Source organism: Siniperca chuatsi, linkage group LG2 (assembly GCF_020085105.1).
Source record: "Siniperca chuatsi isolate FFG_IHB_CAS linkage group LG2, ASM2008510v1, whole genome shotgun sequence".
Classification (NCBI taxonomy): domain Eukaryota; kingdom Metazoa; phylum Chordata; class Actinopteri; order Centrarchiformes; family Sinipercidae; genus Siniperca; species Siniperca chuatsi.
Window position 1 is genome coordinate 10,087,912 of NC_058043.1, and position 288,358 is coordinate 10,376,269.

General features: G+C 39.3%; 7 protein-coding genes and 2 long non-coding RNA genes across 21 annotated transcripts in view; 5 read left to right on the forward strand and 4 right to left on the reverse strand.

Moving 5' to 3' along the window:
* Positions 1–22,457: 22,457 nt before the first annotated feature.
* tafa3a (TAFA chemokine like family member 3a) lies at positions 22,458–121,228 on the reverse strand. Of its 2 annotated transcripts, XM_044215036.1 has the most exons (5): positions 120,754–121,228; positions 60,886–60,998; positions 32,407–32,556; positions 31,427–31,551; positions 22,458–23,222 (listed from the first exon to the last, which is right to left on the reverse strand). In XM_044215036.1, exons 2-5 carry the CDS (start codon positions 60,995–60,997, stop codon positions 23,211–23,213), a joined length of 399 nt encoding a protein of 132 aa, XP_044070971.1. In that variant the 5' UTR covers position 60,998; positions 120,754–121,228; the 3' UTR covers positions 22,458–23,210. The 2 variants fall into 2 exon arrangements, with proteins under 2 accessions (XP_044070971.1, XP_044070965.1); XM_044215030.1 differs by lacking the exons at positions 60,886–60,998; positions 120,754–121,228 and adding an exon at positions 54,007–54,230.
* On the forward strand, positions 58,968–74,619 carry LOC122884741. 2 transcript variants are annotated; one of them, XR_006379955.1, is made up of 3 exons: positions 58,968–59,787; positions 73,784–73,881; positions 74,558–74,619. It is a non-coding gene; the product is annotated as an uncharacterized LOC122884741 (long non-coding RNA). The 2 variants fall into 2 exon arrangements; XR_006379957.1 differs by having other exon boundaries at positions 73,787–73,881.
* Positions 121,229–128,881: 7,653 nt separating the features above from the next.
* On the forward strand, positions 128,882–145,898 carry ppm1j (protein phosphatase, Mg2+/Mn2+ dependent, 1J). The gene is made up of 10 exons (XM_044215057.1): positions 128,882–129,468; positions 136,686–136,800; positions 138,839–139,168; positions 139,683–139,795; positions 140,041–140,125; positions 140,636–140,754; positions 141,201–141,264; positions 141,711–141,818; positions 142,781–142,932; positions 144,435–145,898. Exons 1-10 carry the CDS (start codon positions 129,206–129,208, stop codon positions 144,580–144,582), a joined length of 1,497 nt encoding a protein of 498 aa, XP_044070992.1. The 5' UTR covers positions 128,882–129,205; the 3' UTR covers positions 144,583–145,898.
* Positions 145,899–149,981: 4,083 nt separating this feature from the next.
* LOC122884762 (rho-related GTP-binding protein RhoA-D-like) lies at positions 149,982–168,156 on the forward strand. 2 transcript variants are annotated; one of them, XM_044215092.1, is made up of 6 exons: positions 150,014–150,135; positions 152,403–152,553; positions 160,011–160,168; positions 162,351–162,471; positions 162,892–163,022; positions 164,983–168,156. In XM_044215092.1, exons 3-6 carry the CDS (start codon positions 160,013–160,015, stop codon positions 165,154–165,156), a joined length of 582 nt encoding a protein of 193 aa, XP_044071027.1. In that variant the 5' UTR covers positions 150,014–150,135; positions 152,403–152,553; positions 160,011–160,012; the 3' UTR covers positions 165,157–168,156. The 2 variants fall into 2 exon arrangements, with proteins under 2 accessions (XP_044071021.1, XP_044071027.1); XM_044215086.1 differs by lacking the exon at positions 152,403–152,553 and having other exon boundaries at positions 149,982–150,135.
* On the reverse strand, positions 167,424–180,497 carry mov10a (Mov10 RISC complex RNA helicase a). Of its 2 annotated transcripts, XM_044215064.1 has the most exons (22): positions 179,878–180,493; positions 179,685–179,790; positions 179,366–179,553; positions 177,113–177,354; positions 176,761–177,007; positions 175,874–176,014; positions 175,605–175,767; positions 175,273–175,424; positions 174,993–175,163; positions 174,228–174,375; positions 172,863–173,024; positions 172,219–172,322; positions 171,977–172,074; positions 171,589–171,687; positions 171,280–171,388; positions 171,047–171,164; positions 170,132–170,323; positions 169,975–170,046; positions 169,667–169,792; positions 169,480–169,568; positions 169,020–169,138; positions 167,424–168,840 (listed from the first exon to the last, which is right to left on the reverse strand). In XM_044215064.1, the coding sequence occupies exons 1-22, from the start codon at positions 179,994–179,996 to the stop codon at positions 168,776–168,778; spliced, it is 3,030 nt and encodes a 1,009-aa protein (XP_044070999.1). In that variant the 5' UTR covers positions 179,997–180,493; the 3' UTR covers positions 167,424–168,775. The 2 variants fall into 2 exon arrangements, with proteins under 2 accessions (XP_044070999.1, XP_044071008.1); XM_044215073.1 differs by lacking the exon at positions 167,424–168,840 and having other exon boundaries at positions 169,015–169,138; positions 179,878–180,497.
* Positions 180,498–183,794: 3,297 nt separating this feature from the next.
* On the reverse strand, positions 183,795–188,907 carry LOC122884806 (F-actin-capping protein subunit alpha-1). The gene is made up of 10 exons (XM_044215202.1): positions 188,767–188,907; positions 187,106–187,169; positions 186,951–187,002; positions 186,784–186,847; positions 186,470–186,676; positions 186,300–186,379; positions 186,064–186,142; positions 185,902–185,973; positions 185,604–185,666; positions 183,795–185,056 (listed from the first exon to the last, which is right to left on the reverse strand). Exons 1-10 carry the CDS (start codon positions 188,800–188,802, stop codon positions 184,916–184,918), a joined length of 858 nt encoding a protein of 285 aa, XP_044071137.1. The 5' UTR covers positions 188,803–188,907; the 3' UTR covers positions 183,795–184,915.
* A 2,289-nt stretch (positions 188,908–191,196) lies between these two features.
* ncoa5 (nuclear receptor coactivator 5) lies at positions 191,197–201,854 on the forward strand. Of its 6 annotated transcripts, none has more exons than XM_044215173.1 (12): positions 191,197–191,388; positions 192,595–192,655; positions 194,601–194,873; positions 195,159–195,266; positions 196,151–196,214; positions 198,387–198,635; positions 198,725–198,843; positions 198,980–199,136; positions 199,295–199,494; positions 199,623–199,827; positions 200,057–200,148; positions 200,797–201,854. In XM_044215173.1, the coding sequence occupies exons 3-12, from the start codon at positions 194,705–194,707 to the stop codon at positions 201,366–201,368; spliced, it is 1,935 nt and encodes a 644-aa protein (XP_044071108.1). In that variant the 5' UTR covers positions 191,197–191,388; positions 192,595–192,655; positions 194,601–194,704; the 3' UTR covers positions 201,369–201,854. The 6 variants fall into 6 exon arrangements, with proteins under 6 accessions (XP_044071108.1, XP_044071086.1, XP_044071097.1 ...); XM_044215151.1 differs by having other exon boundaries at positions 191,199–191,388; positions 198,722–198,843; XM_044215162.1 differs by having other exon boundaries at positions 191,199–191,388; positions 199,292–199,494.
* Positions 201,855–204,703: 2,849 nt separating this feature from the next.
* slc12a5a (solute carrier family 12 member 5a) overlaps positions 204,704–288,358 on the reverse strand; it is a 165,777-nt gene continuing 82,122 nt past the window's right edge. For 2 of the 4 annotated variants that reach the window (XM_044215104.1, XM_044215132.1), the window contains exons 2-26: positions 260,367–260,467; positions 259,637–259,774; positions 238,637–238,783; positions 229,495–229,549; positions 228,260–228,390; positions 224,336–224,583; positions 223,615–223,826; positions 221,920–222,087; positions 221,634–221,732; positions 220,077–220,134; positions 219,755–219,929; positions 219,518–219,636; positions 219,122–219,220; positions 218,871–218,990; positions 217,454–217,558; positions 216,813–216,981; positions 215,875–216,070; positions 215,468–215,637; positions 215,122–215,253; positions 214,137–214,244; positions 213,468–213,593; positions 211,725–211,957; positions 211,476–211,490; positions 211,110–211,243; positions 204,704–208,200 (exon numbers count right to left, since the gene is read on the reverse strand). In XM_044215104.1, the coding sequence (XP_044071039.1) occupies positions 208,109–208,200; positions 211,110–211,243; positions 211,476–211,490; positions 211,725–211,957; positions 213,468–213,593; positions 214,137–214,244; positions 215,122–215,253; positions 215,468–215,637; positions 215,875–216,070; positions 216,813–216,981; positions 217,454–217,558; positions 218,871–218,990; positions 219,122–219,220; positions 219,518–219,636; positions 219,755–219,929; positions 220,077–220,134; positions 221,634–221,732; positions 221,920–222,087; positions 223,615–223,826; positions 224,336–224,583; positions 228,260–228,390; positions 229,495–229,549; positions 238,637–238,783; positions 259,637–259,774; positions 260,367–260,467 (3,350 nt within the window). In that variant the 3' untranslated portion in view covers positions 204,704–208,108. The remainder of the gene's footprint in view (positions 208,201–211,109; positions 211,244–211,475; positions 211,491–211,724; positions 211,958–213,467; positions 213,594–214,136; positions 214,245–215,121; positions 215,254–215,467; positions 215,638–215,874; positions 216,071–216,812; positions 216,982–217,453; positions 217,559–218,870; positions 218,991–219,121; positions 219,221–219,517; positions 219,637–219,754; positions 219,930–220,076; positions 220,135–221,633; positions 221,733–221,919; positions 222,088–223,614; positions 223,827–224,335; positions 224,584–228,259; positions 228,391–229,494; positions 229,550–238,636; positions 238,784–259,636; positions 259,775–260,366; positions 260,468–288,358) is intronic. The other 2 variants (XM_044215123.1, XM_044215112.1) reach the window with 2 other exon arrangements.
* LOC122884812 lies at positions 213,642–216,008 on the forward strand. The gene is made up of 3 exons (XR_006379982.1): positions 213,642–213,947; positions 215,448–215,608; positions 215,867–216,008. It is a non-coding gene; the product is annotated as an uncharacterized LOC122884812 (long non-coding RNA).

Here is a 288,358-nt window from a genome sequence, read left to right on the forward strand (position 1 = left end):
TCACACAAGGGCATCTCAGACACCAGTGGTTTTGCATGCATAAAGTAGATACACTCTACATCATTGCACAAAAAAAATATGGTCCTTAGAAAATACTGGCAACACCCTCCAAAAATAGATAAACCAACGTTCATCTTTGTGTACCACCCATATAGTAAATAAGAATTTATTTATTTTGGTGTTGCTCTTTTGACCTGACCAAGTGATCCCAGCTATGCATTCAAAGACTGAAAAACAAAACTTACCAAAGTATATTCTCTAAATTCAGTCTAATGACGGATCTGACATACAATATTTTCTGTCTTTTTGTATCTGTGCCTTTTACCCAGCACCCACCATGAAAACTTGTCCATTACTGACATTAATTTGGACGTATGTATCCAAAGCAACTAATATTTTCATCCACATTGGGGGCATTTTGGGGTTCAGTGTCTTGCTCAAGGACACTTGGAATTGTAGATGAGACGCCCAACCCTACAATTAATGGATGACCCACTCTACCACTTCAGCTATAGTCGCCCCTTATCCTGTACCAGACTGCAAATCAGCCCCTGTAGCTTATTTAAAAGCAGCATGCAACTTCTGAGGGCATACAGCATATGCCTTTTGCAGTGGACATCACCAGAAATGAGCAACAATGGCAGGAAGCAATAAGAAACAGAAGCTTAATGACAAGCAGACAAAACATATTTGAACCTAATGGAGAATATCTTTTTCATTTGCAGATTATCTATGCTTGCCATTTGCTTAAATTGTACTGATAGTTACCTCTGGTTCTTGGTGTATGTCATTTCAAGATTGCAAAGTTTTGGGATGGGAAGTTACTTAATTGATGGGGAGGAGGATTGACAATACACTAACAATGTACTTTAATACGCCATAGCTTTAAGAGTTTCTTGCTAAATATCTTCTTTTTAAAAGTGACACATACAGTAATGTCACAGCAGTGAAATAATGATTCTTCTTCCATTACTTCTATTACTAAAAGGCCTCCTACCACTATTACCATTCTTACTGCTTAGGGCTGCAGCTACTGTAGACCTGTACACTTTACAGGTTTGATTACACCTACAACTTTGACATCTGCTACTCCAAGCAACCTCTGTGATAGAGCCTCTCAATGCAGAGCATGGACAAATCACGCAGTATATTTCCCAAAATGCTGGAACACACCAAGATTTTGGGAAATACACTTGTTTACCATCTTACCCAGAGTCAGACCAGAGGCTCAATGTCAACATCATCCATATTTAGCCTAGCTAACACAGACATATGGGGGGAAATTGCTAGCTTTCTTGGTCAAAAGTGAAAAAAAATATATGCTGTCATATATGCTGTCCCTTGAGGCAATGTGATTAGTGATATTGGGCTATATAAATAAAATTGACTTCACTATAGCTCATTAGCTCTTCAAGCATTAAAAATAGTACATAGATGTCTCTTCCCACACCACAAACCAGATCACCCTAAACTTCAACAATCCAAAGGAAATGTCTCCAAATGTATCTGCAAACCCAGTAGCAACAACTGAAAGGTTTATAGCTGTTGCAACTCACTTGGGGGGACAAAAAACAAACAAAAAAGGAAATATTCATACAGTTATGTGTTACAGTAATATGTCAAAGGCCTCAGCCAATCATTACTATCCAGTTCTCTCTGTCAAATAGCACCAAAGCAAATGGGTGTGAGTTGTAAAAACCCTTTACCTCTCTGCACAATTGTGAATGATAGTTAGGCTCAGTTAATGATAGTTAGGCTCAAAACAATCAAGGCCAAGGTAAAACCTGAGTAAAGCTGGAGAGGCGAGTGTTGATATCACCCATTCACGTTCACGCACACACTCACACATTAATAGCAGCGAGCTACCACGCAGGGCGCTGGCCAACCATCGGGAACAATTTAGGGTTCAGTGTCTTGTCCAAGGACACTTCGACATGTGGGCAGGAGGAGGTGGAGATCGAACCGCCAACCCTATGATTAGTGGACGACCCACTGTACCTCCTGAGCCACTACTGACTATTTCACCTGCCACCTGCATCAGTTGAATAAATGCTAATATAAAAAAAACTATTGCAGTCAAAAAACACATAGTAAAAGCTCTCCAACAACATTAAAAAAAAAATTGATTGAAGTGAGAGTGATATGAAGTGAGATTTTAATGATGGAGACATTCTAGACATACAGTACTGACCAACTTGTTTTTCTACACAAATACAGCCTCTTCACCATGTTGATGGTTTCATTAGGGCAGAGAATAAAGAGCACACTGATGTCCTTTCATTAATTCCTCTCTAAAGTAATGTTCCACAACTCATAAGGTTTTGTGCATTTCAAATGCTCCCTTTTATCCCTCCAACAAAGGCTGCTATCTTGAGTTCACAGCCTTTTTAGTCATCCAGGACTGTGTGTGGTGCAGCCTTGGCTGCAGCTGTTTCTTCTTGCTTTTTGATGATGTGCAGAAGGACTGATGCTTTTTTTGTGGCTGAATGGTCCTTGGGATCATTGAGATGTTGCAAACTCTTTGTACTGCAATGTACGCAACAGGCAGTGGAATGATCTCCCTAAAGGTTGCAACATGAGGCTTTTAATCAGACTAGATCTTCAATTCTTTTTCTGCATTTTTTTTGTGTTTGCCCTGTCTTTTGTTTGACTAGTATATATGTTTGTATCACACAGCTTTCATGAGATGTGAGAAACATGTCCCTGCAAGGTACAAGAGAGCAATGAAACATCTTGCCTGCAATTCTAAATCACCCCAAACATAATTTGCACTCCACAAAGCATATTCCACCCAAACAGATGCCTTGAACTTTGTAACTTGTTGTATTTATGAATTAATTATATCTGGGTTTATCTTTTTAAAACCCTGCCATTTGATTACCAATTTGTATGACTAAACTCAAGGCAATTTTGTGCTTCCAAAAACAAATAAAATCCAATGTACACCATAATTCTACTAGAGAGTAGATTAACTGATTAATAAAAACACACAATTACCATTGGAGCAATTTACTGTCATCAACATGTCAAAAAATAAAATGTGTGATTGTTACTCTTCAGTTTATTAAGAAAATCGTATTACATTTTTTGGTCTGTGTTTTTGTGCATCCATTTATATGTATATGCAGTCCCATATACACACGACTGCTTTTTACTAATGTTATTTATCATTTCTTCTCATTTCCACCTTGAAGTCAGGTTGAATGAGAGCTGCTGCCCCACCCTTCACCATCACTTTAAAGCTGCAATCTGTTATGGGGACACACAAAGGACAAACATCAAAGTTGCTGTACCAACTTGTCAGCAGTAGCTGCACTGTACCGGGTACTGTATCATTAAAAGCAAGGGGCATAGTGACAGGGACAGGAACAATAGGGCATACAGGTTACTGCAAAAACATATACAGTAACTCACTTCAATTCTAATTGAAGGTGAGTGTTTCTCCTTGAGTGATCAAAGATCTGCCTGACAACCAAGCAAAGCTAAATTTTTACATGATTATTGTCATGATTATTTTCATTATAGATTCAACTCGCAATTATTGAATAATTCCAAAAATCATTTGCTAGGTGTGGTACGGTAAGTGTATTCGTCCCAAATCGTTCGGTACAGGATGTTCTGTTTGGAATGCGACTTCCTCGGTTCAACACGCCAGGTATGTCTGTGGAAATACTTCAACAATATGCCAGTATTTGTGTGCCTTAACTTTTACAGTGTAAGAATTAAAGCCAATTAGCTGAACACCCCTATTATTTGTACTCCACAATAGATTAAGTATCCAACCTTTTCAGATCCCGTGAGCAAGTGATGAGTAATTAATCAATTACATTTTTTCCCATCAAATGTCAAAACATAGTGAAATATGCCCATTATAAATTTCCCAGGGTGGAGAAGGTGAAGCCTTCAAATTGCTTGTTTTGTTCCAACCAATAGTGGAAAATGATCATACATGACAAAGAAAAGCAGAAAATCTTTACATCAGAAAAGCATGAACTAGAGAATGTTCGGTAATTTTAGATATGAAAAAGTAAAAATATTTATACCACTTAATTCATTTACGTACCTAAGAATAACATGCCCCAAATAATTTCACCCTTTGATATGTCTCTGGGCTTAGCCATAATTCAGCTGCCCCATTCTCAGTGACTGAGCATGGGGCAGTGTCAAGCCAAACAACAACACCAACATCAACAGCTACAACCACTGACTGATGAATGACTGCTGAGATGGAGAAGGGGATCGAAGGGATTGATCCGCGCCCTGCTAACTCATCCCTGTTTTTACCCTCTGTCAAACAGGTGCAGAGGGGAGACGGATTCTGCCTGCCGAAGGAGTGGATTAATGGCAGAAGGAGAGGGGGTCTGGCTGCACCCTGGACCCAGCTGAGTGGTGCTCTCCTCTGGGCAGAATGGAGGTGGCAGAGGTGTTATTGACAAGGCTCCAGGAGAAGAGGAGTTGCCAATGCCTCAGGTAGAGGATTGAGAGAGGAGAAACTCTCTGCACGCTTACTCTCTCTCTCTCTCTCTCACACACACACACACACACACACTAAAACATGTGTGCACACATATAAACACACCACTGCAACCACCCTCCAAGAGTACCTCTAGCAGGCATAATGATGGATGGTTAGAGGGTTCAGCCTCTCATTCACCTTTGTTCAGACTTCTTGCTCTGTAAATTGAGTGGCCATGGTAATGAATATGCATGCATGCGTAGATGATGTTCACAAACTCAACACAGAGCATATAAATTGCCAATTGCACTGAGTTAATGACACAAACATAACCCTTTGTTCAATTCCCATTGACATATTGTGCGCTAAATTAATTGTCTGGTTTCCAATTACAATGGATATTTTTAGTGCATGGAGATGTATTCAGTAAACACAGATTACATTACTCTAATTGAGGGAAAAGAAAATATGCCTAAATTGCTGCTGATATAACATCAGCGCTAATGGCAAAACAAATGGAGCAAGCTCGTTCATCTTTGTCAACAATAACTCAATTAAGCCTAACTGTAAAGCGATACTTTTAACATTGAAGTGGTCACACTTGATCGGTATTCGTAGTAAACTTTGAAGGTCACAGTCCAGGAGCCCTACTTGTGTGGAAAAGTGTTATGGATTCACTTGCTGGCTAGGAGGCCCTGAGAGTTGCGAGGAGGGAGAGCAGAGAAGCTCAGTATGCTACAGGCGTCCATCTCTCCCTCTCTCAGCACATCTCTTCCATGAAACATCACTGACAATTTCTCAATGCAGCAGAAGTGCTAATGCTGTTTTTTTATAAAAGATGCTCGGCAAGACAACAGGGTGTGCCCTGTCTCAGATTAATGAGTACTCAAATGCAAGCAGACAGCAGTGGAATTAACAACCTCATCTCCCTCCATCTCTTCCTCCTTTCCTCTCCCCGCTTTGTTTTCTCAAGACTCTTTGGCGACTAATTAAAGAAACTGCATCATGAAATGTGTGCTTCCTTCTTATCACTCCTTAGTCCTTCATCACTGAGAGAACAAGAGAGTGACTGCTAGTCCCCCTCTCACTGCTCCACTTATGACAAGACCTTTGCAGGGTTTGTCACACATATGAAAATTAAAAAAGTGTGACAAACTATGATCATCCACTGTGATTCACAGGTGTAAATGGTGTAGAACAGCTGGAGATAGAAACATGGGTCATTACGTTTAATGTAAAGGGCAAGTTATCTTCTTTAGCCCTCAAACTAAATGAAGTCATGTTTGTCTACATTATTAAAACTGCTCTAATAAAGAAGCCATACACACCATTAAGAGGATGGGTGATATAGTATGTGTTAAATTACACAACAGTCTGATTCACAGATACAGAAATAGGCCAGAAACAGAGACTTCACAAGTACAAGACATGCAGGGAGCACAGAATCTGTGACTTTAACCTCAGGCTACTGTAACTGTAAGGTCTACAGTATGTAAATACATAATATACAGGGCGCATACAGGCTGGCATTATTCTATATTATTCTTACTGTCAACAAATACAATAAAAAGATCCTTGTCATTCGTGAAAAAAAGGGTCACAAACAGGTTAAAGTAAGCTGAAGTAATTTCCTAACACAGTTGGGCAATGTAGTTTTAGGCAAACAGTACTCAAACAGGAGAACATTTCAGGAGGTGCATTTGTTGGGGACTATTTTCAGCCGTAAATTAATACACATAAGGTGCACTTGTGAATAGTTAAAGCATCTGACTCAAAATTATCGTCTATAATCATTAGGGTTAGGTACTGAACTCGGTACTTTTAAGGGTACCGATCAAATTACATCTGTACTACTGAGTACCGATTCACGTTAAATCAATCGGTGCCAAATTTCGGTACCTGAGAGCGCATCTGGGTGAGAGAGTAAAGTATAGAGAGAAAGAGGGAGCGCGAGACTACGTCACCCCTGCTGCTTGTTCAAGTCACAGGGACACGTTTGTGTGCATAGTGTGTGGTTGAACAAGAGAGAGCGAGTGGCAGAGAGTGACTGTGAATGCGAGCGGTGCAGAGGAAAAGGTGAGCAGTGAAGCTGTCAATCTGGCAGTAAATGTACAGTGTAGGTTACAGTTTGTCAGTGAATAAAGGCTGCAGCTTCTTAAGACCAAAGTAAAGCTCCCGTGTGTTGTTTCCTAACTGCTGGAATAGCGTCGCTATGACGATCAGCTCTGCCTACATTGAGGGGGTACTTTCCGCTATCTAAATCACAAACTGTAAATGTGAATGGTACCCAACCCTAATAATCATGTCACTTAGTGTGGCTCATTTGGTTTTTGGACAGCAATGGAGGTAAATGGCACAGTAGAATAAGGTATATAGGCTTCTTGCATCATAGGCAATACTTGTTAATACAGTGGGATCAATCCATTGTTGATTTTGGTCTTTTCATGGGATTTGTGAACAATATCTTTTTTTGTTTGTTTCTGCCTCTTAAAAGGAAGTTTTTCCTTGCCACTGTTGCCAAGTGCTTGCTAATGGTGGGAATTGTGGGTCCTCTGTAAATAATATTATAGAGTACGGTCTAGACCTGCTCTACAGGACAAGTGCATTGAGATAACTTCTGTTAAAATTTAACTGAATATGCTAAACATAGCCTAGAATATTGTCAGCCTTATTCTATAAACTCATAAGTACTGTATCATCATGACATTTACAAGTATTGCTATAAAAGTAGGTTGTATTATATGAAATCAATTAATGTAAATTATATTTGTTAGCCATAAAAGAGGTCAGAGGTCTGTGTCCAAACTGCAGGTGCATCAACCCAAAACACTGCAAAATTATTTGGCTTTCTGTTTAGCAACATAATCTTGAAAATTGTGAAAACATATGCCATAACTAACCAGCAGGGATATAGGCCTAACAGTTTAGTGGTTAAGTGTTTTGGTTTGGTTAATTTTCTATTAAACACACACTACACCACACTAACCACATTGACAGAATGTGAACTACAGTATATCTATTTATCTTAAGAACTGAGTCATCTGGCAGGTTGTAGACGACGGGTGTAGCTACTGGTACCAGTTAGCCTCAGCTTATATTCAAGCTCCTCCTGTAGAAGGATTACACGTTTGTGTGCTTAAGATGTGCCATTCAGTCATGGGAGAAAGCAGCAATAAAGCTAGGATGGATGTGTGGGTGGAATTGGGATTTAAGCGATTTGCAGACAAGGCAGACGCACAAGCAAAGGGGTCGGCAAGAGCCTGACGGATCATTTTCTGTGAACAGCCGAGAGGAATTGGAGTACTTTTTCTACTGTCCCCATTGTCCCATTTGTCTGTGTCACAGTGAAATACAGATGTGTGAGTGTAAGAGAGGAGTTCATTTTGAAGACCATTTTGGAAGAACACACAACCATGTGATGATCACTTCGATCTGCTACTCTCAACCAGATATTCACTTACAAGTCCATGAGGAAAGCTCTAGTTATATGTTAAACATTTTACCTTTGATTAAGGTGCTACATGTAGCATTTTACCATCAATAAATTATTACTACATTAATCTTGAGACACCAATATAATGACTAGTGAAAGCCCTACGGAAAGATGATTTCCAACTCTCGGGTGAAGAAAAAGAGAAAAGAAACACATAGAGTGATGCCAGCAAGAGCAAACTTCTTCTACGTGACGTCACACTAAACAGTATGTGAGACAGGGGTGTTCAGGTGTCTTAACCATGTTCGTATTAATTTAACCAAAAACAGCAAGGTACAACCCCAGATGGCAAGAATCTTTTGGCCGCATCCATCTAAAATCCTTGTCATCCGGCTGTAGTCTACACACAGTTTAAGCTGACTTGCCAGATCACGGCCAAATGTGGGATATTGCCCACCAGGTTTGGGCCAAATTTGATACAGGCTTATAATTCATTTGGTCCAAATAGAACCAAATGGACTGGGGTCAAGATATTTATTAAAACTTTAATATTAATCAGTTTCAAGTATTTTTGCAACAAGGCCAGTAAGGTTTATGTTAATGTAGGTTAGAGTTAGTTATGTTGCACATAAAATTAATTCTGTCACCCTTTCTCACAAAAATGTTGTTTCTATTGGTTCCGCCCACATTGCTAGCTAAAAGTCTTCATCATGCTCATGCGAGACACCATGGCACCGGCCTCCGCAGATGGTATGTGAGCTATGAGCGTGAGGTGTTTATGCTTAACGTGTTATCTGTTGCAGTATTCTCTAAGGCACCAGGGGGCGTACAAACAAAATATTCTGTAAAGAAGCAAGAAATCAAGTCGAGCGTTACCGGAAGAAGGTCGCAGACCAAACATGGCTACACACTTTGCTACATGGATACATGCAAGCTTAACAGTCTTCACTGTTTCCATCATATAGGCTATAAAGATGGACGACATGCTGCCCAAAAGTGAAGCCAAAGTATCTTGATCGCCCCCTGGTGGCTGCCTGCAGTATAGGTTACAAACCCCACCCCCTCATCAAATACATTTTTTCCTAAAGGATGGTTTCTGACATTTTAGGTAGTTCTTATCATGAGGATGTATGTTCAAGGGTTAGTTTTTCGGATAAGTTTGGTTTTAATTAGTTATTTGATGCTATAAAAAGGGGGTTTCACGTCATGATTGACAGCTGAGCCCTGCTCGCAATTGGGTCGGCTGGGTGTATGGGCGGGACCTTGATACCGTAGGTCCAACCCTGATAGTTTGGCTTCATTTTTGGATAGTGGGTGGAAGTGGAGACGCGTCGTCCATCTTTATATACAGTCTATGGTCTCCATCAACCGCCGATGAATGGTGGTAAGGGCATAGTGGTCTTTTTAACATGTACTGCATGCATGTGGTGCTAGCTGGCTAGTTTGTTAGCTTCTGTGCATAAATTGAAAAATAAACAAATGCTTTGAATGATTTAAATGTAGAGCAAACAGTGACACAAATCAGTTGTTTTGAAATAAAATATTTATCTAATCCTTAGCTGAGGGTGAAGTGTGTGGAGAAAATGCGGCTGCGACTACCCCTCCTTTGTGACAGATGCCATGCTGTGTTATTATTATGTGAATTGGCTGTGAGCAAGACCACACTTCTGTTTACGTTCCCAATGCTAGTACACAATACTACCCTCTACTAGATACCCACTTTTTCAGTAAACCAGTAGGAAATCCCCAAAACAAAGTTAACTTGTTAGTTGACTAATAAACTAATTCAGCACAAAAGCATAATATTAAAAAATGAGTAATCATATGTGGGACAAAATATTTTACTAGCAGGCTAATTCTTTCTCATATATTTCACCACTACGCCAATCATCAGAATGAAAGTATCATAATGCCAAACAACAACCAAAAGAAAAATAAACTAAGTCACAAAAAGTTACTTGACAATTAATACCAATGCAATGCAAAATACTGCACACAGGTAGCTGGACAGCAGCTTGAGAGCAGAAATTTGCAACCAGCCAGCAGATGCCAAGACTTTAACCACAAATAGATCTGCAGGCGGGAAAACAATACTTATTTGATTTGCACACTAGCACCTAGCGTTAGCCCAAAGCTAACAAGCACCTACTTAACAGACATGTGTGTTCGAACAAGTAGCAAATACTTAGCTTGCTAAAGAGCAGTTTTCCTCAGTATTTCAGCAGAGTTGAGAAGATGCATCAAGGTCCCAGGCTGCCAACAGCAGGACAGGAAAACTCCTCTTCCAGCATGAAGTGGTGTTTTGAGGCTGTTAGTTTATTTGAAAAACTGATGGCAAGTCCTCAGTAGCACCACAGCAAAAAAAAAGTTATTCCATCGCAAAACCTTCCAGAAGTGACAAAGAATCAGACAGTTCATAGGTAAAATTAAATGTTACAGGTTTTATAAAGCTTAGCAGCAGAGAAAACAAGTGAGTGTAATTGGCAACTTCAATTAAGCCCCATATTGCACAACTTGCGTTTTTTTCCCTCCTCAAAACTTTATTTAACAAAGAAAGCATGCACACTGTCATGGCCAAAACAAATACACAACAGATCCAAGACTGCTAATAATGTACTATATTCAACTTAAAAGTATTTATAAAATGTAATGTATTAATTAATAAATTGTAAAATTTGTTAAACAACTGAAAACATTTAATAAAACATGTAGATAATAAACACAGACAGAAGAGGAAGGTAAGTAGTTCTGGAGGGTTTCTTCAAATATATTTCTATAATCTTGTACCTATTACTTTTTTTTACTGTTTGTAACAACAAGATAATTAAGAAATTAGTTCAATTTAATCACAATAAGAGAGAAAGAAGAACATGAACCAAAGAAAATTCAGTTTCTGAATAAAAATATTTCCCAATAAACAAATTAAAATTAACAACAACAACAAAAGATTTGACATTTCATCAGCATTTCCACAACAAGACCAGGCTTATCTGCATCTACATATCTGTACAGATTATGTAAACCGTCTTTGACCTTAGTGAGAACACAAAATATGAGGCAAAAGCCAAAATCTTTTCTAAATTGTAAATTTTGATTTTACTTCAAAGAGTGTGATGAATATATTTATTATTACATTTTTTATCATATACATTATAACATTCAAAAGCAATGAAGATGGTGCACCTGCTATGTCACCTTCTCCAAATAAGGTAACTATTGATAAGTTGGAATAGTTGAGGTGGAATGGCTTTGTTTAAAGTACTGTGTTTTTTGAAGGGAATAGGGAAGTTGTGTCTTTATAAAGTAAAATATCATGTTCATGTGCACTGGATACAGTATGTTGCAAAGAGCAGAATATGTCATTTGTGAGTGGAGTTGTGTGCCTGAGCTCAGTTTATTACAGCTATTTAATATACTCAGCTAATGTTAGAAGTTTGCCCTTGGAAGAAATGCTTAAGATATAATCATTGGTATTTACTGTTAACACTGTAGAAGATCATCAGAGAGGCTGACTATTAAAAAAATGCAAAGCACAAATACAAACAGTTGAAAGAAAAGAACATTTAGGGGCACATCCTAAAAGAGGCCGAGGTACAAAGTAATGACCTTTCTCTTCTCTGTCTTTCCAGCTGAAAACTCTCCTCTCCCTGATCTCTGGCACACATCAGCTGAGTTGTCCCTTGCAAGCCTCCTGTCACACAAAATAAATTGCCTTCACTGTGAATGGGTCAAAACAACACAGAGATGTCATTATTTCACTGCAATTGATCATACCTTGGGAAACACAAGTCAATAGTTTCTATAATTGCAATGTCTCCAACCCCTCAGAGGTTCTTCCATGAGGGCTCCTTTGCTTCTTTTCATCTTCCCACTGATTACTATTTTCATGTCTCATATTTTTGTCATCCTTGAGAAGGCTGCACATTACAAAAAGATGTATTTATATTTTGCTTTATAGAGGGTGTTTGTATAATAGATTTAAACCTAATACTTCACTTCAGTTCAGCATTTCAATTTTGCACTTCAACTTGCTGAACAATCAACCTTTGCCATTTGGAACCACCGACATCCAAGCTTTTACTCTTGACTGCAGCACTCAATAAAGGTATTTGGGTGATTTTCAGAATACCAATAGAAAAAAGAAATAGACAGAACAGCCAATGAATGTAAGCTGTAGTGTTAGACCATTACAATAGTTTGCACATATTGGCCTTTTAATTAAAATCAGCCAGTGTGGGCAGATATGGTGGATATAATGCATTTTCTATTAGCAAATGTATCTGTCTTACAATTGACGTACGTATTGATTTTTTAAAATGAGCTGTCTACGAGAAGCCCTTGACCTGAACTGATTTCAGTCTGATCATTATTATCGTTAATATTAATATTATGAGGTTTTTTCTTTTTTATCCTGTTGTCTAAATGCTAGCAGAGGCTTTTCCACACTGCCAAGGTTAAATTCTGGGGGGAAACAGACAGGCACAACATAGAATCAATCAATCAATCATCAATCAGTCACTCACTTGATCTATCTAGCTATGTATTTATTCATTGTATTAACATTCTTATTCAAAGGCTTGAATATCAGCCAATATGCTGTGCCATAGGTTCATTTTAAAAAAGTATTGATATATGCCCCTCAGTCTTCTGACTGATCACAGACCTCCATGAATCTGTATAAATCCACATAGAATTGAAACAATTAGTCAATTAATCAATTAGCCAATCGACAGACAATTAATCACATTTACATAAGTGATTAATCGTTTAAGTCATTTATAAATCAAAAACTCATCTTTGGGTTTTAGACTGTTAGGACAACACAAGCAATTTGAAGATGACATCTATAGCTCTGGATAATTTGATGGCCATTTTTCAAACATTTCTGGCTTAACAATTAATTTTAAAAAACAATTGACAGATTCATCAATAACAAAAATAATTGTTAGTTGCGGCCCATGCGACATAAGCAGTTTAAATTTATTATAGATAACATGAGCTAAAGTGATGAGGTCTGTTGCCTTTGTCCAATACTGTGAGACTATATCACATAATTAAATCCACCACAGAGCTAACTCACCTTACAGTACCTTTATAAAGCAGAGTCATGCGGTAGAACTCCAACTGTATACAGCAAAGTGAAAAATGGTGGTACTGTGCAGAGAACAGGCTGAACAAAGGCAAGCGTGCAGAGACTCACATGGAGTTTAATGAAAGCAAAGTCCTACAGTGTGGGGCCAACCAAGCCTTCTGTTAGGCCTCACTTGTTCTGAGACTGTAATGTGCCGTCTACATGAGCAAGCATTTCCCTTCTTTGTGGTCCAAACATTGCCAGATTTGATGCATCTCTCAGTGTTTGATTTTTGCTTTCATTCTCTACAGTTGTGCAAATTCATTCTTAACCTGAAGAGACAGTAGTGGATTGTTAACAACGTGTATTCACAAACATCAACCCAGGACTATACCATACACACATGCAGATACAGCAAATGCATGAAATATGGGATCTACACACATCATCACTCCCTGATATCCTAATATAATACACACACATAGTGTATGTAATTTATTCATATCCACACACAAACACAAAGACATATTCACACGTTACATTGTGTCAGTATCATCAGTCCCTAATGTAACCATCTGCTCCACTCTGTATTTCTTTTATGCATAAAATGCTAACCAACTCTTGGCAAGAGGCCCTCACTCACCATCTCATATGCATCACAGCAAATTAATGAGTTACCTGAGAGAAAACATGAATAGAGCTTTTGTGGGTCTAATGGGAAATTAAAAATGGCTAACAACTCTGAATCAGCCAAACTAATGGAGAGTGCTGCTGAGGCTTTTCTGGACCATGCCAGAACAGCACCTAATCTGCCAATGCACTGAGAAATTAACAGAAAGACCTGCATGACGGCTCTGTAACTGGCAGGTCTAATGAGTAATAAAGGAAAAAAACAAGCTGGGGTGAACCAGTGAGGAGCATGAAACATTACTCAGTTAAAAAGCATTCCCTTAAGCAACAAAGCATTGGTCTATAATCAGTCTAACTATAATGAATCTGCATGTTTTAAATTTATGATTTGACATGAAGATTTATGGTGAGCTGTTTCGAAATCTGATTCACAAGTCTGTTTGTTCTACAGAGTAGTTCCTTTAGTACAGCATGCACACAGATCTTGGGACGTTCTACCAATAACACTTTCAAATCAGTTTTCAAATTTTAGACAAGATGTCTCCTGGGATAGCAATGCTTGTAACAGGAGAGAAATGCATCCAAGATGAAATATTATGAAATCATATGAATATGATTTGGTTAAAGTACAAGGCTGGCCATATATTTCTTTTCTTGTTGTCAACAATTTCTATGAAAAGAGCTAAACCAACAATGAATTGATCCTATTAACAAGTATTCCCTGTGTAGCCAAAGCCTGAAATTGTGTATTTTTCTGTGCCATATAACTCCACTGTGGTAAAAAAAAACAGTGAGTCAATGAGTTACATTGTTGCACTGGGCGACATGTTCCCTCATTAGGATGATAACAATTATTCATACACCACATTACTGCTTTAAATACTCATTAGAGCATCAAATCTGTATTAATCCACGGCTGAAAATAGCCAATAGAATGTATGTATATAAATATATATGTGATGGTACAACTGATATGTATACCATAGGAATTAGTGAGTGTATTGTGTTATGAAAAACAGACTATACATAATGTATAAATAGTACAGCCCAGTTTTGTTGATGAAATGTTGTAAACCGTTACTAAGTTATGAATAGAATAACATGTCCCATCTAACTTTTAACATTTCAACATTTAACACCATGGGTCCGGATGTGAAACTCATGTAAGATTGGCAGGAAATGTAACTTATATCTTGTAACTTGTATCTTTCATCATGCATCTTCCATAAATTCTTATGTAAACTGATTTAGAGGCGGGGACTTCGAATTCAAAGGTGGCGGCATCAACACCCTTCAAGTCCCCCTTTTACACCTCCTTTGACTTCACCTCTTATATCAGCCAACATGGTTTAATCTGAAACACAAGCCTCGGGTTGCAAAAGTCACTCTACATCTTGTCAGGACAATATTTTCACTGCCTCCTTTCTCCAGCGGCGATGACCTTCCTGCGTCTCTCTGATCTGTGCCAGCCCACAGCCACAGCCCACATTGACAGGACTGCGAAAGGCAGCCAAGCATATCTTAATCCATTCGAGCTCTGCTTTGCTGTGGCCTGGGTTGTCTAAGGTTCTGCTGGAGTTCTCTCTGCGTACAGAAAGGCTTTTCTCAACCAGCTAGTCCATTAATCTGAGTGGAAGATGCTAGTAAAGGCTGGAGAGCTTTATACAGCTGACAGAACCAGACGTATTCTGTCGTTTCATGTTATGTAGCTAAACCTGCCATTTTTCTCTGACCGTATCTTACTGAAATATTCAGGCTGTGTTTGAGAAAGTGTGCACACTGTTTCAATTTTCTCTGCGTGTAAACGCTCTTTTGTTGAATTATTCATTGGGAATAAATGTGCCAACATGCTCATCATAGAGAATGGTCTTAAGAGCAGAAAACTCATTTTTGTCTCAGATGCTAAACTCTTTTCAAAAGGGATTCACATAGTATTAACTCTGCACAGTGCAATTCAAGTACCTTTGAATCAAGTCACATCCACTCGCATGGCTCACAAATGTTAGAATTCTGTCTTTCAGTTTTATGCTTTTTCACTCTCATTGAATATATTCTACTTGTTGAATTGGATGAATCTGAATGAATAGCTAGTATGGATTTGCTTTAAAGCCTAACTAGCAAACATGTTCAAAGGTCTATTTCCATAAATAACCACATGGCTTCATCAAAGCCCAGTGCACCACGCCACAGCTGCTTTTTGCAAAGCACACATAAACATAACAGCTGTAGAATGTTGCACTTTATATAACTCTTCTCCCGTTGAGCTTAAACAGCAGGATAGAGGGGTGTTTGCACTTGAAAATGACAGCACTGTATGATGCTGGTGGGCTAGTCTGTGTCTCTTTCCAGTTCCCTTCACAGATGGAGAGGAGTGCCCCAGGTAAGTGGAGACCAAGCCAAGGATATGAAACAGGGATGGGACCAGGCTCCCACCGGAAGACAACAGAGGAACTAAGGGATTGTGGGATCTGTGCTACAATAGATAATTAGTCAGGAACATCTGCTGGAGGAAGTTCCCCTGTACCTCATGGGCCACAGATCTTAAATCCCTCTTTGGCTCAGAGTGGAGACTGAGCAGCTCGAGCTATTTACTTTGATAAATCATTTGTATTAATCACCAAGGTCCACCTGCGCACTTCCATATGGCTGTAACGGGGTGGTATGTGAACTTCAGTCGCTCCCAGTGTGGTGAAAAACGAACCTAAATATCAAACGGGATACAACTGAATTAAACATTTTAAACAAGTCTGAACTTTTTTGGACCTCATCTTTTTCACTTTAAAATTTAATATCTCATCTCAGCCTTAAAAAGTTATCTACAAATGGCACAAACGCGAGGAATTCCCAATTCCAAATATTCCCACTTTTAGCTACAGCTTATACTGTATTAAAGGGATGTATTATGAGTTATTGTGAGATGTTATGAGTGCTTTGTCATGTGTTTTTCAAGGCGGAAGTGTAGCCTACTGCCAAATAGAATTCTTTGATATTCCACTGCCACCATTTCATAATCATCATTTCAGTTAAATGCTAACGTCAGTATGCTAACATTAGCTAATTAACACTAAACATAAAGTCATTAGTTTAGCAGGTATTTGGTCATAAACCAAAGTATTGGACAAATTAAAATGTTGACCTGATGATAGTGCTGCTGTTCATCCACATAGCTGTGTGTACCAAATGTTCTTGCAGTCCAATCAATAGTTGTCTATACATTTTTTTTTAAACAAAAAGTCAACCTCATGGTGGTGATGAATGTTAAAATTTCATGGTAAGCCATCAAATAATTGTTATGATAATGATATTTCTGGACCAAAGAGGTGGATGGATCGTGTGCCTCAAAAAACAAGCAATCCAGCTGCATCTAAAAGCAGTGACGGACATTTGCACACCACAAACATAGTGGAGGATACCTTTTAGCAGAAGTCCAATGACCCCATCTACCTCTAAAAGAAAAAAATACTTTAATTTCACTAACATCATCTACTAGTCCCCTCAATCATCACATGTTGCACTGGGGCTGACCCTGCTCCTGGTGTGACCATTAGCATGAAATGGATGCTATTTAGGGCTTCAAGAAATGACGCAAATAAATAAATAAATGCAGTTATGCACCACAAAATGGGGCCAAGGAGAAAAAAGGCTGTTAGAAATCCATCAGAATGTCATTTTGTGTGTCTCTGCCTCTCCCTCTCTGGCCATCCAGATAGATATCAGCTCATTGCAAGCCTCACTCCCATTAACCTGTTCACAGGTTGCCAAGAGAGGAAGTAGTATTTTTCACCTTTCTATCAACTCCCCCAACCTATAGACACCCACTCACCCCCGCCCTCTTCTTCTTCCCATACTTTAAGGTCTGTTTGAGTAAGTTCCACAAAAGATAATTTCCTTTTCAAATTACAGCAGGCCTTTTCACTGACCCGAGGGCATTGTGATAATGCAGTGTGGGAGCTGAGAGTGTCTCTGATGAGGGGTGAGAGCAAATGCACTGGCCAGCACTAATGTCTTGTCAACACCATACTTGGACACGGGTGCCTATTGGATACTGCACAGCCTCAGACTTGCTGAGCAGAGCAGCTCAGTCAGATTCCACTGCAGTATTTTGTGCTACAGAAAAACCTAGTATGATTAGCTGACACTCGCTTCACACAGAACTTGTTAGTGCATGTGAAGGTACAGTATGTGCTTTTGTAAATAGCCAGAAAAAAAGAAAGAAAAAAACAACTTTGGATAGGAAGCCTCCACAGGATGTGTGAATGACTTGCTGAAGCAGCTTGCAGGCTGTCGTGATTCATGAGCTAATCGCCTCCCAGTCCAGTCAAGCATGAGAAACACAGAGAGGAGGAGGTGTCAGGTACAGCGAGGAATACTTTGATATTAAAATTCAAGGCATCTACGTCTTGCCTTGAGCAGGATAATCCCATTATGCCTCAGGTCACAGCAGTGCACGCAGAGAGAGAGAGAGGCACAACTCACTTCAAAATAAACTGCTTACGGATGACGAGAATAACACAAACAGCCGTCAGAAATAACATCAAACTCCGACCCAAACTGAATTAGAACATCCAATTTAGGGATGAAAAATAACCCAGATATTGAAAAGAGAGAATAACACAATTGGATTAAAAAAAGCGAGAAAGTTTTTCCAGCTAGACTTTTACAGTTCATCTTGTGGTGTTTTTAAGATCGAGCGTTTTTTCATTACAGTCTGTCAGCTTTCATTATGAAATGAGAAAATCTAATTTTGCTTGGTGTATCTGACAGTTTTTCAGACTAATTCATCCTGTCAAGATGAAGCCCTGGCAAACCAGATGGTGTTTGTGTAACCGAGAGCTTTGCTTTCGGTATGCACATTTCGTAAAGTGCAAGACCCTCTTGATTTAGATCTAAATGTGCATTGTGTTTTGTTTCTTTTTTTCTTTGGGAGAAGCAAAATTGTCTCTACCAATCTCTGACTGCTATCTTGTTTCATTTAGATAAGCCCAAAAAAACAAATTGGTTTAGTGCTCTTCAATTTAAATTCAGTTGTTCTTATTCTTAATTAATTTTACATATTCCTCATTAAAAAATAGAGGAATACTACAAATAGAAAGCTGTAACTCTGAGATACTGAAATGTTGCTTTCATATTGGCCTTCCATTTAAAATTGGATTGGTGAGTCGTGTCATCCACTTTCAGTAAGATGTGTGCACCTCCCTGACCAGAGTTAGAAAATGCCATTTTACTAATATTTTCTATTTCAGATGGCTGACCAGGGAATTTATTCCAGGGAGGAGGTGTGGGAGGACTTTAATCAACAGCTTCAGAGGCATCAGTCTGTAAAACCTGCAATGAAACTGGCTGTAAGCTAATAATCTACATACTAACCCACCTCAAATGATTTCATTAGTGGGAGTTACACTGGAGAAGTTTAATGCGCAGGATGATTTAAATGTAGTTTTTGAGGTGTTTTTCTTACTGACGAGAGTAATATAATATAGTAATATTTTAAAAAATCCAGCACAGAAATAAAATGTTATTGGCCTTAAAGGACATTTTTGGAAATACATTTATTCACTTTCTTGCCGAGAGTTAGATGAGAAAATTGGAGCAAATGGAGCTACCACCGGTAGCCGATTAGCTTAGCTTAGCACAAAGACTTGGCAGGTAGCAGGGAGCTGGAGTCAGGGAACCAGCGGAGACTCAAAGAAGTCACTGCGCCCAGCCAAGAAGTAGTCTGGAACATAACCCCGTAAAAAGCAACATGTCATTTTTACACTTTGGTTTTTATTCTGATTAAACAAACAAGATATAATGTGTTAATTAGTGAGCTTTAGGAGTGCTGGTAGGCGGATTTTGCTACAGTTGGACAGAACCAGGCTGTTTCCCCCTATTTCCAGTTTTTGTGCTAAGCTAAGCTAACCGGCTGCTGGCTGCAGCATCATATTTACCGTACAGACATTAGAGTGGTATTAGAAATGTTCAGTACATGTATGAGCAAATCTAAGTAACACTTTATTTGGATAGTCCGCCTATAGATGTATAGATGTTGTATTTGCAACATTTCAACTGTTTCGCTCGTCTGTAGATGTTTAACAGATTAGCAATAAAGTATATGTGACAATTCATGAACATACCCTAACCACGATATTTTTTGTGCCTAAACCTAACCAAACCTAGAAAACGGTTTTATTTGTGAAAGAGTTGAATTGTTGATTTCAGCTAATCAGCTGTTGAAATGTTACAAATACTCTTTATAAACTGTAGGCGGACTATTCAAATAAAGTATAACCCGAATGGAATACAAAATCATCAAATTGAACTGACTATACTGAATCACCAACATAAATGAATCAGTAGCTTTTAGCAGTGGAGCTCCTCTTTGTCAGCTCTGCCGTGAGACATTAAAAGCTTATTAAAAGACCACAAAAGCCACAGAAAGAACCATGACACGATAACAGTTGGGTGTTGAGCTACTAACCTCATTATCAGTGCTTGTATAGGCCAGTTTTGTAGTGAAAGAATGTAGCAGCTTCAACCAGCATGTGACTGAACTTACTAATGAACTGAAGACAGTCTGAATCAGTGCCGAACGTTGTGGTGGCATGAGCGGTGATGTGATCTCTTAGCTTAGAAAAACAAATGACTACATAGTGTCTCTGAATCTTTGAAATGAACTGCACGAAACCATCCAACCCAGCAAAGTGATTCATAATTCTCACCATCAATGTTCTCCTCTATCTCAGCAAGAAAGTAAATAAGTTCCCAAAATGTTAAACTATTCCTTTAAACACTCATATCAGTGACACCTGAGCTTATAGTGACAGAGAACATGACTGGAGTGAAGATTGCAGTGGTTACAGGTAGTCTCTGCCTGCACAACAGGTGACTTATCTACAGTATGTGATCCGTGACCAGTGCCAAACTCATCCCGTGTGCATCCTGCCCAACTCATTGTACTGCAGTGAATGAAACACCGAAGTCAATAGCGGCACACAGAATTGTCAAACAGCCAGCCCTCAGATCCACACTGTGGTTTCCAAACACGCAGAATACATTTCCATTCAACTTTTGTGAAGGTCTTTTATCGCAGAGCAACAAAACCCAGAGGAGCTATGGTATGAAAAGATGTTTCATTATTAAGAGAATATTAGCCCACATAAAGGTGAATGACTGAAGGATTGTGTTTCAACACTGCAGGGGCTGTAAAGTGCACAGAGGTTAATTCTCTGATCCAAGGGTAGATTTGTATCATTGTTTGTAGATAGAAAGGGTTTTTCCATGGGATTGGATTCATGTCTTCACTCTCTGTTCCTCGGAGCACTGTGGTGGATTGCCTGGTCTGATTAATCTTAATGAATTATGCAAATAGCCTTTATCTCAAATGATTTAGCAATGTTTCTATATTGTTTTATTAATGCACTTTTGAATTACTCTGTATAATCACGTAGCCTTTCCTCAGCCGTTTGCTGTTTGTAATTCATCGCCAGCTCTTTATTAAATCCATGGTGGTCTCCGGGCGAATTGCATGCAGGAATGAGAAATCAGTCATTACTGTAATTTAATGATTTCTAACCAAACAAGAGGCAACCTGGATCGCTAACCATAGCAGCCCTCCACACTCCTCCCCTTCAGCGCCAGTCCCTTGGGTCTGATCTTTGGGAGCGAGCCATCTACATTTTTGCTTAATTAATTGAGTATAAGGAGCATTCTGCTGTGAATGCACTGTTTCAATTACAGACAGAAATTGACTTACAAAATATGAAATTCCCCATAAAGCGGTGGTTTGTTTGGAGTCTAGACACCCTTACAATTGACTAAAGCTTTCTCTGCTTCAGTGTGTGGATTTATGCAAGTTTAGTATGTCATTTTGTTACAACCAGACTTAACATTTCTGGAATTTCTTTGATTATTGTTCATACACAGATGGTATGCTGATGTTTGTCTTGGAGTCATAAACATGACAGCAATAGACATAATTGACATTTCAGAAATGTCTCATCACATCAGAGGAGGGGGCCCCTGTATTGCATACACAATGGTTTCCTGTCCCCAAGGTATAAGTGTCACATGCAGGTGAAATATAAATACATCTCTGACTATTTTCTGCCTCCTCAGAGCAGCCTGCCTCTAACCTGCTTGGCTTCCACAGAGAGGTGAATGGAGCTGCATGTTGATATCAGTAATGATAGTAACCACTGTATATATGTGTCAAAATGGATGGACATCTCCTTCGCCCTTAGATGACAGAGATTCAGATGGCTAGCATGGCCTCTAGGGCTAAATAATCCTGTTCTGCTGTGCTTTGGTTTCTGTCTTTGTCCAGCCTGAATCCCTCAGATGGTTTATTTTCTGTAACCTTTTGATGACATGCACTAACAATCCTTTTAGGATTTCTAACAGGCAACGCCTTACTGGAAATCATTCAGATCAAAAAAATTGAAATATGTCTTGGTTGGTGATGGGTAGCATTAATCAACACAATAAATGCAGGCTTGGATGACGACAACATTGAGCTTTGGAAATGAATCAAACAGGATTAGGGTTGTGTTAGAGTGAGAGCTAGTTATCAGTCTCTCCCTGGACCAGATTTCAGATGGCTTTTTGTAAAGTCTGTTCATTTTAAGAAACAGTGCAGTAAGATTATCCCTTTGTAATTTTGAACATGGCCTATTTTTGCATTTGCTGAATTTCACATTTCAGTTCCATCATGAACACAACATTGATTAACTGTGAGCTCTCCTCTTCCTCCTCCTTTCTTTGTCAAATGATTTGCTTGACCTGATAATTTAAAGTCTCAGCATCTCCTGCCTATGCAGAATTGTGGCCTGGTATACAAAGAGAATTAACACAGACTGTAAAAACCCAGATTTTTCTGAACAGTGATATCCTTTGAATTAGATTTATTGAGATAATACTGACATTTGTCACCAGGCTTTGAAAACAACAGATACCATTAAAACATTTTGGCAGAACTCAGCTGTGTTGACCCTTGGTAACTTTTAGTCAAACATCATTACATTTTTTCCGGGTTTTATTATTGTGGCATTGCCTGTTGTCTTTATAAAGAAGACTTGACATCCTAACAAACTTAAGAAAGCCAAACACTTGATAGTTTCAAATCAACAAAAAAGAAACAGAAGAGATATCTGCTGCATAAGGCTGAAAGGAATGAAAATGCTTATGATCTCACTAGATCTTCAACACAGATATGCATCAAGAGTCCTGGGGCTCTTTGTGGCAAGAAAATAACACAAAAGTTTCACATCACATGGTTTTGTTTTACGGGTGATTTTTTTTCTGGTGTAATCCACAGTCTTTTAGTCAATAAATATCTTCATGGTGGAGTCTTCTAGTCCATAGGAATAAAACTATAATACAAAGAGAGATTTGGGCAACAGAGTTCAGAGACAGCTACTGTTGATGCTGGATCTAAAGTCAGGAATCTATTTGTATATGTAGTCTTATATGATGCTCTCTGGTCCTTTTCTTCCATTCGTTCAGTGGATTGTCCGTGATTATTGTCCTTGTTGGTCCCTGGTTTCCACCGATCCTCAAAACACATGATATCCAAATGTCCTACAGTGTTGGTCAAAGAAACAATGTCTGGTTCCAAGCAAGGTTATCCTGGAAACAGATGACTATCGTGTGACCTAGAAAGAAAGAAGGAAAAAAAAATAGTCAGGAATCAGAAGAAAATTGTGTCAGTGACATGAATGGATGCTGTGGAAAAAAAGGGATTTGACTCATTAATGATGACAAATAGTAGCAGAAACACTCAGCATCAGTGCTATCTGACATATGACGTATACTACTGAGAGAGGAGTGGAATAATTAAACCCACTGTACTTATTATAGTTGAGCCATTTTTAGCTAAGCAGAAGTGTAGCCACACAAAAAAATCCAGTTTAAAAAAAGAATAATGTGCTTAGAAAATCCAGTCTACAAGTATTATGGTTTTGTCAACAAATATCTATATAGTACTATAAGTACTTCTCTGTACTATCAATCATTTCTAAGATTCTAAGATTTCTAAGATTCTATTATTTTCATCATCGATTAATCTGAAGATTATTTTCTCAATTAATTGCTAAATTGTTTGGTTTTGTCATAAAATAGTGAAAAATGTCCACCACAATATCCTTATTCTAAGCCCAAGTTGACACATTGGTCCAAACTGAAATAGCTCAATAACTATTGGATGGATTTCCATAATATTTTGTACAGACATTCATAGTTCCCAGGGGATGAATCCTCATGACTTTGTTGATCCCCTGACTGTTCCTCTATTGCCATGAGATTGTTGACGAGTGATTTTAATTGAGTTGTCTTAAAAAACTATTGGACGGATTATCATGAAATTTTATACTTTTCATTCATGTCCCCTTCAGGATGACTTGTAATTACTTTGGTGATCCCTTAACTTTTCGTCCAGCAACTCCATCAGGTCAAAATTTGTCCAATGATCTAGTTCATGACTAAATACCTTTCAAAACTTATTACCATTAGCCTCAGCTGTACTTTGTGCTAATTAGCAAATGTTAGTATGCTAACACGCCAAACTAAGATGGTGAACACAGTAAACAATACCTGCTAAACATCTGCAAGTTAACATAGTCTTTATGCGTATGATAATATGCTGAAGTTAGTATTTAGCTCAAATAACCTCTATGCCTATAGACTCATTCGTGTTTTTGTCTATCGATTGATTGATTGACTAATCATTTCAGCTGTACTTCAAATTGTGGGTCTATCTCATTAAAACAAACTCTTGTTTGGTGCTGCACATCAAGCAATAGCCTATTTGTCATAAGTGTGACAGGTTCAGGTGTGTGTATTCCCAGCTGGCATGTTTATAACTCAAATATCTGTAGAGTTATACAGAAAAAGGGAGGAGACAGTGAGCAGCTAGAAGTCAGACGTAATACAATGTACATCATGCGCAATGATTCCAATGCAAATAGGAGAAATATTATTATTCATGATGGCATACTGCTGGCATAAGTATTCTCAGAGGTTTTCATGAATATTAATCTATAAGATTGAAAGATGCAGTTTGTACTACTCTCACTTTAAGCATAACTAAAAATACTCTGGGAGGTGAATGTTGTTCCTTGTTGGTTTGCCCTTTAAAAGTAGAACACAAGTAACTTTTTGACTTGTCCTCTGATGTAGGACGCACTTTAAAACACACACACACACACACCCACACACACACAGACACACACACACACAGGTGTTCCTGTGTGAATATTTGCACATTACTGTCATTCAATTAGCAGTTTGCAAGGTCTCACTAGTTAACCACCGAGAGCTTTACCTCACACAAGCAGTCTTCCAAGCAATACAATTCGAATATTTTGTGGAAGTGTGATTTTTACGCTGCTTAGAGCTGCAGCTGAAGACACAGTGCTTGCTGTTTGGGGAGTCACAATTTAATTTTCGCCTCCATGTGACAATCCTCAGGAATCATGGGTGTGAGAGAGCATATGGAAATTATTTGGTCTTGCTACTGTTGCAGCAGCAGTCTGTAGACATACATTCACAGATTGAGTTAAGCCATGTTATTTGGTCACAACATTATCAGAGGTATTAACATTTTTAGAGATGGCCTCCAGCATTTTTCTGCAGGCAGCAACATTTTGGATATACTGCATTGGCACAATAATGAACCCATAAATGATTTTATAACTACAGTTGTGCTGATTATTGTTGTATTGATAATTGTTATAAACAATTTCTATTTTACAAATGTTCTAAGCTCAGTTTTCTTTCTCATCATAAAAGAAAAAATAGAACATAAGATAAACAAATAGGAACACATTTGTAATTGCAGGAGCAGCTTTGAAAGGGAATTTCACCTCATAAGGTAGAAGTGGAAGGGATAAAAGGGTTTAGACACACAAAATTAACAGAGTAAAACAAAACTAAAACTAAAAAATGTTTAAGGCAGCAGAAACAAAGTGTGAAGCAAAGTGAAACCTTATCAAAGCAATTAGCATGTCATGATGTTGTGGGTGTCATTGTGAGGGTTATCGCTGAGTAAACACACAAAGGGGAATCAGGAGAACAGAAGGCAGCTCCTCAGGGTTTTATGCTTAAGCTGCTTCAAGATGAAAGGCCACATTTGACTGGTCAGCTATTGGTTCAAAGACCCATTGACAAACAAAGACCCTACCTTTGATGGAGAGCTACTGATGCACACGTGTGTGTATATCCCATACTCATTTATTATCTAGATAAAGCAATAAAAAGAACTAAGCATCTCTGAATTTTCTCAGTTTTGAATGCAAAGGTCTTGTCTGATTCTTTTGGACTTTTATTAAAGTATATTATTTTAGGTTTTAACGTTGCTCTAAATTCGCAAATTGCATGGTTAGTGTCAGCCTCCAGCAATGGACTATAAAAAACAAATCAATCATCAATAGACTAATTTAGCTCCTCCAGGCTATCCATCAATTAAACGTTTCATGCCATCTTTTAGCCTTTTAACTCTAAACATCAATTTATTCACACATTGTTTTTTGACTGACAACATAGGGCTGAGAACTAGAATCTAACACACATATTGGTTCTATTTCAGTGACATTAGTTTGTAGTGAAAATATTAAACATATTTTGAAGCAGATTGAAAATCCAAGCTAATTGGTCTTGTTGCACTGTTCTGTCTTTTGATAAGACATTTTTTAGGGGATTCACCTCAGTATTCTAGTAAAACATCAGCTGCATCATCCCAATCTGCACCTCACCTGCTGCATCCACAACCCAGGTTCACCAACAGTTGCAGTGAGTAGTGAATATTTTGTGCCTTTTATCAGAATCAGCTATAAACCAAGTAGGTTTACACATACAAGGAATTTGCTTTGGTATTATGGTGCATACAATAAACATAGTAAGTAGAAAAATATAAAGAAAGATAGCTAGCAAGTAGTGCGAGTCAGCCTCAGTGTCCTGGAGGCGTACAGGTCCTGGAGGGAATCACCAGGACCTGTACGCCAATCACCTTCTCAGCAGAGCGAATGATATGCTGCAGTCTGCCCTTGTCTTTGGCAGTGGCAGCAGTGTACCAGATGGTGATGGAGGAGGTGAGGATGGACTTGATGATGGCAGTGTAGAATTGCACCAGCATTGTCTTTGGCAGGATGACAGGATGGCAGGAACTTCTTCAGCTGCCGCAAGAAGTGCATCCTCTGCTGGGCTTTCTGATGTTCAGCTCCCACTTGAGGTCCTGGGTGATGGTGGTGCCCACACAGGCTGATGGGGGTGGTTTCTTCCTGTAATCCACAACCATCTCCACTGTCTTGAGAGTGTTGAACTCCAGGTTGTTCTGACTGCACCAGGTGGTCAGTCTCCCACCTGTAGGCAGACTCTTCCCCATCAGAGTTGAGCCCAGTGAGGGTGGTGTCATCCGCAAACTTCAGGAGCTTGACGGACTGGTGACTGGCAGTGCAGCTGTTGGTGTACAGGGAGAAGAGCAGACGGGAAAGAACGCAGCCTTGGGAGAAAACAGTGCTGATGGTCCGGGAGTCAGAGACATGTTTCCCCAGCCTCACGTGCTGCCTCCTGTCAGACAGGAAGTCTGTGATCCACCTGCAGGTGAGAGTGTCAGGCACACTCAGCTGGGAGAGCTTGTCCTGCAGCAGAGGCGGGATGATGTTATTAAAAGCAGAGCTGAAGTCCACAAACAGGATCCTGACATAGGTTCCTGAGTAGTCCAGGTGGTGGAGGATGAAGTGAAGGGCCATGTTTGGCAGGAGTGGGTCTGTGATGGATTTGAGGTGGACAGCACAAGGCGTTCAAAAGACTTCTTTACCACAGAGCTCAGGGTGACGGGTCTGTAGTTGTTAAGTCCTGTGGTCCTTGTTTTTTGGGGGACGGGGATGATGGTGGAGGATTTGAAGCAGGCTGGCACATGGCATGTCTCCAGTGAGGTGTTAAAGATGTCCGTGAACACCAGAGACAGCTGATTGGCACAGTGCTTCAGGGTGGATGAAGAGACAGAGTTGGCCAGGCTGCTTTGCAGGGGTTCTGGTTTATTACATCTCTTCTTGTTAATGATATAACTAGTCCTTCATATTGTTATATTCTAATTTTATGAGTAAAAAACTTTTTTTTTGTCAATTTAACTGCAGTCATAGAAAATGTTGTGGAGTCAAGATCACAAAGTTATCATTTATTCTCTAAACTTAGTGATCTCATAGAAATTCCACTGCTCAACTGTACCTATGAGCTGTCCTTCACTTACAGAATGTCAGTCCCAGGCACAGTCCAGGAGATGACTGCATAATGAGCAACTGCCTTAGTAAATCAGGAGCTACATAAGTGAACATTGTGGCCCCAAATTTATTGATAATCGGGATGCACATTTGCACAAGTCTCTTTACGTCCTCCAATAGAAAAGACCCAAAAGGAAGAAACAAAAACACACAATGGTACAGTTAAAATACTACATTTTAAGCTGCAAGTCATTATACAGTATATTAAGGCCAGAATACATATCTCTTAAGTGTAGATTAGTAAATTTTAAGGCATATTTTCATTGTGTCTTGAAAAGAAATCTACCTCAGACAGCTATCCATCACCACCCCTCAACACATTATGAACAAACATCATAGCACCTGTCAAGTGGAAAGGCTCTCTGGTTCTTTTGCCTTCTGTCCTCTGATTGATAGGAAGTGAAAAGCGGGAGCAGCCGGGGTTATAATTCCTGATATTACCAGCAGGACTATAAAACTGGCTGCTCCTGGACATGCAGAGAAAGGGGAACAACTGGAGTTGTCCGAGAGGGGGCCTGCAGGGTGTCAAGACGTCTGATTTATTGATGAGACTTCATCATAAGGTGAAACGACACCATCATTTTTTTTATCAACAAAGCCACCACTGGACATCAAAGAATAAAGAATTTATAGAATATATGAGGCATGTAGTGCAACTTAGAGGTTAGTTTACACCTATATTATGTATCCATTTTGAGAACATATTATTTAAAAATTTAAACTTTTTTTTTTACCACAACTATAACTGAAATAAACAATATAACTATAGCATTTTGCAGAGCTGGAGCAAGGGAGCAATTAAAATCAACAAATTATAAAATCATTAGATTTTATTTTAAAACAGATAAAACCAATTCCAGTAATGTAAGATAAAAGGAATATATTCTGTTAAGAAATAAAAACAGAAATAAAAAGACAATTCAAACAAAGTAAAAAAGTAGTTTGAGGTGTGCTGTCTCCAATAGCTCCGGTGGGGGGGTCTGGCTTTTTAGCTGCTAAATGCTCACCAGCTAGTCGCTGACTTTGGCTGTTTGCTGTTTAGTGCTAGGCAGGTAGAGAACAGTGGGTTTTTCATGATTTTTTGCTTAAAAGCAGCTGCCTGCTGCTTCTGGAAAGGGTTTGATGAGAGCTGTGAGAGTGAAACAAACAGTTAGGTTGCAGGCCAAAAAAACTAAACTATGAGCTGAAAGATGCTAAAATGCATCATAGAGTCAGATGACATTTTTCCATGGGTTTGTCACTATAAGCTTTCACATAAATGTAGTTATTTGATTAATTTTAATTTAATTTAATTTTAAATATGTTTAATTATAAAAAATATTGATTAGTGCAGCTTTAAGCCACAAAAATGGGAACTTGAGACTTAAGTTGGACCGGACAACTGCTGTTGAGATTTTGACAGCTTACAACTTGACTGAGCTCTGGCATATTATATTAAAGAAAATGTACTTATTTCTATTATTCTAAGCTGGATACTATGCAGAATACGTTTGGATTTTTTGATGTATGAATTTTCAAGTAATTTTGAAAGAACTGGTGTCACTTTTCTCAAAAGAAAGTGTCACTTCAACAATGCAACACTAGCGAACCTGAGCTCTATCTTCAGCAGAGCCCTCCATTTATTCATCAGAATGATGTTAACTGACCAGGAAGCTCGGGTACAGAGCCCTCTAGCATATACAGGCTGTCCCTTGCTGGCTCTCTGTGGGAGGCAGCAGGGCCATGAGCATGGAACGACCCCCACTGACTCCCAAATCAAAAAAGAGTCGAGGTTCTGACGGGTTCTACTAGCCACCTGGACCCCTGCTTGTCTGTGCCTCTGTTTCTGCTTTCCTGTGGCTGTGTGAGAGGGCATGAATTATTAACCCGGCTAAAATAAAAAGCTCTGCTTCATCCAGGCCTCCTGTAGCCATGAATAATGGAAGAGGCAGCTCAACTACAGGCGTTTGGTGAGTCAAACACTAGGCCGTGATGGATGGCTAAGGGCCCACTGTGTCCCCCCTCCTCACCTACCATCCACTTCAGGTCTACCACACCCTGAAACCCAAAACACAACGTCCAGATAACCTCTATTAATCTCTGGAAGTGCTACAGCTTGCCTCAGCACATCCCACTCAACGATTTGGCTTTCTGGAGGGATTTTTGTTTGTTGTTTGTTTGTCTTTCTCCTGCCTTTGCTTGCCTTTGTTTTGCTTCTCACTGGCACTTTTGAAGTCATATGCAAGCCTGCTCGGACTTTTTAAAGGCAGGACCCGATTCAAGCCTGCTCTTTCTTACCCTTAATGCTAAGATCAAGAGGATGAGGTGGATACATCTAAACTGGATTTCTTCTCAGTTCCCCAGAGGCTGTTTTCCAATTTGTACCAATGGACTCACTGTTGTACAATGACACTGTTTATTACAGAAGTGATAACTGATTTTCCATTTGCAAAGTTGTCATGAGATGTATGCGTCCGCATCTCATTTCCCACCTAAAGCACCCACTGATATACCCATACTAATAAATATATATATATATATTTTTTATATACTTATACAGGCCTTCATATTTCTCTGTTCTCAACTGAAAGTTATTATTAACAATATATATATGTGTATGTATGTATATATAGATATATTATAAGTGAATCAATCAGACACATGTTCATTCAACCCTGTAATTCTGATTTGTGTGAATTATAAATAAATTATACAGTAGGTCCATGCAGAAACAAGACAAATGTCTTGTTGCATATATTAATGTGACACGTCATGTATATTCATGAATCACTAAGTGTGTCATTTTGACACTAAATATTCGGTTTTGTAGTTAGGCTCTGTCTTAAAACAAGCTTAGATCTCTTATTGACGAGAGAGCACTGGCATCATAGAATAGGCATCAAACTACTCTATATTCTTGAATGCTTATCACGTTTCAATCAAATATGTGAAATTACAATTTAATTGCCCTTGAAATGACATGGCTTTCTTTGGCTTTAACAGTGATGCATGGGAGTGGATGTCTTCTTTTTGGTTTGGGAGCAGCTTCATCAGAACATCCAGCTCTATCCCACAGAGTTGCCTGTTCTCTCCACAACTGTGCACAATTAGCTGATGGGCTCCTGGATTGCTGACTATCTGATCTACTTGGCTCTGGCAAATTAGTAACTTAAGTAGAAATACAATAAACTGACTGTAGACTTCCACAACAAAATGCGAGATGTAGCTAAATAAATATCTGAACTTAACTCACCCTTTTCTACTGTTGTAAGCCGATCGCTTCAAGAGACACTTCACTGACTCTCCCCTGTGAGTCACATCTTCCTCTCCTGCTGCCTCCTACTCTGCCTGCTCTGATATGCTCTCATCTGAAGTTGATAAAAAGAATCTTCTCTGGTGCTCTCTTTAGCTCTTGTTTCTTTCTTCTTCAAACACTTATCTAGCCCTCCTTCATTATTCCAGGGTCACACTTTGTTACAACTATTATCTGAGGCCATGAGTTTTGCTGTCCTTTTCGTTCGCTTTAATCTATGATTTTTAAGGATGCCAATATAAGAATATCTACTATCTGCTCACAAATAAAGTTTGTGAATTATACCCACCTTGGTTGTCTTAACTTTGTTTCCTGTACTGCAGCTCCATCCTTTGAGATCTGGCAGCACTTTACACTCTTCCCCATCCATGCAGGGATGCATCTGGCACCACCACTTCTGTGCAACTATGGATGCTGTGAGGAAAAGAAAACAAAAGAAAACACTAAAAAAAGAAAGAAACGGGTACTGGAGGCAATTAACAACATGCTATATGAAAGTGTAGCATGATTCTGCCCTGTCTGAAGCAACAACAAGTGCCTTTGGTTTCTACATACATCACAGTGATTGAAGAGAGCGTCTTTTGATCTCTGGCTGACAGAGGAGACCCGTCAGTCCTGCCAAGGTGTGCTGTCAGGTCTAGATTATATGGTGTAGGTCAATGTCAAGTCAGTGAGTGTTGTGAGCTGGTGCGTGCAGTGTAAGGAGGGTGGATGTTGGTATGTAAGGGGGGTAATAAAGCGTGCAGCAGAGGTTGGTGCGTCAAGGTCTTAAGTTGCTCCGAGGAGGCCTGCAAGGGGAGAAACAGCTTCCCCTGACATTTCTAAAGTGAAAACAAAACTGTCAAAATCGAGGAAGCCCGTGTAAGAGCCATTACAGTGAAAAGAGGAGATAGGGATCGATTCACCTGTAACTGAGGCCACTTTTGACATGATATTAAATGACCTGGCCTTCTGTCTACTCCGCTCAACACAAGGTCTGATATAGCCTCAACAACAGACAAGAGGGTGATTGAATGAACTGGTGGCGATTTAATTTTGAAGATTAAAAAACCTTTGGGACACAACAGCAGGATCATGAAAATCTCAACTTTGTATTTTTTTTCATCTTTTCATACCTACCATTCCATAAACCTCTCACACCCAAATCAGTGAAATAAGCACCAGAGGCACAGTGACAGGTGTGACAGTATTGCACCGTACCGAATTTCTACCCTAATCAGAAGTCAGTCTCAAATCATTACCAAAACTATAATGAGAAGTCTGGCATACCGTCTACACAAGATGGAGCCGCTCTTGTTGTTCCCGCCACCTGTCCAGGGAAGCAGGAGCATTTGACAGTCTGGGATCTCTCTTCGATCTTGTTTTTGTTGCAGCATCGGTGTGCAGCAATTACCTCACAGGTTCCCGCTTTCACATGAACTGAAAGCACAAACATACACAATGGTTAGAATGCATGTGCCAGCCCTCTGCAACAGTAATTCCACTTTCTGTGATGCTTTTCACCAAAGCACTATAGCAACAAATAATAGAACTCTATATGTATATGCTAGTAAACATTGTTTGTGTCTATTCTTTTATGTACAATTTTTTTGTTTGATAAGGCTTGTGTTATTGTTTGTTTTTTTGTATTTAAAAAAAAATCCACGAAAAGACCAAAACCAACAGCATCAGCATTAGCCTGTTCTCTCTCTGACTTCCCTGTCTGTGTCACTCAGCTGAAAGCACATTTGTTCCTACTGATCACAAATATATACATTTTTAAAAAAAGGCACTTTAACAGGAGTAAAAGGTGTATTTTTTGGAACTATGTTCATCTGAGCATTAATACACTTTTCAATTAATACACATTATTGGATAATTACAGCACCAGCATGGTGTATATGGCATTGTTTCAAAATAACACTTCATCATAATTAAGGAACATGTCACCAAGTGCAACTGTGTGGTTCGTGTGTTTTCAATCGTTTTTGGACAACAATGGAGGTCAATGGCAAAGTGGAATAAGATATATCAGGCTTTGGATACACATACAATACTTAGGAGGATTAATTTGTTATTGATTTTGGTCTTTTTATGGGATTTGTTGACATTCCACTGTAGCACTTTATATAATACTTCATGCATAAATCTTGAGCAAGTATTTTGTATGAAATCGTGACCTTAAAGGAATAAGAAATACACTTATTCACTTTCTTGCCAGGAGTTAGATGAGAAGCTCACTCTCATGTCTGCACGGTAAATATGAGGCTACTGCCAGAATCCTGTTAGCTTAGCTTAGCATAAAGACTGGACACAGGGGGAAATAGCAAGTCTGGCTGAGGACATTTGACTAATTTCTCTTGTTTCAAACACCCAAACACAATAGCTACTTGAAATCCAGGTCATCTCCCCGGTGGAGAAGCCCGGCTTTGAACCCCAGTGCAGCTCCACCTGTCCACGTATCCTTGAGCAACATACTTAATCCACTGACCCTGCACCAACCAGAGGACAAAAAGAGAATTTCTCCATTGGGATAAGACTAATGTAGTTACATAACATCAAAAACACACATACTTCCAGAAAATGACTTGATTAACATCACTAAACTGCTTATTTGCGCAAAAGAACATTACAATATCAATTACAAGGACACTGTTTTCTGTGCTATTAAGTTGGATCAAACATCAATACTGCTCTCTCATCACTATTCTGAGCATGTTTGTGTATTTACATGCAACAATCAGGATTGGACGGATGAAAAAAATTAAATAAAAAAAGCATTTGAAAAGTTTTGACATTCCTTTCAGATAAGCTTTAATTATGCCTGTAAAGATTTTCAATTTGGAACTTGACTTAAAAATAGATTGCAGTGAGCTTCCATCTTCCCATTAACTAGCAATCCAGAAATCTCATCTACAACATTAAAAACATTTTGCTTCCAATCAATAAGGTGCTATTCACATTCCCACAAAAGGCAAGACAACAATTGCCGATTGAGTGCTTTTCACCGAGCAGAAACTTACTGATGCAAAAACAGGTCAGGCTCCATGCCCTTGATGTGATTATCTTTAAGCCAGCAGCACGCCCACCGGTCAAAGTTAATTTCAAAAGTTGAAATAGCTTGGATAGAATATTCAAACTTTGTTTAAGAGATAGATGCGCGTGGACAAAAGGCAATCACAAAAGGTGCAACAAGCAAGGACACTCATTATAAATCATCTGATTATAAGGGAAAACAAATAACTTGTAATTTTAACTGGCCAGCATTACAAATCACAAATCAAGAATGCAATACAATAAGATAAAATTACAATATAATTGAATTAGCTGTCAAATAGAAAGTGTCAAGGGACAGATGTCAAACTCAAAGCCTTTTAAATGTTCTCAACCTTGTCTGCTAGTCTTGCACAATGATGTGCTTCATTGGATGTAGTTTTGCTGTACATACGCCCACTCTGCTGTGGTGTGAAAAGGAGGAAAGGAAGCTACAGTGCGAGTTGCCGCTAGGTCTGGCCTGGGACTCTCACTCATTAAGGTGCAGGAAGCGGCTGGTTGGGGCTGCCCATGTGGAGAGAACTGCTGATTAAAACTGGAGCTGCTGGCCAAGGTCGCTGACTCTAAGGCTGGACCCAAAACCACCATGCAGTGTGGACAGGATGAGAGGTCAGAGAGCAGGGCGCAGTGGTCAGCCCAAGCTGGTAACGAGCCATATGAAAAGAAACAACCATGAACTGTCTGACTACTGTTGTTACTATATACTGAGTATCGGGTCTGTGAGACAACAGAGCAGAGAAAGTGTATTAAAAAACTAAGGAAAGAACCTAAACTGAACTAATTACTTTACGATCATCACAGCATTGAAACATGTCACAAAAAATAGATAAAGACCACACCCTCAACTTAATGAGGTGGGGAAATACAATTGAGACATTAAACATGAAAGGAAGGGTTTGACATTTGGGAAAATACAATTATTAGTTTTTTATGCTGAGGGTTAGATGAGAAGATTGATACCACTCTCATATCTGTCCATTCAAGCTACAGCCAGGAGACAATTACTTAGCTTAGCAAAACCCACTGTAAAACCACAAGCGGGCGGTAGGTGGTAGGTGGATTTTGTTACCTTTGGACAGAAAGAATGTTAAATTATTTCTTTAAGGATATATTTGAAAAAAATGGTTAAGGGTTATGTAAAATTAGATATTGTAAGGATACAACATAGCATACTAGTTTCTTCCCTTTTTTAAAATGTAATTCTCCTCCTACTGTATTTTATTTTTGTTTTTTGTTGCATTTTATTGTATAGGTACAATGTTGGAGTGAGATACAGATGTTTATATTTTATTTTTTATTTTATTTTTTGTTCTGATTTTAAGCTGAACTCTAGTATATTATAGGTTAATGACTATGGCTACTAAAGGGTTCTAGATGGTCCTTTGTTTGGGAAAAAAGGAAAAAATGTAAGTGGCAAGAACAATTTTTATAAATCATTTAATATTCATTTATTATTACATGGAACCATCCATCCATCCATCCATTTTCTACCGCTTGGTCCCGTTAGGGGTCGCGGGTGACTGGAGCCTATCCCAGTGACTTTGGGCCTTAGGCAGGGTACACCCTGGACAGTGGCCAACTCGTCGCAGGGCTAACACAGACACAGACAAGGACAGACAACCATTCACATCTCACACATGGAACCTTTTGGGCATATTTCACACAACCAGAGGTGTGTATATTAGCGCTATTTTTTTTCTCACTTCCTTTCAGTCAAACATACATAAATGCATACATTTGAGAGCTGCAGCTCTGGACAGGTAAGAGGTCAATGTTTTGCTCAAGGACACTTGTTTTCTCCATGTGCTCTGTGTGTGTGCATCCAGGCAGCTGTGTAAATGGCTCACAACACCTGTGATCAATACATTTCTATTAAAGCACTTAGGACTGTCATCAGTTAGAATCACCAGCCACCCACATCAGCAGGAGGGTGAGATGAGAGACAAAGAAAGGTGAAAGGACAGAGACCACTAATGAGAACTGGCATACGGCCCAACCCTTCAGCCAATCAATACCACTCTGAAGCAAAGCACACTGCTCTATAATCATATTCATCGATCCCTGATTGATAAACGCCAATAAGCAACCAGAACCTGCACAGAGCTGAAGGGGAAAAAAGAGGGTAACTCACCTTGTTCTACCCTTCTCTTAAAACATCTGCTTTACAACCGGACATGACGTACTTATATCAGTTTCAATTTATTAGTACGGCAAATGTAAAGCATTATTTTAGAGGACTCTGGTTATCTCCTAGCATTAAATGAGTGGGATTAGGACTAGGACTTTTTTAAATTGGTGCACAAATATTACATTCTATATTTGTTTTATGGACATTAGTGGTAGTATCAGCTATATTATATTGGCTAAGAAGACACCAGTCCGGTAGCATGGACATAACCTAATACATTCATCACGTTCTATGACAAATACACAAAAATTACAAGCAACTGAGTGAAACTTGGAGGAATTAATTTAAACACAAAGAAGCTACACTGAAAAATCTTATATGGTCAACTGTCTTCTTTTTCATGCAAAGGGTAGGGTTGGAATTAGAAAAGATCTGTTTGATCCTATTGTTTAATTCCTTTACCATAACAGTGTGCAAGAAACACATGTGTGGCTCTTGTATGTGAAATGTAACAGCTGGAATATTAAAACCAAAAAGATTTAAAGATCTAAATTCAAACAGTGGTGATTGAATGAAACGAGCAGAATAAATTGCTTGCTTCTGACAAGCAGTCAGTTATCCCATTTATAAAACTACTGCATGTCAAACACTGTGAACTCCACAACACAGCAGAAAATATAAACCTGTCATTACTTTAATGAGGGTACAGGGCATTTATAAATAAGACTTTGCAATGTGTGTGTGTGCATGTGTGTGTGAATCCTCTGACACAAAACAAGAAGAGTCGACGGATGCACTCTCCTTTCAATTTGCTTATTTTAGCTGTCACATTTGCTACTGCACTCTTTTTGACTTGATATCATGCTTTTCATGCAGGAGTTAGCTAACGCGATGACAAAAGACACCATCTCCACATATAAGAGTAGGTTAAGACTTTCCTCTTTGATAAAGCTTATAGTTAGGGCTGGCTTGGGTGAGTCCTGAATCAGCCCTTAGTTATGCTGCTATAGGCCTAGACAGCCAGGAGACTTCCCATGATGCACCTCTTACCTCTCTCCTCCTCTCCCTCTCCATCTGTATGCATTTTTATCCCATTACTGCATGTTACTAACTTGACATCTTTTCCATCCTGTAGTTCTGTGCTTTCTCGTTTCTCTCCTCTCGCCTTCTGTCGCTTTCAGCAGGTATTTCTGCCTCCAGCGCTGCAGAGACTGGATCTCTGGTTGTGGCCCACTTCCTGCCCCTGTGTTCCTGCTCGACTACTGCTACTACAGTTGTTATTATTAGTCTTATTACTATTATTATCGTTATTATTCCTATTGCTATCATTCCTATTAGCATTATTACTTTATTAATATTACCACTACCGTTACATTATTATTATTTTAAAATCCTTGGTGGATCTCTGACTCTCTCTCTCTCTCTCTCTCTCTCTCTCTCTCTCTCTCTCTCTCTCTCTCTCTCTTAAGGAAGTTTTTTCTTGCCACTGGCGCCAAGTGCTTGCTCATGGTGGGATTCATTGGGTCTCTGTAAATAATATTATAAAGAGTACTGTCTAGACCTTCTCTATTGGAAAATTGCAATGAGATACTTTCTGTTATGAACTGGCGCTATATAAATAAAATTGAATTGAATTGAATTGAAAAGGCAGGCAGGAGATAGAGAACCATTTCCCTTGACTTTATTTATAAATGTGTTCATGGGTAAACTTGCATTCTTACATTTGGTTGCCATTTAGTTTTCACAAACATGTTTTTATGTTCCAAAACTGTTACATAAAAGCAAAAAAATCAAGCAACAAAACACATTTGTGAATTCAACAGGGATAAGGAAATTATCTGTTTAATTCAACAGCTGCCAGTCACTTTTACCCACAATAAAATAATAATAAAGAGACTTGAAGCGATAATATTAATAGCACTGAGTATACATGGATGAATTTTGTTTGTGAGTGAGGTTTTCGCAATTAGAAAAGAAAATACCACTGACTATAGATCCAAGGTCAATCTGGCACTAAATATGTATCTGCAAAAATTCACTTCTATGGGCCTCATATACATCAAAAGTACGATGTAATTTGTCCTATGACTCAAAATAAATCAGGTCTCAGCTCAGAAAGCCCTTGACAAATTCCACTGGAGACTGAACCTTATGGGGCAGCGCTGTACATTCATTTCTGTACTGAAACTTGTTGCTGGTCACTGGGTAAAGTGCTCTCCTGTTGTCCTTATCAAAGATCTAATCGTACAGGTTAGATCGAAGCCACAGGTTGCTTTCAGCTTCTACAGCAATCAAACAATTGATCTAACATGCAGGTATAGGCATCGAGAACAACACACTGTTCCAACTGTCACCTGCATGACTAGCTGTATCAGCGTCACCTGGCCAGTCAAGCACAAGATACAGTAATAGAAGCACAAAAGGGCATACATGAAAAACAGAAGCGCGTTCATTCTAATGCTGACAGGGAGACTTCACTGAACGCAACAATCAGAAATACTTCATGTGCTAAATATAATGCAGAGGATGTTTCATTTGTCATTGTGACACTGAGGCGGTCTATTATGTTAAAAATCTCAACCATCTCAATTATTAAGTCCTAAAAATAGTCTGTTGAAGGGGTGAAATTATGTATGAATTCCTGGAATACAGTAATTTTCTTTGTGCACCAGTTTTGGTAAGTGTCATTCCAAAATTGCTCATTTCTTGAACATTTCTGAAAAAAGGTCAAGTATACCTGGAGACATATCCAATGACACTGGCATGATTCTTTCTTGTTTTAAAATAATATGTTTGAAGTTTCAACTATATCTGAAATGGCAGATCATTTAGTGTTTACTTATGCAATCCTTATCCCCTTGGTGATGCTTGTACGCAGTGAGAACTTAATGTAAATCCAAATCAATTACAGTTGCATAAGTGATAAAGTTATACGGCGACAATAATTGTCAACTTAACAGGTACAACCATAGAAACCCAATACTTTTCAATAGCATAAGTACGTCTCCAACCACAGTAAATGTCCTCATCCACTACAAAGATGATTATGATCTGCATTGGCAGGCAGATATGAGCTTATCACACATATCTGATTACACTTTTGTCGATAATTAACCAAACATTGCAATACAGGAATCTCAAACACAATCCGTATTAATTACAAAAACTTAAGATGTGAAAAAGAAAAGTTTGTGATTCTATTTTTCAGCTGGGAGCAGTGACTTCGTGGAATCTTATCATCACTATGAAGTTGCCAGGCAACCAATGGAGACTCCAGGAAGTTACTGCACCCACCCAAGAACTAGCCCTGCACATAACCCCCCATAAAACTTGTTATTACATTACACCGTTTTTTTGTACAGATTAAAGAGACAAGATATAACCTGTTAATGAGTGAGCTTTAGAGGTGCTGGTTCGTGGATTTTGTTACCTTTGGACTGAGCAAGGCTAGCTGTTTCCCCCTGTTTCCAGTCTTTATGCTAAGCTAAGCTAACTGGCTGCTGGCTGTTACTTCATATTTAACATACAAATATGAGAGTCATATTGATTTTCTCATCAAACTCTCGGCAAGAAAGAGAATAAGCTTATATTTCCTAAAGCGTTAAACTATAGCTTTTATTGTGTTGTTGTGTTACTAGTCACCATTAGTAATCTGAGCACACCCCCAAAATATCATTATCATCACAAATTTAATGTATAATGTGCACTCTGTTATATCTCAGGATTGTTTAGACATAGACATTGTTTTTCTTCAAGGTGCTCAGTCGATATGCCAAATGACATAAATGACATAAATATCAATGAACTGTTACATAACCTCAGACAGGGAAATATTCAGATAAGCCTATTTCATGGTTAGCTACACCACTCTGATTCACCGACACCAGATCAACAAAAACACTGATAAGGTCAAAATATAAAGCACAATATGATATCTTTTTTAATGATTGTGTTTCGAAACACAGAGGAATCAACACACAGTTATCAGCTGCATACACTCCATGAGATCTTCACGCCTACTCAGGGAGCCGAGATTGTATGGAAGAAAAAAACACAATTACTGAAGTACATTACAGCTTAAACATTTTAATATTTAAACCAATTACACACATTTACAACTATTCAATTATTAAACACACACTAAACAAGAACATGGACATCTAAACACCGAGCGCAGAGATCAAGACAAGCACACTTGACAAACCTTGATGACTGATCATGGGAGGTTGAATCGAGTACCTAAAACTGTTCAGTCGAATTAACGTCAAATCAAATGCTATTTCTTGACCACCTTGGTGACATGAACAGAAGGATGGGCCTGACAAGAAACAACAAACTTCTTTATCCACTGAGGCATGAAGCAACAAGTCCTGCTTCAGTAGGATTTCCCCACAGAAGGACAGAGAGCAAAATATACAGTCTGCATTTTCTGTTTCAATCCGGCCTCATGCAGCGTGCCGCCAGCCGGCCTTTTTCAGTCGACAAATGCAGAGGCAGATCAAAACACTGAAAACAGAGTCACGTCCTGGCCACAGGCCCAGACCGCAGAAACAGCAGCAACCATAAAAACAGAGGTTGTAGGCCATACAATAGAGACACCCTATGAATTAGTAATGATTCAAATCATAGTGTTTGCTCCAGATGCTGATAAGACATTTTGGTCAACTCAAAAGCCTCTACATGCTGAACAAAACTAACTGCAGCATATTTTCCAGATAAAACTGAGCCTGTCATGCTAAATGACAACAGCTGCCAGTTTCACACAGCCAAAACACTCATTAAAAGGAAATGTGAGTGGGTATTAAAAATAGTTCTAGGTAAAACAATTCAAATGGCCACATTAGAAAGTCTGTTAATGTGGCAGCAAACCAGAGACATACTGAGGTATTTGTTTATGCAACAATTATTCATCTTGCCTGGTGAGAAACATGAAGAGGACTCTCACAAGACCAGTGTTTAATGGGATTACCATATTCAGAAAAGACTGACTCATTTCCACCCAGCTGTAAACCTGCTGAGCTGACAATCAGGCTGAGCAAGTCCCAAGAAATAAGCTCACATCTGAGAGAGGAGACTGAAGCGGGAGTTTAGCTTAAAGGGAAATTCCAGTATTTGTAAACCTGTGTGTTTTTTTTTTGTCCATTATGAATATTGGTCAAGATAGCATTTCACTCTCCTCCTAGATTGTAGCGATATGGCAAATGCAGACTCTGGCATGAGCAATGTTGACAACATTGGGAACAAGGAGCGCGAGGCTCCAACAGCTTTCCAAAAATAAAAAAACGCAATGTGAATGGTTGTGACAAACTGACAGAGAATTAATACCGACTCTGCAGTTAGCCTTGTATTAGCATCTTTCAGCTTATTATTTTGGTTTTCAGGGCCAGCAAGTTTACAGTTTTGATTCACCGCTCTCATTAGCATTGTTTCCAGCTGCAGCAGGCAGCTGTTTTCAGTGAAAAAGCTCCTATATACCCTCTGTACGCTACCTGACATCAAACCAAGCATCAAACAACAGACAGCCAAAGTTTACTTCAGGAGTTGGTGGAGACCGAAACTGAGCTAATAGTTGATTAAATACTGCACTTACATTTGCTATTTGACACAACTCCAAATGTACACTTATGTTGTTTCGCAGCTGCTGGATGTGTAAATAGGCAAATGTTTGCTAACACATTCACCATAACAATGGGTGGTAAGTTATGAAAAGGTGATAATCTGCCCCCAAGTGGCCAAAAGTGTTTGAAGGTTAAAATTGAATAAAAATCATCTTAAATCCCTGCAGCTAATAAATTGCATAGAAGCATAGAAGATCCAATAAGGGACAACTTGCCAACTGATCTAAGTAACTACCTGTCATAGTTAATCCAATATGCTATGCAGTTCACAACAGCAGCTGCAGGAATTTCCAGGGGACTACTTTCTGTGTTTACTTTTGCTCCACTCAAAGAAAAGTGTTTGAGATGATCTAAGACTGACTCACCAGAAAATCGAAAGCATTGGTCATTTGTTCAAATACTTAAAACTACCTATTCTAAAGTTTACCTGATGAGGACCTCTTGTGGCTGTGCAATTCTGACTGTTATCTGTCACAAGCTAAGACGGAAGTAGCATGACGTTGTTACAGCACCACAAAACCTCTTAGGGAAAACAGTTGGGGTGCATGGTTGAGTGGGTTGTCTGATTTTGATGTTGGGAACTTTGCATTCCCATCTCCTACTAAACATTAATGTTGCTTTGTTTTAACCATGACCACAATCTTTGTTGGCAGAGTCCTTGTTTCCCATATCTCTACAAAGGAGAAGGTAAGAAAATCTTATAATATATATATATATATATAAAAACTTCACCCTCCGCGGGTGGTCTCTCATCCTTCGAGCTCGGGTCCTCTACCAGAGGCCTGGGAGCTTGAGGGTTCTGTGCAGTATCTTTGCTGTTCCTAGTACTGCACTCTTCTGGACCGAGATGTCTGGTGTTCTTCCAGGGATCTGCTGTAGCCACTCCTCCAGTTTGGGGGTCACTGCCCCGAGTGCTCCGATGACCACGGGCACCACTGTTGCCTTAACCTTCCAGGCCTTCTCCAGCTCTTCTCTGAGCCCTTGGTACTTCTCTAATTTCTCATGTTCCTTTTTCCTGATGTTGCCATCACTTGGTATTGCCACGTCAACCACAACGGCTTTCCTCTGCTGTTTGTCAACCACCACGATGTCAGGCTGGTTTGCCATTACCATTCTGTCAGTCTGGATCTGGAAGTCCCACAGGATCTTGGCTCGTCATTCTCTACCACCTTTGGAGGTGTTTCCCACTTTGACCTCGGGGTTTCCAGTCCATACTCAGTGCAGATGTTCCTGTACACTATGCCAGCTACTTGGTTATGACGCTCCATGTATGCTTTTCCTGCCAGCATCTTACACCCTGCAGTTATGTGCTGGATTGTCTCAGGGGCCTCTTTGCACAGCCTACACCTTGGGTCTTGTCTGGTGTGGTAGATCTGGGCCTCTATTGCTCTGGTGCTCAGGGCCTGCTCCTGTGCAGCCATGATGAGTGCCTCTGTGCTGTCCTTCAATCCAGCCCGCTCTAGCCATTGGTAGGACTTCTTGATATCAGCCACTTCAGTTATGTTCCGGTGGTACATCCCGTGTAGGGGTTTGTCCTCCCATGATGGCCCTTCCTCCAGCACGTCTTCCTCTGCTCCCCATTGCCTGAGACATTCCCTGAGCACGTCATCTGTTGGGGCCTTATCTTGGATGTACTTGTGGATCTTGGATGTTTCATCCTGGATAGTGGCTCTCACACTCACTAGTCCACGGCCGCCTTCCTTACGGCTAGCGTACAGTCTCAGGGTGCTGGATTTGGGATGGAACCCTCCATGCATGGTGAGGAGGAGCGTCTTAGCGCCTGTGGTCTGTATCTCTTCCTTTGGCCACCTTATTATTCCCGCAAGGTATCTGATCACTGGTAGGGCGTAGCTGTTTATTGCCTGGGCCTTGTTCTTGCCATTGAGCTGACTTCTTAGGACTTGCCTTACTCGTTGGAGGTATTTGGCCATTGCCGTCTTCCTTGTTGCCTCTTCGAGGTTGCCATTTGCCTGTGGTATTCCAAGGTACTTGTAACCATCCTCAATGTCTGCTATTGTTCCTTCTGGGAGTGAGACCCCTTCTGTGTGGACTACCTTCCCTCTCTTTGTCACCATTCGACTGCACTTCTCAAGCCCGCATGACATCCCAATGTCAGAGCTGTAGATCCTGGTGGTGTGGATCAGTGAGTCAATGTCCCGCTCGCTCTTAGCGTATAGCTTGATGTCATCCATGTAGAGGAGGTGACTGATGGTGGCCCCGTTCCTGAGTCGGTATCCGTAGCCAGTCTTGTTGATTATTTGGCTGAGGGGGTTCAGTCCTATGCAGAACAGCAGTGGGGACAGAGCATCTCCTTGGTATATGCCACATTTGATGGATACTTGTGCAAGTGGCTTGCCATTGGCCTCAAGGGTGGTTTTCCACAGCCTCATCGAGTTTGCAATGAAGTGTCTCAGAGTCCTGTTGATGTTGTACATCTCTAAGCATTCAGTGATCCATGTGTGCGACATTGAGTCATATGCTTTCTTGTAATCAATCCAGGCAGTGCACAGGTTGGTGTGTCGGGCTCTGCAGTCTTGGGTGACTGTTCTGTCAACCAGGAGTTGGTGTTTGGCTCCTCTGGTTCCTCTGCCAATGCCCTTCTGTGCTTTGCTCATGTATTGATCCATGTGTCCACTTATCTTAGCCGCGATGATGCCTGACATGAGCTTCCATGTTGTGGAGAGACAGGTTATTGGCCGATAGTTGGATGGGACTGTACCCTTTGCGGGATCCTTCAGGATCAGGATTGTTCGCCCTTCAGTAAGCCATTCAGGGTGCGTCCCATCTCTTAGCAGCTGGTTCATTTGTGCTGCTAGGCGCTCGTGGAGTGCAGTGAGCTTCTTTAACCAGTAGGTGTGGATCCTGTCAGGGCCCGGTGCTGTCCAGTTCTTCATACCTGAGACTCTTTCTTGGATGTCTGCCACTGTGATGGTGACTGGATTCTGTTCAGGGAGGTCGCTGTGGTCCTTTCTCAGGGCGGCCAGCCACTGTGCATCGCTGTTGTGTGATGCCTCCCTTTCCCATATACTTTTCCAGTACTGTTCCGTTTCCAGCCTTGGTGGGTCTGCTCTGCTGTTATTACCCTGCCATTGAGCGTACACTTTCGCAGGTTGAGTTGCGAACAGCCGGTTTATTCTTCTGGCTTCATTATCTCTCGTGTATCTCTTTAGGCGGCTAGCCAAGGCTCGGAGTCTTTGTTTGGCAGTTTCGAGTGCTTCAGGTATGGGCATCTGGTTGTACTTCTTGGGTACTTGCTTTCTCATAGCACCTCTCTCAGCCTCTGTCAGTTGGCTCACTTCATATATATATATATATATATATATATATATATATATATATATATATATATATATATATATATATATATATATGTATGTGTGTGTGTGTGTCTCTGTGTGTGAAATAGTCATATTGGACAAAAATATAAGAATAACAACCAGGTTGACAAATACTGTAAATTACCGTTAAGGGATATTATAGTTGCATATTATATTCAGTGAGATCATACTACTTTCAATTACTAAAATAAAGTGTGAGTATTGCTTGCTGTTTTTATTGGTCAGTTTCCTGGTAGCAGCAGAATTTTTTAAATCTTTGACTCACAAAGGATGATTTTTAGAGAGAAAGAATATAGAAACAGATGAGTGGGCTTGCACATTCCCCAAGTGTATGCTTTAGTGGTTTAGATGAAGTCCATGTCAGTACCATTCATCTGGCTGCCAAGATGTTAGAGCCCACCACTGACTGATCAATTGGAGTCCCTCAAGGAATCATACAGCCTTATAAGTGAAAGGCTACTGAAGTTATTAAACCCAGGGACAGCAGTGGCAGCAGCAGAAAGGCAGAAAAAGACTTATACACAGACTCAAGGCCTTCTGCAAAGAAAGTGTTGTCTTGACACAGTTACTCATTCTCTAGACAGTAAATGAAAATGTAATAAGGGATGTTCAGACACACCATCAGAGAACCATTATAATCTTATTCTCATTTCATCACATGATTTTCTGCCACTTTTAGAGTATAACACTGTGTGTGCATTTCTCATCTTAACATTGCAAGACAGTACAATATAGAACATTTTTCTATGGTTTTCTCATGATCTACAGCAAGTACTTGAATGAAAACAGTCTGGCACATGTATCACATGATTGTCTATCACTACATACATTTTCATTTACATACAGATCTGGAAATATTCTCTAAATATAGAAGGGTACGCCACATGAAGAAAAGGGCTGCTAACTTTATATGAAGCTTTAATTACCACTTAATTTTATGAACCAACACTAGATGAAGTGTCTTGTTTTGGCTTATATGTTCTTGTTGTAATGTAACTACAGAGAACGTTAACTATTGGTCAAAAGTTTTATTCTGGAAAGAAAAACTCAGCAATTAGAGATCACTTCTAGTATCATTCTTGTTTGGTTTTACTAGCAGAAACTGCAACTCGTCTTATCTTGATTCTTTGCCTTGTCTGATTTGTTCAATAATATGAAAAGGACAAAAAGACAATTGCCTGAAAATGTCATTCTGACGCAGCTTAGCAAAAAAGTATTTTTTTTTATTGCATTTATATTTATTGAGTTGTTTTCTGTGCTACTGGGAATTTAATTGAAGCCAACGGGTCTGAAGATATGGCAACATTAATTTAAAATTCTTACAAATTACTGTGTAAATGAAGTTAATTTCTTCAGTGTATAGTAATCATAGGCATATGAGAACATCTACATTTAGAATATTTCTATTGGCAATATTACTTCATGACATAATATTAATCTTGCATGGAAACAACTAGAGATATAGTGCATTATTAGCCTGTGTCAGCACATATTGTGCAGACAACTATTTTTCCAAACTGTCCCTCTCTTTTCAGGACACACGTGGCTAAAGGTCATGGATGGCTGGGGGGAAAACTTTGTGACAGAGAGCAATGGTGCTCATAGCCAACCCTTTCTTCTACACATTTTGTTTATAATAAATTGATTTGCCAAATATGTTTCGGTGGAAGTATAATTGCTTCCTGGATTAGGTTTAGGTAACTGAATGTAAACATAATTGTGTTTACAAACTCCATAAGATACTTTTAAAGTCAGGGGAAGATTATGGTTTTGGTTAAATATTGAAAAAGCTAATGGGTCCCATCTTGTGGTTCAAGCTCTGATATTTAACCAAGATCAAAATCTTTCCCTTAACCAAATGCTTTGAGTTACCAAAAAACATAACCATAAAAAAGCTTTGGTTGACTTGAACAGATATTGTAGGGAACACAACCAAAATGTATTGGCTGTGTAGACTTTGCAGATTTGTTCAGTAAAGCGTTTCCTTGTTATTTGAAAACATGAAAGTGGATTTTCTATAAGTGTAACCACTAGCGCTCCATGCCCAGCTTCACCATGACTGTGTTGGTCTCCACAGAGGCAGACAAAAGAGAAGTCGGAGATCCTCTACTCATGTCTCAGGTCTCTCATCTGACATGCACACATGCTGGTTATCTGTCAAGCAGATGTCATGTCTGCTCTAAACAGCTGCCATCTCTACTCTCCAACTGGATTCCCATGTTTTTTCATCTTGAGAAGATTCCACTGATGCCTTTCAGAGCTGAGTGACAGGCACAGTGTCATAAAACATGGAGGATCGGTACAACTAAAAGGGGATGAGGGTCCCCAATTAAACTGTACATTTCTTTAACAATGACAGAACCACAATGATCTGAACCGCAGATGGATCCATCTTCATTAGACGGAGGAGAAGACAGACTGTGTTAGAAGTAGAGCAACGAGCACAGTCTGAAAATAAGAATAGTTTGCTTCAAATTACTCATAACTGAGGATCAGATTATTCTCCTCTAAATCAAACTGTCATGTAATTACATTAACCATTTTGCTAACTGAGAGGTATTTTTAACTAGTTGCTCTAAATCAAACCTTGCCCTGGAAAACAATATTTACTCATTAGTGGTGAGGCCACCGGCACTGATCCCCTGTTGAATTGCGGGCCGCCCGAGGACACTATTAAAGGAGCATCTGACCTGTCCACCCACTGACAGCTCAATATAAATGTTCCTCTTTTTAATAGACCATCTTGCTGAAAAATATGTCGACAAACCTTTTAAAAAAGCCATTTCAGGAGAACTCCAATGGTTCCACCCATTACATTTTATGCTCCAGTCCATTCACATAAACTTGATGCTCAGACTCGGTTGCTGTTTTTATGGTCCGATGTGGACACTCGGCACTGCATTTCATTCCTGGGGAGATGTGAGCCAGAAGGCGAAAAGTCATGGAGCGCAGCCGGAAGATGGAGGCAAGCAATTGATAGACTGCATTTTAGAAGCTTTTATTTTACTTTATTCAGTCAGTATCCAGCCTCGAGTGAATAACTACTAGGCCATAGAGTTAGCATTACTTTAAAATAAAAAAGGAAACTACCCAAGGCTGAACGGCTGACGAGTTCCTTCTCAACATCGCCTGACTACAGATGAGCACTCATAAATGTCTGTTAGGATTTATACTATCAAACTGCATGGAAAAGAGGTTTCAGGGGACAGTTGTTAAGGCAAATGTGTTATATTTACGATTGGGGGCTGCAAATCTGTAATAGTAAGTACAGGGAATTAGTGTTTAGAGAGGACATTAAACTTTCACGAACATGCTCTCACACATCTTGAAATAAGACTATATGCCAATTTAGAGACAGATGTCAAGCTGTTGGAAAGCCTTCAACGGTCTTAATGACGGCAGAGCTACAACAACCAGTGGTAAAAAGAAAAGGCATAAGATGAATTTCAATTGATCATGACGAACACGTTACATGTCTCAAAGCAAGCTGTAAGAATATTGTTCTTCTGCTTAGTTACAATAATGCGTTGGGGGATGTAAACAGGAAGCATAACGTTGCCATAGATACACTAGGCAACAACTTGAGCCCTGTTTGTTTAGCCTGTATTTACTTACATTTTGGTATGCCGAATTAGCTTTAAGCAGTTCCTATTTGCAATGTACCCATGAATTATCAGACGACTATCACTGGATAACTTTGATACTGAAGAAAACTAAAAAATGTGATGATTCTTTGGCAAGTTCTGGAGTTAGAAGGTGCGATTTTGTGAAGGGGGATGTTTAATCACGATGGACATAAGAGATAATAATATATCTAATACTAAGAGCAAGTGGTATGAATACATATAAAGCTATTCAAGTGCTCCGGCATGAACCTGTCCATTTCACCACACGCCGTATATTTGCCCCACAGCTCTCCCTCTGCCCCATTCACTCTCTTAGGGCAAAAAGGTACATTTAACCTCTCTGTAAAGCACGTATCAGTATTTTTAGTTATTAAATGTGCTCTCTAAATTAATTGAGACGACTTGACTCAACTACCAATCAGGCACTTTGAGTAAAGATGATTTGAGTACTGGTATTAAGGTTAACATTTAAGGCTTTTCAAGTGCAAAGGACTGATTCCTAATTAATCAACCACCATTTCTACTAACTAGGAGCATGCCGGAGAGATATACATTTCTTGAGTCTTTCTAACTTATATTTATTAATCTTCTGCCTGAACTCACTGTAAACTCAATGGGTATCTGTTGTTCTTTGAAGTCTGTAATCTCGATGCACCACAGGAACCATCCAGACATCAGGTTGTAAATATCAAATATGTTGGATAAGATAGGGGCAGCTCATATCAGTCTGTGGGTTAATCACTGTGGTTAAGAGTGAATTTGTAAACCCCTCAAACTACCAGACAATCTGCTCAGACCATTAGTTCAGACCAGTTCTGCTTTATGTGAAAAGTCTGTATGTTGAACTTGCACTAGTTTAAATGCCCTATAGTAGTGAGCTTGATGGTGTAAATGAAAATAGGTGTGCAGGTTACCCCTTTTCTTGAAAACCTTTCCTAAAAAGTTAAATGAGTGAAAATACAATGATCATTGCCTGGCTTTCTTTCTGTTCTCCATCTGACTGGTTCTGCACTAACACGTCTCAGGCTTCTGTAAGTATGGCTGCACCTGTCTGCTTCTGTTTCCATCACGACTCAGACATCCTGGCCTGCTTCTCCGAAGCTATTAAAACTGCTATGATACACTCTATAGACATATACTGTGTGTGTGCTACTTCAGAAAACACTCAGCTAGAAATAATTTGTAGAGCATTTAGCATAACACAAATCAACTTAAGCATTTACATGTACAATTCTTACAGCCTACAGTGGCTCATTCAATATGTTCATGCTCGAAATATTCTATGAAAGCAGACATCAGAGAAACAGATGTGTAATCTGTGATTCCATGCTGGTATGCTGCTACCACTTCACTGACATAAATTGGGAATTTTTTTGATTCATAAGCAAAACATGCTTAGGATGCATGGTGCTGGGAGCAGTCAGAACCACCAATCAAACCCCAAGTCATCACCTCAGCACCAAATTATTGTATAAACCTTTCTGTCTATCAATATTTTCAGAGTTTATGTCAGTTTTTTTCCTGTACATGCTACATTTTTTTCTTCTTTCGTCTTTCATTAACATACATTTAACTTTCTGCATCACCTGCCCTCCCCTCCACAGCCTCATGCCCTCTTCCACAGGGAATGGCACCAAATCCCTGCAGCCTCTCCTCTGGGGAACTCAATACCTTATGCCACTCCACCTGTTTTCCACCTAGTCCCCTTTAAACACACATCTGCCCAGCATCTGTCTGCTTCTATTAATCCATAATTTTTTTCTTCATACACCTCTCTCTTTTCTTTTTCCCCTTTTATTGATCTATTACATTTTTATTGTATACACATGCTTCCCTCTCTAAATAGAAATCTAGATCATAATAAATCACATATGCACCACACCCATTCATGAATTTCTCCACCATATCAACCCCCATCTTGCATGCTTGTCTCACTGTATGTATCTATGTATGTAATGTCATGCCTGTCAATGTTAAGTCACCTGTTATGTTTTGTCTTGCTTAACCAAACAAATACAAAAGTATCACATCACACATTCTACTGTAGCCATTTTAAGAACATTATGCTTGTTCAAATAGAAAATATGACCTTTTGTACAGTAACATTAATGTAAGACTCTTATATGACCCATATGAGAATGAGGGAAAGAGCAAAAGCATCCTTTATTTCTAGGCACTAGACAACAACTGAAGGAAAATGCATGCCTATTTTGCTGTTATTTAATTTGACCATTTTGGGGTTTGTATCCTGAAGAAGCATGCAAACCACAAAGTATCTGAGTGACATATAATGCATAAGACATGTGATTCATATTAATGAGCTCAAACGTCCTGCTCGACAACTGCTACTACAGTTGTTGTTATTGGCTCTGTTACTAATACTGTCATTATTATTCCTATAGCTGTCATTCCTAATATTATTAATTTATTAATATTAATGTTACCACTACCATTACATTATTACTATTTTAAAAATTCTAGGTGGTATTTGCACTGTGCTTACCTCTCCTCCACCACCCCTCCAAAACCGTTCTCCCCATCTCCCTCTCTCAAAACCTAACACGGCAGCAGCGGATGGCCGCCCACCATTGAGTCTGGTTCTGTCCAAGATTTCTGCCTGTTAAAAGGAAGTTTATTCTTGCCACTGTCACCAAGTGCTTGCTTATGGTGGGATTTGTTGGGTCTCTGTAAATAATATTAGAAAGAGTACGGTCTAGAACTGCTCAATAGGAAAAGTGCAGTAAGATAACTTCTGTTATGAATTGACGCTCTATACATAAAATTGACTTGAAATGTCAACTGACATGAACAGAGTCTTCAAAGACGTCATCCATAATCAGAATCAAAAATACTTTATTGATCCCCGAGGGGAAACTCTTTGAGGCATAGGCGATAGGTCTACAAAACACAAACACAAAACACTTGTGTACAACACTTATGGTCAAGTAAAGTAAGTGCAAAGATTAATTGTACATGAAGTAAAAATTATATATACAGTATACAAATAGAAAAATGGCAAAGAATTACCTTTCTATGGACTCACTGTGTATTGATTTCACTGTGAGCTCACTGATTTGAATCATATGTCTATACACCATTTAATTCAGTCAAATGATTTGTGATATTTATCCTACAGAAGGCAACATGTGCTGATAATTCATGGCATCAGAAAATAAAAAGAGACTGCATCAGAGTTACGGCATTCCCCTCCTCCTTTTAATATAAGCAACACTACCAGAGCATAGGAACAATATGTTTCAAAGCTGACCAATGGCACTATTTCTTCTTTATGATACATACATTGTAATAAGTTACTTATTCAAAAGTTAATGTTATGTAGCAACATACATCAAACAGCCTCTCATATAACACAGTCTGTAGAGCAGTGAATCACCATCACTAACAATTAATCACTTCAAGAATTCATCAACACATTAAAATTTCAACCAAGCACAGAAACCCTGTGACAAGGAATGGAGCCGTGGCCAATTTGAAAGGGGACTGTACCTCCTCGTGCTAAGCTTCAACCAAGCATAGACCATTAACAGCAATACAATTGACTAACTTTAAAGGAGGTTGCTCTAATTGCTGGGTAAGGGCAGGCTTTTAGTTTGTAAGACCCAATTACCACCATGCTGTTAGCACTTCTCCACTAATTGCATTCATCAGCTTAAATCGTTATCACCAGGCTCTCCTTCGATTTCTATCAGAATCCAAAAATCCTCATTTCTTTGAGTTTCGGAATAGCTAGAGGTAACTCATAATGTGGCGAGGGATAATGGGTTTACATTTGAGCAGTAATTAGAGAGGGAATGGAGATAGAAGACTGCTGGCGTATCTGATTCTGACACAGTATGGGTCCCATCTGCCACAATGAAACACAGAAACTTGACTTTACTCTGAGCTATTGTCCTGGTCAGCGTTTGCTTGAAAATACAGATCAGATGTGAATTGGCCTTAATGTAGGCAGAGCACAGATACAGAGGTTTAATAAAATTTTGGTTTATTACAAGTTGTGTCTTGGCCATAATTTCTATAATAATTCACAAAAGTAATTGCTAAGATCTAGAAACATGGCAACTGTACTTCTACAAATGATAGGCCCAGGATTACAAATTAGTGTGATTAACTATCATATACATATATTGTGACAATTACCAGTAACCTTCCAGCTACTGGCAAGCAGAGAAATCAAAATACATAGCTAAAAAAATAATGGCTAAATGGTTAATACATCCAGTTTCTGCCACTCCATGTGATAGTAGTATGAACGCAAACTTGACCAAACTACTGGAATTAAAAAAAGAAAAGAGACATAGCCTCAACATACAGCAGACAATTCCAGGATTGCTATGTATTTTGTGGATTCATATGTGCAGCCACAGAACCACCACAGCCTTTGTGTTTTCTCTGTGGTGAAACATTACATTTTTCCATGAAGCCATACTAAAAGGGGTATGATGAAGAGGGACTTGAGCCCATCTGACAGGACTGTGGGGTACATCAGACAAAAAAAAGATTGTGAACCACTGATCTAAACTACCACAACTGGAGGTAAAACTGAAGTTATTCCTTATTGCATAAGAAAACTATACATATACAATTATGCTAAAGACCTTTATAATACTCCAAAACAGACATGATCAACATGGCAGACACACACTTGGTTTTGTTTTTACTTCTTAGGTGCATCTGCATAGGCAAAGCTTATTAACACAGTCCGTGCACACAGTCCAGTCATTCTGGGTGGATAAGTGGACATGGGCAGTTAACACTGACCCTCGCAGCTATGTGGACACAATGTAGATACTTGAGCTTATGTACGGTAGATCAAAGTTGAATGATGGGTAATCATTTTACCAATCTTTGTTTTCTCTTTCAAATTTCTGATTGCTTGTGTTTCTTGCCCCATTGGACTTCTTTTTAGCAAAGTCACCATGTCACCCAAATCTTGGCAATTCATTTGCTGATAATAAAGATGGTCAAAACTACACTAAGGTTGTATGAAACCAGAATTTCCCTTTAAGTTCTGCATCGTAGCTGTTAAGAGTTGGCAAACAGGGAACAAGGAAAGGACCCAAATGCAGACAGTACAGGCGCAGTTCAATGATTTATTAGTCGCTTACTGGCAGGTACAGGTAGACAGGCAGGCAGGTACACAGGTTGGTTGGCAGGCAGGCAGGTAGAGAAGCAGCAAACAGATAACAGGCAAGAAGGCAGATACAGGTCCAAATGGCAGGAAACAATAACAAGAGCCAACATAGCAACTGGGATGAACTGATAAAGAACACAGGAATCATACAGACTAAATACACAAGTGAGGGAAGGATAACTAGACACAGGTGAAACTAATCAGGGCGGGGCAAACTGGAGGGAAAAACACAAAGACAGGAAGTGAAGCTACGCAACACATGAGGAGAGGGGGTGTATAAAATAAAAAGGAAAATGACTAAACTCAAAACCCTCAAACCATGACAGTAGCAGATCTATAAAAATATTTTGTATATTTTTATCACCATAACATTGTACACATGTTTAAAAGAACAAGCTCAGGAGTGAACTTTGATTTCCTCTAAGCATGTTAATAAAACTATTGACATTCTCTTGGCACATACACTATCCCCCTGCTCCCCTCCGCTGGCTACACAACCACACACAGAGAGGATACAACCCAGGCCACACGCAGCAACTCATGGCTCATCTATACAGCTGCCATTCAGATGCGTATAGCAGAAGACGTTTGATGGTTTTCTAATCTCGGTAGCTGCCACCGGGAGATGGGGCGAGCTGACCCCTGTCATCCCCACAGTGCATCTCAAACAGCCCCACATCTCCATCTCAATCTCCCTCTACTCGCTATCTCCGTCCACCATTGTGTCGTCCACCTGCTCTCCAAATGTCAGGACGAATGCTCTGCAGCCGCATCCCCACGCATCCCCAGGGTGGGGGTGACCTGCTCCGCCGCCGCTTGGTATAATGTCATGCTACCCCCGGGCAAGGGTTCCACACTGACCTGCTTTGAGGAGTGTGCAGCAAGCTGATATATGCTACCACACAACAACAGAAACCAAGATACAGTATCAGTGCATTGATATATATACATTGCATATATATATATATATATATATATATATATATATATATATATATATATACATATATGCTGCATTACAGGGTTCCTTACAGACCAGTTGACTGGAAGAAGATGTACTGAAACTCCTGATGAGAAATAATGAGGTATAAAATGCACAGAGGGTGTGAATGTGAGTGTGGGTCCAGTTGGCTGGGATCAAAATCTTTCCCCAAAATGTTTCCTCACTTGAATTCTTTTGCCTTAATTTGTATCAGTGAACTGGCAAATGAGGCACTAATTAACCAGTAGAAACAAAACAAGTGGCTTGTTTTGCAATCAGGCACAATTTATCTGATGGCTCTCCTATTGCTCACATTTGGTCCCTTTCTTCCTCTGGCAGTGACTATGTTTCCTGATTGACACTACTTTTTACAGAAGGAGCCCCAGAACTGATTAAATTTAGTAAAATGTCAGGCATACACAGTATGAACTGAATACATCAATAAATAAGATTTCTAGTTAAATAATGTAAAAAGAAATATTAACAGTGTAAAAATATATACTTCTTCTGTCTTTTAACGTTCGTTTGCTATTTAGCTATAGTAAACACAAGCAAAAAGTCTCAATGTTTCTTTGGTGACAATTTTCAAGAGCTCTGATGCTTAAGTAGTCAGTACGATGATGCAGGTTATTAAGTTATTAACATTATTTGCATTCTTCACAAACAATCAGTAACTAGGTGATTTTTACTTTGTTGGTCTGGAATCAGATTTATCGATATAAAGTAAAACACATATTTTAACCCAACTATGCAATGTAATATATATATATTTTTTTTTTTTGAAAATATGATTTGGAATAATTAGCTTGTTACACACAAAAAAGTCCATGTCATGGAAAACTGTGTAGTAGTGTAACTAACCAAATGAGTCTTCACCATGGCTTAACACACTGAGCACTAGCCTGTTCAGTTAGCCACCTAGCCAAGTAATGTTAATCATCCATGTACTGCACTGCATACTGCTGTAGCATAACTGAAAAACTCATTTTAGCCAGGAAGCTAACACTAACAAAATTAGCTAACTAACGCTAAGTTCACAGACACCATTCTTCTATTTGTTATTTTCATTCATCTACCTAAAATGGAAGAGTGCTTTATATTTCTTTTTACACTCCATTTGAATTATTCAACTAACAATATTATTTACTAATGTATTTAGTTATATTTTTGACTTGTCTGGTAATCCTTAACGACATTTTGTCAGTTTTAAGGCTCCATATAAATGTGAATAAGGAAGAAAACAGAAATTGATTAAGTATAAAATGAAAAGACTACCATGCAGTATAAAAACTAAACTTCATCTAGCAATTTTCCTATTAATATTTCTTTACTGGTACACTGTGAACAAAAAAAAAATATTTGCATTGTTCAAAACACAATGACTACATCTACCCCAGAGCTACTGGGGTCACAAATTATATTATTTTGAATTTCTAAAATAATCTAAGCCTTTAAACACAAAAAAGTACTGTGCTGTTGCCTCGTTCTCATCAAGACCCATCAAGCATGAAATGCTCTCTTCTCAGCCCTTTTCCCTCCAGGCTGACACAGGGAAACAATTCTAATTTATCTAGTAAGCATATTTTATATTAATATTTATTATTAATGTAACACATCCTAAAAATCTTCCAAAAATTAATCTGACAGGGACAGCTGGGAGAGGAAAAAAAAGTTAATGTCAGGCAAAATAAAATAAAAGTATATGTTGGATATGTTCTCCCATTAATTTGGGCTCCAGAGAATCAGTTTGTTCCTAAAATGAAACAATGAAAATGAAGAGGGAAAAAAGTTAAAGCTAATTTGCATAGAATACACAAAAAAATCCCTTGAAGCATGAAAATAAGCTTGAGAATGAGCCATTAGAGTCCGTCACACAGTTTTTAGAAAGTCTCTACCATAAGCAAATATGGAAATATTCCACTGAATTCAAATGAGAGCCAGTGCACAGTTTCATCTTCTTAATAAGGCAGCATGGCCCCTTGTGTGCGTATGAATATAGAACGGGACCTTGATTTAAACCCAGTGTAAACCTGAGCTCCATAGTCATTTTGATTCCAATTTGTGGAGCTATCCATGAGCAATGTGGCTTAATGCCTTATATTTAAAAATGTAACAGAGTTTATGACCTGTAAACGGCACTGCTTAGAGTGTTTTTATCTCAAGAAGAGGGAGCTACTGCCACGTTGCATCACACAGCCTCAGTGGGAAATGTGTTTTTCACGCCTGTTTTCCTCTCTACCACATTTCAGTGTTTGCCCTCGCAGACACTGACCAACAAACCACAGAGAGCTTGATCGCTGCTTTTTAAATGAGACAGAGTGAGTTACTGTTAAATAAATAATAATAGTATCCAAGTATCTAAATAGCTGTATAATGAGGTGACCTGGTCACATCATCAGTCTAACTCCTATCGGCAGGTCCAAAAAAAATTGTACAGCCGAAAGGTACTTGTTATCACTCTCGCTCTCTCTCCAGACCACTCTCCTCTCTCGCCCTTCCTCTTCCTCTCCACTCTTTCATGACTAGCTAATGAATGCAGATGGTGCTCTGGGGGATGCAGTGGTCTTATTACAGGGGTTATGTGTGTGCGCTGTAAACTCAGCGTGCTCCAGTCAGGCTATGGTGAAAGGTTCATATTGCTTTGGCAAAGACCCCCCCCCCCTATAAACAGAAGGGCTAAAGAGGTTTGTTTATTGGGCCCACCTTGACTTGACCTCCGTAGCTCAGGGACAGGCTGCGTGATTACCTAAGAGTCAGTGCAGCCCGAGGAGAACATGGCCCAGCTACTTGTATTGGCCCCCTCTCTCTCTCCTAATAAATCACAGGAATAAGCGCACAAACCACAAGAGCGGGACAAATGCAAAAGCACAGAGACAGCGATGTAAGCCCGAAGATTAAATGGTTTATCCAACATGTTTGCAGTCAAACAAGTGGGATTTACTACTCTACTGTCAGTCTACAATCATCAAATATATTCAGAAAATATTTAATGTATTGATTAGATTGTCACATGAGAAGGTGAAAAGTAAACATGTGATTTCCCATGAATGATGTTAAATGAGTTGCAATGGCCAAAACAAAAGTATATTACATGGTCAAAAGTATGTGGACACACTTGATCATTACACTTTGTGATTGGTGAACACCTCAAACCAAAACCATTCATATGCTACAGCCTCCACTCCTCTGAGTAGGCTTTCCACAAGATTTTGGATCCTGGCTGCAGGGAGTTTCTCCCATTCAGCCACAACAGCATTAGTGTGGCCGGCCACTGATGTTGGGTGATAAGTCCTGGCTCGCAGTCGGCGTTCCAGTTCATTTCAAAGGTGTTCAATGAGGCTGAGGTCAGGGATCTGTGCAGGCCAGTCAAGTTCTTCCACACCAAACTTAGAAAACCATTCTTTATAGACCTCACTTTGTGCATGGGGGCGTTGTCATGTTGAAACAGGAAAGAGCATTTCTAAAATTGTTACCACAACTTTAAAGCACACTGTTGTCTAAAATATCATTGTATGCTGTAGCATTTCCATTCATGTGAACTAAGGGATGGACAGGGGTGTCCACTTACTTTATAGTATATTTTATCTTGTGTTTCTTGTTTGTATTCATGAGGAAAAGAGTAGGAGAATGTGCTTTTCACTGCTTTTAAAGATGCTGAGCATAACATACACACTGCATCCCACATCCATATTACACACTTAATCTAACAGGGTTTTGACTATTGTGTGCTCACACTGAAAAAGGGACAGAATTATTGTATAAAGCATACTCAGAGATGTCAGTATGCATACATACTACATACTAATTGTATACAGTATGTACTATATTATTTGTCATAGTATACTGTTTTTACAATTAGTTTTAAAAATCAAACTAACTACTGTTTTGTACAAATCGAAAATAATCATAGATTTAAAACTTAAAGAGATATTTCATCACCATGCACAGTATGTAGTATGGACAGCTTGCAGACCTTTTCCAAAGCTGATATTTTAGCTCATCATAGCAAGAAACCCACAAGTGTAATTAATTACATTAACAATGACGATGTTCCATTTGTCCCAGTAATCCATGCAAGCATGTTCACTGTAAGCATGTTTCTGCCCTTGTGGGAATTAGGCTGGGGCAGTCGCAGGCACCCACTGCCTTGGCCCCCCTAAGTGCAGACTAAACATGAGCTTTTCCTGCCATGACATGCCAAAATATCTTCTGTGGATTTGGGACACAGCAACAGAAAATGAAATGTGGTGGTGCCCTCCTCAGGCCAATCAATGTTTTTAAAAAATGGAACAAAAACATTTTACTAACACATATACCCAAACTCATACAACATTCAATCGCCTCCCATGTCCCGTAGTCTCTCCAAGGGTTGATCTAAAATGAGGCTATTAAAATTATTCAGCAGCTGGTGAAGTCAAAAATTAGGCTGACAGAGAGTTAATTCTGCTGACACAGCTTTTTCCGCTTCTGTCTTCGAATTGATTTGAAACACACCTCACAGGGGAACGCGTTCTGATGCATTTTGTTTTATATTATGTGCATCCTCTCACTGTGCAGTCTATCCTTTTATAGCTCTGGATTTTGATGCCCTATAAAAGTCTTTTGCTGGTCATGTTTTTGTTTTCAGCTAACATGGAGCCGTTTCCCTCCAGCCATTGTGTGCTATTTGTCCTCCAGTGGAATAAGGCTCATTATTTCAATGTGTAGTCATAGTTTCTACAGATACACCCAGGGATCAGGCCATCTCTCCATTAAGGAAAATCTCTTTGAAAGGTATTGTTCCCTGCCACATACACACACACACACACACACACACACACACACACACACACAGATGAATGCACACTTACTGTACTGGTGTTACTTTTTCCATGTCACGCTTGACTTGCATGACTGCTAAACTGCTGAATTCCCATGTGCACAAAACACAACCTTACAGTACATATTTGCTTTGCTGTTGAGCAGAGAAACCAAGAAAGCTCCGCTAATTATATCTTCTTTTAAAAATGTCAGTGAGGTGACCTGTGGCCAGCACATGCGACTGACCTGGGCTGTAAAGAACTAGTTGTGATATACTGTGATTGCTGCTACAATTTATTCAGAATGCAGTCAGTGAGTGAACTCAACTTCAGTCCATTCAAATCACCCTACACATGATGTGTTATGATGTACTGATACAGTATAAGTTGTATCATATTTGTTATGATTCATCTTACTGTAATTTATTGAGATGATTTATTGTTCAGGGTAAAAAATATCTGTAAAAATGTACAATTCTATTTTTAGGAGCTTTAAATGCTGTATTTCCCTTCTCTAAAAGCAGTAAACAGGAACAGAGTCTGTTTAATGACTCCACATGCATGGCTGATGACTGAGGAGTTGTTGGTTTAAATCACCAGGAAAAGTAAGTCATGAATAAATGTATGTATGCAGGGACAATCAATGAGTCTGTCTTCCCTCAACAATGGGCATTAAAGTCTATTCAGCAAGACAGATCATGCCAGTATTAAATACATGTATTTCTTTGTTTGTTTTTCTTCCGAATGCCATAATGTCCATGAAATACCTATCCTGCCAGTGTATTTGCCACAGTCTGATAATGCTGCTGTCTGTTTTCTTGCCCTCCTGGAAGTCAAAAGCTCCCATTATTTTCCAAAATACATTAAAAACTGTTTTTTCAATCAGTCTTTTTAGACTTTTCATGGGCAATGACTGTAATAGGGAAAATACAAATTAATATAATTACAACAGTACTTTTCTTAAAACCTCAGCTTGTCCAGTGGAGCTGTTGAGTCAGTAGTAGCAGACTTTGGTTGTTCAGGGCAAGATAACCTGAAAGAATAACAATGAGGAGCACATGCAGTGTTGTACCTATGTGGCTTCTGTGTGATGATGCGCTGGTCAGTTGTCCCCAGAGAGACACCATACAGACAGTCAGCAGCAGAGCCTTTCTGCACATGCTCTGTAGCTCCCTCTCCCGCATTCTGGAAAAAAGAAGACAAAAAATCATCAATGGTCAGCCAAATTTGCATCACATGAACATTCAGATGTGCAGGCTGGCTCACTTGGGCTCATGCCAACAAGCTCCCAAAGCTTTGGCTTGGCAGTCAGAGGTGGTCAATTAGAGTAACTCCTGAAATCACAAAGCTTGGATCTACAGAGCTTTAACTGGATGCTTTTGCTGTGTTAAGGATAAGACTGCGGAGGGCCACACACAACAGGGTTCCTGAATGTAGCTACACACTGCCAGGAAATTTAAATAGGTACCATAACAACACATCAACAACAACGACAGCTTTCTATTAAGGCTCGGTCACACACAATCGCAGCAGTGGATTCGCTCACAGCGGTGAAGTAAATCTGCACTAATTGTTATACACTGAGTTCAACTTTGACATGCAAATCTGCATCGTTGAAGAAAGCAAGTCGTCTTGACAGTGCTGACCTTTGGGAACAGAGGGCAGAGTCCAAAATGGAGGAAGCTATCATAGTTTATTAGCTGTGCACGATCCAGCTTTATTTAACCTCCTCTGTTGGAGTATAAACTGTTCCAGAAAAGAGGAATGATTTGCAGACATTTATGAGACAGGATTGATGATACAAATACATCTTCTGAATTAACTGTGTGAACTTATTGTCAGTTAGCAAGCTCATTAGTTGGGAAAGCTTTTTTCCCTCCTTAATAACTCTTTATTGAATGTAATGATGACAGTCCTGAGAACAAAATGCTTGGGGGGAGTAAACATCACAGTATAGACAGAATGGAAAGAGTGTTGATTTGTCTCATGTTGATTCAACAAACATTCATGCATTCATGTGTAATGATATATATTGACATGTACTGTATGTGTTGTGCGACAAACTTGCAAACACATTCAGTGATCCTTTTATGAACTACAAACCAGGGTTGCCAACGTTCAACAACAACAAGATATGTTGAATTTTAAATGCTTTATTTAAATGCTCAAATTAAATTCCATTCTATTCCAAACCCCCCAAACTATCTTGATGGATGGAGGTATTTGTAGGATTATTTCTTCTGAGTTTTATCAAACAGCTGTAAGCACCAAACTAAATTTCATCTCCTATTAAAGTTTCGGCAAATCCCGGATTACATTCAGTACCATGCTAATACCATAAAAAAACTGGCATGGTAATTTGGTCACTATCATGATGGTAGCAATACACTGCATGGAAGGTATACCATGGTATTACTATGGAATTGTACCATCATGGTTGTGACCAAATTACCATGCCACTGTATTTCTTTGGCATAACAATACCATGATATTGTACCAAACTATTATAAAATATCAAAATTAGAATTAAATGAACATTTATCTAATTCAAACAGAAGAAAAAACAAATACACTTTAATTGTAATCCTGTTTTTTAACTTTAACAGAAAAATCCATTCAATATATAAGTGATTTATTATTTTCTCACAGGAATACCTCAGCACTCGAGATCTGATTTTGACTGTAACTGATTTTGTGCTTATTACTGAGTTTCTGTTGCATCGCCTTTCTCACTTCAGCCAGCCCACAAGCCAATTTTGAATTTGTGTAGCCTGGTAACAAAAAAAGAGAAAATGAAAAATATTGTTGTTATTATAGCAAAACGGTTCCAACATCAAATGTCAACGTGATAAACTGGCTATGGTCAGAAAGGGTAAAAATGTTGTCTAATCTAGTGGAGAAATTCAATTGGATTTTATTTTAAATGAATTTAAGCCCAATGCTACTGTTATGGTTTGAGGGTTTATGTATAGTATTTCCTGTTTTATTTTGAAATGCTCTTTTCCCTTCATGTGTCTGGTAGTTTTTTGCTTTTCCCGCGAGTTATGATTGTTTGCTCCGCCCTGATTAGTTTCACCTGTGTCTCGTTATCTCCCTTTACCTGAGTGTATTTAGTCTGTGTGCTTCTCTGGTCTATTTGTCAGAAGTCCGACTTCGGAGGATTTAGCGACTGAGTAGAGACGGAAGTGAGTGGGCTGGTGACACCACGAAATTAGTTTGGACGGAGGGATGGCGGACTGCAGTCAAACTATACCGCGAGTGTAGCAATGGGTTATAGTTCAGATGGTGATGGTGGACAGGTGGCATTCAGATATGGAGGTTAGAGCTAAACCTAGTGGGAACAGTTGGCCTGATGATGACAAGCAGGAAGAGTGGAAAATCACTATTACACTCACAAGAATGTAATAGTTAATGATAAAAGCCACTTTCATCCAGTTCAGGTGACTAAAGCAATTGAGAAGGAAATAGGGAAAATTAAATATGCTAAACTGCAGAGTAACAGAGGAATTCTAATTTCAGCAGTAAATAAAAAGCAGCAGGAAATGGTTTTGAAAATAAATAACCTTGATGGTGGAAAGATTAAAGTGCATGTATCAGGAATGGCAACAAAGTTTAGAGGAGTGATTTCAAATGTACCTCTGGAAATGTCCATGGAGGATGTGAAGAACAAGATACAAGGTGGAAAAGTACTAGAGGCCAAAAGGCTACAAACAAATAAAAGTGGTGTTAAATCAGATAGCTTGTCTGTACTACTTGTTTTTGAGAAGATAATGCTTACTGAAGTCCAAATGGGCTGGATCAAATACAAAGTGAGGGACTACACTCTACAACTGTTAAGGTGCTTCAAATGTCAGAGAATGAAACATACAACACAACAATGTAAATGGAGACAAGGGTGTGCGAAATGCGGAGGAGAAAATGTAATAATGATGTTAAGTTAAAATGCTGCAATTGTGGATGTGAGCATAGTGCTGCATATGCTGGATGGTTGGTCCAGAAACAAGCTAAAGAAGTACAGAGGTACAAGGCTGTGAATAAGGTGACATATGCAGAGGCATTAAAGAGAATTGGCACTTTACTTTACTTTACTTTTTTACACTCTATTGGTGTATTATGCTTGATTTTGTATCAGGAAAACCTGAGTGACAAAGTGAGGCATGTAGTACCCCAGAGTTAAGGCATAAGGATATCTCAGCCAGGAAGATAAACACCTCCACAGCAATCATAAGTGTAAAGTTGAGGAGAACACCTTGATTGTAGAAAAGGAGAGCTTTATAGCTTTTATGTGTTGTTAATGTTGCTACGCGACAAAGGAAAAGTGACAGAATCAAAACAGTGGTAGAAGCTGCAGCAGAGTTTCTAGGCATCAAAGATCTGAAAGCTGAATATATACATGGTATGTTGAGTGCTAATAATGATGAAGGGCCTCAGAATGTTAATCTTATAATGGTATTACCTTTAGATAGATTGATTGCAAAGACCAAGGTGGAGGTTGTGCAACATTTGTAAGGGAGGGGATATCATTTAGAAGAATAGCAACTTCAACAGAAATAGACTGATTATTGAAATGTATAAATCAGATGGGAATTTGGTAGTAATCAACTTATATAACCCTTGTAAATCAGTAAGCCTAGAAACCTTAGAGGAAATAATGAGACAAGGAAATAGGAAAGAAATATGGTGCAAAGACGTCAATGCACATAATAGTCTTTGGGGGAAGTAAGCATACTGACAATAATGGAGAAGTAGTGAAAGAGCTGATGGACGTTAGGCAGCTGGTTTGTTTAAATGATGGAAATGGCACAAGAATTGACATATTTTCCAACACATTGTCTTGTATTGACCTTACTTTAGTTTCTAATAATCTGGCAAGCTCTTGTGAATGGAATGTAAAAAGTATTGGGAGCGATTATTTTTCAATAATATGCTTCAAAACGTTGAAATAGATTTCCAAGAAAGGCCTAGTCATCCCACAAGAAGTGGGATTTTGCAAAAGCCGACTGGCAAAAATTTTAAGAAATATGTTGTAAATCAGCAGAGTCAATTTCAATGGAGGGTGATACTGAGGAATAGATGCAGATACTATACTAGATATAGCACTGAATAGCATACCATTCAAGTCAGTTGGGGGTGGGGGGCGGTTCAATGGTGGGGTGATAAATGTACAGAAGCTATTAAAGAACAAAACAGTGCACTGAGAATATTAAGGAATAACTTGAACCAAGATAATTTAATTAATTATCAGAGGAAAAATGCTCAAGCTCAAAGAGTAATTAAGGATAGTAAACGAAATGCATGGAGGAGTTATTGTTCTACTATAGGGAGGGACATTAAAATAGGAGAGGTGTGGTCAATGCTGTATAGTATAAGTATAAAAAAGTATATGCTAAAATACCAGTATTAGAGGATGACAGAACACTGGCAATAACAGATAAGGAAAAGGCAAATGTGTTAGGAAGGAAGTTTGCCAGTGTGCGTAGTGGTGATCATTTAGATGATATCCACAAACAACATAGAGAAGATTCTAAATGAAAATAGGGATGTGTGTATCATAAAAGATAATGAGGAAAGTACCATAATAATACTGGCAATTATAGACCCACCTAACATCCTATGCAAGTGGATGGAGAAGATATTAGTCAGAAGACTTAAATATTTCATTGAACAGAGGACTTTTTGCACCATACCAAAGCGGTTTCATAAAAGGGCGTTCTACAATGGATGCTGTTGTGAAAGTAAGCAATGAGATAGGGAAAACGTTTAAAAGGAAATAATTTATGAATATTGTGTTCTTTGATATTGAAAAGGCTTACAACTCCATGTGGAAGGAAGGGTTATTAATTAAATTGAATAAGATGGGAATGAGAGGTAGGTTCTATAACTGGGTATTGGATTTTCTATCAGAAAGAAGATTTAGAGTTAAAATGGGATCAGAAATGTCTGAGGAATTTGAAATTACCAATGGAATTCAACAGGGCAGTGTTCTTAGTCCAGTTTTATTTAATGTTATGATTAATGAGATTTTTATGAATCTGGACCAAAGAATTGGGCCAGCTCTGTATGCAGATGATGGGGGGCCATCTGGGCAAGAGGATGAGATTCCACAAGTGTGATAAGTAAAATCAAGGAAGCAATTGTCAATTGATGTATATTTATAGGGCTCTGATGAGGTCAACAATAGATTACAGATGCTTTGTGTATAGAGCAGCAGCTAAAACACATTTAATGAAAATGGACATGAGATGAGAAAATGCAATGAGATCAACACTGACTAAGGCAATCCAGGTTAGGAGAAGTGCCCTTAGACCTGAGAAGAGAAACTCATGCTTACATGCCGGAGTAGTCTATGTGGACGTGGTAATGAAAACCCTACCAAGTGTGTTATTCAGGAATGTTGGGAATATAATACTTATCAAGGTGAGGAGCATTACAAGAATACCCAAAGAACCAAGAAAAGCTTAATCTTTTACATTACCTCATAACATGTCATTCCTAATGCTGGAGCCCCATAATGTTCCAAATAGATGTGGTCCCAGTCCAATTCATATATTATATATAAACATACTCTAAATTATAACACATGCAATTTCAACATGGATTGACCGATTAACACAAGGTAAAGGTTATGGCTGGGTAATAAAGGATAAATCCAAGGAATATAGATTAGAGAATATCTAATATCTGGTTTAACTCCTCTACACCTATCAGTAAGATCCATATTTGGCTGTTTCCAAAAACTGAGGTATGGGAAAGGGAAGAGAGTGGGAAGGGACACCAGGCAAGTCAATACATAAAAAGCAAATATTGCAGTTATCTAGATATTTATACAGACGGGTCCAGAGATGTAGAAGATAGGGTAGGAATATACATACCAACAATGACTGTAAGTATTGGGAAAAGATTACCTAATCAGTTGTCAATTTACACTGCAGAGATGATGGCGATTATTGTAGGGTTGCAGTGGGTAGAGGAAGTAAAATCAGAGTGGTGTGTTGTGTTGATTCTATAGCAGCTCTTTTTTATAGTATTCAAAATATGAAATTGAATAGAGAAAATTTAATGCTAGAATTGTATCAAAGTTAATTGAGATTGCGGAGGCTTCAGATAGATGTGAGATTCTGCTGGGTACCTGCACATGTAGGTATAAAAGGGAATGAGAGAACAGCTAAAATAGCTAAAAAATCAACCAGGGCGAGCGTTGTTATAAATATACCCTTTGGTAAAGGAGAAGCTAAGGTGATGATCAAAAAAGAAATTAGGAAGAAATGGCAGGACAGGTGGGACATGGATAGTAGTGGAAGGAAATATTACAGTGTGCGGAAATCTCTGCAATGGGTATGATTAGAAGGAAGGAGACAGGTTTAACCAGACTGAGGTTTGAGCACACAGGGTTAAATAAAACATTTTTGTTAGGTAAAAGTCAATCAGATAAATGTTTTGAATGTAAAATCACAGAAAGTATAGAACATATACTGTTACACTGTAGAAAATATAGGGAAGGTAGGATAAGGCTAAATCAAAAGATAGGTCAGGCAGAAAGAAAATGGAACATTGAGGGTGTGTTGGGAACAACAGTAGAGGGAGTAAAGGACACACAGAAAGCTGTTGTGGAATACCTGAAGGATACATAGGATGGGGTTTTTTTTGGATGTAGTCATATCTAACCATAACTCATGCTACATACTCCGGTACAGTAAGTGGTGCTATGCACCTGCCATAAAACCAAGAAGGTCTCTTTGTCGGGTTGTCTTTGTCCCTTTGTCAAGCATACTGGCATTGGTTACCACTGTATTCCATTGGATTAATCTTCCTTGGACCTTGCCTGAATTTCTGGATTTCAGTTTGATGCCTGTTCCTGTGGACTTGTTTGCCTTGGTTGGACTGCTTCTCTGGTATTGACTACTGCCTTAAAACTCTTGTAAGCCTTTTGTATTTTATTAAATCATTGAACTGCACCTGCTCTGCCACCTGTGTCTGCGTTTGGGTCCAATCCTTTGTTTCCCCTGCTACCCTGCTTAACATGAATCACAACAGTTACAGTGCCAATTGATTCCGCCAGCACAAATACAGTTGCAAACTGTTTACAAACAAAGAAGAAATTGTTCAAAACAAATTCTCTAATTTATCCTGAGTTTCTCAAACAAATTTTTGGTGTAATCCTTGTTATTGTAAGGCCTAGTATGAGTTTCAGCCAAAGGTTCAGTGTAATCATAGATGTCTACACTGGATAATGTTTGTGTCCACTGGGGGGAAAAAAATGTATTGCCCAATGCTAAAAAGCACACAATCGTCCTTATGATTGATTAGCTTTTGCAAAAACAAAATTACTCTTGCTTCTGACAAGGCTTAGTTGTCAGTTGTTTTTTCCATTGCTAGCATCAATCTGTAAGCCACCTAATCACATTTGGTTTAGGCTAAATCAATGAATGTGATTCTGCACACCTGACATTTGGCATGAGTTTAGCCAGTAGTTGAAACTTGACTGGACTTGATACCTTGATGAAATATATATATTTTTTATTCCCATCTATCCATCCACGTTTAATACCAGCGTATACACTTTTAACAATTAGTAAGGTTGTAAATTGTTATACATGATAAATGTAAGTATAATCTGAAGTAGCGTCCACAAAAGTTTTACTGAACGCATTTTGAGACAGAACAACTTTTTAATTTCTGTTTGGAAACTGTGACTCACTCATCTGAACTGTCGCCTGAAAACACAAAGCACGTGTTATTGTCTGTCTCCTAATGAGGGTGGGGAAAATGTTAATCTTTATATAAAATCAAATATTTATTCTATGACCTAAGACAAACAAATACTATATTAGGTTTATAATATCCACCCTAGCCTTATAGTGTAAATGGTATTATTCTATCTATCTAGCTAATCATTCATTAACTTTATTCCTTTAATGACACTGTATGTGATAGCTAACATCATGAGCCCTGTAGGCTAGCAGTTAGTTACCTAGCATTAGCTAAGTTAATGTTTTTAGGCTGTACATTTATTTAGCTAACTATTCTCATTGAAGATAGATATAACATCATAACTAAGTACATATTTAAGTATCTATTCTATATAATTTAATCGTTATTCTAAAACATCCGATCATGATGTGCACACATGGATCTGATAGGATCCAGGATCCAGTGAATTTACCACATGATGTGGCCAATGCACAGTGGTTCTTGATTGGTTGGCAGGGAGATGCACTGACCAGTCAGGTTTCTTATGGGGAGAACTGCAAAATTAGGTGCAGTTGACCTACAGTGTATGCACTGAGCACAAGAAAAAGCTTAACAAATGTGATAAATTAAACCATTTTGTGCATTGAAGCAAAATAAATTTCAATTCAATTTCAACTTCAATTTTGATTGCTGACTTGAAAAAAATAATTAAATTTTTCAACAACAAAAAAATAATATATATGTATATAAAATGACTTATTTTTACTATCAATTAATCTGCAGATTATTTTCTTGTCATTTAATCTATAAAATGTCTGAATGTAGTGAGAAATTCCCATCACAATTCACAATTTCCTAGAGAGAAGGTGCTGTCATCAAATGACTTGTTTTATTTGAGAAACAGTCCAAATCTAAAGTTATGCAGTTTAATATCACATTAGACAAAGGCAAGCAGCAACGCCTAAAGCTGGAACTAGGAATTTTTTTGTTTTTTAAAAAAAAGTCTTCTGACAATTAATTGACTTATAAATATTATTGCCACTGGCCATTAATTCAGTATGACTAGAATTCATAATATCATTGGAGAGTATACTGTTTTGTACTGTATACTTATGGATGTTGCTGTATCTGGCACCATACCATTTTTTAACACAATAGACTACTTAAGTGCCATGTACCACTGTTACATTGCTGTACCATTGTACACTCTTTGTACCAATGCCAGAACCATTGTCAATACCATGGTGCAGTGCTGGGTGCATTGGCCAGAAGTACCATGGTAAAACTGAAAATACCATCTGTTACCATCATAATACCATGGTAATTTTATGTAAGGGATTATTGGTGAGCCTTAATCACATTAAAAGTTGTATTTTTATGGACATTTCAAATTGTAATTGGTGTGAAATTGTAGAGCAAAGTGTATGAGGCAAAACTCATTAACATAAATGAAAGGCTTTTGTGGTTTTGAGGTCTGTATGTGCATCTGGGTAAACTAAAGCCATGCAAAATGTGTCCTTTGCACTCGCTGTAATGTTTATGGACCAGTATTGGTGCTGAAATGTGAATAAAAGCCTGATGTTCAGACTTTGTCTTGTGTGCACAGCAATATTTTTTCACAAAGGAGTGGCTTTGTGGCTTCCTCGCGTGAGAGTTGTTTGAGCAGCGTGAGAGCAGGAGACAGAGCCTGAAAGCGGGCGTCTCATGCCAAAAGTGTGAGAGTTGGCAACCCTGTATAAACACATTGCAATTTATAATACCAATTTAGATCGGAGACAGCTAGAACAAATGAAGTCTGTTTACTCTCTCTGTCTCCCTCTCTCCCACTTGCTGTCATCCTGCTACCTGGGAGGTGAGTAATGCTGTTTGTGTGGTCTGTGTTAATGTGCTCAGCTCAGTAATCTTCATGTACTTTCAGAAGGCTGTTGTCCAGCAATACTCTCCATCTCCATCTGAGAGGCCTGTGGAGAGCGGAACAAGCAATGCAATCAGTGGCTCATGTTACTGCCAACAGAACTGGCCTCATCCCTCGTGAGAAAGCAGTCACAAATCACAGCTCCGCTTTGAACTCTGTTCCAGTGCAGCCACTCAAATTAGTAAAATGCTTGGTTTCATGCAAAGAGATCAACTCTTGCTTATCTGGCAGAGGCTTGCATATGAGGGAGATATTTTGCTGTGACTGCCTTTGTACTGACAGCCAGAGCTGGGTGAGATCTTAACAGGAGGCTCTAATTCTGTATAGTATCAGACAGCAGATGCAATCAGGATGTTATGAGCACACAGGCTGTAGACAAACATTGACAGTGTCTGCAGCATCACCAATAGATTTCTAAAGGGACTATTTGAAGCCTTGGGGTTTAGGTTTACACTAATTTCCATCTGGTCAGGTGTTGAAGCCCAGTGATCCAACTTTGGGCAAAAGGGTTGGCGCCTGGGTGGACCTGAGTTGAGGCAAACAAGCAACCATGAGAGCTGACTGTGACAGGCCGAGACACTTGTCAATCAAGACAAACTCAGCCTACAAATACGCATCTGTCTAAGCCTAAATATCCTCTGAAAAATCAAGTTTGACAACAACCGCCGAGGCACATTTTGATACATTTTGAAATTTTGAGACACAAATGTAAACATAATGTCAAATGTGTTGACTTTGTATTTCTTGAAAGAGGTTGGGTTTTTAATCATTGAAGTCAATACAAAAAACTGCGTTTTCTTTTGATAAAATGTACCCTTCGAAGTTTTGGACCACTGGTAGTGCTACGGAGGGAGTTCCGTTTTAGTTAATATGCAGTGCTCACACACAAGCAGGTGATGTGATAAAAAAGGTGGCAATAACTTTTCAAGAAATATAGCAATGTGTCAACAAAAGCAAGGAGGAAGAACTGCTAGCTAGCAAACATGGATTGAAACAATGTAGGTGTCAGATTCTTCCAATAATTTGATCTTTTTGTCTGTTAATTGTGGACTAACCAGTTAAATTAACTCCCACAGAACTGGAACTGGTCTTCCTGTAGTTTAGTTTAACACTAACACATACCGCCTCCAACACCAGTCCAGTGGTAACTTGATTAAACAAAAGATTTTTCACTTCGGTAGAACAAATTTGGAGCACTGTTTCATATACACATATACAGTACTTCTAATGTGAGTCCTGCTCTGGAGAACAGCCCGACAGTTTCACCTCACTTTCAGTTTATTACCTTTAACTTCTTCTGTTTACCTTTTTTTTTTTTTTTAAAAAAAAGAGGAGAATATTAGACCAATATTAAATATTTCTACTTATTTGCAGTTATTGATAGCAAGAAAGTGAGAAAAATAATAAATCTGCTCGGACAGCTGAACTCCAGAAATAATTTGAATTTGAGTGCATGCTGCCCTGCTTGATGAAAATGAAATGTCTGTGACTGTTTGTAGATTTTTGGGTTGGGCAGAAAAATGCCAGGTTTTATTCCAAACAAGATTTAAATCTACTCTAGCATCTAATACTACAATTTCCATCTTGTGTCTGGTAGTGTTCAGGTGGCCTGTTGGAGCTGGTTAACAGGAAAATTATTCCACCTTATGGATGTGACACTGAGACCAGGTGGCTCATCACAAAATGGCCTGATCAGGGTAAACCTATTTTGTGATAGGTTAAGGCTGATTTTTACATGCTGGAGGCACACATACACGTTTAGTGTGATGATCAGTTTGGTTGCAGTTTGGATAACTTGTTATGTTCCTAGGTTTGTCCACAGCAGGTCCACAGGCCTGATGTTTTGATGCCTGCTGACTCAACCCTGTCTCCTAAAAATTATGTTTATGCACTTCTAATTTATGACATCAAATATATTTTGAACAAAACATAATGCTTTCCAGATTACTTTTTTTATCAATATATTGAGAAAATGTTTTAATGAATGAATCTGCAAAGACTCAAACTGAACGTATATTTAATATATTAATTATATATTAATTAATTATATTATATGATTTAATATTTTCATGATTATGTTTAGGCAACTCAAAGCACTTGGATAAGGTTATGGAAAGATCATGCGTTGTGTCCCAATTCTATACTACATACTAATTCTACACAGTATGTACTATACTAATTGTCATAGTAAATTGTTTTAGCAGTTACAAAAAAATCAACATAAGTGCTTTGTACTTACAGGAAGGGATGTGCAACATCAAACTATGACTTGAATGTCACTGCCAATTAACAATTATCATGTCTTAAGACCGATTACTTTTTTTGTTCTTTCTGGAGCTGTTTTTTCCAGCTCTGAGCTGCTCCTCCATTTCCTTTGTGCACTGCATTGTGGGAGAATAGTATCCATCAACAGCGCACTCAAAAATCGGCTGTGTGAACACACTATATACTAAAACCTGTTTATGTAGTATGCAGTATGGATTTGGCACACACCAATGGTCTTTTACCAAAACAATGATCTTTCTCTAACCTAGTGTTTTTGTAGCATTTCTAACCACACAGGTTAGAGGAGAGAGGATGCAGGGTGAAAAACCCAGCCTACAGTTTCAAGCGTTCTGAACAAACAGGAGCTGACTAGATGTGGCTTTTACACAAGGAGACATCATCACCACATAGAACTAGCTAATCTTGTTTTGACGAGCAAGGAACCACTAACTTTCTCTTTCCTTTTTTAGCCATGCTAGCATGGAGCATGGCGCTATAGGGAAGGTAATGTCAGTCGGACTGACTGACAGACTGAAATATTAGCATCTGCTGAATGGATTACCATAAAATTTTGTACAGACATTCATGGTGCCCAGAAGATGAATCCCCTGACTTTTCCTATAGCGCCACCATGAGGTTCACATTTGTGGCTTTTAGTGAAATGTCTTAACAACTATTGGATTGCAGTGACATTAGCTAAACACACGTATGTCCCTCCTCAGGATAAATTGTAATAATTTTGGTGATCCCTTCACTTTTCATCTAGTGCCGTTATCAGGTGAAAATTTTAATTAGTCCAATACTTTAGGTAACAACGACCTAACGGATAGACATAAGTGACACGTAAATGTGCACACAGACTCACACAGTCTTTCACACCACAAACGTCCCCCAGAGCACTTATTGCCTTGTAGCAGCAGTGAGTAAATGGAACTACTAAGACAGAGGAGTCTGTTTACAGCTGATACATGACACAGAGTGGACGAGCTCGAGGTGGTTGCAGTGGTTGGAGGGCAAAACAAAACCAATGTTGCTGTTTATGTTAGGCGTTTTTGTTTACCTCTTCTCTAAATATGACACAGAGTTGGTTGTGTACCAGCAGGCATGCCCCGGGCCAAGCCTTCCCTCAGTTTCATAAACAGCTATTACACTGACATGGAAAACATGGAGTCTGCTGAAATGTAGTACATCAGTACAGTTAAGTAAAATCTTAAGTTAAGGTCCTGCTGTAACACTCAGACTTCATATTTTTTACATTATGTGACACTTGCTATCTATGTCAAGTCCTTAACATACAGTTTTCCCCTTTTTGTTTACCAGCTTTATAGTTGTAAAAATCATCTAATTTCACATTGTCCGACAGTATCATATACTGCATATTGTGTATGAGCTTGTTCCAGCTATTTTGTTGATGCACTGAGTGAAACATTCAAATCCAAGACATGTTTTTACGGCTGTATCATTCCATCAAATGGAAATATTCTAGATTAGTCTTGTGCATCATTTTATACACATTTCTAAAAAATTCTGCCTGATATATTTGGTATCTTTGGAAAATTTGGGATGTCCACTAGAATTTAAAATAAAGTTCTGTAGGTTTGAACAATGTTTGGCTGCACAACATGAGTTTATAATGACAGACCCACAAGCAATGAGGTTAATGAAGGAGGCTAGAGATCTAAAACCATGCTCCTCTGATGATTTACAGCAAAACTCTTTCACTGAGAGGTAATAGAATATATGAGGTTATAGGTAGGACTGCAACTAATGATTATTTTAATTATTAATTAATCTGCCCATTTTTGTCTTGTTTATACTCCCGTAGTTTTGTGCTTTCTCATCTCTCTCCTCTCTCCTTTTGTCGTTTTTGCAGGTATTCTTGCCTCCGGAGCTGTAGAGTCTGGATCTACAATGGCAAGCCTCCTACTGCCCCCATGTTCCTGCTTGACAACTGCTGCTATAATTGTCATTATTATTATTATTATTATTATTATTATTATTATTATTATTATTATTATTATATTAATATTAATATTATTACCACTACCATTACTGTTATCATTACTATTATTTTAAATCTCAGTGTGGACTTTGCATTGTTCTACTGTATGTTCTCTTTCCTCCTGCTATTTAATTAACAATGATATAAAACAGAGAAAAGCAGAAAATATTTACAATTGAGAGGCTATTACTAGGGAGTTTTTGGCATTTTTGCTTAAATACTGACTTAAATAATTATCAAAAAATAGTTCAGCTCTAGTTAAAGGTATGGCTAAATGTAAGCTTGATACAAGAATGAAATGTATTTGAATGAATGAAAAGAGTTCAATCTTTACAATTAACATAGTAAAACTTTTCTTTGTGATGACAGTTAAATCCATGTATGAAATAATATTTTAGTGACGGACACTGATTGCAGACTTTTCTAGTTTTACCATGCAATATATAAATAAAACAATATAACTACACTATACTGGAAGAAATCGGACTCGGAAAACTCTTATTAACACTTATTTTTGAGTGTTAGGACAATTAAGAGAAACTACTGAGCTTTTAATGTCTAAATTAAAGTAAAAGTAATGGGTGTTTGAGACAAAATGAAAACATCAACCTAATATTATGTAGATCAGTGAGAGTCTGTGATGAACTGCTGTTCTCTGGCTTCTGGATCTGAGAAACCTCATTTAATGGAGGGGTGAAATGAATGCTTACAGCAGTCTTTGCGGTGATAATTAGTTCTCCTGCCATCCTCTCCTGCGTGTGGGAAGATGTCTGACATGTATTTCTGTTCCTTGTTTTAAATTTTTTTCCTGATAATAATGAGGTGAAACGCAGAAGTGTCTTGGAAGCAAAAAAGTTGCCAATCCAAAATGCTATTTTGCAAAAGGATTGTAATGGGAAAGCGTGCTACTTAAATCCCTAGATGAATGGATCGAGGGAATGTCCATTTCCATAAAGTGATAGAATTTGCCACAAGCATGTTTTTGTACCCACAAATCCCTTGCAATCCTACAGATAACTTAAAACAAGACAAAGATTTGTGCATTACACAACTGACTGCCATCGGAAAATCACACAAGTGACAGATGAGCATCAGACAGCCTGCCAGCGACAGCTTTAACTCAGCAGGACTGATTACCTGACAAAATTATAACTTCTTAGGGAATAGTGCAATTAACACTGCAGCATATGGCTCAGTTGGCATGTACAAGATGTTGTAAGTATGTAAATACAACAGCATCATACGAGGAAGGCAGAAATAACATTAGCGAATTGAAAACCAAGGCATACTCCTACTCATTTATGTTTTTCTTTGCTCCAAAATCTAAAATAAATTTAATTAAAAATGTGTTCAACTTGCCGGTTCAGGCTTGGTATATACAGAAAGGTGAGATAATGATATTATATATTCATTCTCCCCTGCCAATCGGGTTATTAACTGAGCCTCATTACTTGTAGTCTTGAATGACCACACAGGCTGTTTTCATGCTTTAGCCCATTAACTACAAATCAAATATAATTCACATTACTGCCAATCATTTTCCTTATATTTCTGTATTGTACACAAGGGTGTAATTTCAACTGGGGGTGGGGGGACATGCTGCCCTCAATTTAAATTTGTTCCATTTTTACAGTTTTACTTTGATTTACTGACTGAAATCTCTCTGAATAGATTCCTCTCATTGTCCAGCCACAATAACCCAAGAAGTTCCGAGTTGATCAAGATGTTGATATAGGCTCAACTGAGTGTATATATATATATATATATATATATATATATATATATATATATATATATATATATATATATAAAAGTGTATATATATATATATATATTCGTGTGTGTATATATATGTGTGTATATATATATATATATAAAAAACATGAAGAAGGTGTGGCATTTTGGAAGGAAGTCCAAAATGCATTCATTCAGTCAATATTATGTAGCAAAAAGAGTGTGGCATACTCCCTCAGTTGTGTTTTTCAACCAATCAATTAAAGCTCGCCCCACTGTGCTCCTAGGGACAACAGCAACATTGTTGGAAGACCTATTAGTCTGCACTATTTAACAATGGCTCCTAGACATCTGGTGAACAAATTGCCTTCCATTCACACTATTTTTCTGACTGGTAATTTGTGGCTAAGACTGTGTGTTTAAGATAGTAAGATAGACAGAGAGAACAAGAGTGCAAGAGATTTTCAATTCTGCTGTGTTTTATAGTTATTTCTGGTTCAATAACTCGCCACAATCAAACTCTATGTGACTCGCAGACTCCCACCGTGTCTAATGCTGACAGAGAAAATTGGAGTTATGAAAAACAGCAGTAAATTTAGTGGGCAGGGGTGGAGGACTGCGGCCGTGTTCCAGCGTTTACTCCCCGCCGGGCTTGGTGTGGTGTTATTTTGGAAGCTGCAGATCAGAGGAGGCCGAGTACTTAGTTCCAGAAGCCAACATTAGGCTCAGACCTGTTGGAAAATATCCCCTCGGATGCAGAGGCAGAGGTCATCTCAGTGTAGCTGGAGTCCTCTGACACACTTGGCTAGTCCCTCTATCTCGTTCTGTTCCTCTCTATCTCTCTATCTCCCGCGCTATTGTGGTTCAGCGAGGTCTACTTGCTTCTGACTCATCCTGTGTCCTCACAGCATGTTCTGTGCCACCGGACACACGGTACAACGCAGCAGGGATCAGATAGCTGTCCTACTGCATCATCACACTGCACAGGCACGGGAGAACAGAGGAAGAGTCGGCCACTGTAGGTTTAAAAGACTGCTGCTAGCATAAGAGCACACTTTGTTTTTCCATTCAGTCATATTTTATGCAAATGAAACACTAAACTGCATTTGCACACTGTACATCTCCATTCAAGCATCACAATCCGGGTTGGATGAAAATTCAAAAGGCAAAAATGTATTCTTTTTCAGGTTGTAAACAAATAGTTTGTCAATAATGTAAAAATATTAAATGCTTGTTGCATGAGTCCAGAAGCAGTGTGATATTTAGCAGAACTTCTCCAATGATTAACCTGGTACGTATACCAGGCTATGGTTTTTGATTTTGGGGGGTTGAGTCTCTAATTTGAAGCTTTTTCACAAATACTGGCAAAACTGCAAAGAACAATAACATGCAAAACCTAAAACATAGTCAGAATTCAGAAACCAGATCATGGTCATGAATGCTGTCTTGGTTGCAACATTTCACTCACACAGAATTTATGATCTTGTGGACACTTTTGAGTACTTAGCATTTTAAACACAGAGACAGGTTTATAGAATTTTATTTTCTAAATTATTTTCCCCTCAGCAGTACTGTTGTCATGTCTGATATTGACTCAGTCACAAATATTGTTTTGGACTATGTGTGCTGCGTGCACAACCGACTTAAATGAATATTCAAAACCGTGAAAAGTATTTTGACATAAACTGAATGCATGAGCCAGACATAAGCTGTAATAAGATCAAAGTAATGCTAAGTGGATCTTCAAGCTTTATTTCCACATTTCAGCCAACAATGTGTCTGCTGAAGCAGAAAATTATTCTGCTGCTTTAAAGCAATATAAGTCACTCTAGAATAAACAGTGTTCAGGGTCCTTATACTCATACAATTAAGCTCCAACGACTGACTGAGCAGATAAGAACTATCAAGAAATGAAGCCCAAGTAAAATGACTAACGACTGCACTAAACCAGCAGACCAACAATCTCTGTATGTGGAATTAACGTTGCTACGCAACGATTTTCAGAAGCAAGTGAAGAGACATTTGTAACACTGTTCTATCATTTCCTCCTTCCACATAAATTTGAATTTTACCTCCACAAACAGCACAATGCAGGCCTGATTGCTCCCCGCAGCCTTCTTTAACCTCTGTCGAGATTGCTTTGGCTATAAAACCCCTAATGCACAACCTTGTGTATTATTTTTGAAAAATATTATGTATTTTATAGTTAGTCTACAATTTCATTTATGATTTCAGCAATTGCTGGCAACTGAAATCTGGGGCCAGTTTTATTTAAAATGACCTCCCCAAAAAGGGCTCATTTAGTTTACTGATAAGAATTTCAGAAACTATCAGAAAACGGCTCCACATGCTGTATGTGTAGATTTATGCTTGGATTGTATGGATAAGCCTTTTCCAACTTTCAGGGAAGCTAAAATATCTCTACTAATATTTTGGCTCATAATTACAAGACTGAAACTGATACTGTCATGTGCTATAGGCAAGCACACAGTCATGCGTAAACTCTGCGCATGAATGAGTCGTTTAACATCACCTAGTCATTCATTCTTGTTGTAACGTCAGTTTCACCTTTATTGGATAGTGGACAGTGCAGAGGCAGACAGAAAATGGGGCATGACATGCAACGAAGGCCTGCAGCTGGAATCTAACTATGTGGTAACTATGTGGTATGCGCTCCAACCATTCAGGTATCACGACCCCCTTCTGACGCCATGTTCTATTATATGTAGCTTTTGCAAATCTAACCAATTATCATGCACACAAATGATGGATTGAGAAAAAGTAAATTGGTTATACTTACAATTTTGTGCCGAATGTAGACTAGACTACACAATATGATTCTGATTCTGATATCAGCCCAACAACCGCTCGACCTGACTGACATGGGGCGTTGGGAACGAAAATAAGCATTGTGTGACAGTTGCTCACTTTATCCCATGTAATGTGTCATAGTGGCAGACAATCAGTGCAGCATGTCAGCATTATTTTGCAACTTCAACATCCATGACGTTGGCCCATGGAAGCGCAGAGCAGTCATCCACTCACAACTGTAAACATGGGAAAGATGGAATGATGTTTTATTCTGTTTGAGGGAAACCTGTAACAATTTGCCTATCATCCTTGGGTCAGGAGCATTATACCAAATGAATCACATTTCTGGGTGCAACATTACCCTCTGCACACAGTAACGATGGACTGCTCCAGTCTCATTTTCATTCATAAAACCGTGATTTAAATAGATAAACATTTGCTGTTGGTGTTGTCTGGTTAAACACTGAAGTCCGTCCCCTGCACCTTACCGATCACCAATGAGGCCTATGTCACGCAAGTTGAGTGGAAGACAGCAAACTATGATTGGTCGGGGTCCAACATGTAGCCAGCCATGTCCCTCCACCAAATCACTGCAACAATTTTCCCTTTTTCACCCTTGCTGGCAGCGTACAGTGAGAAGATGTTTACAAAATTAAGCATAACAAAACCTCTAATTTGCCTCCTTGGCATATTCCAATTTACCCCTTGCATAAACCACTGAAACCAAACCTATGCCAATGCAGCTCCATTAGGTTCAGATCCGGTGGAACCAAACATTTCCTGACTTACATTCTGCAGCAACATTAAAGTGACTGGTGTGTGTCTCTCAGAAGAGTGACAGTTTCATGATGTCACCCCTTTATACAGCCAGCTGCACACCACACTTAAGCAGTTACTGTACTGAGTCTGAAATAGGTCAATTTCAACTCTAGCGATGAGCTGTAAAACGAAATAAGTGAGAGCCTGGCAGAGTGAATGAGAGTGGGACAGTCCTCTGCATTAATGCAGACCAGGGGCGATGGCTCCTGAATCTGTTACAATTCAATCCGTTTTGGGTCATCGATAAGAGTCTTGATTGTTCTCTGTTGGGAGCAGAAAGTTTGTTTTGTTGTTCTCAGAGGCAAGATTTGGTTGTGCTGCTGTGTTCGTGGCCAGATTGTGGCACAGCAGAGCTTTTTAGGAAAACAAGCCACCCTTACCAGTCATAGTACCACTTTAATAATGAGTCCCCATGCTGCTACTGCTGCTGGACTCTGTTCTGCATCATAATAAGTGTAGGGTCAAAAAAAAATATCTTGGAACTACTGTACTGCACCTCATTAGCTGCCCTTTAGGAAAGCAGAGTATGTGCCAGAGACTCTAAAGGCCAACACTTTGGGACATGGGCCAGTATTCACAGGGCTCCAAGACACTGTGCTCTACCAAAAGTCCACCAATACCTTTGAAAGACTACAAGTTCATGCCAAATGCATTATTTACACTGGAGCAAGGCAGGGTTCCCGTTCCATTTGCTTCAGCAGAAGTAGCTTTGCATGCATTCATAAATAATAAATGTGCAGCACAACGCGTGGGAACGGGAAAGAGAAGCATAAAGAGGAGCACAGTCACACAGCATGAAAGACAACAAGGCTGCTTAATCTGGGCATGGTAAAACACAGTTCATGCAAGTGAGTCACCCATGAAGAATTAAACACCAGATGACAAATGCAGACAGAAAAAACAACAAGGGCGAGCAGAAAAACAAAATTTGCATCTCTGGCGGCATTTTGGGCACACAGCCACTGTGCTAAACTGATCTAATCACCGCCTGGCAGGAAGAAGAAACACAGAGAAGGGGTGGCTCCAGCTGAGATAACATACAATGAGAGGCTTTCACTGACACTTATGACAACTAAGCTGAGATGCACTGAGACATGGTCTATTGCATGTTTTCATGCAACTGCCACTTATCTAATTCTTCTTCTAAGCTGCTGGTGAGAGTTCCACACAGACTGTGGTGACTGGTGCCATAAAAAGGAACAAACCTTTCGAATGGGATTAGACGTCAACTCCCGACCCCCCACCAATCTAGCGAGGATTTGCAGAATGTTGGGATTCATTTTTCATAAGAGTAGTTAATAAAAGTTGTTACAGCCGATAGCCCTGGGAGAGCAGCAGCCGTAATTGGATGTCTAACTGAGTCCTCTGACATGTTTGGACAAGCTAATTCTCAGAGCAATTTAGAACTTTAGTTTTACTCCATACAAAGCTCCAACACTTCTCCTGTCACAGTCATACACAAATATTAGTTATGTGCTGTTTTGCACATTTCTGGGTCTGGTGGGGGTTGTCCAGTAAGCACAGATAAATAATCAAGGCCAGTAATGATTATTTAACAAAAAATAATGAAGATACAATCACAAAACAGGAGAAATCTTTTAACAAATATAGGATTCTTTTTGATATATGATCCTCTGATAGTATATTTGAGTATGTCTGCTACAAATCTTGCTCAACATCCATTTTTCCGAGTTCCTTGTTGGTTTGGGGAATAGTAAAATTTGTAGCTGAACCCACCTTCCACCAGTTGGGAGCGAAAACGTCATTTTTTCCCACAGTAAGATAATGCTATTAGCTGAGCTAGCATGCTATGCTTGTGTAAACATAGCACCGGTGGATCAGACTGCGGACAGAGCAGATTAAATTAGAATATTATATATATATATATATATATAATATAGTTTTCTACACGTTCACATGTTTCTGCTTATGTTTATGTTCAAGTATTTTTTTTATAAGTATTGTTTTTTACTCGCAAAGGTTTTATTGCACTTACTTACAGTAACGTGCATAGTTGTCGTCAACTCAAGTACTCTTCGCCTGCTCCGTGTGTGTGTTTGTGTGCGTGTGTGTGTGTGTGCTCAACCCTGACATAGAGCAGGTGAGAGGCTGCAGCCTGATAATAAATTACACCAAGTTTTTTGACAGAGAGGTTTCCTTAGTTTATTCATATGATTTCAACACGTATTTGTTGTTCACAGTTTATCATTGTCAGGGAAAAACTAGGGTGCGTTGATAGTGAGTTTACTGTGTCCTTTCGGATTTTAATGTGTAAGAGACGCAGGACGCGTACCTAGCAACATCACTGATCTGGTATACTATGTTTTAAGATATATGGATACAGGAATGTGTTTCTTTTTGTTTGCTATTGCCCATGTTTGTAATGTCTGGTCCACATGGGCTGGGCACCTTTGGGTGTATAACACTGTGTATAACAATGTGTGTTCTGCGTTTCTGTTAAATTCATTCAGTCAGTTTTTAGCGCCACAGCAAACCCTGGCCTCTCTTCTTATCATTCACCATTGTGATTATTTGCTCACATTATTTGCTCACAATTGTGGGAAATATAAAAAAGTAGTCCCAATACATCCAAACACATGGATGCTTCCTTTACCCTTGTCATTCCATCATATAGGTCTGATAAGTTATAGTAGACTACATGTGCCTTACACAGCCAACATAAACAGATGTCTTCTTTACTGTATGTGGAGTGATATGGTTATGTCATGTTACTATACCTCTGCTCTACTCTTGACCATCAAAAAGATTTTGCCTTATGACAGCAACAGAGAGCTACAGAGGACATGGCTAGAAATATCCGAATATTATTTAGATAATCTTTTCAGCATCCAGTCAACTCGTTTCACCAGAACCTGTCTGAAATATCGTCAGTCCAGTTGAAAATCAGGAATATGGTAACCCTAGCTCTGGCTAAACTTGTATAACTAAAACAATCCATGCAGACTATTAGAAAAAGGAAACTATTTATACAAACAAGATATTAATTGGTTTACCACAAGCTCAAGTCTTTAAATTCTGGATTTAAAAATATATATATATTTTCAAGTGTTTTCTAAGACAATAAGTGGTATTAACAGACTCTGTGTGAGGTTTTCCTCCATGGCAGAGAGATCTGCAGTGTGGACTGCAGTGTCTTGGCAGGGCCCCATGTATTCTGGGAGAAGGAATGGTGAGGCAGAAGAGAGGAGCTAAAAGAATCCCTTTTCAAACCAGAGCCAGTTTAATTTTTTGACAGGCCTGCTTAATTCCCTTTTAGAGTCCCTTCAAAAGATTTTGTTCTGTGCTGCTCCTTTGTGCTTTTCCAGCAGGGAGTCTTGTGTTTGTGTTTTCTGGGCACGCTTCAGCCTATTTATGCAAGCTAATTTAAAGCATAAATGAGGACGCATTTTTGGTGAGTGCACAGACAATTGCAAGTGGGAATAGAGTTTACTGTTCATTTGTTTCACCTATAGTCAGCTGAGCGAGGATGCTGTGTCTCCTTTGACTTCTTAAGAATGTGCTGCTGCATATAATTACAGATTTCAATGAAATCCATAAGTTGCATTATATTAAGTGGAATTTGCTGTAACTATATTATAGTAAACAATTGTGCGCCTCTATATTACAAAACCAACATTCCCCTCAACAGTTTCAGGTCACATGAAGTAAACAAATCCTAGCATCAAGCTGCTAACACACATCATCTATCAAACAACTTGTACAGTGCAATAAGAAACTTATAATAATCACTATAATTTTCTATTATAATCACTATAATTTTCTTTGCCAAATACATTTTGAAGGACGCCTAGATTACACTAGCAACAGTTTTCCAATCCAGGAAGTGTGATGTTCTTATACTGCACAGAAGTCATAGAGAGGAGGTCAGGTGGACAGTTGGGTGGATGGTTAGGTGTACAAACCACAAGACTTTAACACTGAGAGACTGCTTCCTGCTTTCCCACGTCTTGGTAAGGTCAGGGAAAGATGTCCATTCATCAAAGTCAACTCATCCTACCTCATGCTTCAAGTCAATGTTGCCTTAACATAGCCATGAAAACATTATTCATGCTTTAGTTGCCTCATGCGTATATCGCACAAAAAAATAATGAAATACTTCAACTATAAACATTTTGCAGATACATTCAGATATAAACGTTCCCATGGTATGTTATTAAAAACTGTAACATAAAATGATGTAAGCTGGTCAGTATTATGTTTCTTCCAAGATGTATTTGGTACAGCAAATTGGTTAAATAAGAACCACATTTTCAGGAGACTGGACTGGGATGTCTCAAAACAAAAACCAGAAGGAGTCCAGCTGTGTGTACTACAAGTAGTTTTGATGTGAAAAATCAAATTAAGTTTATTCTAGGGGTGCACCGATTGTGAAATTCTGGGTCGATACGATACAACGTTTAAAATATCAATTTGGTCTATAGCCAATGCAGATACCGATGTTTTTTGTTGTTGTTTATTTTGTTTTTGTTATTATTTATGCCAGGGAAACAAAGATCAAAGAAATCTTCATTATAAAAAAATAACTGAACTGTTTTAAAGTCATTCAGCCCTACATTACACTATCTTTGAATGAGCATAAATTCACTCATACAAAGTCATGAAACAACCTTAAATATAACCTTCTTTCACATGAAAAAGATTTTCTTTTTTAAATAGCCTTTTTAGCCTGCTATACAACAAACACAAAATTTCGCCAGCGTAGAACTGATGCGACACAACAGATAAACATCGGCCACTGCCATCGGTGAATGTCATCCTATTTGCTGATAGGCCGATAGCAGTCAACAAGGCAAATATCAGCCGATACCGATGTTCTGCTGATATATTATGCATCCCCAGTTTATTCTATAATACAAATGTTACAAATGCAGCACCAACCTGAGAAAACTACAAATTTGTCAAAGTATTGAAACAATGGTGATTTGCTACCAAAAAACAACACCTTTCTAAGTATCATCATAATTCAGAGGAACAGCAGAAACTGAGTGATGAGTTTGAGTCCTTCACTGGTAACCTGCAGCTCACATGCCACTCTTAAGTGATAATGACTTCATCCCCGAGCATGTCAGTGTGTTATCATGCCAATGGTGCGGGAAGAGCCTAGGGGCAACCATATGGTGCAGGATTTGAAGTATGAGGTTTACGTTTATGAGGCTGGTAGTGGGACATGGAGGCTTACAGTACTTTCTTGACATTTGTATATACCTACCTACCATACCACCTTTCATCTAGTTGAAAATGAATAAGATGTTTTTTTAATTAACCAACTGTTCACTGTGCCACTTAAATCTCTCAACAACAAGCAATAACAATGTACAGCCACTATGGTAGATGCATTTGAAACAAATACCATAAAATCTATTAAATTGGGTGCAGCATTTAAACAAAATACACCCATAACAACCTGCTGTGTGGAGTGTGTGCGCATGAGTTAAGTCTTTGCATAACAAATGTGTAGCGTGTTCTGCCTGTTTTTCCTGCTTTCTTTCTTCCCCCCACACTCCCCTCCCTTATTTTTTTTTTACTTTGCCTCGCCCTTTTCATTTAGCTGCAGCACCACTTGAATCACAGTCCCTGTCAATTTCCTCTCCAAAGTATCTAAATACTGCACATAACTTCTGCTCTCCGGTGTGAGAGAAACTGCTCTCAGCTTATCTTACAAACCCACTCGGGGGAATTGATTAATTCATCACTGCGAGCTGTTTTTAATTACAGTGTCAAATGATCTGTTAATGGACAAAGTGAAATCTATTACATCATTCTATATATAAGTGAGCTTCTGCATCCAAGCCAACAATCCTTGGTCTCCAGTGGCTGAGGTCATACAGGATTACTGATATATGAAACTGTATTCGGAGGCATAAGCAACACTTAATTAGCTCCTGCTTGCTCACTTATCACCGTCTCAGTCTAATCCTACAGCTCGGACAGGGTTTGACACCACTTTACAAAGGACATTTACTTTAATGCCTCAAGTGCCAATCAGACAGAGACATAAAATTATAATATTAAACATTAAAGTGATGAAAATGGCTATTAAATACAGTGTTGTTCAATTCTAGTAGCTTCATAAGCAGACATTAGCGCGTGGAGCAACTCAAAATGTAAAAAAGTATGCAACCTTGACATTGTGGTGAAATAATTAGTGGTGTTGTTGCCAGCCTGCAAGGCGAGCTCAAGGCCCCAAGGTTGAAAACTGCTTTCATTGCGTTTGGCCTGAAACGATAGCACAGCACATATTATAATGGCATTCTACCAAACGTCAGGTGAATGTTGATATGTGCTGTGTTATCAGTTTCACTGAGACTCTTTGAAAGCTTTTCCTCAGCTTTGTACTTTATTCCATAAATGAAAATTTAATCTCCAGATCAAGGACGGAGAGCCTCAATTATCTGTCTCTCCACAACATATGTCTAGACAATCTTCCTTTCGCTTCTCCTTTGGTTTTTGTTTATTTCTTACTTCTTCCTTCTTGAATCAGGAATCAGGTGAGGTGGGGCAGAAATGACATTTTCAATAAGAAAGATTTATGGATGCTATCTGACCCAGAAATTTGGAGTCCTACAGTAGCTTTGCCTCGAATACTCCCCTCACAGGAGTGAGTTCTATTTCATAAAATATGTCTTTGTGATCGCGGGTATGTCAAGCAGCCTTAAAAAGATTCAGGTAACCTGCCTGAGCTGTTGACATGAATTATGCTCTTAAACTATCAGGGGCACATGCATAGGTAATCCAGACATTAGTTTGTGGTCCCCAAACACCTCTGAAATATTGTTTTATCACAGCGTTGAGTCTTGTAGGTTCCATTAGCATCGAGGGTGAGCTGAGAAAATGCTTCTTCTAAACCATACGAGACACTAACTTCCACTGTAAACGGTTACGCTGCATTGATGTACAGTAATGACTGCACCAATCCACTGAGCCAGGCTGCAACATTTATGAAAATATATCAACAGAGAGTCAACACAGGGGTTAGTGAAATGGAAACATGTCATCTAAGCAACAGTAAGAGTGTTTTGTCAAACAACATGCTCTTTGAGCATTAAAAGCCACTCTGAGTGACAGCTCAGAGGCAGCATTTTTCTCTAACATCCCTCCTTTGACCTGAGAGCTGAATTGGCTCAGTGGGGGCTACGGTGATGATCTACTAACCGCCGCTCATTAAAATATTACCTTACACTGCACCACCACTCTGAACAACGCTGTCTGCGCTGCCAAAGCCAATTCCCACTCTTTTCCTGTTTCCTACCCCTCTATTCCTTTTAACCACACTTAACACTCTTTTCCACTTACTGTTGCCCATATTCAGCGGGCCCCCGGGGATGAGCCATGTACATATGTTGGGGGAGGGGGAGGGGAGGGGAGGAGAGAAAAAAAAATCTAATCAAAAAAGAATCAGGTTCCATTTTGCCTCCGATCTGTGCACTCTCACTAATTCCTATAACCACTACTCTCGAAACGCCTTCGATATTAGCACCTGTCCGGCCAGTGGTGGCGGCTGCAGTGAAGCGCCACTCTACGTGTGTTCTTTTTGATGTAAGCCACCGGATTAAACACAGCTCTGGGACATAGATTGGGTCATGCATTAGGAAAGGCCTGATTGGCCCAACAGATGGGTTTCAGTGATGAAGGTAGGTTTAATCAATCCAGTTTGCAGACTGTTTACAGAGAAGATTTTATAGCTGAGAGTAGGAAAGAGAGAGCAGAGGGGAAGGTTGGGTGATATTAAATAAATGTTCACATCCTCTAATTGATTTATTTGTTGTTGTGTCGGGCTTTTTATTGACCGGACTGCTTCAGAGCAAACACAGTTAGCCTTGTTTGAATTCATTCTGCAGTGAAAAACAACAGCTACTATAAAGTTACTATAAATACATACATATAGTAGCTTATGTGAGTTCAAAATGGCATCTGGACCGGCATTTCTCTGGTGGCCTGAAGCCAGTAGAGTGCAGTGCACATGTAGTAACAGCTGTGATCATTAAGTTACCAGTAACATGGAGTCCTCAGGTCAGTGAACACTTGTTTACATGCTGGGGGAAAAAGTTATTCATTACCAGTCCAATGCACATTTTATTTATTGGCTACAATATATGACAAATGACCATTTGCTAAACCTCTCCCCTGAACAGCAATTGTTCAATCATAGCAACCGTAAGTAGGCATGACAGGTTTGACAAGCTTCGGATTTCTCCACATGTTGAAGCGGTGCGCATGGGGCTGTAGAAAAAACAATTTAAAGAGTTTGGAGGGAGGTGTCTTTTCCATTGCACTAAAGCACACTAAAGCAAATAGTAAGGAATGGAATAAACAATGTGTTTATCTGCTTTAACTTAAGCTGCAATCATTATCATGCCCTGCTAACTACAGTAGCTTACTGACTAAAGTAACCTAACCTAGCATTGCTTCCAAGGCCAAGGAGCACATTATTCATTTTGTCAGGTTACAGGTTACATTCAAAAAGCCCCCTGCACAACTAGCACGTCCAGTGTGTAGTATTTCTCTTCTCCACTGTGTGAAAGCTGGTTGGATTCTATCAGAGCTTAGACTAACATTAGCCTGGGCTGTGTCTGAAATCACAATGTATTGTGGGATTGTTAGCAGAAACTTTCCATTGTGGAATTTTTGAGGGCACTACATAGTGGATACATTTACACACTCAGAATTCAGACACTCAAATAAAATGGCTGACAGTAAATGTAGTGCACTATACAGTAAATAGGGTGTGATTTTGGACACAGCCTTGCTTTTTATTGGATTTGGGGAAGTTTACACTCCAGCAACCCCCACTAAAGTTACCTGAGATAAAGCCTGTGCAATACAAGCATGAAGCTGTTTCTTTACATGGATTATCAACTAGTGAGGATGCTGAGTTAGTTACTCTGAGAAGCTCTGAGAAAAGAAAATCATGCAGCAGGAACAACAGAAGTTGTGTGTAAAGTCGTGTAACATGACAGAACAGCGATGACAGCTGATCTGAGCTGATAGGGAGTCAATGGAGGCTTATTTCTACATGTGTTTTTTTTAATCGCCTTAATGATTGACATTTCTCTCTGGGCGTGATTTCAGGGGGAGATGAAGATGACAAACATCATAGTCCTTGTCAGTGTGTTTTAATGAGATTCTTCAAGGAATGAAAATAGATCCTTCTATTTATACTGAAGCACCTGCACATTGTCCTGCATGACAATTCTCAAATTTCTCACTGAACACTGAGCAAAGGGATTCAAGCCAAAATGGTTACCTCACTCACAAAAAATTCAAAACAAGTTGATGTTTTATATTTGTACTTATATTTGTGTCATTAATTAAAGAAAAACTTAAGTCCCAGCTTTGTTTTTGCTTTCTCTTTGATCAACCTTACATTGTGTGACTAAAATAGATGTTGCAGTTTCACCACTTTTTTTATCCAGGATTTATTTGGCCTGTGACTGTGCATGTTAATACTTTATTACAGGGTGTATGCTAAGTGGATTGTATAAGCTTGCTTAGCATAATCTCAGAGGTGTAAGCATATGCACCACAACACACACACACACACACACACACACACACACACACACACTTAAAGCTAACAGATGCTAAATCTTCAGTTGATCCAGGAGCTTACTTACCAATTAGTTGGTGTATTTCTAATACATTTCTAATTTTTTTACTGAATGCATGTTAAAATCGGTCCAGAGGAGTGGGCATTACGTTACAGAGAGTATCCACAGAAATAACGTAAAGGAGGTGTTTTATTGTAGATAGCTACTTCTTGTGTGTGCAGAGTAATCTGGAAAGCAGTTTGACATGTTGCTGACTGCTGAATGTTGCCCCCCCCCCATCCTTTCCTTCTCCTTCTTTTCCTCTCCTTTTCCTCTCCTTCTCTACCTCCTACCTCTCTAGCAGCTGTCTGTTCTACCTGCGAGTACAGTATCACCTTGCAGACAGCGATGTGTACTGTACAGCTCAGAGAAATAAGCCTCTTTTCTGCACTTCTGTTTTGTAGCAGAGGTGCAGATAAGGAAGAGAGAGGTCTGCTGTGAGAATGACCTTTTTTTCATTTTGAGAAAAGTAAAAGCACGCCAAAGCATTAACATGGCTCAAGTGAATAATCTGCCGACATGAATGTAAATTATGCACACAAGATTTCTTCCCTCTAATGTAAAAAAAAAACAATGTACAAACCCAGTGCAGATTTGTTTTCTTTGAAAAATTACATATTCCAGGAATATCTGAAATGCATTCTAAATGCTTATTCTAAATGTGCATGTTTTTATTTGTGTTTTTTCTGTTCTTTCATCAGGTTTCACATTCAGTTCCTCTTGAATCTGATCAAAGCATCTCCACCTCTAGTATTTTCTCTCTTGTTGTCCCGTGCATTCAATTCTCATGTAAAACAACATACAATCACATTCTCTCAGGTGAGGCAGCCAGATAAACAATATGCACTTCTGCTAGAAAATCATCTGAATAATAAAGTCAGACTTCGCGTGACCCACAAAACATTTGTATTTATAAGCAAACTGAATTGAGACAGGTCACAACAATAGTAATCTGTAATAGGAAGGGAAGCAGAAAGACAAAACAAGAGAGAAATAAGAAAACCCGTTCCTCCATTTCAATCATTTAGTCTCAAATTGAGTCTCAACTTTATTATTATTTTAATCAAGTTAAAAGACTTGACATTGACCTCAAATGTAGCTTCACTCGTCGGATGTTTTATAGTTGCTCTTGATAGAAAAAAAACATATTGTTGACAAGTTGTTTTTTATTATAAACAAAGTTTTGGCTATTGTCTTGTCTGTATGATAAATATGAAGTTACCTTCAGCAGTGGGATAGCTTAGCTTAGCATAAAGACTGGAAGCAGGGGGGAACAGCTGTCGTGACTCTCTCAAAGGTTAAAAAATGCACCTACCAGCACCTCTAAATCTAAATAAAAAAATGTCATTTGTTAAATCCGTATAAAAAGCAAAAGCAAAAAGCAGAAAAAATGACACATTGCAGTTTAGCGGGGGTTAGGTAAAGGACTATTTCTTGACAGTAACTTCCTGGAGTCTCTGCTGGCTGCCTGGCAACAAGACTCCAGGAAGTCACTTCTCTCACTCAAGAAACAGTCCGCCACACAAAGATGTAACATGTTTAGAGGTGCTGGTAGGCAGATTTTGTTGCCTTTGGACAGAGCCGTGCTAACTCTTTTCCCCTGTTTCCAATTTATATCCTAAGCTAAGCTAACCATCTCCTGGCTGTAGCTTCATACCTTACAGTTATGAGAGTGGTATTGAGCTTCTCATCTAACTTTCTGAAAGGAAGCGAAAGAGCGTATTTCCCAAAACATAATTCAATGAGAGTCCATCTTTCCCTGGATGCAGTACTCGTGCTCTGCTGTTGGGTGAACGAACAGGTAAAATCCACAAGGCCTCAGTTGTTGCAGCCAAATTCGTGATTTTGGCTGATAATCTAAGGTTTTAAGACTCACAGAGATTAACAGACTAGTAAAGATAAACACCTCTGATAAGACAACCTTGTACAACAATCCCAGTCAGTCACAGATTCATGGCATGCTTACTGGTCCTCTCTCAGAAGCAGAGCTAAGTAGTGATCTGCTATTGACATCATCCTGCAACCTGAGAGGCTTGTCATATCGAGTCATGCTCAGCTCTGTTATGCTGCATTATAGAGGACAACTGAAATGTGTCACCGACACAGACAAGCACGATACAAACAGGACAGCAGCTCTGACCATGCTAATGCTCAGACCCAGGAGGAGAAACTGAGATTACAACTAAAATAGTCTGCATTCTTAATTTGGTAGAGTTGCTTTTTTTGTGGTATGTGATATGTGTATATATGAGTGATATGTGGACATATTTTTTTGTTTACTTGTTTTGTAATTCTCATGTTCACCCAGCTGTCACAGGGGAAAATGTTTCAAGCTTGTGTTTTATATTTGATATATTTAATATACTGTATATTACAGATATATTTGTTCTAATATAAATGTCAGCATGTCTATGTCTTCATAAAATTTATTCATAAAACCTATTTCCAAGTAGGCTACATTTTATGACAGAAGATACTCTATGAAACAACACAGATGAGCTGTGCTGGGCTCACATGTGCCATCTATCAGTGACTGTGGTGGTGATGTATAAATGTGTGTGAATGTGGTACAGCAGGTAGAGTTCAGTAGCACACTGGCAAACACACGCACACTTGATGTTCACTGTGATGGACTATGCAATTCAAGCAAAACTCAGGAGTCTGCTAATTGATTTTCATATCACTAGAGAACAATGGAACCCAGCGACTGCCTGAAACCAAAAATTTTAAAGTATGCATTTTTTGTTGATAAGGAGCAAACCTATCCCCAGACAAGAACGTTGATATTGGACAATTTTGCAAAACCCTGGAATACATTGATGACAACATTCTTTACATCCAGTGTCGTAGAAAAGGTTTCAGTCGTAGTCATCTGGACACTGTTTTCAGAATCAAGACGTTTCGGCTTCCATCCGGAAGTCATTCTCAATTGTGAAAAAATGGGACGAGAACTATTTAAGCTACTCTGTGTTACATAAGCCCTGCCCTCAGGAAGGAATCTACCTGAGTATCTGTTAATAGCTAGTTTCACCTGAAACTGACCTAATTGTTTCCAAGATGGCCCAGTAATCAGTAATCAGGCCTATTGTTTTCTGGCTGCACTTACCTCATCACTGTTAAGTACCTGATTAGCATGTGATTGGCGTGACCAAGGTGTTAATACACAGGGCTTATGTAACACAGAGTAGCTTAAATTTCGAGTTCCCGTCCCATTTTTTTACAATTGACTTCCGGATGGGAGCCGAAACGTCTTGATTCTGAAAACAGTGTCCAGATGACTACGACTGAAACCTTTTCTACGATAGAACACTCCTGGACGAATGAGGGACTACACCGTTTTACATCCAGTGCCAACGTTTTCAAAATTCTCGCTTTCTATAATATCTGTACATGGCAACTACAGTATTGTTACAGTACACCAACCTCCTTGAAGGCCACGCTACTTTCTGCATTTGCACTGAACATGAGCATTGGACATAAATCATGAGGTGCAGATTTTAGATACTAAGCTGCACACTGATATCATCCTTTAAGTCATTCACAACAACATTTGTGTTTCTAAGAATAAACGTGTAGGAGTGTTCTTTAAAAATTTCACATGCGTGTGATCGTCACCTGCAAACACTCTCACACACACACAAACAAGCACATCACTCAGACACAGGATGGAAATCTGCAGCTTCCAACAAACAGACATCTGGTGTGGACTCTTTCTCACACATCTACATCTGCCCCTTTCACTCTTATCACACCACAAACATAGAATAAACAGACACACGAAAAAACACAAACAGTAGAAACACACAAACACACAGGTATAAATTAACCAACATGCACGGCTGCAAGAAGTATCCAATTTGATTTGGGACACACCTGTACAGACACAAACATCTGTACAGGACTGAGTGAACACTGGGTTTGTTATCAGATCAAGTCGGCCATCTTTTGACCAGGGAGTCTGCTTTCGACATTCAAAATGGTGAATATTGATTTGTCTATTAGTGTCTGCATCTTTCTTTTCCCATCCATTTCACATTGAGCAACAACCCTCCTCCCCTTGTCAATGTGGCTGCAACTTATGCTGCATTTAAGTGAGGTGGGATCAATCTGTCGAACAACATGACAGCTCAAAGCAGCGGGTTGGAAGTGGCGATGTATTCAAACCCTTGGTGGTGGAAGTTTCCTGTTAATTTTTGGTTTTGTGTCTTACGACTGCATTTAAGGTCAAATTGGGATTCTATGCATTATATAAATAACAGATCAGACGGGGGGCAGAAAGAAAAAGGAAAACAGGTTTAGTCATTGGTTCTCTTCTGCCTTCACTTGTTTTCTTTGTCTTTTTTATTAATGATAAACTTTGATCTGCAACTTTTGTAAGTGCCATATAATGTAAATTAACTGGCTGAACTTTTTTCTGTTGATATTTCTCCACACAAATAAACATAAATAATGGTACATTATAAACGCCAGCCTTAAAATTTCTAAATTCATAGCAGAATTACATTAAGATCCAACTCATAAGGACACCATGATAATAACAATCATTATCTTTGCAGAAACATTATGCCATGAGTACATTTCTTTCAACATAATAAATGCAAACTATCAATACTAAACGTACCTGCAACACATTCACTGTCAACATAGTTTATTTGTTTTTCCTGCTATATCCACTCCTGTCAACTCAAGCATGATTAACAATTAATGTTTTTATGGTTATATGTAGGCAACTCAAAGCACTTAAGGTTAGGGAAAGATCATGTTCTTGGTTTCAAAAAGTAAATGCTGACTTGAGGTACATGACGAGACACACTGACTTTATTAATGTTTAACCAAAATCACAATGTTTCCGTAACTTTAAAGCTACATTACATTATTTTGTAACAATGACATGTTATCACCTTATAAAGAGAACTTATTAGCAAACTGTTTCTATTACCGCATCATGCAGACACAGAGCAACATTAGCATTTATTTGGAGTTGTGTTTCTGTCCACCTAACAAATGTAAGTCTCATAAGCCAGAAAACCAAAACAATGAGTTGAAAGATGGTAACATGCTTTTTTTTGCAACACCTTTCACCTTACACATAGTCATTTGATCCATTTTTAATATGAAAATATTAAATATTGCAGCTTTAACCAAATGTTTTAGTAGCCTAAACCTGACGAAACAAAAGACGCAGGATGCAAACCCCAGTCTCCAGTGTCAAAGTCATGTGCTTTGTAGGTCCAACCATCCACCCCCACTTCTACCCTGACACTGAACAAAACACTGTCAGAACAACTACAATTCCTTCTTAATGTACTGAGCGAAGCAAATTAGTAATATATAAATGTATTTTGTAGTAGACAGGGTTGATGAACGGTATTGCTGTTCATAGTTCTGAATTAAACTGGACCATATCCACTCATATCCCAGTCTCTTTCAGTCTCTGAGATTCAAACACAGATGTCTGTGCAAACATAGACATAATACACACACAAACACCCCATCATCACCCAAACATGCTCATGACTGACAAGATAAGTAGGCGGTGTTTTAAGTGCTGCTGGAGACAGTGTGAAGCCTCCTTACTTGACTGGTTAATGAATTGGCAAAAGTCTCCTGCTTTCTCTGCCAAACAGCAGAGACCATCAACAATACAGCCCCAGCATCTGTTTCTCAACCAGGAGGGCTCATTCCTACTTTATCCTTTTCTGTTTTTTCTCCTTTCTATTTATTCATCATCACTTTTTCACAATCTTGTTTTTCTCCTGGAAGAGCAGTGTGTTTCTAATTACCTCAGGGCTATTCATTACAGATGACACCCTCCACATTGCAGCACGGAGATACTCGGAGTGCAGAAGAAAATGGGGTTTGCCTTCACTCTGTGTTCTTCTGTATTGATGAAAAGGGAGATAGAGGGTAGGAAAGCTTTTATCTTTTGACAAAATGCTATGCCGGTGCATGAATATCTGCTTTTATTGTCAGACTATCTTCTGTGTGAAGAATCTGTTAAAGGGAGTTGGTCTTGCTTGAGAGCGCACAGAGAGAAAGTTTGAATCACCTGGAGGAGGCATTCACGATACAAGTGACGTGAGATAAATTCATTATGTCGATGCAAAAAACTCACAGGACGCATAACATCTACACCACCACAGTACAGCTCCACTGCATTTCTATCTCTGCTGGTGCCACAGTGGAGGATGCACCATTTTCCAAATCTCTCAACGTTCAAAAAAGAAAAAGTAATTCTTAGTGGTAATAGTTGTGGTAATCAGACAACCGACTGCCTGCTTCACTTCTGGCCAGATATGAAATAAACATATTCAATCAGCCCCCAATGGTGTGCAATATTTACCTCCTGCTAGTTAAGGTATAGCGAGTACAGCTGTCGACAAGGCTAATATTGCAATCACACAGTCAGTGGCGTGACGTGATTGCTTTGTCCTGGCTGTTTTGAGAGAGTTTTAATGTTTGGCTCTGTGTAAAGCAGAGATGGACCGAAAATGGATTTTCAAACAACTGTTAGCTAGTCTCAATATGTTTGCAGAAGAATTTACTGTATTAAAACCCACAAAAAGACAGAAATGTTTGACAATTATTGAAAATTCTTAAAAGAAAAGATAACTGAATGCATTTCCCTAAAAAACATTCAGCATTGAGGAATTTGAAAAACCAAACTTACAGTCTACAGCCATGCTAGCGTTAGTATAATGTTTATCATGTTCACAATCATAATTTAGCATGTCAGCATGCTAACATTTGCTATTTAACAATAAACACAAAATACAGCTAGGGCTAATGAGAATGCAGCTATTTAGTCATTTAATCATAATTTGACCTATTGGAGGCGCTAAAGTAAAGTCAGGGGATCACCAAAGTCGTTTGGATTTATTGTCTGCTAACCAGGAATGTCTGTACAAAATTTGGTGCAATTCATCGAGCAGATGTTGAGATTTTTAAAAGGATAAATGAAAACATTGACCTGCTGGTGGCGCTAAAGTCAGTAGGATTCATCCTGTGGGGACCATGAATATCTGCACACATTTCATGGCAATCCATCCAATAGTTGTTGAGATTTTTCAGTCTGGACCTACTACTATTGCCTAAACTACTATTGACTTCAGTACCAACAGAAAATATACACTACCATTTTTTTCATTTTCACTTCTAATGGAATTACTAACAAATCTCTAACATCTGGTACTCACAGCAGGTTAAGAATTATCATTGTTAAACACTATTTGCCCAGATGCAGTAAGCCAATCAAGCGTGGGCTCAACAACTGTCCCAGGCCACTAATGATTTTTTTTAATAGGCAGCCTTTTGCATTGTTGTTTCCTCTACCTTCATTTAAAGACATTTCTAACAGTGGAAGTAGAATTCTAAAGCAAAACAACATAGAATGGATAATAACTATGGAACTCACTGTTATTTATTAATTATTTCCCAACTGGCTATGGACCAGATGGTGACTTGCTGATGAGAATGAATGGGAAACCCTAGAAAGATATCACAATCCTGTTTTTCCTATTCAGCTGGAAAATCCTCCTTTCAACACCTAGCAGTTATTTTCTAAAAGCTACTGGCAATGCACCATCCATGTATCTTCATTGTTTGCTGGTTTATTTTTCTTGCTTCCTGGCAAAAAGTGAGTGACATGACATTTAAATATTTGCAGCTGCAACAAGTTTGATAGTGAACAAGTTTAGATTATGTAACAATAGTAAATATCAGATTTACTGTATGACAGAGCAAAAGCTTCTCTTTAGATTCACCAACACTTTTCACATACACAAAGCTACCGTAGAAGTGTTGCCAGTTTCTCCACCAACAGTGGCCCCTGGCCTGTTAGCCCATAATGCAGTCCAACCAGAAGACGTGGTGATTTGACTGAAGAGTGTGACTGTCACTTTTCTTTTCCTGGAATAGAAATACACTTGTTCTCTAACCCTTATTATGCGATCACAGTTGCTTTTGCTCTCTCCACCTACACATACAACCCTTAGCTGAAAAGAACAAGTTCAGTTCAGCAGTGAAGGTGTGATCTCTGTGCTCCTGTTCCTCAGCTGTTTGTTCTCTCCGAGACAAGTTTGGAAAAATGTTCTGCACAGCCACAAAAGTCTCAACTGGGCATTCTTGCATTAGCAAAATCACCACAGCTCACACTGTGGATAAAAACATGGCAAAATTTTGAACTTCAGTCAAGAGCTGCATTTACATGGACTAAACCTTCAGTTAGCTGATCAAAGGATGAACATTTGCTATGCGAAGACTCTTTCTGATTAACTTTCTGATTTTGGAATATCATTAGGCTTTCATGCTTGTCCACTGGGGTTAACTAAAAGACATTGATTGTAATGGGTGGGTGGGCCACACTGTCGACAAAAAACCTTCCATATTTTGAAACCTAAATGTTTGCAGGTATGGGGTGCAGGAGTGTTTATAAGTGTATTTTTGGCCAGGTTAGCTGTTTACCCCTGCTGGTTGTAAGCATCTTCCCCAAAATGTTGAACTATTCCTTTAACTGATTATTTTATCAAGCAGACGTAAATATTTTCACGTCAATGAGATTAATCAAATTCTAAAGGAACTTAATGTAACAACAGCCACTGACCACAGCTAAATATCCAAGCTGACATTCAGGGCAACAATAATTAGTTTTCTTCAACACCTTAGCTTACTGTAACTGAATTTACTTCACAAAGTTTAATGTTAGCTTGGAGAGACGTGTAATCGTTCTTTCACAGACAAAAATCTGGATAGAGAAATTAGCTGGGCTCGAGGCTGCTAGATCCCTGGTCGAAGTGTATCAGCCACCTCTGAGACGAACACCAGTGAACAGTAAACACACTCAAGCTCAGACCAGAGGGCCACGTGTGGTGCCTCTCATTGAAGACCAGTGGGAGAAGCTGGAGGAGTAATACTCAAGAAGGAGCAGAGGGAGAGAGGCTGACAGAGCAAAGAGAGAGTGAAGAAGCATGAGAGGTGAGGCAGAAAATGAAGAATTAAACAGAGGCAGGAAGATAGAGTCGGGGAGGAAGGCAGGCATTTAGGGATATAAGGGATGAAAGAGTGCAGGATTTAGGAGAGGAGGAGAAAGTCTGAGTGACTTGATGTATTTTAGAAACAACAGAAGAGACAAGAAGAGGGAAAGAGATATAGATAGGAAATGAGAGGGGAAGGATGAGAGAGAAAATGAGTAAAGCAGTGAAATGAGTAAAAGAGCAAAAAAGAAAAGTATGTATGGCACAAAGATCTATAGCAACAGATAGAACGAACAGTAGGAGCTCAATTATCCACATTCCCCGTTGCTCCTCTCTCAGCCTGTGATTGGACAGCATGAATATATCACCTCTCACAGCAAAGTAATTAGTGTTTGTTTGGGGCGATCATTTCAAACAAAGTTTAATTTTGCATCATTATTACACACAAAATTCCAAGCTGTTAGTGCATTGTAAACATTTGATTAAAATTAATTGAGCAGTGGGGAGCGCTGTCAGAACACGCGGCAGCACAAAAAAATCTGACGTTTTGGAAAGATTGTTCACAAACTCTGCTCACGATTCCTTGGAGAGATGATGTCATTATGGGCTAATAATAACAATAATTTTGCACACTTTCTCAGCTGCTTGCACCCGGCTCTCTGCTCTATTTTTCTTCAGTGTTTGCAAAGCCTGAGCAAACAAGATGCTCACACATACACAAAAACACACACAAGTTCTACTGAAAATGGCAATGGAGAGATCTAATGCATCTAAGGCTGACGGGGGCCAGATCAATAAAGCTTTTGGATATTTTAAGAAAATGACTGAGGAGGCACGCAGACAGCCCAGAGCTGTACCGCGGCTTCAGCGCTGTGTGTATTTAGAGAGCTATTCCTGAGGGGAAGGCAAAGAGCAGCAAAGCTCAAACAGAGCCACGGAGTCATTATTTTTAGTCCTGTTTGCTGTGGGCTCGTTCAAAACGCCCGCTCTCCTCCCCAGGAATAAAGAGCAGCAGCGTGAGAAGACAAATGGAACAGGCTCCGAGAAGAGCGCACACATCAATATAAAATCAGATACAACCATAATTATAATCACTCAGTTTCATTTTTTACAGTTGTGCAAAGTCATTATGGTGCTAGGTGCATACTGGAAGAAGCAACAACAGGCTAGAAGCTGAAAATCACATGTCTCAGTACAAGTTTTAACACGGCATACATCTGACTAAAACATTTTCCACATCAAACTACATTATATTTTGGATCTTTGTGCGGGTGGACATTTATGGGTCATTAGGGAGGAGGAAAGGTCTGACACTGTGGCGCTGTAGGAATTCAGGGCTGAAAATGCTCCTTTGTCATAGCTGGTGTGCTCTTCCCTGCAGGTGTGTGTGTGTGTGTGTGTGTGTGTGTGTGTATGTGTGTTTGAAAATGCATGTGTCTGAATGTACATACATAAATGAATCTGAACATTTGCATGAGGATGCCGTGTGTGTGTGTGCATGTCTCAGTGTCCTTGTACATGCACGACACCGAAGCACCAAAGACAGGAACTCATTCTGGTAGTGCTAATACAGAACAATGCAGAGCCAGAGATGACATCTATGATCTATCACACTCAGCCACCTGCTTCCCAAAAAGAAGGCCATTTAAATGCCACATCTGCTCCGGTGCACCACCATCCGCCAACCGTTAAACACAAAAGAACACCAGAATACAGCACTCCCAGAATACATCAGATACTCCCATATATATATAAATGCACACTTGCACATACAGTATGCTCACACGCAAAGGAAGAGCTCACACTGAATCCCGACAACCATTCAAATAATATAACCTATTTTTTAGTTCACAGTAACCCACATGGAGCCAAATGATGCAACTGTCATGTGTTGTAGCCTCACCGAGGCTGCACACGCTGAGAACCAAAAGCCCATTGGTCACAGAGCAAATGAGGTCCAGCACAATCTGACCAACTGTCTGTGTTTGGTTGGCTCACTGTGTGAACTGGGCTGCACTGATGTGGACAAGAAATTAATGTGCTGTGCCATTGTGTACTAACAGGAAATGATGCAAAATTGAGCTGCGACTAACAACCACCAGTTTCAAATTGTCTCGTCTCTTCCAAAAGTCATGTAAGTTATGTTTGTTTGTCTGTTTTTTACTTAGCAGGACATCTAAAAAACATCTGTCAGATGTCAATGAAATTTTATAGAAAGGTGGCTAGAGAGAGCAGATCCAAATAAAGATGCACATATTTTAAATAAATATTTTTACATTGTAAGTTGGACATTTTTGACATATTCAGCCATTTGCTATTGAATTACGGTACTTAAATAAAAAACTAAATCTAGCACATACCCTAGATTGTGTGTCACAAGGAATTTGGATTTGGATGCAGATATAAATTAACATTTTCTATAACGTTACTATTGTTAAAGGAATAGTTTATCATTTTGGAAAATTTGCCTTTTGACGAGAGATAGATGAGAGGGTCAATACCACTCTCATATATACTGTATCTGTTAAACATGAAGCTGGAGCCAGTTAGCTTAACTACCAGCACCTCTAAAGCTCACTAATTAACATGTTATATTGTATCTCCTTTGTTTAAACTGTACAAAAATGAAAGTGAAATTTTTTTTTTTTTTTACTAGGCAGGCTAGCTGTTTCCAGTCTTGCTAAGCTAATTAGCTTCTGGCTCCAGCTTTATATTAACCGCACAGAGTGGTATCGATCTTCTCATCTAACTCTCTGCATGTAAGTTAAAGCTGAAGTGTGGGACTTTTACATATAAATGAACGTCCCTTACATTCGAGCCCTTGCCAAAGCGGAAGCGGGGAGCAACCCAGAGCCATGTAGAGAGCTCCGTGATACGCCATTGCTGTAAATAAAAAGGTCCATTGGAGACACTGTTTATTACTGAGCTTTGTTTATTGTTTATTTTGTTTATTATGATTGTATAGTTTGTGTTAATATGCTAAAAGGACTAAAACCTAAGAAGCGTCCAAGAAAAGTGTCTGATGCTCCAGATAAAAAAGAAACTCAGGAGAAGGATTTGTGTAGCTTTAGCTTTTCCTTGCTGGAGAGCGTTGAGAGAAGCGACTGAGGGCAGACACAGATGCCACGTTACTGCTCTTGGACAGGTTGGTAAAATATTTGGAGTAGGCTGTGTAGCTATTACATTTACTCTACCTAAATAATGGATTATTTAGGTATTATTATTATTATGGAAATTTCTCTGTATTTTTGTAACTATTTCTGAACTCACGCCTGGGGTGAGCTCACTGTAGGTGTGTTATGTACATCATAAACACGCATCAACAGTGTTTGTGTAATTACTCTCACTGCCAGAAGGGAGAAACAAAAGTTTCGCACTCCAGCTTTAATAAGCGTATTTCTCAAAATGTCGAACGATTAGTTTAAAGTAAATTTATAGGACTGTGCAGCCTTTGTACACACTTTCTGAGCACTTTCTAGATCACCAGTTTTTAGTGAATTTTTGAAGGCATGTTGGCATTTTAATGTATTTAATTCTGTCCAAAGGGTGACCATGCTACAAACTCAAAACAAGGTCAGAATTTGTATAAAGAATTGGGAATAGGCTTATGTGTAAGTATAGTATACAGTATGTATGTTTACATACTTTTGCAAGGAAAAACTTACCCTTAAACACTGTTAAGATTTTAACAGTATTCTATGTGATGCTTTCAAGAAGTTGTTTTGTGACAAGCTATTTCACTTTTACAGCGTATCCACTCTCAGTCACTGCCTCGTCTGTTTGTCCTCCAGTTAGAGCTATCTTCATTTCCCATCACATCAACCACAAAGGGGTTGCCTGTGCTGTATTTGTGTAAGTGGACAGTGACAGTGAGATGTAAGAAATGCTTCCAAGCGAAATAAAGTGATGTTATAGAGAGAACAATATCAAGCTTTGCCACGCTGAAAAGTTCAAATGATACAGTATATATTACACCCACAACAGGTCTACAAATGCGTCACTGCATTATGATACTAGAGTTACATTCACTCAGAAAATATACTGTGTATATCTCTGACTGTTTCTTTGTCAGTGTCATACTCAAAGATTCAAAGAAGGATATTTACTCATTTAGATTTAGAATAAATTTAGATGACACAGAAGGAATTTGACTCGGTTATCTCAATGTACCTACATGCAGTGCCAGAACAAACATACAGAGAAACTCATATATATACTATTATATAAAAGGCACCTAGGTATAGAAATATAGACAAACAGCCAGACAAAAAGCATCCATGCAGTTGTTATACAGATATAGGTCGTTCAAACAGCAGGTTTCTGCTCCAAGAACACCTTCTACAGCAAATATTGAATCAGTGATGTTCTCCATATTTACATAGTAAGCAAGACTGTGACAGAAAATAAAATAGAAATTATGGAGACCAGTTCTACTGCTGGTTTGCTCCCCAAGTGAGGTCTTAAACAACAAAAACAGAAGGAAGTAAAATAATCAGTAAAATTTAGAAGTAGAATATACCGTTTTTAATTAAACCAATAGATTTGAGTTATAGTAGCCTTCAGAAGGCTTCATTTGCTATTCATTCAGTAACTCTTGGCCAATGAAGAAGCCAGATGCTAGCAGCTTGGATAGGTGGTTTATTTAGCAGTATTTTTTTTTTCAAATGGGAAGCTTTGAGCATTTATCTGGATACCTTAGGCTTAGATTATGCTGCATACATACCTACTGTAGTTTGAGAAAAGTTTAAAGAGTTATTATGTGTAGCCACATCTCTCCTCCTATCCTTGTGCATTCTATTGTAGTTCTCCCCTCCCGTTCCTTGTCAGTCCTCTGTTCCTCTCTCAGTGTGTGTGTGTGTGTGTGTGTGTGTGTGTACTGGCCTGGGCAGGGCGCTCTGGTTTTCCCTCCTGCTACTGATCACCGGCACACCTGATGTTCATCACCCAATCAAGCCTCACAGTTTATCTACCCGGTTCTACGATACAACCAGCGCCAGATTGTCTCAGTGCATTATTGCTGTACCTTTGTTACGGCATAATGCTCAATTCAGTTAAGGTTTTTCTTGTTGCTCATGTTTTGTGTGACCTTGTCTGTCTCTGCTGCAGATTTATTTCCTGCTCGTGATCCCAGCCACAGTGGTGTACCTGATCTCTGCAGTCTCCTGTCCAGCTACCTTTCCTGCTCTGCCTACCACGTTACACAAGCCATCTCCAGAACATTCTCTCAGCGCCTCCGCCCTCTGAGCCCTGCCGGTCCTCCACGGGCCGCGTCGGAAAGTTTCCCCACTGGCTCCAGTGGACTATCTGCCTCGCCCGCTCTGGAGGAGCATTCCTTTACCAGTGATCTTTTGTCATATTTATAATAAAGACTGTTTGAACTAACGATCCAGTTCTCCCCCTCGCTGTGTCCTGCCTTTGGGTCTTTTAGATCGTGAAACAACATTATGGGCGTTCTGTTTTTTGTTTTGCTTTGACAATATGGGTCTTTGATCAACTTTAGTGTATCACTAATGGCTAGAAACTTTTATAAGCTCTGTTCTGTTTTTCATTTTTCATCTTTAAACATCCAGACTAGAGGGGAGTAAGTAATGCATACAGATTTACAATTTTGGGGTGAAGCGGTAGTACTCTACTGCCAAGTGTTTCTTTTTTCTGCGTTTTGATGTTTGTTAATTAAGCACCTTAATTGGTGAGAAAAGTCAATACAGAACTGTTTCTCTATCTGCTACCTCTGTGTTGTTGAACATTGGTGCAAAGTGAAGAATCTAGCTGTCTGATACCAAAACCTGACGTTTAAAATGTATATTTCATATAGTTGGAAAGTCTAGTCTAGTTCTACAATTGCAGAAACACTTTTCTATACTTCCCAATATCTAGATGGAACAGTGATTCTCAAAATCAATACTACCAGTGACCAGGACCTGATTTCTTGACTTTGTATTTGTATTTTTTAAAATGTTCAATATCAGTGCCAAAGCAATATGTGGGGGAAAAAACTATGAAAATACCTAAACAGCAGTACATGAGCTTTGAAATAAAATTCAGTACAAAATTAAGACAATTATAATTTAAATCAGGAAGTTTCGGATCAAAGAAACCGTATGTCACATATCCTCTGCCAATTACACAGCAACCAAATTGCTGAACTGTATCAACGTGTGGTGACATCACTTTCTGACCCTGTTTGTTTAGCCTGGGAGGCTGGCTCTGGTTCAGGAGCCACAGAGGAGGGTGTGTGGGCTATTTTAATGAAGTCCTTGCTTCAAAGTGATGAATAGGTGTGTCTGAGCTCAGTGTCTGCTCCACCCCTTCAGAGGGCTCAACTACCAGGGTGATCGTAAGCAGAGCCTTGTGCTTCCCACACACATACATAGACACAAATATTCATGTATACTAATAGCAAACACACAGCAAACACATATGCACACAAAAAGATAGACACAATCAATGCAACATTATTCTTGGGGAAGAAATCAAAAACAGATTCCTGGCAGATGAGAAACGGGTATATAAACATCACCCTCAACCACACACAGCATCAGAAGACAATCACCAACTAAGAGCCAACAGCTAATGTTACTCTTGCTTAAAATAACAACAAATACTGTACATAATGGCCTGAAACCCCATTTTCTCATTAGAACAATTTTGGTTATTTCACACAAGTGATTTGTGTTGGATTTAAGTGGGCAGGGCTCTGTTAGAAATAGGTGATGTCACTTATGTCCATGCATTAATCACAATTTAGCAGTCTACAAATCTGGATTACAATCTGATGATAATTGTGAGGTGATGTAGTTCTGTTGCCATGGCAATGCCACTGAAAATTAGATTAAAATCTCATCAAACCACACCTGCACAGTTGTGATGAAACAGATTAATAAAATTTCTTTGCAGTATTGAAAGAAAACTATGGTTTACTACAACTTGGGTTTTATTTTCCTAGCTCTAGCCATTGGTTCTATCATTACGACATTGTACACACCAAAGCAATGACATCTCAGAACAATATGACATTGCTAAAAATAGGACTAATGGGGCAAGAACCATGAGCAGTAAGAAAATCATACAGGCTGTAAACATGCACCAAGTTTAACCATTTGAAGGTAAAACTGAAAGTAAGCATACTCGTGATATCGGGAGTGAATGTGCACAATTACACAAGTGCTGTGTAGTGATATATAGGAGCAGGCTAAAAAGCTGAATGTATTAACCTTTATGTATCCATGGTAGACTTGATGAGCAGCTCGTCTTTTGTTCAAAGATGCTGTGTTGCACATACACCAAAATGCCTTGGAGGAAGGATGAGCAAGAGACATATAGTATAGACTACCATCACTGCAGTCTTTTAGTTTTTTCTTTCTCTTTTTTTCTGAACAGATGGAAGAGACAGTTTCTATAACATATCACAGTTCATTAGCAGTGAGCCAGAACCGTTTCATTTTCTTTCCTTTAGAGTGAAGGTTTATTCTTCTCCTCACAGCGGTCAGGACGATGTTCTGTCAGATTCTTACAGTAGTGTCAAAGAACATGCTCTTTGGAAAGGACGTGCTCTATCAATAGCCGAGTCTTCTCTGGCTTCGCTCCAGCACTATGAGGGGAAATGCCTTCACAACCCTCTGTGTAATGCAGATGTCCAAGTCCGTGTCCAACTCTGTAGTCCCAGTAGTGCCCAAGAAACCTTCAGGGTAAGATATGCCATATCCTAATACAGAATCACTGTCTGTCAAGTCTCGCGCCATTAATTCTATGGAGGCTCCAAAAACTGTTAACAGTCAAGCTATCAACTTCCTCTCTTCCACCCTCTGTCTCTCCCTCACTTCTTATAGACCTCATTTGCGGATAATAGGCCATACAGGGGGAAAAGTGCCCTTTTTAATTATCCAGAGGATTATGAGGTTTGAGTTGTTCCCAAATGCTAATACATAGATCGCAGCTGTGCATCTTTGCATAAAGAGGAGTATATTATCCTTCCATTTGGCCTCTGTTGTTGATGGCTTACAGCTGATCTTTGCACACCTCATTTGACGGGAAAATAAGAGGCTGGAAAGCTCTGCATGAGAGACCTGTGAACGTAATGAAGTTCTAAGATCCGACTAGAGTGTAAATGCCAGAACTCACATGGCTAATGACAGAAATGAAAGATGGAATCAATCAGGAATTCATTTTGAATAATGAAAGATACTGATGAGGATGATTTTCTGGTAGTGAGTCAAACTTATAAATCAAAACTTATAGAATTGATCTCATAAATCAATTATCAGTGCAAACAATTCTTAGAGTTTGATTTAGTTTACAGTATTCTAGTAGCAGATGGGTGAAGTTTACATCAGGACAATTCAGTGTTGTAAGTTGGTGACCTCAGAAAGTGTACTCAACTGACTTTCCTTCTGTAATCATCCAAATTCATTTGCATTTACTGTGCTGCTGTCTTCTGAGGTAAATTGGACCCATCAGCAACTGGTGCTTAAACATACACTGCAAAACACCAGCTTTTACAAAAAGAGGATAACAAAGCAATGTCATGGTTTTGGGTCTTGGGTTTTGTTGTTTCCGGTTTTATTTTCTAAGTGTGCTACCTCATGTGTGTAGTTTTACTTCATGTCTTTGTTTGCTTTTCCCTCCAGTTTTGATTGTTTGCTCCACCCTAATTAGTGTCACCTGTGTCTAGTTATCATGCCCTCACCTGTGTGCTTCACTTGTTCTTGTTAGATCATCTTCGTCCCTTGTGTCAGGCGTTCTAGTTCTTTTCCCAGTGTTCTCTTGTGTCTTTTTGGATTTTCTTCCTGGCTCGTTTGGACCTTGCATGGATTTTGGGTTGTAGACTTTGCATAACCCCTGTTGGAATTGTTTGTCTGTGGACTGCTTTTCCTGGTTTGGTCTCTTCCTGCACAATCCATGTAAGCCCTTCTTTTGTCATTAAATCACTGAACTAAATTAGCCCTGCCTGTGTCTGCATTTGGGTCCAACTCCTGCTTACCTGGTTCCCTGGAAACTGTGACAAGAGAACTGAATCTATTTTCTACAGAATGAACTTGATGAGCATGAACACAGATACACTGTGCATGATTTATATACTCAAAAGACCATCACAAAGCACTGAGTCTATAGGCAACAGTATGATAGACACAAAAATACACTAAACACTCAAACACTGACCTTAAATCTGATGCATTTGAGTATGTTATAACCACCTGCATGGTAAAATATCGGTGCAGGTTTCAGCAAATCAATAACATTCCCAGTCCTCATTAATTACAGCTGCTTTGCAGAGGTACACAGGATTTCAAATCACCCACATGTTCTATATACAGTCCCCAAACAACAGACTTATTTATTTTTTTTCTCTTTAATTCTGTATTTTCTTCTTGGCTCGCTTAGCTGCTACTTTGTCAGCGAATGTGAGAGACAAAATAATTGCCTCTATATTTCCTGAATTGATTTTTTGCACACTCTTAATACAGTGGTCAGACTGGCACTCAGGCATCCTTTGGACAAAGCTTTTGCGCTCCAGGCTTTGTATTTCAGGAGAGAAAACCACTCAGAGTCAAGATTCTTTATATTTTCTTCTTTTTTTTTACAGCTTATCGGGGTCAAGCATTAGCAATCAAAACAGAAATCCCTTGAAGAAAATCTATCCGTCCATCCAAAACGCAGTTGAAGCACATACTGTAGGTAACAGTTGAAATGATACTAAATTAACCTAATAAAAGCTATTGAATATGAATATACAACATACTATTAATTCCCAGTCTGAAAGTCACGTACATTAAAGTAAAAAAAGAGCTGCATAGGTTTTGCGCACTGTGTAGCACACACACATGTCGTTGCTAGGCAAAACAGTGGTTGTTGACTTTCTCATTTGGAGTAAGTTACAACAATCAATGAGTTTGCTGTTGTACTCACCTGTCTGAATGTCATTCTGTGAGCCTTGAGCACCGCAAAGTCCTCTACAATCTGCTCTAGGTTCAACTTCTAATGCAATATATGCAGTACGCATGGAATTTCATTTGACCAGTCCCCTTAGCCTCTCTGTCGCACTGTGCTCCTCTTCAAGGTTTAAAAAACTTTTTAGCTGAATGAGTGTCCTGCAGTCATAACTGTGATTGTGAAAAACAGCAGAAAGGTGGTGCACACCTCAGTGAAGGTAAATTTTTAAGTAAACGTAGAAGTGTCTGCTGGAGGATCCACCATGTGCTTTTTAGCATTTTCCATGTTAGCCAGACCCAGCATGTCCCTGTTGGTCACGCAATATCTTGGTTGATTAGATTTGGATCACTTTGCGTGTTCACCAGGTGGTGCATTGAATCAGTGATAAATTAAGTTACATGAGACCTTATTTTTTTCCAGTAATGTGGTAGTATAATATTAACCCATAATGATGCACTGCAGCTTCTTATCTGCTTCAGCTGATGATTTGGGACTTTAGTTTACTGATGTTTTGACTCTGTAGCAGATGCGACTTGAACTGTAGAGAAGTACAATACTTAAGATAAAAATTACTTGTAAGAGTAAAATTACTGTTTTTTAAAAATACTCAAAAGTACACAAACAATTTTAATAGTACATTTTCACAAAATAGTAGGTCTTTAGTCTATTGTCTTTTTTAATGTAGTGTTTGGCTGAAGTTCCTCGAATGGCCACTTGCGGCTGTCTACAAAAGCAATTCCCTGTAGAACCCTATGTTAAAATGCCCAACTTTACAGCAGAAATAAACATGTTTACAGCCTGGTACAAAAAATGGTTTTGGTCTGTAGCTAATTTCCACCTTCATGACAACTGTGAGGGGGAGTGATTTTTTTTAAACTTACCCGTTTAAATTATATTAAGGCTTAAAGTTATGCATAATTAAGAGTGTGGCCGCTTTGAGTGACAGGTGGGTTCCTTCTCAGGTGGCTAGCCGCTAGGTGTTTCAGCAACCAGGCTTCAACCGGCCTGCCTCAGCTCCACCTTTTTGCCCATTTTTGGATTAGCCTGAGTCAGGCACTGCCAAGATGACAGCAGTCGGGTGCCGCTCACTTTAAGCTTCACAACGGCTCTTCAGAAACCTATGGGTGACATCACAGACACTGCACACATTGCTCGAGTGACTTTGTAACATTGTTTAATGTTGTAATGCTTCCATTTAATTCGCTGGCAATTAGTTCAGTACTATATTAAAGCAGAGAAGGCAAGAGCTTTTGTCAGTGTTGTACTCATGCTTGTGCAAGGCTGTGTTTGTTTCCTGGAAAGTAGAGGAGTAGAAAATATTTATATCTTATGGCATGCATAGCATTTCTTCGACTAAAATTTCAAAAATGATGAAGTAGATCATAAAGTCCTGTTTTGCAAAAAACAAACTCCTCCTGTCATCTTCTCTCTTTAATGGGGAGAAAAGACAAAGTCTTTCTTGTATGATTTTGCAGTTCTTAATTACTTCACTCTTCATCTTGTTTTACCCTTCAAGTTGTGGTCCCTGTCGTGAATGTTCAATATAATGACCCCCTAGAACCTTCCCTTCTGGTACAGACTGCTCTTTAAATTAGGCAATGGCAGAGGAGGTAACCACCTCCCACATACTGAGCTGAATGATGGAGAATACGGGGCCCGGCTCCATAGAAATGAAACAAGGACAGAAGTTAAGAGATAGGACAAAAAAAAGAGAAATGTATGTTGCCTACTTATACCAGTCTCCACTTCTGTGGTCTGGCTATGAACTGAGTTTTCCTTCAGATCTAACCCCTTGTCTAACATAGTCTTTCCTCTTAACGGGCCAGTGGGGTGAAGACATCCTTTGAACCTTTTTAGCACAACTTTATGACATTTGTGCAAAAACCCCTCACACCCTCCGTGTGAGAGAGGGAAGAGACAACATGCTAGATTGGCAGAGAAAGCAAGCAGAGGGTGAGAGTGCATTAGACCTCTGGCGTCAACTGAGGCATCAATTAATGAGCAGCCTGGGAATGTGTCCATCCCGACACACTCTGCACCAGGGTGCTGCAGGAGGCCAGGCCAGGGCCTCAGACAGCTGGGGGACATGAATAATTGAGGTCCCTGTTTTAAATGTTTAAATGAATTAGGGCCAGGGGAAGAGGTGTTAAGAGATGTACAAGAGGGAGGAAGGGAATGGCAGCAAAAATACCCCCATTATGTCTCTAACCATGAAGCCGTAAGGTGTTCTGTGTAAAACTTGCTAAGTCATGTCATTAGTGGGGTGACGTTAAGTGCATGCTAAGTCCTGCATAACACTAGCTTTGACAATTCTGTCGCAGATTTCTCTCTATGCACTAGCAGTGGAAAATACTGCCCTTTTTGCGACACAATTCAAATAAATGCACGTCTTGTCATGGCACAAAATTTCAGCCTCATTCGCTAAGTGCTGACCAGCAGTGAGGTGACAATATTCCATTAATAATCAGTGGAGAGAATTGTGAAGACTCAGAGACCACACAGTATGAAATCCAGACAATGACATCCTATCAGAATAAGACGAACCTCAGTTCCCCAGCAGCGCAGTGGGTGAGGTCCAAACAAATAAGAGGACAGCCATTTTTCTTTCTTTCCACTGTGCATCATCACATTTTCAGTTCCATCTGGTAACTTTTCATTCAGAAAAACCAAAGAAAAATGGATGGGTATCTCTTTCTAAGTTGGAACTAGTGGCTTTATTGATTAATGACTTACTAATGCTTTATAGAACAGTTATAAGTTATTACTAAGAACACATTTGGGATTACCAGGTTGTGAAAAATCTCTCTGGCTCGTATTTATCATCCTCCAACGTGACATTTGTTTTGTCTCTTTAGCTGGCTCTGCTGTTCATCAGGAAGACTTCTATTAATGACTTACTAACTTTGTATTAAAAAGTGAGATATCCAGTAGCATTTATTGACTTACTAACATTTAGAAATGCAGATTGAATGGCTTATCAGATAGTGATAAAGTATTAACCCTTTATTAATGACTTACTAACATTAGTAACTGCAGACTTGAGTGTCATGAGGGTAATGGGTTTCTCACTTTCTAATGAGCCATCAAATCAACAGTTATAAACGTTAGTCATTAATAAATGGATTTTGGTCCAGATACTCTTCAGACCTTTTCCAGAACGTTACCAGTCAGGCAGTCTATTGGCAAGGTCTCCCTGATGAACTAAAGAGTTAGTTCATTTTTAGGCTTTAGTTATTTTTATGCTTTTTTTATTGAGGCAGACAGGAAACAAGGGGAGAGAGAGGGTATGACATGTAACAAAGGTACCCGACTGGAATCAAGCCGGGGACATTAAGGGTATGCACTTTAACCGTTAGGCTACAGCGTGCTCCAAAAATGTGTTCTTATTAATGATCTATATGACATTAGTAAATGATTTATTTATGACATAGCTTCTCTGAAGTGTGAAATTCACTTATGAATGTAAATAAGTCTATTGATATTTCAATAATAGCACTGATTTTAATTTGTGGCTGACATTTCTTTACAGACATAGCAAACTAGTTTTTCATGTAATTTCTCACCTTAAGTCTGGGAAGGAATGCTATGTTTTTCCTTCTTTTAATTTACACTATTTAGAAAATACAGATACAAAATAAAGAGAAGCCAACGAGCTCTGTACGGTAATTAAAACGAGTTAAGTACAAAACACAAAAGATATTGGCAATGCGGCTCCTGAATTCTGTTTGAAGACACTTTGCTTGTGAAATGCTTCAAGTGAACATTGCAACTGTGGACTTTCTATGGGGCATGTTTACCTGCACACAGCTAGTAAATGTTCCTGCTGAATTGCTGCCAAGATTTTCAACAATCTCAGTCACTCAATCAGGTTCTGGAAAAGTAGCCCACTCTGGCCTTTGAAATTGTAGCTGTCACTCCTTTTCTTTCTTTGAATTACTTTAACTTTATTTGAACAGATTTCATTGAGAGAAACTTTATTTCAAGAAAGGTTTTTTTATCTGGTGATGAATCCACAATTGAAATCAGTTCCCTAAATTAGGTTCGAAACACCCTGGTTTCATGAAATAACTGATGTATGTGTATAACTTAATAAAACACAAGTGCCATATAACCTATTTCAGTTTGATGTTTATTAAATTGTACAAAGGCACAGTGTGTGACACTACAGCAGCTGATATTTGTACCAGCCAGTTGTCAGCAGGACACAGAGAGTAAACAAAGCCCTAATGATTGGCAGCCGTTCCACTCCACAGAACCCAGCAAAGATGGCTCAAATTGGACGCAAAAACAGCACACTTAGATTTCAATTTCTCCTCACAGATGGGAGCACCACGCACATTGCTTGTGATGTGTCCAGTACCTGAAACTGGGGAATAAACTAACACAGTCCCAATGAGGCTACACACATGCTGGGTGTGCTGGGCTTGCACTGGTTTCTGAGACAGAACAAGACGGACAGGCGGCCAAAAAGATGAGATAAGAGGCGGTATCAGGCTCCTTCGATGTGGGTGGCTTCCTCTGAGCTGCCAATGCACCACTGCTCCTCTCTGTTTCATTTTCTCCTCACCCGCTCTCACGCTCCAAAGCCCAAGAGAAATTAGTCACCCCGCACACTGTGTGTGTGTGTGTGTGTGTGTGTGTGTGTGTGTGTGTGTGTGTGTGTGTGTGTGTGTATGAGAGTGTGTGTTTGAAGGAAAGAGAGTGCAAGCAAGACGAAAGAGAACAGGGAGAGAGAGTGAACAAAATTGTTTTCCATCCCAAGGCTTATAATTTCGCCTTATATCTGAAAATTGATGCTGGTCTGACAAAAGGACATCAATCTAAGCATCAGAAATGTGCTGCAGTAAAAGGAAAAGCCTTGTTGTACTGTACGGTTACAGTAGTGGCCACAAGAGGAAGGACTGAAAATGATAAGGGAATATACGAGAGCCTCTAAGCTTAAATGTTCACACAGATTCATACAGGGTTTGAGCCAAAGCGCTCCATTGCGAAAAAGACACATAATGTCCTGTCACTACAACCACACTGCGCCCAACTGTCTGCCATAAAATTAATGGCAGGATCAGTGCTTTTAGCAGGCTTCTCATTTTTTGATTTTATAAGCTGTATCACATACTGTATTTTGTGAGTTAAACTGGAAATATGCTTCTGTGGAGATACATGTAAACGTGTTTGTAAATCTACACAGAGAGGGGTGATATGGGTAACCGTAGGTCACGTCAACTCCTCTGCGAGGCGACACACATACCTCTCAAATCTCAGTAATGCGTAGTGTTGACCTGCACGTCAAACCAAGCTGGTTGATCCAACATCCAAGTTTTCTGTATTTTATTTTTTTCTTTCAGAGTTTGGGTGTACATTTCAGCATAGTGCTGCCACAAGAGATCTTCTAGCAGAGTGTCCCGTCTATTTATGTTGTTAATTCCAAATGTCAGATGTAGTGGTTTGTTTACACTGTCACTGGGGTGAAATTGATTTCCGTTTTCTGATTTCTTCTATGTTGTCTTTACGTTGTGGTTTGTTAAATGTGTCACTTCTTACTAAAAGACACTTACATTTTACCCCCAAAACCATACAATTATTAAAGAAAACACACATTTGAATCTATACGTTAGCTTACATGCAGCCCTGAGAAGCATAATTCCAGCTTCAGCCAAAATACAAAATTAAACTGTTGGCTGTTACCTAGAAAACGTGTATTGTAAACGCAATGTCTGTATGCTCTGCCAAAGATGTTTTTCAGGGAGTGAAATGTCACAAAATGTTGCTTGTTTTTACTATTAACATACACCAACAGGGGGTGGCCCAGTAGCTCACCTGGTAAAGTGTGTCCCATTAAGGCTGCGTCCACCCAGGGCCCTTTGCTGCATGTCATCCCCTCCTTCCCTCCCGCCTTCCCTGTCTCTATCTACATCTGTCACTGTTCAATAAAGGCAAAATGCCCCAAAAAATTATCTTAAAAAAAAATACACCAACAGAGTGATGAGTCTGTTGGTCAATAAAGATCTACCTAACATTAGCTACCTGAGCACATCATTATCCAGCTTTGTAGCTAGATAGCAGTCAAGCACTGACCAACTGCTAATGCTAGTGGATAGTAAACAATAGTTGGAATCCCTGTTATACTTATTTTAATAATCTTAATCTGGATCTCTGGACATTCAGATCTGAGTCTGACTGGGAAATTATAGCTTTAGCCCAACATTAGCTAACGTAATGTTAGCAGCCAAAGAGGAGACTGAGAGCAAGCAACAGGACTTATTTAGATTATATCCGATATGTTCAGCATTAAATGTCAGACGTGACTAACCAGATGTTTTGTCATTATTACCATTAGTGGAAAACTACATAGCTTCATCACTGAATAAAATGCCACTTTTGAATGTAATTATAATGAGAAAGTAATATAAGGTATCCCAGTTATGTAGTTCACTAAATGTGAACTGCAGTAAATTGGTCCAGATTTCTAGATTAAAATACATTTTGAAGTTGACTTCAAGTAAAACTGATGAACCCTGGCCCTATTTTTCATGTGATTTTATAATTTCTTTAAAATTCTCATTTTAAAACATGTCATATGTCTAAAATATGTCTAATATTAATTATTGTACTTATTATTTTATAGCATTAACCAGGTGTACAACTTTCAAAAAAAGTACTAATGGGCCCATTTGACCTCCACCCAGACAATCCTGGTTCAAACACTGCTCATGCTAAAACTGTTTATTGTTTTCATTGAGGTAAAACTATATTTACACAAATTACAAGAGCACAGTAGAAGCCTGTACATCCCTCACACACATCCTTCATCAGTTAGTCACATTACAATGTGACTAACTGTGAATCAAACTGCTAAAGAATAATTAAGTGAAATGTTCAGTGAGTATATATAGTGCAAGTACATTGTGCGCATAACTGGCTAATAGAGGAGGCAAGTTTGAACGGATGAAAGAGAAGTGTGAACTGCAGCTACCCTTGAGCTCATTCTATCATGTTGGAGAGATAACACAAGTTCCCATATTTCTGTTTCTCATTCTCATCTTGTACATTAGATCAAGGCTCCGACATTGGCTTTCGCACAATACATTTAATGACGTGATTAATGACATTTCTTTTGAAGATAGGAGCCTGCTTTGAAGAGTCCTCAGCTCTTCAATTGCTGGGATATGATAATGAAGAAACCTGACCGGCCTCCGCAATGGGTCACAAAAACCAACCCATCTCCTATAGTTTGCGTGATGAGGGGCAGGAGGGCAGAAGAAGGGCCTGCCAAAATCATGTAAGCAACCACAGGAGGAAATTGTCCAACGTTTAATAAGAAAAAAAGCCAGAACACCAACCCTCCTCTATGAAGCAAAAGTAGAGACCTTTGACATTAATTTGGATTCTGATTTGTTTAATTATAATCACAACAAGGTCACAATTCTCCTGTTTTTCTCAACAAAGAAATTACAAGCATAGATAATAACAGGCTCAAAGAGAAAGAAAGAGAGAGAGAAACTCCCTCCAATAGGAACCAGGATTTAGAAGTGGGCTTCTCAAATCTGCAATTCCCCAACCTTTTCACTGGGCCAGTGGTTAAGGGCTTGGAGAATTTAGTTCCTCGCTGCTGTGCTGGAGAAGGAGTTGATGGGAATTCAGCACAATCTCACAATATTGAGAGTGAAAGCTGCCAAATGCTAACTACCTCCAGGAAAAGGAGCAGAGCAATGGACTGAAGGAGGAGAGAGAGAGAAAGTGGGGTTGCTAGAAAAGCCTGACGCCCAAAATCACCTCCATGGAAGAGTGGATTCCTAAGCTCTGCTGAGACTCTTTCTCCACTCAAACCTCATTGTCCTCAGTGTCCAGAGCACTTGAAGAGTCAGCTGGAGAAATTCCCAAGCAGAATCACATGACTCGGACCGACAGGACCATTTGGGCTTAGAAAATGTGAATTATGTCATCACTACACAAAAAGTAATTTGGGAATCCAGTTGGATACATTTCGAAAGATAAACAAATCCTTTTGAAACCATCATATTGTGAATCTAAACCTCAGTATACTTCTAAGGACTGTGTCAGTGGTTTGCAACCTGAGGACCCCCCACAAGGGGGTCCAAAAATAAAGAGACATATTTTTGCTTTTTTTATTGAGAAATACTGGTCTTCTGGCCTAAAGAAATCACACAAAACATGGCGCAATAGTCTAAATCTAAAATTGACGGAGAATCTGAAAATAAATGTATTTAACCTGCAGATAGTATTATTAGTTTTTGCAACACTGTAATCTAGCTTCCACTTACCATTATCAGCGCACATAACAAAATTTAAAGGTCTGCGATTGGAGGTCTCTTACCGAAATCTATCTTGGGAGTTGTATTTAAAGAGTAACTTATCACCCCTGAAAATCTTGTTTTTGCTGACCTCCAGTGGTTTAACTCCTCACCTTGCTACAATGATGTAAAGGTGTACTACAGGACACTGTGACATCACTGTGGGGTGTGGTTACAGGTGTACAGGTTACATTTTTACGACACCCCACAGTGATGCTGCATGTGATCAGAGTAGAAACAGGCTTGACACTTTCTGGTGTTAAGTTACTCAACTTCTAAGTTTTTATGAACACAGTCTTGTAACTTGACTTTTTCTCAAAGTACCAGATATTTTCGAGCACAGCTGTTAAACTTTGATGATTCGGCAGGGAGAATTTCATGAGCATCCAAGTCGTAGAAGTGCTTCAATTGTCAGTCACTACACTGTCTATAGGAAAAATTAATGGGACTTTTAATTCTGGAACCAGAGGGCCCGAAACAGCTCTTCCCACTTCAAAATCTATAGAATATGATTTTGCAGAGAAATTCCTCGAACCCATCACAAAATGCTGTAATTTAAGGAAAAAGCTGAATCCACTATTAGAACGATGCCTTTAAATGCATGACATGAGCTGTTTACTCAGTCATATGAACTTCACATGATTGAGCCCTGTAGGATCACAGTCTGTACTCCAGTCATGGTCAGTGAGTGAACAGAAGAAACTGATATAATACAATGACATCACAACACACACACAACATTAATAGCGCAATAAGAGATACAGAAGCTTGTACACACATGCAAGATGTGCCCGCACACATCATTCACATAAACACTCAGGAAAACACCCACTTTTACAAACACTTCAGCTGTGCACACACACTCTATCTCTCCCTCTTTCTCACACACACTCATGCACACCCACACCAAACATGCACACAGCAAATCAGCATGAATAAATAAGAGATGGAGTTGTGCTTCACAGCCTAATCTCTGAGGAAATAACAGCTTGCCGCATCGGCAAGGATCAGCCAGGGCGAGTGAGAGGGACACTGCTGGCTTCCAGGAACCCAATTTGTTTGTTTATTGTCTTGGTGTTTTGTCGGCGGTTACAGTTCATTGCAGCCAGCCCATCTTGGGCATGCTCCTTTAAATGGCATCTATAAAACATGGATGGGCTCTCCCCGCATTCTCCTCTGTACATGACGGAGCTGCACACGAGCGTAACAATGCTGCATTTCGTTCGCTATGGTGGGGCTTTGAATTTCCCTTTAAACACCCAACGGATTCACCCCAGCAGCTCGAGCAGGCGCTTTGAGAGGTGGAACAAACTGTGCTTTCTAAACACATTAGCCTATGAACACCGCTGAGCAGTGAATCTCGAGGTGCTGAAATCGGGTGTAATCATGTAGATAGATGGCTGACTTTTTATTGTTCCACTAAGCCAAATCTGCAAGCCTGGTGGTGAATACAGAGTTTCTGAAATGATGCAATACCTAGGATTTTATGGTTAAGTCGTGGTGTTGCAATGCTATGTTCTCTGTGACAAGACGCTGTGCTGTCACATGTATATGTATCCTGCATAAACAACCATGTTTAGCATGCCAACGCTATAGGAAATGCAGAAATGTCTTACAAAAGTCTTACAGGAAGACATTTGGAAGGGCTGTAGTCTCAAAAGGCAATCTTAATATTACAAGTACCACAGGGCTGTGCATACATACTGTATATACATATGAGTGCAAAAACTAAAATTTATTGTTTTGTCTCATGTCCCTGCAAACACAAGCCAGACTCTCATATCATGCCCTATTGATCTGACAGAGTAAGCAGGAAGCTGGCGGAGAACACAAATACTGCCTGGGGTGGCTCCTTAAAACTAGAGATAAGCCTCTTATCCATGGTGTTCTCTTCCTCTGGAAATCACCTGGTGGCTCATGCATATCAAGTACTCTCCCCAAGCCTCAGTCTCTGTCTTCTTCAGGTTCTGCTGTTTGTTGCAATGTCTGTGTGATGGTGGCTTTTAAAAATAAAAAACACACAACTTAAATTGCAAGCTAATCTGTTTAACCTCTGCATTCTGGTTATTTTGCAGAGATGCACTGCATTTGTCACCACCACAATGGCATGAGCAACCATTTTTGCTTCACTACTTGTTTGGGAATATGCAGGCCAAAGTGCAGTATGGCAAAGTTAAGGTGACAGGGCCTTTGCAGGTACAGACACAACTTTATTCTAAGCCTTTAGCTCCATAACAAATGCCCACTTTTTACAACAACCACTGCAGAGTGCACAAATCTTTTCCAAGTTTCCAGTGTTACTGTCAAATACAGTGGAACTGCCACAGGGATCCCATCTCCAGTAATCCCAGGGTGGCCTTTGCTCTGCCTGTCAGCAATACCAACCAATAACACCGCACAATAAAGCCCTCCAGAACAACAGTGGGCTGCAGGCAGCTTCAAGGGCTACTGACGGCGATCTATAAAACAATATAATGGGTTGCCTGTCAGTGAGTGTGAAAGGAAGATCTACACCTCCTCTGACTCTCTGAGGGGACTTCAATTAATCACAGCAGAATTGTATCACCCTGCAATAGGAGTGTAAGGTTATTACCATTCCCATATTCCGCAGGATGAAATGCAATGATAGCACTAATTGGGGGGACAGCTGACCACACAACGCTTGTCAAGAGGATGAAGGACAGATAAAAGAACGAGGGTGAACAAGGAGATAGACTGAGATAGAAAAAAAGAAGAGAGGATGTGGGAGGGGGACAGTGAAGAGGGAAGGGGTTGTAGAAAGAGAAATGTTAACAGTGGTGTGTAAGCATAATCATAAATATCTACAATCTGTGTGCAGAGCAGCAAATGCAAGAATTTTCTCATTAGGGCCCCCATCTATGTCTTCTCAATGTAATCCAACAAGATAATGGTATTGTATTTCTCTTAAGTCACAAGCAAGCTGCTTTTTGTCTTATTTTCTGAGTTGAGGGGAATCACACTGATGGAGGACACTGCCCACACTGTGAATTCAGTTCCAGGTCCCAATTCAGAGCAGCAATTTGACTTGGCTGCAGAGCTTTACTGTGGGGAGCCATGTTTATGTTTAGGGTTACTTTTACTGAGGTACAGGTGATGGAAACACTTAAATAGGGAAATAGTATGCATTCTTGGGGGGGTGCTCCAAAACAGCTGAACACACTAAACATCATATTAGATTAGATAGATAGCAGAATGACAGAGAGAGAAAGAGAGATGATTACATGCCAGTTGTTCATAAGATTATCAGTGATAGTGATCAGTGATCTGGTAAAAGATTTTAGATTCTTCTTCTCTGAAGCCATGATCAGATAATAACTTGTCTGCATGCTGATGAGACCACACACATCACTCATTTGCCTTTTATATGTTTCTAAAAAAAGTTTCTTCTTGTATTTGCACACAGAAGGTTCCTTCAGTGCCTTTGTGCACCCAGAATGAGTAGGCAGATCCCTCTGAGGCAAAACTTGATTTTTGTCTAATTTAAGCAGTCAGTGATGATTTCATGTTGCAGCACAGATCTGATATTCTCTGAATCTAGACAGTATGAAGCTGAACATTTCCCAGGCTACAGCCTATACCTGCACGCCACTTTAAATCATTAGTTTCCAGTAGCTTGCTGGTGTTCATAACTATGTATCATAGTGGAAATAATCAATATCCTAATCGATAAGCTTAGTTTATTCATATCTTTGGCTGCTTGGCTATTTCGCAGTCACACGTGAGCTGTTAGGCTTTAGAAATTCAAAGTTTAAATTGTTTGAATTCAATCATTTCTATTCAGTCAAACGTTATAAAAGCCACAAATTACACAGTTAAATGTACAAAATATATGACAACATTTTCATATTATGTCAACCTACCTGTCGTTGTGCTGTCAATTAATCCCCTGAAACGTCCCTTTCATTTATTCTCCATTGTCAACCACAAAAACCAGAAATGCCATTTCCTTGTCGCTTCAAAACGCCCTGGACAACACATAACCTAAAAACACTGGACTAATGTCAAAGCTCTCCGGACGCACAATCCCTGAGTAAAACAAGTCTAAATTGGGGCTGCTGGCTACTTGCAGGCGGTGGACTTGAAAGTCTATAAAAGTTGCTGGTCCTCCGCCTCTGACTCACAACTTGCCATCCGCCAGAGCGCCACAGCAGCTGGGCAACACGCCGGACCGTCACTCATAGTTTCTGGATTCACTCATGGTGTGGTGTTTTTTTTTTACAATCCTCCTTCCAGATACTGGTTGCAGTTGGGTTTTGGCAACAAATTCGCGTAGTTAGAGAAATGGATTTGAGGTGTCCGAGGGATGAGAGAGCTGCCGGATTCATCTCACAGTGTGCGCGCGCGCGCGTGTGTGTGTGTGTGTGGAGGCTGCTGGTGCTGCGCTGGTGTTTTAGTGCCACCCAGTGGAGGTCTGTGGTGGTGACAGGAAGGAGTGCAGACATTTATCTCATCCAGCTTCAGGTGATGATAACTGGATGGTTGTGCCGTCTTGTGAAGACAGCAGCACACTATCTATAGCAGCGAAGTAAAACTATAAATGTTCCTTAATGTTATTACAAATTACTTCAGTGTCATAACCAGCATTATTTGTGGCTTTTTAGGTTGATTGATAGATTTAATATGATTTTATCAATTTTATCAGCTCCTATATTGAGGAAATGTATTGAAAACAAACCAAAGAGGCCTGTTTACGATGTGATATGGTTTTGGAGAAAGTGCTTAAAGCTCTTTTGGGTCAGTGGGTACGCATAAAAAAGTTTTAGGGACTGTATGAAAGTAATTTGGGTGGAGAGGAGTGCTGAATGTTATGAATGTTTGGTTTTTTTGTTTGTTTTTTTTAAGCAAGGCCCTTCCCAGCATTATTTTTTTTTAAATATTGATGACAAACATAACAAAATGGTGAAAATACAGCCCATCTCTATTTTTCAATAAAGAGATGCTAAATACGTGTGTATTGTCACCAAATGAGTGAACAAGCGACAGCTCTGTGCTGAAGGGTTTGTTCACAGCAATATTTTCACCCCACGCCCATATCATCTACATGTCAAAATGCACCTCCATGGCGCACATTAAAACCTTCTTCTGATGTAATTATCTTGTCTTTTATATATGTTAGATTTTACAAATATAAAATAGAAATATGGGTTAAGAAAAAAAATGAAAGACCCTCACTGCTCTCCCAAAATAAGTTCGACTACCCTCCCATCAGCAAACATAAAAATGGCAACAACCTCCCCTTTTACCAACCCCCCACCCCCTAATAATTTGTGTACAGTCCCTTACACAGAAGAACTTGTGTGTTATGACATGCATTAGGCTCCTGACTACTCACCAAGGTTATGATAATACATCTGTTTGTCTCTGACATTCAACTTCCGCTCTCCAAAAGCATTACTGCCTGGTCTACAAAGGCTTCCCCCCAGTAATTGCATTATCATCTCTCCATTTCTCAAGCAGTCTCTTTCGTCTGCCCCCCCGAGAGGCAGGAATGGGTGGAATAATCAATACCAACCTTTGAAATAGCCTGTGGAGATGGGAGGTGAGCATTTGGGTTTGGATTTGATTGATTTTGGACACCCTCAGATAGTCTTATCATCATAAAGCCAAAGCCTTCTACCTAATAGACATGCAAGCAGAATCAAAGAGCAGAATACAAAAAATGCCAGGCTATTATCTTTGACCGCGCTGAGCTATAACATTCAAAGTAGATATGTAGACCAGAGCCAGGCTTCACATCACTTCATAAATGCCTTTGAAGAGAGAAGCTGTTACTTTGATTCTATTTGCTTAATTTATTATATGGTTCCCAAAGTCATCAAGTTTGTTTCTTCCTCCCTCTCTGTCTCACACACATACACACACACTGAGAGAGGAGATGACCTCATTAATCTTTAGTGCATTGTATAGACCTATCCTGTCATACCCCTGACACCGTGGTTTGTGACACAGCTCTGCTCATTAAATCATATGACAGGATGAGGTCAGCCGTGAGGTAAGGTGTCTCAAGCTGCGTGAGAGCAGATAAAGCCAGCAGTATTAGCTTCTGTGAGAGAGCTCAACAACAAATGTACTGTAGGTGGCGGCTGAGGTGAGTCATGAGGTAATCCTGGTTAGTGAGCATTTGGCATCAAAACCTAATAAAAGGCTCTGGTTTTGTCTCTTTGAGGTCACACTGCAGGGGAATAAGAAACACACATCTGATACATTTGAGGCGTCATGTGATTTGGTCTTTTTAGGTCTTGTTACTCTAGGTGGCACCTTGCATAACAGTCATCATCCCATGCTTGTCATCCTGTGATTACTTTCACTTCACACAGGGAACAAGAGTTGTGGGGGCCCGACATTGATTGTGGTGGTTCAGCTTAAAATAACAGCACCCTGCAGGGAGCAGGTCAAGCCCTCTGCCTGAACCCTCACTCGCCTTCGTTGCGGAATTGTGTTTGAAGACAGTGGGACGTCTACCAGAAAATTGCAAGAGGAAAAATAGGAGGCATAATGCCCTCAGTAATGGAGCTGGCCATCAATAATGCAGAGGAAGCTGCAGTTAATGCCCCCTTTAATTCAACAGGTCTGCCGACACCGGGACAGTTATTCTTCTTCAGCTGCAGATGCCCGATGAGAGGCAGCTACATCAGGCTTTATGGCTTTGCGTGCGGTTACACTGCCAGGTCTTTCCCCCAACCTCAATCCAGATTGCAGAGCCATTAATGGGTTTTCATCAGGGGCCCGCCCTAATGGAGTTTCCAACTTCACCGACTCACTCAGATACCAGTGGGGAGCTGTAGCTACAGAGAAAGAAATAATGTCCACACAAAGTCAGAATATATGAACTTGGTTTAGTCTGAACAGTGAGAGTAGTGACAGTTGTAACAAACAAAAATGGGGCATAACCAAAATAGTCAACGTTACACTGCAAAAATGTCCATTTAGAACATATTGTCTTACATTCAAGTTTAACACAAGTGAATAAATCTGCCATCAAGATGAGAAAAATTTACAATATATCAATAATGTTCTCATCTTGACTTATGTTTTTGTATTAGTGGATCATTTTGGACCTCAAATAGTTATTTAAATGAAACCATCTGAAAAGTGTGGAGGGCAAATCACTTTTTGATGGGGCCACTAACACCTCATCTGAAACGTGACAATTAAAGCTTGGTTTTGCTAGAAAAGAACTAGTTTGTACGAGGTGTTGTCTGACCGAGTCAGAAATCAGAAGTGTTTATAGTTGTTCCGAAAGGCCACACTCGAAAAGATCATGGTGAACATTTTTAGACTGTCTCTCCTGGATGGTTCATCGTGATGCACTCGGTTGTTCAGAGGAAAAGTAATTCTATCTTATACTTATACCCACCTGGTACTCTAATTTATTTTCTGACCTGTTTTTATAGTGTTTTATTGTGTATTGTATTATATTTTTTGCTTACTTTTTGTACTTTCTCCTGTGTGCACTGACGTAAAGGCGAGCTGCTGTAACAACGAGTTTCTCTTCGGGGATCAATAAAGTATTTCTGTTTCTGATTCTGATTCTGACAGAGAGAGAAGTACCCTAGTTACTTTCTCACCTTCGCACAGCTGGTCAATCATGGCGTGAAGTGGCTGTGAATGGTGGATTGTTGATTTTGGAAAGTTACAGAACACACACTCCCTATTCTGATGTCAGAAAGGGTGGGGGGAGCATCCTGGTGCCTTAAGCAGCCCCAACCAGACACTGCTTCTTTGTAGGGGGTCACAAGCCAAAACGGTTGGGAACCACTGGTTTAATATGTAACAATGCATTGTATTTTATTATCTTATCATATGCTGTTTCATGTAAAATCTTAATCTGAAAAGTAACTAGTAATTATATCTGTTAAATAAATGCAATGGAGTAAAATGTACAAATGTCTGAATTGTCGTGGAGAAGCATATGTAGCATAAAATTGAAATACTCTAGTAAAGTAAAAGTATCTCAAAATTGTACTTTAGTACAGCACTTGAGTAAATGTATTTAGTTACTTTAGAGTTTCAAATTTATAAGATTACATTGCTGTTATGAGTGTGTCTTTGATGTTTACAGTACCTGTGAGTCAGCAGTGGATTCAAAACAAAATATGAGACAAGATCAAAACCTTGTTAAAATAAAGGTTTTTGCAGCGTCGATCTGACTGCAGTGCATTAATTTTGCATTGCCACACAATAAAATATGAACTCCAGAAGTGAGTCTCTTTCTTTTGTCTTGTTTTCTGTCCTGAAGATCTGCATATCAGATGACTTGATGCCTTCTCACCAGAGAGCTTCTACGCTGGGACCAGTGTCTGCCCTCACCAACGCACACACATACACAAAACGCATTAAAGAGAACGATAGAGGAATCATAGAAACACATTCTCACTCGTTTCACTGGTTCCCTTGATTTCAGGCCAGTCTGCCTCAGTAGCCCCTGACAGAGAAGTAGTGGGTCATTCATCAGGAGAGAGATTAAATCTTCATCCACTGCTACTGGATGTTGAGAGTACTTCATCTGTGCGAGGGGAAATAAAAGTTTTTTTTATCCATCCTTTAAGGCAAAGGGAATCATTTCATTCCCTTTTATCACTTGCCAGCATGTGGTGTTATAGACAGTTAGCAATAAAACAGCTGTTATTACAAAAAATGGTCAATAAATAGGTAATAAACAGAAAATGTGTTAACATACAGACACATGTGTGCTTCCTTCTGAGCCATATAATTAAAATGTGTCTGTTATAACATGGAAGTTAGACAAAACTTTAACAAACATAAATACACGTTCATATGAGTCTCTTCTACAGCATCCGAGCCTCAGTGTTTTCAAATTGCAAATCAGGTAGTACGTTAGCTCCATCTACTGGAGAAGACACACAGGTGCAAACATCTCTACAATACACTGCACACAACCTCATAACAAACATAACACAAACACACTTTCTATGGTCTCTTTACTTCACTTCACTTTGTTTCATGGTGATAAGGCATAGATATGGTGTAGAGAAGACACAAACTACAAAATAATATAATAATAATATAATATAATCATATTAATAATATATAATAATATATATCTCCTGAAAGTAAAAGTATTCTTAAGTATTATTGGCAGAACATTGGTTTCTGAGAGTGTTATACTATTATATATTATATTATTTGATTATTATTATTGATGCATTAATGTGTAAGCAGCATTTTACTGTTGTAGTTGGTTAACTGTTTTATATACTGTTGTGTAGTTTAATCTATCTCAGCACATTATATTTCAGTTCATCCTACATTTTGTATTTAAAATCCATCCATCCATCCATTTTCTACCGCTTGGTCCCCGTTAGGGGGTCGCGGGTGACTGGAGCCTATCCCAGTGACTTCGGGCCTTAGGCAGGGCACACCCTGGACAGTGGCCAACTCGTCGCAGGGCGAACACAGACACAGACAAGGACAGACAACCATTCACTCTCACATTCATTCAATACGGGCAATTTAGAGTTATCAATTAACCTACACATGCATGTCTTTGGACGGTGGGAGGAAGCCGGAGAACCCGGAGAGGACATGCAGACTCCACCCAGAGAGATTGTGTGATGTTGGTCCGATCCGGGAATCGAACCCACGAACCCACGATCTCCTTATTGGGAGGCAGGAGCTGTAGCCGCTCTGCCACCGTGCACCCCTGTATTTAAAATATTAATCTGAAATGTAATGAGTAACTGTAGCTGTTAAATAATTGTACTGAAGTAAAACCTACAATATTTCACTCTGGATTGAAGTGGAGTAGAAGTATAAAGTAAAATAAAATGCTCATGTAAAGTGTAAATACATCAAAAATGTACTTATGTAGGTCTACTTGAGTAAACATACTCAGTTATGTTCCACCACTGCAATAAATAAATAAATAAGCACACAAACACACAACAAGCAAAGACACAACTACTCTGTGTGTGACCTTCCTTCAAAAAATACAACTAAATAAATTAGCAAATTAATTAATTAAAATTGAGTATCAATGCAGATGAGCCCGTAGGATAGGATGACGAAGAATAACATCGTGTACTGTATCTGTCAAAACAAAGTTAAGTGATTTATGGTGAGTAATAAACAAAGATTAGAACACCACAAATAAAGGCATGCATCTTTAGTCGATGGATGTTTTGTTTACAGTGATTTCTAATAGCAAAAACAGTCAATACTGGTGCATTTAAACCACATATCAGCCTCAGTTATTGAGCACTGTCAGCTGAAAGAAGGACTCTGTGTCCTTAGATAAAAGTGATTATGTAACACAGTTACAGGCTACTCTTCATGTACCATTAGTGCTGTTCCTCTTTCAAAACTGGACCAAAACAACGACTCGTGTCTGATGCCAAACTCCAGCTCCTTTGTGCTCTGGTTAACTGTGCAGTGTCACTGTGTTTGTGTGGTGCGAATATGGTGAAATATGGTTACCAGGCCTTTTCTACTAAAAGAGCAAACTACTATGGTTGGATGAGATGCAGATACAGATGCCACTGTAGTGCAACAAGTGATTACTCAGTAAGCTCTGCTACAGTTGCATAGCGAATGTGTGAATTACATAAAATGTTGTGAAATCAAGTGTCAGTTCCTAAGAATCTTCCCTAAACCAGAGACCATGTTTTACAGATCTGACATCATATCCATTAGATTATTCAAATTGTTAAAAATGCACATTTTACTAAGGGTTTATACATTGTAATCAATGGTTTTCCGTTAACATTGTATATATTTTTGGCATTGTGTATACTTGTGCACCCTTTCCTACTACAACTGCTGCACAACAATTTCCCCAATGATAAAGAAAGTACCTCATCTTATCTGAAATTGTATACTTATGCTTTATAGATCAGTTATAAGCCAATAATATGAACAACTTTTGGGTTGTGAGGTTGTTACTGTTGTTTATCCTCCTCCAGCATTTCACTTGCTTTGTCTTTTTAGCGCTTTAGTTCATCCAACCAGCCCAGCATCCTGCCCTCTCCAATGAAACGTTTGCCCTCTAATCATGTGGGAAAGTGCTGCAGAGCATCAGCCTTGTTAACATCTATAATTAAAGACTTGATGAATTGTTGTAAAAAGGTTTTATCATTAACTTAAAAACTTAACCTTTAATTACAGATGACTCACTAACATTTGCTGTTGGCTTGCTGTATTAGAAAGTGGAGTAAACAGACGGAGCTGACAGATACTCCGATAGAGAAATCTGTTTGGGGGAGCTAATTTTAATCTGTTGTTTAATTTGTAATGTTGCATCATATGTATAAGGCCATCATAGGTTTTGTGTGTGAAATCTTAATCTGCAAGTAACTACAGCTGTTAGATACACTCGGTGGCCACTTTATTAGGTACACCTGTTAAATCTGATGCAAGCCAATACAACAGCTCTGCCATAAATTCTACCTTTACAAAGATAGTAATGTTCAGTTTCGATTGGCACTGTCAGAGAGGTGGTAATTTCACTATATATTTCTTATTGAGGTTGTAGTTTGCAGTGGTGCTGAACTGGAGTGCATTATATTGAGACTGTTTGTGATGTTTTGCCCGCACCATTTACAACCATGAGGGGGGAAGAATGTTAGAAACACATTTCAATATAATGCAGTCCAGCACAACACCACCACCACTAACTAACTACAACCTCAATAATGAACATATTTAAATTAACACCTCTCTGACAACACAATCTGACATTACATTCTTCCTAAATACAGCATTTGTGGCAGATCTGTTGTATTGGATTAAAGTAAGTTGCTTAGTTGTCCCTAATAAAGTGGCCAAGGAGTACAATTTTGTACTTTAGTATAGTACTTAAGTAAATGCAAATATTATTTATGACTTATTAAAATGTGTAACTGCAGAGTTGATGTTTTATTAGAAAGTGAGACACAGATCCATATGATTGTGTCGTCCTTTTGTTGGATTACTTTCACATTTAGGTCTGTCAATCCTCGTGACTAAAGCAGCCTACTTATTTCCTGTAGCTGTTGGGATTTTGCGTTAGAGATTTTTTGGATGTGTGTGATATGTTCACGAGCGGCTGCACGTCCCTGTGAAGCCCTGCCTTCTGAGATGAGATATAGCCATCTGCCGGATTACAGCCTATACGCAGCCAGTGAGGGTTTTATTCTGTTTGAATGAGGAAAACATCGCGTCTGCCTTTCTGAAAGCTGTCACATGGGGCCAAGGAGGGAAAAAATCGCTTCCTGAAATGATCCTCGTCACTGGCTGTGAATTGTTTTTGTTTTTTTCTCTCACATCGAGTCGCGTTTAATTTTTCTGTCCGGATCTTTTGGATCTTCGGCGCCGATGATGATCAGCAAAGTTAAAAACGCGATGTCCACTCTGGTGGGAGGGATGATGCCGCACGGACACCACCACCACCACAACCATCACTTAGGTGGCGGCCAGACCTGCGGACTGGACAGCCTGCCGCCGCGCTTCCCCTACGGCCGGCCGGATTTCTTGGACCTCACCCCGGAGCTCCTGCAGTACTCCACCGAGCACGCATCACGGCCGGTGCTCACGTTAAAGAGAGACAGCAGGCTTCCCTGGCGGACGGGATACGCAGAGTGAGTGGCCAAGTCAAGGCATTAATTGAAAAAAAAAAAAAGCATTCACATCAGCAAATCTTATGATTTTATTATTGTCCTGATGAGTGTCAGGCCTGTGTTGCAGCAGCCTCAGCAGCTCTGAATGCACTGCAGCAGCCAAATGATGGCACAATATGGCCTTTTGCGATTGTACACTTTCTACCTCACTGTTCCTCCCCCGAGCTGCTGTAAATGATATTTGGATCAGTGTGTCTGTGCGCTGTAATTAGACAAAACGCTCCCCATCACGACACAGTGACATCTGTGTTCAAAGATCTGTGACTAAAGGCTCCTCCTCAAGAAAATTTAAAGAGTTATGTCTGAATTGGTCATACAAAAGTGAAAGCAGGAAATGTCTACCTACTCATGTTACTAACAAGCCTTTCTGTGTGTTTCCTTACATTCCTGACGTTTTTGATATTTAAATGCATATGACCTCTATGACAGCTCAATTAATTTTTTCTCTGTCTGGCTGCTTCTTTGTCTTTTTCACACACAAAGACAAAGAGCCTTTGAGCCTGTGTTTAATACTTTAGGCTGCTTCTTCTTTGTCTTTCATGAACAGGTTTTGCAGCTGTGTGAAGTTGTGACTAATTCACATTCACATTTGTTTGTGAGCTTAGGTGCAGAACTCCACTCCTTGTGTCCTTGGTTTTACTGCGGGGGCTTTTACACTCTAATACACCTGCAGTACTCTCACAGGTAGAAACAAAGCAGCAGCATTTCATCCACAATGTTGGCCGGGATATGCTGTTCTGGCGATTCCTGCTGAGGAAAAACACTTACAGACATTCCACTCTCCCAGAGGCAAGGGGGACGGGGGGGTTATGAAGGACTGAATAGCTCCAGTCCTACAGTGCAGTATGTGGGCTATACTGTACCACCCCTGCCTGTCCTCCTGCACGCAGTGTGGAAACAGAAAGAAAAAAAAGGCTGACTCATGCAGAGAGTCTCAAAGGGACTAGATTTGTGACGACAACCGTCTCAGAAGACTGAATGAGGAAGGTCAAATGAAGATGCCGTAATGCAAAAAGGGACGTTTGTGTGTGGGAAAGTGCACTGTCGCCAGTGCTGTCATCTGTATTATGCTGCAAACGACTTTGATATAAGTCACTGAAACTGTAATCACAGCATTAGCAGGGCTGTTTACAACACAGTCTAATCGGCTGATCTGCTCATGCATCAGCTGTCGGTGCTCATTTAGTACAGAGAGTGTAAACATCCAAAAAGTCCACACCCAGCGGTGTTAAACTATCACGGCGGACAAAACTCTCCAACTAACACAAATCAATCCCAAATAACTGAAAACATCTGCCATTAACACTGAAAATAAGCATTAATGCCAAGTTGTTGTTGTAATCAGGTTGTAAAGGTTGTACAAGGCTGTGTTTATTTGGGATTGACTGACGAAGTTATTTATTCACTCACACAGCTGATATGGCTCTGGTAAGACTATTCACAGCTATCAAAAGGTGATAAACGCACTGTGATGTGTGTGGACTCATCGAAACACAGCTGTTTTAGCTGTGTGGCTGAAATTTTTCACAGAGCAACATTTATCTATTGGAGCATCTATCAGCTCCACCCTTTTTGTCTGATGCTGTTTACTGAGTAGGAACAATGATGGCCAAAACAGTGTACACAAGATGGATGCTGTCCAGTTGGAGGCCGCCCTGCTGGCTTACGTTCAGACTCTGTGCAACTTCGCCACTTTGATTACACTCAATTAGTGTATGTCTGTCATTCTGGTGGTAATGAGGATTCATGGTGATTGATGTTGGGTTAGCCTGGCATCGCACTGATCGAGCAGTGTTTTGGCATGTTTTCTCTGGTCCTGATGTACCGTGTTTTGCAAAAGATTATGAAAGTAAAAGCTTTGAGCATCACCACATATTGTCTCAAAAGTTAGACAGACACATAGGGTCAAATTTCAAAGGGAACTGTGTGTATATATGTCTGCAGTTTTAGCAGTACACAGGTTTTGGATGCTCAAGATGAGTCTAATTGATGCTATAACGCTGCTGTACAACATTGTGTCAGCATAATCACGTGAGTGCACTTACGGTAAGTCACTCAAAGTGCTTTTGTGAAATGGCTATTTAATACAATTCAATATGGAGGCAAGCTACCAGGCCCTGGCACTGACACCATGAGATAGAGTGTGAGGAAGCAAGTAAAAAAAGATCTTCCTGTGCTTCGATTCATTTTGGAAATGTTTTCATAGATATATTCTTGTTTTAAGCCAAGATGGAAACAAATTATACTACTATATATATATATATATATATATATATATATATATATATATATATATATATATATATATATATATATATATAGTATCACAGACGCAGCAGGCAGCTGTTTTCAGAGAAAAAGCTCTAAAGACTCACTGTGCACTACCTGTTCAGCACCAAACAGCAGACAGACACAGTTAGTGACTATCTGGTGAACATAGTGGAGCATTTAGCAGCTTAAGAGCCAGATATTTCCCTTAAGAGCTGGTAGAGACCAAACACACAGCTAAAAGAGAGTGACTATTGGACTTACATTCATCAGGTGGCCAGAAACACGACTCCAAATGAATGATTTTGTTGCTCCGTAACTGCTGGATGTGTAAATAAGCAACTGTTTGCTAACAAGTTTGCTATATCAACTTAAAAGGCGATGATATTTTATTGAACACGATAGATGTGATAAGTACAGAAAAGCAGAAACTTTTTAAGCTTTGAGACAGATAGCTGCAATGTAATGTCATAAAAATGCCCCTGATATTTTGAACACTCACTGTGTGTTAACATGCATTTCAATACAACGAAGATAGTTATTTACCAGTTTTTTGTTCATATCAGCCAGTCCTGACACTATTCTGTGTCCAGATCCTAAATGAATGATGAGACACTGTTTACAGTGTGTTTTAATTACAGTACCTGCATTATGTTCTAAACAATATTCAAGTTACTGCAGTACCTGTTATTATTGTACTGGAGATTTGTTCTTGTCAGGTCTTGCCTGGCAGTTTTAATTTCAGCATTGCACATGTGTCTTGCAAACATGACGCTCAACTTCCTCTCCATGAAAAGGAATTCAGAATATGACTAGACTAATTCTTAAATGTTCCCAGATGAAGGCTTTTTACCAGGCCTGCAGTGTTTGTCTAGCTGCCCACCTCCACCTGATGTAGCCTAGTTTAGCATCAAGCAGGGATTTATCTTTTTCACATTCACTTTGTTAAAATCCTCTCAAACAGTCTACTCTTTTACTCTCAAATGTGTCTGTATTATGAGCAGAGCAACTAGATACACACCCACAGGCCAGACTGCTGGAACAGGTATACAGTTTTTATTTTAAACTCTATATTGAGCACCATTAAGCATCACGAGCAAAAAATAAACATACAAACACACATCACACTTACACAGTTAGATCCACATTTCAACAAGTTCAGATTTGTAATGGAAAATTATTCTCAAAATCTCAAAATCTGAAATAATTTTTTCAGGGGTGTCTTTCACTGGCTTACACACACCACTGATCTGCCTCTGATGACTAAACTCCACATCACTAAAACAGCCCTGTAGGGATTGACAAGACAAGACATTTTTTAACCACATCTTCATGTTTTACTAAAGAGAAGATGTCTAATAACACCAAACTTGAAACACATTTTTATCACATCTATGACGTTAAAAGGTCCAGCAACCACAATCGGAGAATTCACCGGAACTCTCAACTTCCTCTTTTGAACTTTCCTTGCATAACATACTGTGCAGTAGGAGGGTTCAAACAGAGAAATATTGTCTTACCAAACATGACCCAATGTGGTTTTCAGTCACAAGTTGTGGACATATGACCGGAAAGAAGATATGTGAAAGAGTTACTTCACATTATAGGAAGGCTTGAGCTCCTGGTTTAGAATCACATCCTCCCATGTAACCGACATTATGTTGAATTATAGCTCGCTGAGCACATGTGACTGCTTTCAAAACAGAGAATAATGCTGACTCTCAGCTGTGGAAGTGGTGAAAAAGAAGTTTACTCTTATATTTAACCTAGTCTCTTCTCAAAACGAGTGTTAAAATCATTTATGGTTTCCAGTTAGTTTCACTTTAAGCTACATCGGGAATTTCTAATTTTTTAAATATTGTAATAAGGCAGAACAAGCTAATCATTGCACTAGTATGATGATTTATTCAACATAATGATCTTTGTTATTATATTATGTTATGTTCATTTAAAAGAATGTGAAATCATCCTAAGAGTAACATTGTGAAACAAAACATTATAGGAGGTATAATGGTGGCCATTTCTTCAGCTAGCCTAACATACTGTAGGCCTCCAATGGCTGATGGAACAGATGCATTCAATAACAGCAAATAAAAAAACATATTCTCTGCATTTGGTGTCAACTTTTGGCCTTTCGGCAGAAAGTTTAGACAACAGTCAGGCGACTTTAAATTCTTCCCTGTCATCAGTCCTAATGCAGGGAGCGCAGTGCAGGACACAGTGGTGCCTGTTCACTGCTTTCAACTGATTAGAGAGAGAAAGAGCTTTTTATAATCCAGATTTGGGCAGCAATTGCATTTTGTGCCTCATATTTGCTGCTCTCTGATGTCAGATCTTCTGGCCAGCCAGCGACCATTTTCTGCAATGATTGTAATCAGCGTAACTATTTGGAAAGTGAAAAGTCAAAGGTCTTACTTTGAAGGGGTTTTTATTCTGGATTTCTCTTGTCTCCTTTGTTTGACTGTACAGTTTTTCCTCTTTCCCTCTCACTGTCAGTCTCCCTTTCCTTTTTGGTATCTTACTTTTTCCTTCCTCAGATGATCCCAGCAGTAACTGATAAATTACTAATCCCTCCTCTGCAGGAGTTTCCAAGGGAATCTTAATGACAATACTTGAATTACTGGAATTGCGCAATAGGCATTATGCCGTTTGTCCAGCTAATGTGGCATTTATCTATAATTGAAACTGAATGTTATGTAATATGCCAGCATGAGGTCCAAACTGCGGCCTTTCCAAGTCAGCCTCATGTGCAGCTTAAAGGACCATGTTGTAGCCCATTTACTACAAATTGTATATACTTTTCTACACAGCTAACCATTTTGCAAAACATGCAATTGTGTTTTAGATTTGTGTTTTTCCTATTGTTCCAGGCAGCCATTAGTTTCCATTTACAAAGTATGAAAATCAAATAGCAGATTCTTGAAACATGCTTGAGTTGTGTAATCTATCAGAGTAAACATGCTAACATGCTAACATAACAATGGATGAAATCATTATATGTAATGTGAAAGGAGATGCTTGTAGTTACAAACCCACAGAGAATTATTACCTGACTCTGCAGTTCTCCTCAGCTCTATGGAGCTTTTTAGCTTCTTTCAGCTCATTATTTTGGTTTTATGGCCCACAACTTTACTGATTCAGTTCACTCTTACGGCTCAGATGGACCTTGTTTCCAGAAGCAGCAGGTAGTTGTTTTAGGCGAAAAAGCTCTAAAAACCCACTGTACGCTACTTGCCCAGCATCAAAGGTCTGACTAGTTAGCATGGTAAACATAGTGAAGCATATAGCAACTAAAGAGCCAAATATTTCCATCAGATGTTAGTAAAGTCCAAAACAGAGCTAAAAATCGCCAGGCAGTCAAAAACACGACTTCGAATCAATGTTGCCCCGTGTTTGCTGGATGTGTAAACAAGTAACAGTTTACTAACACATATCAACTTTATAATGTAATTATATGTCAGTTTTGTCTTTACAGCTTGTTGCACTTGGTTGTACGGAAGCCCTGAAAGGCAAGCGAACACATTTTTATCTGGTGATCCATTTTCTAAGTCTGATCAAAATAGTTTTCTCTCCTGTGTTTATGACTTAAGAACAAGTGAATTTTTTTCCCCCATAAAAAAGTATTTCATCTGTGAAACCAGCAGAAAAAAGATAAAAATAAAATTTCTCACTTGCCTTTCAGGGCTTTCACAGATGAAAAAAAAATGTTCTGCCTCTTTCACAGATGAAATACTGTTTTTAAGGAACTTATAAAAATTATCCTGGGGGGAAAAAAAGTTCACCTGTTCAGGAACAATATGTAAGATTTGGCCAGAATATTAGCATAAACATAAAAAATTAACTAACATTATCAACGGAATGTTGAGAAGTAACAGTGCTGATATCATGTCAAAGACATCTATATTGTGTTGCAGAAATATCTACTGAAATTAGCTTGCTAACTGGCCTCTGTCGGTCTCTGAGGTTCCGTTCTGTCCTGGTCTGGCCGTGTTCAGGTACCACCTGCCCAACTTCGGTTCTGGTGCTCAGTCAGCTAATAGCACCGTAACTAAGTTAGCTGCACAGCTAACTGAGCCAACTAGCTAATGGCAGCTTGCAGCAGTTATGACCTGATATGTGATATGCTGCCCCCTATTGATTTGGAGTATGAATTCAACAGGTGGAGAGAAATGTGTCAAACACAGGAGAGAAAACTATTTTGATCAGATTTAGAAAATGGATCACCAGAAAAAAAATTCTCACTTGCCTTTCAGGGCCTCCATACAGTTGCGCTTCCCCCAAGTGGCAAAAACAATTAATGCAGGTTTATGGTGCAGAATGATTTACTGTTTATACTGTATTACCATAATATAATCCATCACTTTAATCCATGATAGATTACACAACTCAAATAAATTTCAAGAATTACTGGAAGTACTGGATACATTATTTGTAGAGCTAGAACATTTAAAAACCCTGTTTTGGTCAAACTAAATGTGTGATGAAATAGTTTGAGCAATTGTTTGTTTTGAGAAACTGGAAAACTGTTTACTATACTATTTGTTATTTTTTTACATAGATAAAGCTAGTTAGCACAGTTTCAGTTTCCAGCTTCACCACTGTTTTCACCAGTGTTCTGCATTGGTACCTCCAGTGAACACTGCTGCAGCACACACCAGGAGTATGAAACAGTGCAATACGTGAAAGCCATTATCCTTCACAGGCATCAGCTCATAATAAAAACACTTCATTCCTCCTGCAAGTTCCCTCTGGGATATGACTGCATCCTAGCCCACTTTTTTCCTCACTGTTCGACTCTCGCCATCTTTCTGGCTGCTATTATGTTTTCATGTGGTTAGAAGAATGAGAGTAAACACTATAAATCATCTAACTCCAGTCTCACCTTTCTGCCTCACCTCTTTCTCCATCAGGGTGATCAATGCGGGGAAGAGCATGCTGAATGAGGACCAGGCCTCTTGTGAGAAGCTGTTTGTGAAGAAGCCGAGCAGCAAACACCGCAACTCCACTCTGCTGGAGGACAACGGGGTGAGCGAAGGGCAAGCTCCTGACATCAAAAGAGGAGTCAGTGAATGAGGGACGAAATTTCTGGTCAAAGGCTGGCAGCTCCAATACACAAATAAACAAAAACACAATATAGTCTGAGCAGTAGTGCATTGAAATTAAAATCACATCTTGATACCCAATAATGGTGTCTTCGTATCCTATTTGGTATTGATGGATTCACCTTGTTACTTGTAATTCCCCTCCAGTTCTTGTGGGACTTCTAATGTTTCACTATGTATACTATCATTCAAATGGCTCTCATATATCCCTCACTGTTTCTCGTCTCGTCATTACAAAGCAAAGCATCAGAAACAAGTCCCAGTGGTTAAAAAATATACAAGATAAGTATTTTTTGGAATGTTTGTATCTTCACCCTCAAGTTTGTAGAAAATAAGATCTAACTGAAGAGACCTCAAAGACCCAAAAAGAAGACTTTTAACCAAATTCTACTACTTTAATTTGGCTTTTTGTCTGAACAGGTCTCTGTAAAGTTTAAAGTGCCAGACCTGGCTGAACATTTGTTTTTGTTTTTTTCAAGATGTGTCACGATTAAATTTTTTTAAAGAAGCTATATAAAATCTTTTTACGTATGTTAACAATGGATCACATGACAACTTGTATGTGAAAGAGGTCACTTGTAGTGAGAATTGTCATTCTCCAGTTCCCTTCAACTCTACAGAGCATTTTAACATCTTCAGCTCATTGTTTTGGTTGTCAATCCTGCAACGTTACTGTTTTAGTTCACTTTTTCGGACTGCAGCAGTGGCTGATTTCAGCAAAAAAGGTCTAATAACCAACTAACAGCAGACAGACACAGTTAGCGATTTGCTGGTGAACATAGTGGAGCATTTAGCAGCTAAAGAGCCAGATATTTCAATCAGGGGATGGTGAAGACCAAAAACAGAGCTTAAACAGAGTCAGTTACAGTCATCATGTGGCCACAAACACAACTCCAAATTGAATGCTAATGTTGTTCTGTATCTGTAGAATGTGTAAATAGGCAACTGATTGCTAACATGTTAGCCATATCTGGACTTAAACTTAAAGGGTGATAATATGTCAATGTTTCAGCTAAAAAAATCAGTCATTGCAGGTTTAAAGCGGGCATTGGGGTTTTTTGTACTCTCTACAATCACGATTGTGCAGTCATTTGTCACAGTGATTCATTTTCTTAACATACTAAAAAATGCAGGCACACACAACAGGTTTGCCCTGTTGACCTGGTGTTTCATAAGAACTGTGACTGGGTCCGTAGAGCACAGGCCAACGACTTGTTTCTCAGTGATTGTAGTCCTGTAATCTTTCAAAACACATTTACTCTTCAGGTCAATATGTCTGTTTAATGCCTGTACACACACACTCCTCCATTTGGTGTAAATGAATTACATCATCCCTTGTTGCACCCCTCCTCCACTTGAGTCTAGCATCAGAGGGGTAAGCCTGTTCATCTGTTAGTTAGTCAGTCAGGCCAACTCTGCTTGTAAACATGCCTGCAAACACAAAGGTGGCAACGCCTTTCCATTGCCTATTGCGTCATAGTAGATCAGCAAAAGCCCTGGCATGAGGAGAGTTTTCCTGTAGTCTGTCCATAACTTGTGTAGATCCTGTTAGAACAGATATCACGTAACACTTGCTTTATACTGTAGGTTAATATTACTTAATTTTTTATGTTTATTTGCACACTACTGTTATATATTGTCTTTGACTTAAACTATGCCATATAAATCATGAAAAGTAAAGCTCACAATGAGATTTTTGTCTCTTGCCAGCTTTCCCATAATATTATAATCTAGATTTACTGCAATTGTGGTTCAGTAAGACCTGAAATGAAAGAAAAATATTGCTTAGCATTACAAATGTCACCAGCTGCAGTCCCAGAGCCTGTAAAACCTCACACAGATTTGTAATCTCATGGGAGATTTTTAAACCATAACCATAACTAATTATTACTTTTCTGTTATTTTTTTAATATTACTACTACTGTTTTTACTACATTTTTATATCCATATACATTTTTTAGGATGGTACAGGAATCCCTCTCCACTTTTGGGGCGTGTTTGATGGACATGCAGGTTCCGGAGCCGCCATCATGGCCTCCAAGCTTCTTCATCGCCTCATCAGAGACCGTTTGGGAGAAATCTGCCACCTGCTGGAGAACCCCACCAGTGCACCTCCTATCTGCCTGGCCAAGAACGGCAGCCCGTACCAGGCGGAGACAAAGAAGGGAGCCACACAGGAACCAGAAGATCCAGATGCTGTCAGCGACTCCTCAGTACGCTTTCACATGGAGAAGGTTGTCAGCTTGGAGAGCCTGGTGATGGGAGTCATAGAGACCGCCTTCACACAGATGGTGAGCAGATGATAACCAACAATCTATGTAAGAAAACAAGAGAACAGTGCTTTGCAAGCTGCACAAGGCATTTTGGCACATTTGTATCTTGTATATTTTAACTTAAATTCCCAGAAAACACTTTAGACTTACTATCTTAGCCAGTCTGTTATGATTTGCCACCAAAGGTCACCAAAGAGAGTTAGTATAAAGATCTTATTTTGGTGAACCTAGCAGTATCCAAACTTGAGGATATTGAGGGCCTCATGCAGTCAGTAAGCTCAAAGTGATACTCTTCTCTGATGCAACCACTGTCTGGTTTAGATGATACTGATAATAACCCACAGCCAAGGTAATGTATTCTTCAAAGCCTCCTTGTTTCTCTCCATACGCACTGCTGTTTTGTTTTGAATATGAATATGTATGAAGAAAATAATGAGCTATTTTGGGTGATGAGAGGCAAAGTGAGCTCTTAAACCACTGAGGTTTTGCAGGCCTTTTGTTTTTTTCCTTGATTTTTCTCTCGTTATTTCAGGATGACCTAATTGAAAAGGAAAAAACGTCATATGCCATCTCTGGTGGGTGTTGTGCCTTAGCTGCCATTCATTTGATGGGGAAACTCTACGTGGCCAATGCTGGAGATAGCAGGTGAGAGAACTGAAAAAACCTTCTACTGCAGACCACAGGATAAATGTAATTCACTCTAGCTCTCCGCTGTACAATGTATAGAGCTTTATACTCATAGGAGACATAGACATAGACAGCAGACATAGTAGATTATTGTGTCCCCTGGGATTCACTTTGCATACTGCAGCATCATGTAGAGCTCTTTGTGTGAAATAAGGTTCTCTCTGTGTGAACCTTCTCACTCCCCTTCCTCTTTCTCTCTACAGGGCCATAATCATACGAAACAATGAAGTTATTCCCATGACTAATGAATTCACACCTGAGTCAGAGAGACAGCGGCTACAGTATCTGGTATTCTTCTCTCTTCTATGTCTCACATGGCAAATACAATTATTTTACCAACAGACACATAAATGAACTGCATAGTAATCTGTTCAAGTGGATTTTAAAATCTGGTGCATAGCAAGCTGTAACAGGAAGAGTATAAATATAACTTTACTAGACAAGTGAGGTTTAACTAACAGTAAAGTTGAGTTGAGCATGATAAGTATGCAACCTGAAGAAGAGGGAGGAAATCCTGTGTCTCACTGATATAAACTGGTGTTCATCGGTTGTCTATTTTAGTAGCCGGTTGTAGTTCTGAGTCACAGGGTGGGTGGATGATGTTTGCTGCTAAAACAGGGAGCTGTTTTGTGCCTTCAGTGTACAGCATACTGTACAGCAGGTCTCCTGTTAAACATGCAATCTTATAGTTTTTCTTGTTTTAGAAAAACGTGTGAGTCGTGACGGACATTTAGGCTTAAGTAAAGCTTTTTATTCTGTAGTTTGATGCGACCTGCTCCATTTTGTGTGTCACTCCAGGGCTTCCTGAGGCCAGAGCTCCTGGGTAATGAGTTCACTCACATTGAGTTCCCTCGTAGGATCCAGCACAGTGAGCTGGGCAAAAAGATGCTCTACAGAGACCACACCATGACTGGCTGGTAAACCTTTTTAACCACATTTCTGACAGTTAATCACTTTTTATGAATACTTTACTCTGTATTGGGTATCCTACAATTGTTCAGAACAGTTTGGTTGTGGAGTGATTAGGAGAGGTGAACCAACAATGATTTTTAATTATCGATTAATCTGCCAATTATTTTCTTGATGAATCGATTATTTGTTTAGTCTATGAAATATCAGAAAATAGTAAAAAAATTTCCATCACATTTTCCCAGAGCTCAAGTTGACTTGTTTAAATAGCTTGAAAACCCAAAATGTTTTCAATGATAAAAAACAGAGAAAAGCAGCAAATATTAACATTTGAGAAGCTAGAACCAGTGAATTTTGCTTTTAAAAATGACTTAAATAGTCATCAACATTGTTGCTGAATAACTTTCCAGACAGTTTCAGTAACTTACATCTGAGATCTGTTGTTGTGTTGTAGGGCTTATAAGACAATCGTTGAAGATGATCTGAAATTCCCCCTGATATATGGAGAGGGTAAAAAGGTAAGAAACAGAGAACACCCATTGTAGTCGATACCCAGCCATTTGTAGAGATTTCTAAATATTAAGGTGCGGACAGTTTTGACTTAGTAATGACATAACCATAAAATGTACATAACAATCATACTGCTCACAGAATCTCTACAGCTGATACATTGTTGTGTGGTCATGCTATCTATCTTTTAGTCTGTATATGCAGATTAATACAATTATGAAGCATTTTTACATCTACAAGTAATTTGTTGAATTCTGCAGCCACCGCCTGGGTAGAAATAAGTCCTGCTCAACATTTTCATCATTGTCTGAGAGAACATGGTCTTCACTTAATAATACCTCATAAATGGATTTTCCTAGAACTGAATTACATCCAACCAATAACCTACATTATTGTGTGTGTTTGTCCTTACTGTATGTGTGTGCCTGTGATGAATGTGTGTTGGTATACACAGGCACGCGTCATGGCGACAATAGGAGTGACCCGTGGGCTGGGCGATCATGACCTGAAGGTGTACAATTCCAACATTTACATCAAGCCTTTCCTCTCATGCGTCCCTGAGGTGAGTGTGAGGAGTCAGAAGCAGCTCTGGTTGTCAGCGCTGCCTGAGGAGTCGCACTCAGCATCGTTGCTTTAGCCACCTTGGAGCCTTTAGGATACATTTGAACAGCTTTTGGGCCCTGAGCTTCACTTTGTTGGAGTTACTAGTTACTTTACAGATTAAGATTTTACAAACAAAACATACAATCAATTTATAAAATATGATACTGTGCTACAGACTAAACTTTCCAACAGTATATAAAGTAGTTCAAATGTGCTCCAGCTCGACCAGCTGTAACATTATATTGCTGCTTACGTCTTAAAGCATCAGTAATAATATTCCAGTAATATGATATATACTGTTTATACTAATATTACTCTCTGAAAGGAACCATTCTACCCAACAAGTACTTTTACTTTAATAATTTAAGTACATTTTGCTATTAATACTTTTGTATTTTTACTTAAGTGAAGTTTTGAATGTAGAGCAGTATTGCTACTTTTACTTTAGTAAAAGATATGAGTACTTCTTCCACCACTGTTGAAAGCTGTGCACGAAGCAATCCACACGGCTGTTAGACATGCAGTCATTTGAACCAAGAAAGGTTAGAAGTGCACACAACCTTTTTTCAGTATCTTGCTACTCATCATATCACTTCTTATTTTTGTTTTATGGAGTTAAAAATACTCTCTGCCTCTCTTGTTAGGCTTTCTCATTTCCTGTTCAACCACCTCTCAGTACAGCATTACAGGAATATTATCAGGCCTCTATTTCTTGAACTAAGCTTATCTAACACTTGCTGTAAGTCACTCTCAATAAGTGTCAAATGTCAAAACATGTGAATGAACATGATCATTTGCTAATCTTCCAGCACTAAACACACAAGCACAAAATGTTTACTGTCTTCTTTATGCAAAATAGTTTTATAAATCATGACAGCATGATGAATAAGAATGTATCAATAATATGTCTTTCTGTCACAGGTGAAGGTTTATAACCTGGATGAAAACAAACATGGCCCAGATGACGTCTTGGTCATGGGCACAGATGGATTGTGGGACGTGACAACGGACAGGGAAGTGGCAGATGCTGTGTCAGCTTACTTATCCTGCTGTGACCCCTCTGATCCCATGAGGTATGCAGTCAGCCAAATAATCCTTTACATTAGGCTTTTGTTCTGTCATGTGCTGTGTGAACATGTCCAGGAAAACTACATGAAAGCTGCAGTTTCATAAATCCACTGTGAACTAATGTCAGTGGTGTACTGTTGTACTCAGTATGTCCACTAGGTGGTGACAAATAATTAGGTTTCTGGCAGAATTCTGCTTATAGTTATAGAATAGTAGTAGTATATTGTGTAAATTATAGCTTCAGCTGGGTAACACTTGTTTAAGTTTGTGTTAATGTACAGTATTTTTAACAATTGTAACTTCTCCTATGAAGACATATTTTATATAATTACATCAGTGTTGTATTATATTGAGGAGTTAAAGTTGTTGACAACTACATATAAAACACTTTAAAAGACCTTATATCTGCCTACAATTACATTATAGTGTGGCATAAACCATTCATTGTGTGAAATGTTTATATACTGCTAATAAATGCTAAATGGGGGTAAAATTGTTTCCCAAATAACAAATAGTTTTCCGCACATCTTCTAGCGGTATGCAGCTGAATCAGCTTGAGTACAGCAAACTTCCAAGGGAAGTCTTTAATAATCCTTTAAAAGTGCGAACAGACCAATGTTTTGACATTACTGTGTCTACACCAAGCAGCAACCTCCGGGGCTGCCCAGTGTCAAAAACTGCAGTTCCTCAAATGGCCACTTGAGGCTGGCTCCAAAATCGAGTCAATCCCCATAGAGCCCCATGTTAAAATGCTCAACTTTACAGAAAAATAAAATTAACATGTTTACAGCCTGGTACAAAAAAACAGTTTTGGTCTCTATAGCTAATTTCCCCATTCGTGACAAATGTACTAACTGTACTAACTTTAAGCCTTAATAATTTAAAGGAGTTATAGACCCCCCTGGTCTATAACTCCTTTAAATTATTAAGGCTTAAAGTTATGCATAATTCAGGGATTTACCGCTTTCAGTGACAGGTGGGTACCGTCACAGGTGGCTAGCAGCAGCAACCAGGCTTCATTCGGCCCACCTCAGCTCCACCGACGCTCCACCGCTTTGCCCCATTTTTGGATTAGCCGGGAGCCGGCGGAGTCAGGCACTGCCAAGATGGCGACGGCCGGAGCCACCACACTGAGCTTCACACCAGCTCTTCAGAAACCTAGGGGTGCTGTCATGGGGACTATGTCCAGGTTTTATACAGTCTATGGTCTTTACCATATGACAAAGGATCAAAATGGACAAAGACATAAGACAAACACATGCATAGTCAACCTAGAACGGGTGTACAATTGTTCTTGGATAACTGGTTGAACAGAATTCCAAATCTATAATGGATCCAAGGGTGTTTTTTTTTTAAATAAAAAGCAACCTTTATTTTGTCTGATATACTTACTTGATTGAATATGAATCTGTGTTTTGTATGTGTGTTTGTGCTTGTCTTAAACTGTAGTGTATCTCACTATTTTAATGACTGTTTTTTTGCTTTGTGACTTCTGTCTGTTACACAGGTATACGCTGGCAGCCCAGGACCTGCTGATGAGGTCACGAGGAGTGCTGAAAGAGCGCGGCTGGCGGCTACCCAATGATAAACTGGGCTCAGGCGATGACATCACTGTGTTTGTCATCCCACTGGCGGGGCAAGAGTCAGAGACATGACAAGGTGTTGCAGCGACCGCTATGACAGGGCTGACTCTTTAGGGTCCTTCCCACGGTCCCTCCAAGATCGCTAAGCCCTGGATCAACAGGAAGAAATCACCTTTGTCATAGGGAAGACTCGGGTCTGAGCAGCACCTTCATCAACCCACTAGACTGGATCCAATCCCAGCCGCTTCACTTCAACCCAGTCGTGTAACAAAAGATTTTCAGTGACATTATAAGAGAAGTCACACTCTTTCTCCCAGCTGTTTGTGACAGTTGCCAGTGAGAATTAAACCCTTGTTGTATTTTTGTTTCCTGTTTCTCTTCAAGGCCGAACCGCTACTCAATCCTTTGAATGGATTGTTCATTTTCATGTCATGCCCTGAATGTGACTCCCTTTTGTAAAAAAAAAAAAAAAAACAAAAAAAAAAGAAGCCTTCTGCAGTTTCACAATCATATAATGTAAAGGGGATTGCAGTAGAGAATGTGAGGAAACCAAAGAGATGCTGCTATGGCATAAGGATGGAAATCTGTAAAAAAATAAAATAAATAAATAAAAATACATAAAAGATAACAATAAAACAATAAAACAAAACAATAAAATTCATTAGATTCATGTCTGTACATTAAATAAGCATGTAGAAGGTAAAAACAGAGAAATGGACCTTTTGAAACAGAATCAGTTGAGTTTGTATTGCTGTACTTCCTTTGTTAATGATGAATGAATGACGACACCTTAGGCACTGTTGCACATGCTCTGTGGTAGCCTGTTGATTTGCGATATATTTCTATTGAATGTGCTCATAGATGATTTGTTTTATTTTTGTCATTACAGTAAAGAGAACAGAGGGTTATACTTGTGTTCTGTAAAAAAAACAAAAAAAAAACATGAAGGAACAGGATAATTTGTTTAACTACATGTTTTCATTATTTAACCCTCGGAGGAGAAAGTAATTTGTTCTCAGCATATGTCTCGGTATAGTAAGATGTGATAAACTTCACACATATGCCTTATTAAGAAATTAAAGGGACTCAAGAGTTTTTTTCTTCAGATGCACTAAATTTGATCTTTGTAGAAGAAGTGGCAAAGAACATTGTGTTCCCTTAAATGTACCATATACCTCTTTTGTACCATTTTTGTCATGTTGTTTTTTTAGATTATCCATATATTTTTAAAGACAACTTTGGTTGTAAGCAGTATCAGAAGTTTTATTTTTATGTTTTGATCCATTACTGTTTGTTTAGAGAGGTTTTGTGTCCTAGAAAATGAGCTACCAAAATGTGAGGTAGAGGGTTAATGTGTACCAGTTTAGAAATAAATCAGATTTTTCCCATTTGTTTTGAACTTGTTTATTTACTCTCTTGTGTCACTGGCAGTCAGTCCCATGTATGTTTTAAAAGGAAATGAACCTTTGGTCAACTAATGGATCAGAATAGTTCAGAGAGCCTGTCAATGATAATTAAACTGTTTGACTAAGAGGAAAGTTCAGTTTCTAAAAATCCACTTCACCCTATTCTGACTCCATCACCAGCATTATGAGTTGCTATTGAAGCACAGAGTTATCTAAAGACATAATTCATTTCCCAAGAGCAGAATTTCTCTGTATGTTCATATTAAATTTCAGGAGGCAACAAGTTTCCAAAATATGTATGAACTTTTTTAACAATAGTAAAGTAGTCTTCTTCATATAGACTCAAGTTTAGTGACATGGAGCACAAAGCCTCAATATTAATTATTTAAGGATTAACCACTTTTGTTGACATTGGCTTTCCTTCCTTAATGTTTTGGGTCTCACACACCCCAATTCTTACTTGCATAAGAATGACTATAGCTTTTCTTTAAATATTTTTTCTTATTATTATTATTAAAACCTAATATGTAGATAAGTATTGAAGTGGTAATCCTTCACTTAGTCAAAAACTGGCCTTGCACTTTTGATGGAGATGACAAAATACATAAATGACCATTAAGCATTGTTATTACATTCAAATAAGGAACTATTTCATGTATTTAATGTTATATGGTCTACATATATATATAAAATATATATATATATATATATATATATATATATATATATATATATATATAATTTGTCATTCTCAGGCAAAGAAATATATAGTATGATTTTCTACATAGTAGGATGTTACTTATGTTTAGGGTGTATTAGACCATATAGTAACAAACTGTTACTGTAAAAATAGCAAAAATCCAAATAGACTTAATTGGGATTTGGAAGGGGTAGTGCTGCGTAAAAAGTACTGTATAATGAGCATAATGAAAATCCAGTGCATTTAACCGCGTTTTACAGCTGGAGTACAACAGAAGTACAATGTCATTTTCTGTAGCAGATTTCTGATACATGTCATCACTTCAAAATCAGCAACTCTCATAAAATCAGGAAAAGTCATGAAGTATCAACAATAAAACTGATAAAACAATGTTACGTATGTTTTTGAGCTGTTAAAGGAAAACAGAACATAAAGGAATTAACAGGCATTTATGGTCATTATGTAAACTAACTATAGGGTGTGAACATCTTGTGTAGGGCTGACATAACAAGAAAAAGTACTGAGATACTTTACTTACTGGTAATACCATAATGTAAAAATACTCCACCACAGTACAAGTAAAAGTATTACCAGCAAAATATACTTTAAGTATTAAAATAACTCATGCAGAATGGACACTTTCATAGTGTTATATTATTTTGCATTACATTAGTTGATTATTGTTATTGTTGCATTAACACGTACGCAGCATTTTAAAGTCGCTGTTGAGGTGGAGTTTATTTTAACTGCTTTATATATTGTTGGAAAAATTGAAAGGTACCCATTGTCCACCCACACAGGTGTTTTCACTAGATTAGACCTCTTCTCAACTGTGTTGGTGTGTACAGACTGTGATTTATATCTCACTCACGCTCCTGTTAGTTTTGTTTCCATTAGGGGCATCACAACATGCACCTTAAAGCTGCCCTGTGGAGTTTAGTTTACATTCAGTGTTACTCACCTAAACGTATTGTGTGTATCCTTGAGGTCTAACAAATGTGCTGACTGGATTTCTTTCCTCCCCTTCTTTTCCTTCTTTGTTTAAGTATCTTAAATCCAGCAGTCTTTACATCCATGCTTACTTGCTAGCAGTCTTCTTCCCTGCCTTTGTTGTATATCCTGGCACATTACCGCCACCTGTTGATCAGTGAAATAGTGTGAAATTATGTGCGTGTGCGTGCCTTGTGTGCGTGCCCACTCAGAAAAACAGCTCCATAGCCCTACTAGAGGTAAAATAAATAAATAAATAAAAAACTCCACAGAGAACCTTTAATTCTTCTCTTTTTTGTAATTTGAATACTTTATTACATTTTCTTCATGGTTTCATTAACAGCAGAGAATGAGAAGAAAACATTAGATAGTCAATGCAAGATCAATATTCATACACTGCCACGTGTAAAATAACAGTTATCATATAAAACTGATGAAATATAAATATCCGTTTAGTGTTCATGGCACACATTTCTATGAAAAAAGAAAAAGAAAGAAAGAAAAGTAGCAAGAAACTTTATAATTTAGAGTTTCCCCATTGGGGATCAATAAAGTATTTCTGATTTCAATTAATACATGGACTTCTACCTCACATTAATCCCCGAATAGCTCCAATCAACCTCAACCTGAGCAAACGTCTAATCAGCAATAGTATAATACAAAAACGTCTAAACTGTACTTAACTACAGGACTTGAGTGGATGTATTTAGATACTTTCCACCACTGTTAATTATTCAATCACATAAGAAAAAAATAATAATTTACCATAATATTAACATTTGCTCTTGTTCACACAGGTCTAAAACAGACCTGACAGCAGGAAGTAACACTTTGTTCAGATATGAAGTGATTGTTTTTGTTTAGTTTTTTCCAGAGGCCCACACTGGTGAGATCCACACCCATCCCTCCTGTTGCACGAGTCTTCATGTACTACGGATGATGTCATCTTTGACCGGGGAGGGGAGGAGGGACCTGAGTGACTCCAGCGGCTGCAGCAGCTGCGTCAAGTTAGTTAGAAGTAACCATAACATTACCGGAAATTCAGGCATTAGCTTTCAAAATAACAGTGTATTTTTTTTTTTTCTTTTGACAGTTGATGGAGAACACCTTTTGTGATATCAATCATGGGGGTCTGGCCAGAGGTGCAACATGCTTGAAGGTTTTGTGAGTCATGTCTGATTTAAATATTTGTTTATTTTTATACTGATGTGCTGCAACACAGGGGGGCAAGTGTCAGTAAGTTTTTTCTTTTTTTCAGATTTATACCAAAAAATACACAACCTTTTAAAAAAGAGGAGAGTGGTGTATGTTCTTACACGTGATACTGAATATAGTACAAATTCCACAGCAACACATTTGTTGTGTTTTCTGGTGCTACAAGGTCACTGCAGTTCAGAAAATGTCATGAAGTTAAGAGGATAAAGGAGGATATAAAAATGACTGGTAATCATGGCTGGATTAACTTGTTTTCATGTTGGGGCCCCTGTTGCCTCCAAATTCACATCCATGTCCACGTCCGGTGCACACAGCATACTATAGATGGCAGCTTCATCGTAGTTTATGTTGTGCTCCTTGGTACAAATTTGCAAATAATCAAATTACAAAACACATCTAACACACACTTTTGGGGCCTGGTTGGTAATCCAGCCTTGCTGTTAATGCACCAAATTCTCTTTAGTAAGAAAAGGAAAATCAGGAAAAAAACACAAGAAATTGTTAATTGACAGATAGGTTGTTTTGCAAATAATATTTTATTATTTATTTATATATATATATTATATATTTTATTCTAAGTTTTTGTGTCATTAACTTTTAAAAGTATCAGATTTCCACACATTAGTATGTATTATTAGTTGTTTAATTTTTTTTAATAACAAGAATAATGAGCCCAAGTGCGTGGGTTTGATTCACAGTCCCAGGTGTGTCTGACTGTATGACTAGAGGCTCTAGTCTGAACTACTCGCATGTGTGAAGAGGACCACAATGTATTTTAACTACAGTTACAGGTCACAGTTACAGTTACCCTTTTCCATCCATAAAAAAACAATTCAAAATTTAAAACTATGAGAGGAGGAGCCCACTTGGTAGGCCGGAGGCTTTGGTGAACCTTAGGCTTTTGTTTAATTTAATAAAATTAAGTAAAATAAAATAAAGCCAACAGAAGTGAACAAAAAATAGCAAAGTGTGTGACTGTGTACATGTGTGTATGTTGGGGGTGGGGGGGTGTCATGGTGCAAAACAAAGTAACGCAAGACAAATGTAAAGAAAAAGAGGATGGAAAGAAAAGATGGGTTTTTTTAACTCTTTTATTTTGAAAGTCCTAAACGGAAGTACTTGTCTGTTAGCTCAGCCCAGCTTGACGCTGGTGGTCGGTGGGAGGATCTTGCTCGCCTGCCCCGTTTCTCAGCACCCTCACTGTGAAATTAGCGAATACTGCAGCAAGAAGTGAGTGTGTGTGTCACGATCAAGAGGAAAGAGCAAGCGGGGATTAATATTTATAAAAAAAAACTCTCATCTGGCTGGTGACAGGTAACTATGAAACGGAGGCTGTAACGTTAGTTTGACTGAATATTCTCATTTGACATAAGTCGACAGTCTAATTATAGCTCACTTAGCTACTTGGGTGAGAGAACAAGGTGGTGGCTTGTCCTCATACTAACATTCGCCTTTTTCCTGCTTAGATAGTTTAATCCCTTATAATGAAGTATATGCAGTGTGGCTGTAGTTGGCAGGGCGTGTTTCTGTACAACTGTTGATACCTTCATTGTTGTTAGTTTCAAAGTCAAAGCAAGCAGATCAGATCCTGTTGGTATGTACAGTCTGTCCAACTGCTGCGACCTCAATGAGCAACTCCGCATGGCAAATCTCCTAATGAGCCATTTCTATTCCTGGGAACACTTAATGTCCTCATTATTAAGACTCCCACTTCTTAGAGGGCGTTGTTTGAACTGCCAACAGTGATTTTCAAACACAACAAAACATTTCGGAGGGTGAAATTTGAGAGCATGGGTGAGTTATTTAGGCTGAAACGCACAAGTTGGCTTAATTATGTTAAAAGAAAGATCTGAATCGACTTGGGAGCTCATTCGGGGCTTTTAATGTGTTTTAAATAGGGAGGTCCCATTCATGATCACTTCCAAGATTCACATAAAATTATTATAATATATTGTGATCGTCCTCCTAAATATGTTCAAATGTGTTGGGAAATCATCACACATGTGGCATTCATGCAAAAATATATACTTGATACACTTCCAGATAGATGTAGACAGCAAAAGTATAAGTGCTGAAACAATTAGTCAATTAATCGATTCGTCTAAGGACAGAAAATTATATTTTTAACTATTTTTGATAATAGGGTAAAAAAAATAAAAAATAAAAAAGCCAAACATTCCCAGGTTCCATCTTCTTAAATATGAGTGTGTGCTGCTTTTCTCAGTTTTATATCATTATAAATGATATAAACTGACTACCATGATATATCATGGTAGTCAGACAAAAGAAGAAATTTGAAGATGTCATCTTCCAAGATTTGGGAAATTGTGATTGATATTTTGTAAATTAAACAATCAAAACAATCGATTCAACTGAATAATCAATAATGAATATAGTTGCAGACTGAAAACTGTGGGAAAACTTTATTTTTCAAAATATGTTTGAACATTTCATCAGCATGTTCAACTACACACTATTAGTTGCATTAGTGTCTTCTAAATTGTATTGTTGTTTATATATTAGGGCTGCAACTAACGGTTATTACCATTATCAGTTAATCTGTTGATAATGTTTTGATCAATCTATTAATTGTTTGGACTATAAAATGTCAGAAAATAGTGACAAATGTACATCATAATTCACAGAGTACCAGGCGAGGTCTTCAGATTGCTTGGTTTGTCCAATGGACAATTGTTGTTGTCAACATTATTGTTGTTGATTAATTTTCCGTCAATCAATTAATCGACTAATTGTTTCATCACTTGTATAGAGTAGTTTAGAGTTAAATCAATTAGTCAATTGATTACAGAAAATCTGCATCAATTTTGATAATTGATTAATTGTTTAATTTTGGGGACAGGTTCCCGCTTCTAAAATGTGAAAAATTGCTGTTGATTTTAGTCTCCTATGACAGTAAACTGAATATCTTTGGCTTTTAGACGCCAGGTCAAAGCAGTTTTAACATGTCCCCTTGTCCTTGTGAAATTTTGATGGTCATTTTAAACTATTTTAGAAACATTAAAGACCAAACGATTAATAAAGAAAATAATCTGCAGATGAATCGATAATAAATAATCATTCGTCGCAGCTCTAGAGTAGATGGACTTGTGCTTCTGGTGGAGTCCTCTCAGCCAGCCAGCCAGCCCTGTTTGTCTGCTTATGAACAGAAGTCAATCATGAGGTGTCGGTTCTCTCAAAGCCATGCGGTGCATCCTCTGCCTCTGTCTTTGAGTTTGGTAATCACTCCGGCTGCCACCAGCTGACTCGACTCTCACATCTTGCCCTATTTCCTCTCAATAGTCTTTAAGAGCCAGGAGTATCTGCAAGTGTCTTCCTTTTGTGTATTTATAAATTCATGGCTGCTTGACAGAAGCCATGAAAGTGACCAGGCTGCGCGTCATTAATTTGAAAATGGCCAGCCAAGGTGGTGATTAGACTGTAAACAGGAGGAAACAACTAGCCCGGCTCTATCCAAAGATAACAAAATCCACCTACCAGCACCTGTAAAGCTCACTAATTAAAACGTCATATCTTATTTGTTCAATTTGTTCAAACCTGAAGTCTAAAAACACATGTTGCAGTTTTATGGCAGGTTATTGTGGATGTATTAATAGCCGCCACTCAGCCTTGCTGCCAATCCCCTGTGGCCCAAAAAACATTCTCCTCATAGACCACCATTATAAAAGAGACGTATGGAAAACTGATGACAGGACACCTCCAACTACAAACAAGGTCAGTTATGACTCTTTGTATTATGAATTTTTTTAAATAGGCGACATCTTTGAGTCTGGTATCCAGTTCTTTTCATACATCCATGGGGGTTATTTGCGTGACTATTTCTTGGCTGGGAGCAGTGACTTCCTGTAGTCTTGTTTATTATCGTGAGGTTTCCAAGAACCCAGCGAGACTTCTTTATGCTCTTTATGCTAAAGCTAAGCTAACCGGCTTCTGGCTGTAGCCTTATATTAACCGAACATAGCCAACATGAGAGTGGTATCAATCTACTCATCTAACTCTCAGCAGGAAAGCAAATTAGTGTATTCCCCAAAATGTCAAACTTTTTTTTTTTTAAACAAAAATCTTTTAATCTAAAAAAAAAACAATCTCCTTAAGTTCCTTTTATTTTTAGTTTGGAGTCTGAAAAATTTGAATTCTGACTTATTTTCTTTGCATGGATAAATAGGTCATTGTCTGAGGCCTTAACGGAGATGTCATACCTGGTTTTATGTCGTGGGCTGGCTGACTGTAGGGACATTTGATCATTTCCATGGGTGTAGCAGTAAAGTCATGACTCAGTGATACTAAGGAGCTAGTGTGTTTGTAGCACACGCCCAAAGAATGTGAGAGGCTGACCTGATCTCGTGTGTATATTCCTGCTGTTGTGTAAGAGAGCTCAGCACTCACATTTCAATTTCATGCACTTGAGCCCACAGCTTATACTCAGGAATCTCTACATTGTACCCATAAATGCTTGATCTGAAACAGCCTGAAGCTTTCTTGCAAGATTTGTGAGTTGTCACCCAACATCTGTTCCTGCATGTGAGCTGATGTCTTTAGCCTCCTGTCAGATTTAGTCAGATAAAATGTTTTTTACGTCAGGTTAAGGTGGTGTAGACAGCCGGTGTTGCAGGCTGTCTGCTCCGTCTCAGCCACAGCAGCTGCCAGTTAATGAACTTTGGCCCATTTCTCTGACAGACAGACTCGCAGAGGTGAGGCAAATTCTTGCATGCCTTCAGATCTAAAGGTTTCTTTGTTTTTTAAAAAAAACACAACAGCCCGTTAGCTTGTGTCTCTTGAGAAAAATAATTGTAAAAACACTTAATTCCTTATTAGAAATGAGTTGTGTTGACTGCCAACGATGCTGGAGGGCATTCGTGTAAAAGTCATGTCACTGAAGTACATTAAAAGTCTTTTTTTTTTTATGTAGTAAAATAAGTTTAGCATCGTTCCATAGAGATTTAGGCTAGACTTGTAATCTCTGGGTGAATGTTTACCTGTCAAACTGACAAACAGTCAAAATCCAGCCTTGGTTTTATTGCTCTTTTTACTTTTTACTAGTTTGACTGAGCTCCTTGACAACTCCTGTGTAATGACAACACCAAAAACCCAGGAAATAACTTTTCAATGTTGATATCAGCTGATTTGTAACTCCGGCCTTTCTGAGTTTAGTGTCAAAGAAAGAGGTGCAGCCCTGGGAAGCCTGTTAGACGAGCAAAGCAATCGTACTCTGACTCATTTCCTGTAATATGTTTGCTTGTTTGCAGGACCTCAGAACAAAAAAGTCACATCATCTCAGAAACAGCAGGCCTTTTATTGGTCAGATGTTTGTCTATGTTCAGCATTGTTGTTGATTTTAAACTCATATGAGGATTGAAAGGCAGCTGTACCTCAATGTTCAGGGTCAATCTCTGCTCTGTGCTAACTCTGCTCAGCTTGTTGCATAACTCCTGTTGGCCCCTAAGCCTCAAAACCTCCTTAGAGGAAGAGAGAGGTGGTGTGTTCATTAACCCGGGGTTTTGCTCAAATAGTTGTAGGAAGTAATGGTGCTTTGCTTTTTCTATGTCTTTTAATGGCTCCCCATGTTGTGTTTGGATCAATTTTTATGTTTACAGAGTCTGAGAGCATTCACTTTACACTTTGTCTCCTTCATTGCTTAGCGGCACAGTGAACTCACACGTACTGCGACGGCTTCATTTATTTCTGTTAACGTTTGGTCCGCAACTGTTATTATTTCCATGATGAATCTGTGGATTACATTTAGTTTAATCTTTAAGTCAGTTAAACGCCCAAAAATTGTAAAAAATGTCCACTGTAGTTTCCTTGATCACAAGTTGACGTCTTCAGTTTACTGACCAACAGTTCGAAACCCCGAAGTATAGAATGATGATATAAGAGGTAAACAACAAATCCTCCTAATTCAGAAGCTGGAACCAGCAAATCTTTGGCAAGTTTGCTTGATAAATGACTTAAACGATGAATGAATTATTGATTTTCTGGTCATTGATTAACTGTGAAATTGTTTCAACACTAGCTGACTTTACAGAGGTTTTCATTTTTAGCACTTTATAGTCTCTGGGTAGCTAAGCAAGCAAAATATGTACTGTAAGATATACTTTATGTAGATAATGTGTATCTACTGAGACTGACTGTCTCTAACAATGATAATTAAAGATAGGCATTTTGTTACCTTTGGACAGAGCCAAGCTAGCTTTTTCCCCCCCTGTTTACACACTTTATGCTAAGCTAAGCTAACCGGCTGCTGGAGCTAGCTCATTATTTACTGTACAGACTTGACAGTGGTATTAATCTTCTCATCTAACTCTCGGCAGAGAGTTAGAGAGAAGAAAGCAAATAAGCGTATTTTCCAAAATATCAAACTACTCCTTTAAGGATGTCATTGTAAGGTATAATTTTAGAACGCTGGTTTACAGCCTGTGGGTCAGGGTCCCCCTGAGGAATTGCAACCTAAATGTGAGGAGTCTTGTGAAGAATAAAGAAATAAGATGGTTATAGGTTATGGTAATTTATTTTTTTTTTTATATTTCTCTCTAATCTTTGCATTTTTCTTTTGACATGCTAGATACTTATACCTCTTCAGGCCGGTTTTCCAATTAAACAATATGAGAAAGAAAAATCACTCATTGGTTGAACTGCTTACAACTTATAAACATATGCACTATGCTGTGACGAGGCGTCGTATTATCGGGCGTTCAGACTGAAATCAGCCCCGTTTTAAAACAGGTCCAGTGTCAGTTACAGATCAGTAAATTTGAAGGCTTTTCAGATTCCAAAACACTGCGCAGTGGTTTATAATACTATGAGACAATATTTTACAACTCTGGAAAGTTAGTAGAAGTTAGTCAGTAGAAATACGTTCATGTTTCAAAGTAATCCATCAGGAAGGTGCGCTTGCATGAATGATTGGCCAACGCATTGCCTTGCCGGATGACATAGCGTTGCGTTTTGACAAAACTGGAGCCAGGTTTTTTTGCTGGAGCTCCCTAAACTGGCACCCCTGCAGCATCGCTGGACTGGCCTTATTCAAAATAACGTCACAAGCCAAAAATGTTGGACCACTTCTAGAAGAATGGGAGGAAGAATGCTAATTGGTCGCTAATATAAATAGCTCATATCACTTTATCAGGTTGCATATTTGTTCTCCAGCTTGTGTTATAACTTAATGCAGTAAGAAGTGATAAAATGTACGCTTTTATTACAATAAATACAACCCCGGCTAAAAGACGAGTTAACTAAAGTTCAGTCAGTTCAGTATTATTCAGTATTATTTTGCTATCTTTGCTTACAGTATGTCTGTTTGATGTTTAACCTGCAAGTAACACAGTGTTCCTGCTGTCTCACAGTTATAGTTGGTCCTCAGTCAACCTCAGCATGATTGAAGGCTTTATGAATATGTTAGCATACCTCTTTGCACCACTGGATAAATCTCAGTTATGTTGTGTAGAGTCCCAGTGACATGTAAATGAAAATGTCTGCACCCTGAATTGAGTGATGGTTATGTAGAGCCGCCAGAATGATGTTGAACTATTTCTGCTTTTGTCACAGCTTTCATGAGGATGGTTAATCTCTCAGTGACACCTTTTGCTTTTATTCAGTAGTGTGTAAGTCAAAGGTCAGCCAGCTAATACCAGTTGCAGATATGTGGTACCCATTCACATGTGATTGAATCAGGGTGGGATCAGGATCTGATATGAATGTGGAGAGGATGAATGCTGGCTGAAACATGATAAACAGGCTTGATCTGGATGACAACAGTAGTAAAATCGGTTACTACTGGCAACCACCGAAACTTCCTCCTCAGTTGTTGCTGTCATTAGTGTCCATTAGCGCCTAAATTGAGGGCATCAGTCATAGGTAGCCTGAGTATGCAGCACAGTTTGTGACTATATGGGACATTTTCACGCATAATTTCCGTTGGTCAATGTGTCAAGATGTTCCATCATCGACTTCCAATATCACTGCCACCAAGGACAAGCTATCGTGCAGTGCAAAGAGGGCGACAGTGTGCATGTATGTGTGAGTAAGCATGCGTGTGTGCTTGCATGTGTTGCGTTGCCTCTGGCAGCCCTCTCTGTGTCCCGGCTCTGCTGAGGCCTGTCCAAACAGAACTGCAGCCAAAAGCTCCTCCCAGGCTTCACAGAACAGGAAGTGGATTGTTTTGTTTCACAGGGTGAGCCTCTGAGGCCTCGGTGCTGCAGTCTCTCACTTGTTTGGCTTTGAACCCATCATCTAGTTTAGACCATCTCCGGTCCAGTTGGTAATCTCTGGAAATCAAAAGATAATGTGCAGTTTCTCTGGAATAAGTATTCATCCCAGTATCAAACCCACTTACAGAACGAAAGTGGAAGCAGTCTCTGTTCTCATTAAATATTCTGTTTTTTGTTGAATATAATCTCATATCATTTGAAGCATTTGAAACTGCAGCTGAAGTGAATGATGATTTTTGGTCGTCATGATTTGCTTACTTGTCTTTCAGTACATATTAAACATGTAGAAATAACAGGAGTGAGCACACTAGCAGTATTTGCTACAGCAACCTAAATTCAAAATTGAGTCTTTGGCATCTCTATGCAAAGCCTGTGCAGCTGTAACTGAACACTGCACCAGAAGGAGTGGGCCTTTGGGCAAAAGGAAGAAAATGTGAACAAACCATGACCAGAATTTCCATAAGAAGGAACGACTAACCCAAGATGTTAATAAAACTGTCAAACAAGAAAACACACCCGAAATTTCCAGTATGGCTACTGGTTATGCCAAGTCCAAATATCCATGGAAACAGGATTTATTAATAATGTATTCTCTTGTATCCTTTTTTGTTTCTTCTTTTACTCTTTCCTTTCTTTGCTCACTTTGCAACCCAACCCATTTATTCATATAACATGTATATATTAATTTGCTTTAATAAATGTATGCACTTTTGCAGAATTTATATAAATGTACATATTTCTGAGCTTTTTATGGATATTTATGCATATTTATGCCCTTGTATCTTATTTTGTTATTTTGACACTACCAAAACAATTCATAGGTAAATCAGTGCATATTTCCCTGTTAATCTGTGCAATGACTTTTCTTATTCAACAGTTATTGAGTTGAGTTTAAAATCCAACAATACCCCTTGTATTTATGTTTGCCACAGTATAATATGCAAGCTCCTTTTAACCTCAAAATGTTAAGTAGAGCTGCAACAATTAGTCGATTAATTGATCAGCAGAAAATGAATTGACAACCATTTTTAGGAAAAAATACCAAAATTATCTGGTTCCAGTTTCTGGTTGGACAAAAAGACATTTGAAGACTTTTCCACTTTTTCACTTATTTGCCAGCTGTTTCCAGTCTTTGTGCTAAGCTAAGCTAAGTGGCAGCTGGTGGTAGCTTCTTATTTGCTGTACAGACATGAGTGGTATCAATCTTATCATTTAACTCTCTGCAAGAAAGCAAATATGCGCATTTCCCAAAATGTCAAACTATTTCTTTAGTAAAATCCACATAACATATGGGTTCCTTTTTATTTTCTTTGTAAATGTAAACTCAGCTGTTTAATATAATGCAAATGCTACTGATCAAGCTTATGATTTGTTTAGACTTTGCAAATGTTGACAGGTATTAGCTTTAAAATGTAGGAACATTGAGATATTAATTTTGCACAAATCCCCCAGCCCTGCATGGAAGAAATGATTTTTAGCAAGCCATCTAGATTAAATTGGTGACACCAATCCGCTGATCTGTTATGGTACCAAAACAACAATAGTTTGACTAATAACTTCAGTCCGTATTCGTGGTGATTTTTTTTTTTATGGTTTGATGCTATTTACTGAAAGGTCTGCTGTTGCTAAGCATCCGAGCAGAGATTAAAAGTGGGCGTTGGGGCAGACTCAACTCAAAAGTTTTGCCAGTAGCACTGAAAGATTAATTTCCCCTGATAAGTGGGTGCCCTCGTGAAGAGTATTGCTGTCAAGACTGTCTGGCAGAAAGTGGATGAGGTGAGAAGCCAAATGACTATATGCACAGCTGCTCGCAGGCAGCGGGTCTCCGGCTCATCCATCAGCTGCACTGCTAACTCATCCCCACACAGCCTGCACTAACTAAACCAGTCCTCTCATCTGGGGTTATTGCAGAAATGTTTCTTGGTTGGTTTAGTGGATTGTATTTTTGCACAGGAACCCAGCAAAGCTTCATCCTTGCAGGCCTGAAGCTTAGCTGTAAAATTTAACCCTGCATCCATCTTTGTCTGACATGGTTTTGTTTTGGCGTGAAATGCTTGCATGGTATTTTCTTTCTCTGCAGTGACACACATGCTCACAATTCTTTAAACCACATGTACTGTAAGCAGTTACAGCTTAACACTGGAAGAACGCATGGGCTGGCAGGTTTAGCTTTTGTTACTTTAATGCAAAGTGATTTTGAGATAATTAGGATATTGTCTACTATCAGAGTATTCCTGAAGAGAACTGAAGAAACATCTGTAGAGATCAAAAGCAGGGTAATGTTTTGTTTGCTTTAGGACTCTACCAAGTAGTTTACCAGCTGCTCTGATTTCCCAGACGCTTTTCTTTTCCACACAAGTTGCAGAGACAAACATGGCGGAGCAGGAGCCTGATAGCACATTCCTTCATGTCTCAGCTTGTCTCAACAACCCCCACACCCCCACCCCCGCCCCTCTCTTTCTGTTCCCTGTCACTCCACTATCTTCCTCCTTCTCCTCTGTTCTTCATGTAGCTTTGTAGTCTAGATTTGGCATTGGGGATTCAAGGTCTGTGACTGCAGTTGTCTGTGACAACGTGCAGATCAAGGAGCACTCCCTTAGGTGTAATGTGATGCAGTACTGTCAATCAGTGATGTCAGAGTGGTTGCTTTGGAGCCACACAGCATGAGCAGAAAAAGTTTTGTACAACATTGTGTTCTTGATTTATCTTGTTCCTGCAATCTCTACAAATAATTTAAATATCTGTAGTGTGGAATACACAAATGGATGACAAAGTGTGACAGTGTTATTTGGCTCGTTCCTGCAGCACGACAAGTGAAATCTCCCATAAGGGCAAAAAAGTCTTTTGTCTTTTGTGGCACTCCTGATAATTTTGACACTCAGCAGTCAGTCTTTTTTTTTTTTTTTTTTTTTGTATGTCTGTTTGTGACAAATTCTTAAAAACCCTCCTCTTGTTACTCAACAGAGATGGCAGCTATTCGGAAGAAGCTGGTGATTGTCGGGGATGGAGCTTGCGGAAAAACATGTCTTCTCATTGTTTTCAGTAAAGACCAGTTTCCTGAAGTCTACGTCCCGACAGTGTTTGAGAACTACATCGCTGATATTGAAGTTGATGGAAAACAGGTTTGTACATTTGACACCCAAGTAAGCAGTCTAGAAGTGGTTGTGTCTGTCATCTTCGCATCCACATAGAAAGTCTTTCCGTTTGTGTCATACACCACACTGTCCTTAAGTTAAGTAATAATATGAATGGCCAAATTGATGCTAAGCCTTAGTTACTGTTGCTACGCCTGTCAAGTTTCCGTTCTTGCACAGCACATAATATAAAATGATGGCAGATTTACCACTCAAGATTCTTAGTAATATTTGAAACAATGACTTCTTGATTTTTAGACATAGGTAGACAAAAGCAGCTTCTCACTTCTAGCCAGCTGAAATGACAACTGTCACTGTCGATATGCTCTTGATGGCTATATCATTAAAATGGAAATTGTAACCCTACAAAGTAATGTAGTATGAAAAAATGGCCTTGGCCTTGGAAGTAGTGCTGGATTAGGTGTAGGTAGTAAGATAGATGGCATCTTAAGTTAGAGCAGACAAACTCACTGTTTAATCCAATCCTCACACTTTTGCTGTTGTATTTTTGGTTAAAAAGGCTAAAAACAAAGACACCACACACCATCACTCTTACTACAGCACCATGCACACCTGCTTTAACGTGGAGAAATCCAAAGTGTTACAGACCTGCCTAAGTATAGAGTTATTTCAGACACAGCCAGAGTTATGAAACCAATTACATTAAAGTCCTACTAGTGTCTTGAATCTGAGTCACGGGGAGTTGATCAACGAGGGTCGAGTCTGAGCCACAGATGTCAAAGGGTTTTGTTCTCTTGAGCTGACCACCGCTGCAGGATCACCACTTGGCAAAACAGGAAATGACTCTCCTTCCCAGCTTCCTGTTCAGACAGGGAACAAGGACGTCTCCTGGCAATCCCCCTCCTCACATCAGGACCCTCCTCCTCATCCTGCCCGATAAACGTCTCTCATTTCCTGTCCTGGTCGCACTTAGATGCTGGGAGGCAAGGAAGGGTTAACTGTTGTGTTCTGGACAGGAAATACAAAGTTAGGGATCCATGATGGACATCGGTCTAGAGGGAGATAATTTTGGTGTCGGCCTCTTTAGTTATCCCCCTGCAGCTTTCGAGAGGATGGCCGCCCCATAAGAAGTAGCCCATTATACAACCAGCTGGACTGTGTTCTCAGCCCCTAAATTTGAGTCACCCCCTACAAGGGTAAAAAACATTTTCTTTCTCTCACCTTCAGTGCAGTGGGCAGACTCTAAAAATAGCTGTTTTTTTTCCCTCGTTCTTTTCCTCCCCAAAGTCTGCAGCTTACAGTAAGTCCAGTGGGAACATAGCCGCTCCGGCTGCTCGTACAATCTCAACAGTGTGCTGCCACCTCCCACCCTCTGCCTCTGCAAACCTCTATTTTGGGACCGTTGACTGATGCTTGTGCTCTCTGTGGGCATACCAGAATCTATTGTCATTCAGTACAGTTCCAGTATTTAAAACTTTGCAAAAGTCCCCCCCCACCCCAAACACAGTGAGTCAGCTAAAGAGCGGAGTCGAGTGAAGACTGGCTGTTAATGCCTGTACAGGGACAGAAGGTATCTGGTTTGATGCTTGCTAATCTCCCATTTTCCCTAATTGAATTAATCAGTGGTGTGATGGGATGAGGCCAGTCCCTGAGTTCATTTCCACACTGACAACATAACAGACTTTATGAAGCTGATTAGGTCAGACCTGTAATGGTGATGAGAAGCAAATATTTAAACATTGAAGTTATGCAAGATATGTGTGGCAAGAGGAGATAAATGTTCCGAGGTTAAGTAATATTAACATTATATACTTCCTGGTATTTATTGGCCATTGGGAAAATCACTCAGATGCACCGCATGCCTCAAGGTTCATACTCGTCATACTCCAAATAGTCACAGCTCTCAGTGGATGAGAAAAGAAACTTCATAACTAATGATGTTGTGACTGGTTAAATGTTTTTTTGTGTGTTCATCCGGTACAGTGAGCAACATTACGACTACTCTGGGCAGACAGCAAATTTTAATTTAAAGAAAGGTTCAAATCGCAAAACTTTCAACAAAATGACATAAATGAATGAATCATGGAGATAATAAGGAGTAACAGGAGAATCACTTCCAAAACCAAGATGAATCCACCTTCATGTACAGCATATGTATTTTGTTTGTCTACTACTAATCTTACAATGTTTTTCTTGTGATTTCTCCCAGGTGGAGTTGGCGCTGTGGGATACTGCAGGCCAAGAGGACTACGACAGGCTGAGGCCTCTCTCCTACCCTGACACAGACGTCATCCTCATGTGCTTCTCCATCGACAGCCCAGACAGTTTAGGTAAGGAACTGCTGACATGCAGAAGCCTATTGTAAAACATTTTATTTGTATAACCTATGTCTAAACAGGTTAGTCTAGCTGAGACGGCAGCAGCGCAGAAAGCTGACTAATATGATAAACTTATAAAAATTCATGACTACGTATGAAAGTGATCTTGTTAAATGTTATCGTGTTTATCTTCACAGAATCAAGGCCGTTCATATCAGCTAAGCAAGCTGTTAGCCTTAATGGACTTGATGGGAAGTAGGATTAGTGCAGCTAAAAACATCTCTGCCTCGAGCAGTCTGCAGAGCAATCCATCATGAGAAGTGTTCTGCACCGTGACTCTGCACTGCCTGTCCCTTTTTATAGACCCCCCCCACCCCCCACCCACCCACACCCTCAAGTGTTTCAGCTCACTTCTTGTCTCTCCCGGGACAGAAAATATCCCTGAGAAGTGGACGCCTGAGGTGAAGCACTTCTGTCCCAATGTTCCCATCATCCTGGTGGGGAACAAGAAGGACCTGAGGAATGATGAGCACACACGGAGAGAGCTGGCCAAGATGAAGCAGGTACAAAAGCCTCTGAAGGTCAATGAACTGTGGAATGGGGTAATAAGGTACAAGTAGGACTGCATTAAAAAACCACAAGGGGCTACTTTGTTGGCATGTTGCCTCAGGCACCAGTAAAGGTATGGTCACATTACACTTCCATCAGGCGAATATTTGTTCCATCTCCCATTCACTTCTGTTGAATCCCACTCAACCGACGAATTCAAGTCTGCATTTCCTGTTTCAGCGCGATCTCCAGCTGGCTTTGGCAGGTTAGAGTTCACCTCTGTTCAACTTTGACCGTGCGGATGTAGACTCAGAGTCAGCCAAGAGAAACACTGATGCACTGTGTTTAAAAATGGAGAAGTCAATATTCTAGTGTGTTTCATCCCCATGTTTAGTACATTCATTACACTGCTAGCTGCTACCAGCTGCAGCATCGCACCACAGACAGTTTACAGTTTTTGATCACTCTGCTCAACATTTTTTCACCACATTGGAACCGTGATATCATGTCCTTTTTCAGGGCTGAATGCGGGGCAATTTTGTTGAGCGGAAGCTTAATGTGACAGTACCTTGAGACGATAAAATGTGATCCAGAAAGGCAGGTTTGAGTAATACATCCATGAATTTGAAGGCTTATTAGACTCCAAAACACTGCACAGTGGTTTATAACACTATGAGACACGAGTTTACAAATCTGGAAAGTTATGATGATGACCGTCGTTTCATCATCTGTCTTCACATGACAAATATTGATCAGAGAAGACAATTTTCTAAAATAGGAAAAGCCAAAAGAAAGATTAATTGAAATGAAATCCCTCACTATCTCCCTTTTTTAATCATTTTTTTACCTATCACTGAAAGTTAACTTCTCTTGGGGAACAAACGTTGACAGCACTCTGAAAAGGCTGTTACTGGCCTGTAATAACAGCAACATACTGGTTTACTGTGTCACAGAATGGCACAGCATGCCACTATGGCTCATTCTCTGTCTGTCTCCAGGTCCAGCTGATAATAGGAACATGTTGACAAAGCTCTCCAGCTCTTTCAGATGGCAACTGTCAGCTTTTCCTTTCTGTAGGAACTGTTTGACAAAGAGTAGCACTAAGTCATCAGTTCAAGTGTTTTGGGCAGACATTGTTGGCTCGACATGTGTAAGCTATGATGTGACTGGGAGGGTCAGTGAAGTTTGTACTTGAGGCTCTGATTCCAATATAGCTGTCATCATTTCAAGACGGTGCAGGCAGGCATAAAAATACAGGTGCACCAAATTTAGCTTATTTGGTTTTATAAGGGACTGTACAGAAATGATTGAGGTGGTCAGGTGGACTGAACATGTTAAGGGCTGCTACTAACAATTGTTTTATTATCGATTAATATGCCAATTACTTTCTCGATTAATTGTTTAGTCTATAAAATGTTAGATGTTAGCTACAGTAATTGCTTGTTTTGTCAGACCAACAGTCCAAAACCCAAAGATATTCAATTTACTGTCATATTTCACAAAGAGCAGCAGCAAAAACTGAAACTAGAGAATATTTGGCACTGTTGCTTAACTGAATCGATTATTGAAGTAGTTGTCGATTAATTTTCTTATTCGACTAATCCTTGCAGCTCTGTTTCACTTTTTTAAGAAGCAAGGCTCTCCTGTGTTATCTATATTTTCTTATTATTTTCCATCATGTCAAACATACAACTTTTTTTTGAACCAAAAGCTGTCACTGTCACTTTGACTAATTTACACTTTTTTTTGAACATTTTACTCTTTACTGTCATTCAGCTTTTTGTTTAGATGCAGAACAACATAATGGGAGCTGCTATAGGGTAGTGATAAATGACATTCAGTCACTCCCAAAGAATAAAGATTACCTTCCCTTCAGCAAAAAGGAAAAAAAATAACTCTTACCCTTTTTCTGAACGACCTTCCCTACTAATAATTCCCATACAGTCCCTGACACTCTCTGATCTAACCATGCAGGAGCCGGTGAAGCCAGAAGAAGGCAGAGACATGGCTGGCAGGATCAGTGCTTTTGGCTACTTGGAGTGCTCTGCCAAGACCAAGGATGGCGTGCGGGAAGTGTTCGAGATGGCCACTAGAGCGGCACTGCAGGTCCGCAAGCGCAAGAAGAAAGCCGGCTGCACACTGCTGTGAGCAGTTTAGACACCATAAAATCAACTGACCAATAGTAGAAAAACAAAACACATGAAAAGGACTGACCCTTTACCAAATGGCATCTTTGTACTGTATCTTGCATTTCACGATAACAGGCAGGCAGATGAATCGAAAGCAAACAGACCTAATACAGGAAATGGACTTTGTCTATATTACAGCTGTTAGAAATTGATGTTTAAAGTTCCATGTTGATTTGTTCATTTTCTTCAAAAATCTGTCTTTACGCATAGAATGATTTCCTACTTGTTTTTCTTTATATTTGTAATGTAACGAGGCAGTGATAGATGCACATATTTGTATGCAATATTGTTCTTCACGAGCTTGGGCGAGCAGCGTCCTTCTTAGCTTGTATAGTCTTCATGAGTAAGGTCTTGTCCAAACAGTCCAGACTGTCCTGTTTAGTATCAGTTCTGTTTATCATGGTAGCAGTCGCGATATACAATGAAAGTTGATATCTTTTGACCGTAAGAGCTAGTGCCTTTTGTTTTGTTTTGTTTTTAAGTTTTTACCACTGTCTACTTCTCATGTTTGTCAGCTAGCTAACATTTCAGCTGAGGGGTTCTCCATTGTACTGTAGATCATTTTACACAGCGTTGTCATTGTGAAACCAGAGCAAAGCCATAACTAAGGCTTTCAGTGCTGTTGACAACTCGTCAAGCACAACAAATGGTTGCTTGTGTCATTTTTATTGGCATGAAACATCAGCGTTCCCTCAACATTTGCCATACTCATTGAGGATAAAAAAGGTAGCTGCCTCTGTAATGCGATACATAGTCAATAAAGGAGTGAGTGTAAGAGTATAAGATCTGATTATTTACATGCATCCCTCATAACTATTGCTAATCTGTGCAGTGGACCAGGATGGGCAGATTAGAACTGACCAATCAAGACACAAGCCAATATGACTCAACTTTCCCAAAAGGCTGTTAGGACCAACAGGGAGATAACACAGCTGAAACAGAAATCACATGAAGGCCAAGACCTGGTAAAACCTCCCCTGTTTGTTTATTGTGAGTGACTGAGTTCAGCTCTTCTTCTACTGCAATGCAAGAGAGCCGGTCACGCCCACTGTTGGAATCTGTGTTTGACAGGTTAGCCCAGTCATGGAAATTATGTCTTGTCAGAGATGTTAGCCTTTGCGTGTGGATGTTTCCAGTTGGACGACATTCTTTACATGTTTGAGAGAAACTGAGTTGTGTGTGAGGAGCTTGTTTTTCCCCGGTGCCTTCTCTGTACTGGTGTGCCTTTTAGTTGTTCTCTCCCAGACCAGATAGACCAGCTGCTCTATGCCAACCTGATACTGACTGACAAGGTCAAGAGTGACATTTCTGACATGTTTCACAAAGCTTGGTTCTTTGAAATTCTTCAAAAATATGCTTGATTACACAAAATGTGTTGTTACATTTCCTAAAACTTTCAGTCCTCATAACACAAATATTAACATTGTATCTGTAAATGCAGTCTCTCATGTAGTTTTGCGTCAAGACTGAGTCATGGGAAAATTACAAAACTTTAACATTACATATTTCCTCAACATCACTGGGAAAACATCTGTCTGGAGCCATAAAGAGTGTCTATGATGTTTTAGAGTTGTGTATTACTGCCAAAAAAGTTGTGGACTGTGGAAAGATGGAAATTGGTTTAATTGATTTGTCGATCTTTATCCCGATCTATGTTGCTCTTGATCTTCACTTCTTGGCAAGAAACATTTGATATTTTATGTATCATGTCAAAGGAGCAGAAGATCATCAAGGGTCTACACTGAATTGTACTCATAGAAGCTTTTGGAGACATGTCAGAGATCGTCCACTGGTCCCAGTTCTTGCTCACGTGTCCTCTCAGAATACTTAATTGTGAATTTGACCTGAAAATATATTGGCTTGATATACAATGCTTGAAAGGCCCAGCGACTGTCCTTAGGCACATACTCTTAGTGGCATTCCTTTTCTCTGCCTCTGTTGCTCATTCATGAACTGTACATGTCCCTTGGTTGCATGTTGCTGTCTGTCTAGAGGAGGGTGGACGTTGAAATGTGTGTGGCAAAACGATATCTTTGATGTTGCATGCAACCTTCTTATAATGCCAGTAAAGGCAAGAAACCTACCAGCTGGCAGGATCTGTATCTGTTATATTGTAATGCCATCTGTAAAGCAACTTTATACCCTCTACTGGCCAAGCACATATGCTTTAACTGAGTGATCCAATGGAGCTACAACTTATAAAACTATTTTCCACAGCTCAACTGGTGTTTTTTTGTTTGTTTTTTTTGAGGAGAGGGGGCATTGATTACAATCACACACAAGCACCATATTAAAATTGTTACTTCAACTCTTTATACAGTGGATACTATGTTTTAACTCTGGACTTTGTGCATTATTGTGGACAACAAGCACACTAACAAGGCAAGAGTAAAGAGATTCAGATCCTTACGAATAAAGATTTTTATCAATGAAAACATAAGCCTTGAGTTCTGGGTTTCATAGTTGTGGCATGATGTTCACGAGTCTCAACAAGCTTAACGCCAAGGAATTCTTGGAAATTAGAGGTCGGCAGAGATAGTCGAATAACTTTCACAGCTGGAAGCGTAGCATAATGATAAAAGCATTCCCTTAGAGCAGCAGAGGGTCTAGTGTTGAACATATCACTAAAAGCATGTACAGTACTGCTGTTAATGTGTATGCAGATGTTGCGCTAAATCAAAAGTTGTCCTTATGATGTCGATGCATGCATGAGAAAACCATGGGTCTTTACAGTGTGCACGCACACACAAACATTACACGCACACGTCTTTGGGAACAGCTTCTGCTCAGTGTTGTGTAACATTTTTCTTTCTTTCAATGGAAGTATTTGAAATGATAAAAGGATCCAGATTTATATAAAAGCTCATTGTAATAATGCTTTGTAAACAGAAAGTGTTGCAGTGAATGTTTAATCTGAAGTGAACATAAACATTGTTAATAAACTATTTTTGAGACAAGACCGACTCGCCTTCTTTGGTCAATTCTTGTTGAAAATGAAGACATCAAATATGGTTTACTGCATGTTAACATTAAGGTGATGATTAATCATAGTAATTATGATATGACAGGGTGCAGTACAATAAGGTTAAAAAATGTGTCTATTTCTTCAGTATTCAAATACAATCAAAGGAATAGATGAGATAAAAAGAGACTTGTAAAGTTCAAACAGCAGTAAGACAAACGGTGAGGAATTCCTGAGAAACACAACAGTCTGCTCCTTATTTTCTCACTCAGAAAATTATTTGCTTGTGTGCAGCAATGTTCATGCTAATTGAACTTGCTGTAAGTGGCAGCTTTATTTAAAAAGCCACCGAAGAGACAAAGTGAAAAACAAGAGATTCGCTAGTTCATTTTGGCATTGTCATCAAAAACAGAGCACTGTTTTATTGCACCAAAATATGCAAACTGCTCTCAGAAAGGCTCATAAAAAGGGATATATTCTTAAATAATAGATGCCAATGTTGCGTTTAAAGCTCAAAGAGAGGAAAAATGAAATTCTGATACTTGCTTCGCCTCTATGTACTTCTATTGTACTATCTAATTATCTTTTGAGGATGTCACTGCAAATGGTGGAGATGTTAATGCTCATTTTTCCATTCAGGGTCCACATACTGCTGGAGGGCACTCTCCTCTGCTACAGGATCTATGACAAATGCAGAAAGACACAAACGTTTCATGACTGCTTTGTGCAAGTGATAATAGCCTGAATAAATGTTTTGTTCAGATCTAATTACTTAAAAACATATTACTATTTCAGCTGTAGCTGGTAATGATCCAGCCAAGCATCACTTGAAGGTTTACTGAGGTTATAACTGTACTAACTGTCAGAATCCACGTTGATTTTCAGGGTTGCCAGTCTTGACACAATATCATCTTCTCCTTCTGCATCTTTAAAGTCAAATCCAGTGTAACCCCCCTCCTTCACACAGTAGCTGATGAACCTGCAAATGAAAAATCACAGATTAGGAATGCACAGACAACAAGTCCTTGAAATGCTCAGAAAAATAAATTAAAAGGAAATCTAAACTCCATGACAACTGGATAAACTTCAGCTGCTGAGGAGAATTGTGTGATAAGCTCCAGAACAGCCACTAAATAGATCTTGTGGTGAGACTGTTTTGTCAACAACTGTTTCCAAGGTCAAGAATGCACTTTCAATCTCAACAATCACATCACGTTTCAATACAAGGCTCTTAACTCAGCATCTGCAACTGAAATAATACTCTTGTTGTATTTTCTCCCAACACTGCTAAAACACCTCATGTGTCCTGCTTTGCCTTACTTCTCCCAGGTGGGGTCCTTATTGAGGATCACAGGGTTTCCCACGACTATCAACAGGGACCTGGCTCTGGTCACGGCCACATTGAATCTCTGCAGAGTAGATACATATAAATAAAGAAACAAGAAGAAATGAAAGATCCTGCTGGTATCATCATCACTTTATATGGTAAGGAAGGAATATAACAGACCTTTTCATTTGACAGGAATCCAATGTTGAAGTCTTTGTCCATCTTGACATAGTTGATGCTGCTGCGGACAGTAGAGACCATGATGATCTTTCTCTCTTGTCCCTGAAACTCCTCCACAGAACCCACCTGATAACAGAGAAATACATTTTCAGCCAAAATACAAAATTATTTCAAATAATATAGCTGTGAATGAACACAGTCCTTATTTATTTAATTACACTTTTGTATGGAAGGAAACAGATGAACAGAAGAGTGCAGAAGAGACTTTAAAATGAGCATCCTTATGTATTTACAGCAGCTTTACTAACCTTGAGTTCTGTGAGATCACTCCATCGACTCAGACCTGAGACAGACTTCAGTGCCTTTCGGATTTTCTCAACCTGAAAAGTAAGCATGTTGCCGATGACTAGTTAAAACTGTTTACCTACGTCTCTAAAAACACAAATGACCACCATGCAGACTCACTTGTTTCCTGTAGGGGGCGATTATGCCAATGTCTTTTGCAGAGAGTTTGGGGAGACCCTTCTTTCCTTGTGTTTCCATCAGCTTGGTGAGGTAGTCGACCAGAACTTCAATCTCAGACACATTGAAAAAAGAAGGACTGTTGGCCTCTCTCTCGTCTTTTCCCATCACCCCGTGGAAGATCACTGGGAAACCCTGTAGTGATGTGAGAGTGAGCAGTTGTCAGTTACCCACCTTACCCTGTGGTTTACATGCTATTTGGTGATTTGTGTATTTTATTTACACTATGTTTTATTTTTGTTGTTTAATCTCTGCTCACTTTTGTCTCACGCTCGACTGTCCTAAAGAAGCATTCCTCTCTAAATAACCCTCCCAGGGCTTTTCCATTTTATCCTAATGAGAGTTATGATTTTTTCTATAATTTCATTTTTGTTTGTTTCCTAATGAGATTTTTTCCCATAATAAGATCTAATTTGTTGTAGTGATTTTTGTCTTATTTTCTGTGACAATCTAAGGCTGTGTTCAGTTTATTTAGATAATAAGGGTGTTGATGCCTTATGACGCTAATTATAAATTAAATGGACACAATGCAATTTAGTATTGCACTTCCATAAAGTTGGGGGTCTTTTGAGAGACACAAGCCAGAAATGGTCCCTCGTATGGGTCAAGCTTTAAAACCTCTTGATCCTACACTTCCCATAAAGCAACTCAAGAGCATCTTTTGTATTCTCTGTGACTAGTAAAGTAACTCTGACATGGAAAATTGATGGAGTTTCCCTTAAGGGATATAAACATAAACTGTAGTTGGTCTAACATACAGCCATCAGAATGGTTTGCTGTGTATCAGGATCATATCGGTATTGAGATCATTTCAGAAGTTTTGAGAAATTAAAAAACAAAACTTCATTGCAGCCACACCTTTTTGGGAAGGTATTCCCAGTTGCAATAAGCCTCACGATCCCACTGGTCAGCAAACACCTGCAGTTCATTTTCATAGAACAGCTCATTGGGGATTTTCAGAATGGCAACATGAGACCTGAGTGAAGAAAGGAAAAAGCAAGAAAGCTGAGGAGCTTCAATCAAAACGCAGAGTCGCATTCTAAACAAATAACTATAACAAGTAAAATGGATGTGAAAACTGAAAGACGCACCTGTAGTTTCGCAGCAGTTTGGTGACAAAGCGGGTGTCAAAGTGTCCGGAGTCTGTACTTTTCTGATATAAAGCGTTATGTCTCATCAGTCTCTCAAGCAGAGAAAGCCCTGAAGAACATCATTGTCACAGCATTAGATGCATTTCCCTCAATCATGTGGTTAAGTTGAGACACAATGAGAGCAGAAGCAACAGTTTAAGTTATTTTATCAGTAAAAACTAAAAGTGGTACACCCTGCAATAACTACTAATCATAGTGTGCAATAAAATACATCAAGACACAATAATGTAATCCCCCCCCTCGTCTCACCGAGTCCATACTGCAGTGCAAATGGGGAGCGAAGGATCGGTCCCAGCTGCTTGGGATCTCCTGCGAGCACCAACTGACCCGTCTCTGCACTGAGCAGACCTGTGAATCAAAGTGAAACATCCAACCAATCAGTAACAAGATGCATCAGTTTCACCACTGATGTAGCTCTTACACTCTTGTACATTTCGACCTTTAATCATGGAACCAAAGAGATCAAAGTTAGACCCACAGATCCGATCTATGTACTCTGTAGTTTGTATGCATCTTTAAAGTAAGCCTCTTTTAAAAAGGGAACAGGATGCAAGACTTTGCAGATTCTTTCATCAAGGTTTCACCAAAACAAAAGACTTACTGTCATATACTGATAATTCAGATATTCAGCGTTTACCTGCAATAGCAATGACGCACTCTGGCTCCACTGCCTGGCCTCCTTCATCCAAAAAGACATGGGTAAAATGTCCGACTGGGATTCCTCCGGACACCAGTCTAAAAACAGAAACACATAGCAGAAATTTTATGATTGTAATATGCAAGTGCAACATGGCTCATGCTGTGGAACACTAAAGAATGACGCCAAAGAGTCAAATAGTGCCAAATACTGAGTAGTTACTGTATAAGCAAGCAACCAACCTGCCAGCTGTGACCATAGTTGTAACTACGATTGTGTATTTCATCAGAATTCCTTTAGCTGGACACACAAAACCATCTTGTCCCTGGTCCCAGTTACAGTATTTCTGGAAGAGCCAAAACATAAGACAACATGTAAGAAAAATATAGTTAATCCAAATCTATCTTTGAGTTCAAATCAAAGCATTTGAATGTGAGGTATCCATCTATCTCATAGTGTCTTCTGTCTATTTTTTATTTATGATCCACACATTTGCTCCCAAAGAGTTTTGGAAACAGGCAACACTTTTACTACACTGGATCGACAAACATCATGAATCGTGATGGTGGCTGCATGTCATCCCCTCTCTCTCCCCTGCCTTTCCTGTCTCTCTCTACTATCACTATCAAATAAAGCAGAAATACCAAAATAATGATAATAATCTTTAAAAAATGCGGAAGTACTGTGACATGTAAACATTTTTCAGTTTCGGTTTTTATTTTGAAACTCAAAATGTTATGGGTCCTACATACGTCTGGTTACACATTTTGTTAATTAGATCATTTGTAGCCATAAGTGTACTGATACAGCACCACTAAGACTTCAGCTGGTTTATGGCCAGTACCCAGATTATCCTGTGGATGTAAAACTGCCAGCTGATGCTCACCAGAAGGTGCGTGGGGACAGTTCTTGGGTCTCGGCTGCTGGCGTACACACGGTACACCTGATGAGGATCCATGTGTACCATCAGTCTCTCACAGAGAAGGTCACATGCACTGTTTGAAGGTGCACAGGCGAGGATGTGGGCTGACGGGTCTGCCCTGCTGACCTGTCAATGTAAGCAAAGAAAAATTCATTATTGACAAAAAAATAATTAAATTTGTGATTTGTGTGTCTTGGAAGCAACAATAAAATCATGCATCAAAAAAAACTAATTGGTGCATTACTGAATTCAGACCAATTATGAGCTGAATTTGAAGAACTAGTCATAGTCTATGGGTTCATTTTATTGGCCCATTACAGCCAATTATTTACTTGAGATGTTTTAACAGTTCATCAGTCTACACATCCAGTTTTATGGAAGGAAATATCATCTTACAGAATACATTTACTAAATTTAGCCTAAGCTTTATGGAAAATTAAGTATCCTTTTTGTGGCAGCCTCTTTTTTTTTATTGATGAGCAGTTCCCCCTTCAACACCCACAGATTTTAAATATGAGAAAGAAAAGATGTTAAAGCACCTGAAAACTTGATTTTACAGTTTCTCTCTTTCACATTACATATTCATGACTAAATAAATTAATGAGACTTTAACAATCAGATCTGCTATTTCAGGATTGTGCGGATGTGGTTTCATCAGATTTGACACCCAGTGCCGTCTCTGTGGCAACCAAACAACCCAACAACTGTCAACAGACTTCTAATTCTGATTCCTATGTTGTTCAAATCTGACTGGCAGGTGGAAATAACATGACATCACCTTTTTTCCAACAAGACTCATTCAGCCCAGTAAGAAGAGCACAGACAAAACACAGAACTCTCTGAACTCTGGCAGATAATAGTGTGTTCATGTTAAGACTGCAACTAAAGATCATTTTCATTATCGATTAATCTGTCGATTATTTTCTCGACTAATTGTTTGGTCTATAAAACATCAGAAACAGTAAAAATGGCAGCTGCAATATCCTAGAGCCCCAGGTGACATCATTCAATGTCCGAGAAACAGTACAAAAACCTAAAAATATTCAATTTACTATGATGTAAGGCCACAAAAAAGTGGTAAATCCTCACACTGAAGAAGCTAAAATCACAGAATTTTAAGCATTTGATTGTAAAAAAATTAAATGATTAATTGATTATCAAAATCGTTTCTTATTCATTTTCTGTCAACTGACTAATCAATTAATCGAATAATCATTGCAGCTCTAGTTCATATAGGACCCCAGTGCATATAGTAAGAGGCAGATTAAGTGAATTGGTTTTCAGGGTCTAACTACAGACTAATAACAGCACATCTTGAAAACTTAATACCTGATTCATAGCCTCAACCAGAGTGATTGTCTTTCCAGTTCCAGGAGGCCCAAACACAAGATGGGGAGCAGGCTTTGATGATCCGGCTACAATGCGCTGTACTGCAGCATGTTGCTGCGGGTTGTTTTCTAGCTGACGGTTGAACATCCTGGAGAGTTACGTGAGAATGGATTTTTACACCTTGCACATTGGTGAAACACTTTAAAGTTAAAAAATGTGGAGCAGAGCCTAACAATAGGGGTGAAACTGATCAGCTAAATAAAGCAAAACATTCTAAATGTTTAGATGAAAACGTCATTTGTATCTTGTGCCCCTGTAGTTGAGTAACCAATGGTAAGGGGATACAAGTTTGTTACAATCAAGTGTAAGCAGATAACAGTGAACTTTGTCTGGTATGAGTTCTAGGAAACAAGGTTTTGCATGCAAGCCCTCAACCAACATAATCCGCCATGTTTTATCATATCCACTTGAGGCAAGTTTATGGCATTAAACCAAAGAACAACACCTCCTCCTGTTTGTACGATATTGTGGATGAGTGCCCAGAGAAAACTGAGGCAAAGGCTGCTGAGCACACACATACACACTATCATTAGGAGTTCATACGCTCTTATCACCAAGCCAGAGAGTTTAAGCTTCTCTGTACTACATGTAGTACGTGAGATACAGTACTTTAAGGTGGTTAGGTTTGTGTATTTGTAGATGATACTACATCTATGAGTGTTTTTGGTGCTGTATACATATTCTGTATGTGTACAGGCACCGTACCTGAGTTTAGGCATGGGGAGATTATCCACTGCTGCACCAGATGGGAACAGCACCTCTTCGAGCTGATGTTTTGCTGCCAAATCCACCGCCCTATGCTGCAGCTTCAACGGGAACCGGTTGATAGTAAACTCTACGTCAAACTTCATATTGCTGAGAAAAATCTGCAACAACCTGAAACAGGGGTGGAAAGTGTAAGGAAGGTGTGAGTTAGGATTTTTATTCACCATCTGAGACATAAATTGGACTTCAAGCAGACAGGTATCCTTAGTCCAGCTCTTACCTCTTTGAGAAGCCCAGCTTTACGCTGTCCAGCTCTACTCTGTGAACATATCCGGTGTACACAGTGATCGGCTGGACCGTGTCTTCAGATTGGGACACCCTCAGACAGTCTCCTCGTAGCACAGATGGCCGATTCTCAGCAACACCAGGAACCTGTTGGAGAATATCAATGTTGGCCTTCTTTCTGCTATGCGTTTTTATTCCTTTCCCAACACATATCACTGAGCTTACAGTCAAGACAGCATCATTTAGATCAAAGTAACACCTGTTCTAGACAAGACATCGACTTTTCATTACTGCTGTTTAAAACAGTACACTGTGAGGATTCCTTACTCTGAGTGTGAGCAGTTTTCTGTTGCTTTGGTCTTGAGTCATGATTTGATTGTGGAGGTCATACTTCCTGATGTCCACCTCCATCTGTATCTCTTCCAGGTATAGCAGGAGGTGAAAACGCTGAGAGTAGTTCTTCATCTTTAACGGAGAGTTGAGGAGACCTCTGGACATACAGTACACACACAAACACTGATGATGAGTGAGTTAAACCCAGAAAATACTTAACTACAAGGCATGGTTAGTTGTAAATAATTAGGTCGTTCTCTTACCTCAGTGATGGGAGTTTCTGCCTGGCAGCTGGGGAGAGATACTCAGAGTCCTCCATCCCTTGTTTAGCCAGTTCCTTTAGGTAGTGAGAGTACTTGTAGTCTCCTAATTTCACTGTCAACTTTAGATTCTGGACAACAGAACTGCAGAGAAGAACAAAACACAAACACATCTTTGTAATCAGATGAATAAAACACAATTTCAGTAACCACTCTGGGTCCATTTGGTGATCAATTTCAATTACAAGTGAAGAAAATGGCTTTAACCAGCTCCCAAATCAAATATTTGTACTGAAATCTGTAATAATGGATTCCCTGCTGCTGGGGAAGAGATCTGTACTCATTCTATTTGGAGATAGTAAGACAGTGTGCTGCAATCCACTGATTTAGAATTGCACTCCTGTGACATTGTTGGACCCATAATGGACAGTTAAAAAAGTATTAAAATCGGTGCAGCAGAACCAGATATATTGTCTTTTTTTATTCCACGCATTCTTCCTTTTTTCTTTTTTTTTTTTTTAAATCGGATGCCTGCATTACCCACAATGCACCGCGACCACCGACAGTTCAGTTAGAGATTTGGGTGTTTTATGCTAGTAGCAGCTAACGTAATATTGAGCCGTTAGCCTCAAGCAGAGCTGAGGAGCGGGCTACAGAGGTCTGGTAAGCTCACTTCTTTCTAACTCCACACCTCCAGATTTTTTCATTTTCAAACTTGTAGTCTTCAGACCCAACCAATGCTGCATTTATTAGACTTCACAAACTCCCACTGGAGCTACAAAATACTTTTTTTCACATATGCTGTAGTTCCCCTTTAATAACCAGGCAAAAAAGTGCATTTCTACTGTGAGACTCTTGGACTGGTTTACAATCAGTTTTTAATAACTTGCCTCTCAGGAGGTACTCCCTCCACTATCACGGTGTCGACAGGCTTGTATGTGACCATCTGAAATGGTTTGTAAGGAGCCACGGGCCCCAGCTCCACAGCCAGCGGGGTCCTGGCTGCTGCTTCCATCTCCCTCACAATGCAAAAGGGCACAGATCCCGGCAGATCCGGGCAGAACTCAAAGTACATTGTGGCAGGGAAGTATCCATAGTGGTTCAGCACGTACCGAACCACAACTTCATAGCTTTCTCCTGTGAAAGAAAGAAGAAGACACGGGTGGAGCTATGAGCATTAATAACCTCTTCTGTGTGTTTTTTGTCAGTGGAAACAGAGAGGACGAGTGTTAGTTGTCTCACCAGGACAGAGGAACAGCGGACAGGCTCTGGTCACTCTCCTCTCATCCTCCAGAATGAAACAGCGTATCTTGTGCAGGGCAGTGTAGTAGGTGAAGTGGACACAGTTTGCACCCTTGTTTACAATGTGGAACTTGAGGATGAACAGCTCCTTCAGACGATCCACAGTGAACTGAACCTTTCCACCGCTCGCCCCGGGGTCTGAAGTGATCTCAATGCCCCCCTTGTCAGCTGTCAACTCTTTCCTGTGAGAGAGACAAAGACTTAACTGTACAAGAGTACAGAAAGAACAAGACACGGGAGGAGCTGTGAGCATTAATAACCTCTTCGGTGTGTTTTTTGTCAGTGGAAACAGAGAGGAGGAGTTTTAGTTGTCTGAAGTGATCTCAATGCCCCCCTTGTCCCACCTGTTAGACACATACAACAACAAACATATTACAACAGCTTTCTCAGAATCGAACTGGGAAAGTTGCAGAATTAATTAAAACCCTTGAAGAGAAATAGTGAAATCCAAATTAAATTCTCTACTCAATAATATATCTTTTTCACTAAGAAAATTTTGAAATTTGAAGATACTCAATGAAATGTTTATTTCAGTTATTTGAATGGAAATTTAGCATTTATTTGACATTAGACAGTCTAGAGGGACATCAAACAAGGGGAGACTCTAGACTGTCTAGCCGTGTCTTCAAAATCTAATTTTTCTATGTGGCCGTTTTATTTAATTCTGTATACATTATACGATATTCTGCTTAGCTTTTTTTAAGCCTCTATTTGATAGCCAACAGTAGAGGTATGGCACCCCTATTTGGCCTAGCTTTAAGCCAACGCTGAACTTTGATGACATTAATGATGGCTTTTAGGAAACATTGTTTATTGAGACTATTGGTGACAGGAATTATCTTTTGGCCCTAAGGACGACCTGCAGGGACCACTCTTAATAGACCTTTTTCACAGCAGCCATTTTTGTCTTGTCACAGCAGGAAAAGCACAGATAGAACTACAAACATCTCTGTTCTTCTCTGTTCCCTTAAGTGTCCCTCCAGTGAACCAGCATGTACAATACCAGAACCCTGGAACCTGGCTCACTGAAACGGAATGCAGCCTTCATTAATGTTAATCATTACAACAGTGCTTTTCCTGCTTTGACACGTCAAAAGGTGAAAAAAGGTCTGTTATGCACCAATGGCTCTACTGTGGAGACAGTCAAGACACATCACAGATTACCTCACCTGGACCCTCACCTTCCTTGCCACATAAAAAAAATAAAAATCCAGCAGCGTCTCCATTTCCTGTAGAGATAAAGCTGACCTCTCACCTCCCATCCTCTAAAAGGGTACCAGACAGTTTCAGCACTGGCTTCATCACCATCTGGTATGGAAATACCAGCTCAGACAGCAAGACTCTACAGTGGATAGTGAAGACTGCAGAAAGCCTCATTAGGGTTTTGTTCCCCTCCATAGAGGACACTTATCATAAACATCCATCCATTATCTACACTAGAGATGCAACTATTAGTCAATTAATCGATTAGTCAATTGACAGAAAATTAATCAGCAACTATTTTGATAATCTATTAATCGTGTGAGTCATTTTTAAGCAAAAATGCCAAACATCTGATGTTTCCAGCTTCTCAAATGTGAGAATTTGGTGCCTTTTCTTGTCGTACAAGATAGTAAACTGATTATCTTTGGGTTTTGGACTGTTGGTCAGACAAAACAGGAAATTTGGAGAAGACGTCACATTTAGGCCTTTTCCACCAGCATGGAACCGGCTCCATTCTGGTTCGTGCACCTAATTTTGAACCGTTCGGAGCATTTAGACCAAATATAAATTGGTTCGGAATCCGAAAAGTTGGTTCCCAGCTGGAACCAAAAAATAGCAGGTTTTCCTTGCAAACACACTTGTGCACATGTTGACACATCCTTGATTATAACGGTTCCGCTCAAAAGTGGTGTAATAGCACCAAGGTTCCAAGAATCTTGAACAGAATCGGTTCAAGAACCAGAGCTAACGCTATCACAGGACTGTCACTTTTAAACAGACAACCACTCACTCCCACGTTCACTCTGGGCAGTTTAGCCTGCATGTATTTGGCACCTGAGGAAACTCACACAGACACAGTGAGAACCTCTCCTGGACTCTTCACCCCTCTGTCATTTGACACCCCCACAGTTCACAGTTGACAATAAAAATTGACTTTTGACCCACCTGTCAGTGAAACAAATTACAGCATTATACAGAACACAAACCTACCTGTTGACCTTTAACTTGTGAAGAATTTCCGTAGCCAGCTTTTTCTTGGGGGTCAGCACAGGGATCACAGGGGTAGAGCGGACATTGGAGGTTGCAGGTGTCTCAGCTGTCTTCTGAGGACCAGAGCTGGGACTGTGTGGCGGATGAGGGGCCCGAGGCCTCCTCCACTGATCACAGTACACTCGAACCTACAGCAGGGATTAAAAATAATATGATACTTCCTCATTTTGTTTCTGAATTTTCTTCCACTTGCAGCAAAACACGTCCAGTCTTGTTCCCTTACAGCAGACAGCATTAAAGAAATGACAGCTCATCTTACCTGAGGTTTGACATTTATGAAGATTTCCCCCTGTCTTATTTGGGCTTTGCTGAATTTCAGAAGGGCGTAGAGAACACTGGAGAACCTAGGGTCTTTTATTCCTTGTCTGTGAACATAAATATACAGACAGGAAGTGATATACACAGCCCAATATAACAACTGTATGTGACACACGCTTGTTTTTGCAGCCTACCTGCCCTTAAATTCAGAGTTGTAGATGTCACGTAGTTCCCTCTTGCTGGTGATTGATATTCTGTCTCCCAGAAATTCAATGAAGTCCAGTCCGGATTCAAGCGAGTCTTTAAGCGACATGTTGACGTCTCACGGGTAGCTGCTACTGACTCAAATGAGGAAGTCCATCGGCAGACTAACTACCCTCAATTTCCTGAATTATTAATGAGTGTGAATCATGGTGTGAATGCGCTCTGACAGTAAAGACTTTTCCACATGTTACGTATAATGAGCGACTTTTGCGCAAATTCGCTTCTTGTGTGGAAGTCAAGCTTTTACGCGCGGATCGATTTCTCATTCGTTTTTTTAGGTTACAATACTGATTAAATGATATATAAATCTACTATTTCGCGCAGTTAAGCGCAAAATTCGACCTGATGAACGCGCTCTAACGGGTTTCAGGAAGGGAGCGTCTGCAACTGTTATACAAGGGCAGCGAAAACACGTCGGCGACAGAACAAAATACGTAGTCCAAACGAACAACTTTAGTGCGAAGTCTTCTGTCTTTATACCTTACAAAGCGCCGACGTTTAAATTTCCCAACCCGTCTTACATGAGAGTACACAGGCACCCTCAGACATGTTATTGTTGACACTCCCTAAACTGTAATTACTAAGTTACATAATCACCAGCAGAGCTGTGTGAAGCCGTGTAAAATGGGTCAGTGCTTCGGTCTATTTAAAATTCATTATAATATTTTCTAATACACTTAGCTGCATTAAACGATTCATTATAGCTTTAATAGATAATAGGCTATTGACAACTGGTAAGCTTGGGATTCCGATGCCAAAGGATAAATACCGTGATATGTTACACATTTTGACACTATGATCATTTTCACAATCAATTAATCACTTGCTTCTTTTTTTTTTAAATTGATTAGCCCAAAGTGAGTTCTTCAAGTTGTTATTTTTGTCCGACCAACAACAGTCCAAAACCCAAAGATTTTTGGAACCAGAGAAAATGTGGCATTTTTGATTTCATTGAACAGTGGTGGAAGAATTATTCAGATCCATAACTGTAAAAGTGAAAGTATCAGTAACACACTGTGAAAATATAAATACAATTTAAAACCTTACTTAAGTAAAAGTATGTATTATCAGCAAAATGTACCTAAAGTATCAAAAGTAAAAGTACTCCTGCAGAAAAATGGTCCCTGTAATTGTTTTATGAGTCTATGTGATGTTTTTGGATTAACATTACTGGTGTATTAGTGTATGTTGCATTTTACTGCTGTAGATCTTTAAGGTTGCGCTAATTTTAAATACTTCATATACTGTTGGATAGTTTAATCTACAGAAATGCATGATATTCTATAAGATCATCATGTTTGTAGCGTTGATGTCCTGTGAGAACCACATAACCTGTTTTCAGGTTTTTGGCGATGCATTTTCCAGCTAATTCAAGTTTTTTTTTATTGTTTATTTAGCTTAAGTCTAGGAGAATATTCTCAACCCATAAAGGAACTTAATCCTTCAGTTTATCAGAAAAAAATTCTAATTCAAAATCACCAAATTTGAAGATACATGGTGTTGACTGGACAGGATGAAAAACTGTAATCTGAAAAGTAACTAAAGCTGTAGTGGAGTAAAAAGTATAATATTTGCCTCTGAGATATAGTAGAGTAGAAATATAAAGTTGCATAAAAAAATAATACTCAAGTAAAGTACAAGTACCTCGAATTTGTACTTGAGTAAATGTACTTTGTTACATTCCACCACTGACACTGATAATCAAAATTAGGGCTGTAGCTAAGTTATTTAAATTATTTTATCATCTGCAGATAATTTTCTCAACTAATCATTTGGTCTATAGACAACAGAAAATAGTCAAAAATACCCATCACAATTTCCTAGAGGGTGACTAATTTTTATTTGTCCAACCAACAGTCCAAAACCCAAAGATATTCAGTTTGCTATGAAACATGAAAAAGCAGTCAGTCCTCACACTGGAGAGGCTGGAACCATCAAATATTTGGTATTTTTGCTTCAAAAATTACTTGAACAAGTAATCAATTATCAAAATAGTTGCTGTTTAATTTTCTGTGAGTTGACTTATCGATTAAGCGACTAATCGTTTCAGCTCTAATTAAAATCATAATCGTAAGTTCACAACATGTACTAGTTAAATCCTGACATACAAAGTCCACTGTGCACATAGAAACAGCAGAATTATATTATTTGTTTACATACTCAGTTATGGACGTGAAACATGCAATGTGTAGCCAAGATAGATGTGATATACCAAATGCACAGTGTTCAGTGACATACTGAATGATACAGCAAACCTCAATGAAGTTTGGTCTATGAATGTGGGTGAAAAAAACCTTCAGCTGGGCCAGATGTCTTCCGGTCCTCTCACACAGTTTAATTCTTCTTCAATAAACACTCGAATAGAGTCCAGTGCAGTATAGTTTTTACTGTAATATCAAAACAAAGTACACGTAAAACCGAGTTGATTCATGAAGCAACTGAACAGGCTCAGTTGTGCATTCACTTATATTTTCAAAACATGCTCCTCCTGGCAGGTTGTTAGGATGTTCCCTATTGGTCCATAATCAGAACACGGAAATCATTGACAGTCTTTGACTGGTTATGAATTATTGTGCCATTACGCTTTAACTCATGTGAGAGTTCCATTACACAAGGAAACTTCAGATTGAAGACACGAAAACATGACTACCTCAACTGTCCTTGAATTAATTGGATAAGGATAAGGTTGTTTTTGAGAAACTAAAACAGAGGATCTGAGCAGAGAGATATGACTCCTGGGAAGAGCGTCTTTTCTGTTTCTTAATTAGACAGGAAGAGTTTATCACAGAACTTCCCAGGCTCTGTTCAACAAAATACAAACTTTCGTGTGTTGTTTCTGGATCATAAATTAATTGTTTCTTTGATTAAAAAGGAGCACATAACTCTGCAACAATTGAGCACCCTCCGACCTTTGGTAAAACACATCAAAGCTCACAGCAGTTTTCTGCACATTTTCTTCTCTCAACTCTCATTTATGTCCATCAACTGTAGACACTTATTATAATCTATAATACATTCTAAAACATATAAAAAATAAAGGCTATGTTACAAAACTATATGTATTAATCAGGAAACACATTACTTGCGATCAAAGAGTGCGCTAATTCATGCATTAGGAATACAAGGAAGGGGAAGGTCACAGGTGTGCGGCAGAGTGTATACACAATTAGGAGTGCCATTGCACGGGAGAGGCAGAGAGCTTCTTCATACAATGGGCACCCTTCCACAGGAATGTAGGTGCAGTACAAGCAGGCCGGTGCTTTCACTTGCAACACAACCTGAATCATTATTGAACTTGATTGTCTATATACGTCTACAACATGACACAGCTGAACAGCTGAATTTACATATTTTGATAATGCCACCACCAGACATGACACTTCAAGAATATTCATGCAACCAGAGATGTAGCCAGGACTTTTAAAAATACTGAGGTCATTGTTCCCCTAGCACAACCCCACCCGCCTAAGAACCTTCTGATTAGCCACCAACCAAACTCAATAAGATTTTCTATTAAATTCACAAATATTTACACTTTATTGATTCATCTACAACTTTAAATATATATTTTGCAAATTGCATCTCACTACATTATGTTCTGGTGCAAGGTATGTAATTCTAGTGGAGAATATTAAATCCTTTGATTTCAATTAATTTTACTTTTTGCCTAAAAACAAGTCAAATTTAGTCGAAATAAAATCAGAGAATGTGTTAGAGTGTAAAGGCTAATAACCCCTCAAATTCCCAGATGCCAAAAGAAAACATCTGGTGCCCAGGATCTCAAAAAAAACCTTAAAAAAAACCCCCAACAACCTCCAAACATGATGTAAAACACAAATGGTCACCATTGCTTGAAGACATTATTTTTATTTCATGAATAATAAATGTACTTACAGTTTGTATAAAAAATATAGCAAAAGCTAAAGGCAAACAGCTGGCAGAAGAACACCAATACTGTGTCAGTCCAGGGGGGTATAGAGGGAATATCACCGACAATGTCACAGAAATATGAACAAAAGGGATATTCAGACCAAAATGGAAACTGTATATTTTGGTGCTGTCAAGTCTCTCTCCAGTCAGTTAACATATCAAATTGCATACAGTATTTGCCCTCTGTTAATAAAAAACTATAGAGGTATTGGAAGCTCTTAAAGAATATCAGTTATGTCATATAGAGTGGAAATTAGTTGCTACATGAAAGTCAAGGGTTTTGAGAGGATGTGTGTCCATTTGAAGCACTCAGGGATCCGAAACGGTGTGTGTTTAAAGGGACAGTTCACCCCAAAATCAAAAAAAATACACATTTTCCCTCTTACCTGTCGTGCGATTTATCCATCTACATATATAGATGTTTCAGTTTCATGTAGGAGCTATTTTCTTTCTACCGATAGTTCCTACATGAAACTGCTCACAACAAATCTGTGGATCATCTTGAGTAACCGGATCATGATTTCTGGAAAGAGACACTGCTGTTGAGTTTTTCAAATGTATTTTTTGGGTGCTTTGAGCACCACGAGCTGAGTGCCATTTAGTTCCATTATATTCAAGAGAAGGCAGACATCTCTACGGCCGATATGTCCAAAACTCGGCAACTCACAACAAAAAAATGTAGATAGATAAATAGCAATATAGGTAAGAGGAAAAATATGTATTTTTGATTTTGGGGTGAACTGTCCCTTTAACATGTGTGAAAATTCAAATAGCAGAGGTAAGCTTTCACAGTGTCACTATGGGTATTATTTGTTAAAAAAAATGTTTGCAAATGAGCGACAATTACATCACTCAATGTCATTTTAAAATGAAGGCATCCCCTCGTAGTGCATAATGGAAGCTCTCATTCTCTGGATAAAACCCAAACATATGTCTCTTTTAGAGGGACATACAGTATGTTATGTTGCGTCACATGTTTGCGCGAGCGTCAGCATCTCTCTAATTTGTTGTTGTCGTGACCCCGACAGCCTCTGTCGTCTAAGCATTCTGCATCTCCTTGCCAATCTTGTAGCTGAGAATCTTGTTCCAGTCAATCTTGGTGCGGGTGACAGGGAGCTGTCTGCGTAAGGCCTTGAACGTCGTGTCCGACATGGTCTGATAGTTCTCACTAATGGCCACCTGGAAAACAACAAACATAAGAAGTCAGTCCTGCTTTCAAGTTATAAACAAGTTGTTCCATGTGACTGTCAGTGACAGTTAATTGGACATTTTCTGAAGGAAAACTGAAAATGAGCTGTGGTAGAAGAGGAAATTGAGTAAAATCTTCTTTTGTATTGCACGTACTATAATTTAAGTGTGTCAATTTTCCATGAAATGATTTGATATTCTGGTGTACAGATTCTCAAAAATTGTAATAGCTGATAAATTCTGATGTGTTTAAGTTTGCTAACCTTGTCTCAAAAACCTGGAAAAGAAGGCAATTATTTAATTACTATTCATTGTGATTTCTCAGGACATGTTTTGTCAGTGATTTATGAGTTTTATCGTAGACATATAGGTCTCATTTTGACAATGATTCAGAATCAGAATCAAATTGATTTGTCTTTATTTTTGGACGTTCGCGGTATTGTTTGAAAATGTATAAGCAGCATTCTGGATCTGGCTTATATGAATTTGTGGTAATAATAAAGACTTTTAACTGTTGTTATTCCTCACTCCCACATACCTGGTATTCATTCTCTGCATCCTCAATAATTTTCACAAGCTCCTTTGCAGTCTGGCTCTCATTCTGTCAGAACATACATTTGTGGGTTAATTAAACTAATTAAATAAACATCAACATAAATATGAAATATTCCAATATGTCCATTCAATTATTTTCTACTTTCTTCTGGATTATCAACGCCATTTAGTTTTGTTTGAAAATTCAAACACAGACCATGGGTAAACAGGAATCTTCAGCTTTCTTGTATAACAGTCCAGAGTTTAAAATATAAAAACTATTAATAAGTTGAAATACTTACAGACACAGTCAGTGCTTCCTGTACATCTTTATGGCTGACCAGCTGCACATTTCCATCCTCATAATAATGTACCTGGGATAAACAGACAAAATAAAGACAACAGTGAAACAAAACTAACTTCAAAGCTAAGCTCATACTACACCAGTTAATTACTCAACATACCTGTATTTTCATGACTCCAACCACCTGTGCTGTAGATTGTGAGACACAGAACTTCCATTCGGACCGGCAGCGACCGTTCCTGGAAACAGAAGATGTAGAGGAATACACTTGAAAACCGATCCCAAACACACCTAACGCAATAACCCATCACTGCCTCTAAGCTGCACCAACATAATTGACCTGAGTGAATTTGATTAGGAAATTTGAAATGAGATCACTATCCTCCATCAACTTACCAGAAGTTTTTAGGCTCAAATTGATGACTCTCGATACAAGCGATAATGGTCTGCTGGCCATCAATTGTTTTCCCATAAACCTGAAGCACATAAAACAGGATGAGTGGGTGATTCATTGTATGTAATGCTGAACATGGCGGCTACGTTGCAGACTTGGAGAGCGATCTTACTGTGCAAACTCCACTAGGGTAGTGCTCCTTGACGTAGGCCCTAAGGGCAGAATCACAGGCTTCTCTCCATGACCTGAGGGCTGCCTCGCCCTCATGGGGCTGGGGGTCGCTGGCTTCCTTTCTCAGGTGGTCAAACTTAAAGGAGATCTTGTTGTGAGGGTCAAAGAAGCGGCCATTACCCAGGTCTCCGTGCTCCGTTATCAGGACCTACAAGGGAAAGGCATTGTCTTAATAACATAGAATAATGATGACATTTTAGTGGGTACAATGAGAAAAACAAATGATCTGAGGAATAATAAAAAAAAAAACCTTGCCTGATTTTCATATCCATCAATTTTGGCAAGAGTGAACTGATCCATGTTGTACTGGGCAAAGGCACTGTATTAAAAAAAAAAAAAGAATACAACCACAAGTTGCATGTACATTCAGAACATCATTATTTTACTAGATTAAAAAAAAAGAAGAAAAGAATGAAACTTACTGAGCCGCGCCCTCCCTGAGAAGATTATCATTGTTGAGAAGTATTCGCACATCTGAAAAGAAGAATTAACATAAGAAAAGCATTAACAAATTGTTTCATACATAGACATTAAAATGAAGGTAGTCCTAAAGATGTCAGTCACAAATGAGGCTCACCATTGAAGACTTCATTGAACTCTCCTGGAGGAGCGTGCATCACAAAATTGGCTGCAATACGGACCTAGAAAAAAAAATCAAATATCTTGTCATAAAACTTGTACAAGGCATCACATTATCACTAAATACAGTGTGTAACGTATGGGTTTGGTTCCCTTCTTGCTTAAAGAAACTCTGGTAGAGCAGAATAACAACAGTCTCCTTAATCACTAGCCAAATCTGTTGCATGTTTTTTTTGGAAAATCTGGCAAATTTATTCTCTTTTCAGATATAGCAGGTGATGTCTGTGAGAAGTGGAAAATCCTGCAAATAGCCACTAGAGTGACGCAGAGAGCAGTCTGCTAACTTTCTTGGCTGCAGGCTTGTTAGCGCTGTTTTGGCCACTCCTTAGAAGGCAGGCAGGGTATGTCGCCCAAGGGCTTTTCTTAGCAGCCAGTATGCAAGTGTAAGCATGTGGTGTCAAAGCCACAGAGTGAAGAAGTTGCAGAAGGTACTACAGCTCTCATATGGTGATACTCAGTAAGGACTGCTGGGTATTGGCAAGTTATACACAATCAGGCCACACATAGTAACATGGAAGTTTGCTGTCAATAGAGAAGTTGCAATAAACCCTATTTCTCTTTTCATCCCCCATTTGTATACTTCGCAGCTTTAACCAGAGCTACATCCTAATGTCACTGCCACGTTATAGTGTGGCTGTGGCAGTGATGTCGTCTGTCAGGCAGACTGGGTTATTTAGCCTCCAGGCTGCAGCTGGCAGTGACCTACAAATGGGCTATGCAGCTGAAAGGGCAGAGGGGCATAACAATGAGTAACCCAGTTTAACTGTGCTCCTGAATAGTCACTCCATTCAGAGCCCAGAAAGCTCTCCCAGGCTCAGACTCTGATTCTCCACCAACAGTTTGAGCTTATATCTGATAAAGATACAATCTGAAGTAGATATCTAATAAAAGTTCAAATGGGAAATGCCAATCCTCTCATTACACTGTCTTCACTGTAGTAATGCCGGGAGGTGTAAGCTTCTGGCCACACCATCAGCTTTAGGAATGCTAAGCATTATTTTACAACATGTAGCAGCATGCGGAGCAACACCAGTCACTGCAAGCCTCAGTAACACTGCAGGAAGACTGCAGCTGCCCTATGAATAAGTGTAAAAAGGCATTCAAGCTAAATACAAAATACCTGCCAACTCGAGTAACACGTATGATTAACTTCAACTTATGATGTTATCAAGACCAGTTTAGGCAACCTTAAGCTACAGTAAACTGGGTGTGGGTGGCGTTACACTGCCGATGCACTGTCATTATCCTTACTGTAAATGCAGGAAGTAGCTCGACTTCCTTCCATTTAGCATTACCTAATCATTTACAGTTATTCATAGTCATGCTAAAATCAGACATCAAGCTCAGCCGTACGCATATGTTATTTTTAATCAAAGAGGTCCGGACTCACATAAGTTGGCTAACTTACATAATGTATTTGTGCACAGGAACAACATGCAAGGTACAACTCAGGACTGTCAGACTGTCCGCCAGCAGACGCCTAATACGACCCGCTTGGCAATTCATGCTGCACTGCAAGGATTTCATAGAGTACTGCTATTTTTCAAAACAAACGTTAAGAGTAATACGGTAATACAGGATGAATTTATAAGGTAATACCTTCTCTTCATCGCTGAGCTCTTCGAAGTCTGCCATCTTGGCTCAACGAAGTGTTAACAAAGCGACTGCTGGTGTTGCCAGGTATGTGTGACTCCTCCCAGCACAAACACAAGTCCAACCAGGAAACCTGTGCTATGTTGGGTGAGCTCACTTTCCATGTTGTCCTGAATATACAATAAATACGTTTGATAAAGCGATAGAAACGACTTAGATAAAGACATGTTCGAATGCTGAACAACGAAAAAAAATAGTCTCAAAAAGTTTTTTTTAAAAATAATGTATTCTCTGATATATTTTTAAAATGACATGCACATAACATAATGTATTTTTTCCCAAATGAAACTCAGGGAATATCATATATTTATATTACTTTCGCGTACAAATTGTAGCTGACAATATGCCAACCTGGCAACCCTTACGCGTTCAATTAGTATGGGATGGACAGTAAAGATGGGGGAAATGTTCATGTTTACGACTTGCGAGTGTTAAATTCAACTCAAGACAGTTGTAGATTAAAGTTAGGGATGGTCGCTCATTGATAATAGGTATATCTATATCCATGAACTTTGGTTTGATTGCCTTGAAAGACGAGTCTGGCTGACATGAGGCATCCATGTTTGTTTGGTTTATTGCACTTATGTTTTGCTATGAATATGTGTGGACTTTTAGAAATTGGGGATTTTCGTAGTCGTAAATAGCCTAAGACTTGGATGTCGATATGAACGCTATTTACAAAATGAAACATCGTAATTACGATAGCTCCGACGTTACCTGAACGCGGCATCAGCCCAGAAACAAAATAACAGACAGCATCACCTTGTGGCATTACTGGATAATAAAACTTTGCATTTGTTGAAAACACACGCACGTGTTTTCCACGCTTTCATTAGGCCTATCTTTTTGGTGGGATAGAAAAGTGTAACTTGTGTGACCGTTAAAGGGAAATGACTTGCCTGTGTTTACGGCAGCTCAAGAGATTGTCATCTTCCCCCGTGATCCTGTTAGAGGAGAAATGGTTCCAAGAAGTAGTCAAATCTTTTAAAAGTAGCAATACTACAAGTGTAAAAATACTCTGTTTCAAGGCAAAGTCCTGCATTTAAATATTTCTAGTATTAGCATCAAACTATAGGCTACTTAAAAGTGCCAAAAGTAAAAGTACTTATTATGCACAATCTTATATATTATATTAGTGGATTTAAATGATGTATTAATGTGTACATCACCTACATGTTGCAGCTGGTAAAAGTGGGGCTGGTTTTAATTACTTTATATACTGCTGGGTAGTAGCTTAATCTATAATAATACACCATGATGTATTAGTTGATTATATTTCGTATTAATAATCTAAATCTGCAAAGTAACTAGTAACTACAGATGTCAAATAAATGTAGAGGAGTAAAAAGTACAATACTTGCCTCCAAAATGTCGTGAGATGAGTATACATAGAAAGTAACATAAATGGAAATGCTCAAGTAAAGTACTTTCTCTCAGGTACAGAAAAGGTATTACAAATGTTCAAGATTTGTATGTGGATGGGCTGTTCTCTAGTTTTTCTCATTTATCATCCACATTTGGACTACCTCCATCTCATCTTTTCAGATATTTTCAGTTGAGACACTGTACCAGTTTAACATCACTTCCCCCAAAACAAACATGGGTCGATCTGCTTTAAATCCACAGGATTTATGTTGAGGATAAATGTACTAGATGTCATAACACTCCCTGCAGTCTAAGTTATATGTTTTCCTGTATCCAGAACTACGTACCTATTGGGATGGGTTTTTTTTTTTAAACTATGTCCTTAGTACTCAACTTCAACTTACAACCATGTCCACTGATAGCAATTTTTGGAACCCCTAATGAAACATTTGCTCTTAACTCTAAACAAAATCAAATCATTTTCTCTTTTAGCCAGATGGATTATACTGTTACACTGGAACTCTGCCAAACTTGAGAAAATAAAATATACACTGAGAGGCTCAAAGGAGACATTTTTTCATGCATGGCAGCCCTTTATAACACATTTTAATGTTTTGCCTTCCGATTAATCCCAGTATGTACCTGCCTACTTATGTGTGTTTGTTTACTTTTTCGGTTTTTCCTTCTCTTTTCCTGTTGAGTCAGTTTGTATTTTAGGTGTGTGTCAGTCAGCTGCGGTGGGGAATAATGTGAAGGTGTGTGTGTGTTTGTGTGTGTGGGGCGGGGTTAACATGCAGGGGTTAGTAATCTTATTGTGTTATGTTATTCTTGTTTTATTTCTCTTTTATTCAGTTATTTATTTGGAAAATCTGCAAAGTATACTGTCACAATTGAGATACATTGTACACTAACGGGGTCACACTGCACACACCAACGCCATCTTCGCCAGAATTAATTTACAACTAGCCAGTAGGGGGCGATGTATGTTCAATAGTGGCTGTGGCCGGAAAATCAATCTGCCGTAGAACCTAAAAGAAGAAGGTAAAGGAGAAGAAGAAGAAGAAGAAGAAGAAAAGGAACGCGCTGCCAGCTGCCATAAATGAAGTAAAAGAAGAAGAACATTCTTGTGACATGATAGCGAAACAGTTACGAGCTGGTTGTGGCTTTGAGAGACTGTAAACGGAGATACAATTCACGTTGAAGGTGAGTAAAGAGTTGCTCTGCGGTTTTTAATATAACGACATGCGCAGTGAAATCGTGTACCTTAATGTATGTGGCTATGTAGCTACGAAGCTTGCCGTTTTGTTTTAAGATAACTGGTATGCTAACGTTAAGAAGCTAACACAGGCCAAACAACTGGCGTTGATCAAGCTACGTGTACATCGTAAGTACATAACTATTAACACACCAAGGTATGGCGATTTGAAAGTTCAGATATGCTAACGTTAATATTAAGCCACTGATATTCTTACACAACACAAACCAGTTACATTGTATTATCTGTTCTCATAGCACTGTGCTGTAGCGTGTGGTACGACATTTGTCGCGCGACCGGTGTTAAATCCTGCGCCGAGCTCCTCGCGGGAGCCCGCACAGCTAAAACTACCAGACATTGTAGCGATTTGTAATACAAAGTACTGTTTAAAAACGATATAATCTTCTTTGTCGGGTTGATCAATGATGATAAATGATCTGAAGACTATAGTGTATGAACATTTAGAGTCATCAGTGTTTTATTACTCAGAAGTAGTATTAACTTGATATGATTGGTCTGAAATTTGCACGTTTCCTTAGTTAATCTCTCGATATTTCTGAAGGCGAAATTATTGGTGTGTTTTATCGATGTGTTTCTAAACATAGCTTTTCAGACACTTATACTTAAAATAATTATAATAAAATGAGTTATTAATGCGCATAAATGAATATTGGGTGTTAAATTCATTCTTGTCAGGTCAAAGTTGATCACATAAAGTTAAGTATGTGTTGATAACTAATTTGATTACCGTCACAGTTGGATTTGAAGTGTCCTTACTGAGTGTTACTGAGAGGTGACTGCACTATTCGACAGAACTGATTGTAGCCACCGAGTAATGCATCCCCTAATTATTTCAGGTCATTGTTAAATGTATGAAGCCAAAATGACCCAACACACGTACTGATAAAACCCTTTTAATTTATAGACTAACAGAAATAAAGTTAACAGTGTGTGAATTGCATTCCCTCCATTCTCAGACCAGGTGACTTTAGAGCTGTAAATAATGAACATGACACACTACTTATTAGTTTTTTCTTTGGGAGACAGTTGTCAGTGTAATGTGAAGCTATTACAGCAGACATCTTAGAGCATGTGAAGGGATTTATTTCCTAAACTGTGTAAAGTAGTTATTGACCCCCCCCCCTTTTTTTCAGAGTCTTGGGAGTTTTTGTATTATGTGGACACAGAATCCAGGACATCCAGGTTCAAGTTAAGGTATGTAAGGGGCTGCTCCCTAAAAAGCATTATGTACATTACCTCCTACCATAAATGTAACAGATGCCTTCTAATGTCAGTTTGTAATGTATGTGTTGGAACTGAAAATCTTTAGAGATTTTCTTTTGCTGAAATCACTTTATATTGTGCCATCTAAGCCATGTAAAAACGTCAATTTATGCTGAAGACTTTTTTAAGAAAGTTGGTTTCTTTGAACAAAATTTGAATTTTGGCATTTTCAAGGTGACCATAAGCCCATGATTTGATTTCATCAGTGTGACTTTCCTCAAGATGTTTTTACCATTTCAAGAGAAGAGGATAATTTGAACAAATGCTGCATTTTGATTTGTAGAAAACACTGAGAGTTGTCTGCACAGCTATTTAGTGAAAATAACGGACCTAACAGGAGCATATTTTTCTTGCCAAAAAATAACAAACATATCCGCTGCACTGAGATGCTTAACAATTTTACAGAGACAAAGTTTGAATGTGCGATGTGACCCTAAACTTACAATGGAAAACTTAATAGAACATTTTGAATATCCGACTCTGGGATTGTAACAGTTTATTTTATATATATGTGGACACAGATTTTCATAACCGTTTATCACGCTAAACAGTTGACGCTGTGTATCTCTGTGGGTATCTGTGCCATTTGCTCGACTTTCTCACAACAACTGTATAATGTTGCGATTTTTGTTCCACATGAAATGTTTGCGGCTTCGTTTTGCATACTGTGAAATGTGTGTTTTCACTATCAACTTAAAGCCAGTTTCAATGGCAACCATCTTTACATAGAAACAACTCACCCACCATTAATTAGCTTGGAAATTTTGCATTTATGTTAGCATAAAATGGAAGCATATGCACACTGGTTAACATGCAAAGAGTCATGGTGCATTTTTATGTAATGTCATAGTTAAATCTATTCTATAGTGGTACCAATAGTGCAGCCAATTTATATCATGGTGCAGTCTCTACAGGTGTGCCATTTATCCCGGATGTGAAGCCTACCCCTAGTTCTCATAATGAAAATCACTTGTTTTTCCAACACAACGTCGCGTATCTCTAGCTTTATAAATCCAGACTGCATCTTTCATGCTCGGTTTTCACTACAAAATTTCAGCCTGGGAATCTTCTACTGATATTTAATTTAGCCCAGACAGATACACATGGAAATGGTCAACGTTGGGGAAATATTTAGATGATAACATGATTTGCTGCCTGTTGAAACCTCTGGGCCCAGTGATCAACTACTTCAAACAAGATGTTATCAGAAACTGATTTTTGTGGATAGTTGAGGAGAAATTTGTCATTTCCAGAGCAGCCAATGGGCTGGAAAAAAGAAGACCAATGAAAGCCCAGCTAGTGCACATTTGTCCGATCAGCTGTAGGAATGGTTCATCTGCGGTACTACATGAAATTATGTCTGTCAAGCAAAAGAGCCTTGCCAAACCACAATGAGTGAAGTAAAATTGTGGGCCAGGCTTGCAAGGCTTTCACATCCCTGCACGAGGGAAAATCAGACGTCCGTTGCATCACCAAATTCGTGTGGCGGATTTTCATTTGCGTTTATTTATTTACTCGGCATTAATCATACGCTGATGCCCCACTGCTGTCACTTGTGCCATAATTCAAGACAAGCTCTCCCATACGTAAAGGTCCAGTGCAGAGATACATCCAATAATATCCTGCCGTGCAAATGACCACCAAAGAAATGCAGGACGCATTAAAAATTATTTTCTAACACATGGTTTCGGAAGAATTTGCGATTTAACCATCACTAGGTATTTCAAATTTGAACATTTGCTACATCTGAAAATGAATTTGCCACATCATTTCCACTGTCTAAACTCTGTGATTTTGATCTGCAATTTTTGCTCTTCTAAAACTTTTTATCCTTCCAAGGAATTTGATCTCTTCTCTTAACTCACTGACGTTTCAGGATCGTGGACGACAATTTTAAGACGCTTATTAGCGAACAAACCAAACGTTTTCAAGCATTTGAGACGCACGAAGAAAGAAACCAGTAAACCTTGGGATCGAGTCATGTCTCGCCGAAGAAGCCGCAGCGCATCACCAGGGCGTTATTCACGCTCCTGCAGCAGTAATGATCCTAGAGATTTGGAGAGAAGGATTTTTGTTGGGAATTTGCCGACATCCGACATGGAAAAGAAGGATATGGAAGACCTGTTCAGCCCATACGGGAAGATAGTCGGTCAGTAAACACAATATAAGCATTAAGTTGTCAATTGTAATTCATGACAATAATTCGAATAAAGCAGGCTGTCCTGAATGTCACAAAAACAATTTTTAACTTGCATTTACATGTTTAGTAGCATTAACTTAGTCATCATGAATCGTTTTTCCATTAAATGCAAGTATGTAAAATTCGTAATGATGTCCCTACTGATCATTTTTTAAAGTGGGTAAATGGGTAGGGATGGAAAATGTTCTTCAGAATGATCCTAAGTTTGTACCACTTAAAATGTTCCTCTTCCAGGCGTGTCCATGTTTCGTGGGTTTGGATTTGTACAATTTGAACGCGTTGAGGAAGCCGAAGCTGCAAAGGCGGCCCAACAGGGTCGAATATATAAAGGTTATAAAATAGGTAAGCCTTAACTGCAGGAGGTGTGATTGTCTGGCTAAAGAGGATAGGTTTTTATTGGTGTACATCGAGCAACAAAACAAGTTAATGAAAGATTAAGGTTAAGCGTTTTTTTTTTTGTTTTTTTTTGTGTGTGTGTGTGAAACTTTTGATTGATTCGGCATGATGGTTTAAGTGTTAATCCTAAATAATCTGTTTTGTGGATTTGGTTTTTAAAAATGTCTAAGAAAATGTAGCAAATATGCTTTTTTTTTTTTAAGGATTAACACTTTCTGTGGATGAAGGGAGTGTATCAAAGCTAGAGATGTCCTTCATTCATTTGGTTAAGAACAATTAAAGTGGAGCCCTATGGTTGCCTGCAACTAACCTCACAAAAGTGCAGGTTGTATGATTTGACCTACAGAAGATTAGCCTTGCTGATTTTTTAACTTAAACCTTTCTTTTTTTTTTTTTTTGTTGCATTATTGGCTTAGAAAGCAAATAAACAAGTGCATTATTAAATTCTGGCAAAGCCTGAATCTCTGAAATGTCTTGTTTTATTTGCAACACTGTCTTGGAATTTTCTTCAACATAGATTTAAATGTCACTAAAGTGGGGCACTTGTGGTTGTGGAGTTTCTGAAGGCCACCAAATTTCAAAAGGAAAATCTAATTTACACGTTCAAGCTTTGCTAGTGTTTGGCCAGTTTTGAAGGGGAGAAAAGAATTCCTTCATTCCTCAATTTGCTGCATTTTGAGTCGCCCAGTTTGGATTTTCAAGCTTGGATATTGGAGCTCAGTGTCATTTGGATCGTGGAAGTGTTGACGCGGCCACTCGATTCTGCGTGAACTCATAAGCTGATTTAAATGTTACTGTTATGTTCAACGTTTGGATTGATTTATTTTCAGATGTAAATATGGCAGTGGAGCGACGGCAAGCTAAACCTCAATCCCAGCAGAGCCCTCCACGAAGGTAAAGTAACGCGAAATGGGTGTGAAGAATTACCATCGCCTCTGAGGTGTCGGTAAAAAAAAAATAAATAAATAAAAATCTTAAGCGTATAACTTTCTCATTAACTGTCTTTTCCACCAGTGGTGAAGTCCGCTTGATGGAAGCTGCTGTACCATTTACATGGTTTTGTGGTGGTTGATGGGACAGTCAGTATTTCACCCTGACTTAAAATTTCCAGATGTTGAAATAAAGAAAAGAGCCATATGAATGTAATTGAGTGTCTTTGTCTCAAAGATTCTTGCCTTATGGCTTTTTAACACTCGTGTTCTTTGCACGATTTTTGTCCCGCATTTCATCTCTTTCATCTTTTATAGCTAGGAATATGCAACTTTCCAGGTGAAGGAAACGTAATGCTAATCCCACCCAGCCCCATATTAAGCAGGTTCATGTCCTACAACATGACCTTTTTAACTAATTAGGTGTGTACATTGAAACTGCATTTAGTCTGAGGAACAGCCCCCTAAAGCCAAACACACATGTTGATTTAGGTAAGCTACAGTGAAAATTATATTTAAAGGTACCCGGTGAAGTTTTATTTGTAAACAGAGCAAATTTTACATTTACTGTTTATCACCCAATCACATTGTGTGTGTGTGTGTGTGTGTGTGTGTGTCCTTCAGGCCTAATAACTGTGATGAATGAATTTCCTTCCTCTGCAGAGCCGATGTTTTATTTTTGTTTTGGAAGAATTTGAAACCGACAGTTTACCTCCATATTCGCTAGCTAGCAGCCGTCTTCTTCCCTGCCTTTGTTGGCGCATTGCTAAATTTCTTGACGTATTCCCTCCGGCAATGTTCAGTGGAATAATGTAAAATCATCGCCAGGATTGTATCACGTCACCCGCTCGTGTGCAGAAGATACTAACGGGAAATATTGACGGGAACTTGCGGTAAAAGGAATTAATTGGTTTGTGGTACTTTTTTTTTTTCTTTTCAATCTGAAACATTATTGTACCTCACTTTTGAGTCGAGCATTACAGACATTAATTGAACTTTCAAATTGCGACAATAAGCAAATAAATGTTCGAAGATATTTTGTCAATCCAAGTAGTCTTAAAAACAAACTTTTTCTAACCACTCTTTGACTACAATGAAACTTTTTGAGGTCAAGGAAATTTTAGTGATGAAAAATCATGAGGATTTAGGAAGACACTTCCAAGACAACCTCAAAGACTGAAGTAAAACTATTATGCAGTATCTGAAACTGCTGAGAGGTCCATTGTCTTTTTTTTAATTTTTTTTTTTATAAAAGTTTTAAATTTATTTTATTCTGCTAGAGCAAAGAATTGTGGGAAAGCCTCCTTTTTAGTAAATAGTGTATCCTACCCTAATGGCAACAGTGAGCACCCATCCACCTTTTTTTACATGGCAAAAAAAGATCAAACGGCACTACACCTTGGTCAGTTCACATTTTTAACTTTTTTTTTTTTTAAAGGAACCCTAGTCATGGAAGTGGCAAGTTTTCCATTTCTATAGTTTGCTTAGAAACATCATACATCTCAATTTCTGAAAAGCTTCATATGTAGAAACTGTTATTTTCCTCCTTGAAATGTATGGAAAATTCTTTACAGTTCTCTATGCCTCCACAGTTCTATTTTAGTTCTATTTTCTATTTGCATTTTTCTGACCTCATATTTTGCAGCATGGGAATGTGGCTTACTGAAGAACGAAACGCAAATCATTGGACGCAAATTGAGCTAAATGCGCAAAACAAACTGCCTTGTTCAAAAAGGTTAAACAGCCAAGGTACTTGTGTATTTTTAGAGCTGGATTTATGGTCAAAGAATCTCAAATGGCTTGACGACTCAATATTGTCGCGTACACGGATCACTGGACATTTTCAAAAGATCATTGTTGAAAGGACGCATATCGGAATCACCTGCTGGACTGAGTTTGTACTAGTTCCCTTTGTGGACACGATAGCTCCTTTCTGTTGCTCTGCTTCGGTTGTGCAAATAAATATATTCCATCTTTTCATATTGAATAAATACAGATACATTTTATTAAACTTACAATACCTACTGTAGGCCTGTCCTCTCCAGTCGTGGGCAGAAGTTCCTATTACCCTTCGTAGTATTTCATAGGCAGCCTAAACTCTAACCTTCCTCGCACTAATTGATAACTTTTCTCTCAGGGCCCCGTATAGCAGTTATGGGGACAGCAAAGAGCCGCGGCCTCGGTCACGTTCACCCGTTTATGGGCGTGATGGACGTGAGCCTCGGGAAGGCCGTGATGGACGTGAGCCTCGGGACGGTCGTGATGGGAGGGACCCAGGTAGAGAGCAGAGACCGGGTGGCCACTCTCGTGACAATGATTACCGGTACCGTGGCTCAGAGAGCAGAGACAAGGACCTCAGAAGTGACCCGCGGGAACCTGCATTCAGGTGACTACTGATCCTCAGCCCATTAGTTGGAAGTCTGGTGTTGTGGTGGTTATATTTTTGTCTGACTCTGAAATGTTTCCATACAGCAGAGGTGATTATGACCGATACTACCGCAGTGGCAGTGGTGCTGAAGACTATTACCGGAGGAAGGATGAACCCTTCAGGGACCCTTACAGAGATCCCTGGAATGGGCGCCGTGAGCCAGAGGGTATGTGTACTCTGTACTTAACCACCATAGAACTTTACAATTGAACACAATATTAATGAGTGAGCTTTAACAGGTTGTTTTACAATTTAGAATTGTATTCAAATGCAGAAACTTATACTGCCATAAAACCTTCCAGTTCCCTTCAACGCCTCATCAACTGTAGATGATCGTGCTCGACCAGAAGAGCGTCGGCGTAATGAATTGTATCGACAGTACTATGAAGAACTCCAGCGGCGCTACGACACTGACCGTCCTGTTGACTGCTCTGTGATTGTCGTCAACAAGGCGCAAAAGTATGTCCACTCTCTGTTGTTCACAGGAAAGGCATATCTTGGACCAGAAATATGTCTATAAATATTCAACCAGTATTTGGGATGTTTTCATTTCATATCGCTCCTGTGTGTGTGTGTGTGTGTGTGTGTGTGTGTGTGCGCTTAAAAAACAACTGTAGGGAGTATGCTGAGACGGTCGGGCGGAAAGTCCGTGATTTGGGCATGGTGGTGGATCTGATCTTCCTCAACACAGAAGTGTCACTAACCCAGGCACTGGAGGATGTAGGCCGAGCCCGCACTCCCTTTGCCATCATCATTACCCAGCAGCATCAAGTCCACCGTTCCTGCACTGTCAACATCTTGTTTGGCACACCGCAAGGTAATGCAAGACAATATGCACCTGTTGGTAGGTGGGGTCACTCCAAAAGTAAAGAGCACAGCATTTCAAAGTTGTATCTTTTTTTGTTGTCTTACATGCTAACATTTATTGTGTCTTTATTGCCATAGAGCATCGAAACATGCCAATGCAGGATGCCATGATGCTGGTTGCCCACAACTATGACACCTACAAAGTTGAAAACCGTGAAAAAGAACGTGAGGAGATTGCCAGAAAGGCTGCTAAGATGGCAGATGATGTGTTACTCAGGGAGCCTGACAGAGAGAGCCACCCCATTTCTGTGCTCACTGCCATCACACTGCTGTCTGAAAACAGGTACGTGGTCTAATATCTTTGGACTTGCCTGTGTTGTGTAACATCTTGACTTAAAAATATGAGCTGTGGAGAATGTTACATCTAATGTAAGTTTCTGTGATACCTCAGTTACAGTTTGCATGTTGTAAAACTTAGAATTTCAGAAGGGCCGCCTTTGGCTTCTCGCATATTGTTTTAAAAATCTCCACAAGTTGAATACTTTCTACATTTTTTTTTTTTTGCCGGGTAGATTTGTAACCCCAGAGGAACTGGATAGTCTCCTTGCGTACCTGAAGGACAAAAGAGCCCGGCTGCTACGAAGCGCTGCAGAACCTCTTGCAGGTAAGAGGAGAAAGTGTCCTTGCGTATAGTTAACACTTTGTCAAGTCCATTCTTAAAACAATACTTGCATTTCCATGTGTACGTTGAAAGAGTAATTGGTGGTTGTAGTCTTTCATCTTTGCCCTGAAGAAATCCTTTCCTAAAGCGATTTCAGTGTTTGGGGACAAACTATCACATTCTGAAGTTATTTTAAGGCTTTGTTAGTTAGACAGACAAATCAAGTGGGTATTTTCCAAAGTTAGTCTTTTTTTTAGTTTGAAATTTCCTTTGTCACTATCCCTCCAATACAGCTCAGCAAAGTAACACTGTATGTGGAAACTTTCACTAAAAGACTGTAAATTTAGAATATACCCACTTCATTTCTCTAACTCAAATTGCTGAAGCCTCATATTAACTTCAGCTCAACTTCACAATGCATTTTTATACAGAAAGAAGACTGAATTTTGTCCCACATCTTACATTGATATTGTGTGAAAAAGATGTCACTTAAAAAATGTAAATCTATCCTTAAATGATCTTCTATGGTAGAATTATTATTGAGTTATTGCTCTACTTTCCTCTGATTTTAAAAACAGGATTTTTGTCTGTTGAATGCAGTATTATTGTTTTGTGGAGCAGCACATTCTAACTGAACCTGTCACCCTACAGCTGCAGTCCATGTTGCAACTCCTGCAGCAGCACACCATGACGGTCCGCCCGCAGCTGCAGGACTGCCTCCTCCATCCCATACTACTCACACCCCCCCACAGACCAGCCACCTCGGCCTATCTACTGGTTCAACCGTCTCCGCTAACCCCAGCCATCAGCAGGAGCTACAGGCTAAAATCCTCAGCCTGTTCAACAGTGGCACTGGGGCGTCAGCAGGAGCTGGAGGCCTGCCCGCCACCTCCCAGCCGCAGTCCTACAGCTCCCTTGGCCTATCCCCATCCCAGAACCCGCCCCGCCCAGCGGTGCCTGGCCCTACTCCATCTGGATCCCAGGGTTATGGTGCCCCACTGGGCCGCATGCCAGGTGCACCAGGTGGTCAAAGACCCCCCAGCTCTACTTCAGGTATCAATTTTGACAACCCGAGTGTACAGAAAGCTCTGGACACGCTCATTCAGAGCGGACCGGCTCTCAACCACCTGGTGGGCCCTGGTGCGCCTCAGCAGCCACCCCCCAGACAGGCACCAGGCATGAGCCAGGTCCCGCCTATGTCCATGTATCCCCGACATTACTAATGGATTGTAGTGAATTAATTACTTCTCCTAATGTGAGGTCCACCTCTCCTTCTGACACAAGTAGACGCCACATCAATTCTCTGTGCGGTGAATTTACCAGCTGTGTGTAGGTAGACTGTAGGGATGTTTTTGTAAAAGCTTTTAATTTTATTTTATTCTGGGTATTGTGCTCCATTTGTTCAATTTGACAACTTGTCCAGACTACCTAATGGTCTGTATTTTTTCAATTATTAGCCAGAAGATGATTGTCCTTCTTCTAATATGTGAGTTCAACTATGAAGTGTGTTAAGAACAGTGTATTTTGGTTTATGATGGACTCCTTAGTTCTTTTCCAACCATGATCTGTTTGTGTGTGTGTGTGTGTGTGTGTGTTTTGTTTTGTATTTTATTTTATTTTTAATTTGTAACGTTTTCATTGTCAAAACAAGACATGATTTAAAAACTCAAGACACAATTGCTGTAATAAAATGGTATTGGTTTATTGCATTTTGTGCTGACAAATCTATAAAATGGAACGGGTATCGCCAGAAGCCATAGAGATATAAGCATTTGAAATGTAAGATAAAACTACTTTTTCCTCTTTTTAATGTACCATGAAACACAATAGAGAATACATGTTTTTGTTTTATTTTAGAATATTTAACTTACACTGACACAAAAGAAACACCTCCACACTAACTGTATTTGATTTATTTACATGTAGCCCCCTCCCACCCCTGCCCCCAGCAGTTACAAGTGCACATGTACACACATACACACTCTCACAGAACTGAAAGGAACACACTACAGCTTTACCATAAGACTAGGTACAGTATCAAGGAAGAGTAATGAATGCTTCTGAATGGGGGGAACAAAACTTTCATATTATTATCTTTGTGTGTGTGTGTGTGTGTGTGTGTGTGTGTGTATATATATATGTATATATATATATATATATATATATATATATATATATATATATATATATATATATATATATATATATATATATATATATATATATATATATATATATATATATATATATATATATATATATATATATTACATTTTTCAAGCATCCATACAAAATGTTCCCCACAACTCCAGTGAATTAAAAACAAACCTGGACGGAAGGTACTGGTTATTAAATAAAATACTATATTTTCAAGGGCCATAAAGTGTTTAAGGAAAAGACATTTCAGGAAATGCACTTATTATAGAATTACGCTCTTGGCACCTCCTAAGCTCAATTAATACAGTTGTTTAAGTAATCCGAAAACCCAAGTGTAAAAACGATAAATTGCAGTTTTATGGGGGTTTATGTACCAGACTATTTCTTGGTCGGGACCAGTAACTGGAGTCTTTGCTGGTTGCCTGGCAGCAGCTACAAGCCAATATATAACCCAGCCTGTAAAACGGCCTTTTGTCATTTTGGTTTTTGTACTGATTAAACAAACCAAATACGTGTTAATTAAATAAAAGACAGTCAGTCTAGCTGTTTTCCAGTCTTTGTGCTAATTGCCAGAAATTTCCCAAAATGTATATTTTTTTGGTTGTCTGAATGCTGACATAAAACATCAGTTTTGGTGATTAGGAATATTTTATACATAATACACTGAATAGAACCACAGTTATTGACTGAAAAGTTGGTAAATCTACAGTTTTGGATAGGCAGATACACTGCCTTTTCATGCAACTTCCACCAAATTGAGGATTTGCAGGCATCTCTTCTAATACTTTGGCACTCACAATTTTCTTAGGTTTACCCTATTGAAACAATATTTTATCTATTAATTAACTGATAATTGCTACAAATGTTTTGCAAGAAGGTAAACTGTATTGTCTGCGTCTAATTCACTGGAGCACACATTTGCACACTACGATTTATGTAGTTAACTGAAATATACTTTGGTAATCAGTTTATCTGCAGATAATAATTGACACAATGAGAGGACCTTGTCAACAAATCCACCATAAAAAATAGAATCTTGTACTATAATATTAATCTTGGATACAATGATTGGCCAGTCCTAAGGAAAGAGAAATCATACTACTAGAAAGAAAAGTTTCTAACTGATAAAAACAAAATACTTTTAAACCACAAACACCCAATATATTTTCAATACACCTTGTTCAGGGTAATTGCATGCATGCACTGAGTTACACAACATAACTGGAACAGGGCTCTGCTTGCACTGCATGGATAGCCACTTGAGTCTTCTCATCTGACTCCCAGAGAGATTGACTGTGAAATGTAAGTGCAGCTGTTGTTTTACCATCCAAAATATAGTGAAGGGTACGATCTTAACTCAGCTACAGACTGTGTGCCCTCTCTGCCATAATCTGGGATTTGTTTGTATTTTCTCTGTTGGTGTCTTAACAGGACAGCCTCCTCAACCCGGTAACAGGTGTGTTTCAGAGCCCTTAATATCCATTTGAGGATGGAGACTGAGTAATGATCACCGGCAAGTTTGTCTCATGCTACAGTTGTGCAGGCGAAGGATCTGATCTAAATCATGGATCAGCTGGGGGGAGAGGGGACGTGCTGGTTTCTAAGTCGACTATCTTGTGTCGTCCAAGCAGAGCCAGTACCAGATTTGGAAGCGCGAGTTTTATATTCTTTGATCATTTTTCAGAATTATACTGCAATCACATTTAAAATACAGAGCTGGGGTGGATTTAGTGGCTGGGATGGGGGAGGCCAGGGATTTGGGACGGATGGGGAGAGGAGAGGGGGGTGGGGTGGAGGAGGGATTCTGGGAAGGCTCACCTCACAGATTGAGTGACAAGCACTATAAATGTAACAGTTAGTATTATTCTTTTTAAGAAGTTTGGCAAGAGAAAGGAAATAATGTGATACATGCTAAAATGATTAGATGTAAACAAAATCAGCAGGTAGGTCTCTGGATTATTGCAGTTCAAAACTGCTGCAAGCTGATGGGAGTTTATCATATTTTATGGTCTGAATGGTCAGACCGCCACAGCTGGCTGTAATACACTCGTGTGCCACTAGATATCACTGTGGGGTAGAGTCTGTACAGAGCAGGTTGGCTCTTTTTTTTCCAACCCCCCACTCCTGCAGACTGATCCTGTCACAGAGTACCCCCTCAGTGTAAAGTGCTTTGCTGTCTCAGCCTTATTTGGGATGAATACTGTAGATCTTTACTGTCCATAAGACCTAGTGACAAACATTCTGATAAAATGACACCTCCAGGTAGTTAGATAGAAAAGAAATAACTGTGAGCAAATGAAAAATGACCAATGTGAGAACAATATTGCACATAATCTTACAAAACTCTAAGACTTTGTCCACAGTGATAGAACAGTGTACAACAAAAGACAACACTAGTAGGTTACAGTGTCTCTGACTTAAGTGATATATATTTACAAAGGTGAAATGACCATTTCATTCATTTGCAAACTCAAAATCTCCTATTACGTTACATAAGACTACTTGAGCAAGATTAAAATATAACAAGTAACAATATAGTGAACTCATAGTTTGTCTTATTTTTTGCAAAAGACTTGTTTTCAAGGTCTAGCCATGTCGCCACTTCAAAATCTATAACTCAATGAGAACATTTGACAACCTTTTGCCCCACTCTGCACCTTGAACATGTAAGTCATCACTATAGAAACCACTAAAACAAATATTGCCACATAGTACCATGCAAACAGCAATTATAAAACATTTATAATTCAATAAATAAATGCATTTCCAATAAACCTCTTCAATAAACATCAGATATCTTCTCTTTTGAATAAATTGAAAAGGCTCAGTTGATGCAGGCAATGTTGTGGAGACAATCCCAAAATAGCCATGTTCTTCAAAAACTGATGTGAGCGTTAAACAACCCCTTTGTCAGTGTTAAGTGTGACAAGCATATTAAAGAAAATCTTCACTTGGCACCCTAAAATCTCTGAAAACTAGGAGTGGCTGCTTCTTAAGTATCACAGGTGTCAAAGGTAGGTGTGTTAAAAATTTGCAAACAGTAAAGTTTAGCAGATAATCCAGAAATATTCATATTTAAACATTTGGTGATTTCTGTAAATCTCTTTCTGTATATCTTAAAGTTGGTTAACTTTACTTAGGGTAAAGATGGTAATAATCAAGAGAGCATTTCTTTTAAAAAGAGAATAAAAGGGTGGCTGATTTGCCCTTAGTTGTAATATTGCATCAAGGTATTCAGTATAGTCTTCTAATAAAACAGAAAGTTAACCCTGTCCAGAGATCACAGGCCAAATGTTTACAGGTACAGCCTTGTCTTGTTTGACAACCACCACCACTGATATGTATGTCTATACCCTTTTCCACTTGATCTTTAATGTTGCTTTAGTCATCTCTATTTACAATACAAATAAATCTATTGATACTAGCAGCATTCACAACATATGGTCAGACATTCAAGCAACACTAAAAACATTTAATACTGTTTTTAAATAGTTCTAGAAACTAATTTGTTTTGCTTCCCTATATTGTATATACTGTATATATATACGTATTTATTTATATTCATATTTCTACTACAAGTGCAAATGACCAAAAACAGTTTCTTCAAGAAAAGAAACCAAAATAAAAGTAAAGTGACAGCTGTCCTTGGTCAGAGTGAGATGAATCTGTTTTTTTTTTTTAAGACTTACGAAATCTACATATACAAAATATATGTGTAAAAAAATAAATAACATGATCACATGAGTCCGGATTTCAACTATTGCACATTCCTTCCAAGATGCACTTTTTGAACCAAAATATGATTTGCTCACAAGTCATTCAGTCAGGGACATGTGTGGCTCAAATCTTAACCAATCTAAAGGATATAAAATCTCACTGGAGAGTCTACTGCATAGAGTTCAGGCTTGTGGACAAAGTGAGTTTCCCAGCTACAGAAGCCATTGTCCTCTCTATTTATTTAGACTAGACCCTATAAACAATCGATAGATGTTCAGAATCTCACCTTGGTAAGAGCTGATATGCCTACGTCAAATCTGAGCGTTGGTAGTTTTTAGGGAGGTCTGAACAGCTATTCTCTTATTATCTATAGGGTGACTTTCCAACTACAGTGTCATCACCATACTAGTTTCATGTAGACACCTCATTTTGCTTCTTTTTTTTTAGCACGCTTTGTTCTCTCTGATTTAAGCAATAGATTTTTTTTGTTCACTATTTCTCTTTGAAAAATACTTTGATATGGCACATTTAATGTATCTAAATTAGGCGAAACAACAATATATGTTTGAGTGATAATCAAAATGACATACAACTATTTCATCAATATGTGTAACTTCTGTCTATAAACATAAATACATATTTGTTCTCTAGATGAAAAAATAACATTTAGTATTTTTTTTATTTAATGAATTTGATGAATTCATTAAAATTTCAGGTGTTGCACAGTGGCGGACAGTGCAGGTGCAGTGCTTGTCGAGGTTACAATGACAGTTACCATAGTGACAGGAGCCTATGCCATCCAAATAAATAAATAAATAAATACATTTTAAAAACAGCATTTTTGAGCTGTCCCTCTGAGCGAAGGAACGTTTTCTCTCCACTAGAAGCTTTTTAGTATGTCACAAAAATACTACACTCATACTGAACAACGCGTCAGAGCTTGTACATTATTTACAGTGATCCACACGAGGGTCGAGGGGTGCTGGCAATGATAATCTCCTCGGAGGGGGGGGGGTGTTGTACTGTCTCCCCATTCTGCTGTCACACCATCCTTCTGCTTCTGCTAGGAAACACACTATTCACAGTTTAATTACGTGTCAATCTCTACAAACTAAGCTAGCCTTGTTGTATTTGTTTTTGGCACTGACAGTGGCCACAGGGATAAACAGCCACTAAGAAATGAGTTGAAAGGACAATTGGTAGAGAGACAGTGATGGCAGTAACAGAACACGTGTGGTAAAAACACACAGTTATAAGGATGTCATGCTCAGGAGTGATCAGGTTAAAGATAATACTGCAGATTTGATCCACGTGCCTTTTTCAGTCTTCTTCGAATATCAATGTGAATTTCACAGTTCATACTTAACGACTCTATTCTCCTCCTTCCAGCTGGTGGTCCTGACCGTGGGTAGCAGTGTCTTTTGCTTTGAAAGATAAATCACATCAAAGACAACAGGCTGGAGCGCTGTGGGAGGTGTCCGATCACCACGAGGGAACAAAACAGACAATCATACACTGAGCTCATTTCAGCTGGCTCTCGTTCTTTCCGAGCAGAAGCCGCTGCTATGCCACATTTGTATTTGAATAAACAAAACAAAACAAAACAAAACAAAAAGAATCTGCAGAGATTTAAGCAAAGACGGACACATACATGCATGTGCGCTCACACCTCAGCTAACAACCCACACCCACCACAACAGCCTCCTCCTTACAGTGACTCCGACTCATTGCGAGTTACTTCAGTAGATTACACACTAACAAAGAAAAAAAAGTCTCTTTTAGAACAAATCTAGATAGCATCAAAATTAGTCTAGAGCCTACAAAAGTTATAGTAGCTTACTGGACTAGAATGAAGGGTTTGGTAGCTGAGCATGTGATACTGCTCATTGGTCTGCTGGGGATGGAGCTGAGGGAGAGGTGCTGAAGCTGAGCTGGGCTATTGGTTGGGTGTGAGAGGACTATCTTACAGAAATAAACGGCAAGGGTGACATAATGATGAAGCAGTGTTGATGAGAGGGTGGGAGTACAGGTGACACAGGAACAGGGCTGAGGGAGGGGTGGGGTGGTAGTGGGGGAGGGGGTTACTCTTTCAGGAGTAGATGGTGATAACCTCGCGGCCGCCTCCGCGGACCAGGAGGACCCGGTTGAGACCCTCAGTAAGGACCTCGAGGAACTCCATGTCTGGGAGAGAAGAGTTACAGAAACTACACAAAGCAAAATTTTGGGGAAAATGTTCATTTGCTTTCTTGCTGAGAGTTAGATGAGAAGATCTCACATCTGTATGGTAAATATTAAGCTAGAGCCAGGAGACAGTTAGCTTAGCTTAGCATAAAGACTGGCAACAGGGGAAACAGCTGGCCTGGCTCTGTCCAAAAGTAACAAAATCCTCCCACCAGCATTTCCAAAGATCACTAATTGACACTTTATACCTTGTTTATTTAATCCATACAAAAACTGAAGTATAAAAATAACAAGTTGTGGTTTTATGGGAGATTATGTGCCAGACTATTTCTTGGCCAGGAGCAGTCACTTGCGGGAGATGCTGATAGGCAGATTTTATTACCTTTGGACACAGCCAGGCTAGCCATTTCCCCTGTTTCTTTGTGCTAAGCTAAGCTAACCAGCAGCTGGCTATAACTTCATATTGAACGGATAGATATGAGTTGTATCGATGTGCTCATCTGTCGGCAAGAAAGCATATTTCCCAAATTGTTGAACTATTGCTTTAAGACACACTTTTTGCATTTACCTGTAGAAGCAAATTCATTATTAAGTTAGTTGGATAACAGCAGTAAACAGGAATAGCTCTCTTTACTCTAGTCCATGTTCCAGGTTTTACAGTTGTCCAGCGTTTAACCCCTTAATCCTTCTCTGATGAAACGGGCTGTTTTTGTCTCTTCTGTTTTTATTCTCCTGTAGTAATAGTAGTATTTGTTTGATTTGATATTATTACCGAATGGCAATTTTGTTTCCACATGGTTTAGAATTATGCTAAAAGCCTTTTTGTCCTTTCAATTTAAAGCTGCATTCATTGATTTATTTTGCCACTAGGGGGCAACAGAACAAGCTATAAACACATCATTGACATATTACCACCCTATACATTTATTAGGTGATCATGTTTAAAAATAATTGCCTATTGAACCACATTAGCATTCATTTGGACACGTTTTTCGGGCCAACTTATTACATTTTTCCTTTAAAGTTGGGCTATGCAATTCTGATCCAATACTTGTCTTTTTGTCATATTCAGCGAATATCTCCTCATGGTCCGCTAGCTGTCTGTTCTGTGTGTGCGCTGAAAATATATCTGGTGTTTGTACACAGCCCTGGCTCTGTAAATGGGAAATAAACAAAGACACAACACTATTTCAGTCATGATTTGTGTGTCAACGTTAAATGACTTGCCCACGGACGTTCAGCTTATTTTCTAGTCTGCCAAGATATGCTGTTGTTGTGATGTTTGCTATAGTAGCTGGAGAGTTGTAAGTATCGCTGTCTGGAGCTGGTTTGCTGGCTCTAGGAAACTGTCTCGTCCTCTCTGGCTGTTAGCTTGGCAGCGGCAACTGTCGGGAAAGTTTGCTAACCCACAACCTAGCTAAGCTAACCCACAACCTAGCTAAGCTAACCCACAGCCTAGCTAACGTTAGTTACATTACATTACTGTATTGTTGTTCGCTCTATATCATGGTATTGGATTTCTCCAGAATCACATACCCCACCTTTAAGCTTTGTTTTGGTCTCCACCAACTCATGAGGTAAATATCTGGCTGCTAAATGCTCCACCGTGTTCACCAGCAAGTTGCTAACTTTGTCTGTCTGCTGTTTGGTGCTGAGCAGGTTGTGACTGTCGGTCTATCAGAGCCTTTTTGCTGAAAACAGCTGCCTGCTGCTGGAAATGACGTTCATGAGAGCAGTGAGAGTGAACCACAACAGTAAATTTGCAGGCCATAAAACTAAAACAAAACAAGCTAAAGACGCTGAAATGGTCCGTAGAGCTGAGGGGAACTGCAGTCTTGTGACAGATAGTAGTCTTGTGTGGGTTCGTCACATTACACATACTCTTGTCATAAATTGTTTATATCAAAATATTGATAAGTGCATCTTTAAATTGCTATCAATACCAGATAAACTCTTTATATCAACTCTCACTGACAGGAGATGGTATAAAGAGTGCTTCAGAATGTCGACAGTCTCAGAAACATATTTCATAATTTGTTTTATATACTTCACTGTAACTGACAAAAAACCTATTTGAAGTGAAATGCAGTGTGCAAAAAAATTAAAAATAAAACAAAAATATTACCTGCAAATGTTATTTAAAATGTCCATCTTCTGCCTGCAATGGCACTGTCTGCTTATAAGTCCTAATTAGTTCTTTGCCTCTGTTGCCATCTTGCACATATTTTCTGATAACAAATCACAGTGCTATTTTTATTCCTGAAACTAAGTCAATTAACTTACAAAATCACAAAATCCAAGTTTTTTTTCCTGGAGTAGGAAAGTACCTAGAGGCTTAAACTGAATTTGATTGTATCTGTAGAGCGCCACTACGTCACTGTTTTTCACACCACCTGAATGTCAATTTTACGAAGTCTGATTATTATATTTATACTTACGTGGGTCAGTAAATCAATGGCATAGGATCCACAGTACTGGGTATGAATAAAAAATTGACATTCTGTGACATGGTACACCCATGATCTAATAGTCTTAGACAGTATATGAATCCTGCATAGCAGCTACATAAATCATTGTTTTTTCCTTGTTACAAGGATGTGTTTGAGCTTCCCTCATTTCTTATAAGTCCTGAGGATAATTTTCAGATAAAAAAAAACTCTAATACAGATCCTCCAACCTTGTTTCTATTATTTATTTTGAGCCCCCAAAATTGGAGATATCTAGAACTGCCTGTGTGGCATTGTAATTTAATATTTTAAAGTTAATTCCTGGCACACAAACAATAGTCAGAGTGCAAGTGACTCCACAGCGTCGAAGCTTATTACTTACTTGAAAGGAATGCAGCACTGTCTGCCTGACTTATTAGGAACTCCTCTCAGTAAATCTACTTCTGCGAGGGTGAAGGATACAGTTCTCGTCACCTGTCCGGTTTTTGGGTGGCCCGGGCATGTTGAGGAGGACTAGCTTGGCCTCTGAGGACTTTTTGATGATGACTTCATTCAGCCGGAGCGCTGTGTGCATACGTCGCACATTGAACTGGTTCCTAAGTGAAGACAAGGCAACAGAAAAGGAGGTCAAACTGTTTCACACTAATTAAGACCTAGATATGTGATATTTCAAAACATGTTATGAAACACTTCATGATACTAAGCTGGTCGAGGTGACAGATGCTCATTCACACAAAAGTATTCCATCTTCATCTGCTCATGCGGCTAACTTGGTCAGTATGAGATGTGAATGGACTGAGTGATGTTTATAGGGACTTAAATACTTACAGGTTCTCCCACTCGCTGCAGCATGGCAAGAAGAGAAAGACATGATGAGTATGAGTACTAAGCTGTGAATGTTTTTTTTTAGTGTATCTAACCTTATAAATCCTTTAACAGTATTCTGTCAGACCTCTTTGGTGCTATATTGAACATAAAAAAAAAAGACTGTGGAGACAAGGCTGTTTTTGTCAGGAACAAGAAGGTAATTCACCTTCGCAACAGGTGAAGGTTCAATGAGCATTTCAAAGCACTCACGGCTTCATGTTGAAGATGTCTTTGATGCCCTCTGGTGTGGCTGCGCCAGGCGGCTTGGCTGGCTCACCGTCGCACTTCTCAGTCCAGGTCATCTGGACCTGCTCCCCGGGGCTCTGAGCCCCCTCTGCGGGGGTCAGCGGGGTGGCCGGGGTTGCAGGGCTGGCTGGGGTGGTGTTGTCGTGGATGAGCTGGACCTGGGAAGGGGGGGACACAGGGGAAGAGGCCGACTTTGACTATGAGACAAGAGGAAAAGAGGACGGATGTGGATTTACATGTACATTACATGGAAGGTTGAAAGAGTCACGATTGAGGTGGAAATGTAGGTAAAGTCACAGAGAGCCACAGTGTTTGAGAGGGAGAGGAAAGACAAGTGTGATTAAGGAGCCTTACGTTGTTTAGTCTGCATATTATGTGGTTTCTTTTGTAGTAACATAGGCTGTGATTGAGGCAAGAAAAAAGTGAATCTATATTACATTACCTTAAAATTAACCTGCAGAGCAGACACAATCAGTTCAACAGAAATCTAAAACTCTGAATTGATACCAGAAAAGGGACCATTTCTTCTCAACTATGCTGGAATCAAATTATTTACCTGGGCTGAACGTTTGTATGTAAAAGGAAAAGTTTGACATTTTGGGAAATACACTTATTTGTTGTCTTGCTGAGAGAGAAGATTAATATCACTCTCATACCAAATGAAAGAATATACTTCAGATAATACATTACTGACTGATTTTTCTAAATGTTCGATATTGTTTATTTGCTGTTGGTCTCCAAATAGAATCCAAAGATTATTATAGGTATACTAAACAGGGCTCATGGCAAGTCAAATTAGAATTCTCACTATGGCAAATTAAAAAAAAGTTGCAAGTGAAGTGTCCCTTGAAAATATTGAGGTTTGAAAATGTTTCATTTGAATATGTGATATTCCCATAACAGCCATTATTAGCCCTGTCAATCATCTGTAATGTATTCTCTGAAGTGTGTTCTTTCATTTGGTAAGAGGAATTTCTTCTAAAAAGATCATACGGCGTAGATATGTTGAGTTTTAGTGTGCTTCTCTATTCATATCTTATTCATAGCATGCGGTCTGCTCTTCAGAAATAAAAAATCAGAATCGAGTATTCAACAAAGCTGTGTAATAAGATGATCCTTCCTTCTTTTTTAGTTTCCTTGGCTAACTCCAGGAAGTAACTGCATCCAGCTAAGAAATAGTCCCGCACATAACCCCCGTAAAACCGCAATTTGTAATTTTTACACTTTTACTTTTACACTTTTGTATGGATTTAACAAACAAGATATAACTTGTTAATTGGTGAACTTTAGAGGTGTTGGTAGGTGGATTTTGTATCTTTGGGACAGAGCCAGGCTAGCTCTTTCCCCCTGTTTCCAGTCTTTATGCTAAGCTAAGCTAAGATAGGCTGCTGGCTGTAGCCTTTTATTTAACAGACAGACATGAGAAAGGTATTCATCTTCTCATTTAACTCTTGGCAGGAACGTATATTTCCCAAAATGTCGAACTATTCCTTTAAATTATAGAGTTATAGAGTTGACCTTTAATCTGTGTTGTGTTCTACTATTTAATCCAGTTTTTATCATGTGAATTCTTTAGAAATTTTATAACAAAAATAAAATAAAATCACAACTCCACTGGGTGCGTAGTTTTATCTCTTTTGTGTTTAATCACCTACATATGAACATCCAAATAAACTTAACACTTCAAACTGAGGTCAACTGCTCTACCTCTTCCTCAGGCTTCTCCTCCTTGCTGGCTGCTGGCGGGTCCTCGGTCACACTCAGCTGGGTAGTCACAGCGGCCGGGTTCTTACGGCGAATAGACCCACGGGATGAATCGGTGATACTCTGGATCTGCAAAGCAAGGAGAGATTTTTTAGATACATAGACTTTTTATTATCAATATTTATGAGGGGCAAGATAGGTCAGGAATGTATTTTTATAAGACATTTATTTACTGTATATCACTGCAATGACTCAACAAAAAAGTTAAGTAAAAGTGAGGATAATTCCATTGCACTAATTAAATTTATTGACCTGGAGAACCAGGCAAACTTAAAGTTCAACAAAGAATTTGAAGGAGGTAATAACAGTATAACACTGAGATCAATATCTTTTATTTTCCACAGCTGTCAAAACACCACCATGCTGTCATGCACAAAAGCAAAGCAGTTGCTGCTGTGGCTGTAGTCAACACTGATAGAGAGGGTAAATATGGTGTCCCACTGCTCCGATTTAACCATAGATATGCTTTTGTCCAGAGGGGCTTATGTGTCATGTTAAGTCAAGTCAAGTCGAATCATGCCAAGTCGGCCCGTCAAGTCATGTCAAGTTTATGTGTGCATCTTCGAATGCTTTTCAAAACAACAAAACTTTGACATAAACAAACTTTCTTACCTCTCTCTCACGCTCGGTCTTGGTCAGGTTGATCTGTTTAAGCATCTGCGACCGTTGTTCCATCACCAGGGTCTTCTCATAAGTGTAGGCTGAGATGTCACTGTCATGCTAAGATGATCGAAACAGACAGTTAATTTTTCTTTTATTATTCCCGTTTTTTTGTGCTTTTCACATTCATGTACTAGTATAGTCAAATCTCTGCTGAGTCCTCTGATACAATGTGCCTCAACCAGATACACATATAGCCTGACAGGGAGGCATTTCACCTGGAGAATGCCAAGGATGAGGTATGCTTGAAACATAAGCATAAACTAGTTCAAATGGCGTGTTGCCCGACCACGTCTCAAAGCAAATGTGTTTATATCTGTTCTGAATGGCCGCACCTGAGGGCAGAGTGAAAAGCCTGCCTTCATAGAGAGGGACAAGACACGATGAATGGTACAAATGGTCATAATGGCACACACTTTCACTTACAATCTTTCCTCGAAGGCATTCATGGTTGTACACACGAAAAGTGACAGAAGTAATTGTGTGAAGAATGAAAAAGAGCTTGAGAGATAAAATTAGTTGCTGCATATTTTCCCACCTCTGCATACCCGTTCTATCACTTGGTGAAGTGGGCGTGAATGTTGGCTTTGGAAAGTTACAAAAATTGAGGTTCTTCAGACTCTGTTCGACCATCCGACAAACACTTTGGCTGAAGCATACCGATGCCTCTAAACGCACTGTATTTCATGCTGTCCCTCCCACCAACCAGCAGATTAGGCAGTCATGCTTCCTCATTGGTTCCCCGCCTGTGAACAATACTAGTCATGTTCACTGGAGCAACTGGCTAAGCCGGAGGCATCAGTGGATTCTCTAATTATGTAAACAGCTGTGTCAACACAGTGTCACTGAGATTGAAGCGCTTATAGATGTACTTATATATATATATTTTGTTTCTGATATAAGTGGTTACAGTCAGTCTAGTCTTGAGAAAACTCACCATTTCTACAACTTCCACCATGGCATCAATACGGAGGTGATAGAGGAATGTGGTCAGGTCCTTTTTCATCTGAATGCTGTTGTCGTCCAGCTGGGCCACAGTGAAGATGCGCATCTTGCACTTCCTCCAAACCTGAGCAGCAAAAACAACACTGCTGACATAGCCTTACAGAATTGTTCCATTCTTCTGTGACTACTTCATGTAGGTTTTTATCATTAGTAAATCTTATTTTATATGATGTGATTTGCGTTGGCAAATCTGATTCTTTAAAATCTTTATGCTTTACTGTACTTGTAATATTTACCTGTTTTGTGTTTTTTTTGTAGTAATAACTGTTGCACAGTACCTTGTGCTGGCGGAGGAGGAAGGGCAGCAGCATCAGCATGCCTCCATCATGGACAATCCACCACACGTCAATGTGACCCTCAGTAAAGCGCTCTCCATTGGACGGGAAGGCCGAGATGTTCTTCGGGACAAGCAGAGCAAGGTGAGCAGCTGTGGTTTCTCTGACCAACTCTGCAGAACAGACGCATACAGAGAGAGGCAGAGGTGTTAGCCACACTACTTCTACAAACTTTCTTTATTACAGAAAGTATTATCACAGGATTTATTCAAATTCTTAAGGTATTTAGGATTTTGTTTTGCATGGCTTTCTTGATGTAGCTAATTGGCTGTGGTTGACCTCAATAGGAAGCAATTGGAACACCCTTTTTGAATTGGATTATTGGTTTATTTGCTTTCCCAGTGACCCACCAACGAAGTTCCTCCAGGTCTGGTCCTCATCTCCCTGCCTCCAGTTGCGTGGCCAAGATACCAGCACAGCGTTATGTTTCAGGCCTCCTAGCCCACTGGCCTGAAGGAGGTGGGAGGTGGCATCACGCAGGTTTGAGGACACGGTTACTTGACAGAAGCCCTTCACCTTCTCAGTCTCCATCAGTTTACGCAGCGCCTAAAAAGGCAAGACAGAGGATAACTGTTACCAAGGTGCAGAGAAGATAGCTCGTGAAACTCACCAATATAACAACCTTAAGTATAAAACCATAGTAAATGATAAAGTCTTTCCAAAAATCTGTATAGCTGTGATTGCATTCTGGAGCCAAGGCCTTTTGCACTTTTGACTTTGATTTGATTTGAACATCGGTACAGACCACGCTTACAGAAGTATTTTGGGATTTACCGTATTTTCTTCATTTACACTCCAATTAGCCTAATTTGACACCATGCCTATGGTCATATGGTGCATGCATGTGGTGTATATACTGAGAAACCTGTGAATACATTTTTAGTTTAGATAGATTTGACATTTACCAGTGATGCGTAAAAAAACAATATAATACAAAGAGACATGAATATTAGTAAGTACACACATGTACATATACATAAACAGCCATATATTCCAGGTTAGACAAACACCCTGATCAAGGTGGAAGCAATGTCTGTTCCAATATATATTAAAAAAGGGTCCCAGATTTTAAAATAAACATTGTCTTTTGACTGTGATAAGTATGTCAGATACATTCAAATATAACTCTGTGCCAGCTAGCTAGGCATGGTTTCTTGTCTGTAAACCAAATTTAATAAAAATACATTTTCTTCCATAGAAGAACAGAATTTGAAAGAGCTTTCTTTTGAAGTTTAAAAAGATTATTTTAAGGTGTTATAAACTGTAGTTGATAGCTGAGGCTCCCTACCTGCTCTGCACGTTGAGTCTGGTCGTGGTTCTCCAGGTAGGTGCCCTCTAGAGCTGTTCCAACAATGGTCAGACCTTTGCCTGCCTTCAGCTGGTTGGTCAGAGAGAGCAGACGAGGCTGCTCCACATTTTGCTCTCTGTCTGTACTAACCAGAACCAGCAACTGGGGCCTGAAGAGAGGAGAGAGCAGAGGGGAGAGAAAGTGAATACACAGGGCAGAAAAAAGTCGAGGGCCAGCCCGTGGCCCTTTGCTGCATGTCATCCCCTCTCTCTCCCACATTTCCTCTCTCTCTTCAGCTGTTCCTATCAAATAATGGCAAAAAGCCCCAAAAAAATCTTTAAAAAAGAAAACAAAAGTTGAGGGAAACAAATGGAGGGCAGGGAAAGCGATGAAGAATCAAATAAAGGTGTGATGAAAGAAATGGCAAAGTGGGCCAAGTAAAACTCCTAGTTGGGAAAGAGAGACAGAGATAAACAGCATGAAAGGTTGAATGAATTCACAAATGAATTCACAGCTGTGATGAGGGGAATCACATTAACTGAGAAAATGGCTGAACGTGTACAGACATGTTGTTAATTACTATGTTAATTAGAACCACGATAAAACAACACAATGTGTGACTTTGTGTTTGTGTGTCATACCTCCAGTTCTTGGTGTGCGGGGGACCTTCCTCCAGCCGCATGAGAGCGTAACGTGCAGCGCTCAGAGACAGACCTCGTATCCCATCACCCCACTCTTTCTCGGCACTATGACACAGACAAGCGGCAATCAATATTTGTCAGTCAAAACATGAACAATAGTTTTGCAGCTTCATTCTAAATTTAAAAAACTGACAGTGATACAGTCAGCACACTGAAACAAATCTACTTTTAGATGACAGTTTGACATAATGCAATGTGATTAAGGATTAGGCATCACTGGTAAATGTCAAGTTAACATGATGCCACTCACCACAGGGAATCGCATCACTTAAATACTCAGTGTGCATGGCTCTGTACTACTCCATTATAAGCATGGATGGATTACTGAGCGGGCCTCCCAGGCACAGGGGCCAGAAGGGCCGGGGGTCCCTCGGCCAGAGCCTCACTTTGAAGTGAATGATCAGTCCTTTAATATTAAGTATCTGCTAACCAAATCCATCCAATGTTTTTGTTGATTTTTTCCTTCATATTACAGCTGCGCAACATACTGAGGCTAAAGGAACATTTCAATAAAATACAGTCAAATTAGTAAAGCTATTTTTTAACAAAATAACTCTAATTTAAGAAAACAGAACTTTCATCTCAGGCTTTCTTTGCTGATTTCCTATAATATTTGTATAGTGTGCAGTAGTATTTTGTATAATATCTCTGCAGAGGAGTGTCAGAGTGGATCTGCTGTGGCAGGAAGGTTTGGACAGGAATATAATAGCCTCTCTTTATCTTATTTATTAGCGTAAACTAAATACTGAAGTTCAGGTGCAGTTTTTGAACCAACAACCAACAGCAGCACCTGAGAGCTCTGCTTCGCCTGCAAAATGTCACAGACACAAAATGACTACTAAGAGAAACAAAATGACTACAAAGAGACGCAAAACTAATTACAAACTACACGATTGTAGTTTCTGAACCAAAAGCAGCACCTGGGAGTTCTGCTTTAACTGCAAAACATCACTCAAAGAGATGCAAAACGACTACGCAGCCACATCGTTTGTAGTTGCAGCTCTCTGAGTTCTTGCTCCTATGTAGGAGGAGTGGGGGGTGTTTTACATGTCTGTGCCCATTGGCCCGTTGTCTCATACTCCGCCCATGATTATTAGGAGGATGTTATGTGTAACACATGGTATCTACATGTTTCCTACAGTATACTAAGCGGTTTGCTAGGAAATCAACACTCACATGACTAAAACCAAAAACATCAATTTCCCTTTAAAGCCAAACAAAATGATTCATGGTGTGGATTTAGAAGCAGAAAACTCTTAAAATACAGTACACACACACACACACAGACACACACACAGCAGCAAAAGCTAAAGGCAGCCAGCGAATCCAGTCTCTGCTGGGGTTGCGCTCCACTCACCCTGCGAACTCGATATACTTGTAGATAGAGCCAGCAATAACCATGGCGACAATGGCGTAGTACCAGGAGCAGATGAACATGAGAGTGAGACACAAGCTCATCCCCAGGAATGACAGAGTCCTGTAGAGATGGATAGAGAGATAGACAGAGACAGTAAGATGGAGGCCCAGAAGAGACACATTTAAAGACGGAAAGTTTATTTAAAATACAAAACTTCAGCTGCTATTTCTCTCAGTAGCTGCTGAACGGACCAGTGGTAGAACTTGAAGCGGGGTCTCCAGTTTGGAGTTCTCAGCAGCGTCTGCAGAGCACAGGCCAAGTTCACAAACATGTAGCACATCAGGAAAAACCTGCAGGACACATAACATACATAAACACAGAAAGTATATTTAAAACACAGCTGTTCTCATGTCCTGTGACATAACAGAGTGATTTTACCCTGAATGCAGTCCAAGGAGTATGTTGTCTCACTGGTATTTATATGTATTACCAAAGCAGAAAAGCAGCCTGCCCTTTTGGGTGATAAGCTAAATCCTGAGCCCATAAAATTTGGCATTTGCATCGTTTAAGGAATAGCAGGGGACTGGCTGCTCTGAAATCTCTTTTAAAAAATTACACTAAATTAGAGAGTTTGTTTCAGTTCTCACATGGAGAGGATGGGAGCCACTGCATCCAGGGAAGCAATGAGGATGCCGCTCTCGCAGATACAAGCTGTCAGCAGGAGGGACCATGTGGGTTCCCCGTTGGCCTTCCCATGGCCAAAGATCTGCAGGGAGAACACAGAAAACATATTACCACCATTGTTTTGGACCACCACTGAGTATGTCTGCTTGGAGTGCTTTTTGCTGTTTGTCCCAGTATGAAAGTATGTAAATAAGACTGACCCGAAGGGCGGGCACGATGTTGTCCTTGGCGATTGCCTGCAGGAGGCGAGGAGCTCCTGTCAGACTTTGCAGCCCCGCCCCGCAGGTGGAGAAGAAGGAGCCAATCACGATCACCCATGGTGACGGCCAAGCCAACGTGCCAATCACCAAGTTCCCGTGGACTCCCTCTCCAAACCTTAAGGAGATGAGAAAAGATTGCTTGCCATTTCAAAACACATAAAACCTGTTTTTTTTATTGTTTAATTAATAGCAAGCATATTATGAAAGGAATAATTAGTTATTTTCAGGGTTGTTTGTCTTGGCTAACCAAGGATGGACTTACTTGTCCCTGAGGACCACACCGTCGATGCAGGCACCAAACAGAAACACACTGGTCATGTCTAAGCAGTTATGGATCAGGAAAGTAAAGGTATTTCATGGGTACATAGGACAGGTATCATGTTTTTAAACTGTTGGATATTTGGTATTTGTTTAGCCGGCATGAATGTTCCTTAGACGAGACCTGTGATTGACAGGACTTGATTGTAACAATTATAAACCTTTCCCTTTGAAGATGCACTTAATATTCTGATAAACCAATCAACTTTACTTACTGAAAAAAAAGATATCGGGGCTAGCTAGCTCACCTGGTAGAGCGCACACCATTTACTAAGGCTGAGTCCTTACCGCAGCAGCTGGGCCCTTTACTGCATGCCACCCCCTCCTGTCTCTCTTCAGCTGTTCCTATCCAATAAAGGCAAAAAGCCAGAAAAAATAATCTTAAAAAATAAAGAAAAAGACATCAATCGATTTTGTTTAGGATAATATCTCAAAGATCAATGACACTGTAACTAATATCCTTCTGCTTTATTAACTTGTGATTGCATAGGCAGCCCAATGATGTGATTAGACTTCCTAATCAAATTTGTTTAGACCCCAAGCTGATTACGTCGAGATACATGGAAGACATTCAAGATGGCTGCTTCAGAGTCAGAGGCCTGTAATCACATCTGTATTGTATGCTGAAGTACATGCGTAGCGGACAAATAATGTTTCAGTTGACAATTAAGGGTATGAAAAATCTTCAATTTGAAACTTTTGTACAAAGGAAAGTCATCATGCTACACAACATAAGAATGTGAGGGGGAATAAAGGTTGTGTCAGCTGTTTCCAAACCACATCACACCACTTTTCTTATGCTCAGTAATCTTTTGTTTTACATGACTATGTGCCATAACAATGCTTGTATCTTTTACATCTATTATTCTTTTACATCTAATTTTACAGCAGAAGGAATTCGATAAAATAGGAAGACGTTAGAGGACTCAGAAGTCTTTGAGCGAAAAGAAAAATAGCTCATACTGAACCTATGGCACCAAACTGATTCAGTAGCCATGCCACCATGATTTCAGAAAAGAAAGTCAACATCATCTTCCATGAATGATACAGGCATACTCACACATACTTTCATCAAAATCCGACTGGTATTGTAGCAGTTATGGCCTTTCACAGTTTAAAACATTGACCTTTAATATGGTGCTCCCTGTAGGCCAATCAGTGTGTTTTTGCTACAGCAGAGCAAAGCCACACAGTGCATCATCCCTTCAAGTCTTGTCAACACTGGACCAGTGTTGTCTGACATATGAGCTTAAAATACAATTTGAGTGGATATCTGGCTGGAATACTTTTAGATGCCTAGTATAAACAATAATCCTGGGGAGTACATCTAATTTATAGTGTCCTCTCTGGGCTGATCAGTAGGTTATACATAATCTTCTGATATAATATCTGACTCAAAAACTGGCATTATTTTGAATGTTTAAATTGTGTGGAAAACAAACATTTTTGTAATTGTGCAGTGACCCTCGTTATCCTGCAGGGGGCACTGGTGAGAGGATACAGACAGTGGAGGTGGTAGTGATGGCTGCAATGGTTCCAATGGGGATTGACTTCTGGGCATCACGCAGGTCTCCGGAGCGATTGGAGCCAGCCATGATCCCTGAGCAGATAGTCGAGAAGCAAACATCAAGGTCAAGGAGATTTACACACATTTAAACACAGGGTGTGTTAGAACCAGCAGAATATCAATCATTTCCTTTACATACATAACAAAGATTCAGAGGTGTCTGATTGCTAACAATACAACTCTTCACCCCCAAATTAATATTAGTATATAAGATTTTCACCTGTCACAGAGGGGAAGTAGATGCCGACCAGCAACGTAAAGAAGCTGGTGATGTCGGCTAACACATAGCGGTTTGCGTTGGTCAGAGGGTCGTCCTGGTCTTCCACTGACTCCATGTTCGTTCTGGCAATCAGATCCCCCTTATCATAGTAGGTCCCAAACAGGTTCTCTGGATGGGTGGGAGGGGTATAGGGGAGAATCGAGTAGAGAGACAATCCGGTGAATGTTCCATGTAGACAAAACCAAATTAAAGAAAGGACATAACCATGCTCTCATTCCAGATTGCCAACCAGTTTACATATTTTTCTATTGCAATTTAATTAAATTCAAGACTTTAGCTATCCAGTTATCAGTCATCTCTACTTTTACATAGTTACTTTGATGCTCTTACATTGTGTTACAACGAAAACAAAGACAAAAAAGAAATTCCAGAAGTTATGCTGTAGGGATTTAGATACTAGGCTTAGTCTTGGGCTAAGTTAGCCTAGGTCTTCGAGCTCCAAAAAGTCCTGGGCTAACTTTGGTTTTATTGTTTTACAATATTGAAGTAGATTGAATGTGGATTTTTTGACACTAATCAACAGAAAAAGAGCCTTTATGGACAAAGTTAAAACAGATCTCTACACAGTGATTCACCTCCTTTAATAGGACACAATTATTACTGGTGCAGCCAATTGGTTTTTGAAGTCTCTGACTAACTGTGACATTAAAGGGTCTTTTTGTTGATTAGTGTAAAAAAAAAAGCCACATTAAATCTACTTTGAGTCAATGTTGTAAAACAATAAAACATGAAAATTTCCAAGGGGGGGTGAATACATTTTATAGGCACTATATTAACCATGGGCTCTGATTTTCAAACGTGGATCCTTGACACAGTGCTTACTTTTAGCCCGGTAATAATTATTAGAGAGAAACTAGGTAAAGTTAGCTCTGGGCTTTCTGTAGCCTAAGGTTTCGGTTAGCCCAAATAGGCTAACAAATGCAAATGCTGTTACAGTCAGGATCTGTTACTTTCTTCTGCTTTGTCTTGGTGAAACTTCATTTTCTACATTACCTGGAAAGACTTTCAACCATCTCCAGAAAAAGAGGTTTATCTTGTTGCATTCAGCAACAAGTCAGTGGCTGGTGCAACAAGTGTATCATATATGTGGAGTGAGAGCAAGAAACCAGATGTGTTTTCCAGTCAAGAAAAAAGTGAGAATTGCACCCCTTCATTTATGTAAAATTGCATAATGGCAACTGTTATGAAATGAGAGAAATTGTAATATAGTAAAACATTTCACGTATAGCTTCTTTGCATGACATATTACATATTTCTATACCTTTTGTTTATAAATGAGACATAAAAATACATTCTAATCTGACAGCCTTCTTTAATAAATTCATTATTCCTTATTTTCTCTCTCCTGTGCCTTTCCCCCATTTGATAACTGATTTTTGTACAACAAAAAATTGCTTTTATAAAAGTAAAAGTTTGCAAAAATGCTCAGAAATGCAATATCACATAGCCATAACTTGTTTTAAGACCACCTATGCACAACAATGCAGTTTAATAAAGCATTTTTCCTTCGAGGAGAGAATGCCAACACCACCAGAAAGACACAGATATTTGTGTACTGTACATGGCTGTGTGCATTTGTGTGCTCACTGTATGTAAATTTATGTACATTGGCAGATTCAAACTGGATGAACCAACCTGCCAGGATTCCACTGGTGACCCCCGGGATGCCCTGGACCTGAGACACATTGTTGGCTACGAAGTACTTGTCGCAGGTAGCGTTGAGGAAAGGTGAATCACAGAAAATGCGCCACAGCTGGGTGGTGACTGTCCCATTAGCTGTCTCTACGGTCTTGGCACACACATCAAAGGCCTTCCACACCAAAGTGCGATTGCCCAAGATACACACACTGGAGAGAAGAAAAGCACAAAATGTCTGTTTGAGCATTGTCGTAGTGGCTGTGTGTGTGTTTGGTGTAAGCTACTTGTTTTGACTTCTTTAGTAAAGATACAATTTATTAAATCACAAAATGCCACATTCTGCCTGCAATTTGATTTGATTCAATTCAGTTTGATTAATCTGGTCACTTATGCTACAACAGCCCTACAAATATAAATAGTAAAAAGTAACTCAACTGATTTAGTAAGCAAAAAATAAACACTAAAGTACTAATTAACTAAACAAATACTTAACAATTGTATTAATTTCCAAATTTTAAAATCAACGCAGATGGCTTTCTAGCATCCAATCAATGTATTGACTTGTTACAAACCCAGCATGTGTTGTGTGCTTGTTTTCCTACATCAGGTGTGTATTGTACGTGCCCAGGTGTGTTTCCCTGCCTGGCTACCAGGGTTATGGTTGTGTTTTGCGTCTAAGCTTATATTCTGTTGGACTGTCTTGGTTGTCACTGCTTACGGGAATATGGGAGGGTCGACGGCGGTCTTGATGACCCCAGCGTAGACGGCCAAGATGGAGAGAATGACGCAGGCCAGAAACACCAGGGCCAGCTTGTTGACGTACTTCACACCGACAAACACCACCGTGGCCATGGAGGTCAACAGGATGGTCCCGTACACACGCATGTTGTTCAGCAGGGCGGCCTCTGCCTCGGCACCCTCCAGGCCCTCCAGGGGAAAGATGGCCGCCTTGGGCGCTATGTAGATCTGAAGTAGAGGTGTTATGTTATTATTTGTTTTTTCCTGTATATGTCCAGGGGAAGCACACACCTGCAGTTCCATACAGTCTCATTGTAGCTCAAGGGGATCTTGGTGGTAGTTGTTTAGGGAGTGCAAATGTTACTCATCCACTTTCCCTCCTCACCTTTCCCCAGCCTGTCTGGAGATTTAAACTGGCAGATTTCAGGTCACAAGCCTGCTCCTCTAGCTCATTGTTTACTGCTGAATTTAATACATTTCACCCTAGGTAAAAAAAAATAGCTGAAATATAATAAAAGAGAGGTGAGAAGGCATGAGGTGAGTGAGGAGGACAACTCTGTGATGTGTGAATACATGTGATGCTCACATTAACAGTCCTCTACTGGAGCTTGAAGTAGCACACATAATTCTGGTCTGCTATTTTAATTCAGCTTAATTAAAGAACTGAAGCATGGTATTAATATTCGAAATTAACTGCCATTATTACACTTTTACTATGGGTCAATCTAAGAATAGTCCCATCATATATAAAATGGTAAACCCCTAATTAGCCTGTCAGTATCTGTCATCAGCTTTAGATGATTCATGTCGAAGCTGTTACATAAGCATGGGAATTTCTTCTTCTTTTTTTCAAATAATCATTTGGTTTCCACCCAAAACAGTTGAATCACTATAAAGAGGAAATAAAATTGAGAAGAACAAGCAGGGAGTCATGGCTCATTCCGGTCATTTGGCTGGAGAAACTGATCTGATGCTAAGAACAGCATATCACTAGGCAAACAAATCTCTCCAAACTGTTCATGCTTCCTAAAATAGCAGCATCAGTTTGTGTTCTTTGCTTGGATGGAAGGATGAAACATATTCAAATCAGCCTTCTCCAGATCCGCTCCTTACAATTCTGCAGGGATTGTTATTTTACAATGGAAACTAAGCCAGCTTTGACCCAGAAGACAGAATTAACCTCCAGGCATGATCAAACTCTGCATATCCATTAGAGGCATCCAGAAGGCGAATAATGGAATAATAAAAAATAAAAATAAAAACACTCTGGTATGTTGATAACAGTGGACCAAAGTGATGAGAGATGTTTCAAGGAATGGTCTTATTGCTCCGCCAGTGTCTTGATTGCTCGCTAATGCAGTATTTGCATAATTACTCAATAGTCCATGAAGCATGGGAGGACTACAGTGGAAGAAGTGTAGAATAAAAGGCGGAGGAGGAGGAGACTAGTGAAGATCGAGATGAAAGATCCCTGCATTTCATCAACTGATCAGAATTAACGTTTAAGGACACACAGCTTGAGAAACAAATAACTTCAAAGCGCAGTGGGGAGGAAAATAAACTGAAGGAGAAAAACTCTATTTTCACAAAGGCATGCGGCACATAGCGGTGCCGTTTCATTTTTGTTGGGGGCACAGGATTTTTTTTTCACGTTTGCCAATTCACCATTAATTTGAATGCACTAAGATGTCAAAGTCTGCAGCAATCAAGCAGCACAGCATTTTGCTGTCAAGGATTACAGTGACATCAAAAACTCCTGGATTATATTCTGCCCAATTGGATTTTGATAAAAACTAATCCTAATTCTAATCCTGGTATCTCTTGTTTTATGCTAAACATGTCAAAAAAGTCATATTTGAATATTTTTATGTAAAAGAAATACATATTTCTCTTCTCGTAGTAGTTAGCAGAGCGATATCATGGGTTAGAGGTGTGTGTTTGAATGTCAATTGGCAAAAACTTTGATCACATTTCCAAAGTGCAGTTGGTTGCAGTCTAATTTATTCATTTCTCCCTCGTTCTACTGATCTAACAACATTGGTGAGGTGAGGTGTGGATGGGGGCCAACAGCTACTTATCTCTCTACAGCTCTGTATTGTGACGCCGTATTTGCTAAGCCATGCCCCCTTCTGAGCGATCCTATCAAATCTGATCAAATCATAACTGAACCTGCCCACATATTCAGTTTCAGTTGGAAATATGTCACATTACAGATGATAAAAACCCTCCAACTTCTGTTTCCTTGTGACTTTAAGCATTAAAAAAAACTGATTTATGTACATACAGCATGTGGAGGGTTTTCTATTTTGTTTTTGGCCAGGTCTAGGCTGGTTCCAGACCTCTGAATAGCTGCCCGTATCTTAGATGTTTTTAGCAATTAAAATAGCTCCGGTGTGATGTGCTCATTGATGGTGGTTTCCCCGATTAGAAAAAAGCTTAGCTCCAAAGGTAACAAAATCCACCTACCAGCACCTCTAAAACTCATTAATTACCATGTAATGTCTTCCAAGCTAGCTGTTTCCCCCCTGTTTTCACTCTTTGTGCTAGGCTATACTGACCGGTTGCTGGCAGTCGCTTCATATCGAACATACAGACATGACAGTGGTATCAATCTTCTCATCTAATTTGGGAAGAAAGTGTATTCCCAAAAATATCAAACTATTTGTTTAAGTTAACTGCTCCAAGAAACTACTACCGCAACTTCCCTGTCGACTTATCATAATAATAATATTAACATCAATGGGACTGATATATCAGTCAGTACTGACTGGTTTGTGCAAAATAACCCCACTCCCAGACAGCAAATGGCTAACATGAACACAATGTCTGATTGAATAATGAAGTGGAAACAATTCAGTCTGATTATTAGAATAGGCCAGGACTCCCTTGAAAAAGACATTTCACTGATACTTAATGAAAGAAAGAAAGATTATTCAAAGTAGACATCTGTGATTGGTTTTTGAATGCCTATGCTGTTGGTTTTGTTTGGCTCCTTGCCTCATATCATTGAACCATTTCCAATCTTGGCACCAGTTTTGGACCTTGGACCAGAGCAACGTGGAACCAAATCTTTTATGTATTACCAACATAATTTAATCAAGAGGTCATATTCAATCATGGCAATTCTGCACTTGCTGCACAAAGACATCTCCTTCCTCTTGAGCGTAGCTTCTGTGACAGTGTTATCACTATGACAAAATTGTCAAAGTATGATGTTGCAGAGTTTACTGCAGGGAAGGAAAAGCTGTGATTTGAGTGGTCATCCTCCACTAACCTGGCAAAGCTATCCCATCATTTTCCCTTTCGCTCATTGTGGTCTGGCAACAGCATGGATGAATGAGCTTGAAATGGATGTCATTTCAAGTAGGCTGTACAAAAGGGACAGTTGACAGTTCTCTCCTTTACTAACATCAACATGAACCCACTCACTGGGCTGTCATTGGTCTTTGCGTCTAATTTCCAGTCTGAGAAAACATGGCAGCTGTTCTGGAAATGTTGTCAAATTTTTTATCAATTATTAAGCAGTCAGTCTTAGAATAAATCTGTGGCGAGAAATTGGCCATGCACCTGCAGAGAAATGCACTATTCTACATCTACAATGCCTATTTTGTATTTATTATCAAGGTTGAGTAATTTGCAGGAGAGTTCCATGATCATCTAAACATTCGCTGACTGGTCCGACATACTGGGCTGAATCAACTCTGGATTGGCTGTTTGATGGTAATCCTTGACCACACACACTCATAGTATATTCCTCTTGATCCCACCTCTCTTCCAAGCAACATCTCAACTGTTTCTGTTTGCCTCTAGCCACAAAATCACTGAGTCATCACACCTGGTAAAAATTGTGAGCCTGATGATGACAGAAAAAGAATGAGAGAGGAGTACAGAGGATTTTTCTCACCAGGAGGAGTTCAATGGCCCCCAGGATGTACATGGCTCCAGCGTAGGTGGTCCCCAAATAGAAACAGATCCCCACTGCTCCCCCAAACTCAGGGCCCAGCGAACGGGATATCATGTAGTAGGAGCCCCCAGCTACAGACAAACACAACAATGATAAAAGAAACACTCTGAAATATGTATGTAGTGTTTGTATGTAGGTACATATGTGATTTAAACACAATGGACATGAATCACTTAATGTGCTTTTCACCATTTTTTAATTAATCGAATTTCAATAAATGACATTTTATCTGCACATTACTTCCCCTTATTTAAGAGACACTAATTGGATTTAAGTTTGATAATTGAGTGCCACCATTTTTGACAAAAAAAAAATCATCAGTAATGTCAGTTAATTTATTTTTGTTTCATATTTTACTCTATGAAATGTAAAAAAAGTATTTAAAAAGTATAAAAGTATAAAAGTAAAGTATTCAAGTTATAACAGAGAAAAGCGAGAACCTCTAAGTTTGTGAAGCTATAACTGGTAATTGTTTGCTATTTTTACTTGAAAATTAAGTTATTAATTGATTGTGACACTCAGAATTGATTACATGTTTATAAATTGACTAATAATGAAATAATAAAGTATTTGTCTAATTGTCTAATACAACTTTGCTTTTGTCATATTGCTTTCCAACAGTTGTAATTTTGGCTATGCTATCATTGTGTTTTACCACAGTGTTTGTATTTAACAGTGTGCACATAAATTAACTGAACATAAATAAATAGACCTTAATCAGCACTTTGCAGCAGCATAAAGGCTGGTACCAGTTATAACAGAGACAGTTATAATTGGCGTACACTTCCACACTTCTCCAAAAGCCTGTAATTTGCTCTGACCCCTGCTGTATACACACCAACTGGTAAGACGCAAGCCATCATTACTATGTAAACTCACATTATGATATATAGCTATACTGCATAATGTGTACATTAATGTGTCTGCATACAGATAAAAACACATACACTCAGTTTTACATTTCATGCATTTGGCTGACGTTTTATTTTGTTTGGATAACATTATGTGACGACAAGTTAAAGTGCACAAGATCCCAGACTAAAGCTTTAAATGTTTCTGGGGATATCAAGCTGCGCTGGGTGTCATGTGCCAAAAGCAATCAGGGAAAAGAGAAATTTAGAAGCGGACAGACTCAAACAGTGATGACTGTGTGGTGCCAGCGTCTGCTCACCCACCTGGCACTACTCCATTGGTAGCGATGGCACTCATCGAGATGGCAGTCAGCATGGTCTACACAGAGAGGGAGGGGAAATGACAGAGGAGCAGAAAAAAGATAATTAAATCATATTTACCAAATTCTGCATATACTGTGGATATGGAGTTAATTGCTGAGTTTCTCATTTTCATTTATTGTGTTCTTTAACTGTTAAGTAAACTCCAGTTTACTGTATGCCAAAGTAAAGAACTGGTTTCCATTGGTAGATGTAACAAGTTCAAAATTCATATATCTAACTAAAAAAACACAGGTTCAAAAAGCCATGTCACAAAGCTACCATGCTCACAATGACAATGCTAACGTGCTAGCAGGTATAATGTTTCCAAGTTAGCATAAAGCCTGGAAATTGCTTGCCTGGCTCTGTACCATCTTAGTTTAGCTTGTTAACATGCTAACATTTTAAAATTAGCACTAAAGACAAAATGCAGCTGAGGCTGATGGGAATGTCAGTAGGTTTACAGGTATTTGGTCATAAACCAGAGTATGGGACAAATTACATTTTTGACTTAGTGGTGGAGCTAGAAGAAAAGATAAAGGATCACCAAAGTGATTACAATGCATCCTGTGGGGGGACATGAAAGTCTGTACAAAAGTTTGTAAGATTGAGAGAAATTTCACTAAGTAAAAACTTGGACCTGCTGCTGGTGAAAGGAAAAGTCAGAAGATCACTTAATTCATCGTCATTAGAATTTTTCCTAATGACTCGTCCTAATGTACCAAAATTCATGGAAATCCATTTAATAGTTGTTGAGATATTTCCGATCTACTGCCGACATTGTCACTAGCACAGCACAAAAGCCTGCACTGTTTTAATTTTATGTCGTCCTCCATTTAGTAAAAGTCATTTCCACTTTTTGGTCAGCTAGCCACTTTTAGAAGTGAACTCCATATTTTAATTTCCTCCCAGTGATCCCCATCATAACAGTGTCAGACCTGTGGAATATAACATCAAAATACCCTGTGATGGAGATTACATGAGGACAACATCAATTTACAGCAATGCTAAATGCTAAAGTGGACTGGTTGTTGATTAGATAAATCATAATGCCATCGGGCCTGTCAACAGCTGTCAGAGCACATTCTGACAGCTAATGACAAGTCTAATGTATTAAGTAGGAGAAAAACACCAGAAGAAATGTAAGGGCATGCTAGAATGGAGATCACTATTTGCCTGCAACACAAACAGCCAGCCCTCACTAGAAGAGAGGTAGAGATGCAGGCAGTGAGTGGAAGAGTGGGCCAGAAAAATAAAAAATGACAAAGTGAGAAATAGAGAGAGAGATAGTGTGTGTGACAGTACAAAGACAGCATTAAGATTTCATCATTCTTTCAAACGCTATTGTTGAATTTCTGAGTGTCTTTTTTACATTGTCTGCACTTGAAAGAGAGCGACGGAGACAGAAAAAGAAGCACGAGGAAGAGATGTGAGAGCAGGCTGGTAAAAATCAGTGCCATCTCCTAAAACAGCTCCTACTTTTACTTTTTCTCTTTATTGTGCCATTACTTGATATTGCATTTGTTGTTTTAGTCATTGTTTCAGTGTTCAAAATCTGACTTTTTATAGTCCACAGTATTTTTATACAGCTGTTATTGATTCAGCTTCAACCCAGTTTATGAAAGCTTTCACATTTGCAAAAATTGTTGATGTATGTGTGGGGTTGATCTTTCCTGGGTACAATTCTTTCTAAATGATATTTTACATTTACAGCAGCAGCAACAGTGGTACAGAAGACAAACTGGATAGTTACATTTTCAACGATGATAGCCAGGTACTTTATGTTAACTACAGAAGGGAAAAGATGTCAGCACAATGGTACTTTTGATACATCCAATGATTTTAGCTTATCACAGATATATTGTTATTGGTGTACAGGTTTTCTAAATAGTTGTATAAACTGCATTTTCATATACTTTTTTTGACTCAACTTATTAACATATTTTTGTTGTATTGTGAATGTTGTTTAAACTTGTTTTTGACAAATGTAATTTCCAGTGAAGTTGACTACATTTAGTTACAACATTTACAACTGTAAAGACATGCCAGTATATATATATATATACATATATATATATATATATATACATACAGATATTTTAAACTCTCAAATATCAATATTAGTATCGTCCTCAAAAATCCTGCATCGCTCGGGCTCTATTATGAATTCAGTGGTTTAATGGGTTTTACTTTTGATATCCTCAATGTTAAGTGCGTATTGCTTGAATAATAATTATTAATAATAATAATTATTATTATTATTTTTCCTTGTTACCATATGATATTATTCAGTGGTCATTGTTGTGATGTTCTTGCACTGCAATTCTTGAAGATGAAATCATCATAACATTATCTACATTATTAACATTATTTTTAGGCATCTTAGACCAGCAAGAAAAAAAAAAGAGTGAGTGAGACCTATAATGGAAGAAAAGTCTGGTGAGTCCCAGCCGGTTATGTTCGACTATCGTTACGTCCTGTCTCTGTGAAGACTGTAATGTGGTTAGTGTCACCTGAGGGCCCGGTGGACTGACGATCAGGAGTGAAGAATGAGTGGGACTGGGCTCTGTTCCTCGCTCTAATCTGGTCATAATGAGGCCACAAGCTCTTCTCCCACCACAGCAGATAAGACAGTAATTGTTTAAGTGTTTTATCTGATGTGGGCAGCAGCCACGCAGAGGTAGTCTGTTGCATACGGAGTCACTGAATCACCACACAACTGTACAGGACAGCCACCAAAGGATTTATATGATTTAGACTTACTAGTACAGTCAAATAGGGCTGATACTGGTAATACGTGGTGCTGGATTACATATATTTTATTAATGGTAAGGTAAAAAGACAATATGATTAGAAAGGAGTCATATGGTAATTTCCCCAAAATGCCTTGATTTTGTCTTTAAAAAACATGTATAATAATAATTGACCATTCAATAAAACCCTTCCCCTGAACAGCGGTTGTGTTTGTGTGACTGTGATTGTGCATTGGATGGTGGTTTCTTTTTCTCTGTGTGAGGAATGGATTAAACAGTGCTTCTATCTGCTCTAACGTAAACTCCAAACACGTCCGGCTAACTTGTTCACTACCATAGACTGTACATTCTACGTTTATTACGTACAGCAGTAATGCTAACGTAGCATTTCCTCTGAAGTATATCATTAGCAAACTACATTGTTTTGTGTGGTTTCTAAAGCAAGCATTCAAACAAGGTTATGTTAGAACAATGTAAACATTTTTTCTTATCATACTGTACTGTGTGTAAGGCTCATTATCTCTACAAAAACAATGCTGCTCCTTTATTTCAATGTCTTTTACATATAAGCTTTTTTGCCAGGGACATGTAGCTTTAGCCTCAGTCTTTTAGCACAATATCATTCATGTAGCCATCAAGTGCACATTTGAGGCCGTTTCAGAGGCTTGTCAGCTGAACAAACCAATACTCATGGAGCTAACGATAATTGGCTAGCTTGGTGTCCACAGCTGATAAAGTATGCTAGCGACACTTGCACAACTACAGCGGTAGTTGGCTAGAAATGAGAAGCCTGGTTTTGTCTACCTCTGTGTGAAATCAAGTACCCATTGTTTTAAAAAAACACTAAGAATTTCAAGTGGTAAATCTGCCACCGTTCTCATTGTAAACCTCATGCAGTATGTGCCGTCTGACAACGAAAATCTGACAGGCATAGCAACAGTAACTAAAAGGGCTGGGGCTTAGCAAATGGTCAATTTATCCCTTTTTTTAGATAGATTTGGATGGATTCTATTGTTATTGTACACTTATCAATTTTTTCAATGTAAACAGTGTCTACAAGACATGTTTTTGTCTGGACCTCCAGATAGGATACTGTAGCAACTGTGACCTTAGGAAAAACTCACTCAAGCATTTTGTCTCTGGTGAGATTGGTCATTTTACTTCTATCCTCTGGTTAATCCCTAATGGTCTCTGTCATTTTGCAGCTAGCAGATGAGATTTTTAAAAAATGAAATCCTTTGGTCACTTTGCCTTTACTTTTAGCAGTGTCCTACTTTTATTCCACATGACCCTCTGGGTGTCACTGCAGACAGGGACATTAACAAATATCATCAATCAGCTGCTGTCACTAACACAGAGGATCACTCTGACCGTCCTACAAAGTTTGCACTGATCTCAGAAGGTCACACTTTGATTTGCTGCAAATGTAAATGAACTTGGTGTGCCCTCCATACCCCTACAGATATTGTAGATTAAATATCTAAAATTTAAGACAAATACTTTTCATCTTTTTGTCTGTTATTTTTTTCCTGGTCAGATGATTGATGGCCAAAAAGCCCAACTACTTTACCTGATGACCTCATGTGTGAATCAGCACCTGATTGGGGGACTGCCACTGGAGGCAGCAGTGTTCTGCTGTAGTGGGCATGATGTGCAGCATTTCTTCCCACTGACCCAGGGCCTGTGGCCTGTTTTATCGTCCCACTTTCAGGCAGTGCAGGCAACCTAAAACTGAAAAGGTTTGAGAGTTTGTTTGACAGAGTATACGCCATACTCTGGTTTGCTAACACTATCTTTCTCTATGAAGCCTGGAGTCAGTGTCTGTACCTCCAAACTCACACGCACCCACACGCCCTCTGGCCTCCAAGCGTGCCAGTAGAAAACGTCAGATTATGCTCGCCATCTGTCTTGTTCATGAGGTACAAAAGCAGACAGCTTACAAAAGGGACGATTTCCTTCTAAGGCAGTGTGAATGCTAGTGACGCTTGAATAATTGCTAAGCCATCATGATGACGGCTGAGCCTGAGGAATGTATTTGGTGAAGAAGCTAATTTTCATTTTTAAGAAAAGTCTGCTAGCTGATATACCCGCAACACTGACTGCAAAGGACACTTTAGGTCTGTTTCTTCCCAAAGCTACAGACAAACTCTGATTTGGCCTTTAGTCGACCTCGGAGTTGAGCGGAAATTGGTTTTGACAGGAATGGAGTTTTCGCGCTGCCCTGAGAGCGTGCTTCATTAGCATGCTTCATTACACAAATGCAGAATAGTTTTGTCAAGTACAACTTCATCAATTTACACACAATGGCACAGCAGAAGTCTATTTTCAGTATGCTGTTTATCAGTTGAAATCCCTGTGGATGATAATCTGTAGAAGGCAAAAGTGTCAGGTGAAGGAGATGGAGGTGAGACATCGGGGAGACTGAGCACAAGAGGACGAGATGCAGCTGTGTGAGAGAGAGGACGATCGGTAGATGGTGGGTGGAAAGAGATGGAGAGAGAGGCAGAGCAAAAGAGAGGAGGAGAAGAGAGAGGAAATAATGAGACAGTAAATGTAAAAAGGGTTGGAGAAATTGAGCAAGCGAAAGAGATGAGAGTAAAAAATGAAAGGGATGAAGAGAGAAAAGCATCCTTAGCATTTAAATGAGTCACGACAGAGGGCAGACCACCCTTCCCTGTGCAGCATTTGGATTCAAGACCTGGAAGTAATGAGGAAGGCCAAACAACAGATGACTTTCCATCGAGAATATTAAACCTCATTTTATCTTGGTGACAAACCTGCATTCATTACATGGGCTAAAAATAAACACACGCAGCGCATGTTTGAATATACCGACTTGGAGAGCGATCATATACTGACTTTTAAAATGGTTGTGTGTATAATTTCATGGTTAATGGTATAATGTGTCAGGGCTGTTCCACATGGAGGCACATTCCTCATATAATAATGATTCCCAGAATGTGCCGTGGGTTTGGCAGCTCGTTAATGTTCTGTCAAAATGCTGCGTGACGGAAAAATAACGGCGTAAAGTGTTCGACAGCTACAGATATGTGCTGCTGTGATTGAGCATCTAATGAAAAGTGCTCTGTCAGTGATATCCTATCATGCATTCATGTGAATAAAACATGGGGTCATGCTGTATATTATCAAGCTTTACAGCATTTGTGATGTATGTACACACACACATACATACACATACACACAATCCTGCGGTGTGTTGCTGGCAACCCCTGGAGGGCTGGGTGGTTATGTGTTATGTAAGGAGCTCAGGAGGAGAGAGGTGGGGGTTTCTCACACACCGTTCACGCTCAGGCTTATCGCCCCAGGGGCCTCTGCAATGGGCACGGTGTGACTGATAAGAAAAAAATGTATGTGTGTGTGAGAAAGACAGAAATGGTGAGAAGAAATGAGCGAGAGAAGGAGGGAGGAATAGAATCTATGTTTAAGGAGCTAAATATTCACCAATATATTACATGTTAAGAAATGTAGCATAGTATCTGTGTTTGTGTGTGTTTGCATGACTTCCTGTCGAACTGAGTCTGAACCTGCTTTGATCTTAGAGGCATATTTTTTCCAGTAGCATCAACAGAATATCTCCTCTTTTAGAACATAAATGCACCAAAAATTTAACTGGGATAAAATGTGTATCCTTACATTAATCACCAATGGAAAACAATTTCAAAATGACACACTGTCCAATGTAAGTACATTCGAAATCAGTTACTGCACTAGATTGGCCCACTGTCTACTTGGTTTAATTAACAGCCATTTTACAGTTTGAATATCTATATTTTAGAAGTAATGATTATTTTCCCCAAAAATACATATACAGCAATTACATGTCATATCATTTTCCAAATGAGTACAACAATCAATACAAAAACAGTAAATATAAAATATACTGCTTTCCCTCAGTATGCTGTTTCAAAGCCCTCTCTACACTGTCACAGAGAAACATGATTGGGAAGCATATTGCCTGTGTGTCTGTGCAGGCAACTTTGCTATGGTTGGGATTTGAGGGGGCTGTTCTATAAATACACTCTGTGCTAGAGGAGAATCTAGGCTGCACAAACACACAGACATGCCAACATACAGTCCTGCCACAATGCACACTGCAAACAAGAGAAAAAATACACAACCCTAACTGCCCTGTAAAATAACATACATGATAACTTCTTTCTCCTGAATAAATACCATGTTAGGCATTGAGTGAGGAGGCACATTATATGTTCACTGACAATCAAATGCATCAAACAAGTCAAACACAATCAGTTTGTAACAGCCACTCAGATCACTGACAGCAGCGCTGCCGATCCTGTGGGACACTGTCTTTTGTAATTCGAGTCTCAAGGCCACAACAGGGTGTCAGCCCAACACCAAAGTCACTCTGACACTTGACAGCTCCGTGGCACTGACATTAATGGGAACCAGGGAACATCACAGTGTGTCATCATCCATTTTGTTCTTTTTACAGATTGAATGCGCAGTGTCTTTAAAATACAACTGGAGCGATGAAGATAGCCTTCATAGCTAATGTCATGTGACTGCAGTTACAACAAAATTATACTCCACCAATGGCCAGTATGATCAAACTGGCTAAAATAAGATAAAACTTCCTCTCTTGAAATGCTGCCTAAATAAGGCATTGTTGGGTTTGAAGCAGGGTCAATATTACCACTTTAGAAAGTAAAAATAGTTATTATTTCCCAAAGGCAATACAACTCTAAAACTCTTAACTATGAGTATGTTATTGTGTGTGCTAGTCACATGTTGGTCCACATGTCCGGCGGTAATAAGGAACCTTATGTATAAATCTATGTGTTAAAATGAAAGGTAGAAAACAGGATGACTGAGGTTTTTGATTTCTACTTAAATTTGCATGTTATACTTCAGAGAGTGGTGAAGTCGAGTTGAGCACCTGCGAATGAGCAATGCTTATAAGGCTTTAAACTGCAGTCAATTCTGGTTGTCAACAAATCACATTAAAATACCTAAACCAACAATTACTTGATTCTACTAACAAGTATTGTCTGTGTAGTCAAAGCATGATATAACTTATTTGTCTGTGACATAGACCTCCATTGTTGTCTATTAAAAAAACTATTAAAAATACTTCACTGAGTCACACTGGTGCACTGGGTGGCATGCTACTTCATTACCATGAAAAGGGCACTGAAGTGTATTGTGAGTTGATCCCGCATACACCATCCTGCTGAATATAGTACCCAACAAATGCACCATTTACTCCTGTTGTATAGCGTTTGCTGAAAACTACAATGCCCAGCTGTTTTAAGAAATTACTCAGCCTTTAAAAAACAATGAAAGCACATAATCACGTCTTATTTACGTCTTCAGTGGGAATGAACGGGCTTGGCGCAACAAACACTGACTATCACACTGTTGGTTTTGGTCTTGTCATGGTATTTGTTGACAATAACAAAAATATGGCCAACCTTATCCTTTAATACAAACTTATTGTTAGGAATTAAGTTTACTGAGTGAACTAAATTAACAATGCAATGTTACAGACTGTGTGCAAGGGTCAATACAAAGTCTTACTCAGGAGACTAAAGTTATTTAGAGTCTGCATTTAGAGACTCTGAAAGACAATTTATGACTCCTTCCAGTGGTCTGTAGGGCCGTTAAATCTCAGCTTCTGACAGGAAGAGACTGGACAAACTAATTAGGAAGGTCGGCTTTGTGCTAGGGTGTTTTTTGGAGTCCACAGAGGAGGTGGGAGAGAAGAGAATTATAGCTATATATATATATATATATATATATATATCTATATTTCAGCAAATTTTCTTGTTAAACAATTGAGGAACCATTTATGCATAAAATAACCAGAATGGAATATGTGTTTTTGGCTAATCCAGCGAAATAAATATCTGACAAATCAAGGTACTTCATCACATTCATGAAAAAGTCATATAAAAATGATGCTCATTGATTTGCAGCATTTACCACAATGGCCTAAACCAGTCACAGATACAGTATTAAAGTGATATCTGTAGTATAAATGGTAAGCTAAATTTCTCATGATAGACAAATTGATATTGTGCGATGGTATTTATTGTCACATTGTGAAACCCTAATCCCAGCAGCTCCTTTGATTCTTTAACCTCCTCTGTTCTGAGTGGAGGTAATAATGGTGAACATCTGGTATTTTTTACTACTGCACAGCTCATTACCTGTACACTATCTGCTGCCATCTATGCTACAATATGCTGCTCTTCAGTTTAAGGTCACTCTTTAATGACACTTGATTTCAGGATAAACCAGGTCAACCTGCTGCCTCCCGCCCTAGTGTGCTACAACTGAAGGGCTAAAATAAAAGTAGGTAACACACTCACTGTGGCACAGCACATGAAGACGATGATGAAAGTCCCAATGACACCTCCAATTCCCACCAACCAGGTCATCCTGAGGAAGAGGATCACTCCAAAGATGTTCTGGATGCACGGCAGATAAACGCCCATCAGAGTGCCGAGCTGGGGGGCCTGAAGGAGGATGAGAGGAGAAGTTACTGTAATAAAAATTCCAATTTATGGACCAGTAAGGTTAATTGATAAGCTATATTTGCAACATGATTGATACATGATTCAGACTACAGAAAGTAAACGTTTAGCAACAAGTATCACTTGCTTATTTGCTATAAGCCTGACACACCAGATGTGTAGCACTCGCTGAATGTCTCCTGCTTCACTTTGGGCGTCTTTGTTAATCAATGAAAGTCAACACACCAGCCGTGCATGCTGGGAATCACAGTGTGCAAATTTGCTATAGTTTCTGTGTGTTGTCGTTTTTCTCCAAGAGTCACGTGCAAAGAAAACACTACAGATGGTCATAATGCCATTAAGGCAAAACAGACATTTACTTGTAGGACTTCACAGATTGTTAGTTTCAAAGGCTCAATTTGTAATTGTAATATGGTGCCTTGGGTTGAAATAGAGTCTCTTGCCACATTACTGGCTTTGTTTATTTATAGTTATTGTAAACATGTGTTTTCCATTATGTCAATGTAAACAGATTTTTTTTTTTTACTCTCCCTTGTTACTGTTGCAGCTTTTAAACTTTAATATTTGCAAGTTATTTAAGTATTTAAAAGTTAAAAGGCTCAGTTCTTCCATCTACATCATCTGCCAAATTTCATCTTTTAATTGCCGTTTTTTAATTTAAGGATTTCCCACATTGCTTTCTGTAAGTCCTTTGTTGATTTCCAGAACAACAATTACTTTGATTCCAGGAAACAAAGAAAACTTTGGGATCAGACTGCAGCCAGGAGACCAGTCTGTGCGATGGATGGATGGATTATTGTTTTATTTCGTTACAGGCTCCTTTTTTTTCATTGGATTTGTTCTAGTTGGTTTTGCTGCAGTGCTGTCCCTGGTGTGGATCAGTGGACAAAGAGAGATCTGCTCTGTACGTCCTGATACAGAACAAGAATCAGTTTCAAGGCCGTTCTATTGAAGGCAATTACTGACACTTGGAGACTGAAGATGTATTTTGTTGCACTTCAGGGTTCTTTTCCTGAAGGTTTTTAGGATGTTGTTGATGTGTGTGTGTGTTTGTATGCACCTATTTGTTTGTGTACAGTATATGACTGTGTCCTGTGTGTGTGTGTGTGTGTGTGTGTGTGTGTGTGTGCGTGTGTGTCTGCACCATTGTGATGGCATTTATTAAATCTGAAGGACACATCAGCTGACCCTGTACATAATAGAGAAATATTAATTTCCTGCTCAAGGACAGCTAGGCCAATGAAGGGTAATTATGTTGATATCCAGCCATGACCCATTTTACCAAGTGAGAGCGCAGACCTTAACTGTCACATCATTATATCACAGATAACACATGGACAAACCTTTTCTGCTGCATCTCTACGCTTAAATGTAGACAAACAGGATGAATAGATGGCTGATTAGTTGTGGTTTATGTCAGTAAATATGTTATTACACATGAGGATGTGTCATAAAGAGGTGCATATTCCTCAGATTGGAGACAAAGTGAAATTGGGTGATAATAACTAATCTCACATGAGCAATTTCAGCAAAATAGGGATTACCAGCTCTGTTAGACTACATACTCTTGAGAGCTTACTGAATCTGTATTATTTACTAGAGTTGTTTGTTAAATTATTTTAGTTTACCAAATACTAATAGTTTTTTTCAGATGGGATCATATATACTGTTGAACTACTAAATCAGAAATTTGGAGATATTTTGAGTTGTGTCTTTAAATGAATACACTAAAAATCCTTTAGACAACACACATTTCAGATAACGCATGATGTTATTGATGCAAAACATCCAAAAACAGGCCTAGCCAGATAAGTTACAGCAGCAGCAGTTTACAAATACAAATGTAGAGCTGAGCGCACCATCTACAGGCAAGAAAGTAATAGCTTCTGGAATTTTGCCACCTGCTGGCAATGAGCATTATAACATCTTTTCTTTTTTATGGCATTGTACGTGCCTGTTTTGAGTTTTAAATGTCCACGATAAAATGGTAACACTTTATTTGAAGGTGGATTCATAAGACTGACGTGACACCGTCATAACCATGACATGACACCTGTCATGAACATGAAGGAGTCTTTATGAAGGTTTATGACTGTTGTCATTAAGTGTCATTCGGTCAGTTATGTCACTTTTAATGCACATTGACATGAGACGTCTTTGACAACTTGAGATTAATCAAGAAACATAACCTGTTGTAAACATGCCATAGCAGGCCCAATTATCAAACTTAAAGAAACTACTTAGCTTTATATGTTAACATTACATTATACTGTCATATGTGATTGGTTTTGACAATGACTGTCATGAGACCATTATAAATGTGTCATCAATAATTCCCTTGACTTCAAGTGGAACCATTTGGACATGTCATAAATATGTCAGTAATGTTATGAGGGCAGTTTGACGACAGAGTACAGTACCAAGGTGATTTATGGAGTTTCCTGATGGACAGATTTATTTGTTGCTAAAGTAACATTAGCTAATCTAACCACATTGGTCGTGGTTGAGGTGATATTCCCCCCTTAACTGTGAAGCACTTTGGGTATCAAGATAAAACGCTAACGTTATATAAATGTAATCCATTATTATTAATATAACTGCTAACTGCTGCTAATTGTAACTGTTAGCTGCTGTTAGCTAATTAGCGTGGTTATTAGCCAGCCGTGCAATTAACTAACTTAAAAAAAACTCAGCCCCATGATCCCATGAGGCAAACCCGGCTAGAAAACCACTTCGGTACTATATTCGCTGTTAAACTGACCACCGTCGGTCTCGGAGGTTGGAGAAATTATTCATGACACAATTATGGTTATGGTTTCATGACAGTCATTGTCAAAACCAAGCACATATGACTATAATGTTAACACATAAAGCAAAATTGTTTCTTTCAGTTTGATAATTAGGCCTGCTATGGCATGTTTATGACGGCATTTATGGCATGGTTATGTTTTCTTGATAAATGTTTGTTAATGTCGAGTTGTCATAACAAGGAACAAAACAAGAACAAACAATGTCAACTTTGCATTAAGTGACATAATTGACTGAATGACACATAATGAAAACAGCCATAAACCTTCATAAAGACTCTTTCATGTTCACGACAGGTGTCATGTCAATCTTATGAACCCACCTTCAAATAAAGTATTACAGAGTTTTTATAACTCGTGCAGACAAGTGAGGATAACAATGACTACTATGATAAGAAATGCTGTCTCAGTTTCATAAGAGACACTTTAATTGAATTTATTTGTTATCTTAGCAAACATTCATGTTAACTAATGTTAGTACTAATTATGGTATAAGCTCCATTAGAGGTACATAAAGGAGGTTTTGACCACTAGTTGCGGTATGGAGCAATGGCTGTGTCTGAAATCACTAATCACTTTAACTATATAGTGCACTATATATACTGTCCACCATTTGGAGTGTACGAATTGAGTTTGAAAATCTATCCACTATATAGCGCCCTCAAAAATTCCCCAATGGAAATAAAACAGTAATGTCCATGGCATGTACACTAGTTTCTGATAACAATCCCACAATGCAAATGCCACATTTTATAGATGAGAAAATTACAGTTGTGGGACTCTGATGACACAAAATGATGATGATATTTAAAGTGTCCGAAAACTCAATTTCCTGCTCACTATTGAGTGTTCATTATATAGGGAGTGGTGAATGAGTGAACATGGGAGTGGTTTCAGACACAGCCAATGTTTTATACAAGTGGGTCTCTGTTATGTTAGGATCATGCATGAGCACTTGAACACACATGCACAAGCACATGGATGGTGTAATTCCTGCCATTGGTTTCACTGGTTTAAAATATTAAAGAATTGGCTTTGCAAATCTTTTATGAGGAAAATGCATTCAATGCACTGGCCAACATATCATTAGCAGACTTTTTAAACTCTCAAATATCTATCGACATCAACCTCAAAGTCCATTATCAGTGGGGTTGTAATCACTTCTTTTGTCTTCGGTTCCAAAATGCATCATGAAATAATGACGTGCTTTGGAAAGTACCTTGAACACTGCTTGGTTATCAGTGATGGCCACTAAAATATTTCTTCAAAAGTGGTTATTAAATTTGCTGTAACAGGATGGATACTATACAAGATGGAGGATTTAAAAAAAAAAGCCCTGCACTGGGAAGTGACAGCAGATGCTGAACTCATAAACCAGACTTTTAATCAAATCATCCTGACAAGTGGCTGACATCAAATGAATAATATTGTGTCTGATGCTACAGTATGTGATTTGTTTGGAGAGGCTCGCTTCCCAGCATTAATAATGTACTGTTTTCAGAGAGGAGAAGAGACAGCAAGAGCAGGAGAGAGAAACAGAGAGAGAGAGCAAGTCCAAATAGGTCTTGCAAATATAATTATCTTCTAATTTCCTTTAGATAAACAACAGAGCAAGAGCTCACACTCGGAACTGTAATTAGCAAGCTTATCACTTTGGAAACCCTTGAAGAGCAGGAAATGGCTTATAAACATGTCGAATCATATCATATCATATTATATTATATCATATCTTACGTGTTATGTGCACATATACTGCATCACATATTGTGTCACATCATTATGTGACATTACATTAACACAACGTGATATACAGTAGGATGACATGTATGCAGGCAACTTGTCATATACAGGTATTGCACCATCTGTGAGAAATACTGTGATTAAAAGAAAGAATGGATCAGGCACCATACCTAATTTCAAATTTCAATTAAAATATAGTGTGTGTATTCTCACAACTTTAGCTTTATTCTAAGCAAACTGAGCGTTAATGGTAGTAGTAATAGTTAATGACTTCAGAAAAACATTACTGTACTTCCACACTCTCAGACTATTGTTAAAGGACGAGAAGTGGAAACTGTTGAGAGTTATAAGTGCTGTACCTTGATACTTAAAGGTACCCTGTGCATCTTCCCTGCCTTTGTTCACACATTGCTGCGTTTCTTGGTGCACCACCTGTTGATCAGTGGAATAGTGTGAAACCAATGGCAGGAACGTGTATGGAGTCACCAGCATGCATGTGAGTCCTCGTATGCGTGCACAAGGTCAAAAGAAATGGGAACCCACATGGAAAAACATTCCTCCATACCATCAAAAACTCCACAGGGAACCTTTAACGTGACAAGAAATTGAGCTTTCATGTGAATACTGAGACAGTATGTGAGAAACGGTAACAAAAACTATATTTTCTGTATAGGTTAAATGTTGTCAATGTTGACTAAAAGTTAAGAGTGTTATTTAACAGATCCATCATAGAATCAGCCTTGACTTTCTCAGTTATTTGTTGGCATGGAAATTTGAATGTGTGAAACTGGGATTGACTGGACAACATTGTCAAGGTGGTGAGTAAAATCATTGGTGAGCTGCAGCGTTTTTTTTATCAGACATTAGTTGGCAACTCACACAGAAAGCTAAATCCATCGTGGCAAAGCCAGACCGTCTTCTTTTTAAGGAATTTGACATCCTCCCCTCTGGTCAGTTACAGTTTTACAAAATGTTATTGTTGCAGTTTTGATTTACTTTTATGACACTGTAGTACCTTTTTGATGTCTAAAATTGTCTTTTGTGTTAATGTTTTTCTTTGCTGCTTTACTGCAAAAAGACTTTCCTCTTGTGGAACAATAAAGATGTAAGCTGTACTGTGTTGCTAATATTCTGTAGGCTTTTTATGTTTTTAATGTTCTATTGAGTGGCAGCTATATATCTCTTTTGTGACAATGCATTTGTCACACAAGTGTATATTTCTCCTCTGTCGAGCTGAAATGTAACCTACAACCTTACCTCGTCTACAACTTAATCCTCACAGCAGGGAATCTCTCAACCTTCAGCCTCAGTATGTTTTAATCAAAGACCCACATTGTGGCCTCCAAAGGTTGCTGGGGGAGCAGTGGAGAACAAACCTCGTCCATCTCTGTCACCTCCCCCACTATATGATAATGGTTTGCACAGTGTGTCTGTTGTCTAAGCTAAGCAAATCAGATTGTGACTCACTGTGACTGTGCCCTTCAGTGTGTGGCGGAGATTTTTCATCATCAGCTTGTCGAGGATCTTAATAAAAATTTTTTATGAATACTGAAAGCCTGAATGGGCTTCTGCCTTTAAAACTACATTTGTATCATCCAAGCAATGTTTACATTTAGTGGAATATTTTTGCTCTCTATGCGCCCGTGCTACGATGTGAAGTACCAGTTTAGGCTACTGGTCAGAGTCCAGTATCACTGTCAGGCTGTATTTCCTCAATTAATCTAAGGTTATTTTGAAAAGCAAAAAGCAAAATTAATTTACTAAAAGAAAACCAGTCAGATCGGACATTGTCTGAGTTTCAACTATGAGCCCACAAGGAGACGTGTGCTAAAAATGAAGTTTGCATATTTCAAGAATTTCAGTCAGAAAGAAAGGGAGACCCATGGTTTAACCCATGTTTACAATAAATAATTATAAGAACAATGGTTTACTTGAAACAATAACAAACTATTAGGATAAAAAAAGACTACATGGATAATTTAATTGGTCCTCAGCTCTTCTGAAAACTGACAACACATTTTTTCACCTCCAAATTATTTTCTTTTCATGACTCTCCCAGCCAGTAGCAATGCTGTAATTAAAAAGACTGAGTTTCCATTGACAGGTCCTTCAGGGACTTGGTGTGTAATATACATTAGCAGTCTGGTGTTGTAGGTAGAAAGCTACCCCTGCCATCAGCACTTTGTTGTTAGACCCAAAACTGCTGCTGCTGCAGAAAGTGGTCTGAGGTCAGTTTGTAATAACAGGTAAGTTATTAGAGGAAAACCTGCGTGCATTTACATACTACAGTGTACAATAGCAAACATAACACCCTCAAGAGGACAAAGGCTCTGTAAGTCCTTTCAAGATGGGTGATTCTAATTTAAAAGGATTTCTAAATCTACAATGACTTTGTTTTCTGGCATTTGAGGTCACAAAGGTGAACACATTTTACAGCCTTTTTTATTCAGCCAAATCCTTGCTGTATTCACTTCAAACAGATCAAAACAGAAAAAGAGTCGTCTGAGAAATAGTTGCAACCACAATACCATTTTTTATCAAAAATAGATAAGAAAAAAGTATGGCTTTGTAAATTCAAATAGCACATTGAGGTTAGACTGCAGGATCCAAAAAAGATAAAATCTTGGCAGAATAGTTTGTCAGAAAAGCTTAAACAGTACTGTTAAAAAATGAAGTTAATTATTTTTGTCCTCTAATGGTTTTCATACACATCCATACAGTTAGAGGAAGGCAGGTTAAAAAGCATAAAGCAACTGAAAATAATGATTACAGATTATACTAATCTGCCCTAAAAGGTGTGTAAATACTATTCAGTATTACAACAAAAACGTGTTTATGCCCCACAACACTCCACAGGAGGGTAACATAACCAAAGTAGGCAATAACCCTCTCCAGACTGCAAAATGTCATTTTCCCCGCCTGCTCTCCCACACAATGGAGAACCACAATCAAGCAGGCCTTGTATGTTGGCCTGCTGTATGAGTGTCTGCAGCAGCTCACAGCCGAGTTATAAATTATAATCCAGATTCAACAATAGGCAGGCTGCGAAACACTGTTTGTCTGCTAGAAATCCTGGGTGTTACATAAGATGTACAGACACAGATAATAGATACTGAGAGGGCTTACACTGAGTCTGAGAACCTGAACATGATAAAACACCTCTGTGGGTTTGGTAAACAGCCACAAGAACAAAAAAATCTGGTGAACTAATGGACTTTACTAATGACTTTATATTGAGAAATAGCCTGAAACAGATGAAACGCTTGTGTATGCATTGAATCAATGTTCCTGTTGGGGGAAAAAGGCTGGACGTTTATTAAAAGCACTGCTTTTCTATTTCCATTCAATTGGTGTTTCATTTTTTCATTTGTGGACGGGGATTGCAGTCCCGACCAGCATCTGCTCTCATAGACACACACACGTAGAATAAGTATCTGTTTAATGGGCTGGGAGAGCAGCCCAGCAGAGTGATGATTTCCCAGGAGAGCGGGCCACTGCAAGCAAAGGCAACACTGACTGCTGCAGAGCCACAGGTAGGCCAGCGTGGCACCACTGAATTAGGAAGGAACAGCTGCCCCCCCAACCCCCTGGGAAGTGCAGTCAACCCACTGGATGGATGGCTCAGGTGTCCTAGACGCACAACAGGACCTTTCGATACATCTGCTGTGGCACCTACTTCAGAGTCACTGCCTCCTGCTGCCCTACCACTTACCACTAGCCTCTCACCAGGTTGGACCTCTCTCTCTCCAGTCTCTACATCCATCAGGAGCACTTCATTCACACGATCCACTGAGCTCTGAAGCAATATCCAAACACCCTGTCACTGCATTAAAAATGTTTTACTCCATTTGCTTCCTCATTCCGACACTGTCTTCATCACTAAAACAACAGCACTGATTATTTGTTTAAACTTTTAAAAATAATCCACATTTAAGCTTTCTGGACAAACAGACAAATTTCTGTCCTCTCAAACTGGCAAATGTGATGTTATTGTAATGTTGCAGAACCTCTAATGAAGGAGGCTGTGGTGGATGGTTGGGTCAACAAATCATGTGAATGTGACGTGGGAGACCCAAACCAATCGCCAGACAAAAATGTTGATATTTGATGATTCTGCAAAACCCTAGAATATGTTCAATAATAACATTCGTGTCCAGTACCAACATTTTTAAATTTCTTGCTCTCCTGTGAATAGGAGCTACAGTGTAGTTAAGGTTAGGAAAAGATTGTAGTTATGGCAAAAAAAAAATATGGTCAAGGTATGGCTAGGGTTAAGCTTCATTTATAATTCTGCATTAAGGGGTTGCACCATACCTATGGCAACATGATTTTACCAAAAATAGATTAAAAAAATTATGGCTTTGTAATTTGGATAAAAACGCAATTGTTAACTGCTGGTCTGTGATGGGATGCAAACTCCAGTCTCCTGCATGAATGCCAGATGCACTACATGCCGATCCACCACCTCACAGCTACATTAAGAGTACACTACTTCCTGTATTGGCTATGGCCGTAAATCATGCATAGTCAATATCGACAAAAATCTGCACCTCACCTCAACAGTCAACACTGATTTCTTTTACGGTTTCCTAACCCTAACCAATTAGTTTTAGTAGCTTAAACTTAACCAAAACTTAACCACAGAGGTGGGAGATCAGAAAACACACATGTTTTTGGAACAACGCTGACAACCTGTTTTTGTTGTTTAGGACTTGTTGTTCATTCTGAAACATCTTTTATATCTACATTGAAAACTATAATTTCATACTGTATATCATCTAGCATACACTGTATTGATCATTATTTTCCTTTCCTTCTCTTTCCTCATACAACCCACAGTCTTATTTCGACCCTCCTATGGACAACTCCTGAATTGCTGAGGCTAGCAAAGGTAGCACTTTCTCTCTACTAGACATTTAGAGTTTGGAGAAGAAAAGAGATAAAAAAGGGAAGGTGAAAGCAACTTCATATCCTTGGCTAGCTGCAGGGCACAGAAAATGAAAGAGGGCAGAGGAGTAGGGGGAGGAATGTTGGGAGACTACATACATCTGAAAGGAGTTGAGTGAGAGAGGAAAGGAAACGTCCAGGCCCTCAGGCTTTGGGACACCCTGCCAACCTGCTTAGGCTGGCAAAACCACTGTCATCCTTTAAATCACTTCTTACAGGAATTTTATATGCTCGCCAGCGGGACCAGAATCTCCCGCACATCAAAACCCCTCTGGATCTGTGGTCGAATGTTCTTAATTCCCTGTCGGAGCTGCACCTGTCTTTGTAGGCCAGCTGATAGCAATGTACAAATGTTACTGTAGGATCACATCATTGAATTCAACATCATGAAATTTTTCTCAGCAGTTTTTACAATTTATACAGCAGTTCAATGGAATTCCAGCTTTATCTAGCTTTTTCCAATACTTTATCAATGCATATGATAATTAATTAATTATTCAAATGTTAATACACGTACAACAACGTAATACATTATATGCAACACATTCTCGTTGGATTTCTCTATCTGATTTGGTAAGAACTTAGGAGAAAGGGAAGGAATTAAGGAGAGAGGAGAGGAGGAAACAAGAGAGGAAGGGAAGAAGATGATAGGAAAGGAGAACTGAGGAGAGGAGGAGGAAGAGGAGTGGAAACAAAAGGAAATGAGACGAGAGGGGAGAAGATGAGGAAGAAGAAAGGAGGAGCGGAGAGGAGGAGGAAGGAGAGGAGAAGTGAGGAAAGGAGAGGAGAGAAAAGGAAGTGGAGGATCGAAGAGGAGATGAGGAAACGGGAAAGGAGGAGAGAGGAGCAAACAAGAGAGAAGAGGAAGGAGAGCTAGAAACGAGAGAGGAGATGGCAGGAGAGAAGAGGAGCATGCAGACTTTCAGTTTTATTACAGTGGAGCTAGAGACAGAGGCATGAAGTGGAGCGGGGGGGGCTAATGGGCTAATGACAGTGAAGGAGGCAGACTAGGAGCTTGTAACACCATCTCCACGCTCTGCTGGCCAAACAGGAGCTGATAGGGCAAATGTGTTTCTGCTCAGGGGTGCTGAATTATTAAATAGACAGCGAGAGGAGAGGCCAGCGAACATCAGCCTCCCTGACCGGCTGTCACTCAGCGGTCAACACTGAGTGTGTGTGTGTGTGCATGCGTTTGTGCATGTGTGTGTTAAAGCGTTATCAACTAGTTATCTGTAAAACACTGACTGTTAACGTCCTCTGTGGTGCTGAAGGCTCACCACCTCGAAATAGCGTATACATGTGTTACTAGAATATTCTGGGTTAAAAGACTCCACAAAGCCTTATGTGTTCCCACCAGATGTGAAACCTCTATATAACCGCATCAGATTCAAGGCTAAAAGTCTCCACAATCTCCACTAATGCACATGTGCTGCTGAACTGTAGCACCACTGAATCTCCTGCTCTCTGAAATTCAGGTCAGCAGTAACCTGGCTTGGATATAAGCAGAGCAGGTGGGTTGAAAATGTATTCTACACTGCAAAAACTCACCTACAAATAGGCAAAATAATGTTTAATCTAGAGAAATTTGATAGTATAAAATAAAGAATCTGCCAATAAGTTAAATCAAGCCACTTTGAGACACTGTAACTAATAAAAATAATAATAATAACTTTATTTGTATATCACCTTTCATACATGACTTACTTAAAGATGGATTATTTGTTTTTTAAATTCAGCTCAATTAAGTTTGATAATGTAATGCAAAGGGTGCTTGTCAAGACTATTTATCATGAAAAAATAAGATCTAACAGCCTGAAATAAGATATTATGAGTTTCTTGAAGTATCCTTTTTTCAGTGTAGTAGAACTGAAACCATTAATCGATTAATCCATGAGTTGATGAACTGAAAAATGATTATTTTTTAAGCAGAATTGCCAAACAGTCGCTGGTTCCAGCTGCTCAAAAGCGAGGATATGCTGATTTTGTCATATATGACTGTTAATTAAATCTCTTTGGTTTTTGGACATTTGCTTGGACAAAACAAGACATCTGAAGATGTCTTCTTGGGCTATGAGGAGCATTTTTTCACTATGTTTTATCATTTCATAGACTAAAGGTTTAATCAATTAATCAAAAAAAAATAATCAACAGATCAATCGATAATGAAAATCAGTTTTTTGCAGCCCTACACTGTAGAACCAAAACCTCCACTAAGCCCATTAGCATGGTGTCTCTTTACTAAACGGACAAAATGTGAGGTGTGAAATTCCTGTTTAGCTCTGCTTTGAACTCATGTGCACCTTGATGTAATATATAACTGACTGAATTGACATTAATCAGGGTACATCCTTCAGAAGGCTGCTTATGGGAATACTGATGCATCGGTCTAATGAGAGAGGGAGGGAGCGAGGGTGAGGTCAAAACTAAGAGCAAGGATCATAAAACACCTAGAGGGGAAACAATATTTATGTGAGGGAACATTGCGCTGTAAAAAAGCAGGGACAGAGAGCGTATGGAATAATGTTCCTGTAATTCTTGGCAAGAGCACTCGTCTAGAAAATGATTTGAATAAAAGCAAAGGGGTTCATGGTTTGTATTGTGTTTAGTTTGGTCAATACTATAGACTGTATTAAAATACTGTATATGTTATATTTTTTGCTAGTACTTTCTCCTGTGTGCACTGACGTAAAGGTGAGCTGCTGTAACAAAGAGTTTCCCTTCGGGGATCAATAAAGTATTTCTGATGTTATTTGGGATTTTACTGGACAAACAAAACATAAGAAACGCCTGCAAACTGACCATCAGCTCAGCTTGATTTCTGAACTATTAACACTAAAGGCAAAGTTAGAAATTTTGGCATTTTCATAGACATAGATTTTAGGTTTAGCAGCCACATCAAGGCAATAACTAAATCAGCTAAAACAAATAGCAAGAATTAGAGGTCTCACGTCTAGACAAGATTTAGAGAAGCTAATTTTGCCTTCATCTCCAGCAAAGGTCCCTTGTCTTGTCTTCCCATAAAGATCATTAAACAACAGCAACATATTCAGGACGCTGCTGCCAGATTTCTAATAAGAACCAAAAGAACTGAACATATTACTCACAATTTTAAATCTTCCACACTGGCTTCCATTTAGTTATGGAACAGATTTTAAAGTGCTGCTCGCTTTACAAAATCACTACGAATCAGTGCCAAAATACACTTACTATGCTGCACACAGATGGACTTGATGATCTTAAATGTGTCCTAACTAAACTGAAAACTCTCTTCCTTGCTTGTGTCTTCGGTTGATTAATTTCTCTACTTTACTTTTATTTATTTTATTACATTTTGGGCCAATGTATTATTGCACTGTAACTGCACTGAAACTGTATATCTTGTGTATTATTTTTTGTCTATTTGTATTTAATTTTATTTTAAAATATTTAATTTTCCTCTTCACCTGCATTTACTGATTTTCTTGGCCACTTGGGGGCAGCGCTGCAAGCTGTAAAAAAAACACTGACATACGTATTGTCACCATATAATAATGACAATATACTAATGTGTTAGCAAAGAGTTGCCTATTTACTCATCCAGACGTTACAGAGCAACATTAGCATTCATTTGTCCAATATTCAATCTCTTTTTAACTCTGTTTTGGTCTCCACTAACTCCTGAAGGAAACATCTGGTTCTTTAGCTGCGAAATGCTCCACTGTTCACCAGCTAGTTGCTAATTTTGTCTGCTGTTTGGTGCTTTGCAGATAGTTCTTTGCTGAAAACAGTTGCCTTCTGCTGGAAACAACGGTGATGAGAGCAGTAACAGTGAACCAAAACAGTAAAGCTGCAGTCCAGAAACCAAAACAACGAGCTGAAAGATGCTATAATGCTCCAAATACCTGAGAGGAACTGCAGTATGTCAGGTGATAATTCTCTGTGGGTTTTTCACAAGCAACCCCATTCACAAACAAGTTGTCATTTGATCCACTGTTAATATAAAAATATTGATTCTAGACACTTTGTTGTTCTAATGCATTTCTTTGCCTTGTGTAAGACACCTAAATTGCCCCTGTTTGAAAGGTGCTATGCAAATAAACTCGCCTTATTATGTTAGATTTCAGATGAGTAAGGTCAGGGAGGAGAAAATTACAGTCAGATTAGCTGTGACTAGTTTCCCATCTTAACCTGTGCAACCTCCAGACTGCTTCATCATGTCACATGCCAACCAAATCTCTAATCTTGGCTTTCACACTGTGACAAAGAAAGCCAGCTGCCTCGCTCTCCTTCTCTCACTTGCCCACTCAAGGGACCAATGATGAAGGAGATAGAGAGCGAGGAAGGGAGAGAGGGAGTGGAGCGAGAAATAGAGAGGGAAGGCGATGGGGGGGTGGGGGGTTGGGGGCCTGTGGAGGGGTCACTGTGTGAGCGATAAAACGCCACAGGCTGCCTTAATATAAAGCCTCTCATGGCAATGGAGAGATTGCCTGTGGAATGGGCTGCTGATTGGAGAAGCAGCAGCTTGGTGTAGCGTGCAGACTAATTAAAGTATTGAAGGAGATGGGGTGACAGGAGGAAGATTAGACTTGCTCCCAGGGTTAGCCGAGTTGAGGAGAGCCAGACAAATACATCTCACATCTGGGACTACTGGGAGGGCTGGGATGACGTAGGAATATACCACCAGCAAACAGTTCCCCAGTGAAGACATTTTGAACCAATGCTGAACTCCCATGTGGACACTCTTGCTGTCTAAAGCTGCTACCTGTGTTATTTTTACAATCAGGACATAATAGAAAGTCGCTTTAAAGCCTGTTTAAAGGTTACATCTCTTTCTAGAAACAGTGTCCCCATTATGCTTGATAATCCACAGATCTCAGTCAACTGTTTTCACAAGGACTACTTCTTCAGTAGAAAGTAGATAAACTGAGAAATTGTTTCTGTAAAGAGAGGTTGCTGTTAATGTTTTCAAAAGTTATTTGAATTTTTATTGGGATGGAGGCAGAAATCTCAAAGACAGATATCTAAAAACCTGTGCAACTAAAACCAAAACTACCGGCATGACTCGATACCACTAAAAGCAAGTGAAAAATATTGTATCATAATGTTTTTTGCTCATTTGGGTGAACTGATGAAATGTTACTGTGGTTTAATAGCATATTTTGTGCTCAAATGGACTGATGACAAACATCCAAAGGGGTTGGGAACATCCTTGCTATCTGTCAAATACTTCCATAGAGCCATCAAGCTGTTCTATTCTATTCTATTGTAGGTTTATTCTTGACTTTAGAAATAGCAGTTTGACAGAAAATTCTTGGTTACTTACTTGTAACTTATGGGCCTTCATCAGCCAATGTAGTTTGCTCAGTTGTTATTGAGATGGTTAAGTTCAGTTTTACAGCCATGGTAGCAGCTCTCTGAGGCTGTAGTTAAGCACACCGGCACTTTGAGCGAAATGCTAATGTCAATGTGCTAACATACTCACAAAATGAACATGTTAACATGCTGAACTTTTTCCATCTTAGTTTAGCCTGTTAGCATGCTAAAATGTGATAATTAGCACTAAACAGAAAGTACAGCTGAGGCTGATGGGAATGTTTAGTCATAAACTAAAGTATTTGACCTGACCTGATGATGCTACTAGATGAAACGTTAAGGGATCACTAAAGTTATAAAAGTTCACTCTGAGGGAAACGTTTTTAAATTTCATGGCAATCCATCTAATACCTGTCAAGACATTTCACTCAAAACTACAAATGTGAACCTGCTGGCGGCGCTAGAGGAAAAGTCAGGGGATCACCCAAGTCAGACGGCTTTATGCTCTGGGGGCCATGAATGTCTGCACAAAATTTCATAGCCATCCATCCAATAGTTGTTGGGATATTTTTGTCTGGACTAAAGCCATTGCCATCCCTAGAGCCACATGATAACAACTGAACCATCTCCATGACCGATGAACAAAATACATTCACTGATGAGATGTGACTGAAATCTCTGGAAAAACCAAGTAAGTGGACCTTGTTATCAGAAAAAAACTGTCTGTCTGTTCATGATGTTTTTGTCACTATATTTTGTATAAGATACACATGTAGAAATCAATACGGTCATGAGGTTAATTGTACTATAGTTCTTATCTCCACTTTCGGTTTAAAATGTTTTTTTCACTGAGGATCCACTGTATATCTACAGAATTCATCTGGAGTCGCTGCAGGGAAAGTAGAAAGTATATCAGATAGGTACACTGGCATCCAAGGTCATCATCAGTGATTCGCTTCAAAGTGAGAAACAAGAAGGAAAACCTGTCTGCGAGATAGTGAAAAGCTGTCAACCTGTCACTGCTGTAGCTACTGTTTTACCTCACATGGTCTGATAGTCTGGAGTTACAGAGACTTAAAAGTCAGTGTGAAATATGTAAAGATACGAATCAGTCAATTTTCCACGTCTGTGACACTAATTTAGGATAACTTCTTTCATTATTTGCATTATCATCATCCTTATCACTGTCTCTTTTCATTTCAACTCTGCAATGTAACATCTCGCCTGGCTGCTAAAACCACCATTTCCCACAGGATTAATAATGTAGCTGCCTGTCTGTCTATCAAGTGCTGAGAGGGAAAAAATGCCTGAAAAGTAAACTCCTTCATGCTGGCATCTCAACACCCAACAGCAGAAAATACCAGGGGATGATGTGGAAGGAACTCATTAGTGAGTGGCATTTAAGATGCAATCCAGTAACACGAACAGGGGATTTATAATATCAACAGAGAATGACTGACAAGTTCTAAACTGGTGGAGTTTTTCTTTCTCTCTAGTGAGTGTGTTAAGAAAACAATCAAAAACTCTGCTATTAGGGATTCATGATGTAATCTAACGGAAAGTACAAATCTATATTTGGTAACACTTAATGACCATCCCTTGGCAACAAGCATAACAACCCTTTCTCAGGTGAACAAGATGTCCAGGGTGCGCAATAAACAATATTACAGCAGCAAATGTAAATCCACATCAAAGTGATTTATCTATGCACAATGCGTCAGTAAGGAGTCTGACTGGTGTAAGTTCATTTTAGTCCTTTGTTTTAGAAGGAATCATTTTTTAATAACTAAAAACCTGCCCCTTTTGTGCAGACAGCTTAAACTATCATTTCAACATTATTATTTATAATGTAGTCAGTAAAATCATTAGTCTGTGCTGCATCAAACTGGCACTGCAGCAACATAAAAAAACTCCTCTGGAAAGCTGCAGCATCCACATCTGATAACAGTACGCTGCTTTTAAGCACATTGTACGTAAATGGTTTTACAAATAGATGATGACCACCTTAGCAGTTACAAGCATTATAATGCATCATATAAATTATTATGCACAATGATCCCATAAAACCCATTAGTGCTTTTTGTGTTTACTGCAGGACACTTAAATCTAATCGTTTGCAGTTTTTATTGAAATGCAAGGATAAAAAAGAAAGAAAAAAGGAGCAGGTCAGTTTCACCTGATTTTTACCCAGACTGTACATCCTCATGCATCAATAATTTGTTGTGTTTGCTGCTGTAGAAGACACAGATCAACATAGTTCACAGTAAATTAGGTCCTCCTGTGGTGAGCACAGCTCAGAATACGATTTACGTGATAAAAAGACATAGAAATGGGGAGAAAATGCAAATATGTGGCTGATAATGCACCACAGTATGCACGAAAAAAGTTGTTAACTACTAAGTGTTTTTGCCAGAATTTAGTATTGTTGTAGGTATTTGAAAGTTAGAAAATCAGATACATTCCTATATATATATATATATATATATATATATATATATATATATATATACACACACATACATATATCCACAAATACATACACACATATATACATATACACATACATATATATACATATACACACACATATATATACATATACACACATATATATACATATATACACACATATATATATATATATATATATACATATATACATATATATACATATAAAAAAAAAAAAAACTTTGTCTTTCACCCTCCGCGGGTGGTCTCATCCTTCGAGCTCGGGTCCTGGGAGCTTGAGGGTTCTGCGCAGTATCTTTGCTGTTCCTAGTACTGCACTCTTCTGGACCAAGATGTCTGGTGTTCTTCCAGGGATCTGCTGTAGCCACTCCTCCAGTTTGGGGGTCACTGCCCCGAGTGCTCCGATGACCACGGGCACCACTGTTGCCTTCACCTTCCAGGCCTTCTCCAGCTCTTCTCTGAGCCCTTGGTACTTCTCTAGTTTCTCATGTTCCTTTTTCCTGATGTTGCCATCGCTTGGTATCGCCACGTCAACCACAACGGCTTTCCTCTGCTGTTTGTCAACCACCACGATGTCAGGCTGGTTCGCCATTACCATTCTGTCAGTCTGGATCTGGAAGTCCCACAGGATCTTGGCTCGGTCATTCTCTACCACCTTTGCAGGTGTTTCCCACTTTGACCTCGGGGTTTCCAGTCCATACTCAGTGCAGATGTTCCTGTACACTATGCCAGCTACTTGGTTATGGCGCTCCATGTATGCTTTTCCTGCCAGCATCTTACACCCTGCAGTTATGTGCTGGATTGTCTCAGGGGCCTCTTTGCACAGCCTACACCTTGGGTCTTGTCTGGTGTGGTAGATCTGGGCCTCTATTGCTCTGGTGCTCAGGGCCTGCTCCTGTGCAGCCATGATGAGTGCCTCTGTGCTGTCCTTCAATCCAGCCCGCTCTAGCCATTGGTAGGACTTCTTGATATCAGCCACTTCAGTTATGTTCGGTGGTACATCCCGTGTAGGGGTTTGTCCTCCCATGATGGTCCTTCCTCCAGCACGTCTTCCTCTGTTCCCCATTGCCTGAGACATTCCCTGAGCACGTCATCTGTTGGGGCCTTATCTTGGATGTACTTGTGGATCTTGGATGTTTCATCCTGGATAGTGGCTCTGACACTCACTAGTCCACGGCCGCCTTCCTTACGGCTAGCGTACAGTCTCAGGGTGCTGGATTTGGGATGGAACCCTCCATGCATGGTGAGGAGCTTTCGCGTCTTAACGTATGTGGTCTGTATCTCTTCCTTTGGCCACCTTATTATTCCCGCAGGGTATCTGATCACTGGCAGGGCATAGCTGTTTATTGCCTGGGCCTTGTTCTTGCCATTGAGCTGACTTCTTAGGACTTGCCTTACTCGTTGGAGGTATTTGGCCGTTGCCGTCTTCCTTGTTGCCTCTTCGAGGTTGCCATTTGCCTGTGGTATTCCAAGGTACTTGTAACCATCCTCAATGTCTGCTATTGTTCCTTCTGGGAGTGAGACCCCTTCTGTGTGGACTACCTTCCCTCTCTTTGTCACCATTCGACTGCACTTCTCAAGCCCGAATGACATCCCAATGTCAGAGCTGTAGATCCTGGTGGTGTGGATCAGTGAGTCGATGTCCCGCTCGCTCTTAGCGTATAGCTTGATGTCATCCATGTAGAGGAGGTGACTGATGGTGGCCCGTTCCTGAGTCGGTATCCATAGCCAGTCTTGTTGATTATTTGGCTGAGGGGTTCAGTCCTATGCAGAACAGCAGTGGGGACAGAGCATCTCCTTGGTATATGCCACATTTGATGGATACTTGTGCAAGTGGCTTGCCATTGGCCTCAAGGGTGGTTTTCCACAGCCTCATCGAGTTTGCAATGAAGTGTCTCAGAGTCCTGTTGATGTTGTACATCTCTAAGCATTCAGTGATCCATGTGTGCGGCATTGAGTCATATGCTTTCTTGTAATCAATCCAGGCAGTGCACAGGTTGGTGTGTCGGGCTCTGCAGTCTTGGGTGACTGTTCTGTCAACCAGGAGTTGGTGTTTGGCTCCTCTGGTTCCTCTGCCAATGCCCTTCTGCGCTTTGCTCATGTATTGATCCATGTGTCCCCTTGTCTTAGTGGCTTCCATGTTGTGGAGAGACAGGTTATTGGCCGATAGTTGGATGGGACTGTACCCTTTGAGGGATCCTTCAGGATCAGGATTGTACGCCCTTCGGTAAGCCATTCAGGGTGCGTCCCATCCCTTAGCATCTGGTTCATTTGTGCTGGTAGGCGCTTGTGGAGTGCAGTGAGCTTCTTTAGCCAGTTGGTGTGGATTCCTGTCAGGGCCCGGTGCTGTCCAGCTTTTCATACCTGAGACTCTTTCTTGGATGTCTGCCAAAGTGATGGTAACTGGATTCTGTTCAGGGAGGTTGCTGTGGTCCTCTCTCAGAGCCACCAGCCACTGTGCATTGCTGTTGTGTGATGCCTCCCTCTCCCATATACTTTTCCAGTACTGTTCAGTTTCCAGCCTTGGTGGGTCTGCTCTGCTGTTATTACCCTGCCATTGAGAGTACACTTTCACAGGTTGAGTTGCGAACAGCCGGTTTATTCTTCTGGCTTCATTATCTCTCGTGTACCTCTTTAGGCGGCTGGCCAAGGCTTGGAGCCTTTGTTTGGCAGTTTCGAGTGCTTCAGGTATATCTGGTTGTACCTCTTGGGCCTGTCTCGGCCTCTGTCAGTTCGCTCACTTCTCTCTGTGCCTCCTTGATTTTAGCCTCCAGCCTTCATTTCCATGGTGGGTACTGTTTCTCATGGCTCCCATGGTTGCTCTTATAGCCAAGCATCTCGAGGATCACTGCTGCTGGGCTTTGTACCCAATCTCCGGTTGGGGAGCTGCCATTGGCTTGCCTCTGACCTGTTGTCCTGGCTCCCCCTTGCCGTTGCACTTGTGTTGTATCTCATCAATCTCAAGTTGTGATAGCAGTTGCCGCTTGTGGATGTTGGAACACTGAGCTACTAGTCGCTTCGCTGTAAGCCTGGATTGTGGGTTTCGAAGTAACCATTTATCCTACATCCTTTGCATGTAACCCCTCTGACTAGGGTTACTGGAGTAGTAGCATTCCAACAGAGCCTTGTTATCGCATCTCACCCATCTCCGTCTTGTTCCAGTAGCCCATTTTTCATCACGGTGCTCTGGTTCCCCAGCACCTGACGCAGACCTTGTTTGGCCAGGCGACGTCTGAGCCGGCATCTCATATCTTTCATTGTCACTCATCATTGAGGTAGGCAGTAGTGTGAGGGGTCTTCACGCCTAAGGATGCCTAAGGCTGTCCCGCGTGTGAAAGTACTGTGACTTACCAGTTGAGCTATCCAGTCACATATATATATATATATATATATATATATATATATATAGATAGATAGATAGATAGATAGATAGATAGATAGATAGATAGATAGATAGATAGATAGATAGATAGATAGATAGATAGATAGATAGATAGATAGATAGATAGATCATACATGAATGTCCTGTTGTGTGCACTGTAACTTATGCAAAAATATATACACAGGTTTTATTACATACCTTGACGGGTTTCTTACGTGATGACTCAGCCTCGTTGTTCTCAGCCTCCTCGTGCTCCTTGCTACCTTGGGGCAGGTTGGAGTAGTTGGCCAGGCTGCTGAGAAGAGACGACACCATGGGGCTGGTGTCCATCTCCTCCTGCAGAGATACAAACACAAACAGGAAGGTGGGAGTCAGTGTTTTCATCAGGGTTTTGAAGGAAAGTAGGGGAAAAGAGATGCAATACTACTGAGACTGTGAGCTAAACCCACATTTAGTACAGGTGTAACATTAATATTGTACAGTAGTTGGTGAGTGTTGCCTCAGATCACTGTAGATAAGTTATTATTTCAGTTACTGTGTTACACCACTTTTGCAAATTCCAACCTAACTGGAAAAAATACAGAGTGCTTGCACAATAAATAGAACATTTTCTGATTTTGTTTTCTTTTTTCTTGTTTAATATAGGAATCCCACTGAGAGCACAATGTAAATACAGTTGTGCAGAGCTGTGGCAAATTGCCTCGTTGAAGTTCTTTCCTGTAGCAGTGTGAGATTTGCTTGCATTAACCTGAAGTTCCCACATGCCCTTCACACAGTAATTACCCTCATTAATCAATGTCAGTGCCCCTATTCAATCACTGAATTGCGAGAATGAGTGTATCCTGCTTCTTACGATTGTGCCTGATTGTGTGCATTAACAAATCAGTGTGTGCATGAGTGTGTGTGTGTGCAGAATATTGGACCATACCTCAAACAAGGCCATGTTCTTGCCGTCATACTGCTGGCTCTTCTCTGCGGCAGCATCACTGCTGTTGATGAAGGGGCTGCTCTCCTTGGGGTTACTGTCACCTGGAAGAAACACACACACACTTTTAGACTGGACTGAAATAAAGCAGACCACAAAGACACCAGCAGAGAGACTAATGCACAAGCCAGACATGAGCTTCTTCGTGTCAAAATAACCCTTTTGTGTGCTAGCTACAACATTCAAGAACAGGCCGGCTTTTATTTATTTATCAATTTATTGTTTAAGCAAAGAAAGACACAAAAACAGAGAGCTCAAACTAGAGGACGTCTGCCAGAAGAGGAGGGGAGGCTTGTCAAATCCATAAAGCGCCCACAGTCAGAAATGCAGAGAAACAGAATCATAACTAATGGAGTGTGCATTCACAACATGTGCGGTGCTATATATTCCATATGGCCAAGGGAGGTACACAAACTGGAACATCTCAATCAGTTTTTCGCTACACTGACAAATGACGACATCACACGTTTGAATGCTAACACAGAGAACAAATAAGAAATTTTCAAACATTCGGCAGCTTTTTACCCTCAAAACACAGAACGGTAGTAACAGTGTGATGTTATTTAGGTGACAGCATGCTGTAAGCATCTTGGCTCCATCGTGAAGCATCTGTCTACAAGTTCATAGTCTAAAGGCACAGGGCAAATCTCCAAAACAAAGAAATCTTCTAAGCCAACGATGTTGGAAGGGCAGCGTCCAACTCTTGGGTGATTTATTGACTGGACCCTCTACAAGATCATTGACAAGCTCATTGATTTCCAGTTGAGGTTTGAAAATGGATGACAAACAACATCAGATGCTGGTCGATCCATGTTTGCAGTGTGACTGTTCCACTGATACCATGTGCAGCAAAAAAATAAAACAAGACTTTTCTCTATCTAGGTTTTTCCAGAAAACTCACCTAGGTATTTGTTTGGTCTTCTTATTTTTTATTGTGAAGTAGCCACAGGAAGTCTTTAATTTAAGTAAATGTCACAAGTAGTTCGACCTACATTAGTTAGGATTAATAGAGGTTGGAAGTTTTGGACATTTTTAACAGGTATTTGTTTTGCTTAGAACTGGTTAACTGGTTAGAACTGCAGGTGCTTATTGCAATACACATAACTGAGGTAAGAAATATCTTTGCCTGTGCTGCTGCTTGAATTATGACGTCATCATTGTGCTTCTACATTAGATGCCTGCGGTGGCTCTGTGGGGACATAGAGGGTCCCGCTGTCACTGGTTTACACCCTCAGGAATGTAAATACAAAAAAGAGAGCTACAACTACACTTTCATGGGTGACATGGAAGCTACAAAAACTGTAATTGGTCAGCTTGGGCTGCATTGTCTGTTCACCTTCATATTTGTGGTAAATTTGTTTATTGTTGAGACAATGTAGAGCAGGGTCTAGAGAAGCTCTGCAATCTTGTTCTTTATAGTAATTGTGGTTATATTTTCACAACTGTAGCAAAGCAAGTTGGCAGCAGCTAATGATTATTTTCATTATCGATCACTCAGTTTTGAACCTTATTTTTCGATTAATTTATTAATTGTTCAGTCTACAAAATGTCAGGAAAAAAAGTGACAAATTCTCATCACAATTTCACAGTCTTCAAGTATTGACATGTTTTGTCGTACCAGCAGTTCAAAACTCAAAGATATTTAGCTTACAATAATACAAAACAGAAAAACAAAAAACAACAACTCCTCACATATGAAAACCCAGAAACTGTAAATGTTTGGGATTTTTTTTTTTACCAGATTCATTGATTATCAAAATTAGTGGATTAATTGACCAACTGATTTAGCACTAAGCAGTAAGTGTTGCTTTTTTAATCAGAGAGAATGTAAACATGAGCATATACCAGAAGTAATCATGCAATCATCATCATCACAATGAATGCATAATACTGACTCACTGTAACCAACAGCATGGCAGAGATCTATGAAGAGAAAGATGGTTTACTGTCTTCGACACGCTAACAAGCAACCCCTCACATTCTTAAACATGTCTAGAATAAAAACACAGCACAACACTGAAAACAGTGACAAAATGAAAACATATTTGAGGCTGACTTGATTTAACACAGTTGATTGCAGAGATTAGACCCCCCCCTTCAGTCCTGTTAGGTACCACGGCCTCATGTGCATCCAATGAAAATCCTGTTTGTTATTTTACACCTCACTGTTTTGAGCCTTAAGCTTTGAGTACTTGAACTGCTTCCTGACCATACGTTTGCTCTTGTCTAGAAAAATAATTAAATTCAGAACCACTTTATTCACCAAGTACAATGAAGGTCTCGGTGGTAAGCTGTCTTATTTGCGCCTTCCCCCTTCGAGCATCTCTTGAGGGAGACAGCAGATTGCTCTCCCTCTGGCTCTCGGTCCTGTCTTGGACTGAGCACCACGAGACCAAGTTATTTATAGCCAGGACGCTGCAGCCATGTGCCATGACGTCGGGGCACCGCTAACAGTCGGCACTCTGTTCTACAGAGACAGAGCAACAGGGCCACTCAGACAGGGACGCTGAGAAAAGGGGGCAGTGTATGAAGATTCGGGGCACGAAAAGAGCAAAAAAAAAAAGAAAGAAAGAAGGAGGCAGAGGAGATGTTAATACAAGGAGATGGAAAGCAAGAGAATGAGGGTGCAGATGAGAAGATGGAGAAAGACACAGATAGATGGGGCGAGAGCAAATAGTGACAGGGAGAGAGAGAGAAATGGACTCAGACAGACAAAGACGAGGCAGCCAGACCTGAAATGGGAACCCGTAGCGGGAGAGAAGAGAGAGACACACTTATGTCTCCGGCTGTAAAATGTAAAAGCTTCTGCTGCACTTAAAGTTCAGCTCACTTTGACCTGCAGGTTAAAACATACACCATGGTTAAAAGGAAGGCTAGAGCACCCTGCAGAGAGTTTTCAGAACACGTGGATTATTCAGTTGTTTGTTTTAAACTATTTTTACCTCTTCAGACCATGTGAGGATGATATGCCTCTATGATACAAGAGTGCAACATGCTTCTGTGGAAATGAATAAAATCAGGCTGAAACATTTGTGCCATTGTCCTAATTCAAAGCACCACATAAAATTTACATAAACTTTATGTAGAGCTGAAACAGTACGACGATAACTTGATATGTTGATGAAAAGAAAAAGGACAAAAATTTTGATTACTGATTAAGAAGAACATTAAGTACTTCTGGCTTTTCCAATGTGTGAATTTGCTACTTTTTTCAGTTTTTTATCATTGCAAAGCAAATTTTGAGGGGTTTTTGATTGCTGGTCAGTTACATTTTAAAGACTAAATGATAAATCAATTAACTGACTGAGTAATTTATAGATGAATCCATAATGAAAATAATAATTTGTTGCAGCCTGACATGAATGCACTATATAGCGCCCAGATATTTAACATCCTTAGATCAAAGTGAACAACCGTTACCATATCAGATCACGGCATAGGTTAGCTTTAAATGTTCCTCATACCAAATCTGATCGTGGGAAAACTGGTTTCTGGAACTATGCATCATACAATACCACTGGAATGAACCACAAAACACAGTTGACGTTAAATACACACACATACCTTTTTTGGGGCAGTTTTGCCTTATCTGACATGAGGGTCTAAGGATAGAGGTTGTAGTATGCTGTACAGATTGTAAAGCCCCATGAGGCAAATTTGTGATATTGGGCTATATAAATAAAATTGACCTGACTTGATTAATTGGCCTGAGGGAATTTAAAATTCTACTTACTGTTATTTGTGACCGTTTTAAATGTTGTTGCGTGACTGACTCATCTTGCGTCTTGTCTTCTCACATCTCTTTTACAAAAGAGATCTTGAACTCAATAAGACTTTCTGAATAAATAAAGTTGAACTAACTAACTAACAATGGAACAAAGAAAGGCTGCGTCCCCTGCATGTACACTAGTTCAGTCAGATACACATGCATCAAGGAATTTACCATAACAGCGAATGGTTATACAGATACATTTTGTGGTGGTGGAGGGAGCTGTGACTGCAAAATATGTTGGTATGAGCTTTATCAGCAGAGCAAAATGTAACAGGTTATAATGGCCACGCTGCACACCTGCATGAATATGGTTGGACTTTACAAGTCAGCTGATAGCCACACAGCTGTTGAATGTGCAAGTGATAGTCATGCAAATGAATGAGATTAGCCTATGGAGTGTGCTTCTGGATCAAAGTACATACACACATCAACATACTCTCTTTCATACACAAAGAACTTCTTAAAGGATCAAAGGGATAAGTGATCTTAGTGAAAATACACACACACACACACACACACTGTTGTATATCTGAAGGGCTAATGCCCCATAGACAACTTCTCTATCCTATCACATATCTCTCCACAGTCCATTTCTCCTCATCGTCTAATAATTAAAACTCCATCATCAAAGGAATGATGGATACCCCCTTTTTGGAAAAATGACAGTGCCTAAAAGAGTTTTGCTCTGACCGCATCCCCCAAGCAGCTTATCCTCCTTCAATCTGATGGGATCCGTCCAACAATGGTTCTCACTATCAAAGCCTCTCCCTATCTATGGTCAAAATCCAGAGCTTTACTGCTCACTGAGCATGCGATCGTCTTCCAAATCCTCTACAAAACAAAAACACTGAATCTACACTCTTCTCTCATTTTCTTGCCCTTGACATTTTACCGTAGAAGGTTACTGTGAATATAGTGAAACTCACACTTGATGCTCTGAGGTTTATAACTTAGTTGGTGTCGTGCCAAGTAATGAAAGGATGTGTTTTACTACACTCACCGGCCACTTCATTAGGTACACCTGTACAACGTAATGCAATCCAATACAACAGCTCTGCCATGAATTCTACTTTTACAAAACTTACAATGTTTCAGTTTTTGTTAACACTGTCAGAAAGGTAATAATTCTACTGTATGTGTATTATTGAGGTCGTAGTCAGGGGTGGAGTGCATTATACTGACATGTGTTTCTAATATTCTGGCCCTCTTATGTATGGAAATGGGATGGCCAAAATATTAGAAACACCTCTCAATATAATGCAGTCCAGTTCAACACCACTGCAAACTACAACCTCAGTAATAAACATGTAGTTAAATTAAGCTGTAACTGCACAAATACAAAAAACTATTAATCGATGATCAAAATAGTTGCAGATTAATTTTCTGTCAATCAACCAATCAATTAATAGCTCTAATCAATAGATGAATCAATACTAAAACGGAGGTTATGACGGTGCCAATTTTACTAGAGAAATATGGAGTTCATTTTGTGCGTCTTGGAATTCCCTTAGTTATGTTACTCTTCTATCTTCAGAAAGACTTCAGAGGGAAGAGTGAGATACATTTTAAAACATATATATTTAAAAAAAGTTGCTATTGTTTACCTTCTGATGTAGATTCGTGGGATTTTAATGCTTTATGTTATTGCTCTACATCCTATGCTCTACCACGCACAACATGACACGTTAAATGTACTAATTTGGTGTGAGAACAGTGTATAGATTTGAAAAAATAACTGCATGCAAGAATCATATTTCATATATGGGCATCATAAGTATGATCATACATTGTGTTTAGACTTAATAAACTGGATGGAGATATGTGAGTGTGATCCCCACTAGTGTACAGTATTTCTCACATGTTCTGTAGACTTCTGCTTTCTATTGTATGTGAGCTACAGCAGGAGTCAGGACACTTGTGTTTGAGTGTAAATATAACTTTTACTGCAAATGAGTGGAGGCCTGGTTCACTGCTGTCACTCGGACAATTCACAATTTTCCAACAGATCTTTGAACAGAGCCACAGAGGATTACTTGGTGAGAAGTATTTGACTTTGTTTTATTGATCCTCTTTGTACGGTAGTGAGGTGGCGACAGTCTCGGTTATTTCTCTCTCTCTCTCTTGCTGCTCGGTGTCACACTGCTGTATCTGCTCTTTCTCTCTGCGGACTGACTACAAGGGGAAAAGCCAAAGCGCTAGATGTTGATTCTTAAAGAGATGACTCAACAGAGGCTCTGGGACGACTTGTTGATTTGGTGTGTGTGTGTTTATGGACATGTGAGTGTGTATATATGTGACCGTGCATATGCTTGGCTCAGACCCCACTAACGGTGTTAATCTTAGTCTGGGCAGAGATGGCTGGATTTCAGAAATTCATGTGAAAATAGGGACACGTGAAATATGACAAGTACTCCAGTGCTGCTGAAAAACAAGGCTTTTTATTCACGTCCAAAATGTATTCACAGCTACTTCATGTATGAAAGTAAATATAGGCTCTCCATTTGGCTGTTAGTCAGACTCACAGTGGAGTAAACAGTGAGCACATGTGCTCGCAGAGACATTTCATTTGTATCCAGAGAGAAATGCTTCATCTGGTGGAGGAGTGAGGAATTTAAATGGAATTAGTGAGACGGAAACAAACAATTTAAAAAAGACAGAGTTGGATTTTCTGGCTGCGTTCCCCACCATTGTTCCTTGGTGCATCACCAAATCCAAGCAGGTCATGAGTTCACTCACTGATTCTCTTGTCTCCTCCGAACGTCATCACAGTAACACATTAATTCATGTCTGGCAATAAATGACATAGGTCTCTCTCCCTTTCTCTCTCTCTCTCTCTCTCTCTCTCTCTCTCTCTCTCTCCTCTCTCGGCTTGCTAGCAGGGGGATACTGGGTGGAGTCAGGTGAAGGATTAAGGTCACTTTAATCTAAATTCCAGTCAAATCAGGATTGACAGTGATTTAACATGTACCCAAACATATCCATGTGCAATTCTAAAAAAAAAAAAAAAAAAGGAGTTTGCGTAAAATTGACCTACATGTAAGAGCTTTCAGTTACAAGGCAGTTTAAAAATATACAGATCACAGAGGGGTACAGGAGGCATGTTGAACTTTAGACAAAACCATGTGAATATAAATGCCACATAAAAATCCTATGCAAAGCTATTCATATCAATATGGTTAAAATCAATGTCGCCATATTAATTAATAAGAATATTTTCCTGATACTGATATATAACAATATAGCAAATGTCCACAAAATCAAGAGCAATTTTTGTATTACATTTCTTCCTTGTCTCTTCACATTATTTTTGACTATATCTGTCTCAATACACTTTCATAGTTAATATCTCTGTCGGTGTATTCAGAATTTAGTACCTTGTATTTTTTGTTTCTTCATGCTTCATTTGCATGTATTGATGTTCACAATGTATATAGTATTATAGTTTTTTTTTTTAATTATTTATCTATGCATCTGTTCTTGTATGTCTGCTGCTGTGACACTTGAATTTCCCTCCATGGAATCAATAATGTTTAGCTTATCTTACATAAAAATACAACTATCCATTATTTTTATTATAAGTTATTCGCAGATTATTTTCTCAATTAATCAGTGAATCTATAAAAAATGCCAGAAAATAGTGAACAATGCCCATCACCCTTTCCCAGAACCCATGGTTATAGCTTCAAATGTCTTTTTTTTTTGTCTGACCAACAGTTTATCATAGAAGAATACAAAAAACATAAAAAATTTAACCAATGAATATAAATGATTGATCTATTAACAATACTGTTTCTGATTACTATTATCGTTTCAACTGTAAAATAGTAAACTGGGATCCACTGTTGAGCATTACATTAGATACAACTCTTATAATGTGTAAAACAATTAAATGACTAATTTTGTTAGTTTTTTATTCTAATTTTCTCTGCATCATTAATCTGGACTACAGAAATTTGTAACATGAAGACAAGATGTGATCATATCATTACGATTCGATAAAGGTCAAAGATGATAAATGATAATATTAAATTATTGCCAAGCCCTAGACCTATAAATTGGCTTAACCTTTCAAATTGATTAAAACCAAATATACTGCTTCCATCAGCACAAATTTCCAACAAACCTATATTTGCAAATACCACATTTGCCAGGTTATGACATAAGCATTGATTATGTTCTCTATCAGCTGTAGACATCTATTTATAGTTATAACGAGGTACGAAGGCAAGAAAAAGTGAGAAAGTACCTGTTTTTTCAAATACTGCATTTACAAGTGATTTACAAAAAGCACAAACATAATGTACAGAGGAAAAAATAGCAACAGCATATGGTTACGTGCCCACATCTGCCCCCACACACTGTCATAAATAGATATTCTCTCACTCTCTTCCTTCCTATCAGGGCTCCAGCACCACATCAGAGACACAACAGCCTTGTATAATGGGATATCATGCTGTTTTCTCCCACTCTCCCCTTTCTAACTCTCTTTATTCTTCTTTTCTAGTGTTGCTCTCACCCATGATGTGTTTTTATGGGTATATGTATGTAGGGAACACGCAAGTGTGGATACCTACGTAAAAATGTTTTTTCTCAGTGGTGCTGCAGGACAGGAACTGTGTCCTGATCAGTATTCAGGCTGGTGCTTCAGCTCAGTATGAATTTTAATGCAGCCTCGCCTCACAGGGTACGACTTTGGCACAGTCCCTTCTCTCCAGCCCCTGAACATCTCCAGCAGAGATCCTTGCTGCTGATTGGCTCCTGAGCTGACGGCAGCTGATTGGCTAAGAGCAGAGGGAGGCAGGAGGAAGCCTGTGAATGTACATGAGAGTGTACAGCAGCTCTTAGCATGTTGACCGGGCCTCCGCACATGTCACTGTCTGACGATGAATGGGTAGGTTTGGTCCAATTTCCACTCCCTGCTGCTGCCTCGCCTCTAGCTGTGGACATCAGGATTACCTTTTGTTTAATGGCAGGCCCCTGCAATGCCTTCCCAGCAGCACCCTCTCTATCTGACATCCGGCATAGAAGGTGATTGTACACAGGAGTAGACTGACAGACAAATAAAACTAAGCCCCCCCCCCCGTTAATCTTTGTGGCTACCGGCCGACTGGAGGAATATCTTGACAGAGGAAGATACACAGATGTTGCTGGGAGGTGACAACTGACAGACTTAACCATGAAATGATGTAGAGAAAAGGCAGATGGAGAATTTTATTCACTGTATATCATAAGGAGTCGATACTTTTTTCATAAACTCTTATTGTTCTATGACTGAATTAATTTTTTTCCTCTGCTTCTGTTTTCACATTACTGTTCAATAATCTCTAGTGCTAATATTTGATAGATAAGAATCTCCTTCCATTTGACACGAAAAGCGTCTTGAATTTCTATACATCAGATAAGAAGAAATAGAGAGCTGACAGGCACACAGACGATTGCTGCTAAAAAATCATTTTAGATAATAGATTTGTGGCCTTAAACAATGCCCTTAAGATAAACCTTTGTACCCCACTTTTACAGTTTCAGTTTGTTTCATCCCTTAAAGTCTTTCTCAGCATTGTTCTTTTACTGTCCGTCTGCCAAAATCCAGATGGGAGAAGCTCTGAGTTGATCAAAATGTTAATATGCTCATCTGTGTAGCCTTCATTACCAAATTAAATTAAAATCATTTTTTTTATTTCCTAAAAAGACACTAGAACTAATCATCACTCAAAGATATTGCAGTAAAGGACAGTGATCTTTGCATTAAATATGGACATATAACATTATTTAAGTTAACTTTGGAAACAGTAGTTCAAATTTTTTGCTGAACATTTTTTAAAATAACATCATTACATATGACAAGTTCACACATTACACATTACAAGCAGCAATTTACAGTAGGGCTGCAACTAATGATTATTTTCTTTATCAATTAATCTGCAGATTACTCTCTCAATTAATTCATTAGTTGTCTTGTCTATGAATGTCAGAAATGTCAAAATGTCAAAAAGTTTCCCAGAGCCCAAGGTGACGTCTTCACAATGATATAAAACATAGAAAAACAGCAAATCCTCACATAGGAGAAGCTGGAACAGGCAAATGTTTGGCTTTTTTATGACTGAAATGATTCATTGACTATAAATTTTGTAGTTGATTCATTTTCTATTAACTGACTAATCAATTCAGCTCTAATTTAAAGAGCTTCTGAAACCAAACCTAAGGCCTTGTGTTGCATTCAGGGAAAATAACTATCACAGACACACACACACACACACATAAGCACTCTCCCCACAAAAGCTCACATTATTCCATTTCACAGCCAAATTTACTTACACGCTGGTACATCAGTGTTTAAACTTTTAAACCAAAACCCTTCAACTCTCCGCAGTCAAATCTTGGCTTGTTCGCCTGTCCAGAAGCTTTTCAGCATGTTCACTTGAAAGGAAAAGTGTCAGGCAGGCAGCGGGCTGCCTGGTATGAGGTGCAGCGAATGACTAGCCATGTAGAGCCAGTAACACTGAGCCCCGGTGGAGCCTGGCTATCAGACTCCCTCAGGTGGTGGGCTGGCTATGGGAGAACACCCTGTGTCATGTCAGTCAGCTGCATGCCTCCTGCATGCATGGAGACTGCCTGTGGGAGTAACTTTAGCTAGCTGCCTACTACTGCTGTAATTGGTGAGCCACGGAACCTAACAGGGCTGGAGGGATGAAGGGAAGAGATGAAAAAAAAGACTAAAAGAAACGCGTGGGTGGAGGTGAGGGAGTGAGAGAGGCAGGGAGGGAAAAGTATTGAGTGGGAAGAGAGGTGAGGTTGGGTAGGATTATACACTGGTGAGGTAATTGGTTGAGGAGCAAAGGTGTCCCACACCTGCTATCTTTTACTTTTTTAAGAACAGCGTAGCCAGAAGAAAGACACAGGGGCAAGAAGCAGGTGGGAGCAGGGAGAGAGAGGGAGGTGACAGGATGGGAGAAACGATAGCAGCTGGGAGATTGATATATTTTCATGAGGTCATGGATTAAAAATTCACCCCAACTTATCACATGCCAAGAAACCAATTTAACTCGGAAACATAATTTCCTTCTCGCTGCTCTGGTGCCAGGTCCGGACGTGGAGCCAAGCGCTATCACACTTTTATTACATTTGGCACATTTTTGGACAAGGGGCTCCTATAAGACGGTTCAGCAGCCTGTGACAGGATGAGAGAGAGGTATCTCTCCTTGGCTTAGTCAGAGCATGAGAGAGAGAGGGGGGGGGGGGTAGAAGAGGGAGGAGAGGGGTTGGGGATCCAATTGCCTGCAGCAAAGTCTTATAGATGGCAGGGATGGTTTATGCGATCGCAACGTCTGATCGAAGGTGACAGGGCTATCATCTTGCCAGGTCTGCAGCTTTCTGGCTCTCTGATGGAATGCTGGAGGTGTGAATCAAGGTGCAAATTAACACCTGAGTGTCTTCTCTGTTGACCGACCCCCCACCCCCCTCCGGCTGTGGCCATGTTCTCCATCCTTCCCCACCTCGACTTCCAAGTCAGAGAGAAAGCAATATAGCCAAAGCCCAGAGGACAACAGGGGGAGGGGGAACGTCCTCCTCTCCTCTCTCAGCACCTTTCCTCATTTATTTAATTCCCTGGTCTACTCCTCTAAGGTGTGATAACATACCACCTCCCGTGGTCTCTTCTCTCCCACACCTCTCTCCACTTTCTCCTTCCCACTTTTATCCTTTTTGGCCCTTATTCTCCCCCCTTGAGTCTCTCTCTTCTCTCCTCCAGACAAATAACAAAGTTAACGCAGGGCTGCAGACACAGAAAACCAATCTAGCACACTGGGGTGAATCGCTGTTCAACTAAGAGATGGACTAAAATGAACCCACAAGTAAAATTATGAGAAGTAAAGAGATCAAATCAAAGGAAAACATAAAGGAAAATATTACTTTTATCCAAAACTACAACAATTGATATTAAGTGATTAGGCGATCGACAGAAATGTAAATGGAAACAATTTTGATAATAATAAATTATTTAAGACATATTTCATCTTTGTCTTATGTGATAGTAAATTCAATATATTTGGGTTTTGAACTGTTGGCTGGACAACACAAGCAACATAATTATGTCACCTTTAAATTGTGACCGGCTTCTCATATTTCATAAACCAAACGAATAATTGATTAGTTGAAAACATTTTTGGCAGATTCATCAAAAATGAAATTAAAAAAAAAAAATCTTTAGTTGCAGCCCTACTTTTATCATCAGTTGTTGGCAAGGCTTCCATGCTCTGTCCATATGTCACATTTCAGTAACTTGGGGATCAAAGGAATTCCCTTTTATAGAGTATTTATTCATTGTATGTTTTGTTAAGGTTTGTAAATGTGAGGTCTCTTAAAAGCAGCATAATGTTACTTTGTTAGGTCTACGCTGTTTTAGTATATGCAGAACATAATCATCAAGCTGGCTGGTTAATCTAATGCAAATCCACCAAACAGCATGAGACTTTTTATGTGTTTACTGGACCCATTTCTGGTTCATAGGTCGACTTGCCTACTGGGAAAACTTCCACAACCCCAGATGGTTTGTCTGCCTCTACTGGCCTGGTAACACTCTGCCGTTCCAACTGCTCAAAAATGAAAGCAATGCAGCACTCACAGTCTTTTGTACCGTAGATGCCTCTCACAATAACAAAAGTTTTCTAATATTCTTATGACCGACCACCAGCTGCTGTTTGGAACCAAAACATCCTTAAATATCTCTATGATACACCACAATTAGTACTTCAGTTCTGACTTGTCTGCCAAGTGCGCAGCATCGTACCACTTCTTCATGCGAAGAGACAGAAAGAGACTTATTATGCAACATGGCCAAAAATAACTTCAATGAAACATTTCACCATCCTCTCTGAAAGTCAAGGCAAGCTGGCATGGTGGGGCGAAAGGCTGAGGGGGATAAATCTACATCAAACTAATTTGCAAGGAACTAACAGCATAAATTCAGCTGATTTGCAAGGCATCAACATCAGAGAGCAGAAAGGGTCATAAAACTCATGCAACCAACTCAGTCCTGTTCAGGCGAATGATGAACAGTTTCTACTTGCACTGATCCAGGACCATCGTATTATGTATCCTGGGTGGCTAACAGACGTTTTTTGTTGCTTTACATCCATCCAAAATTACTTTTTTTCCTGCCATATAAGTTGCTAAGAGGATTGCCTCATCTATTAAGTTTGCTTTTTCAACATTCTTCCTGTAATGAATTTCGTGAATGCCAAAGTGATCGAATTGTCCAGGTTACATCTGTTAGTGATACGTAGTATGATGGTCCTGGATCAGTTTCATCTAACAAACTCTCATAACCAAACAAGCTGAAATTCCTCTCATCCAAATTGTACTCTATTACACCCTCATCTGTTGACATATTATCACAGCATAAAAATGTATATGGCTAACGTGTTAGCAAACCTATTTAAACATTCAGCAAACAGAGCAACACGGGGATGGGGACAATGAAATACGATCCAGGAAGTCCAGTTGGAGTAACAGATTAATGCGTTTTAAGGTCCAACAGATGCTGAACGGTCTGTAATACTAACAGACAGGATTTTACAACTCTGGAAAGTTTTGGCAGCAGCAACTCTTAACTTTCGTCACAAAACAAAGCTGATGAAAGCGGTGAGATTGAACCAAAACTAAGTTATGGGCGGTAAAACCAAAACAGTAAGCTGAAAGATGTTAAAACACTCCATAGAGCTGAGAGGAACTTTCATATAACATATACTCATTTGACCCAGTTAATATAAAAAAAATTGATTGGTGCAGCTTTAAGTTCAACTACAACGTGTGAGGCTAGTAGTCCTGCATCAGCAGCAAAGACCTGACATTTTCAAGGAAATAAACAGAGAGGGAAAGCGAAGGAGCAGGAGGGAGCGAGAGATCACCCATAATGAGGAGAGTTTATAGCCTATCAACTTCAACAGGAAAAGTAATGGAGTCGAGAAAGACAGACTGCAGACTGAAGCACTGCAGCAGGCGGACAGAGAGGCAGACACAAACAGACGGACAGACAGAAGAAGCCACACACAAAAAGATTAGAGCCTTGTTCTTCAATCTGGCCTGGGCTGATAAGACTACAGCATTCAGGGATTTATCAGGTGTCTCAGGTACAGGTGCATTACCTGGACGGCTGAGCGCAGTCCCAGTCAATTACTGATAGTGTATGGTATATGTGCCTCAGTGTGTATGTGTGTGAATCTCAGTTCCTAACACTTATGTGCTCATTTCCCCGTTTATTTTGTGTGTGTGTGTGTGTGTGTGTGTGTTTGTTTGTGTGTGTGACCGCTCTGCCCAGAGACCCACCGCAAGGCCGAGGCTCATCTTGTCGAAGCCCGGCAGATCTTAGCGGATATTTCTGGTCTCGCAGATAAATAAATAATGGAACACTGGTTTGGATTTAGATAGAGATGAAAGCTTTAAGAGCTGAGCTTTTTACAGCTGTGCCCTGGGAGAGAGACAGAGAGCGAAGGAAAGAGAAAGTGGCACCATGCAAACATACACACACTCAGCCATGTCCCATCACCCCAGAAACAGGGCCACCTCTTTAAACTGCACTGGTAGCAATCCTTGAATCAGTGGGAACAATGGGGTACAATGTCAATGCTAAATATGGCATAATAATTTGTATGCTTGCTAGTCTTCTGCATTTTATAAAATATTAATGTGGTATGCAGCCCAAAAACACTTTTGAAACTTTGGATTCTTAACACAAGCTCCCACAAAAAACCCTCTCTTTGGTTGTACTCTGGAGAAAATGCACGGAGGAAAGAGAGGGGCAAACGAAACAGGAAGTTATAGCCATTGAGCTCGGGGAGTTTATCTCCACTCGACTGTCTCTTTTGGTCTAGACAGAACTATTCTTTAAATTAAAAAAAGGGAGAGGAAGTTGTAAGAGAGGGCCTCTAGGCAGAGGAGGGAAGTGAAGAGGCTGTTTGAAAAATTATCCGCTCTCTCTCTCTCTCTTCATCGTTTCCTCTTATTCACCTCCTTTTCTCTCTCTGTTACCCTCTGTAGACTATTGCCTGGCTGGTAGGAACCACTGTTCACTTGAATAGAGAGAGTTGCTGTGTATGTGTGTGTGTGTGTGTGTGTGTATGTGCGTGTGTCACACTGCATCCTGGTGGGCCCACAGACTCAAAGACTTGTGACTTTTGTCTGCCTTTGATTACTCTATGAATTATGCATCGTGCACCTCTCTGTTTGTGTGTCCATGTGTGTTATGTGTGTGGAACCGAGCCAGAGACTGCAGTGTTTAGTGACAGTGACTGATCCTGCTTCGCCCTTCTCAGACTCTCTCCCTCCCACACCCACACACAAAAACGTCATGCATACTCACACAGACACACACTAACGCATACATACACACACATGGAAATGTAGTTACAGTGACTGATATATGTCCTTGTCTGCTCTGTACTCTCCCATCGAGATCTGAGCCTCAACTTCTGAACACTGTGAAGGTCAAAAACCGTATGTAACATTAACAAAGCTGCACTGCTTTAATTAAGAGCAGGGAATAGCGTGAGTCTGTGGTACACTCTCTTACGGAGACATTTGAGAATTTTTGAAAGCCCAAGTGCTTCTTTTGTCTGACTAACAGTCCAAAAACCAAAAGTTATTTCATTTACAATGATATAAACAAGAAAAAAAACACCAAATCTTAACATTTCAGAAGCTGAAATTAGCGATATTTGATATCTGCTCTTGTTTCTGCCTGATAAAGTAATTTTTTGTCAATTGACTAATGGATTAAATTGCTTCAGCACTAGTTCTGACATAAGATGGTATGAGTCCAGGGGGTATATTGATATACAGACAGTTCAGTCTACAGATCATGTGGTCGGAAATAATCTCAGTTGTCAGACAGTAATGGAGCAGCAAATGGAGCTGCTTAATAAAAACACTGTAAACCAAAACAAAGGACTCAAACAGAGTTTTACCCATCCACAACAGGATGCTACATATTTGGTGTATCTCTGATGCTTCTTTCTGTTCTCAGACCAGTTTGTATCATGGAGCTTTTTGAACAAAATGGTTCCATGACACAGAGAGATGTTACATTCTGTTGTAGATTATTAAAATGTTTTCAAGTACTGTGTTGTGTTTTAAAATGTTTTTGTTACCAGGCCTCATTTTTCTCTCGGGATCGTCGTGGATCTTACGTTATTGCCCACTTATCAAAACAGCATACTGTGGCAGAAACCTGGACTTAAAGCGAGCCTATGTAACTTTTGCTGAACAGTGGCCACTGTGTTGACAAGTGGAAAATAACGGTAAATCCTAAAATGTAGTGTAGCAGAAGCACAGGTAGAGAAGAGTTAAAAAGTCAGCAACCTGACTCAGTAATGTCAGTTAGACATCAACATGTATCTACAGTTTGCAAACGTCAGCTAACACTAGACACCATAAGCTACTGGTCATACCAGATCAAGTAAGACTGTAGCAGTAAAAGCCCTCTGTGTACTGAATTGAGCAAAGGTGCGTTTTATTGCTAATTAATCTAACTTTCAATTCATTAAGTACGTAGTCTCGCTTTTATTCAGTGTCTACATGCTAAACCACCAACCTCCTTCAGGCTCTATCAGCACTGTATGACTTTCCATTTATTAAAACCTCTGTGTGTCACACATCCAAGAGCAAAATTATACACAATTGCCATTAGTAGCTGTTCCATGGGCAAATCACAAGCAAGTGTAAGAGATTGTCTTTCATTGATGGGTTTCTCCTGGAACACATCAGAGTTGGTGTAAATAGTGTGCAATACTGCGGCACAACACTTTTCCAGTCATAACTTTTTATAAAGTGACCTTCTGCTGTCACAGTTGTATCACCATATCCATCCATCATGCCTGTCTCATATCTCTCAGGCCCAGCAGTGTCCTCTGCTGCTGAACAGGACATTAGGGAGAGTCTGGAACAGCCTCGCATTGATGGCCGAGGAAATCCCTCAAGACGGCGTGTGCTGTGCATACAGACAAATGGGGAACGCTAGGTGTTGTGAAATATGCAGTGGTTTACACTGTAGCTGCGTGTATGCAGCTCAGTCTTACTGTCAAGACAGCAGGTGATGCATCCAGCCAACCGTCTCTTTTTTTCCTCATTGCAATCTGACTCTCTGCCTTCCTTTTCTACAGTATCTCTGTGCCCACGGCAGGATATTCAGTGGGAGAGGGAGGAAAAGAAATACAGGGAAAACACAGAAAAAAAGGGAGATAAAGGTTGGAAGGGTGAGTGCCGCCTTGTTAGTTGTGGAAGAAAAATGATTGCAGTAGAGAGATGGAGAGTGGGATACGAGCTCAGGGGGGAAGCAGAACAGATAGAAATTGAGGAAGAGATCAACAAAGGGAATCCATTCAGTCCAGACATTGGTTTTCAAACTGACATTGTGCTGCTATCGGATCCATCTCAGACACAATGCACCAGTCTCCTCAGCACACACCACATTTACACTACACTAAAAGATACAGCCTTTAAGATATAGCGTAGCTCAGTGGGGGGGCAGCACACACAATGTCAGGCCTCTTACTCGGTTATGGGATTGAACATCCTCCTCGCACCTGTCCTCCCTCTCACCATCTCCCATGGTTCACATTTTCCAGTCTCAACAGGAGGGAGAACAAGTCAAGATAAGCAACTTTTTTTGCACAATTTCTGCTCATATTGCAGAAATAAACCAGGACTTATTCCTAACACTTAAAACACTTCCAGTAGACATTTTTAGAGAGATAAAATTGGTCTTTTAGTTCAACTTACCATATGGCATGGGTAACAAAACAAACAAACCAATAAAAAATAAAATTGTCTTTCAGTATTTACAAACACACAGGCTGAAATAAATGAAGCACAAGCAGGGCCACATATGTCGCTGTCATAAGCAGTGAGGCAGAAGAGATTCAGTGAGTTCGGTGAACATAACTTTGCTGCTGTTTTTCCATAAAAATGCTGCCCCTCTGCAGAGCCAACACTCTCTCCTGGCACACTGCAAACTTTTGCACTGTTACAGAAAACATACATTTGGCTGAAGCTGAGGGATAAGACGAGATGAATCCAGTGAGGGTTAAATGTTTCATAACTTAAAAACGCCTTGTCCTTTATTTGAACCTTTCTAGCATGCAGAGACAATATGTATCTACATTATTTTGTCTCTTGTAAAAAATGTTGTGCTTGTTTTGCAATCACAACAATTGGTAATGGTTATACAGTCTCTTAACTTAAAGGTTAAAAACTGCACAGCGTGGCTCAGTTCACCTGCCAGCTAACATCACCACAGAGTCTTCTTGTCTATTTTCTGTTCTCCTGTTACTCATCAGATCGACCTTTGGACTCTACTTTTGCTGCTTTTATAGATCCTCCAGGGGGACAAAGCCCCTGTAAATCTCCAGGTGTAATGATACAGTATCTACTCTGAAATCTTAGAAACTCCTTATGCACAAACATGAACTATACAGTCAAGCATTTAAGTTCATTCTTCACCTCAGAAATAGTACTTTAAAAGAATAATCTTAACTCATGGTCCAGTGACTAGTTTTGTCCAGAGCTTTCAATCTAATTTCAAAGTCTTTTACATCAGATGGAATTTGTTCAGTTTACTGAAGTCTTCAGACGAGGCTAGTTGACCTTGAGTTAATTTTATTTAAGGATAAGCTGTCCACTTGCTTAAAGCAGCTATAAATCGAGCACAGCAACCTTTCAGCCGCATCACATACCGTACTGTTCATTTTTAAACTAAAAAAAAAAAAAATACAGCATCAAATGCATACTTCCAATTAAATACAAGAATCATTTTGGCACATCCATGGTAATTTAGTGTTTAACTTAAAATACTGAGGGAAACCCTGTGTACAAGTCCAACCCTGTTTCAACCCTGTTCAGCCCCTACTGTTGATGTCCAAGGTCTCCACACACAAAACCAGTCCAAAACGGAGAAGACAACAGAATGCCACTGTTCATCAAAGTACCTAAAGATCTTAATACTACTAATTGATGGCAACAAAAGACTAAATAATGTCATACAGTACAGTTTGATCTTCACTTGACACTGCTGTTGATATTAGATTGAAATACAGATATAAAAAGGCCAAAACAAGAAAACACAAAATCATGATCAAAGTAATTTCTTGTTGGCTGCCAATGTGACTGATGTTCCTCCGACTGCAGCAGCAGCATTCAACAGGAACCAGACAGCAGGCTGCTAATCTCTCCCTGTCCTCCCTGGTTGTGTGTATTGTCTAGTGTTTGACAAGCCACCTCTGCCAGCCTCCAGCCACAGGACTGGCACAGTTGCCTGTGAGCCTCCCTCACTGAGATTTAATGGACTCCAACCAAGAGGATGTTAACCAGGCCACCATTTTGGGTAGTCCTTATTGTCTCTGGGAAATTGCTAACAGGTCAGCGACTCTACCAACAATCGATGTTTTGTTTTTTTTTAAATATGAACAATAATGACACAGCTTGACTGAAGTCAATACCAGACAGGAGGAGGAAGCCGTCAAGAAGTCATCTATGCAGCTTTTTGTAACCAACTTATTGTTGGCTGGTTTTCACTGGTAAAAAAATAGACTTCTTTCCAGGAATAAGTATGTTGTTCTTTGAATGCTTGGTTTGAAGATGTCCGAAAGAACAGTCAAAGAACACAGAACACAGAGTTCCTTAATATTTTATTGGGACTGTTTTGTCCTTTAAAAATTCACAATGGGAGTTTTTGAGATGTCCCAGCACGCTCAGTAAATGCCTTAAAATACAAGCAGCTGTATGTGAGCAATGCTCACTGATGCTCCTCTGCTTGTTGATCAGAGAAAATGGTTGATATGTGTCAATTCTGCTCTTAACGATCATAATGTTTAATGAGCTAACCTTGGGTGTGATAATAGTGTTTTGGATGTCAGTCATCTCTCCATTTTGCCATATTCTTTCCCATCTGTAAGGCAGTGGAGGTCTGTGATGAATTTAGCTTGTCAGTGATTTGTCGTAATTGCTGAGTTCTTTCGCAACCTTTCTGCCTTATGAATACTGAGCATCCAACTGTGTGTGTGCACGCGTCTGTGGTTGTATTTTGAATACTGAGTGTTGAACTATATCTCACTGTATTGGTATAGGTGTGTGTTGAAAGCTGAGTTTTTGCCTGTGTGTGTCCTTGAGTTTGATTCTGCGTGCATGTGAGCCCTTGCATGTGGATTAAGTTAGGTGGTGGCTGATGGCATGTCCATGCTTGGCTATCCACAGCACATCTTCTTTGCCTGTCTGAGTGACGGGAGGGAGACACACTCCGGCTGAATAAAACATGAATTCAGACACACTGTCAGCAGACACAAGCCTCCGCTGGATGATATGACAGATGTGCATGTGCGTAAGACAATAACAGCTCCTTCATAAGTTTATATATTTATCATAATCTTACATATCAGTTGGTATAAAACAGAAAAAAAGTTGCAACTTTTGCTTGTTTACAGCTTTTAATGTGTTTTAAATTTACTTACTTTGTTGTTTCAACAGTCAAAGAATCCAAACAAAAAAAAGCATTTTTGTTCTCTTGTTTTTTAGCAACATGGCTAGGGATAATAATGTCGGTCTGTCTGTCAGCCGGTTGGTTGGTCGGTCCGCCACTTTGGTTCAAACTGAAAAATCTCAACAAATATTTGATGTACTGCCATGACTTTTGGTACAGACATTTATGTCCCACTCAGGGTGAATTGTAATACCTTTGGTGATCCCCTAACTTGCCAATATCAAGTCAAAAGTTTAATTTTGACTTGATATTTGTCTAGTACTTTGGTTTAGGTATCAAATACCTGCAAAAATAATGACATTCCCATCATCCTCAGCTTTACATTATATTTAGTGCTAATTAGCAAATGTTAGCATGCTAACACGCTAAACTAAGATGGTGAACATGGTAAAAATTATACCTGTTAAACATAAACAGCTTGTTAGCATGCTGATGTTAGCTCAATGAGCAGCTAGTGAGGCTGTAGACTCTTGGACTTGTTTCTGCATTAATTCTCAGTTTCAGTTAGTCACCATTTAACGTAAGGATATGTTGTATTTGCATGTTAATCTACTGCCGTAGATGTTTTGTAGTATGTTGTATGTTTTTCACTACTGTTTAATTGTTTTGCAGAAATGGAAAAAGCTAATTTTACAGTATACGATCACTTCGTGCTCTGAGAACTTGTAACAGGCAGTTATCATTTTGACATTTCACAACTAAACAATCAATGCACTGAAAGCGTAAAAGATTTATCAATAATGAAATGAATGGTTAGTTGCAGCCTAATATATATATATATATACACATACATACAGAATATAGATGTTCTCAAAGTGAAACTAATGATGAATCTGTGCATTTAATGAGGTACACTGCAAGGAATTGTATATAGGTTCATACAGAACATCAAGGTTCACTTAATTATTTCCGCAACCACATTGCCTCAGGGAAGGGAAATGCACATGCAGCCAAACAAAAAAATATGTAAACCCTTTAATTAACATAGACAATCTCCTCCATGTGGCAAAGAGGTAAACATCATGCACAGTTGAATCATTTATGACTAACGTATGGTACGCAATGTTCTGTCTCTCAGTCTCGCTCATCTTGACCCTGTCACATCCATGAGACAACATCATCTCGCCAATATGCTAATTTCCTCTGTTCCCTCTGACGTGATCCTCCTCTTCCTTAATTCTCCTGCCGCATCCACATGTCCTCACCCCTGGTCTATTATCCTATTCACTCTTTCTCACTTAACTCATGTCCTTCCCATAATCCCCATTTCCCCCTTCCTGTCTTTCATAAGGAGCTGGTAGTCTACTGTTAGCCTCTCTGTCGGTGGATTCCCACTGATCAGACTACTGAGGCAGATGTGCTGAACATTCCTCCTAGCTTCACTGAAGTACACATCTGACAGAAGCCTTGAAAGTGCAGTTTGGCCTGGCCAACTAACTAATGTAGGGGCACTGATACCAGAGCAGGCTGGCTTCTTAACAAAAATGAGATGCAACTTCAATCAAGCCTTTTTCAACTTCAATCAAAAAGGCAATGAGCAAAATGAAATATTGTGTTATTAGATTGTTTAAAAAAATCAGAGGTTGGGAGATATTTTATTTTATTATGTGACGGTGTAGTCTCTCATTTGTCCAGGAGTGTTCCATCGTAGAAAAGGTTTCAGTCGTGGTCATCTGGACACTGTTTTCAGAATCAAGATGTTTCAGCTCCCATCCAGAAATCATTCTCAATTGCGAACATGGTCTGAGAACTCAAAAATGGCTTCAAGCCATGAAAAAATGAGAAAAGAAAACCCCTCTTTAAACAGAAATGGTGGTCTGAGATTCAACTTGCCAACTGTTTACCACAGTGTATTAACACCTTGGTCAAGCCAATCATATGCTAATTAGGCCCTTAACAGTGATGAGGGAGGTGCAGCCAGAAAACAATAGGCCTGATTACTGGGCCATCATGGAAACAAAAGAAGGTCAGTTTCAGGTGAAACTAGGCAGGGCAAACAGCAGACACTCAGGAAGACTCCTTCTTGAGGGCAGGGCTTAAGCAACACAGATTAGCTTAAATTTCTGAGTTCTCAGACCATTTTCGCAATTGAGAAGGACTTCCGGATGGGACCCGAAACGTTTTGATTCTGAAAACAGAGTTCAGATAACTACGACTGAAACCTTTTCTATTTTATTATGTATTTATTTCATTTTATCTTAGCTTCATTAAAGAGCTGTTTAAGGCTAACCTGGTATTCTATATTTTTCCCACTGCCAACAAATCCCATAAAAAAAAGATCAAAACCAACAATGCGTTAGTCCATCACTCAATACTTTCCAACTTCCCCTCCTTGTCTGTGGCACTTAGCCTCCAGTCAATTCATTTCTACTGAACTCAGTGGGGTTAGAGAAAGATCTTGGTTTGGGTTAAAATAACCTCTTAGTTATTTGTTCCTCATGTTCATGGTTAAAAGAAACCAACGTTGATTGTTGGTAGCAATAGACCGGCAGTCTCCCATGTCAAAGTGACGCTTCTATAACAATGTCACACTACTTCTGTCTGACAAAAATCACAACAAACACTGCTGCTAGAGGTCCTTGTCACTTTACAAATGACTGATATTGTTTTTCTTAGGTGGACAGTGCTCAAAATGGGACACAAACTTGTAGTTTCATTTAAAAAAAAGTAATGTAAAGTAATTTCCTAAAACAGCTGGGCACTGTGGTGAGCATTTGCAGCCAGACGATGTATGTGTATTGATTCAAAATAAACTACAGTGCCCTTGTTCATTGTAATGAAGGAACATGTCACACAGCACAACAGTGTGGCTCACTGATGTGACAACAACAGAGCTCTATGGCACAAAGGAATAAGATATATTAATTAATTAAGAGATTCATTGTTTGGTCTATAAAATGTCAGAAAATAATGAAAAATGCCCATCGTGCCATATTCGAATAGCTTTTTTTGTCCTCCCAAAAATATACAATTTATTATCATATAAGACAAAGAAAAGAAGCAAAAAATGTATACAATTAATCAATAATCAAAATAGTTGGGAATTTACTTTTACATCGATCAACTAACCAATTAATTGTTTCAGCTCTCTATATAGTATTAATACACATATATACAGTATTGTAATGTATAAACTCTTTTGTTGCCCGTTGAACAGCCTGAGTACACTTAACGTTTAACTGCAGCAGCTTTTTAAACTGTGACATTAGACCTCACCGCGGAGGACAGGGGCCCTTTTGATATGAATGTGTGCGTGTGATGCTCCTTGCTTTGCCCGCTGCCTTTGAAGATGGATGCCGGTGAAATGCTAATTACCCCGGGCCACGAGGCTGGACGCATACACAGTTCAAAGGCTGGGCCGGATGCAGCCGAACCTCAAAGCGCAGGGTTGAATCTGTTCCGCTCCGAGTCTCTTCAACTACCGAAGGCCGATGCCTCAGCGGAGACACCCTCTCTACCCCTTTCACTACATGTGTTACACAATCCCCCCTCCAGAGTGTGTGGGTATGAGCCTGTATGAGTGGGGGCCTCTGTGTGCATATGCTTTTGTAAGTATGGCAAAATGAGAGGCTCTTGTCCTCAGTGGCCGTGTATTGAAAGACATTTAGTCTCCATGCTGCTGCAGTTTTGAAAACTACTCTCTTTTCTCACCGCCTGTCTGTACGTGATGTCTTCTTGAAGGCAATACCTCCTAAAATACTTCACTTTCAAAATTTCCCGCTGGATGTTTGTCTTCTCTCTGACTTTTTAAAGTTTTTTTTGTTCCCTCATCAATCTCTTTCTAGTACAACGTCTTAGGCGTTGTGTTGCGACCAATCCCTCTGGTTTTGAGCTGGCAGCATGTGCACAACTGGAATGAATAGCCATGACTTGATGCTGCATTGCACTGCGGTAACTGTGTGTGTGTGTGTGTATGTGTGTTGGGGGAGGTAACGATGTATGACAGGTAAATAGAGGTCACTTCCTGAAGGAGGATAACAGAGGAGGATTCATGGGCACACTAGCAACATACACACACACACACACACACACCAACTCTGCCTCCTCAGGTGATTTATGAAACGTGTCGGCTTTGCAAGTGTTTGCATTTGAGGAGGATTTTGATGTATCACCCTTGAATGCCCAGTTCCAACAAGTTACTGCTGGATGCATTTTCATTGCTCTCGACAAAATGTGTGTGTTTGTGTGTCGACTGCATAGCATGAGGGCGTGTAGTAAAGGGGACTCTCAACATTAGATGGAGCTTGCTGTGTCATCAATCAGTGCCTGAGAATAATTGCAGCGGTTTGCTTCTACTGACAGTTTACAGTCTGTAACCGTTTAGGAAACTCGTGCTACTAGAAGAACAGAATAGTCACATCAAAAAAAAACATGTACGATAAAAGTAAACAATTACTATTATTAAGGATGATTTTACATGATTAGATGTGTGCTCCAGTGTCTTCTATCTGCAGTGGCATCCACATGATTCATCAGGAAAAAAGAAAATAACCACATGCAAACATGATCACATACACACATGCAGCAGAAGTGACATGTCCGTGACCAAAAAGACACACAAGGAAAACTTTTAAGTGTGGTAAAAGGCCTTGACTGTGCTACTTTTGGCTGAGTCTTGCCATGGTTTGGTGTCTGTGACTGAAGTAAGAAGTGATGCTGGGATGATGAGACATCATTTCTAGAGCAGACAGGCTCTGTCCTCAACAGAAGCCTGAGTAAATATTTAATCATTTTACATTTTTTAGATACCTGTGTCAAAGACCACTCTCTAATTAAAAATGCATCTACATGTCATCTCTACTTACATTTCCAAACTGGAAAGGTACATTGTGACTCTCTCTCTTTCTTGTTGTGTAAGACAGCAATAGCAGGAGGCCTGCAATGTTAAGGAACTCTGAGTATTGTATTTATTTTCACAATGGTCCTCACATCCGAGTCTACAACCCCCTTCACACTCTGCTGCCTCCAACCAGGCCAGAGTCAAGCCAGTTCAAGCCGAGCAAATTACTCCTGTCTGTCCTTCAGTTTGACTGCCAGAGGAAACATGTAGACGAATGGAAATGAGGTGCTACTACACAAAACAGCTCACCACGAAACTATAATGTGGTAAGAATATTGTGTGTATGGAAAAGGATAAAAGATAACAAATCTTCATCTACATCTTTATCTACTTCTGCATCACTGAATGTAGGCATGGACAGATGGGACACTGTCATCCTCTTGCTCAGAACATAATAAAGGTTGATAAGTACGGGCACTTTGGAAGGAGGAAAGAACAGGTCTGGCATCGTCTCCTGGTTTATCCTTTCCACCTGTCCATTGTCTTGTCTTGTCTTTGAAGTGACTCAGCTGAAAAATAGAGCCTACTTGGTCTGCCAGAAGTTTGGATGCTTGATTGAATGTTAAATAATCCAAAATCTTGTGATTGGTCAACACCAAAAACAGCTGCTCAGTCCCATCTAACCTGTACCTCTTTTGCTTATGGTTCTTGTCAAATCAAAAATGTCAACTTCAGTAACAAACTGGTGGGCTGGATAAGGGTGGATCAGGACGAGTGCTAAGGTAAAATGCTGCTTATCGTCTTTGAAGGCCTGGATCGCCTTGGATGGCCACTTAAAAAGGAACAGAGCAAGGTAAGAGCACTGCGAGGAACAGCCAACGTGCTGTAGTTACTGTATGTATGAATTGAAAAAGTGAATGCAAGAGGAGGGTGCTGGCCTTTCAGACTAATAGGGAAGGTGGTAGTTGACTTCTTAATGCTGGACTGCCAGGACTGACCCTTCTCTTATTCATGATCTCTCAGATGGCAATCAATCAATGACAGAATCCTGATCTACAGGTAACTCGTGGGACTTTCCATTGGATTTGTAGACAACAGGAAAAATATAGAATAACGGCAGCCTTATCTTTGAATGGTATCACAGAGACAGTGGTAATAAACATTGTGGAGAGAAAAAGTGTTCCACTGCTGTCGTATGGAAGTCAACAGTTCTATTAGTCACTATATTTGGCGGAGATTCAATAGGCTCAAGGCCAGAGATTAATCAGATGAAATAAAGACAGAAGAGGAGGGAAGTGAGGAGGACGGAGCAGCTGTTGCCATGACATTTTCCATTGATAGATCACTGATTAGGAGAGTTTTACGTTACAGCACTGTGTACCTTTTTACTTCTTCTGCAGTAGCTGAAGACGTACTTGCAGAGGACAAATGCAGACAAGGTGCGTGATGAGAAATATTTCAATGGTGATAATAAAAGAAGACGGGATGTTTGAGAGCATCTTTAAAAAGGTCAGATATCTGCACACCTGTTAAGACACAACCTCAGTCACCTTTGGGGGGTAACCTATCCAATCCATACTACATCTACCAAATGTGTCAGACCTTTTTTTCTCTTCCTCTTTTCCTCTCTTCCTGCCCTCGTTACTCTCTCCTGATCCTATCCCTGCTGTTGGCTGAGCGGGAGGGTTGGAGGACTGCATACCCTCTGCATGGCAAACAGTTCAAGGAGAGGGAGGAGATGAGACACAGCACTGATGTAAGTGATTCCATTAAAGGGCGTTGACACTGGCATTAGAGGCTATTGACACGGCCACAGGTATTACATACAACATAATGAGGGTGTTAAAATGTCACAGTGTGCTTCATTAACACAGTGTGTGTGTATGCAAATGTGTGAATTTATGTGTGTGTGCTCTTAAAAGCGCTGTCCTGTGCAAGACTGGTGATGTGAACACAGTGAAGATGCTCTGAACAGAAATGGTGCAAGAAAGACAGAAGTAAAGGAGAGAGAAGTGATGTTGTATCGTCTTAATGGATCAGAGGTACAGGCTGTTCATCAGAAAAGAAAAATGTCTCTCTTCTTATCAGACCTCACAGCTGTGTTAGCTGAGCTAAAGTAAGGCCACTGTTACAGATATGTGTCTGCGTTGTTCTGATGACTGAGAGCCGGCAGTCTGACAATCGATCTTTACGTGTCAAACTGAATACTGGTTTTAAAGCTGAAATATATTAAAAAAATAATTTTTAAATACTATTGATATATCGATCTGTATGTCATGTGGAGACACGAGTGCTGGTAACATCACTTCAATAAATAATATACTCACATATTTGTTGGTTAATGATATTTTTTACTGCACACCAACAACATAATGAGAGCTATAACGATTAGTCCATCAACAGAAAATGAATTGGCAACAATTTTAATAATCAGTTAAAAAGCAGCAGCCTGAATATGGGCAAAGAGGGTTGTTTGTTACCTTATTTCAAGCATCTGGTTGAATGCTCACTCAACCTTGACAAACTATGAATCGTTTGAAAGCAAAAAAGCCTCATAAGGTAAGATCACCATATCACTGTGACAACGGCTGCTTATTTTGTAATGATATAAAACAGAACAATACAATGAAATTGAAACTCATAAAAGGCCAATCAAAAACTTAGTTTTACCATGTGCCTCTGTAAATTTATTTCAGTATCACTTAGACTAATTCTGATTTTTTAATAAAACTCCAAAGAGTTACCTTTCAGAAGAAAACAGGATTACGACTGCATAATCAACAGGTTTAAAGAACAGTAAACATTTTAATATGTCATTTTTGGGCTTGTGCACAAAAAGGGGTGCTTGTTAAGGTAAA

Bases quoted from the DNA above. Each gene is read 5' to 3' on its own strand.
- tafa3a (XM_044215030.1), bottom strand. From the start codon at position 54,142: ATGTTGGCTCTTGTTATTGTTTCCTGCCATTTGGACCTGTATCTGCCT. The intron at 32,557-54,006 runs GTAAGCGACTAA...TTGTGCTTTCAG, and splicing joins CTGTCTACCTGTACCTGCCA to TTCATGTGAAAGCGGGAACC. The intron at 31,552-32,406 runs GTATGCCAGACT...TTTTCCTCACAG, and splicing joins GGCTCCATCTTGTGTAGACG to CATCCATAGTTGCACAGAAG.
- ppm1j (XM_044215057.1), top strand. From the start codon at position 129,206: ATGATGATCAGCAAAGTTAAAAACGCGATGTCCACTCTGGTGGGAGGG. The intron at 136,801-138,838 runs GTGAGCGAAGGG...TACATTTTTTAG, and splicing joins CTCTGCTGGAGGACAACGGG to GATGGTACAGGAATCCCTCT. The intron at 141,265-141,710 runs GTAAGAAACAGA...TGGTATACACAG, and splicing joins TATATGGAGAGGGTAAAAAG to GCACGCGTCATGGCGACAAT.
- LOC122884762 (XM_044215086.1), top strand. From the start codon at position 160,013: ATGGCAGCTATTCGGAAGAAGCTGGTGATTGTCGGGGATGGAGCTTGC. The intron at 160,169-162,350 runs GTTTGTACATTT...GATTTCTCCCAG, and splicing joins TTGAAGTTGATGGAAAACAG to GTGGAGTTGGCGCTGTGGGA. The intron at 163,023-164,982 runs GTACAAAAGCCT...CTAACCATGCAG, and splicing joins AGCTGGCCAAGATGAAGCAG to GAGCCGGTGAAGCCAGAAGA.
- mov10a (XM_044215064.1), bottom strand. From the start codon at position 179,996: ATGTCGCTTAAAGACTCGCTTGAATCCGGACTGGACTTCATTGAATTT. The intron at 172,075-172,218 runs GTTGGTTGCTTG...TTCTGTTTTTAG, and splicing joins ACTATGGTCACAGCTGGCAG to ACTGGTGTCCGGAGGAATCC. The intron at 169,569-169,666 runs GTCTGTTATATT...TCTACTCTGCAG, and splicing joins GATTCCTGTCAAATGAAAAG to AGATTCAATGTGGCCGTGAC.
- LOC122884806 (XM_044215202.1), bottom strand. From the start codon at position 188,802: ATGGCAGACTTCGAAGAGCTCAGCGATGAAGAGAAG. The intron at 187,003-187,105 runs GTGAGCCTCATT...TCTTCTTTTCAG, and splicing joins GTTCAATGAAGTCTTCAATG to ATGTGCGAATACTTCTCAAC. The intron at 186,848-186,950 runs GTAAGTTTCATT...TTTTTAATACAG, and splicing joins CTCAGGGAGGGCGCGGCTCA to TGCCTTTGCCCAGTACAACA.
- ncoa5 (XM_044215142.1), top strand. From the start codon at position 194,705: ATGTCTCGCCGAAGAAGCCGCAGCGCATCACCAGGGCGTTATTCACGC. The intron at 198,636-198,721 runs GTGACTACTGAT...GTTTCCATACAG, and splicing joins CCGCGGGAACCTGCATTCAG to CAGAGGTGATTATGACCGAT. The intron at 200,149-200,796 runs GTAAGAGGAGAA...GTCACCCTACAG, and splicing joins CGCTGCAGAACCTCTTGCAG to CTGCAGTCCATGTTGCAACT.